This window comes from Saimiri boliviensis, chromosome 9 (assembly GCF_048565385.1).
Source record: "Saimiri boliviensis isolate mSaiBol1 chromosome 9, mSaiBol1.pri, whole genome shotgun sequence".
In the NCBI taxonomy this organism is placed as follows: domain Eukaryota; kingdom Metazoa; phylum Chordata; class Mammalia; order Primates; family Cebidae; genus Saimiri; species Saimiri boliviensis.
The window spans coordinates 35620140-35846999 of record NC_133457.1 but is presented as its reverse complement, the minus strand read 5'-3'; the positions used below and the strand labels follow the sequence as shown (position 1 = coordinate 35846999).

The 226860-nt window shown below is 39.9% G+C and overlaps 3 protein-coding genes and 2 pseudogenes across 14 annotated transcripts; 2 read left to right on the top strand and 3 right to left on the bottom strand.

The window, feature by feature from the left end:
- Positions 1-31006: 31006 nt before the first annotated feature.
- PP2D1 (protein phosphatase 2C like domain containing 1) lies at positions 31007-45968 on the top strand. The gene is made up of 2 exons (XM_003924920.4): positions 31007-32039; positions 45043-45968. Exons 1-2 carry the CDS (start codon positions 31238-31240, stop codon positions 45837-45839), a joined length of 1599 nt encoding a protein of 532 aa, XP_003924969.2. The 5' UTR covers positions 31007-31237; the 3' UTR covers positions 45840-45968.
- Positions 35577-35706, bottom strand: LOC120368399 (U4 spliceosomal RNA; annotated as a pseudogene).
- Positions 45969-46670: 702 nt separating the features above from the next.
- RAB5A (RAB5A, member RAS oncogene family) lies at positions 46671-85785 on the bottom strand. Of its 2 annotated transcripts, none has more exons than XM_039480230.2 (6): positions 85360-85785; positions 81770-82025; positions 55323-55474; positions 54973-55095; positions 52745-52838; positions 46671-47534 (listed from the first exon to the last, which is right to left on the bottom strand). In XM_039480230.2, the coding sequence occupies exons 2-6, from the start codon at positions 81930-81932 to the stop codon at positions 47419-47421; spliced, it is 648 nt and encodes a 215-aa protein (XP_039336164.1). In that variant the 5' UTR covers positions 81933-82025; positions 85360-85785; the 3' UTR covers positions 46671-47418. The 2 variants fall into 2 exon arrangements, with proteins under 2 accessions (XP_039336164.1, XP_074261819.1); XM_074405718.1 differs by lacking the exon at positions 85360-85785 and adding an exon at positions 82819-84147.
- Positions 85786-85880: 95 nt separating this feature from the next.
- Positions 85881-142043, top strand: EFHB (EF-hand domain family member B). 11 transcript variants are annotated; one of them, XM_010335637.2, is made up of 14 exons: positions 85881-86161; positions 86530-86707; positions 102741-102803; positions 103326-103469; positions 104806-104986; positions 108405-108515; positions 116508-116637; positions 120391-120474; positions 121050-121117; positions 125044-125198; positions 132579-132786; positions 136331-136543; positions 138212-138393; positions 141704-142043. In XM_010335637.2, exons 1-14 carry the CDS (start codon positions 85896-85898, stop codon positions 141914-141916), a joined length of 2196 nt encoding a protein of 731 aa, XP_010333939.2. In that variant the 5' UTR covers positions 85881-85895; the 3' UTR covers positions 141917-142043. The 11 variants fall into 11 exon arrangements, with proteins under 11 accessions (XP_010333939.2, XP_039336158.2, XP_039336159.2 ...); XM_039480224.2 differs by having other exon boundaries at positions 85899-86161; positions 86592-86707; XM_039480225.2 differs by adding an exon at positions 95190-95247 and having other exon boundaries at positions 86068-86684.
- Positions 142044-156065: 14022 nt separating this feature from the next.
- Positions 156066-156530, bottom strand: LOC101035339 (succinate dehydrogenase [ubiquinone] cytochrome b small subunit, mitochondrial pseudogene; annotated as a pseudogene).
- Positions 156531-226860: the final 70330 nt, after the last annotated feature.

Below are 226860 nucleotides of genomic sequence, written 5' to 3'. Positions count from 1 at the left end.
GCGAGGCCAATCCCTGGGTGTGGGTGAGGGTGGGGACGAGGGTGGGGGTAGGGGCCTGGAGCCCAGGCACCTGCTGGCCACCTCCCCCCTCCGCAGCCCCCCATCCGACCCCGCACGCCCGCGCCAGTGGGAGGGGGCCGCCTCTCTGTCGTTTGTCCTTCCACTCTCTTCCACCCTGTCTCTGAGCGGAGAGACAATTTCCTCCACCCTAGCGGGAGCCAGAGGAAAAAAAAATACATTTTTGAAAAGTACCCGTCCATGCTAATCCTTTTCTTTGTTGCTAATTCATCAAAATAAAGGCGTGATGTTCTCCCTTTCTCTTTTTAAACACTTTCTGTCAAACTATGTTTTAACATAATTAACACTTTCTTCCCTTAGCAATTTCTGGGCCAAATCTGCCAGAGGAGGGGAAAAAACTTAATATTCTCTGTAATTTTTGTTTGAAAGTGCTGGTTGCTCAAAGAACGATTGCCTAAAATCATTGTCAAAATAAAAACTACGTGCAGTGGAAAAAGTTTAAATACAAAAAGTTTGTTAACAGGATTCGTCTCTGGGTGGTGGTTCTATAACGTTTCGTAGTTTTCAAAATTGTACCACCAGCGTGCATATTAACCAGGAAAAAAAAATAAGCATCATTCAAAAGAATAAATATTGATTTTGGCCTCAAACTTTCAAAAGAAAAAAAAAAACCTCCGCTCAGTGTTTTCAACTCTTGTTGAAAACTATTGTTTTCACTGTTGCTGACAAGCATAGATGTTGGTGCTGCTTTTGAAAGTGGTGTACCGTTGGTCGCCTTCCTAAAGCAGGTTTTAAAAGCCCAGGGCTGTTTCCCAGGACCCTTCAGAAGTGCCCTACTTTTTGTTACATGTAATGTGGGTCATAATGTGCTTATTATCAGACTCTATGCATGCTGTATAGCTCCCCAGCCTTAAGGGTTGTGTTTTTCCTTCAAAACATTCCCCCTCTCCTTTTTCCAGATTCTCTATGTTCTTTTGACTTGTAGTGCAGGACGATATATAAACATGGGGAGGTAGCGGAGTTCGTCGATCTAAACAGTGATATTAGTTTAGCCAGGGCAAAAGACAATATTCTCTCCCAACTTGAGCCCAGTCTGAGTGGATGAAATGGCACCTTTTTATCAGGTTCCATGAGGACAATTAACTTCAGCGCTTCCTTTCTTAGCTTGATGAGATTCACTTTACCAGTGTTAATCTCTCCTGGCTCTGCTGAAATGTTTCGCAGATTTTTGCCATTCTCCTCAAAGCAGGGTGAGAGTCTTAAAGGCTGTGCTTCTCTGATCAAACTCTGATGGATTTAACAGATACTAATAAGAGCTTGGTTTCCACTTTGTAGGCATTTGTCAAACTGATGGAATGGTCCACGTAAGATTTGTACATTTCACTGGATGTAAATATTGCCTCAAAAATTAAAAAAAAAAAAGAAAGGAAAAATCACAAGCCTTGAACTCTAATTAATGGTGCTCTTTGTACTTTGAGATGTATCAGAAATAAGATGTATGGATGCCTCCATGCATGGGTAAAGGACGGATGAACAGAGATGTGATCAAGCAGATAGGGGGCCGTATAATAGTAGAGTCTAGGTAATGGGCACATTGTGCAGTTCTTTCAACTTTTCTGTATCTTTGAAAATTTTCACAGTAACATAGCGGGAGGGAACCCAGATTTAACATTAAGTCACCTATCACCTCCTCCTCCCAAGCGACCCTCAGAATTTAGGAGGCAGACAATTTCCAGTATGTTTTGAAGCAGAAGTAGCCAATCTCTCAATCCACTCTGAAAATGATCACTGTCTGAGTGGCGAATGACTTTTGCCATTATCTGAACATTACTTTTCATTATTTCCCTGCTCAGAGTACCCAGATGACATACTGCCTTAGGCTGAAGGCCCGCAGTTTCAAAACCTATTCAAAGTGTGTTATGAGCACCAGACAAGGAAATTTCAAGGGCAAGGGATTCAGGAGGCTTGTTGCTTTTCCATAATTAGGTTGTTGTAAGCATTCAGTATGATCTTTCTGTGCACACTGTACTTTTAATAAATGACTACCAAGAAAATAAAAGCCAGTGTTTTCATTTACAAAGCATTTACCACTTACTGAAGTAAAGAAGCTACATTTAGAAAATAAAAGTTTGGCTCAAGCCTGTAATCCCAGCACTTTGGGAGGCCGAGGTGGGTGGATCACGAGGTCAAGAGATCGAGACCATCCTGGTCAATATGGTGAAACCCCGTCTCTACTAAAAATACAAAAAATCAGCTGGGCATGGTGGCGCGTGCCTGTAATCCCAGCTACTCAGGAGGCTGAGGCAGGAGAATTGCCTGAACCCAGGAGGCGGAGGTTGCGGTGAGCCGAGATCGCGCCATTGCACTCCAGCCTGGGTAATGAGCGAAACTCCGTCTCAAAAAGAAAAGAAAAGAAAAGAAAAGTTTGGGTGGGTCAACGTGGCTCATGCCTGTAATCCGAAGCACTTTGGGAGGCCAAGGCGGGTAGATCATGACGTCAGGAGATCAAGACCATCCTGGCTAACACGGTGAAACCCCATCTCTAGTAAAAATATAAAAAATTAGCTGGGCATTGTGACGGGCACCTGTAATCCCAGCTACTTGGAAGGCTGAGGCAGGAGAATCACTTGAACCCGGGAAGTGGAGGTTGCAGTGAGCCAAGATTGTGCCACTGGGTGACAGAGCAAGACTCCGTCTCGAAAGAAAGTAAAGGAAAAGAAAAGCTTGGAGATGGAGATGGGCATGGTAGAGGAAGGCTGACCACTGACCACTGGAGGTTACTTGTGGTATATTCACAGTATAGAACATTTTATAGCTGTTTATACAGAATGACCTTATAAAAATATAATAGGCCAGCCTCCTGAGTAGCTGGAATTAGAGGTGCCCACCACCACGTCCTGCTAATTTTTTTGTATTTTTAGTAGAGACGAGGGTTTCACCATCTTTGCCAGGCTGATCTTGAACTCCTGACTTCGTGATCTACTCGCCTCAGCCTCCCAATGTCCTGGAATTACAGGATGAGCCACTGCGCCCAGCCCTATTAGTGCTATTTTATTCGACCTTATTTTTTTAAACGGATCCTGTCACCAGGCTGGAGTGCAGTGGTGCAATCTCCGCTTACTACAACCTCCACCTCCTGGGTTCAAGCGATTCTTCTGCCTCAGCCTCCTGAGTAGCTGGGACTGCAGGTATGTGCCACCATGTCCAGCTAATTTTTGTATTTTTAGTGGAGACGAGGTTTCACCATATTGGCCAGGCTCAGTCTCGAACTCCTGACCTTGTGATCCACCCACCTCAGCCTCCCATAGTGCTGGGATTCCAGACATGCCCAGCCTCAACTTTTTTTCTTCTTGAGGCAGGGTCTAGCTCTGTCACCAAAGCTGAAGTGCTGTGTCCTGATCAAGGCACACTGCACCCTCAACTTCCTGGGATCAAGCAGTCCTCTTGCCTCAGCCTCCCAAGTAGCTGGGACTACAGGCATGTGCTACCACACTCGGCTACTTTCGTTTTTCAAATTTTGTTTTGTTTTGTTTGCTTTTTATTTGTTTTTCAATTTTTATTAGAGATAAGGTCTCAATATGTTGCCCAGGCTGGTCTCTCCTGGCCTCAGCAATTTTCCTGCCTGGGCCTCCAAAAGTATTGGGATTACAGGCATGAGCCACCACACTACCCAGCTTTATTTATTTTTATTGTTAGTTGTTCTTAATAACCATCTTCTATTATTAAAATAAATAGACCTAAGTATGTTTGTCTAAGCATTGCCCTTGTAAAGACAGAGGGTTTTTTTTCCCATTGCTTTCTGTTGTTTTTTTTTTTTTTTTTGGTTTTTTTTTTTTTTGGTTTTTTTTTGAGACTGAGTTTCGCTCTTGTTACCCAGGCTGGAGTGCAATGGCGCGATCTCGGCTCACCGCAACCTCCGCCTCCTGGGTTCAAGCAATTCTCCTGCCTCAGCCTCCCAAGTAGCTGGGATTACAGGCACGCGCCACCATGCCCAGCTAATTTTTTGTATTTTTAGTAGAGACAGGGTTTCACCATGTTGACCAGCATAGTCTCGATCTCTTGACCTCGTGATCCACCCGCCTCGGCCTCCCAAAGTGCTGGGATTACAGGCGTAAGCCACCGCGCCCGGCCTTGCTTTCTGTTTTAAATATTAACACGTTTGTTTCATCAGTTTACTTACCATTTACAGTGAGAGTCCAATGTAAGTAAAAGAAATGAAGTCGGCTTTCTTCTGAATTCAGGCTAAATGACTTTTTACTTTCCCAAAGAAGCACATGAGAATTTATTGTTTCAAGCACCTTGAAAATAAGGAAATCAAATTTCCAAAGAACCAGACTGGTATGACCTAGATTTTCTGGAATGATACGAACATCATAAACTGTATTTCTGTTAGTGCCAGATAATTGTTTAAAATAAACCTGAAGGATTCTAATTACCTGTATGTATAAAAAAATTCATACACGTAATTTCACAAATTAGGAAAAAAACCTTTCTCAGAACAGGTTTTCCAGTTTAGGGTCCCCTTATAAGGAAAGCCTTTACTGTAAAAGGCTTCAGTGCTTTAATCCTAATTCCTGACTGGCTGAGTACACTGCTACTGAAGTCTAAAATCAAAGCACAGAGCAGTGTGTTCCAATGTATAAAATAGGTGTTATACATAAGCAAATGCTTTGGGTAAGAAAAACAAAGAAAAATGAGAACTGTTTAGTATAGTAACACAATATCCCTTCAAAACCACAACAATTTTATATTGTTATAAAATATTTCAAACATATTGAAAAATAAAGTGATATATCTTCATAGTCATCAGCCAGACTTTTAAGTTTCTTTTTCCATAAACATATATAATAAATATGTAATTAAAGACCTCTTTTATATCTCTGTTTCCCTTTTTTTTTTTTTTTTTTTGAGATGGAGTCTCACACTATCCTTTTTTTTTTTTTTTTTAAGACAGAGTTTCACTCTTGTTGCCAGGCTGGAGTACGGTGGTGCAATCTCGACTCACTGCAACCTCCACCTCCCAGATAGAAGCAATTTTCTGCCTCAGCCTCCCAAGTAGCTGGGACTACAGGCATGTGCTACCACACTCGGCTACTTTCGTTTTTCAAATTTTGTTTTGTTTTGTTTGCTTTTTATTTGTTTTTCAATTTTTATTAGAGATAAGGTCTCAATATGTTGCCCAGGCTGGTCTCTCCTGGCCTCAGCAATTTTCCTGCCTGGGCCTCCAAAAGTATTGGGATTACAGGCATGAGCCACCACACTACCCAGCTTTATTTATTTTTATTGTTAGTTGTTCTTAATAACCATCTTCTATTATTAAAATAAATAGACCTAAGTATGTTTGTCTAAGCATTGCCCTTGTAAAGACAGAGGGTTTTTTTTCCCATTGCTTTCTGTTGTTTTTTTTTTTTTTTTTGGTTTTTTTTTTTTTTGGTTTTTTTTTGAGACTGAGTTTCGCTCTTGTTACCCAGGCTGGAGTGCAATGGCGCGATCTCGGCTCACCGCAACCTCCGCCTCCTGGGTTCAAGCAATTCTCCTGCCTCAGCCTCCCAAGTAGCTGGGATTACAGGCACGCGCCACCATGCCCAGCTAATTTTTTGTATTTTTAGTAGAGACAGGGTTTCACCATGTTGACCAGCATAGTCTCGATCTCTTGACCTCGTGATCCACCCGCCTCGGCCTCCCAAAGTGCTGGGATTACAGGCGTAAGCCACCGCGCCCGGCCTTGCTTTCTGTTTTAAATATTAACACGTTTGTTTCATCAGTTTACTTACCATTTACAGTGAGAGTCCAATGTAAGTAAAAGAAATGAAGTCGGCTTTCTTCTGAATTCAGGCTAAATGACTTTTTACTTTCCCAAAGAAGCACATGAGAATTTATTGTTTCAAGCACCTTGAAAATAAGGAAATCAAATTTCCAAAGAACCAGACTGGTATGACCTAGATTTTCTGGAATGATACGAACATCATAAACTGTATTTCTGTTAGTGCCAGATAATTGTTTAAAATAAACCTGAAGGATTCTAATTACCTGTATGTATAAAAAAATTCATACACGTAATTTCACAAATTAGGAAAAAAACCTTTCTCAGAACAGGTTTTCCAGTTTAGGGTCCCCTTATAAGGAAAGCCTTTACTGTAAAAGGCTTCAGTGCTTTAATCCTAATTCCTGACTGGCTGAGTACACTGCTACTGAAGTCTAAAATCAAAGCACAGAGCAGTGTGTTCCAATGTATAAAATAGGTGTTATACATAAGCAAATGCTTTGGGTAAGAAAAACAAAGAAAAATGAGAACTGTTTAGTATAGTAACACAATATCCCTTCAAAACCACAACAATTTTATATTGTTATAAAATATTTCAAACATATTGAAAAATAAAGTGATATATCTTCATAGTCATCAGCCAGACTTTTAAGTTTCTTTTTCCATAAACATATATAATAAATATGTAATTAAAGACCTCTTTTATATCTCTGTTTCCCTTTTTTTTTTTTTTTTTTGAGATGGAGTCTCACACTATCCTTTTTTTTTTTTTTTTTAAGACAGAGTTTCACTCTTGTTGCCCAGGCTGGAGTACGGTGGTGCAATCTCGACTCACTGCAACCTCCACCTCCCAGATAGAAGCAATTTTCTGCCTCAGTCTCCCAAGTAGCTGGGATTACAGGCATCTGCCATTACACCTGGCTAATTTTGTATTTTTAGTAGAGACGGGATTTCACCACCTAGGCCAGGGTGGGCTTGAACTCCTGACCTTGTGATTCATCTGTCTTGGCCTCCCAAAGTGCTGGGATTACAAGCTTGAGCCACCGCACCTGGCCTATAGCTCACTTTCTCTCATTTCCCAATTCCCTGCCCACCCCAGAAGTAAATATGTACGGAAGTGTATCTTTGGTCATGTTTTTTGATGTTTGTACAATAAACCCGTGGAGAAGGGTCAAGTGAACTTTCACTGTAAAAGGCTAGACGAAGATATTTAAGGCTTTGTGGGTCATAGTCTCTCACAACTACTCAGTTCTGCCAAGGTATCATGTTCTAGGAAAGGACATGTGTTTATCCTACATAGTTAAAAATCAAGCAAAGTATTAGTATATAAGTATTCACCAAACACTCCCATCTTTCTTGTTATTATCTATAATGTTTTGTCTACATTTTTATGACACAAACCGACTTCTGATTTTACTGCAGTGTATAAGTTTGCTGGGGCTTCCATAAGAAAGTACCACAGATTGGGTGGCTTAAACACAGAAACTTATTTCTTCAGAATTCTGGAGGCTAAAACCCCAAGATCAAAGTGACAGCAAGATTGCTTTCTCCTGAGGCCTCTCTCCTCGGCTTGTGGATGGTGGTTTTTCTCCAGTGTTTTCACATGATCTTCTCTCTGGGTGTTTCTGTGTTCTCATCTTCTCTTCTTTTAGGGATGCTAGACATATGGGATTAGAGCCCACCCTAATGACCTCATTTAACCTTAACTACCTTTTGAAGACAATCTGCAAATACAAGTCACATTCTGAAGTACTAGGGATTAGAACTTCAATAGATGAATTTTGCAGGGACACAGTTCGGCCCATGACATGCAATCAATAGATCATTAACATTTCCAATATATTTTAATGATTCCCATGCTCAATGTACTCCTTCACTCTATATTGGCTTTTTTTTTTTTTTTTTTTTTTTTTTGAGGCGGAGTTTCGCTCTTGTTACCCAGGATGGAGTGCAATGGCACGATCTCGGCTCACGGCAACCTCCGCCTCCTGGGTTCAAGCAATTCCCCTGCCTCAGCCTCCCGAGTAGCTGGGACTACAGGCGTGCACCACCACGCCCAGCTAATTTTTGTATTTTTAGTAGAGATGGGGTTTTACCATGTTGACCGGACTGGTCTCGATCTCTTGACCTCGTGACCCACCCACCTCGGCCTCCCAAAGTGCTGGGATTAAAGGCGTGAGCCACCGCGCCCGACCGGCTTTTTTTTTTCTTGCTAAACGCATCCTTCAGCAGTTCTTTCAGAAAGGATCTAAACTACTACTTAGCTGGTCTACTCAGGGAAGGCCTTAATCTGTAAAAGGTGAAACATCTGCCAATGAATGTGTGTTATATTTGGCTATTTTGACTTTAATATTGTTATTAGCTTGTAAACAAAAATGACATCTTCTACACCAAATGGCATTTGATGTCAATTTTTTAAAATGAGCATTTTTGCGTTTTTTCTCACTGAAAGAAAAAAAAGGAGACAGAGCCCAACATGTATGTATCTTCAGCTGCCTTTGTCTTTCTGTTCTAGAATATTTATTCTGTTTTTCAGCAATGCTTTTCTTTTTTTCTTTCTTTCTTTTTTTGTTTTTTGTTTTTGTTTTTGTTTGTTTGTTTGTTTGTTTGTTTTTTACTTAAAAAAAAAAAAAGATGGGATTTCACCATGGTGGCCAGGCTGGTCTTGAACTCCTGACCTCAGGTGATCCACCCACCTCAGCCTCCCAAAGTGCTAGGATTACAGGCATGAGCCACCGAACCCGGCCTTTCAGCAATTTTTTTTTAAAGATAATATAAGCCTGGGCAATATAGCAAGACCTAGTCTCTAAAAAAAATAAAAAATCTACCTGAATATGGGGATGCATACATGTAGTCCCTGCTACTTGGGAGGTTAGGCAGGAAGACGGCTTAAACCCAAAAGTTCCAGGTTGCAGTGAGCTATAAGGGCACCACTGCATTCTAGCATGGGAAGACAGAGTAAAACCTTGTTTCTAAAATAAGCAAATAAATAAAATAAAAGATAATATGCTTTACTTAAATACACCAATTTTAATTGTTCAGCTCAATGAATTTTTATATATGAATACACTTGGTTACTCACCAGCCAGATCAATATATAGAACATTCCCAGCACCAGAAAGACTTCCTGGCTGGGCACAGTGGCCCATGCCTGTAATCCAGCACTTTGGGAAGCCAAGGCTGGCAGATCACTTGAGGTCAGGAGTTTGAGACCAACTGAGTCAACATGGCAAAACCCGTCTCTACTAAAAATACAAAAAATTAACTAGGCATGGTGGCATGTGCCTGTAATCCCAGCTACTTGGGAGGCTGAGGCAGGAGAATGGCATGAAATTGGGAGGCAGAACAAAATACCTTAGACTAGAAAGCTTAAAATAAATATATATATATATATATATAAAGAAACTGAGAGGCAGAGGTCTCAGTGAGCCGAGTTCACGCCACTACACTCTGGCCGGGGCAACAGAGCAAGACTCTTTCTCAAAAAAAAAAACAAAAGATTTCCTTTCGTCCCTTTCTAAGCAACACCCTAAGGCAATTGCTATTCTGGTTTTATCATCACAGATTAGTTTTGCCTATTCATGAAATTCATATAAATGTAATAACACAGCATGAACTCATGCTGTTGGGCTCCTTTTTATTTTTATTTTATTTAATTTATTTTATTTATTTTGAGACAGTTTTGCTCTTGTTGCCCAGGCTAGAGTACAGTGACACAATTATGGCTCACTGCAACCTCTGCCTCCCGAGTTGAAGCAATTCTCCTGCCTCAGCCTCCCAAGTAGCTGGAATTATAGGCACCTGCTACCATGCCTGGCTAATTTTTTTTTTTTTTTTTTTTTTTTTCCATTTTTAGTAGAGACAGGGTTTCACCATGTTGGCCAGTCTGGTCTCAAACTCCTGACCTCAGGTGATCAACCTGCCTCAGCCTCCCAAAAGCGCTGGAATTACAGGCGTGAGGCACCACGCTCTCCTCCTTTTTAAAGATATTATGTTTCTTTTTTTTTTAAACAGCAAATTTTATTTTTCTTTCCTTTTTTTTTTTTTTTTTTTTGAGACGGAGTTTCGCTCTTGTTACCCAGGCTGGAGTGCAATGGCGCGATCTCGGCTCACCGCAACCTCCGCCTCCTGGGTTCAGGCAATTCTCCTGCCTCAGCCTCCTGAGTAGCTGGGATTACAGGCACGCACCACCATATCCAGCTAATTTTTTGTATTTTTAGTAGAGATGGGGTTTCACCATGTTGACCAGGATGGTCTCGATCTCTTGACCTTGTGATCCACCCGCCTCGGCCTCCCAAAGTGCTGGGATTACAGGCTTGAGCCACCGCGCCTGGCCAAGATATTATGTTTATAAAGTCTATCCTGCTGTTCCTTGTAGCCACGTCACTTTTTGTTTGTTTTTTAGATTTTGTGATGATGTCTCACTCTGTCGCCCAGGTTAGAGTGCAGTAGTGCGATCATGGCTTATTCCAGCCTGCACAACCGGGGCTCAACCAGTCCTCCCACCTCAGCCTCCTGAGTAGCTGGGACTACCTGCAGGCACTTCTACACCTGGCTAATTTTTATGTTTTGTAGCAATAGTGTTTCACCATGTTGCCGAGACTAGTCTTGAACTTCCGCGCTCAAGTGAGCTGCCTACTTTGGCCTCCCAAAGTGCTTACCTTACAGGCATGAGCCACCATGCCTGGCCTAACGTTGGTTTTTTAAATTGCCATGTAGTATTCCACTGTATGACTCTACCACAATTTACCCATTTTCTTTTTGATAGACATTTCTGGGTTTTTTTTTTTTTCTTACATTTCTAGTTTTTTACTATTATGAATAAAGTTGTTATGACTATCTTTTTTTTTTTTGAGACGGAGTTTCACTCTTGTTGCCCAGGCAGGAGTGCAGTGGTGCTATCTCACCTCACTGCAACCTCCGCCTGCCAGGTTCAAGCAATTCTCCTTCCTCAGCCTCCCAAGTAGCTGAAATTACAGGCGCATGCCACCACACCTGCCTAATTTTTGTATTTTAAGTAGAGACGGGATTTCATCATATTGGCCAGTCTGGTCTCGAACTTCTGACCTCAGGTTATCCACAAGCCTCGGCCTTCCAAAGGGCTGGGATTATAGGCATGAGCCACTGCATCTGGCCCACCCTTATGACTATTCTTCAATGCCTTTTTGTAGTCATATGCACTAATTCCTCCAGGGCATATACCAAGGGGTATGGTTGCTGAATCATAACAAAAATGTACTACAGCTTTAATAGATACTTCCAGGGTTGCTAAGTGATCATACAAGTTTAAACTCCTGTCTCCAGTGTATAAAAATGACAGTGCTGGCCAGGCATGGTGGCCCACACCTGTAATTCCAACCCTTTGGGAGGCCAAGGCAGATGGATCACTTGAGGCCAGGAGTTTGTTACCAGCCTGCCAACATGGCGAAACCCCGTCTCTACTAAAAATACAAAAATTAGCCTCTCCCCTCTCCCATTGTTCCTTCTTAGGAAAAAAAAAAATTAGCCAGGCATGGTGGCATGCACCTGTAATCCCAGCTACTCAGGTAGCCACCTGAGCCCAGGAGGTAGAGGTGGCAATGAGCCAAGACTGTGCCACTGCACTCCAGCCTGGGAGACTGAAGGAGACTCCATCTCAAAAACAAAAAGAAAGTGGCCGGGCGTGGTAGCTCACGCCTGTAATCCCAGCACTTTGGGAGGCCGAGGTGGGCATATTCACGAGGTCAGGAGTTTGAGACCAGCCTGGCCAACATCCGTCTCTACTAAAAATACACAAATTAGCCAATCGCAGTGGTGGGCGCCTGTAATCCCAGCTACTTGGGAGGCTAAGGCAGAACAATTGCCTGAACCTAGGAGGCAGAAGTTGCATTTAGCTGAGATCACACCACCGCACTTCAACCTGGGTGACAGAGCAAGACTCCATCTCGGGGGAAAAAAAAAAGAGAGAGAGAGAGAGAGAGAAAGGAAGAAAGAAAGACTGAGCAAATCCTCAAATCAAATTTTGGCATTACCAATCTCTTTAGTTTTTGACATTTTGGTGGTATCTATTTGTGGATGATAAATTATAATGAGTGCTTATTAAAACTAATTTGCCTGTTGACATTTTGGATATCTCTTTTGTGAACTAAATGCCAGTTCAGATCTTATGCCCAATTTAAAATGGGGTTGTCTGTCTTTTTGTTGTTGATTTGTAGTAGATTTTTAATGTATATTTTAGACACGAGTCCCTTGATAGACAAATGTATTGCAAATATCTTCTCTTAACCTTTGGCTTGCCTTTTCACTCTTTTTTTTTTTTTTTTTTGAGATGGAGTTTTGCTCTTGTTACCCAGGCTGGAGTGCAATGGCTCCATCTTGGCTCACCGCAACCTCCGCCTCCTGAGTTCAGGCAATTCTCCTGCCTCAGCCTCCTGAGTAGCTGGGATTACAGGCACGCGCCACCATGCCCAGCTAATTTTTAGTATTTTTAGTAGAGACGGGGTTTCACCATGTTGACCAGGATGGTCTCGATCTCTCGACCTCGTGATCCACCCTCCTCGGCCTCCCAAAGTGCTGGGATTTTTAGTAGAGATGGCGTTTCGCCATCTTGGCCAGGCTGGTCTTGAACTCCTGACCTCAGGTGATCTACCCACCTCGGCCTCCCAAAGTGCTGGGATTACAGATGTGAGCCATGGCATCCAGCCGGTATAGCTCAATTTTTACTCTAAGTTAACTGTAGTGCTTTTTAAGAATACTATTGTATTCCATTGATGATTGTATGTTCTTTAACTCTCTTTTTTTTCTTTTGAGACAGTCTCACTCAGTAAGTGTTGTAGCACTATTTCAGGTCACTGCAGCCTCTGCCTCCTGGGTTTAAGCAAATCTCCTGCCTCAGCCTCCCAAGTATCTGGGTCTACAGGTACCCGCCACCATGCCCAGCTAATTTATATATTTTTAGTAAAGATGAGGCTTTACCATGTTGGCCAGGCTGGTCTCAAACTCCTGACCTCAAGTGATCCACCCTCTTTGGCCTCCCAAAGTACTGGGATTATAGGCATGAGCTACCTCACCCACCCTTTTAACTCTGTTTATTGGAGACAGAGTCTTACTCTGTTGCCCAGGCTGGAATGCAGTGGCAGGATCTCAGCTCACTGCAACCTCCATCTTCACAGTTCAAGCGATTTTCCTGCTCCGCCCCTTGAGCAGCTGGGATTACAGGCCTGTGCCACCACACCCGGCTAATTGTTTTGTATTTTTAGTAGAGACGAGAGTTCATCATGTTGGCCAAGCTCATCTCAAACTCCTGATCTCAAATGATCCGCCCGTCTTGGCCTCCCAGACTGCTGGGATAATAGGCCTGAGCCACCCAACACGCCCGGCCTTAACTCTTTTTTTAAAGCAGCATTACCCTTAAACTCAGACAAGAGGAATCCTACTCCGGGACGCATAGTTTAGAGAGCTCCTCATGTCATAGCCACTCAAAAAAAAAAAAGGTGTGTGAGGCCGGGCACGGAGCCTCACGCCTGTAATCCCAGCAATTTGGGAGGCCTGGGCGGGTGGATCACCTAAGGTCAGGAGTTCCAGACCAGCCTGACCAACATGGCAAAACCCTGTTGGCTACTTAAAATACAAAAAATTAGCCAGGCATGGTGGAGGGCGCCTGTAATTCCATCTGCTCGGGAGGCTGAGGCAGAAGAATCACTTGAACCCAGGAGGTGGAAGTTGCAGTGAGTGGAGATCTCACTGCAGTGACAGAGTGAGACTTCGTATTAAAAAAAAAAAGTGTGTGAGTTGTGGGGGGTGGTGTTAGTGTCAGTTGGTACGAGTTCTAGACAGGACGACCTTGTAAACCTAGACATTCACCCTTCTGCCTAACAATCTTCAAGCCCCAGGGAGACGTGTTTCCTCATATCCCTTGCCCTAGATCCTCAAAACAAAAGGCCCAGGCACTGGAATGCTAAGAAGTTTTTTGGTAAAAGAGGCATGGCTTTGGAGTGCAGAAAGAATTTGAGTGGCAGGAGTGCTTAGGTAAGAGAAAAGACAAATTAATTAACTTGTCAAATCCTTCTTAGCATGAATGCAAAAGATTCTTGCATAACAAAGTATTGCTTCCCAGAGTGCCAAGCAGCCGATTTTTTTGCTTCTCTTTGTATTCCAATTCATGGTTCTGAAGATCCTCGTAAATTAGCACAGTGTTCACTAACATTGCACAGAGCCGCTGAGAAACATTTGGTAGTATAAATTCGTTTTACACTTCCGTTTGTATATAGAGAGATCTAAATATTACATATGGAAAGCATGACATGGATTCTTTGGCAAATAGATGAACATTGAATGCAAAGACTAAGCATTCTTAGAAAACGACCTTCATTCAAATTTCTAAAGAGCTAATTATATGTTCAGCTTCATTTAAAGATCTTTGACTAAAAATCTGAGAGTGATTAACTACAACTTCATTTTGCCATTCAGTTTTGATAGATCATTTTGAATATTTTAAACGAAAGAGAACTTCTTTATGTGAAAAGTAATTTTTAGATTTTTTTTACATTTACTGTCATTCATATTTTTTGGATAAAAATACATTTAAAGTTTGAACAGTTAAACTACAATTACAATTTAAATCATGCACATGTAATAAGGTTTTAGCCACGTAAATATATTAATTTGAATTAAAAATTTAAAAAGGAGAAGAAGAAGATTCATAAGAAGAAATAAGTGCTTAAAACAGTACCTGGCAAGAGGTGCATAGGCAGTATTAAGGGCCCCCCTCTGCCATCCCTATCTTGTATCTCTTGGTTTTAACCTAACATCAGATTAAACATCATTCCCTTCCTCCTTCTTTTTCCACTCTCCACCCTCCAAATACAAACATACATATCCTGTTTAAAATTTGGTTGCTTTTTTGGAAACAAGTCTAAAATTTGGACGATAACAGAGCCAGAAGATTTGACAGGAGACATTAGAGAAACCTAGTTAAGGCCAAATGGAAAAATAAGAAGTTCAGTTGTTTAAGATGTTCAACACTTTTTAGTAGAATTCTGACTTAAAGCGCCGGGCGCGGTGGCTCAAGCCTGTAATCCCAGCACTTTGGGAGGCCAAGGCGGGTGGATCACGAGGTCGAGAGATCGAGACCATCCTGGTCAACACGGTGAAACCCCGTCTCTACTAAAAATACAAAAAAAATTAGCTGGGCATGGTGGCGTGTGCCTGTAATCCCAGCTACTCAGGAGGCTGAGGCAGGAGAATTGCCTGAACCCAGGAGGCGGAGGTTGCGGTGAGCCGAGATCGCGCCATTGCACTCCAGCCTGGGTAACAAGAGCGAAACTCCGTCTCAAAAAAAAAAAAAGAATTCTGACTTAAAGCACTTGCCAGGCACTTCTTGGCCTAGTGAGAAGTAACTGGCACTAAGAAATGTGGGTGGGACCAAAGGAAATTTAGCTCATGCCAACGATTTGACTTATAGGTTGGGTTGCCAACCCTCAGCAAAACCAAATGAAAGCTTCAGGAAGTTAGCACGACTAGCCACATCTGTACATCTTCAGCATTCTTATTCTTTTTTTTTTGAGACGGAATTTCGCTCTTGTTACCCAGGCTGGAGTGCAATGGCGCGATCTCGGCTCACCGCAACCTCCGCCTCCTGGGTTCAGGCAATTCTCCTGCCTCAGCCTCCTGAGTAGCTGGGATTACAGGCACACACCACCATGCCCAGCTAATTTTTTGTATTTTTAGTAGAGACGGGGTTTCACCATGTTGACCAGGATGGTCTCGATCTCTTGACCTTGTGATCCACCCACCTCGGCCTCCCAAAGTGCTGGGATTACAGGCTTGAGGCACCCGGCCAATTTTTTTTTTTTTTTTTTTGAGACTGAGTTTTGCTCTTGTTACCCGGGCTGGAGTGCAATGGCACCATCTCGGCTCACCGCAACCTCCACCTCCTCAGTTCAGGCAATTCTCCTGCCTCAGCCTCCTGAGTAGCTGGGATTACAGGCATGCGCCACCACGCCCAGCTAATTTTTGTATTTTTAGTAGAGACGGGGTTTCACCATGTTGACCAGGATGGTCTCGATCTCTTGACCTCGTGATCCACCCACCTCGGCCTCCCAAAGTGCTGGGATTACAGGCGAGAGCCACCGCGCCTGGCAGATAAGCTAAAATTTTAACTAGTTTGAATTTAAATAGGCAATGTGGCTAGTACCTACCATATTCGACAGCACAGTTCTAAAGGGCATCACTGCTTTGTGGCTGAATTCTCAGCAGAGTCCAGAAGTTTCTAATACTCCACTCACCTTTATCTTAGCTCTTCTGTTGGCCAGCTTCTGGGGCATGTATCTTCAGACTAAGAAGACCTCACTGCTAAAAATTGAGGATGAGGGGAAAATATGGGAATCTTTCTTATTCCTTTCATTAAAAACTAAATAAGCAAATGCTTACTTTATTTGTTCATTCGTCTATTTAATAAATATTTATGAAACTTTTACTACATAGCAGGCATATTTACTGCAAATCTACGATTTGGCTCTGGGATTAAAAAGGCAAGCAGGATGGGAACGAAGAGACAGGCATTGCTTAATCAGACAAGTACATTATTAAAAACTTGAATCAGGCCAGGCGTGGTGGCTCACACCTATAATCCCAGCACTTTGGGAGGCCGAGGCAGATGGATCACGAGGTCAAGAGATCAAGAGCATCCTGGTCAACATGGTAAAACCCCGTCTCTACCAAAAATACAAAAATTAGCTGAGCGTGGTTGCGCGCGCCTGTAATCTGAGCTACTCGGGAGGCTGAGGCAGGAGAATTGCTTGAACCCAGGAGGCAGAGGTTGCGGTGAGCTGAGATCACGCCATTGCACTCCAGCCTGGGCAACAAGAGCAAAACTCCCTCACAAAAAAGAAAACCAAAAATTTGAACGGCCAGTGCAGTGCTCACACCTGTAATCCCAGCACTTTGGGAGGCCAAGATGGGCGGATCACCTGCGGTCAGGGGTTCGAGACCAGCCTAAGCAACATGGAGAAACCCCATCTCTACTAAAAATACAAAATTAGCCAGGCATGGTGGTGCATGCCTGTAATCCCAGCTGCTCTGGAAGCTGAGGCCAGAGAATTCCTTGAACCCAGGAGGCAGACGTTGCAGAGAGCTGAGATTGCACCACGGCACTCCAGCCTGGGCAACAAGAGCATCTCAGGAAAAAAACAAAAAAACAAAAAACCCCAAAAACAAAAAACAAAACAAACAAAAAACTTGAATCAATGCAAAGTATGAGGAGTTGTGGAGGGATTTGTCAAAAGGGTGGAGGATTCCTGTGAAGCATCAGAAAACACTTTTCTGATGATGCTAAAGTTCAGCTTGTGGAAGTGAGATTTTAACTGAGAAATGAGGAATGAATTAGAATTAACTGAGTGCCAGTGAAGAGAAAAGTCTTTGAGTAGAGGGAATAGCATGTACAGGCCTGAGGTGGTCAGAGAGTGGATTATGTTTGAGGAATGTTAATGAATGGGAAAGTGGGACTAGATTAGGTTGAAGAGCCAGGCTTTGGCCAGGCCGTACAGAACTTTGCTCATCATATTAGGACTTCCGACCTTTATCCCAGAAGCAGTGGAAAGCTACTGAAAGGTTTTAAGCAGAGGAGTGACATGGTTAGAAAATAAACTTTAAAAAAAAAAAGCAAAACTTGGCTTTTTACAACGGCTTCATTGTTCCCTGTTCCTTCCTTCCTTCCTCCTTCTGCACCAGGCAGGTGACTTCCCCAGACACAGGGCTGCAGCTGGCCCCGAAGCAGTTCCTCAGAACAGATTAGAAGTGCTTGGTCCTGGGCCCAGGGAATGAATGGAGCTAAGCTATGTTCTCTCCTCTAATATTGTGTGTGTTTCTGCCATTAAATAAATACTGGGGGTATTTATAAGAACTGTCAGCAAACCACCCACTCCATTTTCTCTGCCGCAGGCCCAGAAGCCCTCAAACAGTAACAGCCTGTACCAGAATCTCTGTGATATCCAAAGAGACAGCTCCTAAAGGAATACTAAATATAACTTTCTTCCACACAGGCTGGTGCCTGCTGCCTTGACTTTTACAATCATAGTTGTGGAACATGTAAGAAACTTCATTTGATGGGCAGTTTTAAGCCAAACAAGGGCTGCCTACTGGAGAGGTTTGCTTTCAATATTTTCTAATCTGACCACCTTCCCATTAAGCCATGTGTATTTTATTGTCCTGCAGTTGGGAGGATGACAAATCAAAGAAATTATTCCAGTGGGAGAAAGGCAAGAACGGAAAACTGAGAATCAGAGATTAAGATTTGTGAATGTATTTGAAGTTCAGCGCTTTCAAATAATGTGAAAGAAACATCTAAGCAAATGTATCACTGATTGTCCTCTTCTTCCAAAATGAATTGATTTTTACAGCCATTTTGGAAGACAGTTTGGCAGTTCTTACAAACTGTTTGCAGTTCAACACACCTGGGCTTGATTCCCAACTCTGCCATTTATTGCAGCAAAGTTAACTTGCTTTCCAGAGCTTCAGGGTCCTTGTCTGTAAAGTAGATTATTAGTGCCTGTGTGTAGGGTTGTTGTATGGTTGAGAGACATTGTGGGTGGAATGGTTAGAAAGAGCCCAGCACATGGTCAGCACTGATAATGTTATTATCTAGCAGTGCATCTGTGTGTCTGTCTTCCCCATGACAGGCACTCAGCTCATCAAGCACAGAGACCTGCTATTGGCCTTTATGTCTCCTGCCTGCCTCTGTAGGTGCTCCATATATAAAGTAGTGAATTGATACAACCATCTTAAAATAATTATTATCTTGCTTTGTTAACCTTTCTAAGATAGTGTTCTGTCTTCTAATTTTCTACAACATTCACTGTTTATTTGTATCTGTTTTAGATATGAATTGGGGGGGAAATTACTAAATGCACTTCCAGAAAAATATTTTCTTAGAATATCCTACTTACACACACACACACACACACACACACACACACACACACACACATACACGCACACACTACACCACACTTTAATAAATTTTACTTTTGAGTAGTTTTAGGTTTGCAAAAAAAATTGAGCAGAAAGTATAGATATTTCCAATATATCTTTACTGCCTCCCACCACTTCTTTCCGTTATTATCAACGTCTGGCATTAGTGTGGTGTACTGCTTGTTACAGTTGATGAGCCACTAGATATATCATTATAAACTGAAGTCCACAGTTTACATGTAAGTCCACTTTTTGTTTTGTACATTCTCTGGGTTTTGAGAAATGTGTCACAAGTATTCACCATTACGTTATCATACAGAATAGTTTTACAGATGTAAAATCTCCTGTTCTTCACCTATTTATCCCTCCTTCTGAACCTCTGGAAACCACTTATCATCTTACTGTCTCCATAGTATTGCCTTTGTGGAAAGTCATATAGTTGCAATTATATAGTATGCAGCCATTTCCAATTGGTTTTTTTTTTTTTTTTTTTTTTTGAGACATAGTTTCACTCTTGTTGCCCAAACTGGAGTGCAATGGCACAATCTCTGCTCGCCGCAACCTCCACCTCCCAGGTTCAAGCAATTGTCCTGCCTCAGCCTCCCAAACAGCTGGGATTACAGGCATGCACCACCCTGCCGAGGCAATTTTGTATTTTTTAGTAGAGATGGGGTTTCTCCATGTTGGTCAGGTTGGTCTCGAACTCCTGACCTCAGGTGATCCGCCTGCCTCAGCCTCCTAAAGTGCTGGCATTACAGGCCTGAGCCACCATGCCCGGCTTTTTTTTTTTTTTTTCTTTCTCTATTTTGAGACAGGGTCTCACTCTGTCTCCCCAAGCTGGAGTGCAATGGCACAGTCTTGTTTCACTGCAACCTCTGCCTCCCAGGCTCAAATGATCTTCCCACCTCAGCCTCCTGAGTAGCAGACACTACAGGTCGGCACCATCATGCCTGGCTAATTTTGGTATTTTTAGTAGAGACAGGGTTTCATCATGTTGGCCAGGCTGCTCTTGAATGCCTGACCTCAGGTGATCCTCCCGCCTTGGCCTTCCAAAGTGTTGGGATTACAGGTATGAGCCACTGCACCTGGCCCCAGTTGGCTTCTTTCACTTAGTGATAGTGATAAGCATTTTAGACTCATTCATGTGTTTTGGGGGCTTGGCAACTCATTTCTTTTTATCACTGAACAATGTTCCATTGTATGGATGTGCCATAATTTGTCTGTTTACCTATTGAAGGATGTCTTTGCTGCTTCCAAGTTTGGCAATTATGAATAAAACTGCTATAAACACTTGTGTGTAGGTTTTTGTGTGAATATAAATTTTCAACTCATTTGGATAAATACCAAGTAGTAGCATTGCTAGATCATATGGTTACACTATGTATAGTTTTGTAAGAAACTGCCAAACTGTCTTTCAAAGTAGCTATACCATTTTGCATTTACACCACTAATGAATAAGAGTTCCCGTTGCTCCACATATATATGCTCACTAGTCTTTGGTGTAACTAGTGTTTTGGATTGGCCTTTTTTTTTTTTTTTTTTTTGAGACGGAGTCTCGCTTTGTCACCCAGGCGGGGGTGCAGTGGCGCCATGTCCGCTTACTGCAACCTCCGCCTCCTGGGTTCATGCAATTCTCCCGTCTCAGCCTCCCGGGTAACTGAGACCACAGGCACTTGCCACCACGTCCGGCTAATTTTTTGTATTTTTAGTAGATATGGGCTATCACCATGTTAGCTAGGATGGTCTCAATCTCCTGACCTCGTGATCTGCCTGCTTAGGCCTCCCAAAGTGCTGGGATCATAGGCAGGAGCCACCGCTCTCAGCTGTTTTGGCCATTATAATAGGTGTGTAGTGGTATCTCATTGTTTTAGTTTGCAGTTCTCTAGTGACACACATTATTTGCATCATGGCATATGCTTATTTGCCCCTGTGTATCTTCTTTAGTGTAGTGTCTATCCAGATTGTACGCCCATTTGAAAATTGAGAGTTTTTAAAAATTGAGTTTTAACAGTTCTTTGTGTATTTTAAATACAAGTCTTGTATCAGATGTATATTTTACAAAGTATTTTCTCCTAGTCTGTGGTTTGTCTTCTCATTTTCTCTCTTTCACTGCAGGCTTGACCTCCCAGGCTCAAGCTATCTTTCCAATCTCAGCCTCTTGAGAAGCCAGGACCACAAGTATACACCAACATGCAAGGCTAATTTTTGTATTTTTGTAGAGATGGGGGTCTCACTATGTTGCACAGACTGGTCTTGAACTTCTGGCCTCAAGTCATCCTGCTGCTGTGGCTTCCCAAAGTACTGGGATTACAGATGTGAGCCACCATACCTGGCCTGTCAAATTTTCCTCCATGGATAGTGCCAGTGTCCTCTTCATCATAGAATTCCTAGTGCTAAAAACATTACCTGGCACATAGTACATCCACAATAAAGTGTTGTTGAATGCATCTGAAAAATTCAAAATTTATTGATTCACTGACAAAGGAATTCTACTACTGCTGATTTATCTAATAGAGACATGTGAAAAATTTTTTTGTTGCAGCATTGTTTGTAAAAGGCCAATGCTGTTAACAGACTAAATGTCCGTCAATAGAGAAAGCATTAGATAACTTTTTGTATACTCATATTGCTAAGTGAAAAAGCAAATTACAGAATAGTTTCAGTGGGATGCCGTAGCACAAGCTGGTAGTCCCAGTTACCCAGGAGACTGGTGCAGGAAAATTGCTTGAGTCAAGGACTTTGAAGCTAGCCTAGGCAACATAGTGAGACCCCATCTCAATTTAAAAAATGTTTTTTTTGGGCCAGGCACAGTGGCTCACGTCTATAATCCTAGCACTTTGGGAGGCCGAGGTGGGTGGATCACTCGAGGTCAGGAGTTCAAGACCAGCCTGGCTATCATGGTGAAACCCCATCTTTAAAAAAAAAAAATTTTTTTTTTTTAAATAACAGTTTTTATAGTTTCAGTATATGTGAAATATAATAAATCTGCTGACTCATATTAGGATGTTTCATGCCTTCCAGTGATTCTATCTTTGGGTGATGGATTGAGGAAGGAGAAAAGAACATATTCACATCAGAGCCTAACTTGCTTGCTTAGTTTTTTCCACTTTAATAAGAAGCAAGTAAAATTTTATGATTTTTTTCCTTTTAAATTGGTTTATTTTTAAGATTAAAATGTATAGGCCGGGCATGGTGACTCACGCCTGTAATCCTAGCACTTTGGGAGGCTGAGGCGAGTGTATCACCTGAGATCAGGAGTTCCAGACCTGCCTGATTAACACAGTGAAACACCATCTCTAATAAAAAGAAAAAAATACAAAAATTAGCCAGGTGTGGTGGCAGGCACCTGTAATCCCAGCTACTCAGGAGGCTGAGACAGGAGAATCTCTTGAACCCGGGAGGTGGAGGTTGCAGCGAGCCAAGATCGCACCACTGCACTCCAGCCTGAGCAAAAAGAGTGAAATTCTGTCTCAAAATAAAAATAAAATAAAATAAAATAAAATGTGTGAAGGAAAACAAACACACTAACAAAAAATTAGCCTGACATAGTGGCATGTGCCTTGTAGGTTCAGCTACTCAGGAGGCTGGAAGTGGGAGGCTTGCTTGAGTCCAGCTTGCTTGAGTCCAGCTACTCAGGCGGCTGAAAGTGGGAGGCTTGCTTGAGTCCAGCTTGCTTGAGTCCAGCTACTCAGGAGGCTGAAAGTGGGAGGCTTGCTTGACTGTGTCACTGCACTCCAGCCTGGGCAACGTGAAGATTTTTTTTTTTTTCTTTTTTTTTTTTTTGAGACGGAGTTTCGCTCTTGTTAACCCAGGCTGGAGTGCAATGGCACGATCTCGGCTCACCGCAACCTCCACCTCCTGGGTTCAGGCCATTCTCCTGCCTCAGCCTCCTGAGTAGCTGGGATTACAGGCACATGCCACCATGCCCAGCTAATTTTTTGTATTTTTAGTAGAGACGGGGTTTCACCGTGTTGACCAGGATGGTCTCGATCTCTCGACCTCGTGATCCACCCGCCTTGGCCTCCCAAAGTGCTGGGATTACAGGCTTGAGCCACCGCGCCCAGCCTCCACTCAAACTTTTTTGTTTATTCTTAAATTATTTTTTATAATATCTAATAGGTTATTTTTGCTTTTATATATATATATATATATATATATATATATATATATATATATTTTTTTTTTTTTTTTTTTTTTTTTTTTTTTTTTTTTTGAGACGGAGTTTCACTCTTGTTACCCAGGCTGGAGTGCAATGGCGCGATCTCGGCTCACCGCAACCTCCGCCTCCTGGGTTCAGGCAATTCCCAATGTGCTGGGATTACAGGCTTGAGCCACCGCGCCCGGCTGCTTTTATATTTTCAAATTAGTTATTTTGGTTTTTGTGCATTGATTATGTAATCAGCTACCTTACTGAGTTACCTCATTTCTTTTCCTTATGAAATATTGTTATAGCAAAAAGTTTTCATTATTGAAGATGAAAGGTTAAATAATTCATATTACATCTTTACATTTACTATGGAATGTAATACATTGGTTAAAAAGAATAGGCAGGTTGACAAGTACCAACTTGAAAAATCCCCAATCCATACTAGTAAGTGAACAAAAACATTTACAGAATAATTTTGTAATTATGTTGCCAATTTACTAAAGAAAACGAAGAAAACATGCCTGACATGGTGGTTTATTCCTGTAATCCCAGCACTTTGGGAGGCCGAGGCAGGAGGATCACTTGAGGTCAGGAGTCCGAGACCAGCCTGGCCAACATGGTGAAACCCTGCCTCTACTAAAAATACAAAAATTAGCTGGGTGTGGTGTTGCACACCTGTAATCCAGGCTACTCAGGAGGCTGAGGCATGAACCCAGAAGGCAGAGGTTGCAGTGAGCTGAGATTGCACCATTGCACTCCAGCCTGGGAGACAGAGTTGAGATTCTGTCTCAAAAAACAAAAAAAGGAAAATATAGAAAACAAACAAAATAGCCAGGTCCAGTGGCTCACACCTGTAATCCCAGCACTTTGGGAGGCTGAGGTGGGCAGATCACAAGGTCAGGAGATCCAGACCATCCTGGATAAGATGGTGAAACCGTCTCTAAAAAATAAAATAAAATAAAATAAAATAAAATTTGAAAAGAAAACAAACACAATTTGATGGAGTCCACAAGTAAGTTCCTATATAAAAATTTATCAGGCTGTACATTTAAAAATTGAGTAACTGATTTTATGCAAATTATACCTAAATTTAATAATGAATACCATCTAAGTTTTTGTGTATATATAAAAATACATAAAACTCAGTCTGGAATAACACTCACCCTACTTTTGGCAGCTGTGTCCTCTGCTTTTCTTCTGCATACTTCTGTATTACTTGAACATTTTAAAAAGGAGAATCCGGCTGGGCGCGGTGGCTCAAGCTTGTAATCCCAGCACTTTGGGAGGCCGAGGTGGGTGGATCACGAGGTCAAGAGATCGAGACCATTGAAACCCCGTCTCTACTAAAAATACAAAAAATTAGCTGGGCATGGTGGCGCGTGCCTGTAATCCCAGCTACTCAGAAGGCTGAGGCAGGAGAATTGCCTGAACCCAGGGGGCAGAGGTTGCGGTGAGCCGAGATCGCGCCATTGCACTCCAGCCTGGGTAACAAGAGCGAAACACCATCTCAAAAAAAAAAAAAAAAAAAAAAAAAAAAAAAAAAAGGAGAATCCATTAATTGGATGTCTAATAAATTAAAAATACAATATTTTAATTTAACTCAATAAAATAATCGATCAATTAGTGGACAAAATTAACACACAACAAATACACTTTGGAAGAAAGCAAGCCGCTGAGAATCTATGTAGAGATATACTCATCTTCACTCTTGGGAAGCATCTCAGAACTATGCTTTCTCTATTTTTGCCTTTGTAAAGAGAAGTTTACAGTAAGTCATCAGTTAACTTCTGTGAAGGGTTTTTCTACTATCCTTATCACCATCTGCCTGATAGCTGCATGTGGAGGTGTGATATTAACACCACAGACACCCTATGAGATGCCTGACCCCACCCTAAGGAGCTGGGGTTTACAAGCACTTGCCTGGAGATGCCTCATTCTTTCCTACATCTGCGGTGGCATGGGGATAATGCAGCTGCCATATATATACATACATATATATGTGTGTGTATATATATATATATATATATATATATATATATATATATATATTTGAGATGGGGTCTCACTGTCTCCCAGGCTGGAGTGCAGTGGCATAATCTCAACTCAACTCACCTCTGCCTCCCAGGCTCAAGTCATCCTCCCACCTCAGCCTCCCGAGTAGCTTGAACCACAGGCATGTGCTACCATATGTGGCTAATTTTTGTATTTTTGGTAAAGACCGGATTTTGCCATGTTGCCCAGGCTGGTCTCGAACTCCTGACCCAAGTGATCTGCCTGCCTCAGCCTTCGAAAGTGCTCGTATTATAGGCTTGAGCCACTGCTCCTGGCCAGCTGCTAGATATTACTATGCAGGGCCTGTATATTCAGTGTGATTTAAAAAGCAAAAAATAAGAAAAAATTCAGGTCATAATAATCTAATACCAAACTGGCAAAGATTTATCTAATGACTCTCCGTAATAGTGGCATGGGATGAGGGAGCAGTGCTGACAGATGGGGCTGGAGAAGTTAGCAGAAGCCAAAAGAGACAGAGCTTTGTCACATTAAGGAGGTCATCCCAAAGACAACAGCAAGCCAGTACTGGGCCTCTGTCAGGGCGTCACCTCCTCTGACTGCTCTAAGGGGAATACACTGAGAGGCAACGAGACTGGAAATGAGTTGAACAGTTAGGAATTTGTGCAGTAATCTGGGCAAGATATTTTAGCCTCTTGGAAGCATGAGATAGCACTGGGGATGGAGACAAGTGGATGGGTAGATGGATATTGAAGAGGGAGATCTGGCCAGGCATGGTGGCTCAAGCCTGTAATCCCAGCACTCTGGGAGGCGGAAGCAGGAGGATCACCTGAGGTCAGGAGTTCAAGACCAGCCTGGAGAACATGGCGAAACCCTGTCTTGACAAAAAATACAAAAATCAGCTGGTTGTTGGTGGCACACGCCTATATTCCCAGCTACTGGGGAGGCTGAGGCAGGAGAATCGCTTGAACCTGGGAGGCAAAAGTTGCAGTGAGCTGAGATGGTGCCACTGCACTCCAGCCTGGGCAAGAGAGCAAGACCCCGTCTCAAAAGAGAGAGAGAGAGAGAGAGAGAGAGAGAGAGAGAGAGAGAGAGATCTGACAGGTCTTGGTGATCAATTTCATATATCCTGAAAGGGAGGAGGGGTGGTGGTGGTCCCTCTGTTAGCTAGGGTTCAATCAGTAAAGCAGACCCTGGGCATTGTGGAAAAAAAGAATTTATTGCTAAAATTAGTTTGTGGGAGAAGCTGGTCAACTAAACATCTGAGAAGAGGAGTTGGGGCATCAGGGAAGTCCTTAACCAGTCAGACTGAGCAGCCAGGAACATCCAGATGCCAAAGTTGGACAATGAAGGAGAAGCTGATGGGGAAGTCCAGAGGAAATGTTTGCTTCTGTGGACCCACAGACAGGTGCCATCTAATAGGCCTGGGGCTGCTATTGGTGAGCAAGACCTGGAGCTGGAGGAAAAGCTGGAGGCAGAGTAGTGGGGAACAAAGGACAAGCAGAAACATGCTAGACACTTCAGCATCTGTGGGTGAGCTCATTGGAGGATAATAGCTTTCCAATATAGACCCCAAAGTTTGAAATATTAAGATTCCTTCTTGGCCAAATTTAACCTGGAACCACATAGGAAAAAGGATTCTCTGAGACGTTCCAGTTAAAGTAAGTTGATGATCAAAGAAGATTCTGGAGGGAAGGTTAGTGAGTTCCATTTTGAACACGTCGACTTTGAGTTGACTTTGATACCTCTTCAGGGAGACACCTAGTTGACAGTTGGGCTTGTCCACAGTTCTTCAGCATTCAGACCACCTGCTCTAGTAATCTTGTTCTGAGTCAGCCTCGGGGTGAGGGAGTGGCACACAGCTGTGGATCAAAGATTTAGGAACTAAAGATATTAGCCAGGAGTGAAGGCAGGGGAAATAATTGTAAAAGCCAGTCCAGTCAAGATCTACAACTCTCAGGCAGTTACTTGAGACAGCAAGACGGGGAAGACAGGTTTTACAGAGCAGGTAGAGGAGGTGTCCTGGAGAGATGGCCTGAGGAGCTCTAACGCTGCAGGGGAAGACAACCGATTTGTATAGTAAGGACAGCCTCCTAAAATGGCTATTTGAAAGTGCCACAGCTTATAAAAAAATTATTTTATAGTCACCCCTCTTACATTTTCATGCTGCTACATAGGCTTAGACAGTTTATTTATTTATTTATTTATTTATTTTAAAGGCAGGGTCAGCTGGGCATGGTGACTCACACCTGTAATCCCAGCACTTTGGGAGGCCGAGGCGGAAGGATCACGAGATCAGGAGCTCGAGACCAGCCTGGCCAATATGGTGAAACCCGGTCTCTACTAAAAATTAGCTGGGTGTGGTGGCACACACCTGTAGTCCCAGCTACTCGGGAGGCTGAGGCAGAAGAATCACTTGAATCCGGGAGATAGATATTGCAGTGAGCCGAGATGGCACCACTGCACTCCAGCCTGGGAGACAGAGTGAGACTCCATGTCAAAAATAAAATAAATAAAAACAATATTGGAAAAATAAAAAATAAATAAATAAATAAGTAAATAAAAGACAGGGTCTCACTCTATCACCCAGGCTGGAGTGGAGTGGCACGATCATAGCTGACTGCAGCTGACTGCCTCAAACTCCTAGGCTCAAGTGACCCCCCTGCCTCCCGAGTAGCTAGGACTACAGGTGTGTGCCACAATGCTCATTCTTTTGTTTGTTTGTTTGTATCGATGGGGTCTCGACATGTTACCTAGGCTGGTCTTGAACTCCAGGCCTCAAGCAATCCTCCTGTCTTGGCCTCCCAAAGTGTTGGGATTACAGACATGAGTCCCTGTGTCCAGCAGTAAGACAGTATATATATGTGGAGAGAAAGAGAGAGAGAGAGAAATGGAAGAACTCACATATTTATTACTGAACCCAGCTAACCAGTGCCTTCATAGCACACACAGAGAGAAAAAATATATTCCCAATAAAACATGTTCAGCTGTCCAAAAGTGGTAACATTTTCAGCTTGCTATGGTAAAGTAGTTGTGACCTTCACACAACATAACTATGTGTGCCATCTCAAGTGCAGTTCCTTATAGACCCCGCTTGGTTCTCTTCCAATGCCTCCTTTCGGAGTTCTACCTGATTTTATTACCAGTTTTTGTCCGAAACCACGGGGGAATGGGATGATTTTGCTTTTGTTTCTTGGCCAGAAAAGGCTTGATCCTGAAAGTTTTGTGAGAAGACAGACGAGAAGCAGAGTCAAGCATACGCCATGATGGTGGAGAAAGGAAGGGAGAGTAAGAAAGACAGTATGTTTAATAAATGCTCCTTCTTTCAGAAATTCCAAAGTTTACTTGATATAACTTGTGATGTTACTGCTTCACAGTCCTTCTGAATCATAAAGTGAGTTGTCACCGAGGTTCCAGGTGACGTAGTAAACATTCCACACAGGGAGCTCTACCCTCAAGTCAGGGAACGCCCATCACTGCTCTCATCACTATCCCCACTACTTGAGCCACGGCCACCTCTACCCTCACCCTCACTATCACTCTCAAGTGGGAGAAATAGAGGCCAGGGAAAGGGGACGAAGGGAGGGCAAAGAAAGGTAATTCTAAAGGAACATGAGCATCAATAATGCTTTAAGGTAAATGTTCTTAATTTTGGGGGCGGATAATAAGTATAGCCAATGAATAATTATATCTATAGTATTTTTTTCCTTCTCTTTCTTAGTTATCAGATGAAACCCTGGCTTCCTGTTTCATCTCATATATTGAAGAGTGATCTAGCCCTCTACCTTATACAAAAGAGGACTTGCATTCCTCTCTATGCTCTTATTCTGACGTATTTATATTTAATTAAATAATTCTATTTTTAAATTTTTATTTACTTATTTATTTTGAGACAGAGTCTCACTCCGTCACCCAATCTGGAGTGCAATGAAGCAATCTCGGCTCACGGCAACCTCTGCCTCTGGGTTCAAGTGATTCTCACACCTCAGCCTCCCAAGTAGCTGGGATTACAGGCTCCCGCCACCATGCTCAGCTAATTTTTGTATTTTTATTGGAGACAGGGTTTTGCTATGTTGGCCATCTGGTCTTGAACTCCTGACCTCAAGTGATCTGCCTGCCAAAGTGCTGGGATTATAGGTATGAGCCACCATGCCTGGCCTATTTAATCTGTTATTGTGAGTGAACAAACATATGAATGATGGCTCATGTGTGATAGAGCTGTATATGAAAAAACAAAGTTCCGATATAAGTAATATATATAAGCTGTATATGAAAAAATGAAGTTCCGATATAAGTAATTGACTTCGGATCAAATCACAGTATTGTGGTGTCTTATATATTGTCCCAATAGTCCCATCAAGGCTCATAAAACTACATTCTTTACATGAATATTACCAAAAAATAGCAATTAAAAATTTTTTTTTTTTTTTTTTTTTTGAGACGGAGTTTCCCTCGTTACCCAGGCTGCAGTGCAATGACATGATCTCGGCTCACCGCAACCTCCGCCTCCTGGGTTCAGGCAATTCTCCTGCCTCAGCCTCCTGAGTAGCTGGGATTACAGGCACGTGCCACCATGCCCAGCTAATTTTTTTTATATTTTTAGTGGAGATGGGGTTTCACCACGTTGATCAGGATGGTCTCGATCTCTTGACCTCGTGATCCACCCGCCTCGGCCTCCCAAAGTGCTGGGATTACAGGCTTGAGCCACCGCGCCCGGCCTCAAAAAAAAAAAAAATTTTAACTAAAATTATTTTTTAAATTTGTTTAAAACTTTTTAAGATTAAAAAAAAAAAAAAAACAACTAAGGTGCACATACATTAGCCTTTGCCTAGAGTAAGAATTGTCACTGTTACCATCTTTCACCTGCGCATCTTGTCCAACTGGAAGGTCTCCAGGAGCAAATAAGACATGGAGTTGTCATCTATGTTAACAATGCCTTCTTCTGGAATACGTCCTGAAGGGCCTGTATGAGGTTGTTTTATGGTTATTATCATTATTTTAATATAAGGAGTTCACTGTAAAATAACAATTAAAACTACAGTATCATAAATACATAAGCCAGTCACATAGTCATTTATCATTATCAGGTTTTATGTACTATACATACTTGGATTTACTATATATTTTATCTTATTTTTTTGAGATGGAATCTTGCTCTGTTGCCCAGACTGAAGTGCAATGGTGTAATCTCAACTCACTGCAACCTCTGCCTCCTGGGTTCAAGCAATTCTCCTCTCTCATCCTCTCGAGTAGCTGGGATTACAGGTGCCTGCCACCATGCACAGCTAATTTTTTGTATTTTTAGTACAGACAGAGTTTCACCATGTTGGCCAGGCTGGCCTCAAATTCTTGAGCTTGTGATTCGCCTGCCTCGGCCTCCCAAATTGCTGGGATTATAGGGGTGAGCCACTGCCCCTGGCCTAAATTTTGTATTTTTGGTAGAGATGGGGTTTCACCATGTTGGCCAGGCTGGTCTCAAACTCCTGACCTCAAGTGATCCGCCCACCTCACTCTCCTAAAGTGCTGGGATTACAGGCATGAGCCAACATGCCCCGCCTTGAATTTGCTATACTTTTATTTGACTGGCAGCATAGTGGGTCTGTTGACACCAGCATTACCAGAAACACATAAGTGATGTGTTACACTTTATGACATTGAGACAACTAATTAAAAAATAAGAATTTTTTGGCTCCGTTATAATCTTGTGGTACCACTGTTGCATATGGTCCACCATTGCATGAAACATCACTATGCAATACATGACTGTATGTCCATATTAGAAATGAGAATGTCAGGTCTCAAATATATACTTTCACAGGTCTAAAGGAAAATATTGTGCTGATTTCTCTGAGTGTTTAGAGGCCTAGCTGACTGTGGAATTTTTGCCTAATTTATTTCAGGCAGACACAGGTCAATCACCAATTAATTTAGTACTTACACGTTTTTTGAGGAATGTGAATCAGAATATTTAAATCTAGGCTTATATAAGAGTGTGAGGAGCCAAATCAAATTGCAATGATAAGAGCTTGCTTGAAGAGATTTTCACTGCATCATCCTTGTATGAAAATATCTTTCATCCTGTTTGCAGAGTGTTTTGGAAATCAAGAGAATGGAATACGAAAACATCGACATTTGATACAGATGAGCATATTTCACTTTTACCCAAAAGAAGACGTTTTAGAAAGAAAAGGTCAAGAGCATTGAGAGACACCAAAAGCCATGAAGAGGAGCAGGTCTATGAGCAACTGACCACATTACCCTGTTTCATATGCAAGCATGAAATTGACCTATCTGGTATTTTTCTCCATAAGAAGCAACATGTAGCTCTGGCCACACTGGGTTTCCAATGGATGGGTGGAAAGAAACCACAGCCTTCAGTGATTGCTGTTCAGAGACAGTTCATGATTTCTAAACTATTGTCATCTTTTATGCTCACTGAAAAAACCCTACAGAGCATTAATAATGCTTTTGAGCTGCTTTGGAAAAAAAAAATACCACCAGCATACTATAAGATTTTTGATAACATTGACAGGAGTGTTGTATATTCTCAAAAAATATGCCATCTATTAATTAAAGGAGTGGGCATTTGTGAAGACAGGAATTCTACATGGAAAGCTGACATGAATGATAAATTCACTGTAGTGAGTAATTTTGGTAATAAATCTAACGTGTGTTTTTTCGGCTTGTTCGATGGACATTATGGTGCCTCAGCGGCAGAATTTACATCAGTGGAACTCCCAGTTTTACTTCTCCATCAACTTTCCAAATTTGATCCTTCTTACCAAATGACAACTGATGAGCAACAAATAATCAATTCCTTTTGCACCGTGTTTAGAGAAGAATACACAGCAATAGAAGACCTCTTTTCTGCCATAAACAAAACAGATGCAGTAAGATGTGAGTTTGAGGACATACACAAAGCTTTTGCAAAAGCATTTTGGAGAATGGATAGGCTTTTACGTCTTGGAAGAAAAGAAGTGTCCAGGGTTCAATGGAGTGGCTGCTCTGCAGTTACTTGTATATTGGAAGGTGAACCTACAAGTCCTTATAAGAATTGGAGAAGAGCAAATAACCACGATGGGTTGGCAGAGAGCTCCTCTTCCCAGGAGATGCCAAAAATGATTTCTGGAACATTACATGTTGCAAACACTGGTACGTACATTGAATAGCACCAAATAACACCTTTACAATTTTGGTTCCTTGCAGCAAAACCCCTTGTGCTTCCAGAATTTTTTATGATCTATTATTTAGTGACTTATTAGTACCTAGAAATTGCATTGATCAATATAAGAAACAACAAATAACCACAAGTTAAATGCAGGTTGCAGGCACAAAAATAATTGTAATTTTTTTAAAGAGGCACAGATAAGATATAATGTGACAGGATGTTAAATTTTCCCAAAGGGGTAGCAATAGAGTTGTTAATAAAGTTGAAAAGCAAAGATACTACCTATGCTTAAATCTGAACAAAATTTAAAACATTTTGTACACTTGCTTTTTTCAGAAAAATGGAAAGTTGTTTGCTCACTGTTAGTATGGTTGTTTAAATTGGTCAGTTACTCTGGTAACTATATTTGCAATAGGTCATTCTCATGCTCACTGGTCAAGTAGCCTTTCTTTCTTTCTCTTTTTTTTTCTTTCTTCTTTTTTTTTTGAGACGGACTCTCTCTCTATCACCCAGGCTGGAGTGCAGTGGCGAAATCTCAGCTCACTGCAACCTCCGCCTCCCAGGTTCAAGTGATTCTTTTACCTCAGCCTCCTGAGTAGCTGAGACTACAAGTGCACACCACCACGCCTGGCTAATTTTTGTATTTTTAATTGAGACAGCGTTTCACCGTATTGGCTAGGCTGGTCTTGAATTCCTGACCTTGTGATCTGCCCGCCTGGCCTCCCAAAGTGCTGGGATTACAGGCGTGAGCCACCACACCTGGCATCTATTTTATCTCAGAGAGAATAATAGTTCATGCCTCAGTTTTCTTCTTTTTTTTTCTCTTTATCGCTTTGAGCAAAAACATGCCTCGGTTTTATGAGCATGTATTCCCTTCTTTAAAAAGTTGCCTGTATTGTTTTAAAGTTATTTCAGGAAGTTTAGGAATTTGCCAAAATGGAAAGCTCAGAGGTAAAACTTTTTTTTATGTTTTTTGGTTTTTGTTTTTTTTTTGAGACGGAGTTTCGCTCTTGTTACCCAGGCTGGAGTGCAATGGCGCGATCTCGGCTCACCGCAACCTCCGCCTCCTGGGCTCAGGCAATTCTCCTGCCTCAGCCTCCTCAGTAGCTGGGATTACAGGCACGCGCCGCCATGCCCAGTTAATTTTTAGTATTTTTAGTAGAGACGGGGTTTCACCATGTTGACCAGGATGGTCTCGATCTCTTGACCTCGTGATCCACCCGCCTCGGCCTCCCAAAGTGCTGGGATTACAGGCTTGAGCCACCGCGCCCGGCTAATATCTAAGTATTGTTAACCCAATGTTTCAGATGAAAAATTTAAGCCAAAAAATGTGAGATAATTTGTTCAAGGTCTCAGAAGTAATAGGAATTGGAGCTGGAAATCAGTCCTACCATATCATGCTACCTCTTACCTCTTAAGGGGGTTGTTTCCAAAGCCTGAGAAGGCTGGGCCTCAGTGAGTGGGACTTTGTGGCAGACGTACTGTTGCAAGGTCAGATAACCACAAAGAATACTACAATGAATGTCAAGGCCCCAGAAAGTCAGTCTATTTCTCATCCAGCCCTGGTTCTGAGCCTGAAATGTCAAGGACTCCGGACTAAGCAATACCAAGAAAGTAAGTGCATATCCACTGCCCTGGAGTCTCTGTCATTTCTCAGGCTCTGTGCTGAGGTTCCAAATAGTTCATAATCATTACACATTTAAGGTCAGTCTGTGAACTGATCCATATTCTTGGAATTGGGATCCCGGGAGAAAATACTATTCATTATAAGAGTCTTTGTAAAATTAATATGACAAATTATGACATATGCAATAAGTAGATACTGTCATCAAATGTGTAGATACAGCCAGGCACAGTGGCTCACGCCTGTAATCTCAGCACTTTGGGAGGCGGAGTAGGGTGGATCACCTGAAGTCAGGAGTCTGAGACCAGCCTGGCCAATATGGTGAAGCCCCATCTCTACTAAAAATACATTTAAAAAAAAAAAAATTAGCCGGGCGTGGTGGGTACCTATAATCCCAGCTACTCAGGAGGCTGAGGCAGGAGAATCGCTTGAGCCTGGGAGGCGGAGGTGACAACGAGCGAGATCGTGCCACTGCATTCCAGCCTGGGCAATGAAACGAGACTCTGTCTCCAAAAAAAAAAAAAAAGACTGGGTGCAGTGGCTCATGCCTGTAATCCCAGCACTTTGGGAGGCCGAGCAGGCAGATCATGAGGTCAGGAGATTGAGACCATCCTGGCCAACATGGTGAAACCCCGTCTCTACTAAAAATACAAAAATTAGCTGGGCACAGTGGTGGGCGCCTGTAATCCCAGTTACTGGGGAGGCTGAGGCAGGAGAATCACTTGAACCAGGGAGTCAGAGATTGCAGTGAGCCGAGATTGCACCACTGCACTCCACTCTGGATGACAGAGTGAGACTCCATATGAAAAAAAAAATATCTACACACACTGCTGTTTGGTTGGCTCTAATTGCCAGGTCAAACAGCTGGATTTAATTTCCAGGCCTATACAATGGTGTTAAACTGTTTGTATCTAGGCATGCTGCATTTTAATAAAAAGACACATGGGTGAAAAAAATTCAAATTGCAAAAGAGAGAACCTGAGGTCATGATTTAGTTACAAAAGTACTTCTGTAAGAAAGAACTGTAAATGACTTTCAGCCATGAAAAATTTTTTACATGAATTTTTCAAGAATTATTTTGTATTCTATAGAACAGGATTAATTATAGCAAGGAAATTGAGTTTCCTTGTTTAAAATTCATAAAATATCAATGTCATCATAACTCTAGAATTTAAAAAATTCTTACCTTATAATGAAATATGCATTCAATGATGAAGCCATTGAATAAATGTTGAATTTGTACATGTGGAAAAAGGTATTGCCAAACTCACATTCTTTTTAAAAATGTTTATCTATTTTATTGATATATAATAATTATAAATATTTATGGGGTGCATGTGGTATTTTGATATATGCATATAATATGTAATGATCAAATCAGGGCATTTAAGATATTCATCACCTGTATTATCTTTGTGTTGGGAACATTTAAACTCTTCTAGCTATTTTAGGTTACATAGTGAATTATTGTTAACTATAGTCACCCTAATGTGACTATCAAACCCTGGAACTTATTCCTTCTCTCTAACTGTATGTTTGCACTTTTTTTTTTTTTTTTTTTTGAAACAGAGTCTCACTCTGTCACCAGGCTGGAGTGCAGTGGCATGATCTCGGCTCACTGCAACCTCCGCCTCCTTGGTTCAAGCGATTCTCCTGCCCAGCCTCTGAGTAGCTGGGACTACAGGGGCATGCCACCACGCCCAGCTAACTTCTGTATTTTTAGTAGAAAAGTGGTTTCACCATGTTGGCCAGGATGGTCTCAATCTCTTGACCTCATGATCCACCCACCTTGGCCTCCCAAGGCCAAGCCAAGATGTTGAATTTTATAAAAAAAATTTTTGGTCGTCTACTCAGATAACCATACGGTATTTATCCTTCATTCTGTTGGTAATGTGTCATATTATTTTATTTTTAATGCTGACTGTATTACAAGTTGTCATGGTGGGCTATTGGAAAAAGTTTTCAATTAGCAATAATCACACCGTGGCTAAACCTCATTGGCTATGATACTGCCTCTGCACAAAGCTTCACATTTATTGATTTCTATGTGAACCATCCTTGCATCCCTGGAATAAATTTCACTTGATCATGGTCTTTTTTTTTTTTTTTTTTTTTTTTTTTTGAGACGGAGTTTCGCTCTTGTTGCCCAGGCTGGAGTGCAATGGCGCGATCTCGGCTCACCGCAACCTCCGCCTCCTGGGTTCAGGCAATTCTCCTGCCTCAGCCTCCTGAGTAGCTGGGATTACAGGCACGCGCCACCATGCCCAGCTAATTTTTGTATTTTTAGTAGAGACGGGGTTTCACCATGTTGACCAGGATGGTCTCGATCTCTTGACCTCGTGATCCACCCGCCTCGGCCTCCCAAAGTGCTGGGATTACAGGCTTGAGCCACCGCGCCCGGCCTTTTTTTTTTTTTTTAATATGTTGTTTGATTCAGCTTGCTAGTATTTTGTTGAGGATTTTCACATCTACATTCATCAGGGATATTGGCCTACAGTTTTCTTCTTTGTTGTTGTGTCTTTTTCTGATTTTTGGTATCCAGGTAATGCTGGGCTCATGTAATTAGTTAAAAATAATTCCTCCTCTTCAATTTGCTTGAAATATTTTTAGAATAATTGGTGTTCTTTTTTATACATTTGGTAGAATTCAGCAGTGAAGCCATCTGGTCCTAGCCTTTTCATTTTGGGGACTTTTTATTACTGAATCAAGCCTACTACTTGTTATTGGTCTGTTCAGGTTTTCTATTTCTTCCTGGTTCAATCTTGGTAGGGTTGTATGTCTCTAGATGTTTATCCATTTCCTCTAGGTTTTCTAATTTGTTAGGGTATAGTTGTTCATAATAGTCTCTAATGATCTTTTGTTTTTCAGTGATATCTGTTGTAATGTCCCTTTTTCATTTTTGATTTTTTGGGATTTTCTCTTTTTTCTTAGTTAGGCTAGCTAATGATTTATTGACTTTTAAAATATTTTCATAAAAACCACCTTTTGTTTTATTGATCCTATGTGTATTTTTTAGTGTCTATCTTGGTTAATTCTGCTCTTATCTCTTTTTTTCCCCCTTCTATTAATTTTGAATTTGGTTTGTTCTTGCTTTCCTAGTTCCCCACGGTGCACTGTTAGGTTGTTTATTTGGAGTCTCTTACTGTACATTTCCCTATTCATATCACTTTTGCTGCATCACACAGGTTTTGGTATGTTTTGATTTTCATTTGTTTCAAGAAGTTTTTTATTTCCTTTTTAATTTCTTCATTGACCCTATGATTGTTCAGGAGCATGTTATTTAATTTCCATGTATTTGCATAATTTCCAGTGTTCCTCTTGCTATTGATTTTCTATTCCATTGTGATATGAAAAAATGTTAATTTTTTAAAAAATCATGTCTCTAACTTTTGGACATATGGAATACAGTTATAATAACTGATGTTCATGCCTGCTAATTGTAACATATATGCCATTTTGGAGTTGGTTTCAATTGACTGGCTTTTCACTTATCATGGGTGTTATTTTCCTTCTTATTTGCATGCCTGGTGTACTAGCTTTCTAGGGCTGCCGTAACAAATTACCACAACATGGTTGCTTAAAACAGCAAAAATGTATTCTCTCATGCTTCTGGAGGCCAGATGCCTGAAGTCAAGGTGTCCATAGGGCCACGCCTCTTCTAGGGTAGAATCTTTCTTTGGGTCTTCCAGCTTATGGTAGCTCCAGGCATTCCCTCACACACAGCTGCATAATTCCAGTCCCTCCCTGACTTTCACATGGCGTTTTACTGTTCTTTCCATGTGTCTCTACTCTATGTATCTCTTATAAACACATTTCTCATTGGAATTCAGGCCCGCCTGGATAATCCAGGTTGGTCTCATTTCGAGATCCTTAATGATAACTGCAAAAACATTTTTTTTTCCACCAAGATCACATTGACAGGTTGTGGGAATAAATGTGTGTTTTTGGATATATGATCTTGAGCTTTGTTTTGGGATGAAACTACTTGGAAACAGTTTGATCATTTTAGATACTGTTTTTTAAATTTGTCAGGCAAGTCCAGGGCGGTGTTGAGTTTGCTCTAATTATTTTCTACTACTGAGGCAAGACCTTCCTAAGTATGCTACCTAATGATTCATGAATTTTATGTCTTTTCAGTCTGGCTGGTTGGAACAGGAGTTATTCTCCCAAACCTATGAGTCCTCAGCAATGCTTCTTTTAATCCTTTTTGAATGTTTCTTTCCCCAGTGTTGTGAGGGTTCCTCACACACGTGTATTCAGCAGTACCCATCTAAACACTTAAGATTCACTTGAGAAAGAACCTCTAAAGATATCTGGAATTCTCTGTGGCTCTTTTCTCTCTGGCATTGTGTCCTCAGCAAGCTCTAGCTGCACTGCTTTCCCGGGACTCTTGGCTCTGTCTCTTCAAAACAGATAAAAGTGTAAACCCAGTCACTGTTACTGTATCTTGACCAGAAAGATAAGAAATTCCAAATAATGTATGTTTTGTGGAATTATTTGAGAGCTGTCATCCAGAGTACTGCATTTGCTCCTGCCTGGTGTCTGCCTGTTGACACTATCAGTATGTACTAAGTGATCCATTTGAGGCTTTCAGACTACAAATACATGATGATTAGCGGCTTCATATTCTTTTTTTTTGTAGAGATGGGGCCTTGCTATGTTGTCAAGGCTGGTCTTGAACTCTTGGACTCAAGTGATCCTCCTGTCTTGGCCTCCCAAAGTGTTTTGATGCTTTGATGAGCTTTAATTTTCTCACGTATTAAAAATGTGATTATCCTTTCCTCACGGTATTACAGATGTGAGCTACAATGTCAACCCAGTTCCAAGTTCTTTGTGGCTTCCTTTCTTCTTCTCTTTAGCATAATTTGAAATAGTCAATTTTTCTGTAGTCTGAATGGTGGCAAAACATGTAGGTTTACTTTTGGTTCACTGTTTCAGTGAGGCCACCGTCCTTAGGGGTCCTAGCTTTGTTGTGGTGAGCCACTTAGTCTTACTAAATGGACAAGCCCTGGGTTTTGTCTTCTGTTTCATAATCCTGTTTTTTGTTTAAGATGGAGTCTTGCTCTGTTACCCGGGCTGGAGTGGAGTGGCTCGATCTTGGTTCACTGCACTCTCTGCCTCCCTGGTTTGGGTTCCAAGTGATTCTTCTGCCTCAGCCCTCTGAGTAGCTAGGACTACAGGCACATGCCACCAAACCCAGGCCAGGCTGGTCTAAAACTTCTGACCTTAAGTGATCCACTGCTTTGATCTCCCAAAGTGCTGGGATTATAGGCATGAGTCACTGCCCCTGGCCACTCTGTGAAAACTCTGTGGATTTATTCGGCTCAATACATGGTCTCAGGTAAAAGCTGGTTTCTTCTCTTGGTATACTTCAATTTAGCCATTATTCTTCTTGAGTATTTTGTACTTGCTGCTATATTATCCAGGATATTTACTTGTTCTCAGTGGAAGGGTCAATCTAAAACCCAGACTGCCCCATTACTGCTCCTTTTTAATATTTGAGTGCTTTAGTGTATCTATTATTCCAACCTTTAGGTCTAGATTGTACATTTGTTAATAATTCCTTTTAATGAGGCTCTATAAACTACTTTTATTTCTAATGTTCTAGCTTTCTGTCCCATAAGCTCACAGTAGATTGAGAGACCAGGCACAACTTTACCCACTACTTCTCTATTATTTGCAATTTTCTTTCTCTTTCTTTTGCTTTTGAGATGGGGTCTTGCTATGTAGCCAGGAACCCCTAGCCTCAAGCGGTCCTCCTGCCTCAGCCTTCCAAGTAGCTAGGACTTCAGCACCACCATACTTGGCTATCACGATTTTTAAATTGGTGACCTGAAGCCCCTTCCCTTCTCTTCTCAAGATTGCCAAGTCATTCCTTTCATCTAATCTTCAAAATCTGTGAGGAAAAGATAATCACATTTTTAATACATGAGAAGACTAAAGCTCATCAAAGCATTATACAAGGTTATATAACCAGTGAGTGAGCCAGGACTCCAGTCTTTCAGGCTTGAAGCCTGGTTACTCCAAATGAAGAGTACCACTTTCTCCTGTTTTTAGGGTGTCTTCATTATTATGTGGACTTTTTGTCTTCATTCATCACTAATGCTGCATTTACAGACCTCATTTTCTTTCCTGTCTAGATGCAATTGTTTCCATGGGTGTGAAAATGTGTTCATTTGGACTAGTTTCATAGTTGTTTTTAAAATTATCCCCACCCTTACATTTTATCCTAAAGTCTAACTCAACTCCAAAATCTCCTTCTTTTGTGCAGGAAAAAAGCCAAATTCTTAACACTGACGTTTTACATTCCTTCCCTTCCCCTTCTCCCTTTTTTCTGACGGTGGTGCTGGGGAACCCATGTTTACAAACCTGATTCTGAGAACTCATTCAACAAATACTTCACAAAATAAAATTCAACAAATTCAGCTTCTTTGGCTCAAACTAGAGCCCTGAAGAAAAACTGGATATGGACTGTTTCCCCTCACCTTATTTCATGCAACTCTATTTATGCTTTTTAATAACTGTAATTTTTCCTTTCCTCAATAACTATTTCAATTTTTCCAAGTTACCACTGACTACTCTCTCAAGTAATTCTGTAATTCTACTTCGTATTTTCTTATAATTCTTTATAAATGGGTCTGAAATGAAACGTTTGTCATTTCCCCTGAATTTCTTTTGGATAGCCTCTCTACCTGCTTTCCCCTTCTTGGAACACTAAATAAACTTTAAGAGTCTACCTACTAAATTAGCTTGAGTCTCACAATAACTTTGACAAGTAATACTGCAGGTGAAAACCTATTACTTAGTAAAGTGACCTAATAAAGGCCACAATGACAAAAGGTTGGGGTTAAAGTCTGAGTGTGTCAGACTCCTAAATCCCTCCACTCCCCATGCTGTTTTTCTCTACCAGACTGTCTTACTACCCCTGGGCAATCTTGTGCATCCTAGGTGTGTTTTTATTTTTCCTGCTTCACCCATCACGTATGTTTTCTCTGACCACCATATAAAGTTTCTTTTCCTCTTCTCTCATTCTTTCTCAAAACTTTTCTGTTCTAATCAACACTAAGTCACCTTTCTGGCTTTATCTGAGAACAATCTTAGTATTGCCTACTCAAGTCCAGAATTAACTGGCTGGGATTCCAGAGTTCACTCTGAAGTTTACTGGACTTTTCCTTTTCATAAAAGTTGGAGATAACCCAGTAATCACAGGAGGCAATCACATCATTACCCTCCGCATAAGAAACACTTTACCTGACTATGCCACTTTTAAAAGGCTTAAGTATCATCTCAAAGCGGCTCTTTTTAATCCCCAAGATTATTGTTCCTAAACATGTTGCTCTTCTAGTAATCCTGTTCCATTTTTGCTCTGAAAACATTTTCTGAAGAGCACAGGCTCACCAAATACTGAAAGCTGTTACCTTTGTCTAGGAATTAAATTCATTTATGTTCAGATTAAAATTGTGTAGTGGTCTTCAACACAGTTCATTGCTTGGTCAGCTGTTCTCACTTCCTCCAAACAGATGTTGGAAGAAACTTTTTTTAAAGCCAAATTGCCCTTTCTCTTAAACTATCCGAAGGCTGTTCCGTCTCCAATTCTCCAGACTATGTGGACATAACAGTGATATTTAATAATCTTCCTCTAATTTCCCATCTTCATGGAAACCTTTTGTTCATTATCCTGTTCAAGCTTTCAGTTTAATACAGCACTTGACTTCAAACACCCTGTTTGTAGCTGACAGCATGTGCCACTCACTGTTTACAAAATGAAACTATTGACTCTGCACATCTAATTTTTTAGTTCATTCTGTTAGTAGTCTTCCTGAGCCTGAATATTCACCCTCTACTTCCTGGGTTATATACACAAATAGTTAAGAAATGCCAGCTACTTCTCCTTCACTTTTTCTTTCCTTCATGCACCATTCACACAGGTAAAGAATGTGCTGCCAGGTGGTGACTGGCACCTTTAATTCCAGCACTTTCAGAGGCCAAGGTGGGAGGATCACTTAAGCCCAGGAGTTTGAGACCAGCAACACAGCAAAATTCCGTCTCTACTAAAAAATACAGAAATTAGCCGGATGTGGTGGAACACACCTTTAGTCCCAGCTACTCAGGAGGCTGAGGCGGGAGGATTACCTGAGCCCAGGGAGGTCAAGGCTGCAGCGAGCCCACGATCATGCCACTGCACTCCAGCCTGGATGAGAGTGAAATCCTGTCTCCAAAAGAAAAAAAAAAAGCATTATCTCCCTTTCTAATGGGTAGAGCAAGAACTGCAACCAGGATTTAATGTCCTTTATCCTAGAATATTTTATTGTGCTGAACCCAAAGGATGGCCACAAGTAATAAAATGGGCCAAGATGCTATGTCCTGCTCTCTAGCACAGGAAAAAAAGGGCAAACAGTGCACAAGGCTACACTGGTCAAGCTCTCTGCAGAGGTAACTAAAATAAAAATAACCTGTTTACCATCCTTCCATTGTAAATACATATTTCTATTAAATTATTTCCAAATCACGCAGCGGGAAAACAATGCTTTTTCTTTTTGTTAAAATGGGCTTTGGCTTGCCACATGTAAATATGTATGCAGTCAATGGATTTGACTATTCTGAGCCAAATTATGTCCTTTTTGTTTTCAGAGCTATGGCCACACAATTCGTATTTATGTACACATATAAAAATTGTTCTAATTTAAGAGGTACTGAACCATATGTACTCCTAACAATTCTATTTACTCGGCATGTTAAGTACCACTCCATGTTGCTTTGCTGATACAGTAATAATGTATAATTCAGCAAGTCAAGATTTTACTGACTTAACGTTCTACAAAATCCAAGTAGAATAACCAACAGTAAGATAAAGTATTAATAACCAAACTATAAAGGAGGGGCCCTATAACCTAGAACTACGACTTATGTAGTTGTTTCCAAAATATTTTTCACAAATCTCTTTTAGTCCCAATCCAATAGTATAGCTATTAAAAATTTCTATTATGTAAATGAGCCAATAGTTTGTCTATATCCGACACTAATGCCGTACCAACTTAGGTTCCCCTGTCATGCAGGCTTGAGTGCAGTGGTGCGATCTCGACTCACTCCAACCTCCGCCTCCAGGGTTCAAGCAATTCTTATGTCTCAGTCTCCTGAGTAGCTAGGATTACAGGTGTGCACCACCACTCCTGGCTACTTTAGTAAAGACAGGTTTCACCATGTTGGCCAGGCTGGTCTCAAACTCCTGGCTTCAAGTGGTCCTCCTACCTCAGCCTCCCAGGGTGCTGGAACTACAAGCATGAGTTACCACGCTGGCTACCAATTTGGGCTTTCCAACTATACTACTATACTAGTTGCATGGACCTCAACCTTTTTGTGTGTGTGTCTTGCTCTGTCACCCAGGCTGGAGTGCGGTGGTATGATCTCGGCTTACTGCAACCTCTACCTCCTGAGTTCAAGCAATTCTGGTGTCTCAGCCTCCCGACTAACTGGAATGACAAGCGTGCGTGCGTCACCATACCTGGCTAATTTTTTGTATTTTTAGTAGAGATGGGGTTTTGCCATGTTGCCCAGGCTGGCCTCAAACTCCTGGCTTCAAGTGATCTGTCTGCCTCAGCCTCCAAAAGTGCGGGGATAACAGGTGTAAGCCACCACACCTGGCCCTGGACCTCAATCTTCTAAGCCTCAATTATTTTATCTAAAAAACTGTGGGTCTAGAACTAAACTTCTCCTGCAAGCAACTAAATGATCCCAGGCACAGCATCATATTTAAAACTAGAATATTCTATGTAAATTTGGCATCCTATTCCAGTAATTTTAAATCTCAAAGATATGATATTCAAATATCATTAACCCCATCTCAGCACAGTTTAGGTAACTTTTTATAAATGACAAATGATTTCATATCAAGAATAAACAGTATGTAATTATATGTGATTTTTACCTAAAAACTTAGGGGAAATCAATTTTTCCTAACTAAAAAATTCAGTGGTTCTAAAAAAAAAATACACCAAAGAAAGTTACAGTAACATAACCATGCTTATCTGTTCAGATCATGTTTAAACGGTAAAGATTTCAAGGAAGCACACCATCATGGATTCATTTGAACCATGAAAAAACTACAACCAACTTTTTTCAGTTTCCAACCAAAGGGTTTAATGGTAGCTACCTGTTATTCATGTAGTATGTTAATAACACTTAAATTCAGAGGACTGATTGGCTTTTTAAAATCTATACATTACAGGAACCTAGTAAGACTAACATTAATAGTGGCATTCTAATTTTTTCATCACCCATGACCTAAGTACATCCAAGATTTAACTTTTATCAGTTACATAACTGTCATTCTATTTTTTTAAAAAATCAAAGTTTGTAACCAGGTGCAGTGTCTCATGCCTGTAATCCCAGCACTCTGCGAGGCTGAGGCGGGTGGATAACGAGGTCAGGAGTTCGAGACCAGCCTGGTCAACAAGGCGAAATGCCAACTCCACTAAAAATACAAAAATTTGGGTGTAGCGGCACATGCCTGTAATCTCAGATACTCGGGAAGCTGAGGCAGGAAAATCACTTGAACCCAGGAAGCAGAAGTTGCAATGAGCTGAGATCACACCACTGCACTCCAGCCTTGGCGTCTAAATACTCCGTCTCAAAAAACAAAACAAAACAAAAATCAAAGTTTGTGTTTCAAATTGAAAAAAGACTTACCTTCCAAATGCCCATCAATGATAAACTGGATAAAGAAAATGTTAGCATATACACCATGGAATACACATATACACCATGGAATACTGTGCAGCCATAAAAAAGGATGAGTTCACGTCCTTTGCAGGGATATGGATGAAGCTGGAAAGCAGCATTCTCAGCAAACTGACACAAGAACAGAAAACCAAACACCCCAAGTTCTCACTCATAAGTGGGAGTTGAACAATGAGAACCATGAACACAGGGAGGGGTACATCACACACTAGGACTTGATGAGGGGTGGGAAGGCCAGGGGTGGGATAGCAGTGGGTGGGAGGATTGGGGAGGGCTACCGTTAGGAGAAATACCTAATGCAGATAACGGAGGAATGGATGCAGTAAACCACCATGGCACATGTTTACCTATGTAACAAACTCGCACATTCTTCACATGTACCCCAGAATTTAAAGTATAATAAAAATAAATTAATTAAAAAAAATTATCAGTGAGGGATAAATGGACTTGTTTGAAACCTGTATTTACTATAAATCTTTCAGTAGTGATATATTACACATATTTTAAAAACACCTTTAAATAGTCTGCTTTCTGTTTAGCATTGAAACACAGAATTAATAGCAGATTTTGATACAATTAGTTATCTCTAGGATGAAAATTTATTCTTTTAAAAAATAATCTTTTAGGTAACGTGCAAGCAGTCTTATGCAGAAATGGGAAAGGTTTTTGCCTCACCAAAGACCATACTACACGAAACACAAATGAAAGAAGAAGAATACTTCAGAATGGAGCAGTCATTAGCGCAAATGAACCATACGGGCTGGTAGAAGGGCAAGTAAAAACTACACGAGGACTTGGATTTCATGGAAATCTCAAGCTGAAAAAATCCATTATCCCAGCACCTCAAACTATTTCTGTCCCTATAGATGACTTATGTCAATTCCTTATTTTAGCTACTAACGGACTTTGGGAAGTTTTGGATAAAGAAGAAGTCACTGCCTTGGCAATGACAACATTTCACGTGTATAAAGAAACATACTGTTCTATCATGCATAACAAATCTTCACCATCCAAAGGGCCTCTGCTTTTTTTAAACAGTGAACCAATCTTTACGAAATCACAAAGTAATATCCACTTATTGTTTCAGTATAAATCTGAATCTAAAGAATGTGTGTCAACTAAAAATTCCAAAGAAAATTTGTCTGATTCAAACTATTCTAAATGTTCCATTTATAACCCTGAGAATGTAGAAACATTTCCAGCAGAAACGATTCATCATGAACCTTGCAGTGAAAAAGTAACTGACAGACCAACCAGTGTAAATGGTGTGGCAATAAATGAAAAAGAATTAGGCACTAAGAGTTTCTATGAAGGTGCAGCTGAGTATGTTAGCCATGAACTTGTAAATGCTGCTTTACTGGCTGGCTCCAGAGATAACATTACAGTTATGGTAATATTTCTCAATGGAAGTATCAGTTTCTGACATAAAAAATAAAGTTCCAATTATCCAGCACACCAAAATATAACACCATAAAGCAATTCTCTAATGATCCAGATATTAGGATAATTCATCAATACCACACAAATAATTTTATAAAGATAGTAAATATAAAAGCGGATTATTAGGTTACATAATATCACTTATATACATTAACTGTTTTATGCCAAAAAAAAAACAAAAACAAAAACAAAAGAGAGAGAGAGAGAGAAACCAATACTTTTTATACCACTTTATTCCAACCTGAGCACCTCAATATAAAACTAAACACTGGTGAACCGTTTTCCTAATTCTGCATTATCATAAATGTACAAGTTCTCCTAGCAGTCCAACACTTAAATAGATTAAATCATCTCTGACACATGGTAGCTTTCATATAATGAAAATACCTAAAATAATTAGTGCAATATACTGAACTGATCAAAATAAAATGAACTTTGGAAAAGAAGGCTGCAAGATTGTTACTAACATATTGCAATACTTTATGTTACAAATTGTGGGTACATTGTTTATTATGATTCTAGCCATGGAGGAACAACTGAAGCCCCTTCCTGCCAAAGGGAGAGAGAGAAATAATTAGCTGTTTTAGTAACTGTACATTTTGTATACTTTTAAGCAACTCTTAAATATTACAGAAAAGTAATACATATATGGAGACTACAATGCAGTACCCTATTTACAGTACAGCTGAACGTCAAATTTAAAATCAAGTTTGAATATACATAATTGTTAGTGCATTGACTATATTATGTCAAAAGGGAACAAAAGCCCCCTCCCTGCCCCAAACAACAAAATCTATGTAATGGCCAGCAGTGATTAATTAGAAATCACAGACACCTGGTTTATTTCATTTTTGTTAAAGAACTCATATGTTTGTAAGAAACACTATCCATTAAGATGCATTTATTAGTTCTCAAATTCCTAGAACAAGATGGGGTTGCATTTTTTTTTACCCCATTATAAAAAACAGGACTGGCTATAATTTAGATACCATTAATACTCTTCCCTGCCCCCCGACCCCCACCTTGTATATGTGGGATTATTTTCTTGTGGTTAATTCATTAAAATGTGGAATGTACAATTTAAATACAGGTACCAGGAGAAATGAACATTTGCTTGAATACTACAGCTAAGCATCGTAAGTAACTTTAGAATCTTCTTCTAAAAAAAGAATGTTTTTGAAAAGCTCCAATTAGTAAGTTCCAAATTTTTTTCACAGGTGATTACTGTACCAGTGTGGAGAAATGGGCTGGTTAACTGTGTGGGTCCAGACACTCATTTGTCTATATTTCTAGTGATGGGAAATTATTTCCCCTAACCTTCCAATGAAACAAATGTCCACATAGTTCTCATTTTTCCCTATTGCTGAAACATTACTAAGAGGGACCCATGCATGTTATTAAAAATTAAGTTCGAAACACTTAAAATAATTCTGTATTAGAAACTTGACTCTATCGTAAGTCTCTTCTTTTGGAAGTCATAGTGGGCTGGTTAAATGCTCCAATTCCATTGTTATTACCATTTAGGAAGCAGAAGACTATTCCAGCTAGTTCAAACTAGAGGTTTAGTTACTACAACACTGACTCCTGGTTGGTTGTGTAGGTTCAGTAAGGTCTACTCCTCTTCCTCTGGCGGAATTTGCTCCTGGATTTTGTGGTTCATTCTTTGGCAATTTTTTAGCTGAGAGAAAATGATCAAATAAATAGAATTAGAATATTCATATTAATATTAGTTTCATCTGTTTATTTATAATCTTTCTTTCCAGTTAGGTTACCCCCAAAGTATCACATAACCATATGTTCATTCTTTTCAAATGTTAAAAGTATCTATTAAATGCCAAAACACTGGCTGCTGTCTTAGGGTGTTTGATCTCTGGGGTAATAGTGTTGAGGGAAGGGTAGACAGGGACTGGTTACAGATACAATTAAAACTTAAGCCTGACTAATGCTTATATAATTCTCTATACAGATTCACTTAATAATACCATATTTTATATTCATTATTACTTTTTTTTTCTCAGAGTTTTGCTTTGTGACCTAGGCTCACCTAGGCTGGAGTGCAATGATGCAATCTCAGCTCACTGCAACCTCCACCTCCTGGCTTCAAGTGATTCTCGTGCCTTGACCTCCTGAGTAGCTGGCGTTATAGGCACGTACCACCATGCCAGGCTAATTTTTGTTTTTTAGTACAAACAGATTTCACCATGTTGCCCAAGCTGATCTTGAATTCCTGACCTCAAGTGATTCACCTGCCTTCAGCCTCCCAAAGTATAGGGATTACAGGCATGAGTCACGGCACCCATCATTATTATTACTTCTATTAAAACAATCTTAAGTCAATAAAGATGATGGCCAGCAAGTTCATAAAGAGTCTCAGCTCGTATTAGCATTCTCTAAGACTGCCACAAACACTTTTTAGACCAAGTCAGGAGAGAAACAAATACCATCGCAATCATCACCTCAACAAAACTTGTCCTAATTGTGCAACTAATTATCACCCTGAATTATGACAGATCATATCTACTATTTCCTTCCTGGCTTCTATAGTCTCTGGCCTTAAAACATCTATATACATTTTCTCCCTCTCTTTTTTGAGACAGAGTTTCACTCTTGTTACCCGGGCTGGAGTGCAATGTCGCGATCTCAGCTCACCGCAACCTCTGCCTTCTGGGTTCAGGCTATTCTCCTGCCTCAGCCTCCTGAGTAGCTGGGATTACAGGCACGCGCCACCATGCCCAGCTAATTATTTTATTTTATTTTTTTAGTAGAGATGGGGTTTCACCATGTTGACCAGGATGGTCTCGATCTCTTGACCTCGTGATCCACCTGCTTCGGCCTCCCAAAGTGCTGGGATTACAGGCTTGAGCCACCGCGCCAGGCCCTCCCTCTCTTTTTTTAAGAGACAGGGTCTTACTCTGTCACCCAGGATGGTGTGATCATGGCTCACTGCAGCCCTGAGTGTCTCACTTTGTTGCCTAGGCTGGTTCTGAACTCATGGGCTGAAGCAACCCCTTCCGCTTCAGCCTCCCATGTGCTGGGACAGCAAGCACGAGCTACTATGCTCGATCTCTTAGTTTTTAAAGGAGAAACTTACACTTTGCAGTGTAACTATCAGCTACCTTGAAATAAAGGGAAAATAGGTAAGTGCCGAATTTCTGAGAATTAACAATTATAATCTACGCCTTGAGCAAAGGAAGGGCAGTAGAACCCAAGTTAGATGCTTGCATGTGTCAAAACTTAGCATACTGGCGGAAATATACTCGACACACAAACATACCTTAGCATGCAGGTGGAAATACACTCAGACACAAACATACCCATACATATTCAGACATACTCAACACTTTATTGTGATCTTAGTTTGAGTGTAGCTTGAAGCCATACTTCTTTTCTTTGTGGAGACAAGGTCTCCCTCTGTAGCCCAAGCTGGAGTGTGGTGCAACAATTATAGCTCATTGCAGCCTTGAATCTCTGGGCTCAATAGATCCACCCACCTCAGCCTCCCAAGTAGCTGAGACTACAGGGTGTATATACCACTATGCCTGTTTTTTGTTTTTTTTTCAGAGACAGGGTCTTGCTCTCTTGTCCAGGCTGGTCTAGAACTCCTGGACTTGAAGATCATCCCACTGGGGCCTCTCAAAGTACTGGGATTACAGGAGTGAGTCACTACACCCAACCTCATTTTCTCCTTTTATGGGCTGATGAATACTAATCTGACTCACCAGTAGTTATACCTAATACAAATGGAATTGATCCTGAAGACCCCATCTTCAAAAACTATTTCCCAATTTTATTTCAGTCAGATGAGTATGGCTTGTCAGATTCAGAAAACATACTCAACCAGCAGCTATGGCTTTACCCCTGCCAAGCTCTACAGAGCTAATGGGTATTCTCTAAAGTGTGCTTACCAATGATTAAAAAAAACTTACCTGCTGGATATACAGATGCTCCTTGACTTACAATGGGGCTACTTTCTAATATATCCATTCTAAGTTGTATGTTTTTATTTTTTATTTTTTTTGAGAAACAGTTTGCTCTGTCACCCAGGCTGGAGTACTCTGGCATGGTCTCAGCTCAATGGGACCTCTGCCTCCTGGTTTCAAGCAATTTTCCTGTCTCAGCCTCCCAAGTAGCTGGGACTACAGGCGCACACCACCATGCCCAGCTCATTTTTGTATTTTTAATAGAGACAGGGTTTCGACATGTTGGCCAGGCTGGTTTCCTGACCAACTCCTGATCTCAGGTGATCCGTCCATTTTGGCCTCCAAAAGTGCTAGGATTCCAGGCGTGAGTCACTGTGCCTGGCCTGATTTATGATATTTTAAATTTATGATGGGTTTCTGAATGTAACCCCAAAGTAGAGAATGTGCTGAATGTGTATCACTTTCACACCATCGTTAAGTTAAAAAATTGTTAAGTCAAACTATTGTAAAGTTGGAGACTGCTGTAGTTTATTTTAATCCATAAGATCTTTGATGTGCTAAATTCATTTTTTCAGGGGTGGCAGATTATTAAAAATGTCTAAGAGTACTGATTGTGAGAGTGGCTGTACATACATATCTCTATCAATCTTGGGGATGGACTACTACGGTAAGACTCTTAACTTTACCACAGCTTTGACTCAGGTTGAATATGCTCTACTTCGGAAATCGGATTGCCTAGTTGCATTGTGGACGTTTTATCCTTTATTTGTTCTACACATTCATTTCACATCAGCATCAACCATTTTTAGAATCCTAGATGCTGGGTTGGGCAATGTATCTGGAAGCCAGGAGCACTTAAGTTTGGAAAGAAAGCCTACAGTTGGGCTACTTTTCTAGGACTGGCTCTAGGGCTGGTAGCATAAATGGTTTTAGTGGTAAATCTCCAATCAAATGTATTTATAAGCAAAGTCCCACAGATGCTGAATGCTGGTACCTGGGACACAAAATAGCATTATACACTGTACAATAATAGTAACTTAGGTTCCGGATTGAGCAATCATGTCTCCCTTTAGCATGCTTCCCTCCTCAAGTGTTTAAAGCAGATGTGAGTGAGATTCGGAGGCTGAAGGAAGTAAATTAGAACGAGAAACTTTTTAGCCCCCTGCATTGATTAGAACTGTTATGAATGCGGCCGGGCGCGGTGGCTCAAGCCTGTAATCCCAGCACTTTGGGAGGCCAAGGCGGGTGGATCACGAGGTCGAGAGATTGAGACCATCTGGTCAACGTGGTGAAACCCCGTCTCGACTAAAAATACAAAAAATTAGCTGGGCATGGTGGCGTGTACCTGTAGTCCCAGCTACTCAGGAGGCTGAGGCAGGAGAATTGCTTGAACCCAGGAGGCGGAGGTTGCGGTGAGCCGAGATCAAGCCATTGCACTCCAGCCTGGGTAAGAAGAGCGACACTCTGTCTCAAAAAAAAAAAAAAAAAAAGAACTGTTATGAATGCACTATGTAAGTTACTCATCTATCAAATTACTCCTTCATAACAAAAAAAAAAGAAAAATAATTTACTAATCTAGTGAAGGAAATGGAAAGGCCATAATTCCATTTGCCCATAGGTTTTAAGAAGGGATTCTAACTTCAGAAAAAAACAAAAAACTAAAATACGTAGGCTACTTTCTAACTCAAAAAATGACTTTATTAGCATGTTTGAATAAAAGGTACAAATTAAAGCCCATCTGGTAGAGTTTAAACACTGTCAAAAACATTTAAAGTCCAGGCTGATTTCAGAGACCTATTATCTCCTTGTTTCCTCTAACTTTTCAGATGTGATTCTGAGTGTAAGGTGTCCATTTAAAAATGAATATATTATCACACAATCCTTCACAACTATGCCAGTATTTCCCTAGCAAACTGCAAACTTGAGTTTTTCAGGAAAACATTTTACACGAGAAACAGGCAAGTTTTTTTTTTAACCATTTCAAATGAAGTACCATTAAACTCTGTCACCTTGTGAAAAATAATAAAAATACTTGCAACTTTTACTGGGTTTTCATTATTCTCTGTTTCAGCTATTAACTATTTATGTAAGTTCAATTTAAGAATATTTCTTACTTGGGGTTAGGACTGTGAACACCCCAGTTAAGAATTAGTGCTGTAAAATAAAAGATGGTACGGGATGAGAAGAGTGCTATGTATATAAAAACTAGAGACAGCAAACTTTGAGAACAACCAAAACAGACCTTTCAGATAGAATCTATACCTTAAAACCAATGGAAAGAGGAAAGGGTCAAAAACCAAAAAACAAAACCAACCTTCATTTTTGTTATAGAAAAAACGGAGGCTTATTACAACTCCAAATTTGTTACCTATAATCAAAAACTGAAACAGCAATTACCATCAGTTAAAAGTACCTTAAAGCAAAGGCAAGAACACCGTGTAAGATCAAATGTCCATCTGAGGTAATATCAAGTATGGGTGCTGTTTTGTTTTCCCTTTTTCTCTTTATGCCTCTATGCCCTGAAATCGTCTCCTTTATAATGTTTACATTAAAATAATTTGTCAACCTGTATACTTATGTGTTATGTTCTTCTGAGTTATACTTACCAACAATTTGATTTTTAAAAACTATAACCTAATTTAAAAAACCATATTTATCCAATTTTCCCAGTGAAACCTTTGCAAAATCTGTTTCAACTATTAGGTTAAGGTTCAGGCTTAACTTACCTGGAATAAGCCTACCTAAATTGACAGTATTACAACCTAACAGGTAATCATCTTTCAAACTTAACAATATTACCAACAAAGTATTGCTTTGTGGAAGAGACCTAGAAAAGTGGTATAATCACACACAACGCCCCCCTCCCCGCCACCCCCAGGAACTTTTTAAACAAGAGACAGTCAAACCAAATATGCTTCACACTTACTTTTACTTATATTGATCATTTTAAAAGAGATATTAATCTTACCTATTGCCATGAATATTTCATTTACATTCATTGATGTTTTAGCTGATGTCTCCATGAATAATAAACTATTGTCATCTGCATAGGACTGTGCTTCCTGTTTACAGAACAAAAAAATGAGATATATCTCCTGGAAATACACTACACCTGCTTTATATTTGTTACAGAAAAGGAGACTTACTTATTACTACTCCAACCTGATTATCTATAATCATCTATAATCAACAACTGTGTAATAAGTACAACAGTAAGAGTACTGTGCAAAATAATTTTATAATGGACTATTTCTTTTTTTGTCTGAACTTCTGGCATTATCCCACCTTGATTAATCTGTTCTTACATTAAATCTGCTTTCAAATACTGAGTTCCAGAGATGGGGGAGAATTATCTTATTCTAAATAAAACCCTCTTTGATCTCAATGGCAATCTTTTTATTTACACTTATTATCTGCAATGAAGACAAAGGGAAACCAAGTATCTAACACTGGCTTCGACCACTAAATGACAACCTTATATTTAATTTTCAATGACTTCTACAGCAGCATTATAATCCTGAATATATCATGAATCATTCCCTTGAAAATTATATCACTGCCCTACATTTTTGTCATGCTTTTACAGTTTACATATATTTTTATTATTTTTTGTTTGTTTTTTTAGTAGAGATGGGGTTTCACCATGTTGACCAGGATGGTCTCTATCTCTTGACCTTGTGATCCACCTGCCTCGGCCTCCCAAAGTGCTGGGATTACAGGCTTGAGCCACTGCACCCAGCAGTATTATTTTTGATCCTCATAGCTGTTGTGAGGGGTAACCAATGATCTTTCCTATTGGACAAGGAAACAACTGAGGTTCCTCTGAACTGTTATGTGACAGGGCCACTTCTGATGGTAACTTAAGTGTTTTCTTTACCACTCTTGTGCTGTGGAGAGAATAATTTTGGAAAGAGTAACGGATGATACTATACCTCACACCATTTTTGTAAGAATTAAATAAAATTACAAGTGTAACATGCTCAGCTTATTAACTAATGGTGCAAGAATACATGTATTCCATCACTGTCATCAAACAAGAAAACTATTCCATCATTGATATATACATAGTAGGACAACCACCCTTCTAGTAGAGAAGCCAAAGAGCAAGAGAGGTCTAGAGGTCTAGGTAGAGAACTTGCTTTGCTTTTTTTTTTTTTTTTTTTTTGAGACGGCGTTTCGCTCTTGTTACCCAGGCTGGAGTGCAATGGCGCGATCTCGGCTCACTGCAACCTCCGCCTCCTGGGTTCAGGCAATTCTCCTGCCTCAGCCTCCTGAGTAGCTGGGATTATAGGCACGCACCACCATGCCCAGCTAATTTTTTGTATTTTTAGTAGAGACGGGGTTTCACCATGTTGACCATGGTTGGTCTCGATCTCTCGACCTCGTGATCCACCCGCCTCGGCCTCCCAAAGTGCTGGGATTACAGGCTTGAGCCACCGCGCCCGGCCCTGCTTTGTTTTTAAGTGATTGCACTTGCTCTATTTTGTGGCAGCAAACATTCTGAATTAGCAATCGTAAGACACAAACTGTATTTTCTTGAGCCTTAAAATTTTTTTTTTAATTATTTTTTAGCTTTTTTATTTTCAACTCTGGATGTAGACTGACAGAGCCTTTATTTTTGAATGCCCTTTAAGAACAACCACACAAGTGTGTGGGCATGTATATATGTGGGTACACACAAGTGTTTCACTCTTGTTGCCTAGGCTGGAATGTGATGGCGTGAACTCAGCTCAACACAACCTCTGCCTCCTGGGTTCAAGCGATTTCCCCTGCCTCAGCCTCCCAAGTAGTTGGGATTACAGGCATGCACCACCACAACTAACTGATTTTGTATTTTTAGTAGAGACAGTGTTTCTCCATGTTTATCAAGCTGGTCTCACACTCCTAACCTCAGGTGACCCACCCGCCCTGGCCTCCCAAAGTGCTGGGATTACAGGCATGAGCCACCAGGCTTAGCCTTTATTGTTTAAGTCTACAAAATCCTTGAATCAGTTTATATATTACAGTAATATATTTACAAGTTTAGGTTTATCAGAAGAAGCATTTTATTACACGTAGTACTTCATATTTGCTTTAAAAATCTGTATTTTCTATTACTTGCATGGTTTTAACATTATAACCAATTCAAGTGTTGACACAAAAGAAAAATATACAGGAAGCAAAGTGCCTTTCAAATGAAAAATAAATTTAACATACCTGGAAATCTACTGCTCTTTTATTTGCTAGGTCAGCCTTGTTTCCTGATAAAGCTATTACAATATTAGGACTTGCTTGCCTCTGAAGTTCTTTAACCCAATTTTTTGCTCTTGCAAAGGACTCCTGTTAAACAAAGAAACAACTATTTGGCACAGGCTCAAAAAATGGTTAGGAAACATCTTTGTGATACAAGGCTTTAAAAGACTGTCCAAAGTGACTGTGGAAAAGAAATGATTAGGATTACTGTATTATGAGATATTTTCATTTTATTTATTTTTAAACCAGATTTTCTAATTCACAAAAGCTTCAGCAGAAAGGTTAGTTTCACTGTGGAACGCATCCGTACTTACCTCATTTGTGATATCATATACAACTATGGCTGCCTGCGCTCCTCTGTAGTACATTGGTGCTAGGCTATGGTATCGTTCTTGACCAGCTGTATCCCATATTTCAAACTTTACTGTAGTGTCATCAAGACATACAGTTTGGGTTAGAAAAGCAGCTGAAAGAAAAGGACTGCAATAAGTTAACCATTTTTCTCCCAATGTTTTCACAATATAGAAAACGCCTGGTTGTATACGTGTATCAAAATGTCACACTATACCCCACAAACACATATAACTATTATGTGTCAGTGGAAAGTAATGAGGGTTTAAAACAAAAACCCAAACCAAAAAACAAACCAAAAAAAAAAAAAAAAAAACACCTAGAAACTTGACAGATTGCAGTTGATAATGGCTTTAAATACTGACAAATGTATGCTTCTGAGCTATTTACATACATGCTTACATATAAAGCCTTTGTAGTGAAATCACAGATTGAAAAGTTCTTATAATACTAAATAAGCTTAAGATTACATTTCTTTTTTTTTTTTTTGAGACAGAGTCTCACTCTGTCGTCCAGGCTAGAGTGCAGAGTCATGATCTTGGCTCACTGCAACCTCCGCCTCCCAGGTTCAAGTAATTCTCCTGCCTCAGCCACCTGAGTAGCTGGGACTACAGGCGTCCACCACCATACCTGGCTAATTTTTGTATTTTTAATAGAGACAGGATTTTCCCATGTTGGCCAGGCTGGTCTCGAACTCCCAACCTCAGGTATTTTGTACACCTTTGCCTCCCAAAGAGCTGGGATGACAGGCATGAGCCACCATGCCCAGCCAAGACTACATTTTTGAATTGCTTCACAATTAAAGAAATGCACTGATAGTCTTAAAAAATGGGGGGAAACCCAGTATTCTTATAATTACCATCTACATTGCCAATACCATGTCCTATTCCATTTTACTAGTTTTTATTGGCACACACTGGCAATTTAATCCCAGTCCATTATCATCAAATTTATATATATATATATATATATTTTTTTTTTTTTTTTTCCTGAGACAGTCTCATTCTGCCCAGGCTGGAGTGCCTCCCCAAAGTGCCAAGATTAAGGTGTGAGCTACTGCACCCAGCCTCTTGTTATATTATCTTTTAAAACATTATGACAATTTAATTGTAGTAGTCATTATTACCTTAACTTAGATTTAATTTGTTCAGTTGATTCAATATTTGCTTCTACCTCTTTCACTCCCTGCCATAAGAATTTTTTGGATCTGTATTTATCCTGATTCTAACACTAAGAAAGTAGCATTACTAAATAGTACTTTATTGTTAAAATTAAAAGGCCCACACAGAGCCATTTTTGCCAGCACGCTGGCTGATAGCAACAAACCCTCTCCTCTACTATTCTAGTATCAAAATGTCACACGGTACACCAATTAGACTTCCCTCTGCTGCTGCTCTACCATTCACTGTTAATTGGTATGCTCCTCCCTTCCTTCTACGTTTAGATCAAGGTGTGATATTCAAACCCTATTCCCAAAATGGCCTGCACTTGAATTTCAATTTTCTAAAACTGTCGTATTATGCAAAAGAATTATATTTCTCTAAATTACAGCAGTTTATCTAGTGATGTTGATAGAGATTTACTAAGTAGTATCAAATGTGCTAAAAAAAATGAAATCTAATGAGATATAGCTCTTTTATATTAGACTTAACATTTACTTTTCATGCTCTTTCAGGTTAACTGGTTGCTGGCTTTAGTACAACAACTAAAATCTTCTGAATTTTCCAAACAATACTGTAAATGTCTTTACTTTCACCTAAATCCTAATTTATGAATTTTCGCTAATCATACTGCAAATATATTCTAATCCAGTTCAAACTTTTTTTAACCAACAATTAGCAGAATTATCCATTTTCTAATAAACTGCATTTATGGTAAAGATACCCAGAGTGCACTGTGTCACTTTTTCAAGGTCATGAGCGGTTCTCTTGTAGGATCGAAAAATGTTTTAAAACTAAAATTAAGTCCCTAAGACAGTACTTCATATCAAAAAGGAAAAGAGGAAAATAAATTACAATACATAAGCCTTTTTTCAAGTATAGTTTGATGCAAACTTGGAAAATTAAAATATACAGACTGTTTTCATTTTTAGACATGCTATGACCACACAGTATACTAGTAGTAAAAACATTCATTTATACATCCACAAGTAAACTTCAGGCTCAGGAAAATAACCACAGTCGTCTCTCAGTATTGGTGGAGGACTATTTCCAAGCCCTCCCCAGGTATTATGAAGGACTGGTTCTAGAATCCCCCGATGGATAACAAAATCTGAGGATATTCAAGTCCCTGATATAAAATTGCAAAGTATTTGCATATACCTAAGTACATCCTCCTGTATACTTTAAAGCATCTCTAGATTACTTATAACACCTAACATAATACCTAGCATGACTTCACATGGATTCAACATAGTATTCAGTGTGTGGCAAATTTAATTTTTGCGTTTTGAAGCTAAGTGAATTTTCTGCCCCTTAATATTTTCAACCTGCAGTTGGTTACGTCCATAAACGTGGAACTTACAAATTCACAGAGCCAACTGTATTAGTGATGTTGCCTTAAAGAAAATATGGTCCAATTCTCAAGTCAGTTAAAAATATCACAAAAGATCACCAACCTTTTCTATAATAAATGTACAAAAATGCCAAATAAAATACAAAGAAACTGCAACAAATACATTAAGACAAACAAATGCCCATGACCAAGGAGATTCTTGCAGAAACACAAAACTATTACACTAACAGGCTAATGAAGAAAAATCCATTTTTATTTAAACAAATTACAAAAAGGCATTTGAGTCAATATCCATTCCTAGTAAACACGTAAGATTCTTCCTTACAGCAAAACAGGGCATTCTTTCTAAATCTAGGAATAAAACCACGGGAAACCATGCTGGAATGGGAATGGATCCCACTCAGATTAACAAAGAAGACAATCAATTCATTCCTTAGCTCTGCTTAGAAACTTTTCTTCACTACATCTGTGCTCCCAGAGTTCTCTGTGAAATAATGTTTCACACCTTTTATAATCACTGGTTTATATATCTTTTTCTGCTCCTTGACTGGAAGTTACTTGAGCAATGACCACAGGTTAAGTATCCCTTGTCTGAAATACTAGGAAGTGTTTTGGATTTTCGAAGAGTTTGTAATATTTGCATAGACATAATGAGATATTTTTGGGAAGGGACCCAAGTCAAAACATGAAATTCATTTGTTTCACCTAAGTTTGTACACACAGGCTAAAGCTAAAATAATTTTGCGCATGAAACAGTTTATGTACATTGTTTTATCAGAAGGTAAAGGTGTTAAGGTGTGAAATTGTTCACTTGTGACATCATATTTATACTCGAAGAGTTGGGGATTATTTCAGACTTCAGATTAGGGATGCTCAACTTGTAGAAGCTCCTTTCTGTACCAGCATCTAATATAAATCCTTGTTCACACAGATGTTTAAAAATGTCTGCTAAAAGAAGGAAGTTCATAAAAGATACATGGAACCATTTAGGGGCTATTTCAGATAACATTTGAATAGAGAGAGAAGCAGCTCCCAAATGTGAAAAAATAGATATTCCAAAAGGTTTTTACTCAAGTTATAACACGACCTCAAAAACACCAAGATATTTTTCACTTGATAACACTGTACTAGGCTGGGCGCAGTGGCTCATGCCTGTAATCCCAGCACTTTGGGAGGCTGAGGCGGGTGGACCACCTGAAGTCAGGAGTTTGAGACCAGCCTAATCAATATGGCAAAACCTCATTTCTACTAAAAATACAAAAAAATCAGCCAGGCACGGTGGTGCATGCCTGTAACCCTAACTACTCAGGAGGCTGAGGCAGGAGAATCACTTGAATCTGCAAGGCGGAGGTTGCAGTGAGCCAAGATCGTGTCATTGCACTCCAGCCTGGGCAGCAAGACTGTAACTCTGTCCCCTGACCCCAAAACACACACACACACACACACACACACACACAATAAAAAACAACAACAAAAACACTGTACTGTTGTTCATGTGGTATGATAAAGCACAATTCTGGGGGAGAAAAAGACCAATATTAGAGGCCAGGGAAAATAAGTTTTACAATATACTTAAAAAACCGAAAAGTGCTGCAATACCACATGAACAGAAATATTATTGGAATAATATTGGCCAGCATAATAAACTCTTGATATACGTAACACACTCCAAGACTTTCATGATTTCCCCAAGTCCTAAAGTTTTGTTTTTGTTTTTTTTGAGATGGAGTTTTGCTCTTGTTGTCCAGGTTGGAATGCAATGGCTCTACCTCAGCTCACTGCAACCTCTGCTTCCTGGGTTCAAGTGATTCTCCTACCTCAGCCTCCTGAGTAGCTGGGATTACAGGTGGCTGCCATCACACCCGGCTAATTTTTGTATTTTTAGTAGCGACAGGGTTTCACCATGTTAGCCAGACTGGTCTTGAACTTCTGACATCTGGTGATCTATTTGCCTTGGCCTCCTAAAGTTCTGGGAATACAAGCATGAGTCACCACACCTGACCAAATACTACTATGGTGTTTCACTTTCCCTATAAAACTCAGTGAAGTGTAATTGACATCTAGGTGACATCTTCAAATCCTTAGTGTTCCTAAAAATACATTACTAGTAATTTATAAAGTTATATAAATAAATTCTGCGTCTGAAAAGATAAACTACTACATCAATACTGTAGCAACATTAACCAACCACAAACTTACCTGAATCTGTAAAACCACTTTAATTTATCCAAAACGTCTATTTTCTGGCTAAGAATCATCACTCTTAGACCTCTTCATTTTTCTTCACTTCCATCACCAGCACTAGCAGTTGGTTTTCTTTTCGGGCCCATATTTCACAAAGAAACAGCTTTTATCACTTGGAGAGTTACTGTGTACGCGATGACAAGCAGAGAAAAACAAAGCTGCGTTGAGATGTGGGTGCTGGCCTGTCTGATAGGCTCCCTCTGAGCTACGTGATCAACTCCTATTTGCAAGCTTGTCAGCAAGCAAGTAACATTTCAGCCTCAGGAAAACTACAAATTACTTTATCACATAACTTGGGATCAGTTGAGAACAGCTGAAGCTTTAAATGTCAAATCTGCAAATACCAAAGGCCTATTATAATATGCAAGACTCAAAATAGTAAGCCGTAAGACACTACAATACCTTGGGCAAAGGAAAGAATATCCAAATTGATGGCATTAAACCAAAGATTAACAATTTAAAAACAAAGTGGCTGGGTGTGGTGGCTCATGCCTATAATCTCAGTACTTTGGGAGGTTGAGGTGGGCAGATCACAAGGTCAGGAGTTCAAGACCAGCCTGACCAACACGGTGAAAAACCGCGTCTCTACTAAAAATATAAAAATTGGCCAGGTGTGGTGGCATGCACCTGTAATACCAGCTATTCAGGAGGATGAGGCAGGAGAATCACTTGAACCCAGGAGGCGGCAGATGCAGTAAGCTGAGACTGCACTACTAAACTCCAGCCTGGGCGGCAGAGTGAGACTCCATTTCATTAAAAAAAAAAAAAAAAAAAAAAAGTAACCCCCCCACATAATTAAAATGATTCTACATAAATTTAACAGTAAGGGAAAAAATACAAAAACTGAGAAAGCATACAACTTCAGGCCCAAACTTACTATTTATCAAAACTGATAGGAAAGAATTACTTTATTAAAATTGACCAAAATTCTATATAAGACTACAGATATCCAGTCTAGTGCCTTTGGTGATTAAAAAAGGAAAAAAAAAAAAAAAAAAAAGGACTATAGATTTGATTTGACTATGCACAAATTTAAGATTTCAGGTTTGCAAAACTTGTGTCATACATCCATAACAAAGGGGCAAACATAATGAGAAAAATTTCTACCACGGATGCTAAGGGATTAGTATTTTCAATGTGTAGAAAGCTAATATAAATCTCTAGAAACACTTTAGAACCTCAAGGATAAATGTGTAAAGACAATCCACAAAAGAAGTATGAGAAAAGGAGACCAGTAGTTAACGAAACCATCCACACAGTAAAAACAATTTTTATCTCCTAAATTAGCATAATGAAAAAAATAGTCCAGGCACAGTGGCTCATGCCTGTAATCTCAGCACTTTGGGAGGCCGAAGCGGGTAGATCACTTAAGGTCAGAGGCCAGGAGTTCAAGACCAGCCGGGCCAACATGGTGAAACCCCATCTCTACTAAAAATACAAAAATCAGCTGGACGTGGAGGTGGGCAACTCCTGTTAACACTAGCTACTCGGGAGGCTGAGGCAGAAGAATCACCTGAACCTGGCAGGAGGAGGTTGCAGTGAGCTAAGATCGTGTCATTGCATTCCAGCCTGGGCAACAAGAATGAGACGCTGTCTCAAAAAAAAAAAAACAAACAAACAAAACATAAAAACAGGAATTTGCAAAAGCCCAAGCACAGCTGGTAATACCGTACAACTCTTTAGGAAAGGATCTTGGTAACATGTAGCAAAGGCATGAAAATGCTGATACTTCTTAACCTGATAATCTTAACTAAATTCTAAACCATGGCGTGAGGGCAGGAGAGTAGGTAGAATAATCTTTTATGCTCAAATAAATTTTTTAACAATTAAAAATAAGCTTTTTAGTGAAATGAAATCCAACATCAAGATTTGGAAGTAAGGCACAATGGCTCATGCCTGTAATCCCAGCACTTTGGAAGGCCGAAGCAGGAGGGTCACTTGAGGCCAGGAATTTGGGACCAGCCTGGCCAAAATTGTAAAACCCTGGTTCTATTAAAAATACAAAAGTTAGATGGGCATGGTGGCACGTGCCTGTAGTCCCACCTACTTGGGAGGCATGAGAAATGCTTAAACCCTGGAGGCAAAGGTTGCAGTTAGTGAGATCGTGCCATTGCACTTCAGTCTGGGCGACAGAGAGAGACTGTCTCAAAAGAAAGAATCAGAAGTAAAGTAACTTGTGGGGAAAGAATGTAAAGAAAACACTGGGTAGTTTCGCTAAAGCATAATAAATTAGATTTTCTTGTTTTCAAAAATTTGAATTGCAGTAAAAGGAAATTTTGATATTCTACTTTCATTTTTTAAAATTTTATATCGTTGGTCAGGCTGGTCCTGAACTCCTAAACTTGTGATCCACCCGCCTTGGCCTCCCAAAGTGCTGGGATTATAGGCGTGAGCCACCATGCCTGGCCGATGTTCTACTTTTTCAATTTTCAGTAGTAAATAAATGTGTATAGAGAAACAGTAAGATTGTCGTATTTGAGTACCTTTAAAAAACAATCCAAATGTGTAAGTGAAAAAAAATACAAGTAACTAAACACATAGTAAGTATTAAGTAGGAATTAAATTAAAACTAAAAGGAAAAGATATAGTGACTAGAGAGGGGAAAGGGTCTGTTCAAAATTTCAGAAATAGAATAGGGGCTTTCTGATCAAAAAACTCAAGTTACAGATTGTTAGAATCAGGTACTAAAGTTATCAGTGAAGACAGAAATTGGTTTGCTGGGAAAAATCAGTACTAATAGCAGTAATCCAACATGATTTTCTCTGACAGATAAGCACTAACTTCAGATGATAAAATTACAGAGAATACATAGCCGAAAACGGGAAAAATAAAAACTGAAGCCATTTTTATTTCCTATAAAAACGATGTGTATACAGGAAGCACCCAGTGAATGGATCCCAGAGGAGACAATGGTGAGTGCAATTAGGGAAGAGTTACATTTCTTTTTTTTTTTTTTGAGACGGAGTTTCGCTCTTGTTACCCAGGCTGGAGTGCAATGGCGCGATCTCGGCTCACCGCAACCTCTGCCCCCTGGGTTCAGGCAATTCTCCTGCCTCAGCCTCCTGAGTAGCTGGGATTACAGGCATGCGCCACCATGCCCAGCTAATTTTTTGTATTTTCAGTAGAGACGGGGTTTCACCATGTTGACCAGGATGGTCTTGATCTCTTGACCTTGTGATCCGCCCGCCTCGGCCTCCCAAAGTGCTAGGATTACAGGCTTGAACCACCGCGCCCGGCCAAGAGTTACACTTCAATTAATGTGAGGAGGAAGAGAAAAAAAGAAACAAAAGTAGAATAGGGTAAAGTATTACTCAGCACCCAGGAAAAAAAAAAAGAGAGAGTAAAGCACACACGCTATGAGTACACCCAAAAAGCAAATATTCCAAAACCTAACAACAAAATAAAAAATTGTATAGATAACACAGAAAAACAGCAATCTTCCCAAAGTTAATTCATCTTAAAAGGTGATCTATAAATACCAACTTATCTAGGATTCATTCTTAAAAATCAATGAGCATCTCATAAGCGACTAACAGCTAGAATATACTAATATAAAGAACTACAACTCAGCAACAACAAAAAACCCGGTTAGAAAATGGACAAACGGCTTGGCACAGTGGCTCATGCCTGTAATCCCAACACTTCCAGAGGCCGAAATGGGCAGATCATCTGAGGTCAGGGGTTTGAGATCAGCCTGGCCAAAATGACGAAACCTTGGCTCTGTTAGATATATAAAAATTAGCTGGACGTGGTGGCGGATGCCTGTAATTGCATCTACTAGGGAGGCTGAGGCAGGAGAATTGCTTGTACCGAGATGGAGGGTAGGGTGAATGAAGATCATGCCACTGCACTCCAGCCTAGGCAACAGAGTGAAATTCTGACTCAAAAAAAGAAAATGGACAAAGGACTTGAAAAGACATTTATCCAACAAATATATACAAATGACCAATAGGGCTGGACACAGCGGCTCACTCATGTAATCCCAGGACTTTGGAAGTCTGAGGCAGAAGGACTGCTTGAGCAGCAGGAGTTTGAGATCAGCCTGGGCAACAGAGTGAGACTCTGTCTCTACAAAATATTTAAAAATCTGCCAGGCATGGGGCTATGTGCTGGACTACTTGGGAGGTACAGGTGGAAGAATCACTTGAGCTCTGGAGGCCAAGGCTGCAGTGTGCTGTAAACCTATTACTGCACTCCAGCCTGGGTGACAGAGGGAGACCGTGTCTCAAAAAACCAAAAAAGTCCAATAAGCACATGAAAAGATACAAAGATGTTAAATATCACCAATTATTAGGGATATGTAAATCAAAACCACAAACTACCACTTGACTGCCACTAGAATGGCTGTGATCAAAAAAGCAAGAGAAAAAGGTAAAGTGTGGGTGATGATGTGGAGAAATTGGAACTGCTATGCAGCTGGTGTGGAAAACGGTATAGAGATTTCTCAAAAACACTAAAGATAGAATCACCATATGATCCAGCAATTTCACGTATGGGCATACATCCAAAAGTAGTGAAAGCAGGAACTTAAAACCGTATTTATACGCCAGTGTTTACAGCAACATTATTCATAATAGCTAAAGATGAAAGAAACCTAAGTGCCCAATGATGGACAAACAAGATAAAGTATATAGATACAATGGAATATTGGCCAGCTTAAGAAATTTTAGGAAAAAAACTCTGCCACATGTTACAACATGGAATGTTGAAGACATTATGCTAAATGAAATAAGGAAACCACAGAATGACAAATACTGTACAATTCTACTTATGTGAGATAGCTAGAGTAGTCAGAGAGAAAAATGTGAATGGTGGTTGCCAGGCATGGGAGGAAGGAGGAGTTATTGTTTAATGGGTACAGAGTTTCAATTAGGGAAGATAAAGTTTTGGATAGTCACATAACAATGTTAAAGTACTTAATATCACTCAACTGTATACTAAAAAATGGTTTTGGGTTATGGATATTTTACCACAATTTAAAAAAGAAATCTGGGGCTGGTACAATAGTTCACACCTGTAGTCCCAACACTTTGGGAGGCCCAGGAGGGTACATCGCTTGAGCCCAGGAGTTCGAGACCAGCCTGGGCAACATGGAGAAACCCTGTCGCTACTAACAAAAATACAAAAACAGGCGTGGTGGTGTGCACCTGTACTCCCAGTACTGGGGTTGGGTGGGGGTTGTTGGAGAGACAGGTTGCCGGCTCAGGCAGAAGGATCACCTGAGCCTGGGTGACAGCGAGACCCCGTCGTCCCATCCTCACCCCCGTACCCAAAAATAAATAAAGGAAGGAAAAAAATATAAAAATCTATGAGCAACATCTAAAGGTAACTGCTGTGAAATGATTTAAAATCCTGAAGAATAGGGCCAGGCGCGGTGGCTCAAGCCTGTAATCCCAGCACTTTGGGAGGCCGAGGTGGGTGGATCACAAGGTCGAGAGATCGAGACCAACCTGGTCAACATGGTGAAACCCCGACTCTAATAAAAATACAAAAAATTAGCTGGGCATGGTGGCGCGTGCCTATAATCCCAGCTACTCAGGAGGCTGAGGCAGGAGAATTACCTGAACCCAGGAGGCGGAGGTTGTGGTGAGCTGAGATCGCGCCATTGCACTCCAGCCTGGGTAACAAGAGCGAAACTCTGTCTCAAAAAAAAGAAAAAAAGAAAAAAAAAATCCTGAAGAATATTAATGATACACAGGGAAGATATTGCATCAAGCCAAGAGTGAGGTAAAGAATAAAGATTAATATTCCTCCAACAGTGTCTAGGGGAAAGGATATTGAGAAGTCAATGCTTTTCATTATCACAGCTTGACAGCAATCCTTATGGGACACCCAACTCTAAGCAAATCCACTAACTAGTACATAAGGCTGTCAGCCACATGTCACCAGCTGAACATCATCACCCCAGGATTTTTTTTTTTTTTTTTTAAAAGACAGGGTCTCCCACTGTCACCTAGGTTGGGGCAGTAGTGCAATCATAGTTCACTGTACCCTTGAACTCCTGGCCTCAAGCAATCCTCCTAACTCAGCCTCCCCAGTAGATGGGACTATGGGCATGGACAACCACAACCAGCTAACACCAGGTATTTCTAACATACTGATGCACATTGTTTGAAAATTAATCTTAGGGCCAGGCGTGGTGGCTCACACATATAATCTCAGCCAAGGCAGGTGGATCACTTATGTCAGAAGTTCAAGACCAGCCTGACCAACATGGTGAAACCTCGTCTCTATTAAAAAACACAAAAATTAGTCAGGCATGGTAGCACACACTTGTAATCCCAGTGACTTGGGAGGCTGAGGCAGGAGAATGGCTTGAATCCAGGAGGCAGATGTTGCAGTAAGCCAAGATCACACCACTGCACTCCAGCCTGGGGGACAGAGCAAGAGTCCATCTCAAATAAATAAAATTAATCTTAGGAGGTTTGGCTGGGCACGGTTGCCTATAATCCCAGCATTTTAGGAGGCTGAGGTGGGACCTGAGGTCAAGAGTTCAAGACCAGCATGGCTAACATGGCAACCCCCCATCTCTACTAAAAATACAAAAAAATAGCTAGATGTGGTAACATATGCCTGTAGTCCTAGCTACTCAGGAGGCTGAGGTACAAGAATCGTCTGAACTAGGGAGACACAGGTTGCAGTGAGCCAAGATCGTGTTACTGCACTCCAGCCTAGGTGACTGTCTAAAACAAAATAAATAAAATAATCTTAGGAGTTTGGCTAGTACTGAGTTAGTGACCCAAATCTGATCACCCTAGAATAAACTGATAAAGCCAATATCAGAGCCTTCAGAACTAAGACCTTGTGATTACCTCACCAAGTGGCATAATCTCTGCTCACCAGATTAGATTTAGGTAACAAGAACATACCAAAACTGAATGGGGAAGAATGAAAGAACACATTACAAAGACAAAAGGTATTAAAAAAAAATAATAGGGTACAGATTGTTACAAGTTATTAACTAGAATGAGGTAAAGGCTACCAAACAAATATCAACAGAGAAAAAGTTGAAGAAATTAGCTTAGCTTTAAGGAATCTATAGATAAAGATACAGCTATATCTATAGGTAGGTAGGTAGATATATAAATGTCTACAAAAGATATTTTATCTATAGACAACAGATACTTTACCAAACAGTTCAATAGTACTTTCCTAAACATGTCAAAGGTGCAAGGATAGTGTCCAAGCAATTGTGCATACCAGGATTCCTTCCCCTTTCTCCTTAGTGATACCCCTTTTCTCCTGGTTCAAGAACCTAGCACATAATGCTTCCTAGCTCTCAAGAGAATCTTCCAGACCTTTAAAACATTACTGGCCTTCAAAGTGACTCTTTCAGGCTTGGCAACAACTTACATACAAAATGAATTTAGAAGTCCTAATACATGGCTGGGCACAGTGGCTCACACCTGTAATCCAAGCACTTTGGGATTCCTGTCTCAGGAAGACTGCTCAAGGCCAGAAGTTCAAGACAAGCCTGGGCAACGTAGCAAGACCTCATCTTAAAAATTAGCCAGAGCCGGGCGCGGTGGCTCAAGCCTGTAATCCCAGCACTTTGGGAGGCTGAGGCAGGTGGATCACGAGGTCAAGAGATCGAGACTGTCCTGGTCAACATGGTGAAACCGTGTCTCTACTAAAAATACAAAAAATTAGCTGGGCATGGTGGCGCGTGCCTGTAATCCCAGCTACTCAGAAGGCGGAGGCAGGAGAATTGCCTGAACCCAGGAGGCGGAGGTTGCGGTGAGCCAAGATGGCGCCATTGCACTCCAGCCTGGGTAACAAGAACGAAACTCGGTCACACACACAAAAAAAAGTAGCCAGAGCTGGGTGCAGTGGCTCACGCCTGTAATCCCAGCACTTTGGGAGGCGGAGGCGAGCAGGTCACCTGAGGTCAGGTGTTCTGAGACCAGCCTGGCCAACACGGTGAAACACTGTGTCTATTAAAAAAAAAAAGAAATTGCCGGGCGCGGTGGCTCAAGCCTGTAATCCCAGCACTTTGGGAGGCCGAGACGGGTGGATCACGAGGTCGAGAGATCGAGACCATCCTGTCAACATGGTGAAACCCCGTCTCTACTAAAAATACTAAAAATTAGCTGTGCATGGTGGCGCGTGCCTGTAATCCCAGCTACTCAGGAGGCTGAGGCAGGAGAATTGCTTGAACCCAGGAGGCGGAGGTTGCAGTGAGCCGAGATCGCGCCATTGCACTCCAGCCTGGGTAACAAGAGCGAAACTCTGTCTCAAAAAAAAAAAAAAAAAAAAAAAAAAAGAAATTAGCTGGGCATGGGGACAGGTGCCTGTAATCCCAGATATTAGGAAGGTTGAGGCAGGAGAATCGCTTGAACCTGGGAGGCAGAGGTTGCAGTGAGCCAAGATCACGCCACTGCACTCCAGCCGGGGGGACAAAAGCAAGACTTCGTCTTAAAAATAGTAATAATAATTAGCCAGGCATGGTGGCACATGTACTTGTAGTATCATCTACTTGGGAGGCTGAGGTGGGAGGATCACTTGAACCCAGGGGGTGGAGGCTGCAGTGAAGCCGTAATTATGCCACTGCACTTCAGCCTGGGCAGACACAAGGAGACTTTGTCTCTAAAAACAAAAACAAAAGTTCTGATAGCTGAGAATTTTACAACATAATAGAAAAGAAGACTAAAGAAGAGAGAACAGAGAGGGAAAACTTTAAATCCCCATTAAGTTAAAGGAAACCAGTAATCCTAGGATATAATTATCTATGCCAATTCCCAAAGAAACTGGGTGTATCTCTAAGGGATAAAAATCATGATGAAGACAAGAATTCTTTTGATCCTATAAAAGAATTTTATTAGGATAAAATTCCTTTTGGTTCAGTAACCACCTCTGGAAATTGGTCTTACAAAAATAAGTTGGGGTTGGGGGGAATACAATTCTAAGATATCCCCTATTAGGTTATTACCTAAAACAGCAAACAAAAACGCAAACACAGATGTCCAACAATGGGACAGTTAAAAAATAATAAAGAGGAGAATACTAGATACTAAAATGACTATAATATAGAGGTACTGAGAAATGTTACCATTAATAAATCAGATGGAATGCAGTAGTGCAACTATAATAAATAAATCTATATAGAAATAACATGAGGTTATGAATAGCTCACAGAAAAACTAAACACACGCCGTGCATGGTGGCTCACACCTTTAATCTCAACACTTTAGAAGGCCAAGGTAGGAGGACTGCTTGAGGCCAGGAGCTTGAGACTATCTTGAGCAACATACTGAGAATGCTTCTCAATAAAAAATTTAAAAATCAGGTATGTGTTGCTGCATACCTGTAGTCCCAGCTACTAGGGAGGATGAAGTGGGAATATCACTTGAGCCCAGGAGTTTGAGGCTGCAGTGAGCTATGACAGAATCACAAAAAAGAAAGAAAAGAGAAACCAAACACAATGGGCTTTAAAAATACAAAAAGATGCTTGACCTTGCATATTGGGGAAAATGCTGTTTCATTTACAAGGATGGAAAAGACCTAAAAGTATAATACTCTGAGTTAGTAAAATAAGGTAATAGACCTTTCTGTGCATTGCTGGTTAAAGGGCAATTTGGAAAAATTTATCAGAGTCACAATTTATCAGGGAGTATAATCTTTGACACAGCAATCCACTTCTGGGAATTTACACTGCATATATACTCAGAACATATGAGAAATGACTGTTATTTAGTACAGTATGATTACAGTCAAAGATATAACAATGTACATATCTAAAACTAGAGAACTGATATTACTAATATGACCCATGCAAGGGAATGCTGTTACAGCCAAGAAAAATGTGGATGCTCTTTTGGTGTAGATAGGTCTTATAGTAGATTGTATTTTCTTTTCTTTTTTTGCAATGGAGTCATGCTCTGTTGCCCAGGTTGGAATACAGTGGTGTGATCCTGGCTCATCACAACCTCTGCCTCCAGGATTCAAGCAATTCTCCTGCCTCAGCCTACTGAGTAGCTGGGATTACTGCCACCACACCTGGCTGAATTTTATATTTTTAGTAGAGACAGCATTTTGACATGTTGGCAAGGCTGGTCTCAAACTCCTGACCTCCTGATCCGCCCACCTTGGCCTCCCAAAGTGCTGGGATTACAGGCGTGAGCCACTACACCTGGCCAATAGATTGCATTTTCTAAGGCAGCTGCAACAAGACATTCCACACCACATTCTTCTTTTTGGGGACACTTACTCTTGAACCCAGCCACAATGCTGTGAAAAAAAATCCAGGCCAGGTGGCACACATGCAGGTGTGTTCTACCTAACAGCCTCAGCTGAGGTCCCAACCAACTGCCAGATATGTTAGGATGATTCTTGCCCCATAATGAACTGGAAAAACGGGAAAGATCAGACTGAGAAGCACCTACTAAGCCCACTCACCAGAGCCATAGAGATAACAAAACAATTTTAACTCTCTACATTTTGGAGTCATTTGTGTCTCAGCAATAACCAGAACAGCATTAAAGTGAAAAATAAAAAACGTATTACAGTAGGTCTGACGTATTTCAAATTTCGTGAAAAGGGGGACAAGAATATATAGATTTGAGTATAGCAGTAACTTTGCAAAGATCTATAACAAAGTAACATCATCTCTGGGGAAAAGAACTGAGTAGGCTAGATAGAAGAGGAGGGAGAGATTTTTCACTGCAAAGCTTACAAACCTCTTGAACTTTGACTCACATGAACAAATTAATGTATTTAATTAAAGTCATTAGTTAAAATACAGCATGTGATACTATATAATATGGTGGTGATAATTTAGGAATATGGACAATTTAAATTTCATCTCATATTCTTTTAATTGTTTTCAAAATACTTTCACATTATTTTCCCTAAGTGACATATAGTAAAAAGGCCCCATCTGTCAAATACTAGACATTATTTAACAAAATGCTTGTCATATGTACTCTAACTTTGAACCAAATTTTGTTGCAAGAAACACACACATACACAGCACATTCCCGAATACGAATGGCATTTCAGAAAGATGTCTTTAATTCTAGCTGTCACCTAGTTGTAAAACTTCAAGCATAAAATTAACCTTTATTGCTTCAGTTTCCTTGTCTGTAAAACTAGTACCTCCCCATAGCCGTGGTAAGATACAGATGAGACTCGTGAAAATGCTGTTTAAGTTCTATGAATGTATCACATAACAAGTAATAATTTTAAGTATCCTATCTTTAAATTATCATTTATTTCCTGTAAGTCACATTTTTGTAAAATTTACAAATTACTTATGAATGTAATAGAGGAAAAACAATTATATTCATTAAAAAATGATAGTAACTAAGTGGAACATATTTTGTCTCTAGTTTTATGCAGATAAAGAACAATTTTCTGACTGAGAAAAGGTGAAGGTATCTGATAATTATGCAGTGACAAGCCACGTATCAGACTGCCCACTTCTTTGGAACCCAAAGAGTATCCATCAACTACTACTGTGAAAACCTGGGCTTGAAAATCCATGAATAACTAACTGGTTCTTCATCTTGCTTCTACCTTTTCTCGAAAGGAGAATGAATACTGTTAGAAACACTTACTTTAAATATTATGATCTGTTAAGCATTCTTATTTTTAAACTCCGATATATGACTTCAATAATTAACCTTCATGTTGAAGAATTTAGCAACTAGGTAAATAAAGTTTACATATACATCAAGGTAGCCAGTGAGTTTAAAACAAACAAACAAACAAACAAAACCGAGGCCTGGCACAGTGGCTTACATCTGTATTCCCAGCACTTTGGAAGGCTAAGGCAGGTTGATTGCTTCAGCTCAGGAGTTCGAGATCAGCCTGGGAAATGTGACAAATCGCCTTCTCTACCAAAACTACAAAAATAATTCGCCAGGAGTAGGGGCATGTCCTGTGGTCCCAGCTACTCAGGAGGCTGCAGTGGAAGGATGGCTGGAGCCCAGAAGCTGAGGCTGCAGTGTGCCGTGATCATGCCACTGCACTCCAGTCTGGGTAACAGAGCAAAACCCCATCTCAAAAACAAACAAAAACCTTTAAAAGTACTCTTGTGGCTTTTCTTGCTATTACACATTTTTATTCTCCTTCACAAGGAGGTTTGCTGAAAAGGCCCTTGATGTAACTCCAAATGATGCTATCATATCATAAATTCACTCAGCATACTTCATAAATAAGATTATGTATATGTAATGTCAGATTACAGTGTTTGATCTAAAAAAGGGAGAAACAGTTTGTCATTATTTCTCATGTTTCCATCAAGTAAGAATTCTTATTCTATACTAAAAGAAAAATTTTAAAATGCTTCTCATCTCACAGCCTCCAGCAATTATTATTCAAAACCAAGTGTCTTTCATGTGCCATTCAGTGTGTCTCTGAAAAGATCAATTATCCAGAAACCTTACATATTTAGAACGCAGCCTGGCATGGTGGCTCATGCCTATAATCCCAGCACGTTGGGAGGCCAAGGCAGGAGGATCACTCGAGGCCAGGAGTTTAAGACTAGCTTGGGCAACATAGCAAAACTTCATCTCTACAAAAATTTAAAACTTAGCCAGGCATGATGGCGCAAACCTGCAGTCCCAGCTACTCAGGAGGCTAAGGTGAGAAGACTGCTTAACCCGGGAAGCTGAGGCTGCAGTGAGCCATGATCACGCCACTTAACAAAGAACCAGAAAGCTAGCAAAAGTAGACTAAATGCAGGCAGAATAAATCTCACAAAGTCCATGCACTAAAGCTTATGCAAATTTACAGATTTCTTCAGAATGTAACTGAGACTACTTTATTTTTACGTATATCCTCTTTGTGTGTGTGTGTGTGTGTGTATATATATATATATATAAATTAGTACGTAACAGGAAGATCAGTTTGAGATTTAGTCTTAATTTTTAAAAAGTGACATATAACATCACTTTTACAAACCTTTAATATATAGCACCAGATTACAACGTTTACTCAATGTCTCCTAAACAATACCAAAAAGTCATCTCTGATTGCTAGTATCAGAATCATCAGAGATGATTTCTCATTTTACTCTGATTTGTTTTAAAGACAACCTAATATTTCTCATATTAACAAATAAAAGCAGCAAATTACTAAATCAGTGAAAGCACTTCACTAAGGGCTGTTCTGCAAAATCCTTCTACCAAACAGCTTGACTACTTAAAAGCACGAGAGGGCATCAACACATTAAGCACGGCAGGGCAAAAACTGATGCTCATCATGATTCCAAATCTTGAAATAAATTTTAAGAAAACAAAAGTTAAATTGTATTTACTGTATTGTTTAATGAGGAAAGTCCACAGTTTATAAGAATATCTGCTCTACAAATATGTATTTTATTTTTGAGATGGAGTCTCGCTCTATCACCCAGGTTGGAGTGCAGTGACGTGATCTTAGCTCACTGTAAGCTCTGCCTCCCAGATTCAAGGAATTATTATGCCTCAGCCTACTGAGTACAGTAGCTAGGATTACAGGCACATGCCACCATGCTCCTCTATAGCTGGGATTACAGGAACATGCCACCATACCCTGCTATTTTGTATTTCTAGTAGAGTTTTGTCATGTTAGTGCCAGGCTGGTTTTGAACTCCTGTCCTCAGGTGATCTGCCTACCTGCTCTCCCAAAGTGCTGGGATTACAGACATGAACCACCATGCCCAGCCTACAAGAATCCTGACCTAGTTCAATATTCTCATGTTACAAACGTGTAAACAGAGTTCACATAAATGTTTATGAAAGCATGTGAGGATTAGAACCATGCATACTTACTCCCAGCTCACAGGAATGTTTAAGCAGCCACAGCTGATACTTTAAACTGCTGGGCACAGTGGCTCACACCTGTAATCTCAGCACTTTGGGAGGCTGAGGCAGGCGGATCACCTGAGGTTAGGAGTTTGAGACCAGCCTGACCAATATGGTGAAAACTCGTCTTGAAAAAAAAAAAAAAAAAAAAAAAAAAAAAATATATATATATATATATATTTAAATATTTAAATATATATTTAAATATATATATATTTAAACTAAGACATTGGGGAATAATTAAAGACGATTAAAAGATATTTTTAGGTTGTGATATAAGCTGATATGAAATATCAAATCTCTACGAACCTCTCTGGGGAACAACCCCTCAAATTCTCAAAATGTATTTTCTAAGAGAAAACACCACGCATAAAGATAATATTCTTTCACTTGAAACCACAATTAACTTCCACAAATTTTAACTATCAGTGTATCAGAAAGTAGAATGAATATTTCAAAACACACTTTTTCTCATGAATCAAAAACCACATGCTGGTGGGTTGCTCTCTAGGTCTTCTATCCTTTCTCCAGAGCACTTTAACAATGTGCTCATGCAAAAAGATAAAGGCACATTAAATAAATGCATAGATTATGATTATACAAACAAGTCATTCTGAAGGCTAACAAGTGAAGGGCAACTGTAGAAAGCTTTCTACTACTGGAAAAACATGAGTTACTCAGATTTAAATTTTTTGGCTAGCTTTTCTCTGTTTAGGAAGTAACTTTATTCACTCCAGCTTTATTAAGGTATTGTTGAAAAACAAAAATTGTACATATTTACGATATATAATGTGATGTTTTGATACATGTACACATTGAGGTTACTAAATCAAGGTAATTCATTATTGATCACCTCACATACTCACCTTTTTTTTTTTCCTTGAGACACAGTCTCACTCTGTTGCCCAGGCTGGAGTGCAGTGGCACTATCTTGGCTCACTGCAAACCCCACCTCCCAGGTTCAGGCAATACTCATGCCTCAGCCTCCCAAGCGGCTGGAATTACCATAGTCACCATACTCAGCTAATTTTTGCATTTTTTTTTTTTTTTTTGAGACGGAGTTTCGCTCTTACTACCCAGGCTGGAGTGCAATGGCACGATCTCGGCTCACTGCAACCTCCGCCTCCTGGGTTCAGGCAATTCTCCTGCCTCAGCCTCCTGAGTAGCTGGGATTACAGGCACGCGCCACCATGCCCAGCTAGTTTTTTGTATTTTTAGTAGAGACGGGGTTTCACCATGTTGACCAGGATGGTCTCGATCTCTCGACCTCGTGATCCACCCGCCTTGGCCTCCCAAAGTGCTGGGATTACAGGCTTGAGCCACTGCGCTCGGCCTGCATTTTTTTTAAGTAGAGATTGGGTTTGGCCATGTTGGTCAGGCTAGTTTTGAACTCTTGGTCTCAAGGGATGTGCCCACTTTGGCCTCCCAAAGTGTTGGGATTACAGGCATGAGCCATGTGCCTTGTACTCACTATTTTTTAATGGTGATGACATTTAAGAATTTAGCAATTTTCAGGTATACATTATTAATTAGCTGCTAGAAAAAACTTTGATATGTACATACATGTAGTACTTTAGCCCTGTAATTTCTCCCTCTGAGAAACTTCCACAAATAACATAGTTGGGCTGGGCACAGTGGCTCACATCTTTAATCCCAGCACCTTGGGAGACTGAGGTGGGAGGACTGCCGTAGCCCAGGAGTTTGAGACCACCTTAGGCAACGATACTGAGACCTGTCTACAAAAAATAAAAAAATTAGCCGAGTGTGGGGTGCATGCCTATAGTCAGTTCCAGCTACTTTGGGAGGATCACTTGACCCCACATCAAGGCTGCAGTGAGCTTTGATGCCACCACTGCACACAAGCCTGGGAGACAGAGCAGGCTGTTTAAAAAAAAAAAAAATTATATATATATATACACACACACACACACAAACACACACACACAAAATTTTTCAAATCCTCAAATTTTCTAAATCCTAAATCAAATGCTATGCACTAGGTGTAACAGCTACCATCTCAAGATAATACTATGTAAAGACAATACAACACAAGTATCAACAGTGATAAAACTGACTCAGCCAAAAGCAATGGTGGTGATGGTAACTGTTAACTTTTACTCTGTGCCAGACATTGTAGTAAAAACTTCAATCTGGATACAGCTGTCTCTCTTTTTTTTTTTTTGAGACGAAGTTTCGCTCTTGTTACCCAGGCTGGAGTGCAATGGCGCGATCTCGGCTCACCGCAGCCTCTGCCTCCTGGGTTCAGGCAATTCTCCTGCCTCAGCCTCCTGAGTAGCTGGGATTACAGGCACACGCCACTATGCCCAGCTAATTTTTTGTATTATTAGTAGAGACGGGGTTTCACCATGTTGACCAGGATGGTCTCGATCTCTTGACCTCGTGATCCACCCGCCCCGGCCTCCCAAAGTGCTGGGATTACAGGCTTGAGCCACCGCGCCCGGCCACAGCTGTCTCTCTTAACCACAATGGTTTATTCTTGAGAATGACTTGCCATAAACTGTTAGGTAAAATAGTATGTTAATAATAATTTTTTTTTTTTTTTTTTTTTTTTTTTGAGATGGAGTTTCGCTCTTGTTACCCAGGCTGGAGTGCAATGGCACGATCTCGGCTCACCGCAACCTCCGCCTCCTGGGTTCAGGCAATTCTCCTGCCTCAGCCTCCTGCGTAGCTGGGATTACAGGCATGCACCACCATGCCCAGCTCATTTTTTGTATTTTTGGTAGAGACGGGGTTTCACCATGTTGACCAGGATGGTCTCGATCTCTTGACTTCATGATCTACCCGCCTCAGCCTCCCAAAGTGCTGGGATTACAGGCTTGAGCCACCGCACCCGGCCTATACATGTAATTCTCAAACTAGGCTAGCTGCATTAACAATGTTTTTATTTTTGAGATGGAGTCCTGCTGTGATGCCCAGGCTGGAGTGCAATGGCACAATCTTGGCTCACTGCAACCTCCTCCACCTCTTGGGTTCAAGTGATTCTCCTGCCCCAGCCTCCAGAGCAGCTAAGACTACAGGCGCCCATCACTATACCTGGCTAATTTTCGTATTTTTAGTAGAGACTGGGTTTTACCGTATTGGACCAGGCTGGTCTCAAACTCCTGACTTCAGGGGATCTGCCTGCCTCAGTCCCCCAAAGTGCTGGGATTACAGGCGTGAGCCACTGTGCCCAGCCAACAATTTTTTTTTTTTGAGACGGAGTTTCGCTGTTGTTACCCAGGCTGGAGTGCAATGGCGCGATCTTGGCTCACTGCAACCTCCGCCTCCTGGGTTCAGGCAATTCTCCTGCCTCAGCCTCCTGAGTAGCTGGGATTACAGGCACGCGCCACCATGCCCAGCTAATGTTTTGTATTTTTAGTAGAGACGGGGTTTCACCATGTTGACCAGGATGGTCTCGATCTCTCGACCTCGTGATCCACCCACCCTGGCCTCCCAAAGTGCTGGGATTACAGGCTTGAGCTACCGCGCCCGGCCTATAAGACATTTTTTGATTAGTGCATATAAAATTATACTGTGGTATGAAGCACTTTTCTCAGAAAAGAAAAAAAGGATTCTTTGCTATTTCACTGCATATTCTAACCACCGAGGATTCATTTGTTTACAAATACCACATAAATGTCTTCTTAAAAATAAATACTCTTTGAGAAGAGAAATTCATTAGAAATCTTTAAAGTTTTTCCAGGTATTTAACGTGCTAAGTGAAAGATGGCCAGCCCTATCATTCAATAAGTATTTACTGAAGAGCTGCTGACCCTAGAGATGCAATACCAAGTAAAGAAGGAAGACAACTCTCTGAGCCTACCCTTGCTAACCTCTGGGCTAACTTTAGACAAAGAATAGAAATATAAATGTCATGCAAACTTTAAACCCCTACAAGCAAGCTAGAACTCTCTAAATTGCTAAATCTCTTGCACGTGATTTCATCAAGAGTGCTATACAGGTAAGAGGCATGAAGTATGGTGAGGCAACAGAGATCCATTTTTTTTTTTTTTTTTTTTTGAGACAGGGTTCTCAACTCTGTCACCCAGGCTGGAATGTGGTGGTGCTGTCTCGGCTTACTATAATCTCTGCCTCTTGAGTTCAAGCAATTCTCCCACCTCAGCCTTAGTAGTTGGGAATACAGGTGTGTGCCACCATGCCCGGCTAATTTTTACATTTTTGTAGAGATAGGGTTTCACCATGTTGGCCAGGCTGGTCTCAAACTCCTGGACTCAAATGAACTGCTCACCTTAGCTTCCCAAAGTGCTGGGATTACAGATGCGAGCCACCACACCACCCAGGGCAAGAGGAATTCTTAAACCAAGTTACTGTTTTTAGGAAGAACCACACACATTACAGAAGAAATCTTGATCTTCTTAATGAATCCAGTATCCACAAATCAAGAGTGTAACATATGATACCCACCTTCAAACACAATCGAATAGAGATGAAAATTTTAAGTGACTGCTTCAGAATAAATAACTCATGTTAGGAGATGTAAACAGTCAAGTAAAAAATAAACAGCTGAAGCCTGGTGCGGTGGCTCACACCTGTAATTCCAGCACTTTGGTAGGCTGAGGCAGGTGATCACTTGAGGTCAGGTGTCCAAGACCAGCCTGGCCAATATGGCAAAACCCTGTTTTCACCAAAAATACAAAAGTTAGCTCGGAGTCGTGGTGTGCACCTGTAATCCCAGCTACTAGGGAGGCTGAGGTTGCAGTGGGTTGCGATCATACCATTGCACTCCAGCCTGGGCCACAGAGTAAGACTCCTTCACAAATAAACAAACAAACAGTTGAAATGCAAAAGAGTTGGCTGGCTTCATTTTTCAGGTAACTTCTACTACATGTCAGCCAAAACGAAAATACATTTTACCTATAAGTTACAGACCTTTGGGGTTTATCATGAAATAGCTCAAACCTTAAAATTCTTAAATGCTTTAGATATACTCTAGTTCCTAAAAGTGAAGAGTTATGAACACAGAGCATGAAAGAACAGTGTCCACAGCTGTAATCATAATGGTACTGTCATACCTCCTGAATAGTATTAACATGGGGTCAGGACAGTGAAAAAGTGTCCAAAAAGGATTAACAGAAATTTGGCCTGGGGCAGTGGCTCATGCCTGTAATCCTAGCACTTAGACAGCCCAAGTCAGGTGGATCTCCAAGGAGACCAGGAGTTCAAGACCAGCCCGGCCAACAGAGTGAAACCCCATCTCTACTAAAAATACAAAAATTAGCCAGGAGTGGGGGCACACGCCTGTAGTCCCAGCTACCTGGGGGCTGAGGCACAAGAACTGCTTGAACCTGAGAAACGGAGGTTGTAGTGAGCCAAGGCTGCAAGACTGTACTCCAGCATGGGCAACAGAGATCCTGTCTCAAAAAAAAAAAAAAAAAAAAAAATAGAAATTTGGATGCAAATTCCCTTTTGTTTTTAAATAGGAAGCTTTATACATAGAAATTAAAATCTACGAAATTCATTAATGAAATCCAGACACTCTAATTGGTGTTAAATGGAGATTATACATAGATACACACATATCAGAAATATTATTTATGATACACTGGATATGGGGTTATATTTTTACTTTAAACATCCTTCTTGAGCTATTATTAAAATAAAATAAACTTAGAAGTGGAGTATCCAAAACAAGATAAAATTTCTAGTCTTAAGCTGGCTCTTGCAAATCTCTGCAGGAATTAAGTTCTATACTACAGTACTTCAGAGTTTTTATTATTTTACTGTTATTTTAGTAAATATTAGTAAAACAATATTTTAGTAAAATAATATTTAATATTTTACTAAAAATTTAAAAATAATTGTCTTAATTAAAAAAAATCACATATGGATGTGCCTTCAGAAAAAAAAAAACCACAAAGGATATCTAATATATCGTGTATTAATATTTTTTAAAATGCCAACACTTCTGACCCGAAATAAAAGCTCCATGATGCTTTCTGATACTCAACCATTAAAAAAAAACATAAAGCATTCTAATATAACATTGTAACAAGATACACAAAGGCCAGGAGGTAGTAGAGTTCTGTAAATTATCTTACTAGAATGGGTTTAAGATTATGAATAACATTCTAAAACGTATTTGCTTAAGAGCACTCACTAAATGCACAGTATAAAGTTTTGCTTCTTAAAGATTCTAAGAAGTTGCCACATGCCAGTTGGTATCTACCTGTTTCATGTATTTCAAAAGTTTGACTTTAATTTTACAATATGGGGTTAAAATATATACATGAATACCTTAGAAAATAGCATTGCTTATATATATATCACTTGCAAAATATTGTGAATCTCAAACTGTGTAGTTCTTCCTACACATCATCTTATTGAAAAGCATCATTTCACAGATAAAACAGAGGCACAAAAGAGGCTATCTTGTCCCACTGTTATATAATTATAGGTTTCTTTGATTAAAGTTAATGTATTTTTTTTAAGAGATGTGGTCTCATTATGCTGCCCAGGCTAGACTTGAACTCCTAGGCTAAAATAATCCTCCTGCCTCAGCCTCCAAATACCTGAGGCTACAGGCATGCACCATCACGCCCAGCTAAAATTCAATTTTCGCATTTCACGTCTTCTCTTGACAATACTGCACTGTTTGTTGTCCCCTTTTTGCCCTGCATCTTACCTTCCCCTCATGTCTGTCCCACCATAACCACCTTGTGCAGTGCCTACTCTTTCCCTTGTTTCATCTTTTTATCCAGGTTCCATTCTCCTGTCATGTCCCTTTCCAATAATCACTTTTTCTCTTCCTTCAGCTTAGGCGCATTCTTACATGTACATCTTAGCAGGGAGCACCTGTAACCACAAGTACCTGGGAGGTTGAGGCTGGAGGCTCACCTGAGGCCAGGAGTTCAAGACCAACCTGGAAACACAGCAATACTCTGACTCTTAAAAAACAAACAAAAGCCGGGCGCGGTGGCTCAAGCCTATAATCCCAGCACTTTGGGAGTCCGAGGCGGGTGGATCATGAGGTCAAGAGGTCGAGACCACCTTGGTCAACAAGGTGAAACCCCGTCTCTACTAAAAATACAAAAATTTGCCGGGCATGGTGGTGAACGCCTGTAGTCCCAGCTACTTGGGAGGCTGAGTCAGGAGAATTGTTTGAACCCAGGAGGTAGAAGTTGCGGTGAGCCGAGATAGTGCCATTTGCACTCCAGCCTGGGTAACAAGAGCGAAACTCTGTCTCAAAAACAAACAAAAAACAAAAAACAAAAAACTTTCCTGGCAGGATGGCATGCACTCGTAAGCCCAACTACTTGGCAGGCTAAGGCAGGAAGATAATTTGAGCCCAGAGTTTCAGGCTGCAATTTGCAGTAAGGTATGATCCTGACACTGCATTCCAGTCTATATAACAGCATGATCCCATCTTTCAAATAACAAAAAAAGTACATCTAACAGTATTTAATTAATTTGACAAGTATAAATTATTCACAAATAGTTCAGTTATATAGATCAGGATTTAAGGTTGCCTTTTTTTTTTTTTACTATTCGTTTTAAACCAATATAACTGAGCACAAATATGTACTGGATTAATTTGAAGAAGCTTCTAGTTGTCAGCAAGAAATGATACCGGATCAAATCTTATAACTTGAAACACTGATTCCACTCATGTTTTTAACTGTATTTTAGCTACAATATAACCACATGGAATTAACCAAACAATCAAATGTAAAAAGACATCGTTTCAACAAAGATAAAGGCAAGTTTTAAAGCTTAAGGTCAGCTGAATAACTCTTTTCTTCATTCTGTGACTTTTTTTAGCTATTCATAATCACACAATTGGAACATCAAAATATTTTCTGTCAACGTATGATTTGATTAAATGAAGCAGGGAAAAAAAAAAATCTCACCCCCAATGGTACTCTCTTGAAATTCATGAAACTGGCCTTTCACAAAACGAAGCACTAGGCTTGATTTGCCAACAGCAGACTCTCCCAGAAGTACTAGTTTGAACTGGCATATTTTATTTCCAGTATTTGGCCCGTTGGGTCTTGTTGCACCTCGATTAGCCATGTCCAAATTTGAAATAAATCCCTAATTTCAGACTCTTCAATGAACTTCCAGAATTCAAGGGGTCAATCTTCTTCTTTCTGGAGGTAAAGAAACCTGTAAAGAAACAATTATGAAGTAAATATACAAATCAGTAAAGCAAATTTACTATTAATCACTTTAAATTTTGCCTATAGCATATTATGATTATTTTAAACTCTACTAGACCTTCAATGTTCTTTAGATTATGTCGCTATCTTTTATAGGAAATTTAAAGGTATAGGATTTGAACTCAAAATCACTTTTTTTTAAGGCTAACCTCAAAGCTTCAACTTTGTGCTAGGCAGTACTTAAGTACTTAACTTCTCAACAATCCTATAAAATGAGATATTATTACAATCCTTATAAATGAGGAAGCAAGCACAGAGATGTGAAGAAGCTTAATTGAGGTCACAGAGTTACTATGACAGAAGTGACACTGAGCTGAGTTTCAAATCCAGGGAACCTGAGAGATGACTCAAGAGTTCAAGTTCTAGAGCCAGGCTACTTGGGTTAACATTCTTTTGAGAAAAATTATGTTATTAATAACTGGGAAGCTTTTAGAACAGATCCCAGAATTTACTATTATTTGAAGTCTTCTGTTAAACAATGCTTAATGGTAATTTGGACAACAAATATTTTCTGTCACCTGGGTTTGTGTGCCTAATGGTGGAAAGACTTAAAACTGTTTCCTCATCTGCTCAAGTATACCATACTTAGAAATGCTAACAGTTGTTTTCTGTGTGGTGGGATTATTACTCTGTTTATTTACTTACACTAACTGTAACTTTTTTGTAGTTTGTGGACGAACAATATGCATGCCATTTTTTATAAACTTTAATTTTTTTGAGAAAGGGTTTTGCTCTCTCACCCAGGCTGAAGTGCAGTGTCGCGGTCCCAGCTCACTGAAACCTCAACCTCCTGGGCTCAAGCACTCCTCTTCCTCCTTTGTAGCTGTGACCACAGGGCACTCAGAACCATGCTGGGCTAATCTGCCGGTACAGACATTATCCTGCTAGGTTGTCCAGAATGATCTAGAACTTCCAGGCTCAAGCAATCCTCCTGCCTTAGCCTCCCAAAGTGCTGGGATTACAGGTGTGAGTTACCATGCTCAGCCTGCAGGCCATTATTTTTTATTTAAACAACACATTAAAAAAAACTAGCCAGAATGGTGACTTCTAAGTGTTATCATTATCTAATAATGCTAACTTTTAACCTCTAAGGAATTAGCGAATATTTGAAGAACTTTTTTCAATCCACTCAAACCAATGTTCACAGTTTCCCTCTATCTTTAATCAAAATCCAAATATATGCTAATATGTTAAACCTGATGATTCCTTCTCTAAAAACCCTGCTATATTTCATTTAGCTACCTCATATAAGAAATATGCCTTTTGCACCAGAGACAGGGGCTTACACCAGTAATCCCAACACTTTGGGGGCGAGGTAGGAGGATTGCTTGAGACCAGCCTGCACAACATAGTGAGATCCTGTTTCTATATTAAAAACAAAAAACAAAAGAAATATGCCTTCCTCATGAATTGAGTTTATAAGAAACGCTCTTCATAATGAACTAACATATCCATGAGGTGTTAAGGCAATAAAATTGCCTCCCTGCCTTAACTAAACACTAGCTTTTTAGAGTCCTTATCTTTTACCATTACATACTGAAATATTTAAAGATACAATGTCTGAGTTGCTTCCAAATAACAAGGTATAAATAAAAATGCCCCCTCCCCCCCCCACACTAGATTTGGGGGTCTAATCCTGGCTACACCAATTTCCACCTGGGCAAACTCTTTAATTTCCAAGTCTCTATTCCCATAGTATCTAACTTGCATAGCTGCTGTGAGAATTAAATGAAACAATACATGTAAATAATCTCTAATACAAACAGTAGGGATTGAAATTGCCAATAATGTGGTCCTTTGATAAGAAAATGATAAAATATCAATAGAACATCATATATACTGCAAATGCACCAACACATCTTTAGATATTACACACGCAGTATCAACTGAAACATTTTCCATTTATCCTTTTAACTACTAAAGAAATTATTTATCAGGGACAGTATGCTCCAAATTTCTAAGGTACTTCCAAAATTTCAGGGACACGAGACTCCCACTCTCCCACTAAGAAAAAAAGAAATCAAAATCAAACAAGATTCTGATTTCACTTGGACTTTTAAGGTTCAAAGCTACTCAAATGTGGTTACTCCCTGTCCCAGCCCCCCCCCCACTGCCCCACCAGCCCCCCACCCCCGCCCAGGGATCTCAAACAGGAAATAATAGTAAAAATACACTTAGCCTAACACTAAGGTTAAAAATTACGTGCATTCATTTGTATTCACTTCTTACTGAAACTCGTTTCGCAAAACAAGAATCTTGCATAATACACATTTGTAATCTTTTGAAAATAACTTATTCATTCTATAGTTAAAATCCTTCTAAGGGTTCTTTAATCAAAAAATTTACTGCCTTGATTTGTGCGGGGCACTGTTCCATGTACTTTGCTTACACAAATGCTGCGTTATCATTTCCATTTTACTTTAGGAATAAAGTTTATTATGAGCAATCCTGAGTATTCCCAGAGGTGCAACTGTTTTGTCTCGTTCCGTGTAAGGCAACAACTGATTGAACGCCTTGATTCCACTAAAGCAATAACAAAAACTAAATATGCGAACTATGACGTTCAGAACTTCAAAGTTTGGAAGTCTCAGAAGGTCAAGCAGCTTCCAGGGAAGACAACATCAGAGCAACTTTCACGGTGTCTACACAGTGAAGGAGTTCAGCGGTCCTGTTACCCTGAATCTGTTTAAAGCTATAGTTCACTACCTTCCGTATACAGAAGACGCGAGTCTCTAGACAGGCCATTCCGACAAGCCCCCCACCCCTCCACCACCCGTCTTTGCAAGTTGAAGGGAGGCGGAGCTCCCCACACTGGCACCTGCGGCAGGCCCGGGCTCCCGCTGGGAGAGCACTCGAGTAGCTAACAGCCAACTCCAGATCGCCTGGATAAGCGGCACTTGCCAGGTCCCTTGGCCTTTCCAACCTCCTCCCCCAAACCTGGCTGGCTTTGACCGAGACCCCCAGAACTGCCAGGGCAGGGAGCAGGCGGAACCGCGGCCTCCAGTACACTTTCCACGGCGCCATCTTGAGAAGGGAAAGGGTGACACCCGTGGCTCCCTCAGTCAGTCCCCAAATCCCGGTCTCCAGATCCCCCTGAGGATGAGTCACCAGGGCTGGCAGAACAAGACGCCGAGTCCGAGAGGTCTCCGGTCCAGGACACCGGTGCGCGTCAGGGAGAAGGGGCGGGGGTCTCGGTGCCGGCGGGGCCGCCGACAGGCGGGGGACCGCGGATCCCCGGAGGTCCAGGCCCGCGGGCGCAGGGGGAGGGGCGGGGCGGTTACCTGAGACAGCAGCGAGCGGAGCTGCGGGGCCGAGGCTTCCTGGCAGCAAGGCCGAGGCGCGGCCCGCGGGACGAGTGTGTCTACGGCGGCGGCGGCGGCGGCGGCGTCTGCTCTTCGCGCCGCTCCCCTCACAGTGGACCGTGCGGGGCTCCTGCCGTGGTGCCGCCCCTGTCGGGCTCCGTCCCCGCCTCTCGCCGCTCCGCCTTCCTCTTCCCTTTCTCCTCCTCCGCCTCCTCCGCCGCCGCCGCCGCCGCCGCCGGCGCTCGAGGTCCGACTAATTCTGCCTCCTCCGCCCTCTGCCTCCTCCCCTCAGGCCGGCCGCCGGCTCCTTCACGAACCAAAACACAAACACTCCGGTCCCACCGCTGGAGCCACTTCCGCTGCCCGCTGTCGGCCCCACCGCCACGTCGCCGCACGCACGAACTACGCCGCTTCGTCACTTCCCGTCACCGCCAGCCCGCCCTCTCCGTCCGCCTCCCCGCCCCCTCCCGAGCCCCTCCCCGCCCTGGTTGGTTCGCGGGGCGGGACGAGGCGGGATGTCACGTGACCCTGCGAGAGGCTCCGACCCGCTCTGGCCGCCTTCTTTCCCTTCCCCCGCCGCAGATGCGCGGGGCCGCGCCCTCTCCAGCGCCATTGTTAGCTGGGTGGGGGTCTTTGGGCTGCAGGCGGCTAGGGGTGGGGAAAATTCCTTTACTCTGCTTTGGGGGAAGACCAAAAGAACTTGTGCTTTGGTTTTTTCGTGTGTGTGCCCAGCCCTTGTGGGAGCAGCGAGGTTCCCTCACCCCAATCTGGCGCCTTTGCGGTGAGGCTTTGTTAGAGGACCCTTAGGCGTCTTGACTCCACAGAACCTCTCCCCTCAAAATGTCCCTGGCGTTGGGTGGGTCGATAAAGCTTGGTAAATCGCACTTACACCGAGGAGGAAGAGAGCACCCTCTCTATCCCAAAAGCCGCCTTTAGGCACGTAACAATAAGTCGCTTCCGCTGAGAGTTTACCTGGTTTGGGTAGGGGGCGGGGAGGGTCTAGCTTTTATTCAGAGTTTCTTTTCGCTCTTTACTGTACTAAACGCTTTACAGGAATTATTCCACTGAATTCTTACACTAGGAGTCTTTCATTCTGAAACTAACTTGTTAATCGCCTGTTCCCTACGTTCGAATTTTAATTCCCCTTAGTGGTCCTCACAGCCCAGTGCCTGGCAGCCAAGTCTTCAGTCCCAGCGATGGATGTTTTACAGGTAAAGAATTGGAGGCAGAAGAGGTTAACTTGTCCGAGATCACTGCTGTGTGGTGCCGAAGCCGAATCCTAATCTGCGGATTGGCTCCAGAATGTGAGTTGCTGAACACAGTTCTGGTGAGACAACCCAAGACGTTCGTTCCCCTCCACGGGGCTCCTACTGTATATGTGCTTTTGTTGAATTCCACACCACAGTCAGTCTCTGGCGAGGCTTCTGCCCCACCCCCTCCCCAGCCCCTGCCAAAAAAGTTGTTTTGGTAATTTGGTAGAATAATATTCAATTGATTTTCCCTCGGAATAAAGGCTACTTTTCAGTTTGCAGTTTACAATGTATAGCTCTGTTGTGAGGGCGAGAATATTGTCTTTGAAGTGTACCGGGTTAAGGTATTCTGTGGGTGTGCATTGTGCCATGAAGATGATTTGAACTTTGAACAGCCAGTCTTTCATAGTAACTACCCAGTTGCCTGAAGAACGTAATGTGTCACACGTAAATTGTACCTGTGGCGTTTTATCCACAAGGAGTTGTTCCAATATGAACTATTAGTCATGGTAATAGCTCTTGGACAATCCCAGGAGCAATCAGGAAATAGGATATGTCACATCAGTTTTGTCATGTGAACAGCATGCCCAAAACCAAACCTATTCCACTCCAAACCTGCTTCTGCTTAGAGACTGGCATTAACATCCTCCCAGTCATCCAGACTTGGAAAGGCAGAATCATCTCCAAGTCCTTCTCCTCACAAAGTGTTGTCCATTGTATCAACAAATTATGTAATCCCCAAATTTGAGGTCTAATCCCAACACCTGGTGCATGGTAGTGTTTCTATAAATAAACTGGAATTAATGCATACTGCTGCTCTTTCTGTCCATTCTTTACACTTTAGCCAGTCACTCTGCTAAAAAATGTTCTATGGTATCTCATTACTTGCCAATCTAAAGTTCTTTTAACTCTAGTCCCAACCCATGTTTCGTTCATTCTATTTCTATAGAATCCGTCTCACCAAACTCTTTATTTGTCCCCTAACCACACGTATCTACTCTGTGTTCCCTGAACATTGCCTGTGTGTTGCCATCTTGGTATCTGATCACTTTATTCCCTCCACCTAGAACACCATTATTGCCCATAACTGCTGTTTTTATCTCAGCCAGGATACCAGTTCCTCTGGACAGCATCTGCAGATACTTCTACTGGATTTAATTATTTTTTTTTTTCTGTAATTTCACAATACTTTTCCTTAGTCTCTATAATAACTGTCTTAAAATCTGCCTTATTTTAATAGTTAATCAGCACCTGAACTTTTCTCCTTAGCCTTTCACTGCATTATAAGGTTTTTAACGGTTGGGACCATCACTTACTCATTTCAGCCCTTCACAGAAGACTTTTGATTACCATAGTAGGGACCCCCAAAGTATTGGTGAACTTAATTATGTTTAGAATGGTGAACATTAGACTAAGAAGACCTCACAACTAAAACATTGGATGCTGAAATTTATAAATTGCAAAAAAACCTCCCTATTTCATCGTTTCAGTATGTTGCTTCCTCACTCATTTCTGTTTGATTTTGTCTTCACCTCCTTCATGAATACATCTCACAATATTTTACAGTTTAGTCATAATGTTTGCCTGGAAGAGTGCTGCCCCAGTGGCTGGCACTTTTAAAGATCTAGTAGTAATTTTAGAGAAATTGAAATGCCACAGTAAAGCTCTGTTGTTGTACTGCCACTTGCAATATGTCTGTGTTTTCTTTTTCATGACCCCAGATAACTGAGGAGGAGTGATACTGTACTTGTATATATTTTAGTGTCAAATGTAGAATCCTATCAGTTGATAGAAATTGTTAAGGAAGCTACAAAATGGATAAATAATCATAAAGACTTAAACATTGTCTTTAGTGCTCATACTGCCCTCAAATCTCTAAATACTCAATCACAAATTCCCAGTGGCAGGTGTCTCCCAACCATTCACAGCACCCATATCCTTTTCCATCTCTTCCAGGAAATCTGTCCTCCCTTGTGTAGCTGAAGAATGAATCTTTGAATAGATGATAATGAATGGTTTCATTTGCTTTTAATTGGAACTATCTGGAGACAATTCAAAATTTTTTCTGGAGACAAACCAACGGTAACTCTAACATTGGCATGGTAACAAGTTAGTGAATAAAAGGCTGTGAAGCTCGAGCTAGTCATGTTTGAAAAGCTTGTGCCTTTGGAGAATATCATTCAGGCTTCAGCTCAATGTCATCTACCTACAGGACTTATAAGTCCACTAATTCTGAAGTGCTTTCTTTAACATAAAAGCAGTCTGTTGTCTTCATGTCTTCTATATCTTATCAAATAACACTTGACACTATTTGATAAGATATTATGCATTCCACTTGATGGTTATCTATCCCTACTAGAGTATAAGCTCCATGAGATAGGGATTGGGTTATATAGTCGGTCCATCTGCTGGTGATTGGTTCTTGGACGCTACCCTATTCCGCTAACATGTGGGTACTAAAATTTGCAGATACTCAAGTCTCACATAAAATGGTGTAGTATTTGTATGTAGGCTATTCTGTATGTTTTACATCATCTTCAGATTAGATTACTTACAATACCTAATACAATGTAAATGATATGTAAATAGTTGTGTTTTTTTCAATTTGTATTATTTTGTATTGCTTTTTTTTTTTTTTTTTTTTTTTTTTGGAAATGGAGTTTCACTCTTGTCGTCCAGGTTAGAGTGCAATGGCACGATCTCCGCTCACCACAATCTCTGCCTCCCAGGTTCAAGCGATTCTCCTCCCTCAGCCCCCCGCCCCCTGAGTAGCTGGGATTATAGACATCTGCCACCACATCTGGCTAATTTTGTATTTTTTAGTAGCGATGGGGTTTCTCCTTGTTGGTCAGGTTGGTCTCAAACTCCCGACCTCAGGTGATCTGCCTGCTTTGGCTTCCCAGAGTGCTGGGATTACAGGCGTGAGCCACCACGACTGCCTTTTTTTTTTTTTCTTTCTTTTTTTTTTTTTTACTCAAATGCTTTCTGCAGAATACAGAAGGCCAACTGTATTCTGTTGTATTCCCAACACTGAAACAAAATGGGGAGGGACTCAATACCTTTTCGTAGAATGAATGAATGAATTGAATGAGCCCTTATACAAAGTTACCTTGGTTTACACACTGCAAAGTCATTTAAAGGATTTATGGCTGGGCACCGTGGTGCGTGCCTTTAGTCCCAGCTACTTGGGAGGCTGAGGCTGTAGGGTGTCGGCACTAAGTTCGGCATCAATATGGTAACCTCCCGGGAGCTGGGGACCACTAGGTTGCCTAAGGAGGGGTGAATCAGCCCAGGTCTGAAACGGAGCAGATCAAAACTCCTGTGCTGACCAGTAGTGGGATCGCGCCTGTAAACAACCACTGAGCTCACACATCAGGCTACTTTTTTACTTTCTGGGGCACAATGGCTCATGCCTGTAATCCCAGCATTTTGGGAGGCTGAGGCAGGTGGATCACCTGAAGTCAGGAGTTTGAGACCAGCCTGGCCAACATGGTGAAACCCCATCTCTACTAAAAAAAAAAACCTCTTATTTTTTTTCCTAACATATTATGATGAACATTTTCAAACTGTTGAAGATGAGAAACTTCAAGGCAAGATTCATGATGATTCATGATGACAAACAGAAGATTCTTTCAGGTATAATGAAATTATTAACTGGCTGTAGATAAGAATCAGGATGTTGAGAAGGAAGAATTTGAAAATCAGCAGAAAGAGCTGGAGAAAGTCTGCAATCCCATCATTACCAAACTAGCAGAGTGCAGGAGGAATGCCTAGAGGATTCACTGTTGGTAGATTTCCTCCTTCTGCTGGTGCTTCCTTAGAGTCCACCACTGAATAAGCCAACCCAAGTATAGATGTAGCATTGTTCCACACACTTAAAACATTGAAGGACCCAAATGTGTAGCAAATTCTATGGCAGATTTTTTTTTTTTTGATCAGTCAATGCAGTTTAATTTTTCCCAGTCAAAATTTGCCCCCAAAGGCCTGTAACCTCATAAAAAAAAGAAGTGCTGAGAAAGTAAGCCTTTAAAGGAATTGGAGAGATTATTCCAAAATGGGGCAGGAAATTGAGTTGGCTTCATGAGGAAGGTGGTATTTGAGAGATGTAGGAAGATGGCTGAGTCAACAGGGGCGGTGGGCCTTAAACTCCTGTAGAGGAGATACAACCAAATCTGTAACACAAAGTTGGAAGGTGTGAGTGTCATCTATGCCAGTTCAATATCAATTGTTCAGTTCTACAATGATTTATCAAAGCTGCTTTTAGAGGCTTGTGTAACTCACATCCCTATCGAGATATGGAATATTATCATGTCCTTTCCTAGTCAATGACAGCCCTTCCTCCTTTCAGAGTTGGCTTTGAGTTTAAAAGGGTAGGATTTGGGATGTGTGAAAATAGACATTCCAGGTGGAGGGAACCTAGGTGGCTCCCTCTCTAGCAAAGGCATGAAGGCAGGTAATTAGGTAGGGACACAAAAATGTTAGTAAACAAGCTTGGATGACTGTCCTTCAGCCTACCATCTCTGTCCCTACTAAGCTCCGTCTTTTTGGGTCAAAGCATGAAACACTGAAGTAGAGAGGAGTTGAGTCAAGGGACTGTCAGGCCCTCTGGAGCTAACGGTCTTCAGGGGAGGAGGAGAGAGAAGCACTGACAGTCACAATTCAGTGTAACAAATGGTGAATGTTATCTTCTACCAGGGTCAGGACTATAACCAAGGGAAGGGCAGAAAATTAGGTAAAACACCACAAACATGCCACAAAAGTTTGTTGTATGTGTGAATGTCAGAGAGAGAGAATTGATAAGGTGAGTGACTCAGACTCTTGGTACTGGAGGAGCTCAAAGGAAAGGAGAGAGGAGCATTTACCAGCCATGAAAAGTTTCTTGGAGGTAAAGTCCTAAGGGATGTTGACTGTTAGGTGTGGTAGACATAAAGATGTTTCAGTATAAGATAACCGAAAATGTGAGTCAAGCAGGGACATTGGCTCATGTAATTGATACGTCTAGAATTATGTGAGTTTTAGATATAGGTTGATCAGAGCTTTGGTCCTGATGATCTCAGTGCTGTCCTATTTTGTGTGTGTTAGCTTTGTCTTCAGGATACTTCTTCGTGGTCACACTATGGCTGTCTGTGGCAGTTTAAAAATTGAGCTGCTATAGTAAATTCTTGGGCATCTCAATACTTGAATGTGGAACATGTGCACGTGGAAGGAAATAACATTGTATTTTATAAGCACTGTATTGTAAATGGACGATGCAATGTCTTAAATAAAACTATTTAAATTTGGCACCATAAAAAAAGAACTCAGGAGAAGAATATTTATATTAAACTTCTAGAAAGTTGTAGAAAATAGTTTTTTTTGCTTTTGTTTTTGTTTTTGTTTTTGTGACAAAGTTGTGCTCTGTGCCCAGGCTGGAGTACAGTGGTGCGATCTCAGCTCACTGTAACCTCTGTCTCCCTGGTTCAAGTGATTTTCTTCCCTCCATCTCCTGAGTAGCTGAGACCACAGGTGAGCATCACAACACCTAGGTAATTTTTGTATTTTTAGTAGAGATGGGTTTTTGCTATGTTGGCCAGGCTGGTTTTGAACTCCTGATCTCAAGTGATCCTCCTGCCTTGACCTCCCTAGCATATTTTACTCACCTTTTAAATTTTTAATTATTTTTTAAAATTATTTTGAGACTGAGTTTTGCTCTTGTCAGCTAGGTTGGAGTGCAGTGGCATGATCTTGGCTCACTGCAACCTCTGCTTCCAGGTTCAAGCGATTCTCCTGCCTCAGCCTCTTGAGTATCTGGGATTACAGGCGCTTGCCACCATACCCACCTAATTTTTCTAGTTTTGGTTGAGATGGGGTTTCACCATACTGGCCAATCTGGTCTCTAACTTCTAACCTCAAGTGATCCTCCTGCCTCAGCCTCCCAAAGTGCTGGGATTATGGGTGTGAGCCACTCTGCCTGGCTTAATGCAGTTCAAATTCTAAGCCATGTGTTTTATATCTATACGTGTAGAACATGACAAATATTTATCAAATATACTTTCATTAAAATCTGAGAGGTGAAACCTTAATTTAAAGAAAATCTGCTTAAAAACAACACAGTTTTAGTTTGTCGCATTATTTTAAAAATACAATATGGCTTATTGTGTAGCATATCTCAAATTTTAAAATATTCACTTTAGATGTGATTTAAAGTTTAGTTATTAAAGTATAAATGTTCTCAAGGACTTTAAGATGTTTTTATACCACAGTTGTTATATAACATTTCCAGAATTTAAAGTCCTTTTTTTAGCACTAAAATAACTACATGCAGATTGGAGGTACTTGGATAAGGAAGGACCTAAAAAAAGTGATCATCATCAAAAAGTGTATTTGTTCATCATCACCAACATTAAGAGGCCAATGGCCAGGAAGAAGCCAATCGCTGACACCATCCTAAAAGGTCTGTGTTGCTTGAGAAACCAGAGAAGTTGGTGAACATTTGATCTAGCGTCCAAAGCCACATCACTTAAGTTTTCTTGCCCTCCAAATCTAGTAAAGAAAAAGAGAGAGGAAGCAGAGTTGGAAGTGAAGATGGGGAGAGAAGAGAGAGAGGGAGAAAGGAGAGAGGACAGGCATGAGACAGAGACACAGAGAGGGTGGGGGGAGAAAGAGGAGAGGAGGGGAGGGGAGGAGAGGAGAGAGGAGGGGAAGAGAGGAGAGGGAAGAGAATGAGACGTGAACTGGGATCCCTCCCAGGAGGAATTGAGCGCCAAGCCCCGCCCCTGTTTCCCAGGTAACCGGATAAACAGACTCCGTCTTCTGTGAACCTGGCTGGGTGTGAAGAGGCAGGCAGGCGGGAAGCAGTGGGCAGGGAGTCCGAGTGAGGTGGTGCTCTTTCTTGAGAGTGGGTTCCCTAAGGGATTGGAAACATCCCTCGAGCCAGGTACAGCTTTCCCCTTAGAGATGAGTGCTCTTGGAGAAATGAGAGTATTTGGGGGTCGAAATCGTCCCTGAACATGGAGATTGGACACCCCCACGAGGGAAAGGATGATTTAGGAGGCAGGAGGGTCATCATGGGAACAAAATTTCCCATGGAGTTGGGGATCAGAGTGGGATTAGGAAAAGAAGATTCCCAATGCGGGCAGAGCCCTGTGCTTAGTAATAAATATGAGGGAAGTATGGCATCACCAGAAACAAAATTTCCATTGAGCAAGGGGCTTGAAATGGGATTAGAAAGACAGAATATTTCTAGGACTCCCATGCAGAGGGGTAGTTTAGGAGTTGACAGTGTCTCAGCCTCACAGGGAACAAAATTTTCTCTGTTGCCAGAAAGAATGGGGTTAGAAAATGAGAGTCTTCTTGCAGGATGTACCCATGAACACAGAATACAGCCTCCTCTGGGCAGGGTGTGTGGAAGTCCACAGGCTATAGGGAGCAAGAGAGCTCCTTTGGCTAGTGGCCCTGAAGGGGTAGAGGAATTAGTGGGAAAGCCTGCCTTGGGTACGGAACCAAGACAAGAAGTGCAAAAAGAGTCCACCTGTGTTGTGATAAAACCCAGCACAGAGATTAAGCCTCCTGTGGAGGTAGACATTGGACTACCCCAAGCAGAGGAGCTAGATGAGACCAAGAATTCAGAGCCCCAAATGGGCTTGGTGATAGAACCTCCCCAATGCCAGTTTGCCCAACAACCTGAAGAGAGAATGGAGGCTGAAAACTTTGAACCAGGAGTGGAACCTCCAGATCGCATCAGACCCATATACTCTGGGAAATTTTTTGATCGGACACCTTGTTGGCCAAGTGTAAGTTTTTTTTTTTTTTTTTCTACCACTTTCCCTGGGAGCTAAACTATGTATAACCATGTCTTTATTGAGATGATAAAGTGATGAAACTTGTTTTGGTTTGCAGAGACAAATCACAAAGATTTCATGAGATTCCTATATTTCTTGCTCCACTAGACTCTGCAGATGTTACTTAGATTTCTGATTCTCTGCTTCCCTTCTTAGATGTCAGCTTTGTTTTCTGTGCACACCAGTGGTTTGTTCTGATTTCTTTCTCTTTTCTCCTTTATTCTTCATTTCATTTTCCTCAAGCCTCTCGCATATTGAGATACATGAAGGTACATGCTATGCCCTAATATTCATACTATGACTAGAAAAAGAAAAGTGTTTCTTTTCCATTCATTGCTTAGTCTGTGAGTTATGCATTCTTTCAGCAAAGACTTGTGGTAGCCATTGTGCCAAGTACAGGACAAAATAAAATGAAGAGTACATGATGCCTATCTCTAGGTTTTAGGCTCACGGATAATTAAAGGAATGGTATACAGTTTTCTAAATGAATACAAAATATATGATTCTTCCTTCATATAAGTACACTCTGAATACAGAACTCAGTGTAAAGATTGTGCAATTCTGTTTAGAGGAGATGGGAAAGGCTTAATAGGAAAAATAGTAATTGAGCTAACATCGAAAGGTTTTAGTATTTGTCTGAAGAAAGAATGAGGTTAGAGCATTTTGGTCATAAAAAGGTCCAGAGCACAACCAAAGCTTCCTATGTTTGAGAGGCATAACAGTTCTATTCGGCCAGCAGGGTGTTGAGAGATGAAGATGAAGAAGAAATAAGTAGAAGACATCTGAAGGCCCTGAAGGTAAGGATTAAACATACGGATACAGCATCAGTGGTTGATCTTAATGAGGGTAGAAAGAAACAAAATTTGCCTTTTAGAAGGATGATTCTGATATCAGTACTTATGATGGACTGGAAGGGGGAGACACTGAGTGGTAAGTAAGAAGTTAGAAGGACATTGCAAAGCTCTGATGGACTGGAATTAATGTAGAGTTACAAAGAATAGAAAGGAGACCGAACTTTTGAGAGGTTTTTAGATGATACTTTAAAAAACAGCCACTCAGTTGTGGATCTACGTGGTAAGGGAAGTTGATGGATGACTCAGCAGTGTCTGTGTTGATAATGATCTCTTTGAGTTTGGTGGCAAATGAATATCCAGTGTTGGCTATCTTCAGTATGAGATACCAGGTCAAGAAGCCAGGGAAACAGTTGGTAATATGAGATAATTGATGCCTCATGGGTGTGAATGAGAGAAGAGAATCAAGACAAGAATCTTGGGAAATATTGACATGAGATGGTCAGTGAAGAAGATATTAATAAGGAGAGTTATTGAGGGCAAGGACTATATCTTGTTTATTGTTTACCTTCATGACATATCACAATACCTGGCTTATGGTGGTCATTCAATAAATACATGTTTGATAAATAGAAGGAAGCCTGGATGATTAAATGGGAGAAAAACCAGTCAGCAAAGAAAAAAGTAAGTCTGAGATAGTGTTATTGAGGAACATAAGAAAGTGTCATTAAGGTAGAATGAGAATAAAAGATTCCACACACTGAAATTTGAAAATAAAACTCAGCTGAAGACAGTGCTTCCACAAAATTTTGTCTGGGTTTGAAGACTTTTCCCCTTCAGACTCAGAATGTTTTTTTTTTTCTTTGTCTCACATTGCTTTCTGGTTTCCTCTTTGGATTTTCTCAGCCACTTTACTTGACCACACCTGTTCCCATTTCTGGATTGGTTCTGCAGTTTATAGCTTCTGATCTGATCTGATCTGATCTGATCTCGTACGCATGCAGACACCAGCTTCCAGTTTCCAGCCTAGGCAATTCTAAAACCTTTACTTCCTCCCACTTCTCATACCTTCCTTTCTAAATGTGATAGGTCAAGGAAGAAAGTGTCAAGGAGAGAGTGACCAGCAGTGTTAAAACCGTCTCTGATAGGCTTGGTGCAATAAATTTTAAAAATAATAATACTTTGCTTGGCATTGTTTTAATTTACGTTTCTTTGACTTATAATTAGATTGGAAATTGCTCCATGTATTTGTTTTTATTGTTTTTGTTGTCCTTGTGTGTGGTCACCTTGCTGGACTCTTATCAGTCATAATTGTTTATCATTATTTCTTTGTTTTTTAAATGACTATTTCCTTGCGTATGGATATTTTAGGTAGATAATCATAGTGACACTTTTGTCTTTTTCTCTTTGATATGTATAACTTTCATCTATCTCTATTTCCTGCCTCATTGTATTAGCCATGATAAAGAAAAATGGCCCAGCACAGTGGCTTATGCCTGTAATCTCAGCACTTTGGGAGGCTGAGGCAGGCGGATCACGAAGTCAGGAGTTCAAGACCAGCCTGACCAATATGGTGAAACCTCATGTCTACTAAAAATACAAAATTTAGCTGGGTGTGATGGCACACACCTATAGTCCCTGTTGCTTGGGAGGCTGAGGAAGGAGAATCACTTGAGCCCGGGAGGCAGAGGTTGCAGTGAGTCAAGATTGTGTTACTGCACTCTAGCCTGGGTGACAGAGTGCAACTCCATCTCAAAGAAGAAAACAAAACAAAACAAAACAAAAAACAATATTAAAAACAAGGCTTGCCCCTCTGAAATCTCAGCACCTTGGGAGGCCAAGGCGGGAGGATCACCTGAGGTCAGGAGTTTGAGACCAGCATGGCCAACATAGTGAAACTCTGTCTCTACTAAAAAATACAAAAATTAGCTGGGCATGGTGGCGGGTGTCTGTAATCCCAGCTACTTGGGAGGCTGAGGCAGGAGAATCACTTGAGCCTAGGAGGGGAAGGTTGCAGTGAACCAGGATTGTACCACTGGCCTGGGCAACAGAGCGAGACTCTGTCTCAAACAAACAAACAAAGAAAACAACAACAACAAGGTCTCTTCTGATTTTAATGGGAATGATTCTAATGTTTCACTATTATGTATGATTTTGTGGGAGATTTTTGATATTTAACAATGCTTGTATCCATTTCCAATTTGCTAAGAAAGTTTAAAAATCAGGACTGTGAAAACAATCTGTGAAAATCTTTCCCCACATTTGTTGAAATATGTATATTTTTCTGAATTAAAATAGTTCATTTTCTAAGGGTAAACCTTCTTCATATTCTTGGCCTAAGCCCTACTTGTTGTCATATATTATGTTGTCATACATCCCCGGATTTGACTTGCCAGTGTTTCACTAGGATTTTTGTAGCTGTGTTTCTCTGTAAATTTCGACAGCAGTTTTTCTTTTTGTGGTATCTTTTTCTGAGTTAGGTATTAGGATAATGCTAGTGTATTAAAAGAATTGAGAAGCTTTCCATCTTTCCAATTGTCTTTATGCTTTCTTTATATGTTATTTATAATATTAGCTACTATATTATTTACTATACATATATAGTATATACTATATATACACTATAGCATTTATATATACTACAGTATTTATTTATAGTATTATCTACTTCTTGCAAGCTTGGTTAAACTTAAACAGCTGAAAAGGGAAGGGAAGGCAACATCCTGATCAGGGGATGGGATGGTAAAGTATTTGATGTCCCTGAGTCTCACAGTAGGAAGACAGTACATTTGGGTGAAGTTGAAACCCAGTGTCAAGCATGGCTGTGAGGAGAGTTTAGACAAAAATTCCTATTGTGAATAGTCTGCAAGATCAATCCTTGAGGATAATCATCTTGCATCAGGGTGTATTCAGGGAACTGGAAGAGCTTATTTTATTTTATTTTTTTATTTGTTATTATTTTTTTGAGACTAAGTCTCTTTCACCAAACTGGAGTGCAGTGGTGCAATCTCAGCTCACTGCAACTTCTGCCTCCTGGGTTCAAGTGATTCTCCTGCCTCAGCCTCCCCAGTAGTGGGGACTCATGATCCGCCCACATCAGCCTCCTGAAGTGCTGGGATTACAGGCATGAGCCACCATGCCTGGTCCAGATCTTTATTTCTTAATACTATTCTCTATGAAAATAAATTAAGCTCCTTGGAGAAATGGCTGACTCTAGAACTTGCACAGGCATGTACAATATGAACATGGAACATCTTTGTGAGCCAAAGAATCATGCAAATATGAAACAAACTTGAAGAAACAAGTTTGATGAGGCCTCCCCTAGCCCAAACTGGTATACACTGAATTTTAAATAAAATTACCATTGAATAAAATAGAAATCCATGAATACATAGGGATGAAAATACATAAATGTGTGAATAAATAGTGAGAAAAGGCCAGATGTGGTGGCTCATGCCTGTAATCCCAGCACTTTGGGAGGTTAAGGTGGGCAGATAACGAGCTCAGGAGTTCGAGACCAGCCTGGCCAACAAAGTGAAACCCCATCTCTACTAAAAATACAAAAATCAGCTGGGCATGATGGCATGCACTGGTAGTCCCAGCTACTTGGGAGGCTGAGGCAGGAGAATCGCTTGAACCTGGGAGGTGGAGGTTATGGTGAGCTGAAATCATGCCACTGAACTCCAGCCTGGGCAACAGAGTGAGACTCTGTCTTAAAAAAAAAAAAAAAAAAAGTGAAAAAAGAAAACTTCCTTGCAGTACAATGCAATTAATAAATGTAGAAAGAATGCTAGAATTAGAAAGTCTTTGTTTGGCAACCATCATAGTAAAAATGATTTAGGAGGCCGGGCGCGGTGGCTCAAGCCTGTAATCCCAGCACTTTGGGAGGCCGAGGCGGGTGGATCACGAGGTCAAGAGATCGAGACCATCCTGGTCAACATGGTGAAACCCCGTCTCTACTAAAAATACAAAAAACTAGCTGGGCGTGGTGGCGCATGCCTGTAATCCCAGCTACTCAGGAGGCTGAGGCAGGAGAATTGCCTGAGCCCAGGAGGCGGAGGTTGCGGTGAGCCGAGATCGCGCCATTGCACTCCAGCCTGGGTAACAAGAGCGAAACTCCGTCTCAAAAAAAAAAAAAAAAAAAAAAAAAAAAAAAAAAAAAAAATGATTTAGGAAAGAATCATTTGTTATTTTTTTGTTTCTCTCTCTGTCTCTCTCTGTCTCTCTCTCTCTGTCTCTCTCTCTCTGTCTCTCTCTCTCTTTTTTAAGAGATAAGTGTCTTACTTTGTTGTCCAGGCTGGTCTTGAACACTGGCCTCCAGCAGTCCTCCTGCCTCAGCCTCCCAAAGTGCTGGGATGATAGGCATGCGCCACCATGCCCAGCTCATCAGTACATGTTAAAACAGTAGGTGAAAAGTAGAAATTTTATTTAAATTATCATAGTTAAATTCTAAAAAGTTATTTATTTTCTGGTTGTCTTTTAAAATTTCTAATCTTGTTTTATGAATACAACATCTTGTATCTCTCAGGTAATCTCTTTTGTTTGTTTACAGTTTCCTGTTCCCTCTATGTTTGTGTGTTTCTTATTAGCTTATTTTGCCCCTTCCTTTCAAATTGGAGTCTAAAAATTCATATTAAAACATTAGGCAGGCTGGGCATGGTGGCTCACACCTGTAATCCCACCACTTTGGAAGGTCAAAAGTGGGCAGATCACTTCAGCTCAGAAGTTTGAGACCAGCCTGGGCTACGTGGCAAAAACTCGTCTCTCAGAAAAAAACAAAACAAAACAAAACAAAGTTAGCTTGGCATGGTGGTCCATGCTTGTAGTCCTAGTTATTATGGAGGCTGAGGTGGGAGGATGGTGGAGGTTGCTGTGAGCTGAGGTTGAAAGGCAGAGGTTGCAGTGAGCTGAGATCTGCACCACTGCACTCCAGCCTAGACGACAGTCAGACCCTGTCTCAAAAACAAAACAAAAGAAAAAAATAAAACATTAGATACTACAAAGAAAATTAGTAGCTGTGTGTATGTTGCATGGCTTGTTTACCCTGGGACTTTGTTATAGGGTGATCAAGTTAAGAGGCAGCCTTTATTTTGGGAAACTCCCCAGTATTAACTTTTTTCCCCTAGGTTATTCACATTTTCCAGAGACTAGTGATAATGGTAATAATAATTGAAACTTACTCTGCATGTAGCATGTGTGGACACTGCTCTAAGCATTTTATATGTATTAACTCATTTAATCCTCAAATGATCTCTATGAGGTTATCACCGTCTCCATTGTGAGAAAATTGAGGCTGAGTAACAGGGTGACACAGCTTATTTATTGGCAGATATTTGAACCCAAGCAGGCTGGTTTTCAAATCTCTATGTTCATGATGCCCTACTTCCTTTCCTATGCCCTGCCTGCAGGCTAGAGGGCTGGTTTGACTTTTAGCTGCTGGCTTTCCAGGGGCCCAGTAGGAGAGAAAGCTAGAGGAAATGCATTACAGAGAATATACTTTTACTTATTAATGCTCTTATTAATGCCCTGCTGCCTTACCCTGGGCTTGATGTCTTTGGCTACAAAACTCCTTTGTGAAAACAAATACACAGTTTGGCAAGAGGAGTTGAGAGCTTGTGTGGAAAGGTAGGAAGACAAGGATAACGTAGGATGAAGAAGAACAGGATCCAATTGCCCTGAATACAAACTTTCAACCAATCTATCTATTTTCAGATCCAAGCTTTACCACAACTTCTTCAAAGTGTTGAACTCTTTCTGTATCTGTTGATTCTCAACTGCCTTCAGCTCAAAATAATCCTTATGCAAAAGTGGCATATTTTGGGGTGGCATATTCTGATCCCCTTTATAATATTTTTTTCTTTTTTGAGATGGAGTTTTGCTCGTTGCCCAAGCTGTAGTGCAATGGCATGATCTTGGCTCACTGCAATCTCTATCTCCTGGGTTCAAGCAATTCTCTTGCCTCAGCCTCCTGAGTAGGTGGGATTACAGGCATGTGACACCATGCCTGCCTAGTTTTTGTATTTTTAGTAGAGACAGGGTTTCGCCATGTTGATCAGGCTGGTCTCAAACTCTTGACCTCAAATAATCCACTCGCCTTGGCCTCCCAAAGTGTTGGGATTACAGGCGTGAGCCACCATGCCTGGCGGCCCTCATATTTTAAAAAACAACTTGAGTTTTTATCCTAAGTATAGCTAGAGAGACAATATTCCCTGGTATCAGTGAGATTTCTTGTAACTTCCAAGTGAATTAAAAAAAAAAAAATCTCACTATATCTTTTCTCCATCTTCTCAGCCTTGCTTTTGCCCAGGTTAGGACACAGTTCCTTTCTTTTTTTACACAAAGTTCTCACATAATGTAATTGGGAGGGTAGAATTTACAGAAGGTACGGTGTTAAGACTGGGCTGCTTCTCCCTGTCTTATTTCCCACCTTGGTCCCCTCAAGCCTCTCTCCCTGTTGCTAGACCTTGGACTCCCCCGACCTTCTCAATTTATTTGTCATCTCCTTGCTTTTGGCTTCTTAGCGAATCTAATCAGAAGTTATTTTGCTCCTCCCTATCAAACTGAAGTCTAATAATTCATATTTTTTAGACACTACAAAGATCGTATTTTCTCCCATTTTTTTTTTTTTTAGCAAAGGAATTCAGCTTTCTGCCTGGCTGTATTGGTAGGCTTCCTCTTTTATACCTAGAGATGTCAGCAAGATAGTTTCTTAAACCCTAATTGCTCTGTCACGGAAAGGAATACCACACTCAACACTGAACATAATAGCAAGCTTTCACCTACCCATAGGTATTCATTCATATGTTCATCCATTCATTCCTCCATTTATCTAATCTATCCACTCCTTGCCAACCCACATCTACTCATTCACCCATCCACTCCACTCAATTCTCAATTTCTCTGCTTTTGTCTGTTTGTTCTCTCTCTTTATTTCTCTCTCTCTCCTCTTTCCAGAGACCTAGAACACTGTGGGAAGTTAGTTTCTTTCTCTTAGTTTTTAATTTCATTTATTTATTTATTTTCAGAGACAAGGTCTTGCTCCATTGCCCAGGATGGAGTACAGTGATGTGATCATAGCTCACTGTAGCCTTGAACTCTTGGCCTTGAGAAACCCTCCCTTCTGGGCCTCCCAAATATCATATTTCTATTTCACTGTTATATAGGACAATGAATAATTAATCTATGATCTATGAGAAGATTGTTCTGAAAGTTGAATTCCTCAACATGTCACAGAAGTCCTGTAACTGGCTGAATCACTAATGTTAGTGCTGTAAAAATATATGCTTACAATTTTATAAATGTTTATAATATATACATAGCATTTAATGTTTGTTGTGTATGAAGCTTGCTTTAGATTTACTATTTGTTCTTCCTTTTGTTATGTTAGTCACAAGTAACTTTGTAGGATCAGATGCATAGGACAAGTTTGAAATAAATTTCATTCTTCAAAATGCTCCCCTTCTACCCTGACAATGATCAACAATTTTTTCCCCCCAAAGGCAGGGAAAGTTATTCCAGTTGGTTACAGAGTTGCAACCTGCTTGACTGAAAAACTTCCCAGGGTAAGCACTTTCAAATATGCCTTTATGTTTCTATTTTTACCTTGAATGTGAACATTAAGAAATAGACAACTCAAAGTTCCTTACGAAAGTGGTATAAATTTAATGTGGCCAATTTGGATTTTTTACTGTATTTTGAGATCTATTGATTTTGTCCAAGAAAGTGAAAATCCCAGGCTTACAATTTGTAGCTCTACAGGGATTCAATTACAGAGGATTCAATTTATTTCAGTAAGAATAACGGTATGCTTTCTAACCTGGATACTTCCTAGTTGTTTTCTAAATACGACATATAAAATATGTTGTTTAAGGCACGTGTTCTCAGGATCTGTGTCATGGGAAAAAATGTTGTTTACTTTCACTAATAAATATATTTTAGGGGGATTGTCATTATTTGGGGCTGTAGTTCCAAATGTACTTACTACATATACACACTTAAGATTGTTGGTTGATTGGTGTAGATCAGTTGTGCTAATATTTTTAGAAACTGTACTTAATACTATTTCCTTGCCTTCCTCTTTGTAGCTAATTACTCCACCTGAGGCAAAAAAGTATTTCAACTTCAGATATCCACCTGCTGGAGTAGAAAGAGTATTTTACGGAAGAGCAAATGATCCCCAAATTGCACCGTATTTGACACATGGAATTAGATCTAAAATTTCAATACCGGTAATTTATTTTCTCTTTTTATTTGTATATTAATTAACCAAGGTGAAAATGCACAAATAAGGTATTAGTGAAAGTCGTTAGTTCCAATCTCCTTTTCACCCGTAATTTTACTAGCCCTTTCTCAATCTGTCTTCCAAAAGCATTTATCTTGAGCAGTAAAAAAATTCAAGCAGCAGGAGCCAAGATAGTATGAAAAAATTAATAGTTTAAGCCACAAACTATTCTCCTCTCAAATGATAAAAGCCTAGTTGCATTCCATTTTTTCACGACAAAGAGAAATGCTGTCAGGTTTTGTTAGACAATAAGAAAAACTTTCTTGGTGGGGCATGGTGGCTCATGCCTATAATCCCAGCACTTTGAGAGGCTGAGACAAGAGGATCACCCAAGGTCAGGAGTTTGAGACCAGCCTGGCCAACATGGCAAAACCCCTTGTCTACTAAAAATAAATAAATTAATTAAATAGCCAGGGCATAGTGGTGGGTGCCTGTAATCCCAGCTACTGGGGAGGCTGAATTGGCTGAATCAATTGCTTGAACCTGGGAGGTGGAGATCTTGCCACTGCAATCTAGCCTAGGCAATAGAGCGAGACTCCATCTCAAAAAAAAAAAAAAAAAAAAAAAAGGCTGTCTTGGTGACTTGGCTAGAGGCACTATAGAGTATTATATGGACATTGAGTGGAGGTGGAGTCAAAATGTTTGTTATTGCTGTTTATTGAGTGGACAGTCTAGATTCAGAAGACCTGATCTCTATATCTGAAGAGAACTTCTGGAAGTCGCATGGTTCTTGTGCTTTATATTTGAATCGAGTAACCTGGAAGTTCTCATTCTAAACCCTTTAGTGCCATTGAAACTTTTAACTCATTAGAAAGTTCTTGCCGGGCGCGGTGGCTCAAGCCTGTAATCCCAGCACTTTGGGAGGCCGAGGCGGGTGGATCACGAGGTCAAGAGATCGAGACCATCCTGGTCAACCTGGTGAAACCCCGTCTCTACTAAAGATACAAAAAATTAGCTGGGCATGGTGGCACGTGCCTGTAATCCCAGCTACTCGGGAGGCTGAGGCAGGAGAATTGCCTGAACCCAGGAGGTGGAGGTTGCGGTGAGCCGAGATCGCGCCATTGCACTCCAGCCTGGGTAACAAGAGCGAAACTCCGTCTCAAAAAAAAAAAAAAAAAAAAAAAAGAAAGTTCTTGTGTAGCCATGTTTAAACTTTGTATCCAATTCCGACAGTTCATTTGAAGGTGTGTATAGTCTCTTCTCCCCAGGTATTGATTAAGATTTCCATTTTCGGATTTATACTTTTTTTGTTGATATATTTGTGCATTGTATGATTTCTTTAGGCAAACACATTGATAAACCCACAGCCTATTACCACATTTCAACAGAAAATTAAAGATAAAAAAGAATCTATATATCTTAGCAATCGACGAGCACCATTAGGAAAATCTCACGACCAAGCACCAGGATTACCTAAAGGAATGGATACAATGAATACGACATTTGGGACAGCAGTCATCAGAGGTAGTAAAACTAAATAAATAAATAAATAAGAAGTGGGAAGGGGGTGGTAAAATGTCTCTTTGGAAAATTGGATTAAATATCCCATTGGTATAGTATTTAGTGATAGTGTAAATAATGATGCGAGAAGGAAAGATGGGTTAGTAGCAAGAAAGTTACTCTCAGAGACCAAATTCTTGAAGTGTTTGTATGCAGAGGCAGGAAAAATTCAGGCACTGGAGTACAATACAGATGTGGTGAGCAGAGTAGGCATGGTGTAAAGACAGGAAAGAACTCAACAAAATTGGCACTGGGACTGGCTAAAGGACTGCAATCCCTTTGCTCTGGACATCTATTTGTGTGTTTTATTTCCACCAGTGCTTCACATGTGTTCATGACTCTGAACTCTTTACAAAACAGAGTTCATGGCACAGGTAAGTTTGGGAAATGCTATATACTGCACTCCATTCATGCATATCCATGAGGTATACCTGCATGTTAACCAAACACAGGGCAGAGTGCATAGTTGACTTCCACTCTGATTTTGAGGGAGTAGAGTAACATCTTTCAACAAATAACATATTGGAATTGGTCACAGGCCATTCTTCCTTCTGAAGGCCCAGCTTCCTGCCATGTTGTTGCATGCCTTTCTTTCTCAGATTTCTCTCCTACACTCTTTTTCAGGTTATCCCCTCCCTCTAGGAGTCTTACCATAGGAGGTCTCAAATTCCATCTTTCTTTATTTTATTTTATTTTTTTAGACGGAGTTTCGCTCTTGTTACCCAGGCTGGAGTGCAATGGCGCGATCTCAGCTCACCGCAACCTCCGCCTCCTTGGTTCAGGCAATTCTCCTGCCTCAGCCTCCTGAGTAGCTGGGATTACAGGCATGTGCCACCATGCCCAGCTAATTTTTTGTATTTTTTTTTTTTTTTTTAGTAGAGACGGGGTTTCACCATGTTGACCAGGATAGTCTCGATCTCTTGACCTCGTGATCCACCCGCCTCGGCCTCCCAAAGTACTGGGATTACAGGCTTGAGCCACTGAGCCCAGCTCTATCTTTCTTTATTTTGTGGAGAAATTCTCTCTTTGTCTTTCTATACCCAATGAGGCTCTCTTCCAGAACCTTACCTTTGTTCACTGAAAAGCTCATTAGATTATTTTCCTTAAGAGTGACATCTACTCTGAAGATAAATTATAGTTTGGAAGGTAAAATCTGGAGTTGTACCTTATTCCATCAGATCTAAAGTTTGTTAAAATTTGACACATGAAAAATGTATTTTAGAGCAGATAAAATAGCCTTTTCATGTTTCATATATATATTTGTATTTATATAGAGACTGGGGTCTCACCATGTTTTCAGGCTGGCCTCAAACTCCTGGACTCAGTGATTCTCACACCTTGACCTTCCAAACTGCTGGGATGACAGATGTGAGCCACTATTCCCTGCCTATTCTTTTTGATAGGTTTAATCCAATATATGTGAAATGTTAGACATGACATTGTAGCAGTCATATCATAACTGCTACCTAGGAATAGTTTATTTAATATGGAAAGTATTCTGTAAGTGTGCCTTATTTAAATATATAAAAGGAACAATGTTTTAAAAACACATGTATATGTGTATTATTAAGTGTAATTGTTCATATATCAAAAAGAAGTTCTGCTTTACAGGATTATTTTGAATGGAATCATCTTCTGTGTTCTTGACTATCAGTTTATATACCTCAATTCTTGGCAGAAAGGCCAAAAGAAGGGAAATTTCTTAATCTATGTTGTTAGGTCAAAAGGGAAGAGTGAAATTGTAAATGGGGTTACATTTACAAATTATCTAAAACAGTAAAAACAAAATTATTCACTGTACATAAAACTGGGTACCACTAGTCATGGGAATGCAGCTGTTCAACCAACCAACATCTTTTCTAGGTTTAGGACCAATAGAAGAATTCCTTCCTGGTTCTAGTGATTTCCCGGGTACCTCTGGCTACATTGAGGATACAAATTCATAGTTATTTATTTATTTTGAGATGGAGTCCCACTCTGTTGCCAGGCTGGAGTGCAGTGTAGTGATCTCAGTTCCCTGCAACCTCTGCCTCCCAGGTTCAAGCGATTCTCCTGCCTCAGTCCCCTGAGTACGTGATATTACAGGCGTGTGCCATCACGTCTGTCTAATTTTTGTATTTTTAGTAGAGACAGGGTTTCACTATGTTGCTCAGGCTGGTCTCGAACTCCTGACCTCGGATGATCCACCCACCTTGACCTCCCAAAGTGCTGAGATTACAGGCCTGAGCCACCGCGCCTGGCCTGGAAATACAGATTCAGATCAAAACAGACAGAAGATGTTTGCTTCCATTTACAGCTGCGAAAATATAAACCATGGCTACCCCACAGGGCATGAGGGGTCCTAAATTGTGATTCTGAATTTGTTTAGATCATCTTGAGAAGTCTGCAGCAAACTAAAATAAAAATTATACTGGGGCCGGGCGTGGTGGCTCAAGCCTGTAATCCCAGCACTTTGGGAGGCCGAGGTGGGTGGATCACGAGGTCAAGAGATTGAGACCATCCTGGTCAACATGGTGAAACCCCGTCCCTACTAAAAATACAAAAAATTAGCTGGGCATGGTGGCGCGTGCCTGTAATCCCAGCTACTCAGGAGGCTGAGGCAGGAGAATTGCCTGAACCCAGGAGGCGGAGACTGCAGTGAGCCGAGATCGTGCCATTGCACTCCAGCCTGGGTAAAAAGAGCAAAAGAGCGAAACTCCGTCTCAGAAAAAAAAAAAAGAAAAAAGAAAAAAATTATACTGGAACATGAATGACTTACCACAACTAAACAGTTAACTGATAATAGAGTTTTTTTTTTTTTTTTTTTTTTTTTTTTCAGACAGTCTCACTCTGTTGCCCAGGCTGGAGTGCAGTGGCACAATCTCGGCTCACTGCAACCTCCGCTTCCCGGGTTCAAGCAATTCGCCTGCCTCAGCCTCCCAAGTAGAGTAGCTTGGACCACAGGCACGCACCACCACACTTGGCTAATTCTTGTATTTTTAGTAGAGATGGGGTTTCACCATTTTGGCCAGGCTGGAAGGCTGGAATTTTTTTTTAGCAGAGATGGGGTTTCGTCATGTTGGCCAGGCTGGTCTTGAACTCCTGACTTCAGGTGATCCATCCTCTTTGGCTTCCCAAAGTGCTGGGATTACATGTGTGAGCCACTGGGCCCAGCCAACTGGTAACAGAGTTTTAATATTCTTCAGACTTCTAGAGGGTGAGCCAGGTCAAGTGGGCTTCCCTTTCTTGATAAATCGTTTATGTTGGCTTTGTGATCTCTCAGGATGTCTCTGTAGCCTTGCATCCAGCATACCTAATCTCTCATTTGTTCCTGTCAACATAAGTTGACTATATAATACATTTAAAAATACCTTGAAACTGATTTTATTAATTCTTCCTTCAGAATACTCTGCTAAAGATGTGGTGAATCCACCAAAATCCTATGAAGAAGTATTTAAAGAAGGAAATGAAGGACATGATTTGTATGTTGTTTCTCACAATGATTATTATGCAGGTAAGTGTCTTCCAGTGCCAAATGGGCCTGAAGATACAGGACTCTCAGATTTGTGAAGAGGAATAAAGGAGATAATGTACATCAAGCTAAATGCCTGGCATATAATAGGTGATTAATACAATATTATTCATAAGGTCATAAACAATGGTAGCTGGGAAAACATGTACTGCATATACTTACGGTTTTAAAAAAAATTTTATTTAAATTTTTTTTTAGACAGGGGTCTCTCTGTTGCCCAGGCTGAAGTGCAGTGGTGTGATCATGGCTCATTGCAGCCTCCACCTCCTAGGCTCAAGAGATCCTTCCATCTTAACCTCCTGAACAGCTGGGACTGCAGGTGTGCACTACCATGCCTGGCTAATTTTTTTGAGTTTTTTAAGTGTATTTTTAAATTTTTTAAAATTATTTTTATTTATTTATTTTATTAAGATGGGGTTTCACCACGATGGTCAGGCTGGTCTTTAACTCCTAACCTCAGGTGATCCACCCACCTCGGCCTCCCAAAGTGCTACGATTACAGGCGTGAGCCACCGCACCTGGCCTTTAATTTTTTGAGTTTTTAAATAGAGATGAAGTCTTCGTATGTTGTCCAGGCTGATCTCAAACTCCTGAGCTCAAGCGATGCTTCCATCTTGACCTCCCAAAGTGCTGGGATTACAGGCATGTACCACTGCACTGCACTTGACTCAAAAGACTTATTCTAAATGCTTAATTTTATATAAAGAATATTGGGTGATGGTCAAGTTCACACATTTTTTAAATTAGATCAGGTTCAAATCCTAGCTTATCCATTTACCATCTTTTTTTTTTTTTCTTTTTCTATTTACTGTCTTTTAAAACTTGGGCAATTTACTTATTTGATCATTACACATTCTTATCTCTTAAATGGATATAGTAATTTTGTGAGGATTGAGTAGATGCCAGATGCTTAACATAGCACTGGAACATAGTTAAGGGCTCATAATTATTAGATATGATTAGTATTATTTAGTGATCCTGACTTAAAGTTTCATGTCTAGTAGCATATTGCTAGAATTATTCCATAGCACAACTAAAAAGGCATTAGATTTTTATAGTGCTATAAATAAAACTCAATTGCCAGTATGTTGATGCTAAGTAAAGTCTTGATACAATAAAAGATTGAAAAGTAGACTCTGATACATGTCCTGAGAAAGCCTATGGATTGTGCATCCTTCATAAACTCAATCTTCATTAGCTAGAAGAGCTGCCGTTCACTGCAGCACAGCACCCACTCTTTCTTGCTCCTTATTTCTTTACTTTTTTTCCTCCACTGCTGTCTAACACTAGACTCTCTATGCTCTTCCTCCCAAATTTTTGTTTATAGCCTCCCATCCCCATTGCTTCACTCTCTGGAGTCTGCCATTCGCTTTCTTTTATAGCTGATGTGTGTCATTTGCCTCACTCCCCTTCCTTCTCCCCTCCTCTCCTCTCCCCTCCCCTCCCTATCCCTCCCCTCCCCTTCTTCTCCCTTACCCTCCGCTTCTCCTCCCCTCCCCCCTCTCCTCCCCTCCCCTCCCCTTCTCCTCCCCTCTCCCTCCCATCTCCATTCCTCTCCTTTCCTTTCCTTTCTTCTTTTTTGTCAGCAATAAGGAAGTATTTGCTGGTTCTTTACATTCCCTAACATGTTTCCAGATTGTCTAAGATTGTCTCTGCTCTCACACTGCCCGTTGCTATCTGCACAGATGCCATATTCCTTCTTATAGTCTTGACTTCTCTCCATAGCTTTACCTCTCTACTTCCCTAGCCAATTCCTTTCTTTTGTTTCTTTCTTTCTTTCATCTTTCTCTGTCTTGTGAAAATATTTATTCACATTTGAAAAAGTTTCATGTTTATTGCACCGTCTAATCCAATGCTCTTTAATTATTTTTAAGAGAACTTTGGTCCGGGCACAGTGGCTCACTCTTATAATCCCAGCACTTTGGGAGGCCGGGGCAGGTGGATTGCTTGAGCCCAGGAGTTCGAGGACCAGCCTGGGCAACATAGTGAGAACCTGTATCTATAAAAAATAAATTAAAACATTATCCAGGCATGGCGGCACATGCCTGTAGTTCCCACTACTTGGGAGGCTAAGATGGGAGGATTGCTTGAGCCCAGGAGTTCAAAGTTGCAGTGAACCACGATTGCGCCACTGCACTCCAGGCCTGGGTAAGAGTGAGACCCTGTCTCAAAATAAAATAAAAAATAGAAAGATTACAGGTGCCATCACACCTGATTAACTTTTGTATTTTTAGTAGAGATAAGGTTTTACCATGTTGGCCAGCCTGATTTCGAACTCCTGGCCTCAAGTGATCCACCTTTCTTGGCCTTCAAAGAGCTGGGATTACAGGCATGAGCTACCATGCCTGGCCTTCACTTGATTCTTTTTAATTATTTCTGTACTTTCTTAAATTTATTGAATTCCTTCTCTGTATTATCTTAATTTTCTTTGAGTTTCCTCAACACAGCTATTTTGAATTCTCTGTCTGAAAGGACATACAGCTCTGTTTTGCTATGATTTGTCCCTGGTGCCTTATTTAGTTTATTTAGTGAGGTCATATTTTCCTGGATGGTGCTGATGCTTGTAGATGTTCCTTGGTGTCTGGCATTGAACAGTTAGATGTTTACTGTAGTCCTGTCTGTGCTTATTTGTACCCATTCATCTTGGAAAAGCTTTCCAGATATTTGAAAGGACTTGGGTATTGTGATCTATGCTGTATCTGCTTTAGGGGGCACCCCAAGCCCAGTAACACTGTGGTTTTTGCAAACTTGTAGAGGTACTGCCTTGACGGACTTGGACAAGATCCAGGAGAATTTCCTGGGTTACCAGGCAGAGCCTCATGTTCTCTTCCCTTACATTCTCCCAAACATACAGTCTTTCTGTCTGTTCTGAGCCACCTAAAATTGGGAGTTGAATGACACAAGTACCCCTGTGGCCACCACAGCTGACTCTATTGGCTCAGACTTGAAGCTAGTGTGGCATTAGGTCTCACTAAAATCTTGCTGTACTTACCCTCTGGCTGCAGCCTATGTTCACTCAAGGTCCTGGGACTCTACAATTAACAGGAGGCAAAGCCAGCCAGAGCTGTGTCCTTCCCTTCAGGGTGGTGAGGTCCCCCAGGCCCTGGGAGGTCCAGAAGTACCATCTTGGAGTCAGGGACTAGAGTCAAAAACCTTGGAAGTCTACCTGGTATTCTACTATATTGCAGCTGAGCTGGCACTCAAACCACAAGACACAGTTTTTCCCACTCTCCTTCCCCTTCCCAAAGGCAGAGGAGCCTCACTGGGTGGCCACCGCTACCCCAGGCCATGAGGAATACTGCCAAACTACTACCAATGTTCTCTTAAGGCCCAAGGTCTCTTAAGTCAGCTTGTGGTTAATGGCCTGGAACTTACCTTTCCGGGAAGTGGGTTCCCCTCTCGCCCAGAGCAGGTCCAGAAATGCTATTCAAGAGCCAAGTCCCGGAATCAGGTATCTTAAGAGCTTGCTTGGTGCTCCATAACCTTGTGGCCATGCTGATACCTAAGGTGTAAGAGAAAGTCCTCTTACTTTTCCCTCTGTTTTTCTCAAGCAGAAGGAGTTTTGATCCATAGCTACCACAGCTGGTAAGGTGCTGAGTCTCATCGGAAGCCAGGAAGTCTTGGAGGCTCGCCCAATGCCCTTGATATACTACCTGGGTATTGCAACTGGTTATTCAGGGCCCAAGAGCTCTTCAGTTAGTGGGTGATGAATGCTGCCAGGATTGGGTTCTTTCCTTTAAGGTAGTGGGCTCCCTTCTGGCCCAGGATGTGTTTGGAAATGTCATCTGCAAACCAGGTCCTGGAATGGAGGCCTCCTGAGTCCCACTAGTGCCCTGTCTTGCTGTGACTAAGGTGATATCCTAGATGCAAGGGGAAGTTTTCCCTGCTCTTCCCTCTCTTCACCTCAAGCAGAAGGAAGGGGTCCCTTTTGGATTTGTAGCTGAGCTGTGCAGCCTGGGGTTAGGGGAGGGGCAATACCAGTATTCCCTTGGCTGCCCCAGCTGGTATCCCAGTATGACACATATCCCACCCCGACCAACTCCCTCAGTCCACTGTCTCTGGGCCTGGTTCTGCTCTAGCAGTTGCCTAAGAGTTTCAGTCCTCCTAGACTGTCTTTTAAGGTTACTTGGAGACACAGTGCTGTAGCCCTGGGTGGCAAGGTTTGCAGGCACTGAAGTTTGGACTACTGGGATTGGCAATTCCTTTTTTGGTAGGGCTGATTTAAATGCTTCCTCTGTGGACAGGCGTCAGCTGAGTTTGGTTCACTTTTCCTTTCTGCTCTAACAGGACAGCACTGAGTTCAGTACCTCACAACTGCTGTGTTTTCCCTGTCCTTGTGCCAGAAGAAGCTCTCCATACCACTCTGCTGCTGCCAGGGTTGGGGAGGGGTGGTGTCCACAATTCAAAACTATTTTTTCTGTCTCTCTTCAGTGCCTCTCTTTTTCAGTGCTATGAAGTTAAAACCAGGTACTTATGAAGTAAAACCAGGTGTCCACCTGATTTTTGACATGGGCACTCATATCTGTGTAGATAGTTGTCAACTTGGTGTCCTTGCAGGGCAGCTGGGGGCAGGTGTGGGTCTGGTACACGGGACTGGGACATGATCGGTGGAGCTTTCTATTCCGCCATCTTGCTCCACATCCTCTCTCTAAACACTTTTTCTAACCGCCATCCATTGAGCCATTAAGTCATTCAGCATTAAATAAATGGGATAATACTCTCCATGCTTTTAGGGAGCCTGCTCTAAATATTTTAAATTTTTTACTTAAATAATATTTAAAAAGCAATAAATATGTATCTACAACATTTAAAATATACTTAATACTTTAAAGTAACTTAATTTTAATCATTACTAAAGTGATACTTTTATAAAATGAAAGCTATATAGAAATATACAATATACAAAAAAAATTCTCACAATTCTCAATCTCACACAGATAATACTTTTTTTTTTTTTGAGATGGAGTTTCACTCTTTCACCCCAAACTGGAGTGAAGTGGGGCCGTCTCGGCTCACTGCAACCTCTGCCTACCGGGTTCAAGCAATTCTCTTGCCTTAGCCTCCTGAGTAGCTGGGATTACAGGTTCCTGCCACCACACCCAGCTAATTTTTGTATTTGTAATAGAGATGGGGTTTCACCATGTTGGTCAGGCTGGTCTCAAACTCCCGACCTCAGGTGATCCACCTGCCTTGGCCTCCCAAAGTGTTAGGATTACAGGAGTGAGCCACCACACCCTGTTGATGATGCTTTCATAGATGTTTTTCTTTGGATTTTCATAGATATCAGTATATATGTTCTTTTTGTTCCACATCATATGTTTCCTTTTGCTTTTTTTGTCTTATGAAATATTTTGGAATATCTTTTCATGTCAGTATCCACATTATATTTTCACTATTACGAAAATATATTGTCTATATACCTTTGTAAATGTGATTGGCTATTTCCTTAGGTTACATTCCTAGATTTCTGAGAATCTGAAGTTTTTACTCTTAGAGCCAAACTATCAGCTTAAATTACTGCCCAATTTGCCCTTAGACCCAGTATATGAGAATATCTATTTCTCCACACCCTTCCCAATAATGAGCTCCGCCAATCTTCTTTATTTTTGCTTAACTATATATATAATTTCTTGTTACTTCAATATAATTATATTTCCTGTAACAAGACATTTACTGTTTTTATTTACATTATTTGAGTTACTAGCGAGACTGAATATCTTTATTTTAACATTTCTTATCCTCTTGGCTGTTCTCTAGTTTCAGTCCTACTTTCTTATCTCAAAATAGAAAATTAACACCACATCAAGACTTGAAAAAAAAATAGTATTCAATTTTAAATAAAAAAACTTCTCTGTTCGGTTTTCAGCCTTCAATCACCCCTTGAATGTTTCTAATATGATGTAAAAGATTACAATGAAATATGAGGGTCACAATGTTTTGATGATCTCCCCAAATCTCAGTGAGAACAAGTACAAAACACCAAACCTCTCAAATCTTAGCATGGTGGAAAGTGCTGCCAGAGACCTAAATCATTGCCATAGCTCCCTCGGTCTTCAGGATTTCCATAACAATGGTGGACAGCCTGTGTTTTTCGTCATTGATATCTCTTTTTCCCATACAATGTCCTTACTTTCCAAATATTAAAGTTATTTGCCCATTTTAATAATTGAGTTATATATTTTCTATAAATTTTGAATATTAACCCTCTATTGGATACATAGTTTGCAAATTTTTTTTCCCCAACTTATAGGTTACTATTTCATTTTGGTGATGGTTTCCTTTGCTGTGCAGAAGGTTTTTAATTTGATATAGTTTCATTTGTTTATTTTTGCTTTTGTAGTCTGAGCTTTTGTGTGTATCTAAAGACATCATTGCCAAGGCCAGTGTCAATGAATTTTTCCTCTGTGTTTTCTTCTGTGAGTTTTATGGTTTCAGGTCCTATATTTAGTTCTTTTAGTCTATTTTGAGTTAATTTTTGTGTATGGTGTTGCATGTGGAAATTTCGTTTCCCAGGACCCTGTATTGGAGAGACTATCCTTACTCCATTGTTTCTTCTTGCTGCCTTTGTTGAAAATTAGTTGATTGTATATGTTTGGATTTATTTCTGGGTACTCCAAACTGTTCCACTAATCTGTATGTCTTTTTTTTTTTTTTTTTGTGTGTGTGTGTGTGTGTGTGAGATTCAGTTTTGCTCTTGCTGCCCAGGCTGGAGTGCAATGGTGTGATCTTGGCTCACTGCAACCTCCACTTCCTGAGTTCAAGTGTTTCTCCTGCCTCAGCCTCCTGAGTAGCTGGGATTACAGGTGCCAACCACCATGCCCAACTAATTTTTTGTATTTTTAGTAGGGATGGGGTTTCACTATGTTGGCCAGGTGTATGTCTGTTTTTATGCAGTACCATACTGTTCTAATTACTATAGATCTGTAGTAGAATTTAAATCAGGATTTGTGACGCTTCCAACTTTTTTTCTTTTTCCTAATAATTACTTTGGCTATTGATAGTCCTATGTGGTTCTGTATAAATTTTAGGATTTTTTTTTTTAATTTCTGTGCAGAATGCTATTGGAATTTTGATAGGGATCACACTGAATCTGTATTTTGCTTTGGATAGTATGAACATTTTAAGAAAATGAATTATTCCGATCAATGAGCATAGAATGCCTTTTCATTTTATTTGTGTCCTCTTCAATATCTTTTATCATGGTTTTATAGTTTTCAATATACAGGTCTTTTACCTCTTTGGTTAAGTTAATTCCTAAGTATCTTATTTTTTAATGCTATCATAAATTGAATTGTTTTCTTGATTTCTTTTTTGTATAAGTTGTTATTTTTTATAGAAATACCATGGATTTTTATGTGTTGATTTTGTATTTTTTGACTTTACTTCATTTATTGGTTCTTTTGTTTTTTGAGAAAAAGCCTCACTCTGTCGCCCAGGCTGGAGTGCAGTGGTGTGATCTTGACTCACTGCAACCTTGATCTCCTGGGGTCAAGCGATTCTTGTGCTGCAGCCTCCCAAGTAGCTGATTACAGGTGCCTGCAACCATGACCAGCTAAGGTTTGTATTGTTAGAGAAGACAGGGTTTCACCATGTTGGCCAGACTGGTCTCGAACTCCTGGCCTCAAGTGATCCACCAGTCTCGGCCTCCCAATGTGCTGGGATTACAGGCATGAACCACTGTGCCCAGCCAAATTCATTACTTCTAACAGCTTTTTGAATGAGTCTTTGGGAATTTCTACACATAGTTTTTCAAATATTGACACAAAGAATTGTTGTGTATAGCATCCCACCAGTCTCCCAGCTCACGTGGGGGAATGCTTCTGTAGTCTGTAGCTAAATTTGTGCAATTCCCACACTGTTAGAATTTCATTTTTTGTCTCATTCTCATTTTCAGTGTAAATGAGAACATAATGTGTGTCTTTCAAGGTAAAATTGTGTTGCTTAAGTCATAAGTCTTCCTTTTTTTCCCCACAGGAGAGGCAAAGAACCGAAAGTATAACCCATCAAGTTTCCATAGGTTTAATGTGTATGGAGTACCAACACCACATTTTAATGATGGACGAGCCATGGCTAAATCTTTATATTGGCTCCATGAACTACAAATGTAAGTTTAATTACATTGTGCTCAGGAACAAGTATTAGACATTTGGACTTAAAGAAAAGTTGATTTTTAAAATTTATTTTTTGAAGAGTAATACAACAATGTGGTTCAAACAAAATTATTAGAAAAAAATAGAAAAAACAATGTAATGTATTTCATTTCTGTCACCCATTTTATCCAGTTTCTACAGAGGTAAAAATACTTTTTTTTTTTTTAAGCTGTTTTTATTCTGAAGTTACAGGCAAACATAAAGACCTATATGCATGTTTTACGTCTCTGGATCAACTTTATTGTGTTTCTTAAACACAACGGACTTTCAAAACTCTACTAAGACAATTGTAATTGACTTGAAATTTATTTACTTGTCTATTTTATTATGAGACAGTGTCTTGCTCTATTACCCAGGCTGGAGTGCAGTAGGGCTATCATAGCTCACTGCAACCTTGAACTCCTGAACTCAAGCTATCAACCTCAGCCTTCTGAACAGCTGGGAATATAGGCATGAGCTGCCTTCCTGTCTTGACCTGACATTTGTTATTCAGCTTTCTTGAATAGTTATTTGGGCACCTGAGCATCAGACTCGACTTTTTCAAATTGTGACCTTTTTATGTCTTCATTCCATAAAAACTACTTCCCTAGGAAACAAAATTGGATCCTGAGTTTTTCATTTCTTGTATTATATTTTATATATGAGCTAACACATACACTTTGGAAGATTGCTCATAAAAATCTAGGTTTCTTGTTATGCTTAAAAAAATCAGAAGATTGTGGACACTGGTGCCATGGGTTGAAAACTGTAAATACGGGTACCTCGCCACCCTCCCCAAAAAGACATGTCTATGTCCTGATGCCCAGAACCTATGAATGTTACTTTGTGTGGAAAAGGGGTCTTTGAAGATGTAAATAAGTATCTTGAGGTGAAGAGATCATTCTGGAGTATCTGAGTGGGAATTAAATCTAATGGTCATTATCCATAGGGAGCAGAAGAAGATCTGATACACAAGAAGAAAAGACATACAGAAGGGAAGGTATGTGAGGATGGATATAGAAATTGGTGTCATGTGCTTATAACCAAGTAATGCTAAGTAATGCCAACAGCCATCAGACTCTGGAAGAAGCAAGGAATGGGCTGGGCGTGGTGGCACATACCTGTAGTCCCAGCACTTTGGGAGGCTGAGGTGGGAAGATGGCTTGAGCCCAGGAGCTTGAGGCCAGCCTGGGCAACATATTGAGACCCCATTTCTAGGGAAAACAACAAAAAAAGCAAGAAACGAATTCTCCCCTACAGTTGTTAGAAGAAATGTGGCCTTGCTGACACTTTGATTTCAGCCTTCTGGCTTCCAGGACTATGACAGAATATATTTTGAAAGCCATCAGGTTTTGGTAATTTGTTATAGCAACCACATGAAACTAATGCACGGGGCTTGCATTCATATTTGCCAATGATCGGGGTGGATTTGTTCTGATCTCTGCCCTCTTTAAAGGAGACAATGTCCCCCTAGGTTTCCATAGGCTCACCATGTACACAAACTAAGTATTCCTGCAGATATCCAACCTGCCTCACTCTTTTGCCTATTTTGTCTTTGTGACAGTAACAGCTTTCAGTCACAGAGGCAAAATTCTGAGCTCTTTATATGTTACTGGTTTAATTATAATTCACCTATCCTGTGGAGTTCCTCTGTTTGTTAAAGTTATAGCTCTAAATGGCATTGATTTATTCTGACTCCCCCTGCATTTTTCCCACCCCACTCCCGCCAACAAATGGGAAGGAAATGAAGAAATGAGATGAATTACTTAAATTTCTTCTTTTGTTTCTCCACAGAGTGTCACTCTTCTCCAGAAATGCATTCAGTTCAGTAGTTCAATAGTACTGGAGATACTTTGAAAAGCAAATGGAGTTTAAGAATGTAATAATTTCATTGTCTTTAGTCTTAGCAAAACAATAGAGAATTTATTAATTTTAATGTTATTAAATAGTAGTGTAATTTTACAGGTTTTAAAAGAAATTTTATTCATTTAATCACATTGGTAGAAGTAACAAAATTATTTTACAGAAAACTGGCAAAATAAAATCACTCATAATCCTGTTCACTTTAATTCAACCATTATTATCATTTTAATGTATTTTTTTCCTAGTGTGGCTTCCTAGGTAGATTTTTGCATAGTTTTCACCAGAGTGCAGTCCCATTTTATATCCTGTTTTCCACGTAACATAATTATATATTGCTGTATATGCCAGCATTAAAAATGCATGCAATGTATTCTTATTAATGTGATATAATTTAATCACCCTCCACAATTGAACATTTTGATTCTTCTATTATAGTCAGTGAGGCTACAAACATTTTTACAGGTATAACTCTTCTACATTTTTCTTTTGAGACAAGCTTACTCTGTTGCCCAGGCTGGAGTGCAGTGGCATGATCTTGGCTCATTGCAGCCTCTGACTCCTAGGTTCAAGTGACTCTCCTGCCTCAGCCTCCCAAGTACCTGGGATTACAGGCATGTACCACACCTTGCTAAATTTTGTATTTTTAGTAGAGACAGTTTCATCTTGTTGGTCAGGGTGGTCTCGAACTCCTGACCTCAAGTGATCCATCCACTTTAGCCTCCTAAAGTGTTGGGATTACAGGTGTGAGCCACTGCACCCAGCCTCTTTTCCACATTTTTAATTGCTATCTGGATTATATCATTATTATTGGTTCCCAGATGTGGATAAAAGGGCATGAGTACTTGTATGCTTTTTGATTCATATTGGCCAATTATTTTCAAAAGCATTGTAGGAATTTGCACCAGCAATCTATAAGTCTTCTACCATACTTTTTGCCAAAGTTAGATATTATCTCTCTCAATATATTTTTATATATTTGCTTGTTTGCTTGGATAGAAGTGGCACTTCGTTGTCCTTTTATTACTGTAGAGTATTATAAATTCTCCATGCATTTGCTTACTAGATGTGAGTTATTTGTTTATATCCTTTGGTTATTTATTTATTTGATGCTTCATTTTTTTTATTTTTATTTTTTGTAGAGACAGGATCTCACTATGTTACCCAGGCTGGTCCCAAACTCCTGGCCTCAATTGATTCTCCTGCCTTAGCTTACTAAAGTGTTGAGATTATAGGCATGAACTACTGCACCTGGCCTAGTGCTTAATTTCTTTCTAGCAATTTAACAGGCCACACTTACTTTATTTTGTTTTTTTGAGACATGGTCTCTCTCTGTCACCCAGGCTGGAGTCCAGTGGTGTAATCTCAGCTCAGCCTCTCAGGCTCAAGCTATCCTCCTAACTCAGCCTGCTGAGTAGTTGGGACTACAGGTGCATGTCACCACGCCCAGCTAGTTTTTGTATTTTTATTTAAGAGACAGGGTTTCGCCATGTTGCCCAGGCTGGTCTCAAACTCTTGAGCTCAAGTGATCTGCCCACCTCGGCCTCCCTAAGTTTTGAGATTACAGGAGTAAGTCACTGTGCCTGGCCGGGAGCTACACTTACAATAGTGATATTAACACCTTGTTTTTATTTACTAAAAATATTGTTTGCCTACCTTATTCATTAATCAAGGTTTATTTTTATTTTAGTGTAAATGAAAAATCAAATGACCAAATAAAACTTTCTTTTTAGCAGAGAGTTTCTTTTGAAACTACATTTGTTCCTTGAAGGCCTAATGATACTATGGTATTCTTCACCTTAACGTATATTTGGCAGCCAAGAATACTTTAGGTAATAGAGATACCTGATTATGTTCTAATTTTGCAGGAAAAGGGGAACTAAGTTTGTATCCAAAAGAGTGGATGATTTCAAAGAAAAGTTTCAACATAAACTTGGAAGAGTTTTAGATCCGTAAGTTAATGATTAACTTCAAATTGATAGTTTCTTTGCATAGAATTTAAAAAGTAATCTTGTGGTAACTGTTGGTGTGCCTATTAGATTCTATCTATTAAATAAGAAAATGGTTATTTTATTGTTAATCAGTTAATCTGTTAATGTCTATAGAATTTGAGATTCCAGGAAAGCGGTGAGTACTCCAAAATGCAGAAGGCATTGGGGAAGAGAGAGGGATAATTTTGCATAAAGCATTATTTCTGGGATATCAGAGATTCAACTTACTGTGTTTACATTTTTCCTTCTCTTTCTTGTCTGTCTTGCTTTCTATTTATGCTTTGGTAATTTTGCTTTGAATCTGTTCTGTTTTTTTCTTTGTAATTCTGGTCTCTTGAAAGAGGGTGAAAGCATTCAGTTCATGTTAATGGAAGTGGAAGATCAGACAAAAGATCTATTGGGGAACTTTTATTTGATCTTCATAGTTTGGTTATAAGATAAAACATGGGCTACTAAGAACATATGGCAAACATATTTTAAATTCCAGGGATGCCATGTGGTGGGTATTTTAACTAAGGATTTGTTTTCTTTGATAGCATTGCAGAAACAATGAATGTTCCGTCAGACTACACATTTGGAGCTTGTCTCCGTCCTGAGGAGTATGGTAAATATACACACTTTCTCCATAAAAAAACCCCCAAACAAACAGCAACAAAGTCTCTGCAAAGTTATGCAGTTAAGCTCACTGTCTCCTTATTTCAAAGCTTCTAATTTTAAAGGCTTAAAATGTTGCATTAACATTAATGAGAAAAGTATATAACAGACATTTTTTTCATATTATGTTTGAAATAGGTACAGTTGGAAGCCCTTGCAATAAGTACCATAAGTGTAGTTAAGGCTTTAAATTTTATCTAGGAAAAATAAACGTGGACTATATTAAACAAGCCAGAGTCAAGTGGGGCAGTTTTTTAATGACTTTGGGTATTGTCCTAGGTCCTTGCTTGTCAAAGTGTGGTCTGCAGACTGCCAGTATTGGCATCCCCTGGGAGCTTCTTAGAAACGCAGAATCTCAGGCCCCATCCCAGAACTATTGAATCAGAAACTGCATTTTAACGATATTTCTGGGTGAATTTTGAGCACATTCAAATATGAGAAAGCACTGTATTTTACAACCACATAATTATGAACCACTCTTTTCCCACCAGCCAGCCAGCTAGCCAATCAGTTAATCTATCAATCAATACATAAAGTAGCAGAAGAAACTTACTAGGATTTTGTCTTTATTTCTAGGCAATCTAAACAGCAACCATCCAAAGGGAAAAATACGCTACAGCTTATCAGGATTGGGCTGTGTATCAGTGGTTTTCAAAACATGGGCTGCAGACTGCCTACATTAAAATCATCTAGGGAATTTTATTAAATCTGCACATTCCTGGGACTTATGCCCTAGATAGTCTCATTCAGTAGGTTCTTAAATACACTAAGGTTTAAGAACCACTATGAAAAATGTTTTAGCTAAAGTCTACTCATTGACAAATAGAATAAATATTTATTGAGCTTATGCAAGACAGTGGTTTGGAGCATCATTAATTACCATATTAGGAAATTGTATTTTGATTCTGTTTTTACACAAATTACTAATGTTTAATGTATGCCTATCCATCTTAGAGGCTTTAATATCTTTTGAAGAGCATAAAGGATGATTAGGAAACCATCAATTAGCTTGAAAAAGTAGTAGGTAATCATGGTAAATTCTCCTGTTTGAGGGCAAGCTTCATGCTGGTGGGTGCTCTTTCTTGCTGTCTGTTGGAACCTCAGGGTCCAGCACTTGGGACATCTTTCACCAATATTTATAGCATGAACTGATGAATTAAATACTCAGTTAAGCCAGGCACAGTGACTTATGCCTGTAATCCCAGCACTTTGGGAGGCTGAGGCTCGTGGATCACTTGAGGTCAGGAGTTCGAGACCAGTCTGGCCAACATGGTGAAACCCTGTCTCTACTGAAAATACAACAATTAGCCAGGTGTGGTGGCATGTGCTTGTAATCCCAGATACTCAGGAGGCTGAGGCAGGAGAATCACTTGAATCTAGGAGGTGGAGGTTGTTGTGAGCTGAGATCATGCCACCACACTCCAGCCTGGGCAACAGAGCAAAACTGTCTAAAAAAAAAAAAAAGGCCAGTTAATCATTTTGACAGTTTGACAACACTGGCATAATTCTTGATGGTTGATTGACTTTATGTTTATACATTGAATAATAAATGAAAAGTTTTATAAAATGAAATGACTCTACATTAATAATTTCAAAAATATGTGAGTATAAGTACTAGCCTTGGTGCTGTATGGTGTAACTGAGAAAGGGAAATAAAGTCCTTTCTGAAATTTTTTGGAACTCATAGATGAACGTAGATTAACTCTGGGTTCTGGCCTTTTATAACTATGATTGGGGTAAACTCATGGCACTATTCTGTGGAAAACTCCTGGGTTTGCCTGCTTCCATGTACATATTGGGCCTGGATTTCTTTCTTGTCCTTACATAGGGAAGTGAAGGCAGTTGCACAAGTAACACCTCATCCCTAGGATCTGGAGTTATTGATTGCATTAAGATGCCTCCAGGAAGTGTGCAAAGGTCTGTGCCAAACTCTAGAATGCACCAGGGCAGAGGCAAAGTGAAGGGGAATCCAGGGCATGTGGACAGTAATGCATCATGAGAATTGGTTGCTGGCAGAGTGTAACTGTGGAGCCTACTCAGCTCTTCTGACTACCATGGTATGGTATCTAGGTCATAAGTCTCTCTTAGGGCCAGAGCTTGTACTTCTGATTTCAGCTTTTTAGAAATGGCTCTTGAGTAATTGCAAGTGAGTTGATATCAGCTTCATAAATATTCTCTTAGGGCCAAGCCAAGAAAGTATCAGCATAGGTTTCATTCCCCATGAATTAAACTTGATGGGATTGTGGCAGGAAAACCATACAGGATTGAAAAAACAACAATTCAAATGATTATTTTTGGATGTTAATGGAGAGGGAAGGCCTCTGAACATAAAAGATACTCAACCAAGAGCCTTCTCATAGAAAGAAGAGCTTCATTACACAAAATAGCCACTCAAAGGGTTTATGTCTGAAGGAGGAAAACAGGTCATGCTTGTTTGTCAAAAATCATTTCTAGCAGACTTGAATTCCACTCCCAGAGCTTGTCTTGTGTCTTGCCCACTTTAGAATGGTCTGATGGTAGCTGATCCCATTTCAGATAGCCTTGGTCTGAGGCATTTGCCCCGTCCCTGGAATCAGCATGGTCTTCTCACCCGTACTTAGGATCCGTCCTTAGAAATTAAGACTTTTATTGGCATATGCATTATTAGCTCCTGATTGCAAAATAAATAAGCAAATTACAGGACTATGAGTATCTTTTAAAAGAAACATGACAGACTCTAATATGCCGTACACAGAGTAGGTACAAATACTAGTTGCCCTGAACAACAAATAATGTTGCAACTTAAATTGATCCATCCAGGGTATCACAGCCACTGCCAGCAGGACCTTGCTCTAAAAAAGCCGAGAGTCTGGTAGGGCATGGTGGCTCATTCCTGTAATTCCAGAACTTTGGGAGGCCAAGGTGGGTACATCTCTTGAGGTCAGGAGTTTGAGAGCAGCCTGGCCAACATGGTGAAACCCCATCTCTACTAAAAATACAAAAATTAGCCAGGTGTGGTGGCAGGAGCCTGTAATCCCAGCTACTTGGGAGGCTGAGGTGGGAGAATCACGTGAACCTAGGAAGTGGAGGTTGCAGGGAGCTGAGATCATGTAACTGCACTCCAGCCTGGGAGACAGAGCGAGACTCTGTCTCAAAAAATAAATAAATAAAAGAAAAGAAAAGAAAAAGAGAAAGCAGAGAGTAATCCCGGCAGGAAGACGGGAGGTGAGTTGGCTTGGGAAAATGAACAGAGGCAGGAGGTCTCCTCTGGTGATATTTACCAAGCTGCCACATCTGAAGCAGCATGGTCAACTCTAGTTGGGGTTTGAGTCAGGACTCCTAGTTAATGGAGCTGTGAAGTGAGGCAGGCCTCCAGTGCTGGTGATGGCATGAGTGGAGGCAAGACTGAGAAATGGAAACTTGGTATGCAGACTGACGTCAACTGGAAACTCACATAGAAGAGAGCAGAGAATTTGAGTTTAATTTTTACAAGGCTCTCCCAGTTTAGTCAATTCCGAGGCACACCTGGAATCAGCCCTCACTTTTAAATCCTTTAAAAATAACAGCATTGTAGACAAATGGCCAAGAGGTAGTCCAGCAAGAACTTCACTGTCTAAGGAAAAGACTTCACAGTTGAGTGGGGTTGGTGATGTCCACTCAAAATTCATTTTTTGATTTTCTTCTTGAGCAGAGGTAACAGAAAACAGAAATATTAATTTTTATCAATTTATATACCTTTTTAGAGTACAGAAGGATTTTCTGACATGCTACATAATCATGTCAGAGTTAGATGTTTCTTTCATTCACAGAGGTTGCTAAATCTCTCTTTTTAAAAGATAGAACTAATACAGAAAGATTTTAAATTTATCTTAAAAACTTTTTCTCTCTCTTCAATAGGAGTTGGTGATCTCATCCATAATAGAATTCCGGGTGAATATCTTCGAGGCAAGGATAGACAGCGAGCTCTGATTGCAGCAGTTCGGCATCACTTGAAGAAAGTTAATTACCAAAAGTTTGACACTTTGCTGGCAGCCTTCAGGCACTATGACAAGGCCAGTAATAGGGGAGAGCTTTTTGGTAATGCATGGGCTTACAGATCCCAGCGGTTTGGTGTACACCAGGGGTCAGCAAACTGTAGCCTGTGGGCCAAATCCAGCCCACTGCTTGTGTAAGTAAAGTTTTATTGGAACACAATCATGCCTGTGTTGTTTTCAGTACTCTCCGTGGCTGCTTTTGCACTATGAATGCAGAGTTAGGTAGTAGCAACAAAAACAGTATGGGCTTCAAAACCTAAAATATCTACTATTTACCCCTTAACAGAAGACGTTTGCTGACCCCTTGTGCAGGTTATTGGTTGTCAAAGTGTGGTTCCACTACCACCATCACCATCACGTGGGAACTTGTTAGAAATGCACATTACAAGGCCCGTTTCAGATATCCTGAGGTAGGAACTCTGGGATGGAGCCCAGCAATTTTAGCAAGCACTCTAGTGATTCTGATGTAATTCAAGTTTGAGAACCACTGTTGTGGATTATTAAACTGTAGTGTGCTGGGAGCAAGGGGGAGTGGGTAGCACCGTGGGTCCCTGGGGAAGACTTGACAATCTACACATAAATCTGAATATGTACACAGAGTACCTGCATTCTTGGTCCAAGTCAAGCTTAGAGTGTCTTTTCCCTGGGGAGCAGGGTATGTGGTTTTAGTTTTGAGAGTGTAAGATCATTCAATGTTTAAGATACTCTAAATTTTATTCTTTGAAAAAATCAGATCAATCTAGGGCTACATAATTACCTCATAATTTTAGGCCCTCGCAGAATTGCTTTTACCAAGTTGCACTGCCTTTAGCTTATGCTAAGGAACACTATAAGAAACTGCCATTGAAACCTGGCATATTTTTTGTTAGTATACCCGTGAGGCTTTTATTTTGTCATATGCATCCTCTTTATAAGAAACTAAGTTTGAGCCGGGCGCAGTGGCTCACGCCTGTAATCCCAGCACTTTGGGAGGCTGAGGACGGTGGATCACGAGGTCAAGAGATCGAGACCATCCTGGTCAACATGGAGAAACCCCGTCTCTACTAAAAATACAAAAAATTAGCTGGGCATGGTGGTGCGTGCCTGTAATCCCAGCTACTCAGGAGGCTGAGACAGGAGAATTGCTTGAACCCAGGAGGTGAAGGTTGTGGTGAGCTGAGATCGTGCCATTGCACTCCAGCCTGGGCAACAAGAGTGAAACTCCATCTCAAAAAAAAAAAAAAGAAATTAAGTTTGACAAAGTAAATAATTGTACTTCATCTAAGTATCTGAGTGGTTTTTATCTTATGGCTAGCATGAATTTCATATTGATTATGCATACCTTTTGGCTTTGGTTACCAGGAAGCTTGGAGATAACTCAATAAATAATGATAGTGACATGAATAAGAGAAGCTGCCACAATATGTAGTGCTCTGCTTTTAAGAATTCTTTATTTTAAATGTAGTTATAGAAAAGATTATCATCCTAATAGCTATTGATTATCTAAGTAAGCCACCAGGCACATTCCTTATAATAAATTAAGCAGGGAGAAAATTACTGAGAATTATTTAATGCTGATATACCTTATATATATATTTTTTTAATTTTTAATTTTTTTTTTTTGAGACAATGTCTTACTCTGTCACCCAGGCTGGAGTGCAGTGGCTCGATCTTGGCTCACTGTAACCTCCACTTCCTGGGTTCAAGTGATTCTCCTGCCTCAGCCTCCCAAGTAGCTGGGATTACAGGCATACACCACTGCACCTGGCTAATTTTGTATTTTCAGTAGAACTAGAGTTTCATCATATTGGTTAGGCTGGTCTTGAACTCCTGACCTCAAGTGATCCACCCGCCTTGGCTTCCCAAAGTGCTGGGATTACAGGTGTGAGCCACCGCACCCGCCCTTGATATGCCTTTTAAATAGTTAACTTTTAATATGCACAATATAATGTTCAGTGTCCATAAGGAGCTTTTTTTCCCGAGAGAGTAGTAAGATGTGGGTCTAGTACAGCTGCAGGATAATTTTTGATTATTTAAATCTTTTTTTTTTTTTTTTTTTTTTTTTTTGAGATGGAGTTTCGCTCTTGTTACCCAGGCTGGAGTGCAATGGCGCGATCTCGGCTTATCAAAACCTCTGCCTCCTGGGTTCAGGCAATTCTCCTGCCTCAGCCTCCTGAGTAGCTGGGATTACAGGCAGGTGCCACCATGCCCAGCTAATTTTTTGTATTTTTAGTAGAGACGGGGTTTCTCCATGTTGACCAGGATGGTCTCGATCTCTTGACCTGGTGATCCACCCGCCTCGGCCTCCCAAAGTGCTGGGATTACAGGCGTGAGCCACCGCGCCCGGCGATTATTTAAATCTTATATTATTGGTTGCCACATTTAATTTAATGGAAAAAACACAATAGAGCAAATAAACTATGATTTCTAAGTGAATCTTCTTGGCTTATGAAATTAATTTTGTTATTTATTGAATACTCGTAGTATTCAAGTACTCAAGTATTATTCCAGATAATGTGTAGACATTCCATTTAGGGAACTGAAAGTCTAGAAGAAGAGTTAAACTTTGAGTAGCAGTAGTGTGCTAAAGTTGGCTTGAGAGAGCATATTGTTAAATTTGCAGAAAGCTTACAAGCTAGTTGATATCACAATGGTAGCTAGAAATTACCATGATGAGAGTTGGTACACCATGGAATGCAGCACCTGCTACAAATCAGGGCTTCCTTCCACCACACCACCAAAGAGCCAGTTGGTAAACATACATAACACAACACTGAATTAGAGTGAGGCCCAAGTACTGTGATCAACTCAGAGTTGCAATCAAGAGATTTTGGCTCCTAGCTACCATAGACCAGGCGTCCCCAAACTTTTTACACAGGGGGCCAGTTCACTGTCCCTCAGACCGTTGGAGGGCCGCCACATACTGTGCTCCTCTCACTGACCACCAATGAAAGAGGTGCCCCTTCCTGAAGTGCGGCGGGGGGCCGGATAAATGGCTTCAGGGGGCCGCATGCGGCCCGCGGGCCGTAGTTTGGGGATGCCTGGTCTAGGTGAAAATAGAGAATATGGGCCAGGCATGGTGGCTCATGCCTGTAATCCTAGCACTTTGGGAGGCCAAGGAGGGTGGATCACCTGATGTTAGGAGTTCGAGACCAGCCTGACCAACATGGTGAAGCCCTATCTCTACTAAAAATACAAAAATTAGCTGGATGTGGTGGCGCATGCCTGTAATTCCAGCTACTTGGGAAGCTGAGGCAGGAGATCACTTGGACTTCGGAGACAGACTTTGCAGTGAGCTGAGATTGGCCACTGCAGCCTTGAACTCTGAGCCTCAAGTGATCCTCCCGCCTCAGCCTCCCTTGTTGCTGGGATTACAGATGTGAGCCTTTGCTCCTAGCTCTCACACTGATTTTTGAGAGGTATACACAACCAAGTGGTTATTATATTTATGACCAAGGACTATGTCAACCCAACAGGAATATTAGGTGGCTGAAATACTAAATTTGAACCTCCTAGAATCCTTTTTATGCCTGGTTGCTACCAAAAGGGTGGATCAACCCTATTGGCCCGGGATTGCTGTGGGAGGGAGAAAAGATGCACCATGTCCAGGAATGGTCATGGCAGTAACCCACATTTTCAAAATAAGTCTTTATAATCCCTGCCCCTTTTATTCTGATTACTATTCAGGAAGCAGCTGAGGTAGCATGAGTCCTTTCTGGGGACAGGTGCATTGCGTGACCAAACAGTCAGGAGCTGGTGAGAGAGGTGGACAGTTTTTGAGAAGGCCATTCCAATGCTCAATGATACCACATGACAATGGCTGGCAGGGTGTAAGAAAGGTTCATTGAATATCTTGACTAACAGCTCATTGCTGAGTAGCTTTTGTGCTATAGGATGCAACCCATTGTCTATAGGGTGACTGAAAATATTCCAGAAAGTAACACATGTGATGCACATTAACTTAACTTTATGGGTCCTACTGTTGGGATTAGAGCTTTATGTGGACTGGAATGGCAGTTCTGTAACTTGAATAAGTGTCACTATTGGTGTGGCACCACCAAGAGTTCTGAGCGGGAGGAGTCAAAGGTTCACTATAGTCAGTCTGTCAGAAGCATGAGGGAGTTCCCTATGTGTGATGTGTCCTCTCTCACCATGAGACAAATGAGTCAACTTCTGGCAGTCCCAAGTTTGGCATGCAGTGGTGGCTTCTGCATTAGAAACATGGAGTCCTTTATCTTGTGCCCTATGTGTAATGGGGGTGTGTTGCCACGTAGGTACAGGCAGCAATGTTGGCAATCTGGATGTTCAGGCTTGATCAGCAGCTTGATTCCAGTCATTCCCATGGTTATGGTGAGTACCTACATGATCTACCCAAAGAGTTCAATCAGTAGCCATCATTTTTGTCTGTAGTTTGCAGACCCTTAAAGGGGTGTCTTTAATCTGCTTGTCTATAGTTTTCCAGGTGGCAAACCAAACAGGTAGGCCACAGACAACTGCCCAAGAGTCAGTAAAAATATATCAAGGGGAATATGGACTAGAGACATGAGAATAGCCTTTAGTTTAGCTCAGTGACGACCTCTAGGTTTCAGCTCAGCCAGATAACTAGTAAACCAGGCCCAGGCATTTTGAGGAGGTTCTATGAATTGAGAGTGCTCTTGAACCAGTGGCTTTGCTTCAGGTGACAGAGTGGTGAATACGTTTTTTTTTTTTTTTTTTTTTTTTTCCTACAGGATCACCACTCAGCTGAGTGTGGTGGCTTACATCTACAATTCTAGCATTTTGGGAGACTGAGGCAGAAGGATAGTTTGAGGCCAGGAGTTTGAAACCAACCTGGGTAACATAGTGAGACCCCCATCGCTGCAAATAAACAAAAACAATTAGCCAGGAGTGGTAGTGCCAGCTACTCAGTAGGCTGAGACAGGAGGATCACCTGAGCCCAGGAGTTTGAGGCTGCAGTGAACTATGATCACACCACTGCGCTCCAGCCTGGGCAAGAGAGTGACAGCCTATTTCAGCAGCAGCAGCAGCAGCAGCAGCAGCAGCAGCAGCAGCAGCAGCAGCAGCAGCAGCAGCAGCAATAATAACAACAAAAATACTGCTACCCTTTTACACATAAAGCTGAGATGTTACTGGGGTTGGGCTGGCTGCATTCTTGAATATGTCATTTCTGTTTGACATCTGGGGCTTGTTTGCTCCTTTTTCACTTTGTTAGTCATTGAGTCCAAGTTGGCCCACTCAAAATGATTATCGGCTGGAGAGTCACAAAGCCTTCATGGGTCTAGTGTTCAGTTTCCAGAAGAGCTCAGTGACAGGCTAATGGAGGTCTACCTGGTAACTATGTTAGGGAGGCAGTGAGTCCTAAACTTCAAGGTGCACCTTCAAGTGAAGGTTGCTTTTCTTTTCCAGAGGCTCTAATTGGCAAAACCACCAGTCATAGACTTGTAACTCAAAGGAGTCATTAGGGCTGTGGGGTCCCAAAGATACTAACAATTGTCTATACGTGGCTCTTCTTGATCAGGGTAATCCCCCCTGTCACATATGAACATTCACTATATAGACATGGAAAGCATCAATACCAATTAAACCTTCAGCCTTGGAAACCATAGCAATAATACATTGTTATCTTTCATTCTTCTCTGCCAACTCTGCTGCCAAAACCCCATTAACTGAATATGGCCATCCTTCCCTACCACCCTCTCCCAGGACTATGATGATGACTTTGGCACCTGTATCCAAACCACAGAAATGTGAGAATCTCACCCCACTGAACAGATGCATCCCTCTTAAAGACCTGGAGCCCTTGGTCCTACTTCTTTTTTTTTTTTTTTTTAAATAATTTATTTATTTTACTTTAGGTGCATACTGTATCTGGCATTTCTCCCCATGTTATCCCTCCCCACCCCCCATTGTCTCTCCCCTACCCACCCCCCAACTCTCCCCTGTGTATGATGCTCCTCTCCCTGAGTTCACCTGGTCTCGTTGTTCAACACCCACATATGAGTGAGAACATACGGTGCTCATCTTTCTTCCTAAAGCATTTGAGATCAGGGCTTTGGGGCGGGAGGGATTAAGGGTGCAGCGGGAGAGAATGGCTTTGCACCAGTAAGAAATATTTATTTTGAGTTTTGATCGGCATGGTGGTGGCATTCTAGCTCCCTGAAACAAACCACCAATGTTTTCAGTGCACACAAAGCCCTGCAAATTAGGCATTAAGTTATCATTGACAGCATCTGTTTTAGTTTTGGGGATCTCTTGATTCAACAGCCACATCTCACATTGCTTTTCAGTTAGGCATGATTGTGGGTTTGCATTTCTGGTTGTAGTAGAGGCTTTATAAAGGAGTCTACTTTAATCCAGGGGATTTGCAGCACTGTTGTCAAGATCATATATTTTAAGTTCTCATTCTGTTTGAATACAAAAGTTAGGTGGGAAGTTTTCCAGGGCTGTTGGTCTGACTGCAAGAATTTATAATTCATTGAGTCAGTTTCTCATTCTCTAGGGGATTGCTTTCATCAGCATTGTAAATCTAGTCCTGGGCAGTAAGAGCTTAAATAGCATGCAGTGACTCATTTATGGTTTCTCTTGGGAGTTATTTCTTCTCAGGGAAGTCTCTCCAAGGGGGCTAAAGCTCCCTTGTAGAAGTCAGGATTCACTGCAGAAACTAACAAGAAAACTGGGGCCTTTGCCATTATCTCTGAATGCATTTAAGGTTAGCTTGATAGACTGCAGGAGGAGCTGAGTGGTAAGATGTCCCAGCTGTTGCCATTCTTCCTTAACAAGCATGGTGTGCTCTGCCCCTTCATTTCCCACGTAAATCAGCCAGTTTCTGCTCAGAGGCCTTATACACGTCCCTCTGTTCTAACTCAGTGTAGGTACTTCTGCCTTTAACTGCTGTCTGAAAGGAGGTGAGACTTTTTCCCTCCGTGCTTCCATGCTTCTCCTGCTACTTACCAGGATGAATCTTAGTGTTTCTTGTTACGATGGGGCTGACCATCAGATTGGTAGCATTTCCCTTTTGCCCATCGGAGTGTTATCAAAACTAGACAACTATCTTTGAATCTACCTCTGTGAACTTGTCCTGCAATTATCTCCCCAGTTTCTCCTCCATAACAATGAAGTGAAGGGCCATTTATAGCCTTGTTAAAACACAGAAGGTGTTAAAAACTTTGTAAGGATGAAAAATTATAGAGAGCTGTCAAAAATACATACCCATTGGTCACATGAAATGTCAAGCCCATATCATGGTAATATTGCTCTATCATGGTGTAAATAGCATATTTGATTCCTCTTCTGCGAAAATTGAGACCAATTTGAATTTATGTGATGAAGCTATTTCTTTTTCCTTAAACTAAATAATGTTGCCTACTCTGCTCTTGAATATAACTCCCATTTTATGTTCTTTTGCTTCCTGTATAACAGAAGGGAGATGGGGTGATAGATAAAGCGGAGCTGCAGGAAGCTTGTGACCAGGCCAACCTGAGTTTAGATGAGAAGCTCCTGGATCAGCTGTTTGACTACTGTGATGTGGATAATGATGGCCTCATTAACTATCTGGAATTTGCAAATTTTCTTAACTGGAAAGACAAAATGCTTCTTAAAGAATATGAAGAGAGGGTCATTATTAAAGGTATTTAATTTTTTAGGGTTTCCTGAATTCTTTAAAAAAATATTTAAAATTTATTATTATATTTAATGGAGACAAGATCTCACTATGTTGCCCAGGCTGGTCTCAAACTCCTGGGTTCAAGGGATTCTCTTGCTTTGGCCTCCCAAAGTGCTGTTATTATTGGTATGAGCCAGCATACTTAGCCATTTGCTGAATTCTTAAATAGACTTCTGTATTTTTATATGAGCTCAGCTATACTCAACTTCAATATTATATGAAAAATAAAAATATGCATATGTACATGTTTGCTTGTTTATGTATAGAATATCTGTGCAAGTGTAAGAAAAAAATCAGTAACATTTATTATTTCCAGGAAGAGGCAGTTGAATGGCTGAGGGACAGGGTGGCAATGAGACTCATTTTTTCATCTATTTTTTTTGTATCTTTTGAGTTTGAACCATGTATTATTCAAAAAAGTTAAAAGCACAAAACCTATAGCGAAGCTCAAAATATGAAAGACAGTTTCTCAGAAACCTGTTTAAAAACGATTATCTAATTAGCTCCCTTTCCCAGGAAAAATAGAATTTGACATAAAGTTAGATTTTTAAAATTTTGTATAAAAAGGAAAAACAGAATAATCTTTACTTTTTATTCAAATGTTGTAACATTTATATCAAGCTTGTCCAGCCCATGGTTCCAGACAGCTTTGAATGCTGCCCAACACTAAGCTTAAAATGTTATGAGTTTTTTTGCGATTTTTTTTTTTTTAAGCTCATCAGCTATCCGTAGTGTTAGTAGATTTTATGTGTGGTCCAAGACAATTCTGCTTCTTCCAGTGAGGCCCAGGGGAGCCAAATGATTGGATACCTCTAGCCTACATTTTATCTTTCTGTATCATTACATTTATAGATGTAAACATTTATATATATACACAGCATATGTGTGTATATGTATATATCTTAAGCATATTTAAAATAACACTGAACATACTATTAAAGACTTTCTGAAATTTAACTTTTAAATTTCTTTTCCTCCTCCTCCTCCTCCTCCTCCTCTTCCTCCTCCTTCTTCCTCTTCTTCTTCTTTCTTCCTTCTTCCTTCTTTATTCTTCTTTCTTCTTCTCCTGGGGCAGGGTCTTCCTCTGTTGCCCGGGCTGGAGTGCAGTGGTGTCATCTTGGCTCAAGGCAACCTCTGCCTCCCAGGCTTAAGTGATTCTTATGCCTCAGCCTCTAGAGTAGTTGGGATTATGGCAGGCACGTGCCACCATGCCTGGCTAATTTTTAATATTTTTAGCAGAGATAGGGTTTCACCATGTTGTCTAGGCTGATCTCTAACTCCTGGTCTCAAGTGATCCTCCTGTCTTGGCCTTCCAAAGTGCTAGGATGACAGGCATGAGCCACCATGCCTAGCCAGCTTTCACATTTCTAAGGAATGAAGAAATGCTTTTTTGGTTTCTATGAACTACAATTCAGTTCCCTCATGCTGATATGTTATGATTTACTAAACAATTTCTTCACTCTGTGAAATTTAGTTTGTTTCTAGATATTTTAAAAGTAATATGCACAATGCTATAATGATCATCTCTCAAAAAGCTTTTTATTTCTCATTTCTTATGAATGTTGCTATTGTCCCAGAATTAACTCTATTTTCATTTTGCTTTTCTAAATCATTTTTGTGATTTGCAATTTTATCAGCTAGGTCTGTGAGGTTTTACTTCAATCTTACTACCATTGAGTGTTATTTCAGACAAACAGTCTTGCATTCTTGTACTTTAGTTGGTTTATAATAATACCTCATTTGTTTTAATTTTTTTGAGACAGTGTCTCACTCTGGTTTGCCCAGGCTAGAATGCAGTGGTGCAATCATATCTCACTGCAGCCTTGAACTCTTGGGCTCAAGAGATTCTCCTGCCTCAGCCTCTGGAGTGGCTGTGTTGTCCAGGCTGGTTGTGAACTTCTGGCTTGAGGAATCCTCTTTCCCTAGCCTCCCAATATGCCGGGATTACAGGCAGGAGCCACTGCACCCAGCCGACCCTAATTTTTCTATCTTAATTATTAGAGGTGTAACTTTTAAAAAAGATGGTTTACATTTTTATTTCCTCTTGGAATGTCTCTCTTCTAAAAACTGGAGCTACTACTATTTTCACTTTTATTCTTGGGACATGCCTTTCTGTTAGGTCAAAACCAAATTTTGGTCTCTCCTGATGCTGTGAGCCCTTATGGGTTAGCCTTTCTATTCTGTCCACTAGGAAAATATCAGAATCTTCTCTACCTAATGAAGCTTTTCATAGAAAACAGCTCTACTCCAACTGTTTCATAAACAGGGGGTGACAGAGCTTCCTCCTTGGCACAACTCATGAAGTAATGGCAGAAAGCAAAAGCTTATTTCAGACCAAAGAGTTCTTCGATTTGTTTCTGGTTTCTGGATCCTGATTTCTTCAGCCATTTTCAATGGAGTCCTTGAGGATTTTTCATCTTCTATGATTTTAGGGTAGGAACTGTTAAGTTTGTGGTCAGTAGGTCTAGAAGGGTCCTAGGAATGTTCTGCCAACATTTTCCTGAGATCAAATTCTATCTTACTGTTGACTTTTGGAGAAAAGGTGGTAAGTAATCTTTCAATTTTTTGAGAAATTCTTTTTTAACCTTTGTCCAGATTTCTACTTTTGATGAGGTGGAGGATTAGAGGATCTGGAACGGTGGGCCTGAGCAGATTTGTGGCAGCAATTGGCAGGAACTGAGTGTGGGGGAAGGTGTGAAGGGGGAGAGGAGTGCATTCTTTAGAGAGGCAAGTCTTTTCTAGTTTGCCACAGTTTCCATCTTTTTCTAATACCAGCAGGCCACTTGCCTTTGCAACCCTTGCTTGGGCTCCCCGGGAACCTTTAGAATTCCTCTAAAGATGGAAACACCACAGTGCTCTCTAGCGGTACCTATGGAGTAACCAGATCTTTGAAAAACATCGCAGGAATTTATTAATAAAATTCAGGATTGACTCAGTAAAGCAAATCTGCAAAAGAGGACAGAGTCTTACAACTACAGTTCTACCTCAGGGTTTTCTTTTGTACACTGACTTGTGAGGAGGAGTTAGTTATAGAAACAGTTCTGGAACTCACAGTGAGTTCTTATCCTCTCCCTCAATGTTGTAATGCACGCTCCTCACCCAGTCAAGTAGGTGTGGAATTTTCAACTACAAGCATGTCTTGTCTTTTCTCCCTAGGGCATAGTGCTAGGAAAAACTTTGTAGTTCAAGTTAAATATTAAAATACACTATTTAAAAAAAATGAATGGATTCTATGTTTACATTTGCTGTCTCATATTTCAAAGCTTTATTCTAGAATGAAGTTAGTGGAGTGGCAGAAGAAAACATTAGGCCATGTTCAGATTTCCTGGTGTGTGACATTGGCCTGAACTTACTTTTCCACAGTTGGGTGCTGGGCCAGTGGAGGGGTCATGCCAGCTGTTTCCATTAGTAAGAAGAGACTAGATGGGAAAACTTATCCTGTTGCAGAGCACCAAGTACTAAGTAGTAATGCATTCCTCCATTTTTTCTTTCCCTTTTTTTCTTAAAGGTAGAAAACCAGATTGTGTAAACCCTACTGAGGCTTATGTTGAAGAATCTGAACCAACTCTCCTCGTAAAGCCAGAAGATATTGTCTTAAAAGAACCAGGGAGCACAGAAAAGACTCTCCGGACACTTCTGAGACCAAGTGATAAAGTTTCTAACGACTATAAGACAACTTCTTCTGAGATCAATGCAGTTGTAGGAGCCATTCCTTCTACTTGTATGTCACTTATTTGTCAAGCATTGACAAACGTGGAAGCAAACTGTCCTCTCTCTGTCCTTGCATTGTCCCCTGCGTTTCTGCATTGGACGAAGTCCCTCAAAGCCTTGTACCTTGCATTTAATTCTGTATTCTAACCACCAGGGGAGGAGAGGCCCACATATAAATGTTGATTGAACTGAATTGCCAATGATGACCAAAGTAAAATAATTCTTGACAGATTAATGAAATGGAATCCATTATAGATCAGAACATTGAATGTTATACATTGCAGTAATTCAGGCTCCATCAAGTACTAATATTAGAAGATTTTAAAACCATATGATTCTTAGTTCCATACATATCTGCCTCCAAATATTTAAAGAGCTTTTACAAAACATTTCTCTGCATATTCATTCCTCATGTGTTAGCTTGCTGGGGCTGCTGTATCAAAGTACCACAAACTGATGTCTTAACAGAATATTATTGTCTCACAGTTTTGGAGGCTTGAAGTGCAAGGTGTCAGTAGGATTGGTTCCTCTGGTGGGTTGTAAAGGAGAATCTATCCATTCCTCTCCTCTAGTTTCTGGTGATTTGCTAGCAGTCTTTGACACTATTTGGCTTCTTCAGCATCACCCTGATCTCTGCCTTCATCTTCACATGGTGTTCTCCCTATTTTCATATCTGTGTCCAAATGTCTCTGTCTTATAAGGACTCTAGCCATATTAGGTTAGGGGCCCGCCATACTCTGGTAGGACCTCATCTTAATTAATTACACCTGAAATGACCTTATTTCCAAATAGGGTCACACTCTCTGGTAGTGGAGGTTAGGACTTCATCATATAAATTTTGGAAGGAGACAGTTCAACCCATAACACCCCTATGTCAACATGAAGCATGATGAATACTGGTTATTTAGAAAGACTATTTTATGTTGATTAAGATTATATCCTTGGACTAAGGACATCATTAAAGATTTACATGTTTTCAACTGGATTTTATAGACATGCTATACATTCCAGAGTAATGAAATCTTGCTACTCTCTTTAGACTGTGTTGTCCAATAGAAATATAATTGAAGTCATCTATGCATTTACAAATCTTTTAGCATTAAAGAAAATCAGGCTGGGCATAGCAGCTCATGCCTGTAATCCCAGAACCTTGGGAGGCCAAGGTGGGATGATCACTTGAGACGAGGACTTCAAGACCAGCCTGGGCAACATAGTGAGACCCTGTCTCTACAAAAAATACAAAAATTAGGTGGGCATAATGGCAAACTCCTGTAGTCTCAGCAACTTGGGAGGCTGAGGTGGGAGGATCACTTGAGTCCAGGATTTCAATGCTGCAGTGAGCTGTGATCATTGCCACTGAATTCTAGCCTGGGTGACAGAGTGAGACCCTGTCTCAAAAAAAAAAAAAAAAAAAAAAAGAAAAGCTATGTTAAAAAAAAGAAACAGGTGAAATTAATTTTAATACTATATATGTTCAAAATATAATTTCAATAACTAATCAATTAACAATTATTAAATATTTTGCTTTTTAGTACTAAAATGTTTGAATTTTACATTTGGATTACACCAAAATTCTTCCTAGCCACATTTTAAGTGCACAGTATGCACCTGTGACTGCTGGCTACTGTGTTACACAGCTTTGTTTTAGAATGTCTGTTTTCCTTCCTCAATGACCTAGGTTACCCCATTTCTGGTGTTCCAACCATTCGATCTGACATTGCTGCTCCCCGAATTCGTCGCATCAGTGACAGAACTAATTATGGTGAACAGGGTAATGCTTATTCACTACTCTATCCTACCATCTTCGCCCAGAAAGGAGTGTTTGAAAGAGACTTCTTCAAGACCAGATCAAAAGAAGAGGTACAGCATATAAGCATATAAAAATGGAAATGTTTTTATCTATTCAACAACTACTATTTTAGACTTTTCAAAATTTGGCTTTTATATTTACAAAAGTTTACAGGATCCCCAAGCACAGGATTCTTGATGAATAATGCTCAACTTGGTTGTGACATTCAGTACAATTCTTTTTTTTTTTTTGAGACGAAGTTTCGCTCGTTACCCAGGCTGGAGTGCAATGGCGTGATCTCGGCTCACCGCAACCTCCGCCTCCTGGGTTCAGGCAATTCTCCTGCCTCAGCCTCCTGAGTAGCTCGGATTACAGGCACATGCCACCACGCCCAGCTAATTTTTTGTATTTTTAGTAGAGACGGGGTTTCACCATGTTGACCAGGATGGTCTCGATCTCTTGACCTCGTGATCTACCTGCCTCAGCCTCCCAAAGTGCTGGGATTACAGGCGTGAGCCACCATGCCCGGCTCAGTACAATTCTTGAGGTAGAATTTACGCTGTGACAGGAAGAGTAAATTCATATCATACATCCAATATGGCCCATGTAAAGAAAAATAATTTTCTAAAACATGTAATACTATTCTTAGTTGAGAAAAGGAACAGGATCAATCCCTTTCTTATGTAAGATCCTGATGGTCTTGAGCCTCTAGAACTAAGAGTGGTCATGAGAATGGTCACTCTGCTACCCTTCTTGTCCGCTGGTATCATATGTCTCAGTTTATCTGTGATGAGCATTGATTTAAAATATTCTGTCTTGTTGTCACATCACAGGTAAGGTCATAAATCTGTTTTATTTATTTATTTTTGACCTAGAAAATGTGGTGCTCACATCCAAGATCATCTTCTTCCTAGATGAGTAATAAAGCCAGCTAGGTCAGAATAACCACTAGGGTGCCGCTGGCCAGACATTGATAGCTGTGCTTAGTTAGACCAGCCTGTCTAGATCTGTGCTTATGGAAAGCAGGTGTAATTCAGAACTTTCATAGCTGGAGCTGGAAATGATATAGGAAAAGACATACGATGCCTTCTCAAACTTCAGATGAAGGGTTAATGGCCTGGAAACTTATTAAATACTAACTGAATCAGTGGCAGGTGCATTCCAGCAATTCTTTCAGAGGGAGGCAGGGCAGAGAGGAAGGGGAGACAGATGCTGATGCCTGCTTAGTGTCCCCAAAGGAGGAACCCAGTATCCTTCCTGCGGGTCAAAGAAGAAACACCTCCAGGTTGTGTTTTCACTTCTCTCAATCACTGTGAAAGGCCTTTGAAATAGAACTTCAGGGTTTCCAAAAGAAACAGAAATCTCCTGCTTGTTTCATAATGCCTAAAAATTCTTTTAACTAGGAAGTCATCCTTTATCCCACAATTCTAGACAAAAAGTAAGAAGTCAAAGACTTGCATGAAATAACAATGTTAACTTGAGGATGGATAGATTTCAGTAGACGTGTTAGCTAGTCAGCATGCTACTGATAGAATGCCAAGCCAGTGGAGCAAAGCCTCTCGAGGAGTGGGAAAGGAAGCAGGGCAGAAGGTCTGGGATGCTCAAGACTGACTGAAACCCATTCCTAAGTTCACTCTGCAGGGGCCTTCTTTAACTCCCAGTGAGTCGGGAAAATAGCAGCTATGCATAGGGATATTGTGCTTTTGCTTTATAGCTGCAGTTGCTAGCAGCTCTGCTCTTCTGAATTTCAGAATTTGATTTGTATTTGAATACTATTTAATTTGTATTTAATTGCACTAATTTCCCACAAGGGTACATCATTTCTAGAGAATCTTTTAATAGTTGAGATTCTGTTTAATAAATGTATTCAGCAACTATTTTATTTCTTTGGCTTTCCTATTCACTGTCTAACCTTTTCATTTACTTTTTTTTTCCTGAATGCTTCATAGTAAATGATTCCTCCTCCTCCTCCTCCTCCTCCTCCTCCTCCTCCTTTCTTCTTCTTCTTCTTCTTTTTTAAATAAAGATGGGGTTTCACCATGTTGATCAGGCTGGTCTTGAACTCCTGACCTCAGGTGATCTGCCTGCCTTGGCCTCCAATTTGGTCTTTTTAAAAAATTTTCTTTTCACATATTTTATTCCCACTACTCATTCTATCCTTTCTTCCCATTACTAGTTCTTACTTTCCTTTCTTATATTTTCCTTGAGACATAAGAAGCATGTTTTATTAGCTGGGCATGGTGGCGCGTGCCTGTAATCCCAGCTACTCGGAAGGCTGAGGCAGGAGAATTGCCTGAACCCAGGAGGCGGAGGTTGCGGTGAGCCGAGATCGCGCCATTGTACTCCAGCCTGGGTAACAAGAGTGAAACTCCGTCTCAAAAAAAAAAAAAAAAGAAGCATGTTTTCCCCCACCTTCATCTGTTTTAATAATTATCATTGTAGAGATATTAGGTTGCTGATTGTCAGTGTGGTCGGCTTTTAATGTGCGCACTTAATCATGGGTGTACTGTCTGCCATTTGCATACATAGTTAAAGTTCCAACAGACCAGTTAGATACATTTTATAAATGTTCATGTTTTATAAAAACTTGGCCATGCCCGGTGGCTCAGGCTGAGGTGGGTGGATCACTTGAGGTCAGGAGTTCAAGACCAGCCTGGCCAGCATGGTGAAACTTCGTCTCTACTAAAAATACAAAAAAAAAAAAAAAAAAAAAAAAAATTGGCCAGGTGTTATAGTGTGTACCTGTAATCCCAGCTATTGGGAGGCTGAGGCAGGAGAATTGCTTGAAGGCAGGAGGCGGAGGCTGCAGTGAGCCAAGCTTGTCCCACTGCACTCCAGCCTGGGCAACAGAGTGAGACTCTGTCTCAAAAAGAAAGAAAGAGAGAAAGACAGAAAGAGAGAAAGAGAGGGAGGGAGGGAGAGAGGAAGGGAGGAAGGGAAGAAGGAAGGGAGGGAACCTAATGTTCAAGTGGCTTAGGTGACATAAACGAGACCAAAGTGACAATAAGTGACTGAAATTGAACTCAAACCTAGAAAGTCTTCTATCCTTATTTTTTTCACTCCTTTTACTTGAATTTTGCTACCTCACCTTAAAAAAATGAAACATTTAAAGTTGAAAGTAATTTTATATATTGGCTAGTATATTTGAACACCCTCATATTCATAACAAAATTATTTCTGAGCTGATAGTATTAGAATTTTGATATTTTCTCATTTTATTTACACACACACACACACACACAAGCACATATGCACACACAAATACATACACACACATACTTTTTTGGAATAAGTATCCATAGTCATAGATGTTAAAAGGTATTTTTCATTACAAATTTTAAAACATATAAATCATGGTCTATTTTAATTGCCTTTTTCCAGATTGCAGAGATATTGTGTAACATTGGTGTCAAGCTCTCTGGTGAAGAATTTGAAAATGTATGGAATCTTGCATCAAAAAAGCATCACAGAGGAGAAGCTTGTGTTGAGAACATCAGAAATGTTCTAGATGAGCTACAGCATGCAGACCGGATTAAATGTAAAACACCCATGGGATATTTTTGGAGTTCATTCATTGAAACAAAAGATTATTAACTCTGTGTTTATCTAAAATGCTCAGTCCATTCTTGTTTTAGATATTATATTAGAGATTCATCAATCACAGTGGTAAGATTCATGTGCCTGTATGTGTTACTAATAAATTAGATTTTGGATTTTGAAATTTGCTGTTTTCCATAAAGCACGCACAAGCTTGACAAGTGCTTGAAGAGTTAACATTCAGCCTCAGCAAAGTCATAGTTCAGAATGATAATGGAAATTTGGTAGGCCCAAGAATTCCATTCAGTTTAGTTGGTCATCTGAATTCAAAGTGTGATCTGTGACGCCAAGTTGAATTTTCTTTGTTGGTTAAGCCATCTTGAACTGCAATTTCTGTCACAGGTGATCAAAATGTAGTAACACACCAGGAGTAAGGGGATTCATGTTTATGTAGTGGACTGGAAGCTGGGCTAGAAAAGCTGGATCTTGTGTATGGAACTACAGGTGAAAAGTTTTAAGGAGTAAAATAAAAAAAAAGAGAACCTGACTTCCTTACATTTCCTTTTTCTTTTCTTTTCTTTTTTTTTTTTGAGACGGAGTTTCGCTCTTGTTACCCAGGCTGGAGTGCAATGGCGCGATCTCGGCCCACCACAACCTCTGCCTCCTGGGTTCAGGCAATTCTCCTGCCTTAGCCTCCTGAGTAGCTGGGATTACAGGCACGCACCACCATGCCCAGCTAATTTTTTGTATTTTTAGTAGAGACGGGGTTTCACCATGTTGACCAGGATGGTCTCGATCTCTTGACCTCGTGATCCACCCGCCTCGGCAAAGTGCTGGGATTACAGGCTTGAGCCACCGCGCCCGGCCCCATTTCCTTTTTCATTGAAAAGTTACTTGTCTTTTAAAAATGAATTTTTTAAAGGAACAAATGAAAAATATAGCTAGTGAAGCTCTTTCCATATATTAAAAACCACAAGTTTAAAGCTTTAAAGACAGCAAAAACAAGACAAACAAAACATTATAAAGTTTGGGAAATAAGCAATCTCTTTCAAATGATCTCTAAACTCATGCTGTCTTAACACATTGGCTTAAGTCATCAAACTATGGTCAAAGACGGCCTTAAGGGAGGAGATAAGCCATCTTTCAGGATGGTCCTGACTGGCCTTCCTAAATCTACTCTAAAAGTACCAATTGAGGTTCCTTTGTGTATCCTCCTCCTATCACTGGTGGGTTCTTCATATTTTGTCCCTTGTAGGCTATAAAAGGGTCAGAACTGTACATTTTCAACTTCAAGGAAACTCCATTTACAAATAAAAAAGTTATCTTTTAATTTTATCTCTCATTCCAACTTATTCCCAGTCATGTTGTCCAACATAGCGTATAAGGAATTCTACAATGAGAATAAATAATAGCATTGAGATGGGTAATAAAACGCCAACATAAAGATGCTGCAAATTTGAATCAACTTTCTAGTGTCAAATTCACAGGAATAAATAATAGCCAAATGTTAAATTTCCTTGCCAGTTAAAATCTGGAGATAAAAGGAATTGGAGACTGAAATCAAATCTTCTAGTGTCCAGTGAATTAGAATCCAAGGAAATTACCTCTCTTTTTTTTCTGCTTCTGCCTAGTTTCAGCCAAGGTGTTTGGAAGACCTGGGGAGAGGTGTGGTTCCTTTAAGCAGCTGTGTCTTGAGCTGCTTCTCACTGGGAAGACCATAGTTCCATCCTGGCTCTTAAAGTCATAGTCACTTAAGCCTCTGATGAGCTTCAATTTTAGAAAGTCAAAGATGTAACAAGACATAAGAGATTTCACAGCTCCCACCAAATTTAGGAAATAAGCCAATTCTTAGCTCTGAGAGCAGTTATCTAGAGCAATTTTCTTAGTGAAAATTGTGTTTCTACAACCCAGTATCTGTATGTCACTGAAGCCATAGGAGAAATTCCATGGTATCTGGGTGAAGGAGGGAGATGGAGAAAATCTTGATTTCAGGATGCCCATATGGGTGTGCATTAGCTAGAATTCGTGACCTATGGACTTAAACTAATTTGGGATAAATGAAGTTAATCTTGATACTATGCATTTGTAACTTTGGGCCTAAAAATCTGCTTTATGTATACTGTCTTCTCTTTTTGGAGCATGACATTTGAAACATTATTTCCTTCTTGCAATTTAGAAATTTGGACAGGAGCCCAGTCATTCCTTTTTTTTTGAGATGGAGTCTCACTCTTGTCACTTGGGCTGAGTGCAGTGGCATGATCTTGGCTCACTGCACCCTCCGCCTCTCAGGTTCAAGCAATTCTCGTGCCTCAGCCTCCTGAGGAGCTGGGGTTACAGGCGCACGCCACCACAATGGGCTAAATTTTTTGTACTTTTAATAGATATAGGGCTTCACCATGTTGGTGAGGCTGGTCTTGAACTCCCGACCTTAGGTTATCCAGCTGCCTTGGCCTCCCAAAGTGCTGGGATTAGACGCCTGGCTGGTCATTACTTCTTATTATGAAGTATCTGTCTTCCCTATGCAGCCTAGTCTATCCTTTTCATTATCCTTTGAGTTGCTAGGGACTGAATGGATGCAGGTGCTATGTAGCAGCCTATTCTCAATATTCTCTTCAAGTGCACCCCTTCAATCCTGTGCATAGGTGCTGCTTCCATTGCTTTTGTTTCAGAATTCCCTAGGATTCAGAAACCTACCTCCTGTTAAGGCTTATTCTATGAGTTAAACCATCTAGAATCAAAGTGGCACATGTGATGGTGGTGATCCTTGAGGCACATGAATTTAAGTTTAGCTGATTGAGGGGTTTGCTCCCTGCCCTGAATGCGGGATGGCTTTGGGGCAAGAGACCTAGTGCTGCCTACCTTGGCAAACCCTGTTTAAAAGTTTGAGCCTTTTAATAAAAATGAGGATATCTGAACTGACATCATTTAAAAGCTTTACCTCTCTGTCTAGAAGATATGGATACATAGAAATACTCACTTCTCTAGAATTAGATTTTTGCCTCAGCTGCTTTGTACTGGGTCATGTCAATCTGCCATTAGCTCAGGTCACCTTCACTGCCATCCACAAAGTATACCTAGTTCTCTAGCTGAAATTTACAGTTAAGTTGCAGCAGGCAGCTCCCGGAAGTCTCCTCGGCCTGTTACAGGCCTGCTGGATGGCATTGGCTGCCAGATATCTGCCTGAGAACTTCACCAGAGCCCTCTTGGGTCTTTATGAAGGTTGTCTTTCCTAATGTCTGAGCAGTTGGGTAGCTTTCCAGTTTAACTTTCGTTAAGACCAGTATCTCTGCTGTTTGCTTGATATTATTTACATGCACCGTAATGTCATAGAAGAAACAGCCTTTAACTTATGAACCTAGCTACTGTAACCCACGGTCAACTTTGACCAGGGCTCAGCAAAAAGCCAGTGGTCTGACCGTGAAACCAGATGCATTGCATCACATAGACTACTGAAAAAAAGTTGTGTGGCTGAACATGGTGCGAAGGATGTTGGAAGGTGCATGATGCTAGCAACTTTTTTTTTTCACGTAGATTATAAACATCTTGTCATTTACATTTCTTACCTTTCGCTACATTAATAAAGTGTAAAGAACTGTAATTTCAATCAAGTTTCATGCTTCCGTGATTTCTAACTCATCATTTAGTTTTTTTCTATTTGCTATGATATCCCCTTCCCAAACTGTATTACATCAGATATGTAATGCTGATTTCTTGATTCCCATTTGCAAAAATCATAGTTCCTAGCATGATGCAGTCTTTCAGCCCTCACACTTTAGTCAAACTGCAAAGTGCTTAGTAATTATGGATCACCAATCAGACCCCTCCTGAGAAGCAAACTGAGAGCATTAGATGTGAATGATAAATTTGTTATTCACTGCACTTATGACCTTATAAAGACATCTAACGTTACAAAGCTGTGGCTTTTATATTTATAAAATGGAGATAATGGCTACCTTTTCAATGGTAGTTTATTTCATGGTTATGGAGATAATGGATATATAAGCACCTAGCACCGGTTTAGCTTGGTAAATGTTAATAAGGGCACCTAGTTCAGGTGTTTCTCCATCTATTTATATAATCATGATATTGACCTCTTCTTGGTTTTTCTCGTCTCCATGATTCTTCTTTTTCTTTCTTTTTTTTTTTTTTGAGACAGAGTCTCACTCTGTCACCCAGGCTGGAGTGCAGCCTGATCTCAGCTCACTGCAACCTCCACCTCCTGGATTCAAGCGATTCTCATCCTCAGCTTCCCAAGTAGCTAGTAGCTGGAACTACAGGCGCAAGTCACCGTGCCCAGCTAATTTTTTGTATTTTTAATAGAGACAGGGTTTTGTCGTGTTAACCAGGATGGTCTCGATCTCCTGACCTCGTGATCTGCCCGCCTTATCCTCCCAAAATGCTGGGATCATGAACCACCTCGCTTGGCGGATTCTTATTTTTCTTAACTGGTTGTTCTTTGTTGATTTTGGTAGATTTGACAATTCCCATTGGCTTATTGCTATGATGGCATTTCTATCACTTGTTTTAGGCTTTAGCACAGCCTATTTTTTTTTTTTTTTAAAGCATACACACAATCTGCTGGGCTTTTAATTTTGATTGCGTTGAATCTAAAGATCAATTTGGGGAAGCTGACTTTGTTTGTTTACAATGTTTTGACTTCCAAACACTAAATATGGTACATGCACACATTTACTTAGCTTTTCTTTATTGCTTTTCAGTTTTTCATGTTGAGATATTGTACCTCTTGCATTAGATTCATTCCTAGGTATGTTTTTGATGTGATAAATTTAAAACTTGTGTGCCAATTTTCAAACAGGATTATTGAAGTATCATCTACACACAGTAAAAAGCACTCATTTTAGTGTGCAATTCTATGAATGTTGACAAACGCATACAGTTTGTGTGACCACCATCACAAACAGAATGTAAAACTGTTCCATCACTCTTTAAAATTCTCTGTGCCCTTTTGTAGTATCTCTTCTTCTGCATAACCACTGATCTATTTTCAGTTCCTATTGTTTTGCCTTAGAAAGACTCATATAAATGGGACTATGGAGTGGGTAGCCTTTTGAGACTGGCTTCTTTCACTTAGTACATGTTTTTGAGATCCATCATGTTACTGTATTAGTAGTATATTTTTTATTGCTGAATAATATTCCACTGCATAGATAGACTATAATTTGTTCATCTACTTTAAAGACATTTGGGTTGTTTCCAGTTTTGGAGAATTCTGAATAAAGCAGCTATAAACTATCATGTATATGTTTTATATGACCATAACTTTTTATTTCTCTTGAAAAAATACATATTGAGTAGTATTGTTGAGCTACATGTTAACTTGATAAGAAATTAAAAGACTGTTTTCCAAAATGGCTGCATCATTTTGCATTTTCACCAGCAATTCATGAGTATTCCAGTAAATCCTTGCTAGCATGTGGTATTGTCACATATTGTCAATTTAAAAAATATTTTAAGCCATTCTAATAGGTATGCAATAATAGTACATAGTGGTTTTAATGTGCATTTCTGTAATGACTAATGATGTTGAATGACTTTTCATAAGCTTATTGGCCATGCATCTGTCTTCTTTGGTAAAGATTCTATCTTTTTTGCCAATTTAAAAAATTGGCTTGTTTATTTTCCTATTACTGAGTTTTGAGAGCTATTTCTATATTCTGGATATAAGTCATTTATCAGATATGTGTTTTGCAGATATTTTCTCCTGTCGTTAGCTTGGATTTTTATTTTCTTGAGTGTCTTTCAAAGAATAGAAGTTTTAAATTCTGATGAAGCCCAATTTTTCCATTATTTTCATTAATGGATCATGCTTTCGGTGTATTCTGTGTGAAAGATTAGCTTAATTCAAAATCTCAAAGTTTTTTTTGGTGAATGTTGAATTATTTTAGCACTATTTTTTGAAACAATAGTTGACTACTATAGCTTCAGAATAAGTCTTAGAATCAGTGTGGATCCTCTTTGTTCTTTATTTGGAATTATTTTGGTTGCCCTAGTTACTTTGCTTTTCTTTTTAGTAGTTTTAGAATCAGCCTGTTTATTTGTATAAAAATCTTGCTTGGATTTTGATTGGGACTGTGTCCTATTTATAGGTCACTTTTGGGAGAATTGACATCTTCTTCTACATTAAGCATAGCTCTAACCCCAGCGTCAAGCCACCATTTCCTTGTTCTGCCTTCCATCATACCTATTCAATTTCTGGAACATCTGTAACTTGTCATCACCTCTCCATTCACTGAAATTCTCCTTGTTTGACAGTGCTTCACCTATGCCTTTGATGATTTTTTTTCTACTTCTAGTCTTCTCCTTTGATTCCAGCCTATACAACCTTGCCATTACTATACCTTAACACTTTCAACGGTTTTCTCATTTTGTATAAAATGTACATTCTTAGCCTAGCATCTTAAGGTCCTACAGTTTTTTCCTCTAATGTTTCTTTTTGACCTCATTTCATACCATTTCCTTTCATTTACTCTTTGCTTCTGCAAGAACTGAATTACCTGATGTTTCTGTGACTGCTATCCATTATATTCATATCTTTCCCTGGAAATACTTCCATCCTCCTTTCCCCACTTTCTACATGCCTACATTCGACTTCTTTAAGGAATAGTTCAAGGTTTACTATTGTTACAAAATTTCCCAGAATCATTCTCTGGCTGCAAAGAATCTGTCTTTCCTTTGAACTTGCTTACGTATCTGTACCTTTGTGAGGCAACAATTACTTTGTATTTTGTCTGATAAGTAGTTATATATTTGCCTCTCCTATTTAATCTATAGTCTGTGTTTTCTGAGGACATAATCCAAATTTGATAAATTTCTAGATACACATTATCTGGCATGTGGTAGTGCTCAATAAATCTTTGGGAAGCTAATGAAAACGATATACAGACTAAACAGGGACAATAGTATGCAATCACTTACAGAGCATTGGGAAGAACAGATTGGTCCATCTATGCCAAGTTCTGACTTAAGCCATCTATCACCTGTGTAAAACTTAAATGAGAAGGTTAAGGCCCCGCTTTTTCATTTGCATGGGAATCGGGGATTGGTTCCACACTCTTGATATTTTGGGGTCCTTAATTCAACAGACAATTACGGAGCACTTACTCAAGTGAAGAGATATTTTGAGGAGGGAGAAATCAACTGACAATGCTATTTGGAGGTAAAGATGAAGCTGGAGAATTGACCACGAAGTTTGACAACGTGGATGTTACTGTCAGCCTTGACAAGAGCTCCTTTGATGCCAGTAGTGGAGTCACAGTTTCATTAAAATGAGTTCATAAAAGATTAGAAGGTAAGTAGTGAAGAAAGTGTGTATAATGGAGAACTCTTTAACAAACTCTTCTATAAAGAGGGCAGAGAGGGGCAGGTGTGGTGGCTCACACTGTAATCCCAGGACTTTGGGAGGCTGAGGCAGAAGGATTGCTGGAGCCCAGGAGTTTGAGACAAGACTGGCCAACATGGTGAAACCCCGTCACTACTAAAAATATAAAAATTAGCTGGGTGTGGTTATGCGCACCTGTTGTCTCACCTACTGGGGAGGCTAAGGCATGAGAATCGCTTGAACCTGGAAGGCGGAGGTTTGCAGTGAGTCTAGATTGTGCCACTGCACTCCAGCCTGGGCAACAGAGTAATGCTGCTTAAAAAAAAAAAAAAAAAAAAAAAAAAAAAAGAGGGCAGAGAAAAGAAGCTTTTTTAAAATATGAGATTTTATAGCACAATTCGTGTTGATAAAAATTGTGCAGTTGAAGAGAATAAAGGAGTAAGAGGAAATAATTACGGGAGCAAAGTTCTTGAGTTGGGAAAGAGGTTGGAATACAGTGTGGAAGTGGAGCAGTTTCCTTGGGACAGCTGCCAATTGTATAAGAGGACAACAGGATGGCAAGCTGTATACATAAAAAAGGGTTATCAGCTGAGAGTGAGAGAGGAGGAGGGTGTGATGAGGTCTAAAGGAAAGATGAGAAAGGAGAACTGATTTAGAGTGAGGCAGTGAGTTGACTAGAAAACATAGGATTGGAAGCCCTCTTGAATTTCATAATTATAAATTTAAAATGAGACTGGCCACTTGGTTTTGTGTTTTTCTGCAGTTGGTTTTCTTCATCTGCAATGATGTGACTGTGGATCTGGGATAAGTGGAGATTTAGATTTGACTAGGGCTGGAATTTTACTTGCTGAATAATATGGCGGGAGGGAGGTGCAAAGTTGAATTTATGCAAGGAAATAGTTCTAGTGACATGCCATGGAGACTAAGATCTGTCAGCAAGAAGTTCAGAAATGAGATGGTACTGAAAAAAATGGCAGGGATAATGAATCAGGCCATTCCTATGGGTCAAAAGTTGTAGAGGAATACTATAAAAAATAAGCTAGAAAAATAAGAGTTGGTGATCAGAGTGGAATGCGTGCAAATGAGATTTTGCAGGTGGTAGAGAAGTTGGTAATAAAATTTAGGATATGATAATGGGCCTGAGTGACTGAAGTAGGTGGAGAACAGGTTCACTGAAGAAAGGGAGTTCAAGTGAGAAGTCGATGTTAAGTAGACAAATCACCTACAGGACACTGATATCACCAAGAAAGATGACAGGGAAGGTAGGAGAGAGAGAGAGAGAGAGAGAGAGTGACTCAGGTTATATATACCTTTGAAATCATGATGAAAGCTATACACAATATTATTTTAGAAAAATGCATATATGCATATATTTTGACCATATGATATTAAATCTTCCTAATGGATAGATCTGTAGACCAGATGAATATTCAAATAGCTTCTAACTTCAAATTTATCCTCAGGTAGATTTACTATCTGCTTCTGTCATCCATCCATCATCCATCCATCCATCCATCCATCCATCCACCCATCCATCCATCCATCTGTGTCACTAATTGCTACTTATCTGTGCTTTGGTTAAATATCCTTTTCGGGAGAATCTTGTTCATTGAATGGCGTGGCAAAGAAACATGATTTCCCATTTTAACGGTAGGGGGCACCCTAGCATTTCCAAACTTAGCATGAACCTTGGCCAACTGTGTGAAATAGCTGCAGCTGAAAAGAGGATGTTAAACCGGAGGAAGGAAATCACCACCAAACTTTGCAAACTCCAGGATGATCTATGCACTTGCTTTTAAAAAATTATTATTTAGTGGCAGTAATTAGGCTGAAAAGGCACATTTTAAAATAGTACTAGTAACCTAGAGGGGAGATTGGCTTGGATCATACAGTGTCATCTCTCAGCAAACAAGTAAAACAGTGTGAAATACTCAGGAGAGATATATAAATAAATATCCAAATATATCACCATGTTCTCACCTAAACTATGTTTCTGTAATGTTCAGGATAGTCTTGTTAATAGTAGAATATATTGAACCTATAAAAAGTTTAAAAAACTGCTGTTTCCTAGCTCAGGCAAATAAACTTAATACATTTTGTTCACAACATGGTTAACAAACCGAGGAACTTGTTGGAAATATTATATGAGCCAATAAAGGGTAATTTTATTTTATGTAATAACCACTTATGAAAGCTCACCATGGCTTGACGTGAAGAGCTGGGCTAGTTAGAGGTTAACACCCCAATCATAAAGCAACAATGAGGATAGACTTGAAGGGCATTTCTTCTATTATAAAACATTTACAGTAATAACCTTGTAAAAAATAATGGGATCTATTTAAAGCTCATTTATTTCCCAGCTAAGTGGCAATTTCCCATCACTCAAAATGCTAATACTTCCTCCTGAAACCCTAGGGATAATCCAATTCATGTGTGTTCATTAAAAAAAGCTGGTTAAAATAAGCAGGTGATTTTGTTTTAATAATATCTGTCCTGCCAGCAATAAGACAGTCTCAGTTGCAAATAAATATGTCAACAAACAGATTTTCTTTAAAGCACATGGGGTCTCATATCATTCCCAAATTAGCCAATTAGCATGATGCTATTGGAAGAGCTAATTAAAAAGTTCATTTAGACTAAGAAATGTTTCCTGAGAGTAATCTGGAGCTTATAGCTCTTATTTCACCTGTAATTACTCTGCCTGATTTTCTACTATGTATATGGAGGTGAACACACCTTCACCGGAGCAGAGGAAAAGCATTTTTCATTCTCTTGGAGTGAATTATATATATTAATACTTTGAACTGATCAACATACAATTATCTCTTTAAAAAGGCACTGCCCATACCTAGTCTCTCAGTTGTTAGGTGATGGTTAGCTAGTAATTTAGACTGACTACAAATCCTATCTTTGTTCAAAGATACAGCCTGCAGTTTGTCCTGTTGAAATATTTTCATGATTAGAATCTTTGGTCAGTAGTAAATTCATCAACTCCTGCAGCAAATATGCTTATTGGAATTACTGAGATTTACAGATAGACTAGTGCATCCATTATTGAAAAAGAATAACAAAAATTTAAAAAAAATTTTGCTAGGAGGAAGTGTGAATTGGGGAGAATAGGGGATGAATAAATTTATATTTGATATCCTCTAAGCTAGTGTGCTGCTCCTATTTAAAATAGTATTGGAAGTTCTGGCCACAGCAATCAGGCAAGAAAAAGAAATAAAAGATACTCAAATAGGAAGAGAGAAAGTCAAATTATCTCTGCTTCCAGACGACATGATTGTATATTTAGAAAACCCCATCGCCTCGGCCCAAAAACTCTTTAAGCTGATAAGCAAATTTGGCAAAGTCTCAGGATTCAAAATCAATGTGCAAAAATCACAAGCCTTCATATGCACCATTAATAGACAAACAGAGAGCCAAATCATGAGTAAACTCTTAGTCACAATTGCTACAGAGAGAATAAAATACCTAAGAATACAACCTACAAGGGATGTGAAGGACCTCTTCAAGGAGAACTACAAACCACTGCTCAGGGAAATAAGAGAGGACACAAACAAATGGAAAAACATTCCAGGCTCATGAATAGGAAGAATCAATATTGTGAAAATGACCATACTGCCCAAGTAATTTACAGATTCTATGCTATTCCCATCAAGCCACCACTGACTTTATTCACAGAATTAGAAAAAACTACTTTAAATTTTATATGAAACCAAATAGAGCCCATATAGCCAAGACAACCCTATGCAAAAAGAACAAAGCTAAAGGCATCATGCTACCTGACCTCAAACTATACTACAAGGCTGCAATAACCAAAGCAAACTGTTCTGTTCCATTGGTCTAGATATTTGTTTTGGTACTGGACCCAAAATAAATATACAGACCAATGGAACAGAACAGAGGCCTCAGAAATAACACCACATGTCTACAACCACCTGATCTACGATAAACCTGACAAAAACAATCAATGGGGAAAGGATTTCCTATTTAATAAATGGTGTTGGGAAAACTGGCTAGCCATATGCAGAAAACTGAAACTGAACTCCTTCCTTACACCTTACACAAAAATTAACTCAAGATGGATTAAAGTTTTAACGTAAGACCTAAAACCATAAAAACTCTAGAAGAAAACCTAGGCAATACCATTCAGGACATAGGCATGGGTAGACTTCATGATGAAAACACCAAGAGCAATTGCAACAAAAGTAAAAATTGACAAATGGGATCTAATTAAACTAAAGAGATTCTGCACAGCAAAAGAAACTATCATCAGAGTGAACAAGCAACCTACAGAATGGGAGAAAATTTTTGCAATCTATTTATCTGACAGAGGGCTAATATCCAGAATCTATAAGGAACTTAAACAAATTTACAAGAAAAAAAGCAAACAACCCCATCAAAACGTGGATGAAGGATATGATCAGATCCCTCTCAAAAGAAGACATTTATGTGGCCAAAAAACATATGAAAAAAAAGGTCATCATCATTGGTCATTAGAGAAATGCAAATCAAAACCACAATGAGATACCATCTCACACCAGTTAAAATGGTGATCATTAAAAAGTCAGGAAACAACAGATCCTAGAGAGGATGTGGAGAAATAGAAATGCTTTTACACTGTTGGTGGGAGTGTAAATTAGTTCAACCATTGTGGAAGACAGTGTGGCAATTCCTCAAGTATTTAGAACCAGAAATACCATTTGATCCAGCAATCCCATTACTGGGTATATGCTCAAAGGATTATAAGTAATTCTACTATAAAGACACATGAACATGTGTGTTTATTGTGGCACTATTCACAATAGCAAAGACTTGGAACCAACCCAAATGCCCACCAATCATATACTGGATAAAGAAAATGTGGCACATATATGCCATGGAATACTATGCAGACATAAAGGAGAATGAGTGTATGCCCTTTGCAGGAACATGGGTGAACCTGGAAACGATCATTCTCAGCAAACTAACACAGGAACAGAAAACCAAACACTATATGTTCTCACTCAGAAGTGGGAGCTGAACAGTGAGAACATATGGGCACAGAGAGGGACCCATCACATACCGGGGCCTGTCAGGGGGTGGGAGACTAGGGGAGGGATAGCATTAGGAGAAATACATAACGTAGATGATGGTTTGATGGGTGCAGAAAACCATCATGGCACATGTATACCTATGTAACAAAACTGCATGTTCTGCACATGTATCCCAGAACCTAAAGTATAATAAAAAAAGAAAACCAGTAGAAAAACAGGAATATCATAGGATATACAAAAAATGAAAATAAAAATTCATTCATCTGTTGTTGGACACCTAAGTTGATTCCATATCTTGGCCTTTTCTTTATTTATTAAGGCAATCATCTAGTTTTTGTCTTTAGTTCTCTTTATTTGATGAATCACATTTAATGCTTTTTTATGTTAAACCATCCTTGCGTTCCAGGGATGAAGTGTAACTAATCATGGTGGATTAGCTTTTTGATGTGCTGCTGGATTTGGTTTGCAAATATTTTGTTGAGGATTTTTGCATTCATGTTCATCATGGATATTGGCCTGACTTTTTACTTTTTTTTTGTTGTTTCTCTGACAGGATTTGGTATCAAGATGACACTGGCCTCACAGAATGAGTTGGAGAGAAATCCTTCCACTTCAATTTTTTTGGAATAGTTTTTGTAGGAATGGTACTAGGTCTTCCTTGTACATTTGGTAGAATTTGACTGTGAATCAGGTACTGGGCATTTTTTTTTTTTTTGGTTGGTAGGCTATTTATTATTACTGATTCAATTTTGGAGCTCATTATTGGTCTGTTCAGGGAGTCTGCTTCTCCCTGGCTCAGTCTTGGGAGAGTATATATGTCCAGGAATCCATCCACTTCTAGTTTATGTTTGTGGGATTGCTCATAGTAGTTTCTGATGGTTGTTTTGTTTCTTTGGGGTCAGTAGTAACATTCTCATCATTATTTCTAATTGTGTTTATTTGGCTCTTTTCTCTTTTTTTCTTAAAAAAATTTTTATTATATAACATTAAAAAAACATTATTTTCATAGAATACATTTTCACATTAGAGATTCCCATAGTGTGAAAATAGCAATTTATTACTTTTAGTTTTATATTTGTGGACAGATTGTTTTAGAACAAGTAGAACACATTTGAGAACTAAGTCTCAGTTTATAATTTATAATATTTTGATACATCTACAAGGGGAACCTTGCCACTAAATGGAACTTCTCTATATTCAGAAGCACTTCAAGCTTTTCTTCCTAGGATTTAGAAATTTATAATGTGATATATCAGCATTTCCTAATTTTAAAATTTCCCTAGTATATGTAACCATCAGCAGGTGGTATCTACTGAATAGAGAGGGAAGGTTTTGAAAATTAAACACTGTCTAATTTTCTGCAAAGTTTTTATTTATGAATTAACAGTATTTCCATATGTCCATTATTCCCAGGGCAAATATGGAAGTTTGATCATATATTAATAGTAATAAAGCGATTCTCTTTAAGAGATTGAAACCATCATTTTTAGCAAACTGACACAAGAACAGAAAACCAAAAACTGCATGTTCTCACTCATAAGTGGGTGTTGAACAATGAGAACACATGGACACAGGGAGGGGAAAATTACACACTGGGGCCTGTCTAGAGGTGGGGGTGTTAGGGGAGGGATAGCAGGGGGTGGGGAGATTGGGGAGGGCTAACATTAGGAGAAATATCTAATGTAGATGATGGGGAAATGGATGCAGCAAACCACCATGGCACGTGTATACCTATGTAACAAACCTACACGTTCTGCACATGTACCCCAGAACTTAAAGTAGAATAATAAAAAAAGCAAACAAACAAACAAACAAAAACCCCCAAAAGTCAGAGCTTCCACAGCATCACAACAGCTTTGCAGATGTCCACATCACGATAGCTGAAATAGCAAAGCCTAGGAAAGGTTAAAGCTGCAAGTGCCAAAAGCCCTGCCTTGGCAACTTTCTGGGAGGCATCCCCATGAAAACAATCAGTAACAACTTGTCCAAAGCCCCAGTGACCATGAAGAGTGAGGGTTGCAGCCAGGGAGTAGCCCATTGCAGAGCAAGGATTCAAATAAGTAGCCAGAAGCAGACCCAGGAGCAAAACACTAGTCCAGTGGAGAGATGGAGCTTTGGAACCAGAATGGTGGCTCAGTGTCAAGTGAGTGTGCTGCACTCCACACCATTCTTAGGTAGTTCAGTCCTGAAGAAATGCTGAGATCTGAGCAGGTCTGACTACTGGGGTTCACAGCAACAAAGCCAGGCCTCCTTGAGCACTGTAAAGGGCACTCAGCTTCCTGAGAACTGTCATCTTTTTTCTGAGGGCTCAAGATCATCCACCAACCCACTCTCTTTTTTTCTTAATTAATCTGGCTAATGGCCTTTTTTATTAACTTTTTCAAAAACAAACAAACAAACAAACAAAAAAAAACAAAACTCCTGGATTTATTGATCTTTTGAATAGTTTTTTTGTGTGTCTATTTCCTTCAGTTCTGCTCTAAGTTTTGTTGTTTTTTGTTTTATGCTATCTTTGGGTTTGATTTGTTTTTGATTCTCTAATTCTTTCAATTGTTAAGTTAGATTATTAATTAGAGATATTTCTAACTTTTTGATGTGGGCATTTTAGCGCTATGAATTTCCCTCTTAACATTGGCTTAGCTGTGTCCTAGAGATTCTGGTATATTGTATGTTTGTTCTCATTATTTTCAAAGAACATCTTGATTTCTGTCTCAATTTCATTATCTACCCAAATGTCATTCAGGGGCATGTTGTTTAATTTGCATGTAATTGTATGGTTGTGAGTGATTTTAATTGTGTTGACTTCTATTTTTATTGTGCTATGATCTGAGAGTGTGTTTGGTATGATTTTGGTTCTTTCATATTTGTTCAAGGTCATTTTATGCATAATTATGTGGTCAATTTTGGAGTGTTATGTGGCAATGAGAGAAATATATATCCTGTTGGTTTTCGTGGAGACTTCTCCAGAGGTCTATCAGATGCATTTGGTCCAATTCTGAGTTTAGGTCCTGAATATCTGTTAATTTTCTGTCTTGATGATCTGTCTAATATTGTCAGTGGAGTAGTGGAGTCTTCCACTATTATTATTTGGGAATCGATGTCCCTTTGTAGAACTTTATGAATCTTGGTGCTCCTGTGTTGGATGCACATATATTTAGAATAGCTAGATCATCATCGTCATCTCCATCATCAACATCATCTCCTCCTCCTCCTCCTCCCTTTTTCTTCTTCTTCTTCCTCTTCCTTCTTCTTCCTCTTCATCTTTTCTTCTTCTCCTTCTCCTTCTTCTTCTCCTCCTCCTCCTCCTCCTCCTCCTCCTTCCTTTTCCTCTTCCTCCTTCTTCTTCCTTTTCCTCTTCCTCCTCTTCTTCCTCTTCTCCTTCTCTTTATTCTTCTTTTGAGACAGAGTCTTGCTCTGTCACCAGGCTGGAGTGCAGTGGCATGATCTTGGTTCACTGCAACCTCTGCCTCCCAGGTTTGAGCAATTCTCCTGCCTCAACCTCAGCCTCCTGAGTAGCTGGGGTTACAGGCACACACCACCACACCTAGCTAATTTTTGTATTTTTAGTAGAGATGAGGTTTCATTATGTTGGTCAGAATGGTCTTGATCTCTTGACCTTGTGATCTGCCTGCCTCTGCCTCCCAAAGTGCTGGGATTACAGGCATGAGCCACTGTGCCTGGCCAGGTCTTCTTTTTGAATTGAACTCTTTGGCATTATGTAATGCCTGCCCTTTTCTTTTTTCTTTTTTCTTTTTTTTTTTAACTTTGTTGGTTTGAAACCTGTTTTTGAGTGAAATTAGGATTGCAACACCTGCTTTTTTCTGTTTTCTATTTGCTTAGTAGATTTTTCTCCATCTTTTTATTTTGAGTCTATGTGACATGGATTGCATTGGGTCTTGGTTTTTTTAATCCAGATTGCTACTCTGTGCCTGTTAAGTTGGGGCATTTAGCTCATTTACATTTAAGATTAGTATTAATATTTGGATTTGATCCTGTCATTTTGCTGTTAGCTGGCTGTTAGGTTGGCTTTGTGCGGTTGCTTTACAGTGACACTGGTCTATGTGTTTAAGTGTGTGTTTGTATCATTAATAGCAGGTAGTGGTCTTTCTTTTCATATTTATTGCTCCTTTTAAGATCTCTTATAAGGCAGGTCTGCTGGTAACAAAGTCCTTCAACATTTGCTTTTCTGAAAAAGATCTTATTTCTCCTTCACTTAGGAAGCTTAGTTTGGCTGGATATTAAATTTTTGATTGAAATTTTTTTTCTTTAAGAATGTTGAATATAATCCCCCAATCTCTTCTGGCTTGTAGGGTTTCAGCTGAGTGGTCTGCTCTTAGCCTGATAGAAATTCCTTTGTAGGTGACCTACCCTTTCTCTCTAGCTGCCTTTAATGTTCTTTCTTTCATTTTGGCCTTGGAAAATCTGATGATTATGTGTCTTGGGGTTGACCTTCTTATGTAGAATCTTGCAAGAGTTTGCTGTATTTTCCGAATTTGACTTTTGCCCCCCCCAGCAATATTGGGGAACTTTTCATGGACTATATCCTGAAATATATTTTCCAAGTTGTTTGTTTTCTCCTTCTCCCTTTCAGGGATGCCAGTGATTCATAGATTTGACCTCTTTACCTAGTTCCATAGTTCTCAGAAGTTTTGTTCATTCCTTTTTATTTCTTTTATTTAGTTTGGTCTGAGTGCCTTATTTCAGAGAACCAGTCTCAAGTTCTGATATTTTTTCTCCAGTTTGGTTTGTCCTGCTGTTAATACTTGATTGCATTGTGAAATTATTGTATTGTGTTATTCAGCTCTGTTGGCCCATTAGGTTCTCTTTTGTACCAAGTATTTCATCCTTCAGCTCCTATATCACTTTATTGTGATTCATATTTTTCTTGGATTGGGTTTTGCCATCGTCTTGAATCTCAGTAATCTTTGTCTCCATCCACAGTCTCAATTCTTTTTCTGTCATTCCAGCCAGTTTAGTCTGGTTAAGAATTTTTGTTAGAGAATTGGTGTAGTTATTTGGAGGACATATGACCTTCTGGCCATTTCAGTTACCAGAGTTCTTCTGTTGGTTCTTTCTCATCTATGTCTGTGGATGTTCCTTTAACTGCAGTGTAGATTGAGTACAGTCAATAGACTTTTTTTCTGGATGTTTTAACTGGGCTAAAACTTGGCATAGAGTTTTATTTGAAGCTGACTTCTTGTCTCTGGTTGTAGATGAGGATATGTTAGTGAGGTATTTTTGGTGTTGAAGCTTTGGGTTGTGATCCAGCAGGTAACACTTAAGGTATTGGCCAATGGGTAGGCTCTTGTTTGGTTGTGTAGCTTCCATATGTTTCCTCATAGTTGCAGGTATGTTCCTTCTCAGTGCTCTGAAAGTGTGGCTTCCTCTCCCCCTTGAATGCTGGCTGTAGTTCATGACTTGGTACTCTTGGGCTACCCACTGCAGCTCTGGGGTTATCTCAATGCTTATGTTCTTTCCCTAGCTTGGCAGCAGCAGAGAAAGAGATCTTAGTAGTGGTTGTGGCTGAGGGTTGTTTGCTTGACTCTTGGGGGCTCCATCCCAGAGAGATGCAGGTTAGCAATCACTCAGTGCTGTTGGCCCAAGATGAAGAGTTTCTATTGTGGCCCCAAGCCAGGAGTTCCCTATCTGGTGATAAGCCATGGGGTGTGTGTGGGACCAACGTGAGATGGACTGGTCTTCTCTCCTTGGGCTGACTACAGCTTGTTGGAGGTGTGGATAAGGCACTTAGGATATTTGTTCCTTTGTTTGTTCAAGAGTGCGAAGAGCAGTTCTACTGCAGAGGCAGTGGCAGAGAGGCTTCCAATTGTTCCTGGAGGCTCCGTCCAGAAAGTTGCTGAGTTGGAATTGGCTCAGTAGCTCTGGTGCTGGGTGGCTGGAGGCCCTGTCCAGTGAGAAGATATGGGAACAGCCACCCATAACAGTCTTGCCAATTTTCATAGGGCTGCTGTGGTATGCTTGGGGATCACTCCAGTCCCTAGTCACCTTGGATTTTTCAGAACCCAGTGGTGTCAACAGTGAAGGCTGCAAAAGAGTATAAATGGCAGCCTATCCCTTTCTCTGGGAGTTTTGGAGGTATAGATCCATTGCTGGCTCCGTTGCTGGCTTCCAGAATTTTTGCTGGAAGAATTTGACATAGAACTAGGCTAACAGTGACTGTGAGACTCCATTTACTTTTAATACACATTGTAATTCCAAAGCTGTTAAAGTATGAAGAAACTTGCATCATTGACATGATAAAGTATGATAGTCAGAAAGGTGACATAGTGATGCTTGGATTCAGATTTAGATCTGAAAGATGCTGGCCATACCTTAGTGAAAAGGGTGAGAAGAACATTCCAACCACAGGCAGAAACACATGCAAAGGGCCTGAAAAGGAGGAAACAAAGTACAGGGGACCGAAGGGCACTGGCGTAGCTGGAACATAGAAGGAAGGAGTGTGGTAGTGGGTGAAACTGAAGAGGTAGACCAAAGTGGGCCCTCACATGGTCTAGGTCATGTGAAATAGTTTTGTCCAGATTCTAACAGAAATGGGTAGCCTCATATGTTTGAGGATGGGGAAGAAGTTTGAGAGAATCACGTTTGAGTTTAGAAACAATGATTTTGGGTAAAGTAAAGAAAAGAGATTGAAGGTGAATGGAGGTTTAGTGTGTGATGCTTACATTTAACCCTTAGTAAAGACTCTCTTCTTTGCAATAAGGATATCCCAGAAAGACTGAGGTCCACTTTGGACTTGACTATCTGAAAAGGAATGGTCATCGGATATTGAAGGTCCAGAGTGTCAATGTGCCAGGAGGTCACTGGTAGATCTTAAAGGTAGAATTTTGGCATTTTTGTAGTATATTTTATAAGACATTTCTTGATACATTTTTCCTCCTTAAGTGAGCAGCTAAAAAGCCATGTTTTTGAATGATATTTTTATAGCACAGATGATAATGCTTTCTTTAAATTCCTACCTGTCTTATTTTAAAATAAAAACCTACTGAAATTCAATGACTAGGTCTGGTTTTACAGTAAGAGAAAGATAGGGTGCTGTCTCAGTGATTGAATTTTCTATGGTTGATCTTTTGGCAGATGCCCCATATCTGGCTTTTAAAATTTCTCAGGAGTATTTTATTTTTAAATTCTAAATATAGTGCCAAAAAGAGTGACTTACAAATGGACCTAAAAGACATTTATAGACTATTTCATCCAACAGCTGCAGAATACACATTCTTTTCATCAGCACATGGAACATTCTCCAGGATAGACCATATGTTGGGCCAAAAAAATAGATCTCAACAAATTAAAAAGTGTCAAAATTATATCAAGCATATTTTCTGATCACGATAGAATAAAACTAGAAGTCAATAACAAAATAAACTTTAGAAACTGTACAAATACATGAAAATTAACCAATATGCTGCTGAAAAATCAATGGGTCAATAAATAAATTAAGTAGAAAATTTAGACATGTCTTGAAGCAAATGAAAATAGAGCACAACATACTATGACCTAAGTGATACAGCAAAAGTGGTACTAAGAAGGAAGAAGTTTATAGCAACAAATGCTTACATAAAAAAAAGCAGACTTGAAATAAACAACCTAACAATGTACAAGAAAATAAAAAAGCAAGAACAAACCAAACCCCAAATTAGTAGGAATAATAAATATCAGAAGTAAATGAGATTGAGATAAAATGTACAAAAGTTGGGCTGGGCGCGGTGGCTCACGCCTGTAATCCCAGCACTTTGGGAGGCCAAGGCAGGTGGATCACGAGGTCAAGAGAATCGAGACCATCCTGGTCAACATGGTGAAACCCCGTCTCTACTAAAAATACAAAAAAATTTAGCTGGGCATGGTGGCACGTGCCTGTAATCCCAGCTACTCAGGAGGCTGAGGCAGGAGAATTGCTTGAACCCAGGAGGCGGAGGTTGCGGTGAGCCGAGATCACGCCATTGCACTCCAGCTTGGGTAACAAGAGCAAAACTCCGTCTAAAAAAAAAATGTACAAAAGTTTAAGAAAATAAAAATTCTTTTTTGAAAAGATAAAATTGGCAAACCTTTAGCTCGACTAAGAAAATAGGAGAGATCAAATAAAGAAATCAGAAATGAAAAAGGAAACATTATAACTGATAATCACAGAAATACAAAGGATCATTAGAGACTATTATGAACAACTACATGCCAAAAAGTTGAAAACCTAGAAGAAATGGATATATTCCTGGAAACATACAGCCTACCAAGATCAAACCACAGAAAACCTGAGCAGACCAATATTGAGAAATGAGATCAGAGCAGTAATAAAAAGTCTCCCATTAAAGAAAAGCTCAGGACCTGATGAAGTCACTGCTGAATTCTACCAAACATTTGAAGAATATCTACTACTAATTCTCCTCAGACAATTTACAAAATTGAAGCAGAGATAACAGTTCCAAATTTATTTTATGAAGCCAATATTACCCTAATACCAAAACCAGACAAAGACACCACAAAAAAAGGAAACTCTAGGCCAAAATATTTGATGAACATTGATGCAAATATCCTCAACAGAATACTAGCAAACAAAATTACATAACAAACTAAAAAGATCATTCACCTTGATCAAGTGGGATTCATCCTCAGTATGCAAAAGTAATTCAACATATTCAAATTAATATATACAATATAACACATGAACAGAATCAATGATTAAAGTCAGATGATCAATGATCATTTCAGTAGATGCAGAAAAAGCATTCAATAAAATTCAACATCCTCTCATGATAAAAAAAAAAAAACCTCTCAACAAATTGGGTATATAAGGAACACACCTCAATACTACAAAGGTCATATGTGACAAACCCATAGCTAACATCATACTGCATCGGGAAAAGTCGAAAGCTCTTTTTAGAATTGAAACAAGACAAGGATGCCCCCTGTCACCACTCTTTTTCAACATAGTACTGGAAGTCTTAGCCAGAGCAATCAGATAAAAGAAAGAAACGAAAGTATTCAAACTGGAAAGGAAGAAGTCAAGTCATCCTTGTTTGCAGATAACATGATCTTATATTCAGAAAAACCTAAAGACTCCACCAAGCACTTTTAGAACTGATAAATGAATTAGTAAAGTTGCAGGATACAAAATCAACACACAAAATCAGCAGTGTTTCTATATCCTTAGAGCAATTGATGTGAAAGAGATATCAAGAAAGCAATCCAATTTGCTACAGCTACAACAAATACAACATGGAAGTATATTTAATTAAAGAAGTAAGAGATGTCTTCGAGCAAAACTATAAAATACTGATAAAAGAAATTGAAAAAGACACAAAAATAAAAAAAATCTATAGGAACAATTAATGTCATTAAAATAGCTATACTACTGCAAGTGATCTATAGACTCAAAATGATTCCTATCAAACTACCAACCTCATTCTTCACAGAAATTGGAAGAGCAATCCTAAAATTCATATGAACTCACAAAAGACTCCAAATAGCCAAAGCAATCTTAAGCAAAAAGAACAAAGCTGGGGGCATCACACTACAAGATTTCAAGTTATACTACAAAACACTGTAACTGAAACAGAGGTATTAGCATAAAAACAGACATATAGACCATTGAACAGGATAGAACACCCAAAAATAAATCCATATATTTACAGCCAACTTATTTTTGACAAAGGTGCCAAGAATGTACATTGGGGAAAAGACAGTGTCTTTAATGAATTTAGGACAGTCTTTTTAATGAATGTTGGGAAAATGGGATATCCATATGCAGCATAATGAAACTAGATCTCCATCTTTCAGCATATACAAAAATCAACTCAAAATGGATTAAGACCTGAAACTATGAAGCATCTGAAACTATGAAACCATTGAAAGAAAACACTGGGGAAATGTTGCAGGACATTTGTATGAGCAAAGACTTTTTTTGGATAAGAACTCAAAAGCACATATAAGAATAACAAAAGTAGACAAATAGGATTATAACAAGCTAGAAAAACTTCTGCACAGCAAAGGAAACAATTAATAAAGCGAAGAGAAAACAGACCAAATGGGATAAAATATTTACAAACTATCTATCTGACAAAAGACTAACAACCAGAGTATGTAAGGAAGTCAAATAACTCAGTAGCAAAAACAAAAATATAATGGAATATTATTCAGCCATAAAAAGAATGAAATTCTGTCATTTGCCTCAACCTGGATGGAACTGGAGGTCATTAGGTTAAGTAAAATAAGCCAGGAACAGAAAGACAAATATTGCACATTCTCACTCACATGTGGGAGCTAAAAAAGTAGATCTCATGGTAATAGAGAGTAGAATGGTGGTTACCAGAGGCTGGGAAGGGAACGTAAGGGAATGAAAAGAAGTTAATTAATGGGGGCAAAAATACTGTTAGAAGAAATAAGTTCGCGTTTTGAAATTAGGGAAATTATAGTAAACATTAGCATGATTTATAATGTAAGTTTTAAATTTACTTATCAATTTATAGCACACATTTATTTGAACATTTATAACAATTTATTGTATATTTCAAAATAGTGAGAAGATAAAAATGTAATGTTCCTAACACAAAGAAAAAATAAATATTTGATATGATGGATATCACAATTGCCCTGATTTTGTTTTTGTTTTTTGTTTTTTGAGAGAGTCCTGCTCTGTCACCCAGGCTGGAGTGCAGTGGTTTGATCTCAGCTCACTGCAAGATCCACCTCCTGGGTTCAAGCCATTCTCCTGTCTCAGCCTCCTGAGTAGCTGGGACTACAGGCACATGCCACCATGCCTAGCTTTTGTATTTTTTAGTAGGGACAGGGTTTCATCATATTGGTCAGGCTGGTCTTGAACTCCTGACCTCAGGTGATCCACTTGCCTGGTGGGATTACAGGTGTGAGTCACTGTGCCTGGCCCAATTACCCTGATTTGATTGTTACACATTGTATACATGTATCAAAATATCATATGTACCACCAAAATATGTGCAACTATGATATATTAATAAAAATACAAAAAAGAGTGACTTCTAATACCTACCAGAGATTTAAAATTTGCTCTTTTGTTTTTAATTTATTTTTATTATTTTTTGAGACAGAATCTTGTTCTGTTGCCCAGGGTGGAGTGCACTAGCACGATCTTGGCTCACTGCAGACTGAAATTCCTGGGCTTAAGCAACCCTCCCACCTCAGCCTTCAGAGTAGCTGGGACTGCAGGCGCGAGCCACCATGTGCATGCTAATTTTATTTATTTTTTTGTAAAGACAGGGTTCCACTATGTTGCCCAGGCTGGTCTCAAACTCCTGGGCTAAAGTGATTCTCCCGCCTTGGTCTCCCAAAGTTCTGGGATTACCGGCATGAGTCACCATGCCTGGGCTTCTTTTGATTTTTAAAATTGGCTTTAAAAATTAGCATAACATAATATAAAATTGATTAATGGCACCATATCATCCACAGTAAGGTTTTATTCAGTGATTTTTTCCCCATTTTTCAAAGCTTGTTTTCCTCCATCACCTATCCTTCCTAGTCCCTGATGCCGTATTTGCCCTGCCAGCCCAGTAACCCATTTAATTTGTTTTTATGCATTTAGTTAAAACTTACATAGTGCGATATGAGCTAAGCACTATTCTAATCCATTGGCAAACTTTAGAAAAATCTGGTGAATACTGTAGACTTCTTCTGAAAATAATGTTTTTAGAGGTGTAAAATAGAATATATAGGTTTATAAAGTAGAGCAAATATGTTGAAATAAATTTATTAGATCTCAAGATATTATAATATAAAGTATATGATTTTTAGTAACACAGTATACTTTATATTACAAGGCATCCTCCTGCCTCAGTCTCCTGAGAAGCTGGGATTACAGGCATGCACCCATGCCTGGCTAATTTTTTTGTATTTTTAGTAGAGATGGGGTTTCTCCATGTTGTTCAGGCTGGTCTTGAACTCCCGATCTCAGGTGATCCACCCGCCTGGTCAGGAGAGACCAATGCAAGCATTTTCCGTCCAGCTGAAGCCAGAAATTCAGAAGTAAAAAATAATATGAATTATTTCTTTTTTCTTTTCAGAATGCAGTTCTTTAAATTGCTTTGGTAATGAGCCGTGGGCGCGAAAAGACTGGTGGCAGGGAAAACACAGGTGTGAGGTATGTTACTGCAGTCTCATTACTAGGGTTAATGTGTGGTTACTGGAGTGATGCACAGAGGCCCAAATGATGCCTGGAAAGCTTTCAATCACAAGCAAGTCATGAAATCACAGACTAGGGAAATAGATCTAACTATCTGTATTTCAGTTATATCTCCAAGGGAAAAAAGCAGCAAAAAAATTTATGTAGAATTTTAAGGGAACAATACATTGTTTTATTAATTATTTAATTAAATTGTTTTTGAGACAGAGTCTTGCTCTGTTGCCCAAGCTGGAGTGCAATGGCATGATCCTGGCTCACTGCAACCTCTGCCTCCTGCGTTCAAGCAATTCTCCTGCCTCAGCCTCCCGAATAGCTGGGATTACAGGCGCCCGCTACCATGCCCAGATAATTTTTGTATTTTTAGTAGAGACAGGGTTTAACTATATTGGCCAGGCTGGTCTCTTGGCCAGGCTGATCTCGAACTCCTGACCTTGTGATCCACCTGCCTTGGCCTCGCAAAGTGCTGGGATTACAGGCATGAGCCACCACACCCAGCCTACATTGTTTCTTGATAGAGTGCTTTGAGTTGACCTTACATGGCTTCTATCTACAAAGGGGCTAGGCAATGAGGTAAGTTGAGTTAGTAATAAACACAGTGAACGCTTTTGTTGTTGACATCTGTAAGTAATATAGTATTTTGTTAAAACTTTTTTGTTATTTAGCTGTCATGAAAAGAAGTATATCACCAATACCGAAGGTAATTTAAAGTTTTTTGTTTGTTTCTTTGTTTTCTTTCTTTCTTTTTGTGGGCAGGAGTGCAGTGATGTCATTCTGTCACCTAGGTTGGAGTGTAGTGATGCAATTTTGGCTTACTGTTGCCTTGACCTCCCTGGGCTCAGGTGATCCTTCCATCTCAGTCTCCAGAATAACTTGAACCACAGGCATACACTGCCACACCCTAGATAATTTTTGTACTTTTTTTTTTTTTTTTTTTTTTGAGATGGAGTTTCGTTCTCGTTACCCAGGCTGGAGCGCAATGGCGCGATCTCAGCTCACCGCAACCTCCGCCTCCTGGGTTCAGGCAATTCTCCTGTCTCAGCCTCCTGAGTAGCTGGGATTACAGGCACGCACCACCATGCCCAGCTAACTTTTTGTATTTTTAGTAGAGATGGGGTTTCACCATGTTGACCAGGATGGTCTCAATCTCTTGACCTCGTGATCCACCCACCTCGGCCTCCCAAAGTGCTGGGATTACAGGCGTGAGCCACCGCGCCCAGCCCAATTTTTGTACGTTTAGTAGCAACAGAGTTTTGCCGTGTTGCTCAGACTGGTCTCAAACTCCTGAGCTCAAGTGATCAACTCATCTCAGCCTCCCAAAGTGCAGGGATTACAGGTGTGAGTCACCATGCCAGCTAATTTAAAGTTTTATAAAACAATTTAGCTGGAGACTAATACCACCAACCAACTTATACAGGGAGCTAATAATAATTAAATAAATTGCAAATATGGATATAATTGGAATAATGAGACTGTTCTATCACCTGCAGCTCTCTACATAAGTCGTAGCTTACTGGTTCTATTGTCACTCATGTTGGTGAGAAAATGCTAAAGGAAAATGCTAATTGATATATTCAATTCCACATTGTTAAAATAGATTTCCATGATGGTTGTAAAATGGCAATTTGAGATGGTGGAATGAAGGGGTAAAATTTGCTGGTGAGGGGTTGTGCCTTCACAGTCCAATCTAATTTCAACAAACAAATGCATAAGTGATTTTTAATAGCATAAACAAGCTTGCATTACATTGTGTGGCGTCAGATGGTGAGAGGGTCATTTGTTTTCCAAAGAACCTATTTATGTTAGGTTCTTTGATTCTAAAGTCTGTATTTGTTTGTTTGTTTCTGAGTACGACAGTGTGTTCCTAGGAGGTAGTCATGTTTGGATATAAACTGTGTTAGCCATTTCTACCTTATCAAGCATAAGTCGCTTAAGTCATCTAGCTTAGAAAACAGGGAGTGAAGCTATCATGCATGTGACAGTGGACAGACAAGTCTTGCTAAGAAGGAGTGAGGGATATGGACATGAGACAATTCTTTGGAAAACTGGAGCAAAACTGCAAATTTTGGCTTTGATACCACCTCCTCTTTCTGAACATATCTCCCCTCCACAGCCATCACATTCTGGAATCTCATGGTACTTAATTCACAATCAATTAATTGACGCATATGGGTAACAATGTATTTTTCTTCCTAAGAGCACATATGCCTTTCAATAATTATAATAAAGCTATTTTAACTCAAAAATGCATTGTTAACAGACTTTAAGGAAAGGATCTTGAGTAGAAAATCTTTAGGAAATCTAAGGAAGGCCAGTCATAGAAACTTCAGCTGGAATTCCTTGGCAGGCATGAGGAAATTCAAAGGACAGGGAAGTTGTATGTGTTAGAAGGAGAAGTTGATAACAAAAATAGTAGTATTGAAAAGATAAATATGGTAGGCTACACCAATGGATGGAGGTAGAGAGAAGGGAAACCAAGGTAATGGCATTCAAAAAATAATTAGCTTTAGTTCTGGAGATTGCATGGTAACTCTTATTTTCAAACTTTTGAAGAATAAGGTAACAGTCACCTCTTTGAAATTTTATGTGATACACAGCTTGGATTCAAGAAAGTAATCATTCCAGGCCTAGGGCAAACCCCTGAGGCCGTCTGAGGAGATACCAGGCTAACTAGAATTCAGTCTTCTTCTCAGTCTTCAGTCCTGGCATTTTCAATCAACATATACCTATGGGTATTTTTTTTTTTTTTTTTTTTTTTTGAGATGGTGTTTCGCTCTTGTTACCCAGGCTGGAGTGCAATGGCGCAATCTCGGCTCACCGCAACCTCCGCCTCCTGGGTTCAGGCAATTCTCCTGCCTCAGCCTCCTGAGTAGCTGGGATTACAGGCATGCGCCACCATGCCCAGCTAATTTTTTGTATTTTAGTAGAGACGGGGTTTCACCATGTTGACCTGGATGGTCTCGATCTCTTGCCCTCGTGATCCACCCGCCTCGGCCTCCCAAAGTGCTGGGATTACAGGCTTGAGCCACTGCACCCGGCTACCTATGGGTATTTTAAACATGAATGTTTTTAAAAAGTTTTTATTGTGGCAAATTTCAAATGTACACAAAAGTAAAGAGAATTGCCTAATGAACCCAAAGTACCAGCCTCACCTGGTTTCGGTCATCAGTATTTGTTATTCTTTTTTTTTTTTTAAAGACAGGGTTTCACCATGTTGGTCAGGCTGGTCTTGAACTCCCGAACTCAGGTGATCCGCCCACCTTGGCCTCCAAAGTGCTTGGATTACAGGCGTGAGCCACCGCGCCCGGCCCTATTTGTTATTCTTGTTTCATTATTCCCATAATGCTCTTCTCACCTCCTTTTTAACTAAAATATTTTAAAGCAAATTTAAGACAGTATGTCATTTTACCTGTAAATATTTCAGTAAGACAATGGCCATCTTAATAAGCATAAAATAGAACTGGAATAAAAATACATTTAGGTTTTCTGTGTTTAGATCTCTATGCTAAGCACTTTGCCTGTGTTATGTTGTCCTTTCACTATCCAGTGAACCAGGCATAACTGTTCTCACTTTTCTGATGGGGAAACTGAAGCCCCAAGAGGTCCAGTAAATTGCCAAAGATCACATAACTAGGAAGTGATACAACTGGGATTCAAATTTGCTTTAACTCTCAAGAGCTTGTGCCCTTAACCATTGCATACAAATGCCTCAGCAGTACAGCATATCTGTCTTCTGAAAACAGACCCACAAGGAACACTCTTGCACGGATGAAAGAATGACTTTGCATAACATAATTTATTCTATTGCCTAGTGTCCTTAAATAAAACTCTTCTTGATTGAGAAATTTTTTAGCAGAAAGAGTACTTGATTTGGAGTCAAATGGGTATAATTTGTATACATTGTTCCACCACTTTATGAAGGCCAGACTTCCCACAAGTTACTCAGGATCTGAGTCTCAATTTTCTCATCAATTACTGTGAAGATTAAATGAGACACTAGAAGTCCTAGAACAGTTCACTTTATGTAGATTGGAATCAAGTAAATGTCGGTACTCACCCTCTCTTTTCCTTTCATCTCTTCCCTCCCCTCCTACCATCTTTCCTCCATGCTATGTTGTAAGGACTATATTTATAGTCACATGTTCTAAATTTCCTCATTTAGCATTACTTTGGCTTAATTTCCACTCCTTCATTAATTCTCATATACATTTTGAAATGGCCAAGCCTGGCTATTACCTTGTGTCAATTTTACACATTCTTCTCATTGCATTTTAAAATGTAAGCTGCCTAAAACACTTTCAGGCTGTCAGCAGGCTATAAATGACCAGTCTCATTCCCTATTGCCACATCTGTAAAGGATTACAAAGCAGTATGTGCTGCTTAAGCCATGGCACATATTTGTCATCATTGTGTTGTCAATTTCAATTAAGTTGAGGTTATCTGATGAATAGATGGGGTGGCCAGAGGAGGGGAGGGTCAGATAGGCTGACGGTTGTTTTGACAGCCTGGCATATTCTTCAAACCAATTTACAAGACTGCTTTAATTACCTTGGCAGCTCTCCTTGGAGCCCTCTCCAAGTTCCTCACATTAAAAAGTTTTCTCATCAGCACAACCAAAATTATCAATGATTAAAATGTCATAAACCTCCCAGCTCTCTGCTGGGCTCATCATATGGATGAACTCTAAGGTTTTATTGTCTGAGATGTCAAGCTGATTCTCTTGTTGCCATTGGAAACAGTTTAAATCTCTTAAAAACATAAAATAAGCTCTTCAAGTCATACAGCATATTCATATTGTGACTACAGAATTAATAAAATTAGATTAATGAATGTTTTTAGAGTGTTACAGGGGCTTTTTGTTGGAAATTGGTGCATTATTAGTTGGCACTGGGAAACTTACATAAAGAGATTAGACCTTCATGTATGTTGTGTGACTCAAACATGTAGAATTAAGTGTAATATTGACTTTGCTTAGATTTAGGGAATAAAAATGAGTACATATGCCCTGATACATACACATACACACATGCATACACACAAATACACACACATTTACAGATTTTCCTCACCCTCAAGAATAGCCATAGGAAAATTATAGTTTTATTTAATTTTTTAAACCTTTTTTTTTTTTTTAAAGAGAGGTAAGGTCTCATTATGTTGCCCAGGCTGGTTTTGCACTCCTGGGCTCAAGTGATCCTCCCTCCCTGGCCTCTCAAACTGCTGGGATTACAGGCATGAACCATCACTCCCAGCTGGAAAAGTGTAGTTTTAGAGTCTGAGGGAAGATCTAAACTGGGCATGGCAGTGGCCTTGGAATTATAGGACAGAGGTGTAGATATAATAAAGGAGAAATGGGGAAATTCCTATAATTTCATCTGAGGCAAAGCAAAATGGGAATGGGGCAAGGCTGGCATGGCAAATGTTCACAGGAGGAGGAAACAAGCCTGCTGGCCTATTTGGGCTCCAAGGCAGTGTTTCCTATCTGGGCATCATTTCCTGGCTTTCTAAAAGACCCAGAGAGATGAGTTTTGGAGTGTGGTAGACATAAGAAGGTAGTGAAAAAGACAGTGAATCAGTTAACTGTTGCTGCGTTACTAACCTCTCCAAAGTTCAGTGCCTTAAAACAACACCCATTGATGGTGCACAATTCTGAGGGTCAGGAAATTTGGGCAGGATGCAGCAGAGTTGGCATGGCTTCCCATATTGACTGAGCTCATTCATGCAGCACTGTTCATCTGAGAGTTGGGAGAGGCTGTAACGTCTAAGATGGTCGCACTCACATCCCAGGTGTGGTGTTCCCTCCTATCCTCTGGGTTGCTTTGATCCATCTCCACCTGGCATTCCTATTCATGCAATCCCTCCTTCCATTGGGGTAGCCCAGAGTTGTTTTTTTTTTTTTTGAGATGGAGTTTCGCTCTTGTTACCCAGGCTGGAGTGCAATGGCGCGATCTCGGCTCACCGCAACCTCTGCCTCCTGGGCTCAGGCAGTTCTCCTGCCTCAGCCTCCTGAGTAGCTGGGATTACAGGCACGCGCCACCACGCCCAGCTAGTTTTTTTTGTATTTTTAGTAGAGACGGGGTTTCACCATGTTGACCAGGATGGTCTCGATCTCTCGACCTCGTGATCCACCCGCCTTGGCCTCCCAAAGTGCTGGGATTACAGGCTTGAGCCACCGCGCCCGGCCTTTTTTTTTTTTTTTTGTGAGACAAAGTCATGCTCTGACACCTAGGCTGGAGTGGAGTGGTGCAATCACAGTGCATTGAAGCCTGGACCTTCTGTGATCAAGCGATCCTCCCTCCTCAGCTTCTTCAGCAGCTGAGACTACATGCACAGGCCTGGATAATTTTTTTTTTTTTTTTTTTTTTTTTAAGAGATGGAATCTCACCGTCTGTTGCCCAGGCTAGAGTTCTTCACTTATGGGTTAGGGCAGTAAGCAAACACAAGTGGAAGTTGCCAGGTTTCTTTCTTTTTTTCTCACCAAGATGGAGTCTTATTCACCCAGGCTGCAGTGCAGTGGCACAATCTTGGCTCACTGCAACCTCCACCTCCTGAGTTCAAGCAATTCTCCTGCCTCATCCTCCTGAGTAGGTGGGATTACAGGTGGCTGCCACCACACCCAGCTAATTGTTGTATTTTCGGTACAGGCAAGCTGGTCTCGAACTCCTGACCTCGTGATCTGTCTGCCTGGGCCTCCCAAAGTGCTAGGACTACAGGCATGAGTCACCGTGCCCAGCCAGTTGCCAGGTTTCTTAAGGCCTAGGCCTGGAATTGGCATAGTGTCATTTTTGCTATGTTCCATCGATCAAAGCCAGTCACAGTGCCAGCCCAGATTTAAGGGAGGGGAAATAGAGTTCACTTTTGGATAGGAGATGTGGTATGGGGCTACAGAAATTATGTGTGTTCATCTTTGCAGATAATTTTCCACAGATGGATACCCAAATCCTTTACAGTGAATGTCTGGTGCCTTCGGTTCATGGCAGGGAGCAATGGCAAACTTTGCAAATCTCACAGTGATAGATGGTAATATTCTGATTCAGTTTTCTTTCGTTGACTTTAGACCTGGATTCTGATCCTTAATTAGCCATTCATAAGCTGTATGCATATGGTCCCACTTCATACTCTGTGAACATTGCTTTCCTAATTTCTAGTTGGTAATAAACATTACCTGCTCCTAGGGTTGTGCTGAGATGTACTGAAGTTACTTATGCAGTGTCTAGCCCAGTGCCTACTCAAAATAAATACTCTATCATGTTAATCTCCTTCTCTTCATATTTGATCCAGGAGAGGCGTTACCTAGTGCTCATAAGAAGGGTGACCACATAGTTTATTTTATCTAAACCAGAACACTTTTCGAGTGCTGCGAATAATTATGGAGCTGCTAATAATAATTATGCCAGATAAGAGAGGTAAGCCAGGAGTATCCCAAGTACACTGGGTCCTCCTGGTCATAAGGAACTGCTGGATCGGGGCAAGGATAGGGCAGTAGCAGTTGCCTTCAGTGAGAACGTGGCAAGGTCTATTTACATTAAATATGTTCTATATTAAAGGCGTCGTAAAACAGACAAGAAAGCTCACAAGAGGAAATCAGAACTCAGAGTAACTGCAGGATACTCTTTGCCTTCTCTTACCCTGATTTTCTCTGTCAGCAAAGATGAACATTGTGACAAATTTATCTTCTGTGTGAGGGTTACAAAAAACTTACAAGGAAATCCACTTGAAAGCACCCTCTACTCGCTTTCTACTCCCCACTGTTTCCCTTTCTAGATCCCCTTACAATCTCTGCATTACTAAATGTATAATTCCAGGAAAGAATAATTGAGAGTAAGGCCATGAGAGAATTCATGTTGTCAGTCTGGTACCATGGGAATGAAACAGCAAAGAAAAAAATTCCGCTCTATACAGAACCACTTAAAATATGGTTGGTAAGGAAAAAAATCAGACCCATGATGTTACTAGGGAATTGTTTTGCTTTGAGAAGTCTGTAGGAATGACTGGATCTCGTGAGTCTGCAATAGAGATGCCGACCTGACAGGCAGAAGAATAAAACACATTGGAACTGAATAAAAATGATCATGATTGCATGTTATCATAATTTTATGTCCAGATGGTTATAATGTTAAATACTGATGCAGGATTTTTTGCTCCTTAGTTCAGCTAGGTCTAGGTTCTTGTTGCAAGACCAGGAAGAAGTAGACACGTGGACACTCAAAGAATGAGTGGGGTAAAATTTATTAAGTGAAAGGAAAGCTTTCAGCAAAGAGAGGGGTCCTGAAAGCAGGTTCCCGGTTGTCTCCTTGAATACCAGGGCTTTTATATCAAAGCTGATGGGGCTGGTTATAAGGCGTGAATTCCTGGTGGCTCCACCTTCTTCCCCCAGTGCACAAGTGGGCCCTTAGTCTGCTGTGGGAATGTTCAGGCAAGCCCCATGAGCAAGTTCCCTTATCTGCACAAAACATCTGGTGTAAGCACTTGCAGGGTAAGTCGGAGATTCTCCGAGGACCCTTCCCTTACTGTCTGACTAAAGTAAGGTGGCTAACTCCTTTCAATATTAGTTCCATGACTCTCTTGACTATAATTAGTATCAAGTCTTAATGTCCTTTTGTACTTGTACAAAACATAATGGGCTCAATCCTAGATTAATTTCTACAGCAGTTTTCCAAATTTAAGAAAAACAAGAAAAATTTAATTCCCTTGGTGACGGATGTAGAAATTATATATTAAGGTCCCATTGTGTTAGTGCATCCTCACACATAGTAAACTATGCTTTTATGATGATATCTGAAAAGTGATCAATTTATTCATCTCTTTTTTTTTTTTTTTTTTTTTTGAGACAGTGTCACTCTGTCACCAGGTGCCAGGATGGAGTGCAGTGGCGTGACCTTGGCTCACTGCAACCTCCACCTCCCAGGTTCAAGCAATTCTCCTGCCTCAGCCTCCCAAGTAGCTGGGACTACAGGCACGCGCCACCATGCCCAGCTAATTTTTTTTGTATTTTTAGTAGAGACAGGGTTTCACCATGTTGGCCAGGATGGTCTCGATCTCTTGACCTTGTGATCTACCCGCCTCGGCCTCCCAAAGTGCTGGGATTACAGGCGTGAGCCACCGCGCCTGGCTTCATCTCCTTTCTTAGCACAAAAGTTTTAGCATTTTAAACATTCCTCCAACATCCCCTCGTTAAGGTTTTCTCCCATGTTATTGGTGTCCAGTATTTTAATTCCACATTGCTTTTAAACATAAATTATTTATGCCTTTTGCAGTTAGTAATAATAATGGTGATTTATATTTAATAATATAGTTTGATAATTTTTGTTACTCCTTACTTCTGGGTTTATTTTTCTTCCCATTTAAGAATATGTAGCTTTCAGTATTTTGTTTGGCATAGGTCTGTGGATTCAAATTTTTTTAGTTTCAGGTAGGCTGAAAATGTTTTTATTTTTCCTCTCAATCTCAAAGGATGGTTTGGCTTGGTATAGATACTAGGTTGAAAGCTATTTTTCATCAAGAGTTGTCTCGTTTATTCAGTGATGGGCTGGTAAATGTTTTCTGGAGGCTGGAGAAAAAACTCTGGTTTGTAGCATTGATCAATTTCGATGGTATAAGCACTTCTAGCATGACTGATTTTAAGCTACTGACATTTTAACGACTGGTTAACAAAATTCCTGGAAATTTCTCAGTCAGCTCTTTTCAGTTGGTACAGGCTGGTTCCAGTATACCACAGCATTTGTTGTTGCTGTTTCATCAATGCTAGTCTGCTTGTCTTTCTATTTTAGGTAATAGTCTTTCTTCCTGGTAGCTTGTCAGGTTTTCTTTTACTATTGATGTTTTGTAGCCTTAAAATGATGTTTAGGTGTGGGTTTAGTTTTATTTATAGCATTTGGGACCCAGCATGCCTACTTCATCGAAGGACCAAAGTCTTTCATCAGCTCTTCAAAAATCCCAGCATAAGCTAGGTGTGACGGCTGATACCTGTAATCCCAGCACTTTGGGAAACCAAGGCAGGAGAATCACTTGAGCTTAGGAGTTTCAGACCAGCCTGGGCAACATAGCAAGAATACATCTCTACTAAAAATTTAAAAAGTTTAGCTCGGCATGGTGGTGCATGCCTGTAGTCCCAGATACTTGGGGAGGCTGAGGTACGAGGATTACTTGAGCTGGAAAGATGAGGCTACAGTGAGCTATGATCATTTTACTACACATTAAGCTGGGTGACAGAGCAAGAACCTGTCTAAAAAAAACCCAAATTCCAGTGAAACAGCCATTGCCCCTTCCCACTTCTTTCGCTCAGGAATTCTGATTTGATGTATTGAGATGATCATATGGTTTTTGTTTTAAATTCCGTTTAAGTGATGAATCAACATTTGTTGACCTGTGTATGTTGAACCAACCTTGCATCCAGAAATGAAACCTATTTGATTGATGTGAATTAACTTCTGGCTGTGATGATAGATTTAGTTTGCTAGTATTTTGTTGAGGTTTTTGCGTCTATATTTTTCAGGGATATTAGCCTGAAGTTTTCTTTTTTCATTGTGTCTTTGCCAGGTTTTGGTATCAGGGTGATGATGCTGCATTCACCCCTTTGGTTAAGGATCACTGCTGGAGAGATAGTGTGAATCTTTGGTGGTGTTTCTACATTCAGATTTTTTATTATGCCAAAATTTTTGCATTGTTTCCTTCTCACCTGGAGACACAGACACTTCTAATTCTTGAATTTATTTTCCTATGGATAGAATTTTTTCTTTTTCTTTCCCTATAATAACAATAGTTTTAAAAATTTCCCTTTCCTTCCCTCACTCCTCCCCACTTCTCCCCCTCTACCCTCCATAGGTGGGTGTCACTATAGAGAATGCTGAGTAGGGTCCTTTGATTTTGTTACTGTAGCACTTCTGTTGACAGGTTTTATATTGGGCTGTGTGGTCGGACCTATAAGCCAGTAGATGGTGCTTAGAGGTAAAGGCTTATAGGTTAACTCGCTGGGTATATACATGAACCTTGTTCGCTGGGAGAAGCTCTCTGTTGCTTTAGGCAATGGGTTGATCCATGGAGGGCACGGTGGTCTGAACTCCCTGCTCAGCCTCAGGGGTTGGTTGGGGGCAAGATGAGCTAGGTTAAATTGGTCAGGCTCACCTACAGGTCCCCCAATTGCAGGCATAAGCGCTAGCACTTAAGGAGATATAGTGGCGAGCCACCAAGAACCCAGAAGTGTGCCTAGGCATGGAGCTGGGAATCCTCCTCAGCCCTAAGTTCTCTTCACAGGTGGTATGGGTTGAGGAGGTGCAGACAGTGTGGGTTGGGGAGGCTAAACTCTTAATTCAGGAGAGTCAGAGCTCCAGATGCCTGGAGATATGCCTGGGTATGGAATGTGGAGGGCTCCACTGGACCTCAGTATCTGCACAGAGCGGGTGGGGCAGATGAGGCTGCTGAATCAAGTCAGTGGGTGCTTCAATTGCATGGAGATCTGCCTGGGTATGGAGCAGAGATGGGACCCCCCGCACCTAGATCTTTGCATAGGAGGGGTGGGGTGGTCAGGCTGCCAATCCTGGTGAGCAGATACTCTAGATGCCTGGAGACTGCCTGGACATGGAGTGGAGAGCGCTCTCCTGCACCAGGATCTCTGCACAGGAAGGGCAGAGTGAGTCATCAGGCTGCTAGTCTATGCAAGCGGCTGCTCCTGATGTTTGGAGATCTTCCTGCTTGTGGAGTGGAGAGAACTCCACTGCACAGTGACCTATGGACGGGAAGGGTGGTATAGCTCACGTTGTTCATCCAAGCCTGTGGGTGCTCTGAATGCCTGAAGTTCTACCTGGGGGTGGAGTGGAGAGGGCCCTGCTGCACCACAACCTCAGTGGAGTAGGTTAAGGCACCCAGCAATGACACATGCAGACGAGTTTCAGGTCACCAACCTGGCCCAGGCTGTAATTCTCATCACCTAGGAGAAATCACAGCTGTGGCAGATATCCTGCCCCAAGCCTTCCATGAGGGAAGAGCATAATTCCAGTGTCTACTGCTGAGGGGGCTTTCAACAATTCTGGTTGTAGAAGTCCCTACTCCACTCCAGGGCGGGTGCTCCAGTCTCCAGCTCAATACTAAAATGCTTGTGTAGCCATGGAGCCCAGTTGCCAAAGAATGGAGGGTTTGTATGTACTCACATTAAAAATGGTGTCCTGTTTTCTGTCCTGACTCTGGGAAAATGTCTGCAGTTTTTCCCACTCTTTTTCCCTCATAGCATCTCCAAGTCTCTCCCCAAGTTAACTACATGGCTTAGGAGGAACAAAGTGCTCTCTCTGAGCCTGGGTTGCTTGGGAGGCTGAACTGGGATCTTCCCAGCTCAGCTTCCTAAAGAGTAACTTTCTTTCTTTCTTCAGCACTTGTGACTGCCCAAATTCTTTCTTGTCAGCATCTTTGTATTGAGCTTCTTAGATTTTTGCCCTATGCAGCATAAATATTCAACAGTTGCCTTGGCTGAAAACTACCATGTGTTAGTCTTCTCTTTTTTCTTTTCAGGATTTTGGCCCTTTAATTATTGGCTGCATTAGGATGTCCAAGGTCTAATTTTTGTCACTTCATCCCCACGGGTTTGCCAGAAGCTCTGCTTTTGTAGTTCTCTTTCCGGATTCTGACACCATGCAAATAATTTGAAAATGCCTTGAAGGTAAAAGTGGGTGACTTGCTTGGCTTACTTCTTGGTGATCCTGATATCTCAAGTCCTAGGTTGCTTTGGTAGCTCTCTGATGCCTTCCAGTAGATTTTTTAGAGCGGGTTCATATTCAATTTTCTAATTGTACTTGGAGGGAGAGTTGTTCCTTAGCAAGCTACTCTATCACATCAAGAAGGTAAAGTTACCTATGTGTAGTTCAGCACCTGAATTTTACAACATGAATATCTTCTATATTTTATAATTTCTGTGAGTTCTTTAAAGGGAGTTATCTTATATGTATGTACATATCTGTGTTTGTGTGTAGAGGAATCCTGCATATACTTTTAGTTGTAGAGGCCTTTCTACAGAGCAGTTTCACTTTTGCTTTTGCTGGGGCTCTATGGCGTAAAGCATTTTTGTATCAGTCATCATGTTTGTTAATGTGATTGAAGCTTCTGCATATGTGGGTGGTAAACATGTGATCTTTACCCAGGCATAGTTTAAAATTTAGTTTTTCTTGGGCTGGTAGGGTGGCTCATGCCTACAATCTCAGCACTTTGGCTGGCCAAGGAGGAAAGAGAGCTTGAGGCCAAAAGTTTGAAACCCACTCGGGCAACACAGTGAGACCCCATCTCTAAAAAACAATGTGAAAAAAATTAGCCGAGTGTGGTGGCACACACCAGTAGTTCCAGGTACTCAGGAGGCTGAGGTGGGAGGATCCCTTGAGCCCAAGAGTTTGAGCCTGCAGTGAACCACGATTGTACTACTGAACTCCAGGCTGGATGACAGAGTGAGACCCTGTCTCAAAATAGAATTAGTTTTTCTTTAATAAGTCTATCTCCACTCATGACTTGAGGTAGATGACTGACTTTTATTAAAATTTTCAGCTAGCAGGTTGGGATCTTGTGATCTTTGTTCACTGAATGTAGACTCTGTTGATGAAATCATAGTCTGGGTCATGTGAACAAATTGTGCAATAAATCACCACGTTTTCAGAACTCCATTGACGCTTGATGAAAGCAAATTTATAGCCATTATATGGAAACACTATTACTTATAGAAAGTAATAAACTACATAATATGTTACCCACAAGAGAATTATAGGCTAAAAATAGAAGTACATGACAGAGTCTTTATAGAAGTATTAGTAAAAGTGGGAAAATTAATAATAAATCTAATATACATGAACATTTCTAGCTTCAAGGGTAAAATATAGGAGTGACATCACAGTTGGAAGGGTAAGACAAAGGAAAAGAACCATAAGATGCTAAATCACTATATGTGCCAGGTACTTCATATATTTTATTTCATAAACAATATTATCAGCAAAATGTTGGTTTCCCCATTTTACTGATGTGGAAAGTATAACTTAAAGTAGCAGCTTATTTAAAGTTACAGAATCCCTTTATATGCAGCATAGCTCTAAATTCGAGTCCTTTCAGTCTGATTAGTATATATTGGGTAGAAACTAGGGATATAGAGCTAGAAGACAGAATAGGTTTCTGATGTAATAAATGATGAAACACTGATTTGGCTTCTCTTTTCATGTTTTCCTCTGTCATGTCATAGCTCATTTTTATGTAATAATCTGTCTATCACTCATTCTAGGCTGCGGGTTCCTTGGGTTTGGTGACAGAATTATATCCACCTTTGTATCTATCCTTAGTGTTTAACATTGTGTATAATGCATTAGGTGAATAAATAAAGGAACAGCTGGTAATTGCTAGATCCAATGTTCAAATGGAGATCCACCTTACAATAAACTTGTGCTGTTCCTCTTTATCTAGACAGCCGTGGAAGGAGGAGAATGTGTTAGGAGAAACTGCCTAATGAAATATACCAAAGACATATTCCTCAGTGTATAAGCTGTGCATCAGCACCAATGGGATGAATCATATTTCACTTTGATTTTGGAAAGAGTTAGCTTTGGTAACTTATACAAATATTTTTTACCTTTACATCACATATCATCTTTTACTGAATAATGGGAAATTAAAATGACAAACAGAGATATAAATGGCTATCTTCTCTAATTTAATTTTTTTGCCTCTAAATATCTCTTATTTAAAGCACAGTGGCTTACCGGTGATATAAATGGCTAACTTTTCCAATTTCTTTTAAAAGTTTTGCTCATAGATGATCTCTTTTATTATTGAAAACACAGCAAGTGCTACTGAGTTGGTGGTTAGTATAGTTTCCATAGCAAGGTTTGAAATTTTTTCATCAGTTAACTTAGAGAGACTTATTTTGACAGCTTCTTCTGAAGTTGGCAGTAGACTTTGGAAGCCCCAAAACATTGTGGTTTAAAGAAGAATGCCATTTAAATAACTCACAGGAGTTTTGAAGTGAGTGGTGTAGGCAAGGGGAGCTCAGCTCCACACAGTCATTCAGGGATATAGGTCTCTGCTGCTTGTGGTTCTTCCACACCTTAAAGTCTTGTCTTCATCTGCCTGGTCAAGCTGAACCTCAGACGCAGCCGTATAGGAAGGAGTGGCACTTCCAACTAAGTTTTTCTCATAAGTAGGTGAAACTAAGTTGGACATTTTACTTCTTCTGCTCAACTTAAATTGGTAACAACAGTCATATGGCTACATTTAGCTTTAAGGATGGTCAGGAAATACAGTGTTAGCTGGACAGCTATTGCTGAAATTTTGTTACTGTAAAAGAACAGGGTAACAGATTTTTCTAGGCAATTAGCAGTCTCCACTACTATTGGTAGTACTGGAACTGACATGACAGAAAATGAGTTTTGGGGGTGGGTTCTGGAAATTCTTTGGTATTGGTTATTTGTAAAAAATGACAACGTGGCTAAGCTGCTTTCAGAAAGCTGAAAACTTACACATTTTAATTTCTTAGAAGAATTTATTTAGATGGTTCTGAAAATTCATCTCTACAACAATTCAAGGTAGCTGGCACAATGTAATTCCCATCTCTGTTTTTTACAATTTAAAAAATTTAAATTGATATATCATAGCTGTATATATTTTTGGAATCTATTTTGATGTTTTGATATATGCATACAGTGTGTAATACTCAAATCAGGGTAATTGGCATATGAATCACCTCAATCCTTTATCTTTGTGTTGATAACATTATTATTCTTCTGTTCTAGCTATTTTAAAATATACAGCAAATTATTGTTAACTATAATTTCTCTACTGTACTATTGAATAAAAAAACTTACTTCTACTAACTGTAATTGTCAGCCCCATTAACCAATTCGTTTCCATTCTCTTCCCTGCCTTCCCATCTCAGCTTCTGGTAACTACTGTTCTACTCTCTACCTCCAGGTGAGTGAGGTAACTCACACTTATGAGTGAAAACATGTAATATTTGTCTGTGCCTGGCTTACTTCATTTACAGTATGACTTCCAGTTTTATCCATGTGCAGCAAATGACAGGATTTTATTCTTTATATGGTTGAATAATATTTCACTGTCTATGTACAGTACATTTTCTTTATCCATTCATCTGTTGATGGATACTTAGGTTAATTTCATACTTGGTTATTATGAATAGTGCTGCAATAAACATGGGAGTACAGATATCTCTTTGATATACTGGTTTCTTTTCTTTTGGATATATACTCAGCAGTGCGATTGTTGGATCATATGGTAGTTCTACATGGAAATTCCATACTATCTTCCATAATGGCTCTACTAGTTTATATTCCACCAACAGTGTATGAGCATTTCCCTATCTCTGCATCCTCACCAGCACTTGTTATTTTTTGTGTTTTTGGTAATAGCCATCCTAACTGGGGTAAGATGATATCTTACTGTGGTTTTAATTTGTATTTCATTGACGATTAGTGGTGTTGAGCATTTTGTTTTTCACATACTCATTCACCTTTTGTAGATCTTTTTTTGGGCAAGATCTCACTCTGATGCCTAGGCTGGGGTGTAATGACTCCATTATGGCTCACTGCAGCCTCAACCTCACAGGGTCCAGCAATCCTCCCACCTCAGCCTCCTGAGTAGCTGGGACTATAGGCTTGTGCCACCGTGTCTGCCTATTATTATTTGTAGAGGCAAGTCTTGCTGCGGTGTCCAAGCTGGTCTCAAGCTCCCGGGCTCAAGAAATCCTCCCACCTTGGCTTTTCAAAGTGCTGGGATTATAGATGAGAGCCACCATGTCTGCCCTATTTGTATATGTTCTTTTGAAAAATTTCTATTCATACCTTTTGTACACTTTTTAATTCTTTTTCACAAATTAATCAGAGGTATATTACTTGCCTTTTGCCCATGACCATGTCTGGTCAGTTGGACGTAGATTCCAAAGCACAGACACAAGGAGTATTGCTTTGCTAAGTGTTAAAATGATGGCAGAATGACTTTCTCAGCCATTCAGGCTGGGAAATGATTTTATTTAATAGAAATTTATCAAGTGCTGCTCACTGAGGGTGATTCTTTTGACACAGGCTGTTATCAAGCATTCTTGCCTGGTCATTTTATGTTCTTCAAGTGTTGTGTTAAGCCTTCTTAAATGTGAGTTGCTGGAATAGAGCCTTTGGGGCCCCCAGTTGAGTCTAAAGTGATATTTATGTAATATACTAAATTGCCCAAATTATCTTTATGATTTTCAAAATGCTAGCTTGCAGGGGACATGTGGGAAATATCATTAACTTCTGTTCAATTTTGTTGTGAACCAAAAGCTGCTCTAAAAAATAAAGTCTAATAAAAATAAACAAACACTAGTTTGTAGATAGAAAAATATGAAAAGTTGACTATTTAGCTAACTTGTCAATTCAGCCTTAATAAAACATTTTATTCTTTTCAGCCCCTCCTCATTCCCTTTTCTCCCCTGCCTCTCCTTTTGGACCCATTTTTAGAGGTAACTTTGTTTTGTAACCAATATAGTGTATGGCATGACTGGGTTGGTGTATTTGAAATGTCTGGTGGTAACGTTCATAGACAGACCCAACAATTTTGTGGTTGGTCCTCAAACATTCTGCTACAAATAGGGGAATAAATGCCTGCGTATTTTTGATTTTGAAACTGTTCTGGCTAAGCTAGACCCTTGATACTTGAAGCATGATCCCTGGACCAGCATCATCTGGGAGCTTGTTAGAAATGTAGAACATGAGACCCTACTCCAGACCTACTAAATCAGAATCTGTGTATGCTAGCCATGTCTCCAGATATTTCTATGTACATTTGAGCTTGGGAAGCACTGCACTAGAAACTCAGATATCTAATGAAGCCTGGTTATGTAGTTCTTTATTGGACTTTAAAGACTGCCTCAAATTTACTGTTCCATAAATAAAGTACCTCCATCGACCCTACTCTCCTTGAGATTTTAAAAATATCATAAAGCCCTGTGGTCCACCATATGATTTAACCTGGCTTAATAGTCCCAGCTGACAAAAATGGGGATACAAGCCACAGGCTGAGATAAACGATTAATCATATAGCTATTTTGCAGTGGACTTCTATCCAGAACATATAAGAAACTCTACAACTTGATAATATTAATATAGACAACCCAGGAAAAATGGGTAAAATATTTGAATAGACACAAAGAAGATATTTGAATGTCAATAAGCACATCAAAAGATGTTAAACATTAGTCAGCACAAAAATACAAAGTAAAGTCACAAGATTTCATTTGCTTGCCTATAGAATGACTAAATTTAAAAGCATTATCATAGTAAGTGTTGAAAAAGATGTGTAGTGCACAAACATTGCTATTGGGAGTATAAAATGGCATAAACATTTTTGAAAAGTTTCATTTCTTAGAATGTAAAACATATGACAAAGAAATTATACTTCCTAGGTATTTACTCAAGAGAGAAGAAATCATTTGCCCAAACAAAGACTTGTACACAAATGTTCATAGCAGTTTTATATATATTAGTCCCAAATTGGATATAATCCAAATGTCCATCAACAGGTAAATGCATAAAGAAACTATGGTTTATCTGTATAATGGAATGCTACTCAACCATAAAAAGTAATAAACTACTGACACATGCAACAACCTGGATGAGTCACAAAAGCATTATGCACAGTGAAAAAGTTTTATATTCAATAATTGTATACCATATGATTCTATTTACCTGAAACCCTAGAAGAGTGCCACTATCCCTTCCATAGTGGCAGAAAGTAGATAAATTGTTATCTGGGGTTGAGGGTTCAGAAGGCTTGATTGCAAATGGAACAAGGGAATCTCTCTCTCTTTTTTTTTAGATGGAAACTCACCCTGTCACCCAGGCTGGAGTGCAGTGGTGTGATCTCAGCTCACTGTAACCTCTGCCTCCCCGGTTCAAGCGATTCTCCTGCCTCAGCTGGGACTACAGGCACGTGCCACCACACCCGGCTAATTTTTTGTATCTTTAGTAGAGATGGAGCCTCACCGTATTAGCCAGGATGGTCTCAATATCTCAATCTCCTAACCTTGTGATCTGCCCACGTTGGCCTCCCAATGTGCTGGGATTACAGATATGAGCCACCATGCCCAGCAACAAAGGAATCTTTTGGGGTAAGAGAAATGTTCTATATTTCAATTATAGTGATAGTTTTTTGTGTCTATGTATATAATTTGCTAAAACTCATGGAAACACACACTTAAAATGGATACAATTTATTGTAATTATTAATCAATTAAATGGATTTAAAAAACCCACACAAACCTCAACTCTTAACTGCCAAGCTCTATACTTATCCTCCAGCGAAGTCTAATTCAGAGCAAACTTAAGCTACTCTAATATTTAGCTTCTTTTTATTTTTTAGCACCTAGGGATTTCTCTTTCCTGTAAAGCTAAATAAAAAAAAAATAAAGAAGAAGAAGAAAAAAAAACCAGCCTAAGGATGGTTATATTTTACGTAGCACTTCTAGACCTTTTATTGGCTGGGAAGAGTTTAAATACTATTTTAGTCCATTATTTTTCTGAATCTGCAATTTCTGTGAACATCATGGAAGTGAGTAGTGTAATTTTTTTCTTAACCACTAGACAACCAGGGAATGTGACTAATGTAAATCTCTTCTCCTTATCTTCTTAAAACATTTTAGTAAAATCTAATTTCTTGCTATTGTCTTGTGAAGTGCTGAGTTCTGTTGACTGGTGAGGGTGAAGTCAAAATTTTCCTAAAGAAAGCTAGATGCATACAAATGGCAGTCAGATATCTGGAGAGCTAAATGCTGAAGTGATATATTACTCAAGACCCTTACAGAAGTGTTCTAAAACTTTCTAGATGATTTGAAAACAATATATTTTCATTGAGGTCTCATGGCATTTCTTAAAAATGTCCTATTGAGGACATACTTTAAAAACTGACTTTTAGTTATTTATTTTTTGGTTAAAATATTTTAAATTATTATGGGCACTGTATTAGTTCATTCTCACATTGCTGATACATACCCGAGACTGGGGAAAAGAAGTTTAATGGGACTTACAGTTCCACATTTCTGGGGAGTTCTCAGAATCATGGTGGGAGGTGAAAGGCACTTCTTACATGGTGGTGGCAAGAGAAAACAATGAGGAGGAGGCAAAAGCAAAAACTCCTGATAAATCCATCAGATCTCGTGAGACTTATTTACTAACATGAGAATAGCATGGGAAAGTCTGGCCCCCATGATTCAGCTACCACCCACTGGGTCCCTCCCACAACATGTAGGAATTCTGGGAAATACAATTCAAGTTGAGATTTGGGTGGGAACACAGCCAAACCATGTCATTCTGTCCCTGGCCCCTCCAAATCTCATGTTCTCATATTTCAAAACCAATCATGCCTTACCAACAGTCTCCAAAAGTTTTAACTCATTTCAGCATTAATCCAAAAGTCCACAGTCCAGTGTCTCATCTGAGACAAGGCAAGTCCCTTTCACTTATGAGACTGTAAAATCAAAACCAAGCTAGTTACTTTCTAGATATAATCTGGGTACAGGTATTGGGTAAATATAGCCATTCCAAATGGGAGAAATTGGCCAAAACAAAGGGGTTACAGGGCCTATGCAAGTCTAAAATCCACTGTGTCAGTCAAATTTTAAAGCTCCAAAATGATCTCCTTTGACTCCAGGTCTCACATCCAGGTCACACTGATGCAAGAGGTGGGTTCCCATGGTCTTGGGCCACTCTACCTCTGTGGTTTGCAGGGTACAGCCTCCCTCTTGGCTGCTTTCATGGGCTAGCAATGAATATCTGCAGCTTTTCTAGGTACACTGTGCAAGCTGTCAGTGGATCTACCATTCTGGGGTCTGGAAGATGGTGGCCCTCTTCTCATAGCTCCATTAGGCAGTGCCCCAGTAGGGACTCTGTGTGGGGGCTCCAATCCCTCATTTCCCTTCTGCACTGCCCTAGCAGAGGTTCTCCATGAGGGCCCTGCCCCTGCAGCAAACTTTTGCCTGAGCAGCCAGGTGTTTCCATACATTTTTTGAAATCTAGACAGAGGTTCCCAAACCCCAGTTCTTGACTTCTGTGCACCCATAGGCTCAACATCATATGGAAGGTGCCAAGGCTTAGGGCTTCCATCCTCTGAAGCCGTAGCCTGAGATTCTCTGCGTTGCCTCCTTTTGGCCATGGCTGGAGTGGCTGGGACTTAGGGCACCAAGTCCCTAGGCTGCACACAGCATGGGGACTTGGGGCCCAGCCCGTGAAACCACTTTTTCCTCCTGGGTCTCTGGGCCTGTGATGGGGCTGCCGAGGAGGTCTCTGACATGGCTTGGAGACATTTTCTCCATGGTATTGGGAATTAACATTAGGCTAGTTGCTACTTAAGCAAATTTCTGCAACTGGCTTGAATTTCTCTTCAAAAAATGGGGTTTTCTTGTCTACTGCATCGTCAGGCAGCAGATTTTCTGAATATTTATGTTGTTTCCCTTTTAAGATGGAATGCTTTTAGTAGCACCCAAGTCACATTTTGAATGCTTTGCTGCTTAGAAATTTCTTCTGCCAGATACCCTAAATTATCTCTGTCAAGTTCAAAGTTTCCCAAATCTCTAGGGCAGGGGCAAAATGCCACCAGTCTCTTTGCTAAATTATAACAAGTGTTACCTCAGCTCCAGTTCCCAATAAGCTCCTTATCTCCATCTGAGACCACCTCAGCCTGGACTTTATTGTTCATATCCCTATCAGCATTCTTGTCAAAGCCATTCAACAAGTCTCTAGGAGGTTCCAAACTTTCCTACATTTTCCTATCTTCTTCTGAGCCCTTCAAACTCTTCCAACCTTTGCCTGCTACCCAGTTCCACAGTTGCTTCCACATTTTCAGGTATTTTTTCAGCAACACCCCACTCTACTGCCACCAATTTACTGTATTAGTTTGTTCTCATGCTGCTGATAAAGACAAACCTGAAACTGAGGACAAAAAGAGGTTTAATTGTACTTGGGGAGGCCTCAGAATAATGGTGGGAGGTAAAAGGCACTTCTTACATGGTGGGAGCAAGAGAAAAAATGAGGATGCAAAAGTGGAAACCCCCGACAAACCCATCAGATCTCATGAAACTTATTTGCTATCATGAGAATAGCACAGGAAAGACTGGACCCCATGACTCAGTTACCTCCCCCTGGATCCCTCCCACAGCATGTGGGAATTCTGGGAGACAGAATTCAAGTTGAGATTTGGGTAGGGACACAGCCAAACCATATCAGTTACATAATAGTTATATATATTTAAGGGGTACATGTGATGTTTTTAAATTTTATTTTTGTTTATTTATTTTATTTATTTTTAATTTTTTTTTAAAGCTAGTCAAGTGAAGCAGTGGGAGTGGAGAAGGAATAAAGAAATCTGTATCTGGTTGTGGTCAATTAGTTGTTAACACCACTGCACTCAGACCAGCCCATGTGATGTTTTTATACAGGATACAATGTGTAATGATCAAATCAGGGTACTTGAGGTATCTATCACCTCAAAGATTTATCATTTTAACAATGGACTCTCAGTTTCCCAACTTGACTATACCATTTCCCAACTATGCTTTTTGATTAGAGAAGGTTTCTCTTAAGAGGTCATCCATTCCTACCTCTGCATGTTTGCCCTACCTTATGTTTCAAATAATTGTTCCTTTTCACCCATTTGATGAACATATGCTTGTCTTTTCAATTTCCCTTTATCCAGGAAGCTTTGCTAGCTAACTACAGAAAAAGTAAGTTACCTTTATCTCTATATCCTATAGCATTTTGTATACAAGTCCATTAAATACCTTAACCCATATTAATATTTCATTTACATAGCTGTCTTCCTTACTACACTATGAACATTTGGAAGAAAGAAAATGCATTCTAAATATTTTTCCTAACTCTGAGCTTGGCATATAGGTAGTTCTTGATAAATCCATGTCATTGAATAATAATATTCCTTCTAGAGCATAGGGTAGGAAAGGATTGAACTTTTGAACTAAACTAGTGTATTGCCTTCTAATAATAATAGATGGTATATCATTTATTCTCCTATTTCTGTGTCAGAAATTCAGAGCAAAATTTCTGATGAATAATTCTACAACTTCTTGGCAAGCTCTTGTTTACTTGTGTCTGTCCTTGGTCCAATTTTAATCATTAAAAAAAAATCTTAGTCTGCCTGTGTTTTTTACTGGAAGCAACCCCCAATTTTTTAAGACATAAAGAGCTAATAAAAACTGAAGAATGCCAGGAGGATGGATTTAAGGGAATGTGCTTAGTAGGAGCATCTTAGAAGCAGAAAGAAGTAGGAGCAATACCTTCTTTCTCTCTCTCTCTCTTGTTTTGAGACAAAGTTTTGCTCTTTTACCTAGGCTGGAGTGAAGTGGCGTGATCTCGGCTCACCACAACCTCTGTGCTTCCCCGGCCCCTGTCACTCTACAGTAGCAAGTAGCTGAGATTATAGGCGCCCACCACCATGCCTAGCTAATTGTATTTTTAGTAGAGATGGGGTTCACCATGTTGGCCAGGCTGGTCTCAAACTTCTGACTTTAGGTGATCCACTTGCCTCGGCCTCCCAAAGTGCTAGGATTACAGGTGTCAGCCACTACACCTGGCAAGTACCTTCTCTTTAATGTCTCTGAAGGAGGGGAGAGCATTCATTTTATATTCAAGGCAGAGAAAAACTTCCCTAAGCAATTGATTAGGTCCTTAACTGGAACTAGTTTAAGGAAATGTATGGAGAATCTCTAATCTATTGGGTGTGTTAGTATATTATAGAGTCAAGTTTGAACACTGTGATTCAAATATTTTCCGGATGCCTTTGAATTCCAACAATGTCTAATAAAGTTAACAGCAATAATTTTCAAGTGTCACAATTTTCTAAAACTGTAAGGCAAATTTTACATTCGAAATACAATTGACTTTCTAAACCCCAAGGGGAGGAAAACAGTAAATTAGACACTGAAATAAAGCCAACTTTGTGATATTTATTTCTTTTTATATTCACTTGTGAACATACAACTGAATACTTTTCTTTAGGGTGACTTATCAACACATAGGATTTCTTGCCCTAACTCACAGTCTCTTACATTGTCTCTTTGAAGCCCCATGGGAGCTTCAACTGCTTAATTCTTCACTTATCTTCTAGTCTAGGGAAAAGAGTCAAAGGAAGAGGGGTCTTCATCTTCAGGGTTTCAAGATAGTAAATCGATTGTCATAAATTCAAGTCTTTGAATGTCTATTTACTGCATCCTGAGTTCCCCAAAACCAAAATCGTGTCACTTCCTCAAGTCTGACCATTCCTGCAGTCTTCTCTCAGACCTTTTCCCTTGTTCCATCTACTCCCCGCCAAAAAAATCCCAGCTGGTTTTGCTTAAATAATATGCAAAGCTGTTACGTAAATCTGGACGGGGTAGGAAGAGGTAAGTGAGGAGCAGGGCAGGTGTAAGATAACTAGGAAGTTGCCGTTAAAAAAAAAAAAATCTGCCTGGCCATAAACTGTGAGGCAGGTGAGAAACTGTAAGTCCCAGAGCATGATGGGGGAGAGGCTGCCTCCAGGATATACACCCTACTGAGGAGCCTGGTAATCTAGCCCATGGGAGGAGGCTTTAATGTTACGTAGCATTGAAACTGATTTAGGGAGCAGTGGAAAATTTAAAAGTAAAAGCAGCAGTAGGAAGAGCCTTGTAGGCACTTCAGTTCCCATTGAGGACTGTAGGAAGCCATCCCTGATTCTATGTCACAGGGGACCTCTCAAAAGCCTCCTAGCTAAGTCAGGCAGTGGTCATAGGTTGAGAGAAGCTCTTAACTGAAATTCATAATATAAATCCTGAGTTGGGACAAACTCCCTTGGCTAGAAATGAGGGGTGGGTGGGAAGTATGCTGCAGCCATGAGTGCAGGAGCTGGGTGCTTTGGCTCTGTGGGCAAACTGGGAAGGGCATGGCCTGAAAGCCAGGGTTGCTTTCTCAGTGAGGAAGACTTATCGTCTGGAGCAGTTCTGAGTTATGAGCATAAACTGCCTGGGACTTAACTAGCTGCTGCTAGTACAACACCATGAATGTGAGGCCTCCCTCAACAAGTGCATAGGAGCTGGGTAGGGACTACTGCTGCCTGCTACTTTCCACTTCCTCCACAACTCTTCTGTACAGAAAAGGCAGCTGTGTTCCTCCTGGAACATTACCCCAGGGGCCAGGGAACTGTCGCTGACACCCAGTGGGGCCACTGCTTACTCTGCACATGAAGAGCCAGAGTGCAGGCCTGCCTGACCCAGCCCCAACCTGGCTTTGCCCTTCAACTTGTCCTGGTAGTTTAACGCAAAGGACAGAAACATATGAGAGCTCTATAGCCCCACCTATCTCTAGAGAAACCAAAGTACCCCTCTGCCCCAAGTAACATAGGTGATTTGGTTTGGGTCTGTGTCCTCACTGCAGGCCAATCAACACAATCAATTAGAGCATCTGCAAATAGAATAACACTGCACCCAGGAAGGAGAAAACTTGTGTGTGACCTCAGCTATCACCATTGCCTGCACTACCTTGGCTAACTAGGAGGTCCTGAGTCTGTTCATGTGACCAGTTCATTACTACTACAACTGGCATTTGATAAAGCCAACACACAAAGGCTATTTATAACCCACAAATCTCACAGAGTGTACATCATGCCCCTGCCACTACAATCAGAACTGGTGCTGGCACCTGCTGCTGGTAGACTGGAGGACAGATCCTATCACTGGATTCCTTACAGACATTCCCCTGCACCAGCCTACAGTGCAGCAGCCCCACTGGGTGACTAGACCCAGAGGAGCAGCAGCATTAACAGTAATCTGGCCATCAGGGACTCAAACGCCTAGGGAAAGAGGGAGTGCATTAAGGGAGCACCCTGTGGGACAAAAGAATCTGGACAGGAGGCCTAGAATCCCAGATCTTTCCTCTGGTGAGAAGTTTCTTTTATCAGAGTCACAGTTGCAGTGCTGGGCTCAGTGGGTAAAGTCTGCAGCTCTACCCCGACAGTCAGGCAGCCCTGGTGCTTGTGCAAGGTCTTGGAGAACAGGACCCATGCTCCCTATCATCCACTACTGTGGACACAACTGGGGCTTATTCCACAGAAGCTCAGCATAAGTGCACCTATAGACAGCCTTTCTGGAGCACTTTAGGGTGACTGCATCCCCACAGGAAGAGCACCCTGCAGGTTTGGACTTACATGAGAGGTAGAGTCACAACTGTTCTCTACTTGGAACATCAACATTCCTGCAGAGGAAAAGAAGTATCTGTCACATAAATAGCCAGAACACTGGATCAGGCGTGTGTACGGGAGGTGGATTGCTTTCCTGATGGTGTGGCAGGAGAACTGAGGTGGCTCCCACACTTCCCCTTGATAAGATCTCGGTGAGTTTTACTGAAAGCTCCCCAGCCATATGTCAAGGCTGGGCCATCTGCCTACCATTGCATATTGCATTTACCTGCTTACTTTAGGCACAGTTGGTTTCTACCCAGGGACACCTCCTATACTGGCCTGAGGAATAAACTATTCAACCAAGTAAATAAAATACTGAGGAAAATATAAATAAATAAAAAAGTACACACCATGGGGGAATGAGATAAATTTCAAGAGATCTCTGCCATTCCAAACCCATAGAAGACAGTGAACTGGCTCACATACTGGCTACATTGCTACTACATCAGTATCTGAGGAAGCTATGACACAAAGACTCTCTAAAACCTAGGAACTCATACAGAGTCTTCACCCCTGAAAGCACCAAGAGCTGAATTAGCCTACAATAAACTATAAGCATTAAATTCAAATCCTTAACAGGAGAGAAAAGAAAGAAAACCACACAGAATCAAATAAAAAATAAATTCAAGAACAATTAGAAGAAATATTCTCTCCAAATGAGGAAGAACCAGAAAAATTCTGGGAATGTGACAAAAGAGGGTTCTTTTATACCCACAAAATATCACACTAGCTCTCCAGCAATGAATCCAAACCAAGATAAAATCTTTGAAATACTAGATAAAGAATTCAAAAGGTTGATTATTAATCTAGTCAAGGAGATACCAGAATAAGGTGAAATCCAAAAGAAAGAAAATTTTAAAATTTACTATATGAATGAAAAATTTTCAAAGAGTTAGATATTTTAGCGAAAAGCCAATCAGAATTTCTGAAAATGAAAGACCCATTTAGAGGTCTTTTAACATGAGAGAACAGAAAAAAAAAATGAAGTGGAGAGCTGAATAATATACTAGAATAAGTAAAAGAAAGAATTTCAGAACTTTAAGACAAGGGAACCTAATATGATAAAAAATAAAAAGAGTTGAAAAAAATTAGCAAAGTCTCCAGGAAATGTGGGATTATGTAAAATTCTCAAATCTAAGAATAATTGGTGTTTCTGAGGGTAAGAGAAAGTACAGAGTTTGGAAAACTAATTTGAGGAAATAATTGAGGAAAATTTAGCTGGTCTTGCTAGAGATTGAGATATCCAAATACAAGAAGCTCAAAGAACTTCTGGGAGATTCATTGAACAAAAGACATCACCAAGGAATACAGACACCAAACTATCTAAAGTCAACATGAAGGAAAAAGATCTAATAGCAGCGAGACAAAAGCATCAGGTAACCTGTAAAGGAATAATAATCAGACTAACAGCAGACTTCTCAGCAGAAACTTTATAAGTCAGATGGGACTGGGGTCCCATACTTAGTCTCTTTAAACTAAACAACTGTAAACCAAGAATTTTGCATATACTAAAACTAAATTTCATAAATGAAGAAGTCATTTTCAGACATACAAATGCTGAGGAAATTTGTTACTACCAGACCAGCCCTGCAAGAAATGCTAAAAGTTCTAAATCTTAGAACAGAAGATTGATACACACCAGAATAGAACCTTTTGAAAGCTAAAAACTCACAGGGCCTAGAAAAAAAAAAATACAATGAAGAAAACAAAGTATCTAAGTAACAAATAACACGATGACTGGAACAGTACATCACATCTCAATATTAACATTGAATGTAAATGGCCTAAACATTCCACATAAAAGACATAGATTGGCAGAGTGGATCAAAAAAATCACAAACTGAATATCTGCTGCCATCAAGAAACCCACCTAACATGGAAGGATTCATGCAAGCCCAAGGTAAGGGGTGGAAAATGATATTCCATGCAAATGAAAACCAAAAGTGAGCAGAAGTAGCTATTCTTATATCAGATGAAACAGAATTTAAAGAAACAGCAGTGAAAAAAGACAAAGAAGGTCATTATATAATGATAAAAAATAAGTCCAGTAAGAAGATATTATAATCCCCAATACAAAAACACCTAATACTGAAGATCCCAGATTTATAAAACAATTACTACCAGATCTAAGAAATGAGATAGACAGCAACACAATAATAGTGGTGGACTTCAACACTCCACTAACAGCACTAGACAGATCATCAAAACAGAAAGTCAACAAAGAAGCAATGGACTTAAGATACACTCTAGAACAAATGGTCCTAACAGATGTTTACAGAACATTCTACGTAGGAACTGCAGAATATACATTCTTCTTATCAGCACATGGAACATTATCCAAGATAGATCATACAATAGGCCACAACACAAGTCTTACTAAAAGACTTCCATGGCTTCAGCTCCCTTCCACGGGAGTGAACGTTTTTGTGTTGCTGGCATTCCGGGCACCACTGGGGTGTGGAAAAAAAAAAAGCAACAACAAAACTCCTGCAGCTAGCTAAGTGTCTGCCCAAATGGTCTCCCCATTTCGTGCTTGAAACTCAGGGCCCTGGTGCTGTAGGTACCCGAGGGAACCTCCTGGTCTGTGGGTGGTAAGGCAGTGGAAAAAGTGTAGTATCTGGGCTGGAATGCACCATTCCTCAAGGCACAGTCCCTTATGGCTTCCCTTGGCTAGGGGAAGGAGTTCCCCAATACCTTGTGCTTCCCAGGTGAGGCAATGCCCCACCCTGCTTTGGCTTGCCCTCCATGGTCTACACCCACTGTCTAACCAGTTCCAATAAGATGAGCAGTGTAACTCAGGTGGAAATGTAGAAATCGTCCACCTCTGCCCACTGCCTAACCCGTCCCAATGAGATGAGCAGCGTACCTCAGCTGGAAATGTAGAAATCACCCACCTCTGCGTTGATCTCGCTGGGAGCTGCAGGCCAGAACTGGTCCTATGTGGCTATCTTGCCAGCCACCCACTATACCACTTTTATGAACTCTCAGGTTCCCTGCAGGTCTCAGCATCCCTGAGGCTGGTGACAAGAGGAATTGTTTCCAAAGCTAGTGCTGTTCCTAAAAAGGACATGGTGAACATAATTTTCTCTACTTCATTACAGTAAGAGGACAACAGTTCTCTAGGGATTGACCTGAGGCTCAGAGCCTTCTCTGGGTGCTAATGACTTTGTGTTCCAATACTCATAAATTGGACCTTAGTTGGATTATGAAGTCTCTTTTGAGGTGTACTTCATCTATATGTTTTTTTAGGCATCAGACTTCTAGATGGTCTTTCAGCTTTAGTCCTCTTAATGAAAAAATGGATCAGAGGTTGTTTTTTTGGATGCTTTCAGCTACTTACCCATAATTGTAGCAGTCTCTTTTTTTTGTTGTACAATGCTTAGCAATTTGGTTTTTAATCAAAACAGCACACTTAACTTTAGTGAGAATGGTGTGTCAGTGATCTGCTGTTACATGGAAAGATTGCCTGATGAGTAGCAGGGATTATTAATATCTGTAGTGTTGTCTGAAATTCTTGCTGGAGTCCTGATTCAGAGTGATTATAAAGAATATTTTTCAAGCTTTTCTGAGGGCTGCATTTTGTATCTTATTCATGGTTTTAGAAGGGAGTTCTTCTTGGGAGCATAATTATAGATAGTAAAATATGTATACAAAATATGTAACTTTTCTTTCTGCATATAGAAATATAGTAACTGTATTTTCATATTATCATAAATTTCTAGTCAAGATAGAATTATAAATTCTACCCCAAACACCTGGAATTACAGATTAAATATAGAAGACATGTAGAGGAACATCTCTATGGGCAGAAAATATCAAAGGTTTAATTGGGTTTCAAAATGCGGATTTGCTGGGTTTTGGGCAAACATGCATATTGGGATTATAAAGGATTCACTGCTTAAAGTCCCCTGCTCCGGAAAGGAGACAGAAAGAGATTACTGTGAGTGATGACTAATAGAAGTCTGTGAGTTCAGGGAATTAGAATTTGGTCTCACCAGTGGAAACTGAACCTACCTCCCACTGGTTCAGTGAGTGAACTTGTTTTTCCATATTTCTTCAAATTACCCTGGGGCAAAGACTGAATTATCAGTATAAGACTGAAGGTCTGGGTGCAGTTAACCTGGAATGGAAAAGAGTGAAGAGAGAGGAAGACAGACTGGGGAAGACAGAGAGTGAGAGCAAGTGAGCCAGAGCTTCCACTCAAAGAGTCTGAAACTCAAAATTCTACAATAAAGGAAGAAATCTTAAGCTAAAATGAAAGTAAACCAATGATCAGATGAAAAATTAGTCCAGATTTTTAAAAAAGCACAACAAATTCAACATCATAAAGCAGATTGACAATTTTAGCTATATTAAAAGGCCATGACTGGGCATGGTGGCTCACGTCTGTAATCCCAGCACTTTGGGAGGCTGAGGCGAGCATATTGTCCAAGGTCAGGAGTTGGAGACCAGTCTGGTCAACATGGTGAAATCCTGTCTCTACTAAAAATACAAAACAAACAAACAAACAACCCTGGGCATCTTGGCATGAGCCTGAAATCCCAACTACTCGGGAGGCTAAGGCAGGAGAATTGCTTGAACCAGGGAGGTGGAGGTTGCAGTGAGCTGAGATCACGCCACTGTACTCCAGCCTAGGCAACAGAGCAAGGCTCTATCTCAAAAAAAAAAAAAAAAAAAAAAAAAAAAAAAAAAGAAAGAAAGAAAGAAAGAAAGAAAGAAAGAAAAAGACCATTCACAGCAACCCAAATGACAATGCTTTCAAATCCATAGTATTTTTTTCTTTGTAGAAGAATGATATAGCAACAGCATTAAAATAAAGATATGCATCACAGCTAAAGGCAGCCTGGCAACAAGGGATCTAGAGTGGCCAGGTGCAAACCCTAACTGTACTCTGTATCATGGGTCATACCAGGATACATGGTAGCTCTCAGAGGGGAACAACTAACATGTGCATGAAATATCTCAGGAACAGGAATCCTCTAATGGAGTCTCAGATTGGGCTGCTTCTACTTTGCTAGTAAATTAGGCATATTATTTCCACATAACAAATCCCTATGGCAGAACTCTTGTAGTATTCTTAATGAGACCAGGTTCAAATAATCTGTCTCACTATTACCAACATACATGCTAACAAGCTCATATGCATTACTCCAAAACTCACTTGCTTACAAAGCAACACTATTAATCAATTCATTTCATACCTTGACCAGAGATTAATATATGCAGGTAATTCAGCAAAACAGTTCAGGTTAGTTCTAAGCCAGCTGGAATTAATCCTTACCACGCAGCCACCACAAACAATGTCAAAAGAGCAATGACAGAGTAGGAAAATGAATTACAACTTATATTGTAGATAAAAGGTTAATTTCCCTAACATATAAGGAATTTCTGCAAATCACTATTGGAAAGACTAATAGCCCAATCACGAAAAAGTCAAAAGACATGGACAGATAACACTACAGAAATGAAATCACTGTAACATAAAAAAAGCATATTAAAATATGTTCAACCTCATTCATGGTAAGGAATGTGCATATTGAAACTGCACTGAAATGCCATTTCTCACCTATTATGTTGGGAAAGTTCAAAAAGTTTGAATAAACATTTTGTTGAGAAGCCTATCGGCTAACTAACCACTCCTTTTTTTTTTTGAGATGGAGTCTTGCTCTGTTGCCCAGGCTGTAGTGCAGTGGCACAATCTTGGCTCACAGCATCCTGCGCTGCCTGGATTCAAGCTATTCCCCTGCCTCAGCCTCCTAAGTAGCTGGGACTACAGGCGTGCCACCATGCGTGGCTAATTTTTTTTTGTATTTTAGTAGAGATGGGGTTTCACCATGTTGGCCAGGATGGTCTCAATCTCCTGACCTCATGATCTGCCCTCCTTGGCCCCCCAAAGTGCTGGGATTACAGGCATGAGCCATGGCACCTGGCCACCACTCCTCGTATGGCTGTGCAGAGAGTCCATTCTTGAAAGGGCATCTGAGCATCACATTTTATCGTCTACTACAGTTAGATGTCTCTAAGACAGGACTTTTGCATCCATAAGCTCTTATATCAAGTAATTTTCTTCATATATAAATCAGTCAGTGTCCTCTCATTGTTCCTAGCCACCCATATTAACATCTCTATTCCTTGCTCCTTGCATTCAAGGTTATTGCTGCACCTGCTAATCCCTTCACCCAGAATGCAAGAAATAACAATGCCAATGAAAACTGATACAATGTCAGCCCAGCTAATTAAATATTGACTATAAGTAAACACCTTCATTTTAGAAAGTTAAAAAGATAAAAATAAAGATACTCTGGATAAAAGTTACAAGATGAATAGTGTGGAATGGGTGTGTGTGTGTGTGTGTGTGTGTGTGCGCGCGCGCGCACATGCGCAATATTCAAAGTTTCTAATCCTAATTGGGATAATAATCAAAATCTGAATACTTATTTTATTTTTTAAAATTAGCAGTAAAAATCCTTAAAGAATTACATGGGATTCATTTATTCACTCCCTCTTCAAATATTTATGGAGTGATTTTTTTTTTCAATAACGTTGCTAGGTGTTGTTGGGAAATTTCAATGGAAAAGAGGCTGCTTAAAATGCATACCTGGAAACCATCATTCTCAGCAAACTGACACAAGAGCAGAAAATCAAACACCACATGTTCTCACTCATAGGTGGGTATTGAACAATGAGAACACATGGACACAGGGAGGGGAGCACTACACACTGGGGTCCGTTGGGGGGAAATGGGGGAGGGGTGGAGGTGGGGAGTTGGGAAGAGATAGCATGGGGAGAAATGACAGATACAGGTGAGGGGAAGGAAGGCAGCAAACCACACTGCCATGTGTGTACCTATGTAACAATCTTGCATGTTCTTCACATGTACCCCAAAACCTAAAATTCAATTTAAAAAATGCATACATAGATAATCTCGAGCAGAAGTTGGAAATCTTTTTCTGTAAAGTGCCAAATATTAAATATTTTATGCTTTGCCAGATGTATGACAGCTATTCAACTCTGCTGTTGCAGTGCAAAAATAGCCACAGGACAATACGTAAACAAATTGGTGTGGTTGCGTTTTTTAAATTTTCAAAAAAAAAAATCTCTTCCTTGGAGAAAGTAACTAATAAAACTTTATAAACAGGTGGTGGGTTGAATTAGATATATGTGCTGCAGTTTGTAGTTTGTTCACACTTGAAAAATATAAAGTAATAATTCCATTTGAGAAATTTCCATAAATAGGAATTTAGAGAAAGGAGAGCTCGCATCTACCTGGCTACAGTATGAAAGGACTTCGTGGGGGTGTTGACTTAACCTGGAACCTCATTGTTGTGTATAATATCAACACAACATGGGGTATGGTAGGGAGAAAGGTGAGGATGAGGCAGGAAGAAAACTCTTGGTAGAGGAAAAATGTAAGCAAAAGTGCGGTGAAGTTGGTTAGCAAATGGGTGTGCAGTAGCAACTCAGTTTGTTTTAATGTAACAGCATGCATTAAGTAGAGTAATGGGAACATAGGTGGAAAGACAGGTTTCAGTCAGACTAGGACAGGCTTTACAATCAAGCAATAAAATGCATTTATTATGTAGTCAGCTTGGGTGGGTTGATGGTGGGCCATTGAATCAGAGAGTGGAATTGTCATTCCTGCCTTAGAAAAGTTAATCTGGTGTTCTGGGGGAACTGAAGTTCAAACAAGTAGCAGATATGCTTAAAGGGAAAGAATACAATATTATGAATTTGACATTAGGTGCAGGACCTAGTGGAAGAGGTCCATGTAAGGGCTGGACGCCATGTCTAAATTTCACTAGCCTCCTGGAAAGCCTACCTCAGTGGGTTGTATTATGTAGGATAGCTCCAATAGTAGTCTTGGCAAGAGATAACAAGGAGTTAATGTGGAAATGGCAGAGGAAATTTGGAAGAAGGGACAAATATAACAATTTATGGAGGTAAATGTTCAAGGTCTGGCAAATTATTGGATGCTGATGGTGAAAAGGAAGACACAAAGATAGGTCTGAATTTGCAGTCCAGAGGTAACAAGGAGGATGGTGATGGCATACACAAAGATAATACAAGAGGTGGTTCATTTTTTTCATGGAAGAGGATGCAATCAATTTTGATCGGAGTGTTTGAGATTGTCTATGTATAAATGTCCAGAAAGTCATCGAAAATATGAAATTAAGGACTCTGAATTTGCAGGTCACCTACCCCTACATACATATTGTGATACAACGAGATTGTCGCAGGAGAGGAAGACGGAGAGACCAGGAATCTTTGGATGGAGTGGCCTCTTCATTTGGTAAAAGTTAAAATGAAAAACATTCTGCTTATTGAACAGATACACTATCTGGATGTTTGCATTTGTTTTCTGGCTGCCAAAATTTTCTCTGAATACCTTTTAACATTAGCAGATTATTTGGAATAAAATTGCTTCTCAAGCTACTTTGAAGTTATAGATATTGCCCTGAAATTTAACATTTAAATAATTTATATTCATTTTTACTTTCAGTGCCTATTTCTTAAGATGGCATTCACTGTGTTTTTCAGACTCCTTTAATGAAGATACAAAAATTTATGAAGTATATGTCCCCTTCTGCTGACAGATAACATTTAAGTCTGTCTTCCTTCCCTAACATTACAATTACTCCACCTCAGAAGGGGTCAAACCTCTAGAACTAGAAGGAAGGAACTCTTGAGATGCATGTAATTATAAGTAATAGTTATGCTCTTTTACTGTAATTACTGTTCCATTTTAGAGCTTCTGTCTGCCCCTCCATGATTCCTTCCGGCACGAACATGATATAAAAAGTTTGGTACAAGCTTCTGGAAAAAACAGATGTACTTTTTGAGAGTATTTGTTTAATTATCTGGTATCAAATGACTGGTACAAAGAAAAAACCCAGGATAATCAGGACCCTAATATCTATGCAATCAGTCATCTCTCCTTCTTTAAGAAACCTAGTAATAATAACACATATTTTTCTACTCATTGGGTTTTTAAAAATTATCTTAAAGATTTTTCCCCCTGAAGTTTCTTAGTAATTATTTTTACTATTTTCAGAAACATAGTCCAGTTTCAAACATTCTTGGGATTATTTGAACATGGAGAAAGTACCTTCACCAGAGAGTTTATTAGAAAAAATACTATAAAGCTGGTTTTTGGCCTGGTTCATTATCAGAATCACCCGGGAGACTAAAAATACAGATTTAAGCCATATGCAACCACCAACACTTTATGCCTTTTCTTGAATTGGCTACAGTACTTTCCTTCCTCTTTCCTTCCCTATATTTTCACTGATATTTCACCTATTCTACCATAAAATATCTACATTTGGATAATACCCAAAAGTACAGTTCTTTCACCTGAATCTTGGAAGTGGTTCGGGACATATTGCTTACTGGTTGTTTTCCTGCAAAGCAATTCCACCCCATCTTTCAGTCATGTAATTTTGATTGGGAGAATCTCATTATTCCAATCTTTATTAGTCTGTACTTGCATTGCTGTAAAGAAATACCTGAGATGATTAATTTATAAAGACAAGAGGTTTAATTGGCTCATGGTTCTGCAGGCTCTACAGGAAGCATAGTGGCTTCTGCTTCTGGGGAGGCCTCAGGAAACTTCCCATGATGATGGAAGGGGAAAGGGGAGCCAGCACTTCACATGGCTAGAGCAGAAGGAAGAGAGAGAAGGGGTGGGGGTGCTACAGATTTTTAAACAACCAGATCTTGTGAGAACTCTGTATGAGAACAGCACTAAGGGGATGGTGCTAAACCATTCATGAGAAACTACTCCACGATACAATCACCTCCATTTAGGCCCTACCTCCGTCACTGGGGATTACAATTCAACGTTAGATTTGGTGCAGACACAGATCCAGACTATATGACAATCCTATCCTTATTCCTACGTTGTGGTTAGGAATGTGATCCAAGATTTCAGTACACTCCATCAGCCTCCTGTTCAGGACCAATCAACATCTTTTTTCTGATAATTTTAGCTGGAGATGTCAGAAGCTGTGCCAACTGCTGGAGTTGTGAAAATGCTGCCTCTCCCCTGACTGCATGAAGAGGGTCAGCCCTAGTAAGAGAAAGTGACCAATGTGTGAAGAAAATAGATGCCTAGTGATGCAGTGTGGCTCCATTTACATGACCTCATGTAATCCTTACAATAACCTGCTAGATTATATATTGGTACCTCTATTTCCATTTTGCTGGTGAGGAAAATGAACTCCAGAGATGAAGTAACATGCTTACATGTTACTGTTCAAGTTAGAATACCATTTAGCTGTAAGAAATATTAATCTGTGAAAAACTAATTTCTGAAGTCTCTGTATATGAATTATCTTTATCCAATTATAAGTTTATTATGAATATTCCACCTCAGTCTAAAAAAATCATGTCTTAAGAATGTGCATAATTATTTACAAACACTGGCAAATCAACAGGACATGTGTTTTGTATAAAACGTTAGTGGTAGTGGTGGTTGACAGATTCATTAAAAGTCTCTGCTGTTGGCTCTGATGGATTAAAGTCAGTTAGGACAGTTCTTGCTCAAATTTAATGTGATAAGGAATCACCAGGAATCTTGTTTAAGTAAAGTTTATGATTAAATAGGACTGGGTTGGGATCTGAAATTCTGCATTTCTAACAAGCTTTCAAGCCATGCCCATGCTGCTGGTTCCTGGACCACTCTTTAAGTATCAAGGGATTTGAATATCAGTATTGTAAGTTATTTTTATTGCACAAATATTCCTGTAGCCTTCTGAAAGATTATGGCCTACATTGTAATCATATCCAATAGAATAGCACACAGAATTCATTGATATTTTAAAGAAAAAAAGGACAACAAAGTTGGTGTTCATGTGAGTAAGAGTGAGATATCTATTATACTCTGGATCTAGGGACAGATTGGGGACTCTTCTGGAAATATAGGTGACTCTTCTAGAAATATAGGTGACCCTTCTGGAAATATAGGTGAGGTTTAAATTCCTACAGGATTTTAAATGGAAGGTCTGGGGATAGAGAAGCTCCAGGAAAAACACAAATCATGGAAGTGAAGAATCTGTAGAAGAAAGATATTGCTACCTAAGAAATTATTGCTTCCCAAATGTCACACTACACAAAGAGTTAGAAATAGATGACTCTTGCTATTCAAGCATAGAACTATTCTTGGCGAATATACACCTTAACACTTACATATTTCAAAAGGAAGTTTTTTTTTTTTTTTTTCTAAACGGAGAGAGAGCATGTTTTATTTCTCTCCCTGTCTTTCTGTCAAGCTGGTTTCTTAGAAAAAGCAATTCATTTTATCCATTTGTAAATAAACTATCAGGGCCGAGAAAAATTCAGATTTCTGAAACGTTGAATACCCTGGAGTACTTCTGCCAAATACATTGTGAGAAAAATATCACTCAGTGCTAGTAGGGACATGGCAAAAATTAATGAAGTTTTGTTGCAAGAGAATTTACACAATGTTTTGTTACAATTTTACATTGAGAAAGGCCATATTCTTAAAGTTGGTAACATATTTCTTGTACTTGGGTCTATGGGACAGTAATATTTTTCTATTTTTGGAAGGTACAGCAGTATCGGTATGAGGCCCTGGGGTTGGGAAACAAGACAGTGCAGCCTAATTACTTCATTGTCTTTTGTGAAATGTGAAGATAATTTCTTTTTGTTAAATGAAAAGGATTGTGGACAGTTTTGAAGGTTGTAGCAGACATGTAAACAAAAGGGATTAGTTTAAATTGAGCTCAGAGAAGGGTTTGCTGGGCAGTTCAGGGTTATTTTCAATATTTCAAAAAGCCTAAAAGAAATTATTTAGTGATTAGACAATACAGGCTTGTTAAAACACTGTGGCTTCTTACTGGTATTATAGAATTTATGGAGATAACATTGATTACCCAGAGCCAGTTGGAAGTATTAGTTGGGATTTGTATGCCTTTGTTTAAAAATGAGACAAATAATTAATTGTAATATGATGGCCTAAGTCTCTCAAAAAATGGGATGTGTACCTAGAGAGACAATGAAAAAGCTCTTTTGAAAGTTGAAAAGTTTAGGGGGCAATTATTAAAAATCAAGCACATTACCTCTTAGGGAATACATTTTGAGCTAAACCAGTGAACTTATTTGTAGTCAGTCAGCAAATACTATTAATGAGTATCTTTCATGTGCCAGCCACTGGGCTAGACATTTTGGAGAAACAGTAATGAACAAGTCATGGTCATTGCCTTTAGGGAGCTTAGAAGAAAAAGGAAATAGAGAAGTAACTAGCTGCACAGTTTTCACACAATTTATTTTAGAGTTTCTTAATGCTAATGAAATGCTAATGCATTTTATTTATTTATATATTGAAGATACGATATTCTGAAGAGAAATTGACAAAAAGTTATTTGTGAGTAATACAGGCAGTGAACGACTCTTGGTGCCTGCCTGTCTGCTGCGTGCCCTGTGGCTTGCCTCAGATGTCCCTTGGGACTATTTTTTCTTGAGGCATTTCTTCTGTAAAAGAATTGGTGTCTCATACAGTGAAGTGAGTCACTTTCACCTAAACAGCATTTGTGGTGTTTACATTTTGAATTCTTGATGCAGATATTTTCCATTTTATGGCGCAAAATTCAAGCTCAAGCCTTTCTGCAATGACCATCTTCTGACTATTTGCGTTTGGTACCTTTATGAATCCTATTTTACTTTACTCTTTTCATCATTTGTCCATCTTAGCTGTCACAGAGAGTCATAAATGATCTCTTAGTCTATTCTCTATCCTTTCTTCTACAGTTTTTCAAATGACTGGGTCATTTTTACATTTTTTGATAATATAATTAAACTTCCAGAAACACAAAAATTATCTATTTAAGTAAACTAATGCTGAGAAAAATGGTCACATTTATTAAATTCTTTTATAGGTAGTATCTTAATTTTAGACTTGGTGGTATATGTATGCTGTTATACATTGCAGAACTTTGGAGGTTAAGTAAAGTGCTCTATTTCTTTTCTTTCTTTTCTTTTTTTTTTTTTTTTTTTTTGAGACAGAGTGTTGCTCTGTTGCCCAAGCTGGAGTGGAGTTGCGCCATCTCGACTTACTGCAATCTTTGCCTCCCAGATTCAAGTGATTCTCCTGCCTCAGCCTCCCAAGTAGCTGAGATTACAGGCACCCACCACCATGCTGGGTTAATTTTTGTATTTTTAGTAGAGACAGCATTTTACCATGTTGGCCAGGCTGATCTTGAACTCCTGACCTTAGGTGATCCACCCACCCTGCCCTCCCAAAGTGCTGGGATTATAGGAGTGAGTCACTGTGCTTGGCCTAAAGTGCTCGGTTTCTTAAACTGCATGATGAGGTCATGTTCAGGTAGGTTTCCTTATTGTTATTTTTATACCTTACAAGTATTTTATTTATTATTTGAATGCACAGAATTTATTTGGTTGTGGTAAGAGCACTTAACATGGGATCTACCCTCAACAGATTTTAAGTGTACACTACAGTATTGTTGATGTGGGTACACTGCTGTAGAATAGATCTTTAGAACTCATTCATCTTGATTAACTGAAACTTTATGGCAATTGATTAGTAATTCCCCCTTTCTCCTTCAACTCCTGGAAACCACCATTCTATTCTTTGAATCTATGAATTTGTTATATGATTGGATTATTTTACTTAGCATGATGTTCTGCAGGTTCATCATGCTGTCATATATTACAGAATATCTTTCTTTTTCAAAGCTGCATAGTATTTTATTGCTTGTATGTGCGTGCACACACACCCCCACACACCCCACCCCACATTTTCTCTATCTGTTCATCTGTCATTGGGGACTTAGCTTATTTCCATATCTTGGCTACTGAGAATAATGCTGCAATGAACATGGGGGTGCAGATATCCCTTTGAGATCCTGATTTCATTTCTTTTGAATATGTACCCAGAAGTGGGATTGCTGGATCTGATGGTGGTGCTATTTTTAATTTTTTGAGGAACCTCCACACTCAAAAAGTTCCATAGGAGCTACACCATTTTGAGTTTTCACCATCAGGGGCAAGGGTTCTAACTTCTCCACATTCTCCCCAACACATATAGGCCTTTGCTTTTTCAAAAGTAATAGCCATGCTAACAGGTGTGAGGTAATATCTCATTGTGGTTTTGAATTGCATTTCCCAAATGGACATTTGTTTAAGTCTTCTCTGGAGAAATGTCTGCTATTCAAAGTCCTTAGCCTGTACTTAATTTTAATTTTTTTTTTTTGCTATTGAGTTGTAAGAGTTCCTTACATATTTAAGAGATTAACCTCTTATCAGATATATTGTTTACAATTTTTTTTTTCATTCCATAGGTCAGCTTTTCACTCTGTTGATTACTTCCTTTGCTCTGCAGAAGCTTTTAAGTTTGATACAGTCTCACTTGTGTATTTTTGCTTTTGGTTGTCTATGATTTTAGTGTCATATCTATGAAAATATTGCTAAAAACAATGTCACAAAGCCTTTTCCTATGTTTTCTTCTAGGAATTTTATAGTTCAGGTCTTATGTTTAAGCCTTTAATTTATGTTGAGTTGATTTTTGTGTATGGTGTAAGATAAGGATTATTCTTTTGCCTGTGGAAGTCCAGTTTTCTCAGCATCATTTGAAGAAATGATTCTTTCCTCATTTTTGATACTCTTGCCAAAGATCAGTTGACTGCATACGTGTGGATTTGTTTCTGGGTTCTCTATTCTGTTACAGGCTTTCTAGGTCCATATTTTATAATTAGTCCATTCTATCTAATTAATATTTAATAAAAATGATAAAAGTTAAATTGAGATTAGAGGTTACAATCTCCAGCAACAGAAGTCTGGAGAGAAATGTGGACCCTAGAGCTTTTGAGAATTTAAAGATCACAATGAAGTGAGCATTAAGCTTTCCTCTTATTGACAAAAAAAGTAAATATTTCTATAGTGTTTTCCACAATAGTAAGGTTGAACTGACATTAAACATTTGTTTTGTTGAATTTATGTCTGTTTCCTAAAATGTTCACAGATTTCCTATTAAGTTGAAAATTTTACTGTAATAATTCAAGGACTGGCAAAGGTTGAATGTTTATTATGGGCAAATATTGTGTTTCTTCACTTAATTTGTGAATTACGTTTGCTGCAGCTGCTTGGTTTTACACATCTCTTCGTGATAATTAAGTCATTGATCTTATTCAATAAACATAAATGAGTTCAACAATTTACAAAAGCTGTGACAATCTTTCTCTACATCAAGAAACCATCAAAAGGCCTTATTTGTTGTAAAATAAGTTTTACAAGTAGGTAAATAACAATGTAACTTAAAACCAGGTAGAATCTTTTGATTTTCTGGAAACTATCAATATTTGCAAATAAAGGTGGTGTTTTTGTGCGATAATTGAATGCTTGGGTATTCTCTGGCTGAATGTAAACACATAAATATTACCCCTAGGTGGACTTTGGAAATATTGCTGAGTTTTCTTTTTCCAGATAGGTCTACACACAGATATACACACACACAAGTATGATTGGTATTATAGACAAAAATTAAAATGTGCAAAATATTGTGCAACATATGACTTAATTTTATCTGAGCACATAAAAAAATGGTTTTGATAGAGAGCAGTATGCTGTGGCACTGAAACACAAGTTGAAATTTAATTGGGAAAGAAGCTGCTGAAGAGACGCTGAGGCAGGAAGCCAGGATGGGAGCACCTGGGTTGTGAAAATGAAAAAGGATAGTGGGGAGCATTTTGAAGTTAAATTGGCTTCTTCACAGCAAAGCACATGCTGTGGTCTCTACCTGGAACATTATTCTTCCTTCTGCCACTCCTTACCCATTCATTTTTCTTTGTACGGTTGATTTTTTTCTTATCTTTCAGGTCTGAAGTCTAATGTCTGTTCCCTGGAAATGACTTCTTACTTTAAAGTAGTCACCTGTCCCCCTAAATAACTCTCAGAGCCTTGTTTATTTTGTGATAGCACTTATTACAGTTTTCAGTCATTTAGTTCTTTACGTTGTGGTGGTTTGTCTCCCTTTTTCATTTCTAGTTTCTAAACTTCATGACAAACCATTATGTATCCTAGTGTCTACTGGAGAGCCTGACACAGTGGCTATTCAACAGAAATCTGGTATCCCTTATTGCTTTCAGGCAGCAATACAGGAAACTTACCTCTGACACACGAGAATCAAGCAAACTGTTAAAAGGTTTCTACATAGTAAGGTCTGTAGATCCTTTCATCTTTCTTTTCCCCGCATACTGCTCCCTGTCCCATTGCAGCTTTTTCCATTAATTTAACATAGGGCTTATGTTGTAGAAATGGGACATTTACTCATTAAGGAACTTTCATAAGCCACTTAGGAAGAGCAGGTATTCATACACCAAAAAGTAAAAGGCAACTACAAGCTATTTAAAACAATGAAAAGTTAGAAACAATGCAAATGTTAAGTTATGTGTATAGTTGAGTAAACTGTGATACAGCTAGTTACATGACGAAATTTGACTTTAAGTTATGTGAATTATATAGAAATGATTATAAGGTTAAATATGGAAAAAATCAGATTTTAAAACATCAGAAATTTAAGTTGTGGGGCTCTTTTTCTGCTTTATTTTTCTCCGTAGTAACACCTAATGCCATCTAACGTGCTATGTCATTTGTTTATTTATTTAATTACTGCGTTTGTTTCTTTCATTAGCACACAAGCACCAGGGAGGAAGGAGTTCTTGTCAGTTTTCTGTACTGTAATTTTTATTGTATTTAGAATTGCACTTGATACATGGTAGGCACTTAGTGAATGAATAGGATTAAAATATAGAAATATATAATAATAGAAAATTTTTAAATGATGATTGTCTTTCAAAGTGGGATTATGAGGAATTTTCAGACATTTTCTTGTAATGTTTTGGGTTTTGTATAATAAATATGCATTACTTTTGTAACAAGACTCTCTCTCCTCATTGTTTCTCTCTCTCCTGAGAGAGGATATAATATATATGTTTATATATTATATAAACATAAACACATACAGAGGATCCTCTAATATGACTTTTTGTTATAACATTGATGAGAAAAAAATCAGTTTCTGGCTAGGTCCATTGCATAGGATTTGCACATTCTCTCCATGCGTGCATGTGGTTTTTCTGGGTACTCCAGCTTTCCCCCACACCCCAAAGATGTGCAGCATTGGGGAATCTGAGTGTCTGAATTGTCTGAGTGTGAGCACATCCTACAATGGAATGCCATTCTGTCCAGGGTGGGTGCCCACCTTAACCCTGAGCTACAGGGATAGGCTTTGGCCACCTGTGATCCTGAGTTGGAATAACTGAGTAAATAATTATCTTACTTTTTAAAATTAATCTTTCTTAAGTGTATGTTAGCTCACATTTATTTCAGTATTGAACATTAGAAGTGTTTTGGTCTTTATTGAGAAGTTTTGTGATGTTTTTGTCACCAGAAATACGCCACAGGAACTTAACTCTTGCTTATATGAATTAAGCTATGGTAAAATTGATTTAATTATAGGTTATTTTCACTTAAAGCTGCAGTCTCCAGGAACCTAGTGTTAAGTGAAGACTTATAGTACATATATATATATATATGTGTGTATATATATATATATATATATATATATATATATATGCCTGGATGGAAATACGGTAGAAAAATAGCTTTCTTTGCACTTGATCTTAGGCAAAATGCTGAGAAGCAATACACTAGTTTCTTTGAATGATAAACTTTTCAGTAAGTCTTTAAAATTTATTTTGTTTTTCACATAAAATACAACACAAATAGATTTGAAATTGTTTAAAAAGAAAGATGAAAAAAGCTTTCATTTTTGGTTGTGGGAGTTTGGATTAAAAGATTATTATTATTATTATACTTTAAGTTCCGGGGTACACGTGCAGAACATTAGGTTTGTTACATAGGTATACACATGCCATGGTAGTTATTGCAGCACTGGTCACAATGGCAAAGACTTGGAAACAACCCAAATGCCCATCAATGATAGACTGGATTAAGAAAATGTGGCACATATGCACCATTGAATATTATGCAGCCATAAAAAAGGATGAGTTCATGTCCTTTGCAGGGACATGGATGAAGCTGGAAACCATCATTCTCAGTAAACTGGCACAAGAACAGAAAATCAAACATCACATGTTCTCACTCATAAGTGGGTGTGGAACAATGAGAACACATGGACACAGGGAGGAGAATACCACACACCAGGGCCTGTTGGGGGTGGGAGGCTGCGGGGGCGATTGTGGGGGGCGTTGGGGAGCTAGGAGAGGGATAGCATTAGGAAAACTTAAATTTATATAAAGAAAGCCACAAAAAGCTCTCCTTTATTCATGTTATTTATATTTAATAATGCAAACCTTTATAAAAATCTGTTTAGACAATTATGAGGCTTAAACTAGATTCTGTTTGTCAGAGATAATATATACATTGGAGCTTTACTTAAATAATTTAGACAGAAGTGATAGCAGAATATTTATAGATTTTCTTTTTGAATTCAAGAATTTGTGCTTTATTCTAACTTTTACACTTGTTACATATATCCTTTGAAAATACCAAATGTCTTAAAAGGGTTTAAAATAAGGCCTTGGAAATTTAACTTTTGACCTCAAATGCCTTCCATAGCAGTGATTAGAAAATGTTCCCCTGATAATAAAATAGAAAACAGCAAAGGAAGGAGTATCACAACATGTAACAAGGAAACTTTTAGTAAAGCTGTCAAGACTTTGTTTTCAGAAGTGGAATGAACAAAACTTTTGGTTAAAATTTCATGGTGAATGTTGTCTTCCATCAGGATCATTTCCAGTCTGATGGAATTTAGCTACATGTTTTGCATATCAATTTAAGTAATGAAGATGGGACACTGACTGTAGTTATTAACTTGGCAGTTGTTCTAAGTGCCTTCACTGCAAAGTGAGGGAGCTTTGAGCTGTTTTGGTTAGGTGACCAGCAAACATTGCATTTCTTGCTTTTTTTTCCAGGAATTATCTCTTTAGATCTCTTAGGCATATCACACATATTTTGATCTGGTTGCTTTAGTAATCTTTAAGTTAAGAACTTTTGGAGATATGCGTGCTATGGGTATTAGGATATAATCTGGTATAATGTGCAAGGAATAGGATTGCATTTAAAGATAACTGGTGAGAAATTAAAGCTACGAACTCATCTCTTTCTAAGGATAACTTTAAAGAGCTGAATGTGAAAATTCCGATATTCTACAGAAGTTAACATCCATGTTTTTTTTCTACTTTAAATTTAAATTAAAAATCTCCTTTCTTTTTAAGAGATTTAATTCTATATAGTGGAAGAATTTCTTACTCTCTAAACTGTACTGCTTTTCCAACTTTAATATGCACCACCTGGGAATCTTGCTAATACGGATTCTGATTCAAGAGATCTGAATGGGGTCTGAGATTCTGCATTTCCAACAACCTCTCAAGTGATACTGACATTGTTGGTACTTGTTTTTCCTGTGTTCATCATCTTACCTGCCCCTCCCAGATGACCTTAAACTCATTAGAATATGAACTGTTTCAGGGAAGGATGTTTTATTTCTTATACACATCCAGGGTTGTCTTGTATAGCTCACCTCACTCAGTAATGTTCAACTAACACCAACTGATTGTGGCACTAGGAGTATCTTATAAATTGCTTTTCTTATTGCAATTTGGGGTTTCTTGCAGAAAATTTAGCAATATTCAACACTTGTTTTGTAACATTCTGATTTCTAAAGGTTAGAATGGAAAAAGCATGGTACTGGGAGACACACATCTTCTGGGTGTGAACCCTGACTTGGCATTTGGCAGCTTTGCTACTTGTGATACCTTAAGTATGTAATGTTGGCTTTCTGAGCTTCAGCTTCTTTTAACAGTAAAATGCTAGAACTAATGCCTACATTGTAGGGTGGTTATGAAAATTAAACAAGAAAATGTATGTTAAGTACCTAGTCCAGGGTTTGAAATATAGCAGGCACAGGGTAAATAATAAAGTTTTCTTTCTTACCTGTTCCAATATACTCTGTGATTCTGAAACAGAGGAGTAGGATTTCCATAGGCTTAAGAGTCATGGAAGAAAAAAAGAATTAGAAAGTAAAGTTAGATCAGTGTGTGTGTCTCTCTTATTAGCATTTACTTCAGATCTAATCTAACCTTGCATATTTTAAAACAGAAAAATATATCATGGAAAACAACTTACATCATAAAATTACCACAGTTGGTATTTTGAATTTAAAAGTACAGCTTCTTTAGGGAGAAATCACCACTTTATTAATTGGACTGACTTTTTTTAGTCCAATGTTGAGCCTTTTTTTTGGTTATATTTGGAGCTAAAAATTGCTCTAGTTTATAAAATATGACAGAACTAAGTTTTGTTCAATTGTGAAAATCAACCTGTATTAGTCTGATTTGCTACAAAATAATATTACCACAAACGTAGTGGCTTAACACAGCACGCATTTATTATTTCACAGTTTCTGTGGTCACATCTTAGCTGGCTTTCTGCAAGCATGCAATCAAGGTATGGGACAGGGTTGGGCTGTTATCTGAAGACTTGAATGGGGAAGTATCTTCTAACCTCAAATGGTTGTTGACAGAATTTAGTTCCTCGAGTTACAAGGTAAAGGGTTGCCAATTTTTGTTGTCTGTTGGCTTGAGGTCACCCTCAGTTCCCAGAGGCTGTCCTTAGTTTCTTGCATCACAGGCATCTGAATCTGGTTACTTGCTTCATCAGAGCCAGCAAGGGAGAGAGTTTTCTTGTAAGATGGAGGTCACAGTTATACATAATGCAATCATTCAAGTGACCCACCATCACTATTGGCTAAAAGTAAGCCACAGTTCCCATGCACATTCAAGGGGAGGGGGTTTTGCAAGGTCATGGATACCAGGATATGAGGATCATGTGACAACCGTATAGGCGTCCCCAAACTGCGGCCCCCTGAGGCCATTTATCCGGCCCCCCGCCGCACTTCAGGAAGGGGCACCTCTTTTATTGGTGGTCAGTGAGAGGAGCACAGTATGTGGCGGCCCTCCAACGGCCTGAGGGACAGTGAACTGGCCCCCTGTGTAAAAAGTTTGGGGACGCCTGGATAGTCTCTGTGCAACAGAAGTATAATGAATATTAACATACCAGTAAAAAATTAACATATCAATCAAATATGTTTTCTAGACTTTTTGTCCCACAAAATGCCAAGCATCGTGTACAGGAAGTATCTACATTCACAAAACTGATAGAAAATAGGAGGAAAAATGCCCTTAAACTCATTCGAATGTAAATTTGTCACTTGGAACTTGGTTTAGTCAGTTTAAGTTTATGAGTAACATCAGAAATTTCTGCTTTGATACTTTAGTTTCATGTTTACAGAATATTCTAAACAAAAGTTTTACCTCACAGAGACATCAATTTGTCTATTAAGAACTGATTTGGGATACTTTAAAAGGTGGAGCCAATTAATTTTGGGAGCTGCTGGCAAGAATAAAGAGCACTTGTCACTATTGTTTTATAGAGCGCTTTGGAAAAATCCTTGACTACCTTCCCCAACCCCAAAACAAAACTTCTGTATCTGTAGCATTTGATGGTATTTACCCAAATTGACTAATAAATATAGGCCTTAATTTTCAGTTTAGCCAAATCCTAAAATAGTGGGTTCTTGGTTGCATTTCTATCTCTGAATCTCAAAACTAAAGTACCTAAATCAGAATAAAATTTCCAGCTTATGACTATTTCTATTTCTGAATAAAATTGCTTTCTTTCTTCTAGAGTTGAAATCAGAAACGTTATTAAATGAAAAATATCTGTTACATGTGGTTGTGATCGTATCTCTAGGAGCAACCATGTCAGACAGTTGTAGTTTAAAATCATTTCTTGCATTGTTTTAGTAATAGCTGGAAGCATTGCATGCTGAGTAGCAATGTATGTACATCACATATATTCTAAAACTCTTAGTTTTCCAGCTTTTGAAGAGAAAAAAAATTACTTATGAAATTAAAAAACCACAAAAGTACTTCACAAAATGTTTCTTCAGTTTCTCTTTTGAGAATATTATTTATTCTGTATAACTTTAAATGATCCTTTTTTTAATTACAAAAAGAAGAACAAAATAATTACCTCTAATACCAGTAGCATGAGATGAACAATAATGTTTTGGTCTATTTCTTTCTAACCCTATCTTTATGTATAAATGTATACATATATGTTTATTATTATATGTTACATTGTGTTTATTATACTATTATATGTTACATATACTATGTGTGTGTTTAAGAATATACATATATTTAATCTTTTTGTTTGTATTTTTGACAATATATCACCATCTTTCATAATCATTAAATGTCACTTACTGTATCACTTATGATGGATTTGTTTGTTGGGAGAAGATACTATTTATTTAAACATATTCTATTTGCTTTTGCCTGTGAAAGCAATTTATGTTTTTAACACTGACACTGTAAATTTCAGACACGTAGGAAACTAGAGAGATTTATTTACCCAATACGCAGCTTCACAATCATTAGTGCATGATCCTTATCTTATTTTTTCTAACTTTCTATCCATTCCTCCTACCTCATGGATTATTAGAAAGAAAATCCCAGACATATTATAACATTTAATCTGAAAATACTTCAGTATATCTTTAAAATATAAGAGCCTTAAAAAGTATAATCACAACGCTATTTTCTTATTTAATATCCAGTTAGTGTTCAGATTTTCTTGCTCATCTTATAAACACTAATTTGTTTGAATTGGCATCCAAAAAGCAATACATTATTATTGTAAAAAAAATGGAACACTACATATGTTCATGATGCAGAAAGTGATTAATTCCTCCTCTGCCTGAATTCCACTTCCAGTGATAACCATGTGAGCATTTATCTTGTATATTGTTTCAGATACAAGATAATGCCTTTTCTGTGTCAATCTAATGACTCCCAAGTGATGGCTATTCTGTCTTGTCTTTGAATAAATACATGTTTTTGCATATAATAATTCTAATCGTATATGTTTTCTTATCTGGTTTTAATGTCAAGATGTTTTATATCCCTAAATAAAAGATGTAAGCAGAGCTTAGGAAATATCTGAAAGACAGCAAAAATCAATTGATAAGTTAGGAGATTTACAATCATGTATATGAATTCATTTTCTCCAATACATTAGGGCCTAATTCTTCTATAAACATGCACTTGCTAATACTACACATTTTAATTTTAAATGACCATATCAACATCTAACCAGATGCCATTTCAATAATTTATAGACCAGTTAGTCTTTTTACTGCCAACCTCAGAAGGGAAGTGCATTTGTTTGGTGAGAGATGAGGAGGGCACCCAGCCTTACTGTTTTCTCCGAAATGAGAAAAGCAGCTTTACGTTTCCTGGCTTTTACAACCTTTCCTTCACTTCTGACAAATTCCAATCTGAAAACACTGACTTTTGGAAAGAGTGTCTATAATCATGCTGTTGCTAATAACACTGCCACATCCACTTGTCCTGTACAGTTCCTACATGCTGTCTTTTTCTGAGTCTAAGAGTAAGGCTTCAGTGTCTTGCTTATTTTAAAAATCTCACTACAGGCCAGGCATGCATGGCTAACACCTGTCATCTCAGCACTTTGAGAGGCTGCAATGAGCGATCCCTTGACCTCTGACATTGGAGACCAGCCTGGGCAACATGGTGAAACCCTGTCTCTAGGAGAAAAAAAAACAAAACAAAACAAAAAACACCAGGAGCAGTGGCATGTCTGTAATCCCAGCTACTCAGGGGGCTGAGGTGGGAGGATCTTTTGAGCCTGGGAGGTCGAGGTTGCAGTGAGACAAGACAGAGCCACTGCACTCCAGCACTGCAGCCTGGGCAACAGAGTCAGATTCGTGTCCCAAAACAAAACGAAAGAAAACATGACAATTTTACTCACAATGGTGGCGTAATTAAAGGTATCATATTGCTGTATGTGTATCATTTCGTTGTTTAAAATATTACTATGCCAATTACTATTTCTGCATAAGAAATTATTACAAAATTTAACAGCTTAAAACAACTTTTTCTTTTTTTGTGCCCTTGGATTCTGTAGGTGAGGAATTCAAATAGGTCTTAGTGGGGATAAATTATCTCTGGTCCAGAATGTCTAGGGCCTTGGCTGGGAAGACTGTAAGGCTGAAAGTGACCTGATGGATGGTGGTTGGAATTATTTGAAAGCTTGTTTACTTGAATGTTTGTTGCCTAGGCAGGAATGACTCAAAACCTAGGACTACCGCAGGAGTGGCATCTCTGTGGGGTCTGGATTCCTCATAGCATAACGTCATCAAGATAAATGGATTCAGGGATCAAAATTTGACTGTTTCAATGAACAATGTGGAAACAGTGGATTTTTATGACTCAGCTTAGAAGTCACATAGTAGTGGGAAAGCAATGGTCCCTGGATGGTAAGTGCAGGTGTAAACATATGCTCTAATCACATTGCTTTGAACAATTTTATTGATGGTGTGTTTGAGTGCCATTAGTACAACAATGTGTGTGTGTATGTGTGTGTGTGTGTGTGTGTGTGTGTGTGTGGTTAGCATGATGTCAACCACAGCTTGAGACTTCTGTATATGTCTGCATTTCATATTGCCACAATAGTTTTGTTGCATCCACGAGATAATTTCACATTTGAAGAGGTGGTTTAATCAATAAGGACCAAGAGTTTAAAGTGTGGTTTAATATATTTTCCACTATGTCCAAGCTCCATGGCATCCTGTTTTTGTGCTTTTCTGTTAATTGCATTTCCCTTGTCTGGAATGCTTCCTATTTGCCTGTGTGTTCAAGTCTTTCTCACCAGTCAAACTTTTATTGGCAGTGGTATGTAGGTTATCTTCATAAGGATTCCAGCTTTTAAAGGTTGGAAAAGAAAAAAATAAACATAAAAGCAATTAAGTACACAAAGGTTGATTTTAAGACTCAAATGTCCAGCAACCTGTGCCTTGGAATTATATATCTTCCAAGGTAACTGTTTCCTATTATCTTCTCTCTCTGTGACTTTTTCTTTTTCTGGCCTTCTTTAATTTTTTAAATTATATTTTAATTTCCGGGGTACATGTGCAGATCTTGCAGGATTATTACATAGGTATACACATGCCATGGTGGTTTGCTGCCTCCATCCCCCCGTCATCTACATTAGGTATTTCTCCCAATGTTATCACTCCTGTAGCCCCCCAGCCCCCAACAGACCTGTGTGATGTTCCCCTCCCTGTGTTCATGTGTTCTCATTGTTCAACACCTGCCTATGACTGAGAACTTAACTTCTTTTAAGTTGATGTCCTCAGGTCACATTTTTTTTTTTTAATTTTAAAAAATTTTAGATTTAGGGGGTGCATGTGCAGGTTTGTTACATGGGTATACTGCATGATGCTATAGTTTGGGCTTCTATTGATCCCATTACTCAAATAGTGAACATAGCACCTAGTAGGTAGATTTCCTCTCCTCCCTCTTGAAATCTCCAGTGTCTATTTTCCCATCTTTATATCCATGTACACCCAGTGTTCAGCTCCCATTTGTAAGTGAGATCATGCAGTATTTTGGTTTTCTATTTCTGCATTAATTTGCTTAGGATAATGGCCTCCATATTGCTGCAAAGGACAAGATTTCATCTGTTTTTTTTTATGGGTGTGTAGTATTCCATGGTATATATGTGCCACATTTTCTTTATGCAATCCACCATTGATGGTACTTGGGTTGATTCCACATCTTTGCTATTGTGAATAGTGCTGCAAGAAATATACTAGTGCATGTGTCTTTTTGGTAGAACAACCTATTTTCTTTTGGGCATATAGCCAGTAATTAGATTGCTGGGCCAAATGATAATTCTATTTTTAGTTCTTTGAGAAATTTTTCATTAAAGAAATGAAGTGAAATTGGAAGTAGGAAACAGGGAAATAGACTCAGATTAAAACATATTAAGTGATATAAAAGACAAGAACAAGAAAAGTAAGAAGGAGAGAAAAATAACTGGTGGTGTCAGGAAAAAGAGGAGTGGACCAGCAGGCTTAGGAGAAGTCGTATTTGCAAAATTTGAGTCTCCAAAAAAGAAAACTAAAATTATAAAATAAAACAAATATTTAAAGATAAAACTTCAATTTTTTTTTGAGACAGGGTCTTGCTGTGTTGCCCAGGGTGGAGTGCAGTGGTGAAATCACAGCTCACTGCAGCCTTGAACTCCTAGGCTCAGCGGATCCTCCTGCCTCAGCCTGAGAATAAAGGCACAGCTACCAAGCCCAGCTAATTTAAAAAGTTACCTGTAGGTACGGGGTATCACTAATGTTGCCTAGGTGAGTCTCAAAGTGATCTTCCCATCTAAGCCTCCCAAAGTGCTGGGATTACAGGTTTGAGTCATCACACCTCGCCCTAGGCAATTTTATAGAAACAAGAAAGATCTTGAATCTATTATATATACTCTGAGAGCATACTATGTCTCAGAAAAAAAATAATCCAAAGTGGTCAACATTAGTGTGTAACTACTGAAAGTTAGTGAAAGAGATGAAGAAATCCATTATCTTGTGAGGCAAAAAATATCAAGACATTTAAAAATACAATGAAAATGTCAATGTAACATTTAAAAGGATACACTGAGCCTTTCTCACCTGTCAGATTAACGAAGATGAAAACATTTGTGAGGTTCGAGACGGCCAACTAAAACGTCGGTGTGGAAACAAAACGGCGAGAAGATACTAGCACTTCAACTGGGTGGTCTAAGAGACTAAGTCAGGAGTCACCAAAAAAGCGAGGGGACCCAGAGAACGGAGAGGAGCAAAGCCAGGAAGCCGCCCAGCTGGGCCGGTGGAGCTGTGGGAAGCTCCTGAAGGTGGGGAAGGGGTGATTGAGAGGGAGGCCCCGGGGCATCCACACTTCCCACGCGGACCGTTGCAATCCTGGGCCCTGGAGAACTCATCTGAACGCCCAGGGCATCTAGACCCACACGGTGAGCCACCTGGAGTTTTTTCAGAGGCACCGCTCAAGCCCACGTGCAGCCCCACAGGTGTTGAGTGGAGTTTTTTCATAGGCACCACTTAAGCCCACGTGGAGCCCCACAGGTGTTGAGTTTTTTTCAGAGGCACCACTTAAGCTCAAGTGGAGCCCCACAGGTATTGAGTGAAGTTTTTTCAGAGGCACCACTTAAGCCCACGTGGAACCCCACAGGTGCTGAGTTTTTTCAGAGGCACCACTGAAGCCCACGTGGAGCCCCACAGATCATGGGTTCCTGAGCAGCCGACCCACTGCCGGAGATCCCGCACCGCAGAGGCTGGAGGTCAGGCTTCCCCGCTCGGTTTTCCCAGGTAAGGCGCCTCTCGGGCTTCCAGCGCAGCAACCCACCCCCGCCTGAATTCTGCGGGCAGGCACAGCAAGTCCCCTGGGAACTGCCCGGCTGGCCCGCAGACCTGCGGCCGGCCGCCACCCGTGCTGCCGCTAGCCGGGGCTGTTCGCAGGCCTGGGTTCCCCGCAACAACTCCGCCCGCGCCTGAGCGCTGTGGTAGTTGTGGCTCTGCCTTCCTCTAGCGCAAAACTCCCAGAGGGAACAGACAAGGTTTTGCGTGAGGGTTCTGGTCCTCCTCAGTGAAAGGTCCGTGGCACAGCCACCCCGCTCCTGCCTCATCATTTCACCTGAGGCCCAGAGCCTTTCTGAAAACCTGTCCCACACAGGCCTGTGATATTCCTTGGGATCCCACAACCTAAGCGTTCTGCTTGCTCCTGCCAGAGTGTTTGGCAGGTGACCTGGGGACCAGCTTGCCTGCCTCCCGATGACAGCCAGCACCTGAACTCTGGGCTTGGGTTTAGTCCCTTCAGGATCATATTTGCTGTCCAGTGGGCCATGTAGGGGCTTGGGAACTGGGGACTCCCTGCCCTATTCCAACTTTGCTGGCACCTGACCACTTTACCTGGGGCCTGAGATCTGGCGGAGGCAACCAGCTGACACCACCACAACCAACACCCACTTGCAGGGCCCCAAAGGTGGACCCCACCCCCCTTTACAAGGAGAGCAGCACTGCCACGTGGGAGAACAGACAAACCTTAAAGCTATCCGTGTCAGTTTCAGTGATGTGCTTTCTGCAACCACTCCCATAGAGAGTTGCAAAATTGTGGTTCTCAACCGCATTGCGGTTTGGAGTTAGACTGCAGTATGCATCTGAACTAGGAGTCTCGAGCCCTTGGGAGATGGGGTGAGAGCAGAAAAGCTACCTATCTAGTATTATGCTCACTGCATGGGTGTATATCCAACCTCAGCGACACACATTGTACCCATGTAACAGAGCTGCACATGTATGTCCTGAACCTAAAAGAAGTTTGCTATATCGTTTTGGTAAAAAAAAATGTGTTTTGGGGAACACAGTCTCATACACTGCTGGTAGATGTATACAACTTGGGGGAGATAAATTTGACAGTTATCAAAATAACCAAGGCACACATTCTTTGATACAGCAATTTCACTCCTAATTCTCTTTCATAGAGACACCCGCACATTAATGAAAGAACATGTGCACAAGGATATTTGTTTCAGCACTGTTTGCAATGGCAAAAAGTCGGGGACTGAACTATTAGTTTTGTTCAATGAAGCACTGCCAAAGTTTAAAATGATAAAACTACATAGTGATATAAAATGATCTAAGATATGTTCTTAGGTGAAAAAAGCGAGGCATGGAACTGTATATAGGTTACGGCCATTTGTGTAAAGAAATAAAAAGACAAGAATATTGCTTATTTATGCATAGAATACCTCAAGACGAACAGCAGGGCTTAGGGATCCATGTGGGAGGAGGTCCTCTTTCTGCATACTCTCTTGCACTGTTTGACTTTTGAGTTCTATTAATGTTTCCTATTAAACAAAAGGAATTGTGTGTGTGGGTTGCCTTTGCTTTCAGCTCCCGTTAATTCCTCAACAAACTGAAGCTGACTTCAGCTTCCATTAATTCCTCAACACTGAAGCTCACTTCCCAACGTGCCATCAAAATTGCTTTTGCTAAGGTCACCTGTGACTTCTGGGTTGCTATTTCCAATGGTCACTTTTCGGGTTTCATTTTACTAAACTTCTGAGTAGCGTTAGACCCAGTTTACTATTTTTCCTCTTGAAGTAGTCTCTGTTCTTGAGTTCCATGATGACACCTTCTCTTGGTTTTCCTCTTACATCTTTGTTCCTTCTCATTCTCTGTTGTAAACGTTACAATCCTCTGGTATTGGTTCCAGATCTCTCTCCTGTCTACTTTATCTCCCTAGATGAACTCATCTATTTTCATGGTTTAAATATCACCTGTATGCAGATAGTCTTGCTTTTACAACAGGTTTTTTTTTTCCCTAGAAGAAAACCAAGTTTGTGTTGTAAAAGCAGGGCTCTCTGCTTTCTTCCATGAAATTTCCCTACCTCTGTTACTTGAGCCACCAGAATCTGAAGAATAATCATTGCATCTATCAACTACCCTACTCCACACACCTCCCTGCCCACACTGAATTCATTAATAAGTCCCATTGTTTCTACTTGCAAAATACACCTCAACTTCATACACTGTCTTCATTGCCACCATCATAGTCCAACCAACTCTTTTTTTGAACTATTGCAAAACTCTTCCCATAGTTCTTTCCACTTTAGTTCTTGCTACCCCACACCTTGAACATCTATTCTCTGTAAAGCAGCCAGAGTACTTTCTCTTTCAAAGACTTGGGTTCGATCATGTTAGAATCTTGTGCAATGGCTCCCACTTCACTTAGCAGTGCACCTTAGCACAGCCTGAATCGGACCTTCTTAACTCTTGAACCTCATTTTGTGTACTTTTCCCACCTGTTGATCATACTGGCCTACTTTAAGTTCCTGGAATATGGCAATCTTGCCCACCTCAGGACCTTTGTACATGCTGTTCCTTCCACCTGGGAAGCTCTTTTCTTTTCTTCATGTTCATTTTTCTTTCTTTCTTTCTTCTTTTAATCTTAACACATCTTAGCTCATCTCTCTCTTAAAGAGGCCTTTTCTGGCAACCATGTATAGAACTGGCTTTCTCCAGGTATTTGCTACTGTTGCCCTTAGGATACCCCATCTATCCATTCTGTTTTGAGTTCTTTTGAGGTTCTGTGGCGTTTTTCGGCAGGTTAAAGGTGATAACTATTTGACTATAGAAATGGTGAGAGAACAGAGAATAATGTGTGCTTTGTTATCAGCAAGGGATAAGAGTATACATCATTTTTAAACTACATGTGCAGTAAAAGACAAGAACAAACTCAGAAAAGGACAAATGATTATTATCCTGGCCCAAGGGAATTGGCAGATGGGGGGAATAATATCCTTTGAGAGAAACGGGCATCCATTTACCATCTTGCAGTCCCCAAAGATACCCAATTACCTCCAGCAGCAACCTTCATTACAGTTTAAATATTGCATTAGATTTTGAGCACAGTTAGGACTGTAAGAGGTCTTTAGAGTGTATCTCTCCTTTTTCTAATAAGCTCATTAAGAACTGGAGAGGTTAAATGATCTGCTCAGGGTCATCCCACTACTGAATAGACTTGCTGGGATTTAGAATTCATATAGCCTGACTTCTGCTCCAAGGGATTTCTGCTGTATCCTGTTAAACAACCAAGCTTTAAATTCCTAAAGGCAAAGGAATCTGAGAACTATATGGACCCAATGAAGCCTTTAAAAAAATATGTTTTTTCCTAGCCATGTCTGAAATTGGAGCACATCAGATTGCTTTTTGTCTGTGGTTTATAACATGCAGGCTTTTCATTTTCTTTGTAGATAAAACAACCCTTATAAGGAAAACAATCATTTAAAAATTAGAAAATGGAGATCAGTAAAAATGATAATTATCCATATAGTTCCCCCTTATGCCCTGTATTGTAGCATTTTGGTGTCATATTTGTTCTTATTAAAATGGGTCAGAACAAGAGAATTATATTTAATCTTGAGTCTATGATCCTGCTACCAAGAAGAGTCAGGAGTGGGCATAAGTTTCTTAACTCCACAAGTTTCTCTGGAAGATACAATAAGGTATAACAACAAAGTAGGTTTACATTTTTGGCTAATGCTTTTTAATTTTTAATTTAAGACATCTTCAGCGAGACCTCAAATGCTTTCATTAGAATGTATGAAGTAGGTGGGGAGAAAAAAAACCCAAAACTCTAGGTCTCTGAATATGTTAATCCTGCTTTCAGTAATTTGCCTCATTTGATTTCAGCCCCATGAAACAGATGTGTGGGTGGGCTGCTGTGGTTTTTTGTTTTCTTCTGTTGTTGCTGTTATTTTTTTTTTCCCTTAGCACAAACACATTTTCTTCGCCTAGGATCCAAGTTAGGAGCTTGTAGGGGAGGGGCCCAGTGACATGATGCTGAAGTGTGTGGGCGCTGTCCCAGATGGTTACCAATGAATTAGAATTTCAAAGAAGGAAAGGATGACAAATAATAATCCCCACTCTATTTCGGCAAGTTGAAGACACCGACATGTTTTACAAATATACTCCCAAGCGAGTATATTAAAATCATATTGTTTCTCTAATACACTTTGGAGCCAGTAAAAGGGAAAAAATTTGAGGTGCCTTAGTGTGGATAAGTCACTGGAAATATCAGAACTTCCCTCCTCACGTCATTACATTGAAGTCTTCAAACGCTGACTTTAAGATAAATGCTCTGTTCTTTTTATGGTCAAACAGAACTTTTTTTGAGTGTGAACTTTGTAATCGGATCGATAATATTGTAAACTGTCTATTCTTGGGCAAGTTATTTATCCACATGAGCCTTACTTTTCTCATAGTCTTAGGAGGAAAACTAAGTGAAACAGGCAAATAGTTTTGCACAGGTGCTTGGGTTTGGCAAATATTTTCTGCTTTATTTCTGGCAGATGAGAATGGGAAAGAGGAGGTCAGGAAGAGGTTTTGAGGGTAGGTTATGAACTAGGACTGGAGAATAGTTACTGGGAGAAGGTTAATCTAGGTTTTAATGACAAAACTTAATTATATCAAGTGATGTTTTTCCATTGTGATTTTATATAGCTTCCATTGTTACGATTTTAAACGTTGAGGTGTAATAATTAAATACATGGTCTGTGATAGTAGCAAATTTGAACAATAACTCTGGTGTTTAAAAAACTGCAAGTCCCTCTTGGAGACCTAGTAGACTCTGAGCATCAGCTAGCATCATCCTGTGTAGTCAAATACTTGTACTTTTCAATGACCTTGGAGCCTTTAGTGCTTTCCACCCCCCACCTTCTCTACACCCCCTGATGTGCCTCTGCTTAATCCGGAATGAAGCTGAACTTTTCTGCCACCCACTGCTTCTCAATGTATATGGATGGCTTTCTTTGAGTTGTGCCCAAAATAACATCTGATCTGAAAGCAACCTTGGGAAATTAAATCACCTATAAAAAGAAGAGTGAAAAATAAAAGCCAAGTCAAGCCCCTTGAAAGTTCAGGTTCAGCCCTGGAAAATATAAGAAAGGGGATTAGAGCAAATCTATTTCTAGAAATCCCATTGCTCCAGCAGAATGTATTGAACAGTGGGGGTACCCTTTTGTGTCTAATGCACACTCAGAGCTCTGCAACACTGTATCAGCCTTTTAACCTGCTGGAGAGCAAAGCTGGTCTCAGCTGCCTTACACCAAAGTTAATTCATCACTTGAGAGTTTTCCCTAGTGTAATATACTATGGCACCTACTCTGATTTTTTTTTTTTTAAATATCTGCTGGGTCTTGGTAGAGAAGCATTTATAATTCAAGGTAATACATCCAAACTGATTCTGAAGCTTTTCTTATAGTTTAGTGAGGGAGAGAAATAAACCAATCTAATGAATGTACTTTTCCTTCAGGGACATTTCCCTGAATCAGGACAGTCATATGCATGTTTTCCACACTTTAATGAGACTTTTTCTTAGGCCTGCTGTGAGAGAAATAGGAGAAATTCTGACAGAAAATCTAGCCCATGCCTACCAATGGAAACATAAGCTGTGATGTTGATGGGAGCTGCTGCTGCTCCTGAAATTAGGACCTCCTCCTCCTTCCATCCCAATTCATGCCTTAAAGCCGGTGTTGACAGCTAATTATGAAGCAAGCACCACAGCTGTCTTGGTGGGGGGAATTCCTAATCTTAAAATTCTTCAGGGCTTCTGGATTTGTGTGTACTCTATTCTTTTCTATTTTTCCTATTTGCCCTTGGTTTAGTTCTGCAAGGGATGAGGATTCCATCAGATTCATCATAGTCAGATTCCAGCTCCTAATAAATTCATCTGAGCTTTTCTTTCTATAGCTACACTGCAGAGTATATTAAGAAAATAAACTCTAGTAACTATCAGCTCAACAGAGGAACTGAAAAAAAATCCTTTCATTTGGAATTATCTGGCAATTTCCAGGTGAAAGATTTCATTTTGCTTTGGACCATCAAAATAATTGCCTCATTTCTCCACTCTGCTTTGCTAGTGCCCTAGATGTTACTCTGAGCTTTGAAACCTTGTCTGGTCTCTTATTCCAGTGATTTGTGCTTCATATGTTTCCTCCTCCCAGCTTTTTCTATTACCTGTAACCAAGGACACTGACACATGCTAAAACTTTCTGGTAAATGCATCTTCTGTCACTGTCTTTTTCACTGCTGTTTTTTTTTTCCCCCCTTCCCTCTTACCTGAATTTTATAGGGAACCACACTTCTTTGAAAGGAGAAACCACTGGTTCAGGATGAGGATGAGTGAATAGACTGTGGCAGCTCATGAAGTTGTCCTGGAATTATGTTGCAAAGATGCACTGTTTTTCAGTCTGTATTAAACCTTAATGGGAGTAGAGTAGTGGCAGGTAAATAATCACATGTCAGCTGAACTTGGGTGACATCCCTAAAAGCAATGGAAGAATACCCTGGCTGGTTTTTCCTAAGTCTTTTGGGCATGTGCCATCAAATATAGCAGCCACTAGGCATTTGTGGATATTTAAATTAAAAATGATTAAAATTAAACGAACTAAAAATTCAGTTCCTCAGTCACACTGGACACATATGGAGTATGCAATAGCCACATGTGGCCAGGGGCTACTGCACTGAACAGCACTGATGTAGAACATTTCCACTGCTCCAGAAAGTCCTATAACAGTTCTACTCCAGTCATCAGTTTGCTTAAGTTGTTTTCCAGCCAGAAATATGAACTTCCCATATCGCTGCTTCTGCAAAATCTAGTGGCCTTCCTGACACTTGGGTCACTCTCACCGCCATCATACACTGCAAGACTGCTCCACATTGCATTTTCTAGTATTAAAAGTTCTTGAACAGCAATTGTCAAGTTTAGAATACAATAATACA

Excerpts from the sequence above, each read along its gene's own strand:
- PP2D1 (XM_003924920.4), top strand. The coding sequence starts at position 31,238 with ATGGGTGGAAAGAAACCACAGCCTTCAGTGATTGCTGTTCAGAGACAG. Across the intron at positions 32,040-45,042 it reads ATTACATGTTGCAAACACTG|GTAACGTGCAAGCAGTCTTA; the intron begins GTACGTACATTG and ends ATAATCTTTTAG.
- RAB5A (XM_039480230.2), bottom strand. The coding sequence starts at position 81,932 with ATGGCTAATCGAGGTGCAACAAGACCCAACGGGCCAAATACTGGAAAT. Across the intron at positions 55,096-55,322 it reads TATATGATATCACAAATGAG|GAGTCCTTTGCAAGAGCAAA; the intron begins GTAAGTACGGAT and ends TTTGTTTAACAG. Across the intron at positions 47,535-52,744 it reads TGAAATATTCATGGCAATAG|CTAAAAAATTGCCAAAGAAT; the intron begins GTAAGATTAATA and ends ATTTTCTCTCAG.
- EFHB (XM_074405713.1), top strand. The coding sequence starts at position 93,620 with ATGGAGATTGGACACCCCCACGAGGGAAAGGATGATTTAGGAGGCAGG. Across the intron at positions 103,470-104,805 it reads GATCTAAAATTTCAATACCG|GCAAACACATTGATAAACCC; the intron begins GTAATTTATTTT and ends TGATTTCTTTAG. Across the intron at positions 116,638-120,390 it reads TGGCTCCATGAACTACAAAT|GAAAAGGGGAACTAAGTTTG; the intron begins GTAAGTTTAATT and ends CTAATTTTGCAG.